This window comes from Bubalus kerabau, chromosome 2 (assembly GCF_029407905.1).
Source record: "Bubalus kerabau isolate K-KA32 ecotype Philippines breed swamp buffalo chromosome 2, PCC_UOA_SB_1v2, whole genome shotgun sequence".
Taxonomy (NCBI): domain Eukaryota; kingdom Metazoa; phylum Chordata; class Mammalia; order Artiodactyla; family Bovidae; genus Bubalus; species Bubalus kerabau.
Genome location: NC_073625.1, coordinates 39,594,146 through 39,879,931, shown reverse-complemented (window position 1 = coordinate 39,879,931; position 285,786 = coordinate 39,594,146). Strand labels below are relative to the sequence as shown.

At 45.3% G+C, this 285,786-nt stretch overlaps 2 protein-coding genes and 1 long non-coding RNA gene across 20 annotated transcripts; 2 read left to right on the top strand and 1 right to left on the bottom strand.

Moving 5' to 3' along the window:
- The first annotated feature begins 43,017 nt into the window (after positions 1-43,017).
- Positions 43,018-272,887, top strand: MCPH1 (microcephalin 1). 17 transcript variants are annotated; one of them, XM_055567550.1, is made up of 14 exons: positions 43,019-43,455; positions 44,435-44,526; positions 48,402-48,520; positions 65,573-65,660; positions 68,557-68,671; positions 69,629-69,772; positions 72,850-72,939; positions 74,677-75,825; positions 86,913-87,022; positions 111,297-111,334; positions 113,545-113,707; positions 140,870-140,947; positions 261,424-261,661; positions 261,881-262,038. In XM_055567550.1, exons 1-14 carry the CDS (start codon positions 43,416-43,418, stop codon positions 262,030-262,032), a joined length of 2,616 nt encoding a protein of 871 aa, XP_055423525.1. In that variant the 5' UTR covers positions 43,019-43,415; the 3' UTR covers positions 262,033-262,038. The 17 variants fall into 17 exon arrangements, with proteins under 17 accessions (XP_055423527.1, XP_055423525.1, XP_055423533.1 ...); XM_055567551.1 differs by lacking the exon at positions 261,881-262,038 and adding an exon at positions 272,548-272,887 and having other exon boundaries at positions 43,022-43,455; XM_055567566.1 differs by lacking the exon at positions 43,019-43,455 and adding an exon at positions 43,468-43,608.
- Positions 75,832-78,583, top strand: LOC129643254 (uncharacterized). The gene is made up of 2 exons (XR_008710192.1): positions 75,832-78,165; positions 78,379-78,583. It is a non-coding gene; the product is annotated as an uncharacterized LOC129643254 (long non-coding RNA).
- ANGPT2 (angiopoietin 2) lies at positions 140,395-199,648 on the bottom strand. 2 transcript variants are annotated; one of them, XM_055567568.1, is made up of 9 exons: positions 198,908-199,648; positions 169,034-169,189; positions 165,536-165,657; positions 160,452-160,684; positions 158,106-158,233; positions 152,520-152,621; positions 151,597-151,763; positions 146,846-146,976; positions 140,397-144,081 (listed from the first exon to the last, which is right to left on the bottom strand). In XM_055567568.1, the coding sequence occupies exons 1-9, from the start codon at positions 199,196-199,198 to the stop codon at positions 143,921-143,923; spliced, it is 1,491 nt and encodes a 496-aa protein (XP_055423543.1). In that variant the 5' UTR covers positions 199,199-199,648; the 3' UTR covers positions 140,397-143,920. The 2 variants fall into 2 exon arrangements, with proteins under 2 accessions (XP_055423544.1, XP_055423543.1); XM_055567569.1 differs by lacking the exon at positions 152,520-152,621 and having other exon boundaries at positions 140,395-144,081.
- Positions 272,888-285,786: the final 12,899 nt, after the last annotated feature.

The window sequence follows — 285,786 nt, the reverse complement described above, 5'->3', positions numbered from 1 at the left end:
CATGTACAGAGGAGCCTGGCAGGCTATACAGTTCATGGGGTCCCAAGAGTTGGACACAACTTAGTAACTGAGCCACCTGAGCCATCAACAAATGATAGAATAAGCAGAAAAAAATAATTAAAGGATGGAAAATCTATAAACAAAACAATAAACAATCTTCAACTCCTAAGCGTATATTGAACCCTGCATCCACCAATTAGAAAATGCATTCTTCTTTTCAAGGACACACTGGACCCTGAGAGGCACAGAAATTCTCAACCAAAATCATTGCATCGGTACCATACTGACCCTGTTCTTTGACCATGAAGCAATAAAATTAGAACTAAATATTCCAGAAGTACAACAAAAAGAAAGCCATATGTTTGGAACTTAAAAGCTTCTAAGCATCAGTGCAAACAAAGCTCTGTGAGTCAGCATTTTTCTCCTATCCTCCTGGAAATCATAACAAAGCAATAAGAAGAACAAAGCCATTTTGCACACTCCATTTTTTTTTTTTTTCAGTGAAACCAAGAGACAGATCTAACCCACACACTGAGAATTATGTATAAAGACTGCCAACGTCACCGATGGGGGCAGAAGCAGCTCAAGAGGCACTGGAAAGAAGAGAGCGCGGAAGCATAGGGGGTTGTTAAAACCACCAGCATAGATGCACCTTCTGAGTGTAAGAGCTTCCATCCGTCTCTGCATCCTGGAGGGGGCCCCCGGAGCTTGGGTCCACTGAAGCCTCAGGAGGCACTCTGAGCGGTGTCTCTCCGGTCTGCAGCCGAAATCCACCCCTGAGAATGAGAGCTACCCCAGACAGCACGGCACCCCTGAGGCTTCCTGAGGACATTCATAAAGGCTGAAATTCCACCGAATGAGTTAGGGAAATAACAGGAAAAGCCAGAAACTCTGTGGTGTTTATTTAAACAGAGAACTAAGACCTAAACAAACATAAGGACTAGGGGAAAAGACTTTAATATGTATGCTATAGGGCCCAAAACAACTTAGGAAGGAAAAATGTGGCTGAAAAGGGGCAAGAAAGATGGGAAATTAGAATAAGCTCATTGAAGGCTTAATCCTCAGGAGCTGGGCAGGGCTAGAATATAGCTTAAAGCCAATAAGGTAATTAAAGCATAAAGATATGTAACTGTACCAAGACAAAAACTAGGGATAAGCATACTAATAAATATAAAACAAGTGACCAAGGAGTGAGATGGGGGAGAAAAAGCAAACAAGTTAATTGTATCATTCTTTGAGGGGAACTAATATACTTTATTTAAGGAAATAAAGTTTCGGAGGTAATTATACCATGGTATAAAAGTAATCTTTGAATAAAGATACCGATGTTAGTAATGATCAGGATAATTAAAGAAACCAAGCAAACAGGCCACGTAGTTAATAGTTGATAATATGTTTTTAATAGACTATCTTTCAGAGCAATTTTGAGTTCACAGCAAATTGGAGCAGAAAGTACAGAGGGTTCCAGTATACACTCAGCCTCCCCGCCTCTCAGTATCTGAGTGAGTGATATTTCAGCTACTGTCAGAGACCCACCCTCCATCCCCCAGAGTCTACAGTTTACACTGCGGTTCACTAAGGTGTGCATTCCGTGGGTCTGGACAAGTGCATAATGACAAGCGTATGGTCAGGCCACTCAGGATGGCTGTCCTCTTACCCTCTGTCTATCTCCTGCCCCGCCAGGGCCTGCTTCACCCACACCTATGCCCAGGCCTGACATTCCTGCCTGCTTACCCCAGGCCCTGGCTGGTGATCGTTCTCCTTAAAGAGGCTGGGAGGGGCGTGCCCTTCTGCTGGACCCCCTGGTAACAAGTGAGCGCCACTGAAGTCGATTCCCCTACGACTGGTCATCTCCCCATCCACCCCCACCCCGCCCCCAGCAGATGGCCACCGTGTCCTGCCCAGCGTCCACCCGCACGTGGTGGTGGGCGTCACTCCACCGCTTCAGACCTGTGAGCCCCCCACCCACTGAACCACTGAGGTGTCTGTTGCCAACTCCGAGCTCTTTCTCATGTCTCCATGCTGGCCAGGCAAAGGCCTCGTAGGCCTGCGGGGGTCAGTCCAACAACATGCATCCATCACTGTAGCGTTATCCAAAGTCCTCTCACTGCCTAAAGTCCTCTGTGCCCTACTTATTCATCCCACCTTCCCCCAAGCCCTGACAACACTTGATGGTTTACCGTCTCCATAGTCTTGGTGTCTCCAGAATGTCACCCAGTAGGAATCATAGAGGAGGCTGCAGTGGGGATATTTCTTTCCCCAAGATCACTTAGACTCTGACATAACCCCTAGCAGGTCTGTCTCCTGCGGGCAGACATTGCTAAGAAGAACAAGAGTGCTCTGGCATATTTTAAGCCATTCCTTTTCCTTCCTCCTGCTGGAAGCATGAGGAATTTTCCCCAACCACTGGGACCCAGAGTGTTTATCTGTCAGTGTTCACACAGCCTCCTGCTCTTCAGCAGTTACAGTTCAGGTTTTCCTGCCCCAGCCCCGGGTCCCACAGATACTTCAGCTCCCTGGTTCCTGCCATGGTAAACTGTGATTCTCTGTATCTGCTTGTCATACAGCATATTCAAAATCAGAGACATTACTTTGCTGACAAAGGTCCATCTAGTCAAAGCTAGACTAGAGTAGTCATGTATGGATGTGAAAGTCGGACCATAAAGAAAGCTGAGCACCAAAGAACTGATGCTTTTGAACTGTGGTGTTGAAGAAGATTCTTGAGAGTCGCTTGGACTGCAAGGAGATCCAATCAGTCAATCCTAAAGGAAGTCAACCCTGAATATTCATTGGAAGGACTGATGCTGAAGCTGAAGCTCCAGTGCTTTGGCCACCTGATGCAAAGATCTGACTCATTGGAAAAGACCCTGATGCTGGGAAAGACTGAAAGCAGGAGAAGGGGAAGACAGAGGATGAGATGGTTGGATGGCATCACTGACTCAATGGACATGAGTTGGAGCAAGCTCTGGGAGTTGGTGATGGACAGGGAAGCCTGGCGTGCTGCAGTCCATGAGATCGAAGAGTTGGACACAACTGAGCAACTGAACAACAACCCTCCAAACCTGGGGACAGTGGTTCACTCTGTGACCTCACCTTTCTCACATATCTTAGAAGAGTTGTCGGTATTTCATTTTGTTTAGCATTTCACTCTTTGTTAGGATGGGGTGGAGGCTTATCATCTCCTTATCAGCTAGCCTGGGGACAGGAAGTCCTCCCCTCACTGTGAAATCCTTTAAATTTACCTTTTTCAACCCATGGCAAATCACATGCCCCAAAACAATGACAATGTGTATAGAAAATTCATGGCATAATGAACAAGGTCTATCTTATTTCTATACCTTAGGTTCTCTACCCAAAAAATAGAAAATGTTTCCTTTTTAAGGACCATGATCCATCAACTCAATAAGGGCCCATCTGTTAGGCCTTGTTATATGTTATCAATAAGTAATACTTTAGGGACTTCCCTGGTAGTCCAGTGATTAAGACTACATGTTTCCAATGCAGGGGATGTGAGTTTGATCCCTGGTTAGGGAATTCCCTGATAGCTCAGTTGGTAAAGAATCTGCCTGCAATGCAGGAGACCCCAATTTGATTCCTGGGTCAGGAATATCCACTGGAGAAGGGATAGGCTACGCACTCCAGTATTCTGGCCTGGAGAATTCCATGGACTATACAGTCATAGAGTCAGACATGACTGAGCAACTTTCACTTTCACTTTTAGGGAATTAAGGTCCCACATGCCATGTGGCAATAAATGTGTGTGTGTGCTCAGTCTTGTCTGACTCTTTGTGACTTCATGGACTGTATAGCCCACCAGGCTCCTCTGTCCATGGAATTTTCCAGACAAGAATACTGGCGTGGGTAGCCATACCCTTCTCCAGGGATCTTTCTGACCCAGGAATTGAACTCCAGTCTCTTGCATCTCCTGCATTGGCAGGCAGATTCTCTACCACTGTGCCACCTGAGAAGCCCGTGTCAATAAATAAATAACCAATACATTAAAGGTGAGCTTTCCTACAAATGGTGCCATCACTATGGACTGTCCACATGGAGATGTGTGAAATTCAGTCACTGTACAAAGTTGTAGATTTGCTCCTAGAACAGGCAATTTCACAAAGATGGAAGGTAGGGTTTAGGCTAGGGAAGAATAGGGAGCTGGTGTCTAATGGATATAGAATTTCAATTGGGGAAGCTAAGCCTCGGATGCGAGAGTTGGACTGTGAAGAAAGCTGAGCACCGAAGAATTGATGCTTTTGAACTGTGGTGTTGGAGAAGACTCTTGAGAGTCTCCTGGACTGCAAGGAGATCCAACCAGTCCATTCTAAAGGAGATCAGCCCTGGGTGTTCTTTGGAAGGAATGATGCTAAAGCTGAAACTCCAGTACTTTGGCCACCTCATGCGAAGAGTTGACTCACTGGAAAAGACTTCTGATGCTGGGAGGGATTGGGGGCAAGAGGAGAAGGGGACGACAGAGGATGAGATGGCTGGATGGCATCACCAACTCGATGGACGTGAGTTTGAGTGAACTCTGGGAGTTGGTGATGGACAGGGAGGCCTGACGTGCTGTGATTCATGGGGTCGCAAAGAGTCAGACACGACTGAGCGACTGAACTGAACTAAACTGAAGCCTCAGAAATGGATGGTGGTGACAGCTGCCCAACAATGCAAAGGCACCTAATGCCATTGCACTGCATACTGAAAAACGCCCAAAGTGTAAGCTTTGTGATATGTGTGTTTTACCAAAATTTGAAAAAAATGTCAGTACTTCAGTGATGAGTGACTGTGTTTTGGCTCAAGACAGATCGAGGGAAAGACCATTTTGGAGTAGGATTGGGGAACACGTGTCTCATTCATTCAACAGCTGTTGTTCAAATGCCTAGTCGGCACCCTATACTCTGATGGGAGCTTGACTGTCCATTTGGAGGACAGGCCAGTACAACAGCTACTATAATGAAGGGCGATCAGTGCTTATGGGTTATAAGGAGAAGGATAACACTGAAGATGATTAAGACAAATCTGCCCACCACCCACTGACAACTGTTCCTGCCCTGTGTGAGCAGCACCATGAACCAGACCTAAAGAAGAAAGTGTACAAGGGCTGGGGGTTGGGGGTGTACCAACCAAGAGACACAGCAACACTTTCAAGCTTCCATGTGTAGATGAGACATTTGCTTAAAATTTGAGTCTTTCATAAGATATATGAGCTTGGTGTTTCCTGCAAAAGAAATATGCAAAATCTTTTCTCCCTTAAGCTACGGTAAAGAATCTCATTAGCAGTTAGTTAGTTGGCTTTTTGGCAAGATGCATGTTAGTGACCCTGAAAGGGCACTTCCCTCACAGCAACGGCTGGTCTTTTGAAGATGATAAGGACTTTTCTTTGTCGGTGCCCCTCTGAGGGTAAGGTGGGGGTACAGCGTGGAGCCTGATTTCCTTGAGTGTAGCCCTTCTTTTCACAGAGGACAAAACAAAGTTGAAAATGAATATAGAGTTCTTGTTCTCGTCTTTGATTTAATATTAGCATCACTAATATTGTATATGGTCAGGAGGAGAAGTACTTTCCTAGATTTTCATTCTAATCCGTTCTGCCATCTCTTGGTACATCATAAAAAATCACTGTAATCTACGCATCTTGGCTTGAGCACCATAGGAGAGTTCTTGCTATGACGGTGCCATATTTGTCAACTGGGGCTTCCCTGGTGATGCAGCGTAAACAATCTGCCTGCAAATGCAGGAGACGTGGGTCTATCCCTGGCTCAGGAAGATCCCCTGTAGAAGGAAATGGCAACCCTCTCCAGCATTCTTGCCAGGAATATCCCATTGACAGAGGAGCCTGGCAGCTACAGTCCATGGAATAGCAAAGAGTCAGACACAACTTAGCAACTAAACAACTCATTTGTGAATTTGGGGATTCAGAAAGACCTCCTGAAGTACCTTCTCAAGGGCTGGGAATTACCTCTATTCTGGGAAACAATCTTTTTAGCAAGTAAGGTCTGTCTTGTTACTTAAACCATTTCACCTGGATATATCACATCTTTCCTTTTTGGTACAAATTCCCAGAGAAGATAAGTGTTAGAGAGTCAAGTATTAAAGTCCACTTTATATTTCTATTTTCCCTGAGTGCCAGCACTAATAAACCACAGCATTAAAAGTGTCTTCACTAGTCTGAGGTGCCAAGTAGAGGCCTCCAGAAAAAGGTCCACAGTCATGGGAGGAACTAAGTAAACTGCATAGCGCTTCATACAAATCTCAGGAGGGTTGACCTAAAATAAGGATTTTCCAAACAGCAAAGAAAACCCAACTGTTGACAATCGAGAGATATTACAGATTATCTGCAAAGAAGATTTTAAATTATATTTAGAGAGCTTTTTCTCCTAAATTGAATAGCATATATGCTTGATATTAAAAAAAATAATAATAAATCCATCCCTCTCAAAATTACATATAATGTCAGCCTTAAAGCAGGAATATCACAGTGTATGTCCTTTCAATATTTTAAATGCTTGTCAATGTGTCATTATATATACACACACATTGATTATGTATATATATTTTATATGTATTATAAAATGTATAACATATTATATTTAGAGATATATAATGATGTTTTCGGAGAAGGCAATGGCACCCCACTCCAGTACTCTTGCCTGGAAAATCCCATGGACAGAGGAGCCTGGTAGGCTGCAGTCCATGGGGTCACTAAGAGTCAGATACGACTGAGCACTTCACTTTCACTTTTCGCTTTCGTGCACTGGAGAAGGAAATGGCAACCCACTCCAGTGTTCTTGCCTGGAGAATCCCAGGGACGGGGGAGCCTGCTGGGCTGCCATCTATGGGGTCGCACAGAGTCGGACACGACTGAAGTGACTTAGCAGCAATGATGTTTTGGTAATTGCTTTCTTTACTTGGCAATACATCTGTAATATTTTTTCATGTCAAGAAATAGTACCCTTTAAAATAATTTAAATGAATGCATACTATTCTCTTCCACATATTTAGAAACATTTAGAAAAACAGTACCAATAATTTACTTAACCAATCCTATATTGCTAAAAAATTTAATTATTCATAGGGTTCCACTTTTATACACAAGGCTATGATAAATATACTCACACACATATCTTCATACAACTTTACAATTATTTCCTGAGGATAAATTCATAGAAGTAGAATTCCTGGTATCTCCCTTTTTCAATGTTTTAGAGAAGTGACCAGCCTACAGAAAAGTTGTAAGAGAAGCACAAGAACCTTGTATGCCCACAGCCCTACGCACACACAGCCTCTCCATCGGCAGCATCGTTCACCAGATGGAACGTTTTTTACCAAAGATAAACCTACAATGGCACACCAGAATCAAAGTCCACAGTTTACCTTACATTTCGCTCTTGGTGTTATACAGTCTATGAGTTTGAACAAATACCTAATAACATGTGTCCATCATTATAATATCATACAGGATGGTTTCAATGCCTTAAAAATCCTCTGTGCTCCACCAATTCATCCCTTTTCCTCCCAGACACCACCTCTGGCAACCACTGCTCTATTTACTGTCTCCATGTTTGTCTACTCCGGAACGTCACAGAGTTGGAATCATACAGTCTGGAGCCTCTTCAGATGGACTTCTTTAACTTTGTGCACTTGAGGTTCCTCCACATCTTTTCTTGACTTGATGGCTCATTTCTTTTTATTGCTGAATGATACTCATCATTTGGATGGGCCACAGTTTATCCATTCACTGACTAAGGAAATCTTGGTTGCTTCCAAGTTTGAGCACTTACAAATAAAGCTGCGTTCAACAACTGTGTGCAGGTTTTCTCATTAAGCTTTTGGCTCCTTTGAGTAAATGCCTAGGAGTGTGATTGCCGGGTCCTACGGTAAGAACACGTTTGGTTTTGTTAGATCTATTTCTGAGTCTAGAGATTCCATGCAGAAGTTACCAAGACACTAATGCCAGTTGCTTAGTCGTGTCTGACTCTTTGTGAGGCCATGGACTGTAGCCCCTCCAGGCTCCTCTGTCCATGGGATTCTCCAGGCAAGAATACTGGAGTCTGTTGCCATACCCTCCTCCAGGGGATCATCCCAACACAGGAATGGAACCGAGGTCTCCTGCATCCCAGGCAGATTCTTTACTGTCTGAGCCTCCAGGGAAGCCCACCAAGTCCCTAAGGGGTCCATAAATCTAACAAGATTGGGAACCTCTGGTCTCAACTGTGGCTTAAGAGCCAGCTCCTTGCAGAAACAGGTTATCCTGGGGGTGCTCACATACTCCCTCACAGCTCATAACCATGGAGAAGGGGGCAGGAGCCCTGTGCCTGGGACTCTTCTTTTCCTAATAACCTGGAATATGGGGGGAAATTGGGGGAAAAAAACAACCAAGAAAATAAATAAGAATAGAAGAGGAGCAAATCAAAAAGTGAGGCATGAAGAGGACCCACTCACTCTGCAGGCGAGTTTCCTCTTTTCTGTCTCCGTAGATCCCCTGTCCTCTGCCATGTGTTCCCCAGTCTCTTCTCATCTCAGGTTTGTTTGTTGATTTGCTTAGGCTGTTACAGTGGAATTCGTTTTTTATTGAATTCTCAGCATGAAAACAATCCTTGCTGGAAGCAAAGTGGTGTGCAAAACTGTCTCTTCCTTCGATACAAAGGATCTGAGGAGCTTCCATGAGCAAGCCTAATCCCCTTGCTGTAGGTGGGCTACTGCAAGTGGACTGTGGACGGGACACACACTCCCCATGACGCTGGTCCTGGTGCCTGAACGCCTACACAGTGACAGGGCAGAAAGGAGTGGGTGCAGAACGGGGCAGAGCATGGGAGAGCTCACCCCTCTCGTATTTACTCAGGATTCCCAGGGCGTCCCTGGTGGCTCAGATGGTAAAGCCTCTGCCCGCAATGCGGGAGACCTGGGTTCCATCCCTAAGTCGGGAAGATCCCCTAGAGAAGGGAATGGCTACCGACTCCAGTATTCTTGCCTGGAGAATCTCATGGACAGAGGAGACAGGTGGGCTACAGTCCATGGGGTCGCACAGAGTCGGACACAGCTGTGTGACTAACACTTCCACTTTACACTTTTTTCCATGGAGACTTGGGTTCCACATGCCATCTTGGTTGTCAACGAGCCCTGGGCACCCCTGTATCCTGCTCACGTTCACTGCACATCCCACCTCTGCAGTGTCAATTACCATGCAGCCCTGGCATTGTGCCAGGCAGTTCTCTCTGCCTGGGACACCCACGCCTCCGCACCTTTGCTGAAACTCTAGTCTTCTTCCGAGATCAAGTCCAGGGGCTGCTTGGCCCTCTTAAGCCAAATAAATGCTGCCTTCTTTCCTGCCACAGCTGATGCTCACGCTGGGTACCCTGAGCCGGTGCACGCCGCAGGGAGCTGCAATCATCGGCTTATGCTTCTCTCACCTCTCGTAGGATCTGATCTCTTGATGACAAGCCTCTGCCTCTTCTCTTTGTCTCATGATTGCCTAGAACAGTTACTGGCACAGAAGAGACTCTCAATGAACATCTGTGGGTTGAATAAATGAATAACTAAATGCCATCAGCAGCTATCTGGATCCCCGGGCTGTAAATCTTAAGAGGTGGTCAGCCCTCCCATTCCAGGCCATTGTGGAGCTATTGACAGCTGAGTAGAGCCTACAGTTCTCTTTGTGCGTGCGTGCTCAGTCCTACACCACTCTTTACAGCCCCGCAGACTGTAGCCCGCCAGGCTCCTCTGTCCATGGGATTTTCCAGGCAAGAATACTGGAGTGGGTTGCCATTTCCTCCTCCAGGGGATCTTCCTGAGCCAGGGATCCAACCTGCGTCTCCTGCAATAGCAGGTGAGTTCTTTACCACTGAGCCCCTGGGTTTGGTACACATGAGTTCATTCAGTTTTTACAACATCTCTGGACAAAGAAAGTTCTGTCATGGCCATGTTAGTATAATTTCTTAAGTGGAGTTTAGAAATATATTAAGAGACCCCAAGAACACACAGTTATATGTGGAGCCAGCCTTAATGAAGACAGGGCCACAGGTCCTCCTTCAATGGTAACATTTGCTTTAGGAAACCACCCTCCTACCTGTGTGAATGGCATAAAGCAAGGTTTCCATCAGGATTCTCGGTAATAAGCAACAGCAACTGACTCAGAATAACTTAAACGAAGGGCATTAATGATAAGCATGTTGGCACAGAAGAGGCTGAAGAAACGGGCCCCCCACCAAGGGAAGCTGGGAGTCACGGCCAGCGTCTCACAGCAAAAACGACTGAAAAATGCCCGAAGTGGTGAGACCAGGGCAGCTTTCTTTCATCCTGGAACCACTATTTCTAAGAGTCAAAATTCCTGGAGATGCCCGGCCGGTGGCTTCTCTCTAGCTGTTAATGATGGGAGTAGAAAGAACCCTGACACTTCAGCTCTGACAACAAACAAAGGAGCCAGCGAATACGGCACTCAAGGTTCATATTATTATTGGGGGTATGTTACACAGAAAGAAAGAACAATATTTTTCCTGAATGAAACTATAACAGTTGTAATTACCAACAAAATCATCTGTATGTAAAAGTCAAATTATGGGATTAACATATAACACATGCATTGCTATATATAAAATAGATAACAAGAATCTACTATATAGCACAGGGAGCTATACCCAATATTTTGTAAAAACCTATAAGGAAAAAATAACCTGAAAAGCAATATATATTTTATATATGTGTGTGTGTATGCAAAATTCAGTGGTTTTTAGTGTATTCACAGAGGTTTAAAAACATCACCACTGTCTAATTCTGGGACATTTTCATCACTCTATAGAGAAACTCCATACCCACAAACATTCTCTTCCCATCCCCTGCCTCATTGCTTAACAATCACTAAATCTAATTTCTATATCAGGGAATTTATCTGTTCTGGACATTTCCCGTAAGTACAGTGTGACCTATGTGGTCACACTGTGTGACCTTCTGTTTCTGGCTTCTCTCCTTCAGCAAGCATAACGTTGCTGAGATTTATCCCTCTTGTAGCATGTATCTCTGTATTTCATTCCTTTTTATTATTAAATAATATTCCATTGTGCAGTTTACAAAAATACAAAGTCAAATAACGATGCTCTCAACTTGCAGGTAAATGTCAAGATGTGGAAGCTTTGGGTCTGCTGTGTCACAGAAGCTTAATAAAACATGTTTCTTTCTTTGTAATATGTCTACTTTCCAGTACATGGTATGGTCAGTGAGTTTATTTCTCTAGAACTCTTTCCTCATCTGACAGCTTTCTAAAAAGTTGTTATTTCATGTATTTATTTGTGGCCGTGCTGGGTCCTCGCTGCAGCGTGCGGGCTTTCTCTAGCTGCAGTGAGCCGAGGCTGCTCTCCTGTCGCAGAGCACAGACTCCGGGCCTGCGGGCTCAGTAGGTGTGGCTCCCAGGCTCCAGAGCACAGGCTTAGTAGTTGTAGAGCAGGAGCTGAGTTGCTCTGCAGCGTATGGGCTCTTCCCGGACCTGGGATCGAACTCCTGTCTCCTGCATTGGCAGGCAGATTTTTTACCACTGAGCCACCAGCAAGTGACACCAGCAAGCCTGACATCATTTTTTTTTTAACCTTGCCACTGCCTCGTGGCATGCAGGACCTTATTTCCCCAACCAGGGATCAAACCTATGACCTCTTCATGGTCTTAACCACTAGACCCCAAGGGAAGTCCAGATAATATCTCTTTTTATAAGTAAAACTTTCTGGGTTTTATTTGCTTGACTTAGACAAGTTTGCTTTCTGAATATCCAGACACCTTGGAGATTAAATTTCTTGCTTTCCCCTTCTCCCCCCTAACCAATAAGTCATCAGGCAGCCCTAGCTTAGCAATACCCAGAACTGACTGAAGCCACAGACCAACCTCATTAGGTCTCCATGTCTCGTAGCTATAACCTGGTTGTGACCTTCAATAATTTCTAGTTGGTGATTTTTTGTTTATTTATTTATTTTGCTGGAAGCATTATTATGGAGCTTGTTTACTCAAGACTGGCTACAGCAAATGAATACACTTGGGTATTGCTCAAGTTTCTATTGGTCAGTGAAATTTCAGGGGAAAACAGTCAGTAATTAACCATTTGTTTTTCTTTCCAACATTCTGAAGAGAAGAAAGAAGTACAATCAGTTATTTACTATCCCGGTTAGTACACAGCAACTGAAAGCTTAATGCACAGTCCCTCCATCATTTTGGGCTTTAATGAGACACGTGCACTGACTCCAGCATCAGGTCGGTTGGACTGATGGCCCTGGGACTTACCCAAACCCCTTCCCCTCCGTTGTTTAGTTCCAGGAGCTGAAAATGACTTTGGAGGAGGCCTATCCTCTGAAGTCTGACCCATCCCTTCCCTAACCCTTGCCATCCTATAAGAAATGGGAAGTAGGGATGGAATCAGGGTTGAGGGGTGGGCATTGACTTGAAAAAAGTTGCTGCAGATACTTCAATATCCATAAAACATGTTTAAAGCATCTATTGTAAATAGGAATTCGATTGCGTGTGTGCATGCTAAGTCACCGCAGTTGTGCTGGACTCTTTGCAACCCTCTGGACTGTAGCCACCAGGCACCTCTGTCCATGGGATTCTCCAGGCAAGAATACTGGAGTGGGTTGCCATTTCCTCCTGCAGGGGATCTTCCCAACGCAGGGATCAAACTCGTATCTCTTATGTCTCCTGCATTGGCAGGTGGTTTCTTTACCACTAGCACCAACAAAGTGCCATATTTGTGGGTTAGGAGTTGGGTAAACTGGAAGTTCGTGATGGACAGGGAGGCCTGGCGTACTGCAGTTCATGGGGTCACAAAGAGTCAGACACGACTGAGCGACTGAACTGAACTGAACTGAACTGTGGGTTAGGACCTGCTACTGGCAACTTAGGCTGCAACCTATATCAAGCTGTCCAGAGGATGGAGCACAGAGCCAAGCAGTGGTGGGGGTTGCCGTTGTTACATTTATGCCAGTGGGTGTTGCCTTGGAGAACAGGTAGCAGGGAAGCTTCTAGGGATGGGCAGAGGCAGGAGCTGATGGGGGGCATTTCAGGAGCCCCTCCAAGAAGGGCTGCTAAAGGCGTGCATGGACTGGGAAAGATGTATGGACACATCAGTGTTACATAAGGTTAGCTGGGAGACAACAGCCCTCGATAAAACTCCCAGCAAAACTTTATAGAATTTTGAATAGTTTATAATGGTGTTTACCTCCAGGAGGAAGAAGAATGGAAAGACCAAATAGGATTAGCTACAATGTCAATAACTTTGCATGGCACTGTCTTACAGAATTCAGGGCTTACAAAATAGAGGTCTTGGTCCCCTATGAGTTTGGAATTTTACCATTTATAGATAAAATTGTAGTGATTATTCAGCTGTAATGAACAGAACAGGGGGAAGCCAAAATCAATCTTTCTAACAGGATTCACTGTGCTGCTTCCAAGCTTTTGTTCTTCATCGAATATATGTTTGGGGTTATTTTTTCCCAGATGAATTAATTCACCTGGATATTTAAAATATTTCCTTCCCTGCTCAGCTTTCTGATGTCTGAAATTCTGTTTGTCATTCTTTGTCTGGTCCATCTAGAATGAGCCCTCTCACACAAATTCATACATACCTCTTCCAAAATCTGGAAGCTTCTCTTCTTTAGGAAAGCCTCAGAGCAAAGAGATTAAAAATAAAAGCTATCAACAACAATAAAATAAGTAACTTTGGAATCAGTAACCCTGGTTCTGGTTCCCACTACTGTGTGACATGATTTTGTACCAAACACATGATTCCCTGAGCCACGATTTTTTCATTTATAAAAGGAAGGTAATTTTTTAAAGTCTAAATAATAGAGTTTTATGAACAATAAGGGTGATAGTGCATATATTCACTTCACAGAAAACTTGGCATGTATTACACTTACTAAGTAGTAATCATCATTTTCTTAAATATTAGGTGCCACTCATGATTTTTCTGGATAATATAATAATAATTACCTTTATTGAACATGTACTCTTGGGCTAGACACTGCTCTGGAAATATTAATGTTTCATCTCATTATTTCCAAACCTTCCCAAGGTTGATCTTATTTTTACCAGTTTTTCAAATGAAGTAGTATAATGTAGTTTTAAAAGTAGTTTTCAGAGCCAGACAGACCTGGGTTCCCTGACAGACTCTAAAATCTACAAGTTATAAGACCTTGGGGAAAGTTGCCTAATCTCTCTGGCTCTTCAGCTCCTGATTTGAAACATGTGTTAACTAATCACAAGTTTATTTGGATCTTGTGGAAAATGAATGTGATATTATTAATATATGTAAATAACAAAGCAGAGCTCCTAGTGTACACTTAAACATCAAAAAATCCTAGCCGTATTTTCAACTTTTCACGAGGAAATTGAGTCTCCTAGAGAATAAGTAATTTGCCCAAAGCAGCAGAGTTTGTAAATGTTGAAGCCAAGGTCCGAGGGCAGAGTCAAGTCCAAAGTCAGTGTTCTCACCAGCCTGTCACCAACTGAGGTCAGTAAACTTGACCTTCTCAACACTGAAAAACTTTTCATTTGCCTTTAGTGTTGGATACAAGTTGGTTAACAGATGGTGGTCACTCAGCTCCCATATTCACTTACCTTACCAGCTGCCTGTTTTTCTCCCAAGAGTGGTTACTTACACCTTACCACGTCATCTATCTTAACTCCAGGCCTCTGCGATAAGAAGTAGGTGAGAGGCAGGAATCCCCTAGCCATGGAGATAAGTACATGAGGGCAGGAATCAGCTGACCTTCGCCTGAAGCTCAGTGTCTTAATAAAAGGAATATGAACATGCCGTGAGAAGTAAGGGTTGTCTGCTTATTATCAGACAAACAGGGCTTTCTACCTATTATTATTTTTACATCATGGGATTCTCCAGGCAGGAATGATGGAGTGGGTTGCCATTTCCTTCTCCAGGGGCTCTTCCCTACCCAGGGATGAAACCAGCCTCTCCTGCATCACAGGCAGATTCTTTACCATAAGAGCCACCAGAGAAACCCAAAATAAAGGCAGGTGAATGTTGAACATGTTCGTATTATCATTAGTTGTTTATTTCAAATATGCATATTTATAAGACAGGTTACATGGGAGACAGCAAGCTACCCTCAAATGTGAACTTGAGGGTAAAACTACTTTCTCTAATAAAAGCAGAGGGAAGGACTTGTAATGAATAAGCCCAGTCATCTGTGGAGGGAATTACCTGTCCTAAAGGATCATTCATAGCCACCGAACATCAACTAGAAGATATTGCTTATTACTGAAGAAAGCTTGCATTGTACCCCATTTGAAGAACAGTGCAGTCTCAGAGGATGATGAGTTAAGGTCATCTAAGTACTAGTCACTGGGCTAGAATTTTCCTGTGGGCTAGAATCTAATGAAATTTTCATTAAATTTCCACGACAATTTGGGAAGAGTTCTTCTGTCCAGGTGACATAGGAGAAGTGCAAAGAAGCTAGGTGAGAGCAGAGAACTGAAAAATCAAGGTCTGATTCCACATTCCATAACCTTTCAATAGAGAAGTAAGACTTTGAATGTCTCCAAAACCATCCAGAGAAAATAACAATTTCCCGCTCCCCTAGAAGGTAATTAGCAAAATTGGAGTTTTCAAGATACTGTTGCTTGGAAGTCACTCACCAGTGGGGCCATCAATCCCTCAGGTTCCCCAAGCATCAGTCAAACATCTGCTTTCACGTGAGTCATCCGTCTGCTTTTCCAGAGGGGATGTTGCCAAGCCCCGAAGAGCTTTTGCTTTCATGGTTAATTAGTAAACAGCCATTCTGATTGGGAGCTCTGATGGTAAAGAATCTGCCTGCAACGCGGGAGACCCAGGTTTGATCCCTGGGTTGAGAAGATCCCCTGGAGAAGGGAATGGCTGCTCCCTCCAGTATTCTTGCCTGGACAATTCCATGGACAGAGGAGGCTGGCGGGCTACAGTCCATGAGGTCGCAAAGAGTTGGATATGACTGAGCGACTACCACGTGTCACTTTCTGTCCTGGCTTTATCACCAAGAGTCATTCTCCAGACTCTGTGAGTCCTGATGAAATAAAATTTATATTTTAAGGCAAGACAAGGAAAAAAACATAAAATTCTCTGTGTGTTTATCTGGGCCTCTTCCCTCTCTAATGTGCAGTACGTGTCTGCATCACACAGGAGCCAAGCTCTTCAAAGATGGGAAGACCTGCTCATCCACGAAGATAAAAGGTTTTTTTCCTTTTTTCTGTTGCTAGCAAGGAAACTTCTTAAAAGAATACTTTTCTGAAATAGATGATTAACAAAGACCTACTGTACAGCACAGGGAATTCTGCTCCATGTTTGTGACAGCCTGGATGGGAGGGGAGTTTGGGGGAGGATGGATGCATGTATATGTATGGCTGAGTCCCTTTGCCGTCCACCTGAAACCATCACAACATTGTTAGTTGGCTATATCCAAATACAAAACAAAAAGTTAAAAAGAAAAAAAATTTTTAAGTGTCAGAGAAAGGGTACCCAGCTGTGTTTCTGACTGGCAGAGGCAGAAGTCTGGGCTCTGCATGCAGTCTTTGTTGACACCCCATGGTGGGAGTGGCCCTCTGTACCGCTGGTGGGAGTGGGGGTTCCAGCTCCCCATGGGAGGGTGTTGACCTGGTGTTGACCCTGGTGTCCCAGACCCTAGCCAGTCTGCTTCTCTCCACCTGCCAGAGTCTTCTCCTGCATGTTTTACAGATGATAGCCAGTGTTTTCAGTCCACTCAGCAGGAAGAAGAGACCAAAGTGCGCTCGTTCACCTCCTGTCCACCATGTGTCTGTCCGGAAGCCAGCCTGCCCCTGAGGACTCTGCTCAGCCAGGGTTGAAAGCTGTTTCAAGGTAGCGTCTCCCCTGCAGGGAGGGCCACCTGGGGTATCGTCCTCCCCTACTCCTATCTGGACCCTCAGTCTCACGGCCAAACCACAAACCAGAAGGACCCAGTTCCTGGCACGGGGGAAGGACTGAGAATTGGATGAGAAAACAGTCATTCATCTCTGCATTTAATTCTGTTCTCTCCAACTACCAGAATAATAAGCCATATGCTGTACTATATTCCTGGCTAATAACCAGCAAGGAGGAAATGAGCACATTTATGAATTATCCCGTTGATGTTCCTCAATGTGCAAATCCAAGTGTTATTTTAAGTAATTTCCCTGCCAAAGTAATTATTTCCCACCACTGCTGTCTCATTTGGAAAATAACCTTAGAGATTATCTTCTTTCTATTATATGTACATCTTTACATTGTAAAGCTCCTTTCAACCTACAAAGTTCAATTTTGTGTTGGCCACTGGCTTACAAGAATCAATGAGGTACTAGCTAGATAAAAAATACTTGCTTGCCTGTATGCAGCAAAAACAGGAATGCAATGACTACCAAAGTCTGTTTGGAGAGTCAACATCTTTGTAAACACATCAAATAACCATTGTGACATGAAATTAAAGCACATTCGGGTATGTTGCTAAAAAGACAATCCTTATTTTAGAAGTCAATGATAAATCTTCGCAAACACAATAAGATGAAACAGAACACCCTCATGAACAAAAAAGTGTAAAAATCAGAAGCTACCCAGAAACTTGAATTTATTTTTTATACTTAGCATCTTCAGATTTGGGGCATTTGTCTTCAGATTTGGGGCATTTGTCTTCAGATTTTGGACATTTGTCTTCTGCACGACCATGGCCCAGTGTGGTCCGTTTTCCATGGGCTCTTGAGTTATGCCATCTTTTCTACCATATTTAGTGAACGTGTGAAACCTAGGGAAACTGCTCATCGCTGGAGATGCCCAAGCTGTTCCCCAGCCTTCCCGCTGAACTTGAAGACATCACTATATAACGCTGGAAAAAAAAAATAAACTCAAGCCATCAGGGCTAGGCAGACGCCAGCTAAAAGAAGCAGGCAGGCTGTGTCTGAAGCCTTTTCAACTCTTGTGAAACCGTAACAAGAGCGATGTATCTAATTTTGAGCCTTACAGATGTGAGAAGAGGATCCAAAAATAAAAACCTCTCCACTCCTACCCTCTCCCTAAATGTAACAAATAAACCAGCTTCTGATTGGCTTGCAAATTCAAGGCTCTTCTGATTCTTCACCGTCCTTCCTAATGCTGCCTCAGGACCTGCCCGCCTGACCCCCAGGAAGCCTGAGAAGCCAGCACGCCAGCCCCCTGGTCCCTGTGCCCACGGCACACCATCCACGGCCACCATCATTCAACCACATTTGCTTGAAATCAGTTTTCTCTCAAATATAAACAAAACACATTCTCTGTGTCAGGTGCCATTTAAGTGGAGAAGGTAAAAATGAATAAAACTCCACCCTGGAATTGCATGCCTTTGCTCACACTCATTGATCCTGGCATGTCCTCCACTGCCTGAACAAGATAAATTCCAGACATCTGCTGTATATCCACTGTCTGTGCTTCACTATACAGTACTGTGCACCCGAAATGTGTCCAGAGGGCAAATCTCGTGGTCAGAGTTCTTATGACACACACACACACCATCACAAAAGGACTCAAGGAAACCTTTGAAGGTGATGATATGTTTCTTTCTCTGATTGTAATAATGGCAGGCAAGGAGATCAAACCAGTCCATCCTAAAGGGAATTGACCCTGAATATTCATTGGAAGGACTGTTGCTGAAGCTGAAGCTCCAATACTCTGGCCACCTGATACAAAGAGCTGACTCTTTGGAAAAGACCCCGATGCTGGTAATGATTAAAGCCAGGAGGAGAAGGGGACGACAGAGGATGAGATGGTTGGATGGCATCACCAACTCAATGGACATGAGTTTGAGTAAGCTCGGGGAGTTGATGATGGACAGGGAGGCCTGGCATGCTGTAGTCCATGGTGCCGCAAAGATTCAGACATAACTTAGTGACTGAACAACAACAATGATGATAACACAAGTGTATCTATCTGTCCACACTCAACAAATTATACACATTAATGATGTGCTGGGGTTTTGTATGCCCATCACACCTCATCAAAGCCTAGGGAAAACAAAGTAAAGAGAATGAACAGAGAGCTACGTCTTGCTGCGATTCTGGGCTGGGGAAGAAACGAAGGTCATTGGCACTGAAAACTCTGAAGTTCCAACTGGAGGGGTCCAAACTCCTGAGCCCAGAACCTAGAGTGAAATGGGAGGCTGTGTGTGGGATGAGATTGAAAGACAAAGGCTTTAGCAACAATGAAAACTGTATAAACATTGTTCTCCAGGCAAAGTCTTCATTTTCCATATTTTATTCTTCTCTCCAAAACAGGTCCTACTCAAGCTGCTTTGTGCTTAGAGGAGAAAGACCTTGATAAGCATAACCAGAAAAAGGAGAAGCTAAAATCCATTGTTTTACAGGGGGAAAAAAGTAAAATAAAAGAGGTGGGATGGAGAGGAGGAAAAATGATATTTGTATTCAAACCAAATGATAATAAAATTACAATATGAGGGAAACAGTCTGTGCATAGAAATTTTTAAATGCAATACCAAGTGGTTGTTTTGTATCCCCTCAAACAATTTTTTTAAGAAAAGAGTGCTTTCTTAGGTATTCATTCTGGTTAAAATTTTGAAAACAGAATTTATAATACAGAGAAAATTAGTTTTACCTTTTAATTCATGATAAAGAATACAGACTGAATAATAATATTACTTTCTCATTAATATCACATTAAAAAAATAAATATATTGTCTTCATTTGAACTCTAGATGAGCCACTTACTGATTGGCAGCAGAGGAGGAAGAAAAGGGAGGAAAGTTTCTGCATGCCTGCACTCTTTCATTTTTTGAGAGGGGATCAAACCCACACCCCCCGCAGTGGAAGTGCAGAGTTTCCGCCTCGGGACTGCTGGGGAAGTCCCTGCCTGCCCTCACTCTTCAGCTGCCACTGTCTTTATTTTGGGAAACACTCACCAAGGACCTTTTGATCCAACCTGTATCACCTGTGTGACCTGGAGGTAACACTGCAGCTCACCATTTCATCCCAATGATCTGCTCACTTTTCCATCCTTGTAGTAGAATTGAGTTACCTACAATACTGTAATCAAAATACTGAATAAATGGGAATCTTGGTTAGAAAAAGGGAATAACTCCATATATGAGATGGTTGTTGTTTCGTCGCTGAGTCATGTCCAACCCTTGTGTGACCCATGAAATGCAGCCCCCCAGGCTCCTCTGTCCATGGGATTCTCCAGGCAAGAACACTCGAGCAGGTTGCCATTCCCTTCTCAGGGGATCTTCCCAACCCAGGGATTGAACTCGCATCTCCTGCTTGGGCACGCAGCTTCTTTACCACTGAGCCACCTGGAAAACCCATGTGTGAGATAGGCTGACCAAAAGATATTCGTGAAACTAGCATCTGCTGAGTGTCTCCTATGTTTAGTCCCTCGGTTGCATCTGGCTCTTTGCAACCCCGTGAACTGCAGCACGCCAGGCTTCCCTGTCCTCCCGTCTCCCAAGGTGTCCCCTATGGGCCACTGTTTCCACGTGCATCTGTCATTTCCAACAAAGAAAAAAATCCTTCTACATTGTTCATATCACTCCCCCTCAGAAAAGGTAGGTGACTTGGCTGAGACTCACACAGTCCCACTAACAGTAAATGAAAGAGAAAAATTCACCCCAAAAAGCCGCTTGCCCATCTCACCGTCCCCGCCATGAACAAAGGCATCTTGGGACTGCCTTTTCCCCACAAATCATTAAGCGAGGAGAAGCTCCTGAGAAGTAAATTAGTCCAGGAATATCATCAAGGCCACTGAGGAGAGATCAGCGCGTTGCACACCTCCTAATGTATGTGTTTATGGAAATGGCGATAAACAAGACTTATTTACATCGTATATTCAATATGAGTTTCGCTTGACTTTGCATAATGAATTTTAACCTTCGACTTCGGGCACGAGAAATTTAGATACAAAAGTCAAAGCAATGGAGTAAAGCGTGCCTTAGGGAAAGGGGAAAAACCAAAAACTTGGCCCTTGCCAGACTCCCAGAAGATTTGATGAAAAAAGAACAAGAGTTCTTTGGCTCCTAGGGAGGTGATAATGAGAAAGCAAGTGAGAGGTTGCTGCAAAGACGGAACAACTGTAGGTAGGACTAGATCATTTCCAGTGTTTCCTCCCACTCAACAACCTATGATTCTATTACATCAAAAGGGAAAATAGAGAGTAAGGGTCCTGCTGCAGCGAGATTTGTGAGCCCCCGACTCTCATAGCTCCTTCCTGAAATCGAGAAGCCAAGCTGAATCTCTGAATCTTTCACTCAGAATAATGAGCTGTCTTGGCTCTCTGCCCAAGGAATCTAATCTCCCAGAATCCAAGGCCACTTCCTGATGCCTCGTGAAAGAGAAAGTCAATTAACATGACTGCTCTCTCCAAAAGGAGAGAAAATATTAGCCCAATTAGATTCAGAATCAGCCATATTTATTGAGCATTTTTAAGAGCCAGATTTTTACAGATATTCTGGTAATAATTCTAAATGATAAGTACTTTTTTTTCCTTTTAAGCCATCAATATTGAGGTATAATGAATATCCAATAAAATGCATCTGTTTTAAGCATCCACTTTGATATGCTTTGATAAACATAGCCACCAACACAGGAAGACACAGAATATGTCCATCAACCCATAAAGTTGCCCCCATGCCAGTCCCAGGTGACCACTGATAAGATTTCTGTCACTATAACTTATTTTTACCTTTTCTAAACTTTCATATATGAAGCTATGTATAGGCTTCCCTGGTGGCTCAGCTGGTAAAGAACCCACCTGCAATGCAGTAGACCCCAATTCGATTCCTGGGTTGGGAAGATCCACTGGAGAAGGGATAGGCTACCCTCTCCAGTATTCTTAAGAAACTGGTATCCGAAGTATTTAATAGCTGTGCCGTTTTGCACTCCTACCAGATTTGAACGAGTTGTAACCGCGCTACAGTCTCATCAACTTTTCATGAGGCTAGTCTTTCATTTCAAGGCCATGGGAACAGATGAAATCTCTAAGATGAGAGTGTTGTAGACAACCTATCTTCTTATGTGAAGATTTGGGGAAGAAAAAGATTTTTATGAGAGACAGCTATGGGTGTGCTATGGAATAGAGTTCACAAATTATAGAATAAATTGTGGCTGCCAATAGCCATTTCTGGTGGTGTTCACTGGCTATAATGTCTAACTATCCATGAACTGTCAGCACTCAATAGTGCATGCATGTGATAAATGAATTATATATTATCTCCCAAGGAGATAGGTGCTATCATTATCCCTTGTATGTGTAAGACAACTGAGCACTAGAGAAGTTAAAAAATTTGCCTTCCACAGTCAGTGTCATTTCTGAATCTAAAGTTAGTGACGTTTAACCGCGACACTTTGGGAACGCAAAGAGGTCCCTCAGACACAACTGAGGGACCGAACGGCAACACTGTCTTCCTATCAGTAGAAGTAGCTTACATTTGCTGCCTGTATTCCATCTAATCCAAAATGTCATTGATGACAGAATGCACCATTGGTTCATACTCCATAGAGAGAGAAAAAATGTCTGCCTATTAAACTGTGACACAATTACCACTTGGAATTTTTATATACAGTTCTTAACAAACTCATTTAGACTTAACTAGAGCAAGGTTGATTTTATGTATTTATTTTATAATACAAAGGAAATAAAAGCAAAATAAATCACTAGGGTTTTTCTAAAACTTTATCATGTTTGAGTCCAGCTCTTCTAAAAACACTGTCTCGGAGAGGCACATTTTTTTTCACCCCAAATCATCCTCTGTATCGTTTGAGGAGCTGGTGATGCAGCACTTCTTAAAAGAATCCGTAAGTCCACTAAAAGCTAATATTTCTGAGCTTTTAAGCCTGCTTTGCAATTACGGAGTGCTGGTCTACTTTTGAACCTGACTCAGGAATGCTGATAAATACACCTCCTTCCCTATCTTTTCAATCTTCTCCCATGGCTGTTTTGTCTTTAGAAGGTACAAATGGAGCCCTTGGTTTTCAGATTTTTTTCAGCCAAGATTGTTGCCAGGGCTGTAGGCCACTCACTGATAGATACACCAGCACTGCCCTCTGGCGCTCAGAAGTGGTAAAGCAACAGCTCTCTCGCTCTCGCTCGCGCGCGCGCGCGCTCTCTCTCTCTCTCTCCATATATATATATATATGTCTCCAGTACTCTTGCCTGGAGAATCCCATGGAGGGAGGAGCCTGGTAGGCTACAGTCCATAGGGTCGCAGTGATTTTGGAGCCCAGAAAAATAAAGTCTGACACTGTTTCCAGTGTTTCCCCATCTATTTCCCATGAAGTGGTGGGACCGGATGCCACGATCTTCGTTTTCTGAATGTTGAGCTTTAAGCCAACTTTTTCACTCTCCACTTTCACTTTCATCAAGAGGCTTGTGAGTTCCTCTTCACTTTCTGCCATAAGGGTGGTGTCATCTGCCTATCTGAAGTTATTGATATTTCTCCCGGCAAGCTGGATTCCAGTTTGTGTTTCTTCCAGTCCGGCGTTTCTCATGATGTACTCTGCATAGAAGTTAAATAAACAGGATGACAATATACAGCCTTGACGTACTCCTTTTCCTATTTGGAACCAGTCTGTTGTTCCATGTCCAGTTCTAACTGTTGCTTCCTGACCTGCATACAAATTTCTCAAGAGGCAGATCAGGTGGTCTGGTATTCCCATCTCTTTCAGAATTTTCCACAGTTTACTGTGATCCACACAGTCAAAGGCTTTGGCATAGTCAATAAAGCAGAAATAGATGTTTTTCTGGAACTCTCTTGCTTTTTCCATGATCCAGCAGATGTTGGCAATTTGATCTCTGGTTCCTCTGCCCTTTCTAAACCCAGCTTGAACATCAGGAAGTTCACGGTTCACATATTGCTGAAGCCTAGCTTGGAGAATTTTGAGCATTACTTTACTAGCATGTGAGATGAGTGCAATTGTGCGGTAGTTTGGGCATTCTTTGGCATTGCCTTTCTTTGAGATTGGAATGAAAACTGACCTTTTCCAGTCCTGTGGCCACTGCTGAGTTTTCCAGATTTTCTGGCATATTGAGTGCAACACTTTCACAGCATGGTCTTTCAGGATTTGGAATAGCTCAACTGTAATTCCATCACCTCCACTAGCTTTGTTCATAGTGATGCTTTCTAAGGCCCACTTGACTTCACATTCCAGGATGACTGGCTCTAGGTCAGTGATCACACCATCGTGATTATCTGGGTCGTGAAGATTTTTTTTGTACAGTTCTTCTGTGTATTCTTGCCATCTCTTCTTAATATCTTCTGCTTCTGTTAGGTCCATACCATTTCTGTCCTTTATCGAGCTCATCTTTGCATGAAATGTTCCTTTGGTATCTCTGATTTTCTTGAAGAGATCCCTAGTCTTTCCCATTCTGTTGTTTTCCTCTAATTCTTTGCATTAATCGCTGAAGAAGCCTTTCTTATCTCTTCTTGCTATAGATTTCCAATATTCCAAAGCAGCCACCTTGCTTTTCTAAAACCTATGTTGCTGCTACTGCTGCTAAGTCACTTCAGTCGTGTCGGACTCTGTGTGATCCCATAGACAGCAGCCCACCAGGCTCCCCCGTCCCTGGGATGCTCCAGGCATGAACACTGGAGTGGGTTGCCATGAGAGATTGTAAATAATTTTATTGTAATTTTGATTATCTGAATTTTCTAGTCTTCCTAATCTAGATTATTTCTGTAATATTTTTAAAGCAATATGATGTGATTCGATGTTTTCTTGTTTTATTTGGACTAATTTCACTAGTTCTTGTGTATGTCCTAATTTATATGTAACATATATTTAGTTCCATATATAATATATATCTTCATAGATATATCATATCTATGAATATATACTCCCAAATATATTATATATACCGTGTGTGCATATATATAGCATAAGAGCATCTGTGTACAGAACGCTGGAGGTTGAAATACGTGCCTGTGACACACTTTTCCACAATGATCACCTCAGTTGTAACGCACACTGCTGTCGAGCCAAAGAAAGTCACATGTATGTTTCCCCTGGGAAAGAAGCCGGTTATTTGCGGGTTTCTTGAAATGTTTTGCGAGCGGCGCTGTCCTTAAAACTTTCAAAGTCCTGCATCACCATCTAGTGGTAGAAATGAAAGTTGCAGGCAACGCACACCGTGGCTCCCGGGCAAGTCTTCGGTACTGTGTCCCTTTCATTGAGAAAACAAGTATTCAGTCAAATTCGTGATCTTGTTAGTGATCTAAGTCTGATAAACGATCACCAAAATGTCAAAGCCCCAAACTCTTCCTAAGTAGTGGCTGCACATATCCGATACTTTCCGTAAAGATCCAAAATAACTTTTCAAACGTTTTCACAAATTATTGTATTATGTTGGCAAAAAACAGACACATTTTGTCTAAAATAACAAACACATAATAATGAAAAAATTCTTTCTCTCATAGAATTACATCGCAATGATGTTTAGCCTATACTTCACTGGTTCATGTTAAGTCATATTACAAATTACTGCCATGAAAGTGTATTGGCTATATGGAGGAGAGGGGGGAATCCACGATCATTTTCCATCTGGCTAACCTCTACATCACTCTTCTCCAATGCAGCTACCAACGTAATCTTTTCATCCCCCTCAATATTGCTATCGCCTTCTTTTAAAATGCAAGAGTAATACATGAATATATGCTCCCTGTCAAAAATGATTTTAAGCACATGGGGGAAAAATTAGCATCTACCTTGTGAAGTGAAGTTGCTCAGTCGTGCCCAACTCTTTGTGACCCCATGGCTAGTAGCCTGCGCCAAGCTCCTCCGTCCATGGGATTTTCGAGGCAAGAGTACTGGAGTGGGGTGCCATTTCCTCCCTTGACTCCACTACAAAGCCAGTGCTTTCCCCAGAAGGGACACTCAGTGAATTCAGATCCTTTTCTGTCTTTCCACGTGAAGGTGCAGAAGGAACCATCACCAGGGGGTTTTGGACCATCTGCTTCCACGTGCTGATGCTGTCGTAACTATAAACCCATCATTACCAAGGACTGTGGTAGCTCTCCTGCTGGGCTCTTACTGGAATTAGCACTATAATTTTTTTATTTAGATTCCAAAATATTTAAAGAACCTCCTACTGGACTTCAGCTAAAGCTTGGACTTTGTTGACCTTTCCCCTGTTCCATGCTGAGTTCTCCTCTGCTCAAGCCCCTTCATGAATATGCATGCTCCCTTAGCTTAAAACTTCCCCAGTTTTGCTGTTTGGGGTAACACTGCTTTGGGAAAGATCCATGGTGTTCTTACATGCTGCAAGTAATAATAAATCCTTCCTTCTGAAAAAAATGAAACTTCTGCTTCTAATATACTGTGGATGTCTTGAAAGGAACAGCTATTGAACAGATAAACTACTGTGTTCACCTGTCCAAGCTTCGTAACAAAACAGCACAGACAGGGCAGCTTACTAACAAGAATTTGTGGCCTCACAGCTCTCGAGGCTGGAAGTCAAGATCAAGGCGGCAGCTGGTTCAGTTTCTGGTGAGGTCATCTTCCGCTGCGTCCTCTCGTGGCCTTTGTGCAAGCGCAGGGAGGGAGGTCCCTTGGTGTTTCTTCTTATAAGGACACCAGTCCTATTGGATTAGAGCCCCACCTATATGAGCTTGTTTACCTTTAATTATCCCCTTAAAAGCCAAGAAACAGTCACTTTGGGAATTAGGACTTTAATGTATGACTTTCAAGGGAATACAACTCAGTCCATAGCACTTGTCCATTACTATCTAATTTTAGTCCATGACCTTGGAGAACATATTTCTGCTTCTGTATCATAAGGCTCTGTGTGTGTGTGTGTGTGTGTGTGAGTGCATGCGCATGCGCGCATGCACATGCATGTGCACATATGCACTAGCTTAGTCATGTTGGACTCCTTGCCACCCATGGACTGTGGCTCTCCAGGCTCCTCTGTCCGTGGAATTATCCAGGCAAGAATACTGGAGTGGGTTGCCATCTCCTTCTCCAGGGGAATCCTCTCAACCCAGGAATTGAACTCACATCTCTTGTGTCTCCTGCATTGGCAGGCAGATTCTTAACCACTGAGCCACTTGGGAAGCCTGTACCCTGTATTGTAAGATAAGGATGTGAAATAGTCAACTGCTGCTGCTGCTGCTGCTTCTGCTAAGTCGCTTCAATCGTGTCCGACTGTGCGACCCATAGACGGCAGCCCACCAGGCTCCCCCATCCCTGGGATTCTCCAGGCAAGAACACTGGAGTGGGTTGCCATTTCCTTCTCCAGTGCATGAGAGTGAAAAGTGAAAGTGAAGTTGCTCAGTCGTGTCCAACTCGTAGCAGCCCCATGGACTGCAGCCTACCAGGCTCCTCTGTCCAGGCAAGAGTACTGGAGTGGGGTTCCATTGCCTTCTCCGAGTCCACTGCTATCAGCCTTCAATGCATCTTACAACAAAAAAACTGACTTGGGCAGACAGTGTGCTGGAAGCCAGCTGGATATGAAATACTGGACTCACTCCTTTACTGAGCACAGCCCTTTAAGCCCCACGTCACCAACTGTGCCGAGTCCAGTTGGTCCTGCAATCCATGTGTCTGTCCACACTTGCGCTGTATAGCTCTGCAGACTGAGAGAAGGAGTTCATGATAACAAATAGTCCGGGGTCCCCGTGTCACGATCTGACTTCACACTGGGGGCACCTTGACTTTACCTTCAGGAGGGTATCCAGCACAACTGATAGAAGAATCAATAATTTTAATAAGATGACTTTGATCAGCATTCAGAACACTTTTTCTGCCTGCAATCTCATCCCCTTCCGTAGGGGGGCAGCAGAGTGCAGACAGCCGGATCCCCGGCCACTAGTCTGATCCTCCCAGAAACTGATTCCCTTGCTTGTTCAGTCTGTTCCGATGGATGGCTTATTAATTGCATAGTTTCATGAACAATTTTTGAAATATACTGTTTATTAAAACCGCTGACATTTTTGCTACCCTAATTCTCCAGTCAGAATTTTTTAAAGGATTGCTATGGATGTATGAACCATGTAGGTAATTTCTCTCCTAGAAAATATAAAGGAAAATACCAGCATATGGAATCTAAATTGAAAGAATAAAAGTATACTGTTATAAAATGTAAGTGATCCTATTCAGTGTTCCTGCCCCAAAAGAGAAAATAAAAAACTGTCATTGTTCCCACAGGCATTTCCAACAGCGCTTCAGGGAAAAAGGTCTACCTAACATGTTTTGTAAAACCACTTTTATGTAACTTTTCAACCCAGATTTTATATGAAACGTCACCTAAAATTTTAAATGGGAACATAGATAACACTTTCCCCTGAAATTTAAAAGTAGTCTTTTCATTTCCTCTCAATTTTTTGGCTTCAAATCTTTCCATATTCTGCCCACTTTTTATTTGGTCGTTTTCGGTTCTTCAGGGCTGTTGAAGTCGAATACTGCTCTCTGAAGTGTCATATTTATCCTACTCTTTCTTGGCTGACTTATTATATCTCTTTATTGTGGAGTGGTTAAGGAGTAAAGATGCTAAGTGGTACTGACTGGAGAAAGAAAGAAAGAATGTCAGAATACAATCTTGGCATGTGTATTTGTATGAAATAATATCCAGGTTTCTTTGTTTTGCCCAGGTGTTCATTTATTCATTGGCAATTAAAACATGTAGAGAACATACCCTTTTAAAAAATATTTTTAAAAGGTTAGGTGACTAATTGCATATGATCCAGCAATACCACTGCTGGGTTTACATCCAAAAGAATTGAAAGCAGAATTTAGAAGAGATATTTGTCCCCAGCAGCCACAAACAAGAGCTTGCAATCCAGGTCTCCATCGAGGAAAGAATGAACAAGCAAAATATGACATCTACATACAATGGAATACTATTCAGCCTTTAAAAAGAAAGGAAATTCTGATACAACCTGTATGAACCCAAAGAACATTATGCTAAGTGAAATAAACCAATAAGACACACATTATACGATACTCCTTCTCCTATAGGCATTATCAGTTCAGTTAAGTGGCTCAGTCATGTCCGACTCTTTGCTACCCCATGAATCGCAGGACGCCAGGCCTCCCTGTCCATCACCAACTCCCGGAGTTCACTCAGACTCACGTCCATCGAGTCAGTGATGCCATCCAGCCATCTCATCCTCTGTCGTCCCCTTATCCTCCTGCCCCCAAACCCTCCCAGCATCAGAGTCTTTTCCAATGAGTCAACTATTCTCATGAGGTGGCCAAAGTACTGGAGTTTCAGCTTTAGCATCATTCCCTCCAAAGAAATCCCAGGGCTGATCTCCTTCAGAATGGACTGGTTGGATCTCCTTGCAGTCCAAGGGACTCTCAAGAGTCTTCTCCAACACCACAGTTCAAAAGCATCAATTCTTCAGCGCTTAGCTTTCTTCACAGTCCAACTCTCACATCCATACATGACCACAGGAAAAACCATAGCCTTGACTAGACAGACCTTTGTTGGCAAAGTAATGTCTCTGCTTTTGAATATGCTGTCTACGTTGGTCATAACTTTCCTTCCAAGGAGTAAGCATCTTTTAATTTCATGGCTGCAGTCACCATCTGTAGTGATTTTGGAGCCCAAAAAAAGAAAGTCTGACACTGTTTCCACTGTTTCCCCATCTATTTCCCATGAAGTGATGGGACCGGATGCCATGATCTTCGTTTCCTGAATGTTGAGCTTTAAGCCAACTTTTTCACTCTCCACTTTCACTTTCATCAAGAGGCTTTTGAGTTCCTCTTCACTTTCTGCCATAAGGGTGGTGTCATCTGCATATCTGAGGTTATTGATATTTCTCCCGGCAATCTTGATTCCAGCTTGTGTTTCTTCCAGTCCAGCGTTTCTCATGATGTACTCTGCTTATAAGTTAAATAAGCAGGGTGACAATATACAACCTTGACATACTCCTTTTCCTATTTGGAACCAGGCTGTTGTTCCATGTCCAGTTCTAGCTGTTGCTTCCTGACTTGCATACAGATTTCTCAAGAGGCAGGTCAGGTGGTCTGGTATCCCCATCTCTTTCAGAATTTTCCACAGTTTATTGTGATCCACACAGTCATAAAAAGACAAACATAGGGTACTGTCGATCTGAGGTTCTTAGAAATCCAAGATAGCGGAGTAGAAGGAAGTGCACTCACTTTCTCCTCTGAGAACTCCGAAATTACAACTCACTGCTGAACAACCATCGACAGGAGAATGCTGGATCCCACCAAAAGAAAAGGTACCCCACGTACAAGGGCAAAGGAGAAGCCCCAGCAAGATGGTAAGAGGGGCAAAATTGCATTTAGAATCAAACCCCATACCTGCCAGAGATGCTCCGAGAGCTCAAACAAACCTTGTGAGCACTAAGACCCAGAGACCCCACAGAGACTGAGCCAGAACCGTGTTTGAGTGTCTCCTGCAGAGGTACGGGTCATCAGTGGACTGCTGCAGGGGCAGGGGCTCTGGGTGCAGCAGACCTGGGTATGGCATAAGCCCTCTTGGAGGAGGTCGCCATTAACCCCACCACAGAGCCTCCAGAACTTACACAGGACTGGGGAAACAGACTCTTGGAAGGCACAAACAAAAATTTGTGTGCAGCAGGACCCAGGAGAAAGGAACAGTGACCCCACAAGAGACTGACCCATACTTGCCCAGGAGGGTCCAGGAGTCTCCAGCAGAGGTGTGGGTTGGTGGTGGCCTGTTGCAGGACTGGGGGCACTGAGTGCAGCGCTGCATGGGGCCTTTTGAAGGAGGCCGCCATTATCCTCATTACCTCCACCATAGTTTGGCCTCAGATTACACAACAGGGAGAGAATACAGCCCCACCAATTAACAGAAAGTTGGGTTAAAGATTTACTGAGCATGGCTCTGCCCACCAGAACAAGACCCAGTTTTCCCCTCAGTTAGTCTCTGCCATCAGGAAGCTTCCATGAGCCTCTTATCCTTCTTCAATTAGAGGGCAGACAGATTGAAAACCACAGTCACAGAAAACTGACCAATCTGATCACATGGACCACAGCCTTGTCTAGCTCAATGAAACTATGAGCCATGCCATGTAGGGCCACCCAAGACAGACGGGTCATGGTGGAGAGTTCTGACAAAATGTGGTCCACTGGAGAAGGGAATGGCAAACCACATCAGTATTCTTCCCTTGAGAACCCCATGAACAGTATGAAAAAGAAAAAAAGATAGGACGCTGAAAGATGAACTCCCCAGGTCATTAGGTGCTCAATATGCTACTGGAGAAGGGTGGAGAAATTATTCCAGAAAGAATGAAGAGACAGAGCCAAAGCAAAAACAACGCTCAGTTGTGAATGTGACTGGTGATGGAAGTAAAGTCTGATGCTGCAAATAGCAATATTGCATAGGAACCTGGAATGTTAGGTCCATGAATCAAGGCAAATTGGAAGTGGTCAAACAGGAAATGGCAAGAGTGAACCTCAACAATTTTGAAATCAGTGAACTAAAATGGACTGGAATGGGTGAATTTAACTCAGATGACCATAATTTCTACTATTGTGGGCAAGAATCCCTCAGAAGAAATGGAGTAGCAATCATAGTCAACAAAAGAGTCCGAAATGCAGTACTTGGATGCAATCTCAAAAATGACAGAATATCTGTTCATTTCCAAGGCAAACCATTCAATATCACAGTAATCCAAGTCTATGCCCGACCAGTAACGCTGAAGAAGCTGAAGTTGGATGGTTCTATGAAGACCTACAAGGCCTTCTAGAACTAACATCCAAAGAAGATCTCCTTTTCATTATAGGGGACTGGAATGCAAAAGTAGGAAGTCAAGAGATACCTGGAGTAACAGGAAAATTTGGCCTTGGAGTACAAAATGAGGCAGGGAAAAGGCTAACAGATTGCCAAGACAATGCACTGGTCATAGCAAACACCCTCTTTCAACAATACAAGAGAAGATTCTACACATGGACATCTCCAGATGGTAAATACTGAAATTAGATTGATTACATTCTTTGCAGCCAAAGATGGAGAAGCTCTATAGAGTTGGCAAAAACAAGACCAGGAACTGACTGTGACTCAGATCATGAACTCCTTATTGCCAAATTCAGACTGAAATTGAAGAAAGTAGAGAAAACCACTAGACCATTCACGTATGACCTAAATCAAATCCCTTACAATTATACAGTGGTAGTGACAAATAAATTCAAGGGATTAAGTCTGATAGACAGAGTGCCTGCAGAACTATGGACCAAGGTTCATGACATTGTACAGGAGGTAGTGATCAAGACCATCCCCAAGAAAAAGAAATGGAAAAAGGCAAAATGATTGTCCGAGGAGGCCTTACAAATAGCTGAGAAAAGAAAAGATGCAAAAGGCAAAGGAGAAAAGGAAAGATATACACATTTGAATGGAGAGTTACAAAGAATAGCAGGAGACATAAAAAAAGCTTTAGCATTGATCATTCTCAATGATCAATGCAAAGAAACAGAGGAAAACAATAGAGTGGGAAAGACTAGAGATCTCTTCAAAAATGTTAGAGACACCAAGGGAACATTTCATACAAAGATGGGCACAATAAAGGACAGAAATGATATGGACCCAACAGAAGCAGAAGATATTAAGAACAGGTGGCAATAATACACAGAAGAACTATACAAAAAAGATCATCATGACCCAGATAACCACGATGGTGTGATTACTCACCTAGAGCCAGACATCCTGGAATGCAAAGTCAAGTTGACCTTACGAAACATGACTACAAACAAAGTTACTGGAAGGGATGGAATTCCAGTTGAGCTATTTCAAAGATGGTGCTGTTAAAGTGCTCCACTCAATATGCCAGCAAATTTGGAAAACTCAGCAGTGGCCACAGGACTGGAAACGGTCAGCTTTCATTCCAAACTCAAAGAAAGCCAAAGTCAAAGAATGCTCAAACTACCGCACAACTGCACTCATTTTACATGCTAGCAAAATAATGCTCAAAATTCTCCAGGTCAGGCTTCAACAGTATGTAAACTGTGAACTTGCAGATGTTCAAGCTGGATTTAGGAAAGGCAGAGGAACCAGAGATCAAATTGCCAACATCCGCTGGATCATTGAAAAAACAAGAGCATTACAGAGAAACGTCTACTTCTGCTTTATTGACTACACCAAAGCCTTTGACTGTGTGGATCACAGCAAACTGTGGAAAATTCTGAAAGAGATGGGACCTGACCAACTGACCTGCCTCCTAAGAAATCTGTATGCAGGTCAAGAAGCAACAGTTAGAACTGGACATGGAACAACAGACTGGTTCCAAACTGGGAAAGGAGTATGTCAAGGCTGTATATTGTCAGCCTGCTTATTTAACTTATATGCAGAGTACATCATGAGAAATGCTGAGCTCAATAAAGCACAAGCTGGAATCAAGATATTTGTCATCCTTATGGCAGAAAGCGAAGAAGAACTAAAGAGACTCTTGATGAAAGTGAAAGAGGAGAGTGAAAAAGTTGGCTTAAAATTCAACATTCAAAAGACCAAGATCATGACATCTGATCCCATCACTTCATGGCAAATAGATGGGGAAACAATGGAAACAGTGACAAACTTTATTTTGGGGGGATCCAAAATCACTGCAGATGGTGACTGCAGCCATGAAATTAAAAGATGCTTCCTCCTTGGAAGAAAAGTTATGACCAACCTAGACAGCATATTAAAAAGCTGTTAAAAAACAAAGTAGTTGCCAGGAGATGGGAAAGATGAAGTTAGTGTTAGTTAGAAGTTATGAGTTAGTGTTGCAAAAGAAAAAAAAATGCAAATACATTACCAACAAAGATCCATTTAGTCAAAGCTATGGTTTTTCCAGTAGTCATGTATGGATGTGAGAGTTGGACTATAAAGAAAACTGAGCACTGAAGAATGATGCTTTTGAAATGTGGCATTGGAGAAGACTCTAGAGTCTTGGACTGCATGGAGATCAAACCAGTCAATCCTAAAGGAAATCTGTCTTGAATATTCATTGGAAGGACTGATGCTGAAGCTGAAACTCCAATACTTTGGCCACCTGATGTTAAAAACTAACTCATTGGAAAAGATGCTTATGCTGGAAGATTGAAGGCAGGAGTAGAAGGGGACAACAGAGGATGAGATGGTTGGATGGCATCACTGACTCTATGGACATGAGTTTGAGAAGCTCCAGGAGTTGGAGATGGACAGGGAAGCCTGGCATGCTGCAGTCCACAGGGTGGCAAAGAGTCAGACACAACTGAGCGACTGAACTGAACTACCTGAGGTTCCTAGAGGAGTCAAATTTATAGAGACTAAAAACAAAGTAGCTGCCAGGAGATGGGAAAGATGAAGTTAGTGTTAGTTAGAAGTTATGAGTTAGTGTTGCAAAAGAAAAAAAATGCAAATACATTTATCACTATGCCTTGCACAACAAAGTGATCTGAAGCACAGCTTATACTTAACACTGTTGAATTGTTTATCTGAGATAGTACTATTGGTAATCAGAATAACTGATTTGATCTTTATTCTCTTTTTTAGTGCAAAGCTCCTAAAACCTTGGAATTTCCCTAGGTGAGAGTGACAAAGTTGTCTTTTGTTTTGTTAATAAAGTGACTTTTGGCCATAAGGGATGGGAGCTGGTTGCTACTGAGCCAGACAGGTGATTCTGCTCAGTTCATTCACTCAGTCATGTCCGACTCTTTGTTACCCCGGGGACTGTAGTACTCCAAGCTTCCCTGACCTTCACCAACTCCTGGAGCTTGATCAAACTCATGTCCAGAGTCAATGATGCCATCCAACCATCTCATCCTCTGTCGTCCCCTTCTACTCCTGCCTTCAATCTTTCCCAGCATAAGAGTCTTTTCCAATGAGTCATTTCTTCACAACAGGTGGTCCAAGTACTGGAGTTTCAGCTTCAGCATCATTCCTTCCAATAAATATTCAGGGCTGATTTCCTTTAGGATTGACTGGTTTGATCTCCATGCAGTCCAAGGGACTCTCCAGAGTCTTCACCAACACCACAGTTCAAAAGCATCAATTCTTTGGTGCTCAACTTTATAGTTCAACTCCTACATCCATATATGACTACTGGAAAAACCATAGCTTTGACTAGACAAACTTTTGCTGGCAAAGTAATGTCTCTGCTCTTTAACATGCTGTCTAGGTTTGTCACAGCTTTTCTTCCAAGGAACAAGCATCTTTTAGATTCATGGTTGCAGTGACCATCTGCAGTGATCTTGGAGCCCCCCAAAATAAAGTCTGTCACTGTTTCCACTGTTTCCCCATCTATTTCCCATGAAGTGATGGGACAGGATGCCATGATCTTGGTCTTTTGAATGTTGAGTTTTAAGCCAACTCTTTCACTCTCCTCTTTCACTTTCATCAAGAGGCTCTTTAGTTCTTTGCTTTCTGCCATAAGGGTGTTGTCATCTGCATATCTATGCTTATTCATATTTCTCCTGAATATCTTGATTCCAGCTTGTGCTTCATCCAGGCCAGCATTTCTTGTGATGTACTCTGTATATAAGTTAAATAAGCAGGGTGACAATATACAGCCTTGATGTACTCCTTTCCCGATTTGGAGCCAGTCTGTTGTTCCATGTCCAGTTCTAACTGTTGCTTCCTGACCTGCATATAGGTTTCTCAAGAGGCAGGTCAGGTGGTCTGGTATTCCCATCTCTTTCAGAATTTTCCACAGTTTATTGTTTTCCACACAGTCAAAGGCTTTGGCGTAATCAATAAAGCAGAAGTAGATGTTTTTCTGGAACTCTCCTGCTTTTTCCATGATCCAACAGATGTTGGCAATTTGATCTCTGGTTCCTCTGCCTTTTCTAAAACCAGCTTGAACATCTGGATGTTCATGGCTCACATAGCCTGACTTGAAGAATTTTGAGCATTACTTTGCTAGCATGTGAGATGAGTGCAATTGTGGGGTAGTTTGAGCATTCTTTGGCATTGCCTTTCTTTGGGGTTGGAATGAAAACTGACCTTTTCCAGTCCTGTGGCCACTGCTGAGTTTTCCAAATTTTCTGGCATATTGAGTGCAACACTTTTATAGCATCATGTCTTAGGATTTGAAATAGCTCAACTGGAATTCCATCACCTCCACTAGCTTTGTTCGTGGTAATGCTTCCTAAGGCCCGCTTGACTTCACATTCCAGGATGTCTGGCTCTAGGTGAGTGATCACACCATCATGCTTATCTGGGTCTTGAAGATCTTTTTTATATAGTTCTTCTGTGAATCAGATATGTGTGTATATATATATATATATATATAGTGTGTGTGTGTGAATCAGTTTTTTTTATATATATATATATATATATATATAGTGTGTGTGTGTGAATCAGTTATATATATATAGTGTGTGTTTGTGAATCAGTTATATATATATAGTGTGTGTGTGTGAATCAGTTATATATATATAGTGTGTGTGTGTGAATCAGTTATATATATATATAGTGTGTGTGTGTGAATCAGTTATATATATATAGTGTGTGTGTGTGAATCAGTTATATATATATAGTGTGTGTGTGTGAATCAGTTATATATATATAGTGTGTGTGTGTGTAAATCAGTTATATATATAGTGTGTGTGTGTGTGTGTGTGAATCAGGTATATATATATTTGTATATATATAGTGTGTGTGTGAATCAGTTATATATATATGTATATAGTGTGTGTGTGAATCAGTTATATATATAGTGTGTGTGTGTGTGTGAATCAGGTATATATATATTTGTATATATATAGTGTGTGTGTGAATCAGTTATATATATATGTATATAGCGTGTGTGTGAATCAGTTATATATATATAGTGTGTGTGTGTGAATCAGTTATATATATAGTGTGTGTGTGTGAATCAGTTATATATATATATTGTGTGTGTGTGTGTGAATCAGTTATATATATAGTGTGTGTGTGTGTGTGTGTGTGAATCAGGTATATATATATTTGTATATATATAGTGTGTGTGTGAATCAGTTATATATATATGTATATAGTGTGTGTGTGAATCAGTTATATATATATAGTGTGTGTGTGAATCAGTTATATATATATTGTGTGTGTGTGAATCAGTTATATATATATATAGTGTGTGTGTGTGTGAATCAGTTATATATATATAGTGTGTGTGTGTGAATCAGTTATATATATATTGTGTGTGTGTGAATCAGTTATATATATATTGTGTGTGTGTGTGAATCAGTTATATATATATAGTGTGTGTGTGTGAATCAGTTATATATATATAGTGTGTGTGTGTGAATCAGTTATATATATATTGTGTGTGTGTGAATCAGTTATATATATATATATAGTGTGTGTGTGTGAATCAGTTATATATATATAGTGTGTGTGTGTGAATCAGTTATATATATATATAGTGTGTGTGTGTGTGAATCAGTTATATATATATAGTGTGTGTGTGTGTGTGTGTGAATCAGGTATATATATAGTGTGTGTGTGTGAATCAGTTATATATATAGTGTGTGTGTGTGTGTGTGTGAGAATCAGGTATGTATATACCTGACTCACTCTGCAGGGTACCTGAAACTAACAGACACAACATTGTGAGTCATCTATACTCCAGAAAAGAAGAAAATGTCTAGCTATCCTGGGACACCAAGCTTTGCAGAAGCCCCGAGTCTCTTGGAGTGACTGAGTGGGAAGGAGATGCAGACGAAGCCCCAGGCCTTCAGCCAGCACAGCTCAGACACCTGGAGGAGGCTGGAGAGGGTTCTAGGGAGCCCAAGCCCCGCTGCCTGCCCCCTGAGTGTGAGTGCACTGGGAGTGCAAGTGAGGAGCAGTCAGGTCACACACCGCCAGACAGTCCTGTGGTCTGAAGTCATAGAGGTCAGGGGTGCTCTGTTACCAGTAGCGGAGGACAGGAGCTGGGGGCAAGGGAGCAGGGTCCACAGAGGAGCTGAGCAGGGTGAGCAGGTGACCTTCAGCTTCAGCCTGACTCCACAGGGGGCTCTGGGGTGAAAAATCATCCAGTGATTCTGTGTCCTGCCTTGAAAGAGGGAGCAGGGCTTTTGAACTCAGCCTCCCCAACTCAAGGGACAGTCATTGGTAGGTGTGGGGGGGGGGGGCGTGCACCTCCCAGCCAGGGCTCCAGTGAAGTGAGGGCATGCGGGGTTCGGGAGGGGGTGTGATCCGGTCACACCAGCAGCATCTCCGTGGCCCCTCGGACGGCAGCCCCTTCCCGAACACCATCAACTCCTGCCTGGTCCTGCAGCATCTTATGTGTCTTCCCAGTTCTACCCTTGAACCATCTCTTCCCTAGGCTAGTCTGGACTTTGGGATAGAAGCCTTCCACTGTTCTCCCCGTTGGCCTGCCTGGGGACCTGACTGCCCAGGCTCTGTGTTGGCATGCCCCTGCCTCTTCCTGGAGAACTTGGTCTCCAGCTGTTTTTGCACAAGGAAGCGGGGAGTGAGACTGGGAGTCACTTGAGAAAGGGAGAAAGAGAGAGAGAGGAGGAGGGAATGAAGAGGAGGAGCGACGGAGGGAAGGAGAAAAGAAGGGAAGAGCGAGGAAGTGAGAGGGAGGGAAGAGTGGGTGAGGGAACAAAGGCATCTTTATTCTAGAGAGAAATGAAAATCTGTCTTAGGAGGCAAGAGTAATTGATGGTAGGTTGAGTGCTGGGGGTTTAAAAAAACCAATTACTTCCGCGTATAAACAGTCATAATATATAAAACGTATTTAGCAGCCAGTATGGCCGGTGGTTACCCACTCCAGGATTCTTGCCTAGAGAATTCCAAGGACAGAGGAGCCTGGTGGGCTGGCTACAGTCCATGGGGTCGCCAAGAGCCGAACACGACTCAGCGACTGTCACTTTCACATACTGGAGGATTCTTTAAAAAAGAAATGGCCAAGGCAGCTACCAGTGATAAGGGACACAGGGAGGTTTAGAGGGATCCCAAGGCCTCCTGACTGGGCCTAGTGTTAACCCTCTAACTGCTGGATCAGGGCAAGCCAGACGGAAAGGGGGCGAGATACTGTTGGGAGGGAGCAGGCAGAAAGCCTAAGGTGGTTCAAGACCCTAGCTGGCTTCCAAATGGTGCAGAATATCCAGTATTTCAGGAACTCATGTTGCTGTACTGATGCATCTTTGCTTGAATAGAGCCCCTGAATAGAGACCTTTTTTTTCTTTAAACAAATTTGAGGTCATACCATATATATTCTGGTGCCCTACTTTTTTCAATTTAACAATATATTGTAAGCATTTTCCTGTGGGGCTCACTTTTGGGGTTTTGCTTTTGAAAAGGATTTCAGGCAATTTAGTTTTGAGTCAGAATCAGGGTGTTGAGGGGCAAATGCTCCAGGCCACAGAAAATTCTTTGAAACAACCTGCTTGCTAATGGTGTGTCTACCCCCTTTCCTAAGTCTGTGGTCACTGGATATGCTATAGGTGTGTTAAGTCGCTTCAGTCACGTCCAACTCTTTACCACCCTATGGACTGTAGCCCACCAGGCTCATCTGGCCATGGGATCCTCCAGGCAAGAATACTGACATGGCAAACATCTGTGAATAAATGAAGGAAGAGGTCGATACTAAGTGCGGTTAAAACAACAAGTGATGGGGAGAGATGCTGACGTACATTTTAAAATTTCAACTACGAGGGACTTCCCTGGGGATCAGGGGTTAAGACTATTTCCAGTGTGGGGGCCAGAGGTTTGATCCCTGGTCAGTCAACTAAGATCCTGCATGCCACTAGGAATGCACCCCCCCCAAAAAAATTACAATTACTAAGGTAACTGAAAATAATTACTTTAAAAAAAAATCCAGCACTAGCAAAGAAGCATTTCCCTAGAGATGTGTCTTGCTACATTTCATCTACTCACAGAAGGGCAGTATTGTGTGGGTTTTCTGATTTAATTTTACAGAGATCCTGGGAGAAATAAAGATAATGGGCCATGTATTTCTTGGAACTTAAGCAAAGTGGCTGGCCTAGGTAAAAACTCTTGTAAAGAATCCTTATCTTATTTGAACTCATATTTGAGTTAATTAGGATAAGAACATTACTTCTTCAGTCAGCTATAAAGTTCCATTTTTATTGCTATAAAACATGACAAAGATAGAAAGCTAAAATAATCCATTTTTGTTCTTACAAATCATTTTGGCTTTCATTGCTTTTACCAGTGTTTTTCTTCCCTTTTCATTTATTCATTTTTTTCAATTCATGTGTACATGGTTTTTGCAATTTTTTCAATGTTTTTGAGGACAAGCATGTTAGTTACTCTGTATCACCAAATAATATTCTCATTTGAAAACACATGAAACCTTTATTTTAAAAGTGTAAGTTTGAGAAAAGCATAATTTGCCATTATTAGTAAAAAAAAAAAAAAAAAGCCAAATTTCCTTCTGCTGCTGCTGCTGCTGCTAAGTCACTTCAGTCGTGTCCGACTCTGTGCGACCCCATAGATGCCAGCCCAGCAGGCTCCCCCGTCCCTAATAATTAAGAGATTTATATTTTCACTAAGAAATTACGAAGGTTTAAAGTTTTCTATCAGACAGTGTACGCTAGTCAAATCTCTCTCCACTGTCTTTTTTTTTTTTTTAGGTTTTGTAGAAACATCATAAAGAAAAATGTAACTCAGTGATCTATGCATCACCTTTGAAATTCATGCATTTCTAGGAAACCAGACCCACTTCTGCCCTAAATGTTGATGCAGTACTGTTGAGAATGGAAGAGTCTAGAGGGAACTTCAGACTCCAGGCACCCGCGTTTCCTTCTGAAGCCCTGAGCCTTTTATCTGACTGGTCTGCCAGGCCTTCTCAGCGGCACGCTCATCCTGATGGTAGGAAGGTTGTCAGGGAGGAAACTCTGAAAACTCACCTCCTGCTGAGCTGAAGTGCATGGCTCAGGAAAGTCAACATTTTCAGTCTACCTTTGTCCTCAGTGCATATAAAAGGGCTTTGAGTGTTTATCCCTTTTATTATGGGAGAGCACTAGCAGAGGAAAGAAACTGGCTTTCATTTTTTATACTTTTGCAGAGAGCAAAAATGAAGAAGAGCAGGTAACTTATTTCAGACTTTACTAGATCCTTTCTCTAGGTTGTTTTATTAGAAACTCTGAATAGACATGCAACCACGAAAAATAAAACTAGAGAGTATCAGTGTCAAGGCCATGTTTCTTTGAACCCAGTAGTTTAACTTTGTTCTTAAAGATGAGACGTCTGTAGTTTAGATGACAGAGCCTCCTTCTGGTGTGAAGAGGTGGTCAACCAAGTGAGAAGAAGGTAAATGAAACTTTGGATAGCGGCAGGGGGTGGGGGGCTTCCGTACATTGTATTTAAACCTCAGATGACTGTTATTTTTGTTTTAAACAATCCATTTTATGTTATTTTTATTTGTGCGATCAATATGCATTTAGATTTCACCATAGTTTAACATTTTTTGTTATCTGTTATTCCTTCTTGAGCTGAGTTCACACTCCCAGGTAGACTGTGTCCCCATTTCCTTAGGGTAGAATTTATTAGGTGTGATAATGATACAGGTATTGATCAAAGATTTGAGTCCAGGAAGTGGGGTTTGGTGGATGCACATACTCAACATAATTCTTTGGAACCACAGTGAGCTCACTGGGCCCTATTAACGGCTGATTTAACTATTAGGGTTGAATGAATGAGTGAATGAAAGGAGAGCAGTCCATATTCTTGTACACATACCCTTCTGCTGACTATAGTCAAAAGAACTAAAGGTATTGTTTTCAACAAGTTTTAACTGTTAGCAGTTGTTTGTTACTTTGCACTAGTCAGGTAAACTCTCTTGAACCTGATTACTTATTGTATAAATTGTACAATATTGCTTAACAGAAACTGTTGTAAAGCATGAAGTGATACAAAGTATAAAAGAGAAAGCAATTTTAATTGTAAAGGAGTTGGGGAGGGTGCAAAGGAGGCTTCAGTGGTTAGTCTCCAGGATACAATAATAAATACCTATAAAATAATATAATTTTAGTGAGACTCCAGGAGGAAAATACATGTAAGTGCTATATAGTAACACTCACCTCATGAGTAGGATTAACTTTGACAACACATCTAAACTTAGATACTACACCACTTACAAGTGTTCATTGTGCTGTGTGCTGTGCTCAGCCATGTCCAACTCTCTGAGACTCTACGAATTGTAGCCCGCCAGGCTCCTCTGTCCACGGGATTTTCCAGGCAAGAATACTGGAGTAGGTTGCCATTTCCTCCTCCAGGGGATCTTCCTGACCCAGGGCTCCATCCCTGGGTCTCCTGCATTTGCAGGAGGATTCTTCACCCACTGAGCCACGTAGCAAACCCAAGTGTTCATTAAATGTTAGCTATTATCTCTACTCAGAGAAGGCAATGGCACCCCACTCCAGTACTCTTGCTTGGAAAATCCCATGGACGGAGGAGCCTGTTAGGCTGCAATCCATGGGCTCGCTAAGAGTCAGACACGACTGAGCGACTTCACTTTCACTTTTCACTTTCATGCATTGGAGAAGGAAATGGCAACCCACTCCAGTGTTCTTGCCTGGAGAATCCCAGGGACGGGGAAGCCTGGTGGGCTGCCATCTATGGGGTCGCACAGAGTCGGACACGACTGAAGTGACTTAGCATAGCATTATCTCTACTATTATTAATGCTTTTCTACAAGAAAATGAAACTTGGAGAGTGTTAGTAACTCATTAACATCTCATAGCTAGCTAGTGGCTGATTGGTGGTGGTGTCCAGTTGCTCAGTCCTGTCGGATTCTTTGCCCCCCATGGACTACAGGCCTCCCTGCCCTGTAGTGGCTGATATCAGCCCCCAAACTCCAAGTCCAGTCTGATTTCCAAATGAAGCCTGTATTTAACCATCTGATTATAAGGGAACTCCCTTAAGATTATTTTTCTTTAAGCCTGGTAATTGACTATATCCTACATGATAGAACACAAAAATGGTATTGAAACCATTAAAAATGAAACTTTTCACACGTTTGGTGGTTCCTTCTTTAATACAGACAACACCGGTCCTTTAACTTAGTGTTTCGAGTAGATTAAACAGAAAACGCTTCTCAACTCGGGGGGCGGGGAACAGTCGCCCCTTCCTACATGTCACTGCAGGGAAGCTGGGGGTTGGGCCAAGCTCCTGCAGGACGCATGAGCGCAGCCCTCGGGGCGGGGCCTGCGCGGCGGGGACGGGTCTCCCGGGCTGGCGGGAAGTTTGACACCCAGAAGATAAGGAGCCAGGCGGCCAGGCTATTCCTGAGGGCAGGCTCCCCCGCTCCCTCTGAGATTCATCCGCTCTGGGGTTTGCGGACTGTAGGGCTCGAGGGAGACAGCCCGGCTAGGGGGACCTCCCGCGGGAACCGAAGACCCCGGGTCTCCGTGCATGAGCTGACGCGCCGTGTAGGTACGACGGAGAGAACCTGCCTCCATTGCCCGCGCGGAGGGGTCTTGGTCCCGCCCCCAGCCCCCTATTGGTTGCTCAGAGGACGCGGACGGGCGGATTTCCGCAGAGCCCGCCTTGCGCACGCGCGCTGCTGTTACTGCGTCACGCTTGCGCGTCACCGCCTCCCGTTATGGCGGTCCCCGGGAGCCTTGGGGGCCCTGTCCTGAAAGGTGAGCAGGCGGGGATCGAGCCGGGGCGGCGGCGGCCGGGCCTCAGGACGGGTGCCCGAGTCGCGGCAACTCCGGGGTCGCCAGTCCGGCTGCCGGGAGGAGGCGGGGATCTGTCCTCGAACCCAGAACCGGCACCGCCCGTGACGGTTGGGGGTCCGTCTCGGAGCCCAGGGACCGCGCCGCCCCACCTGGGCCGGGTCAGGCGCGCGGCGCAGACACGCGAAGGGCTGGGAGGCCCGGGGGGCGGCGGGAGGGAGGGGTGGGGGTGGGTTGGTTTTCAGCTTTTCCTGGGTTCTGGCGTCTTTGTATGGCCGGGTGGATTTGCGGGGAGGGGGCTCTAGTAAAATTAGAAAAAGAACCAGTAACTCCTCTCCCTGTTCTCTGTCAATGTGACCAGAACCTCTCAGTGAGGAATGATTCCCTCCAGGCACGCCTGAAAGGCACCAGGCTTTGAGCAGGGAGGGTTTCGTAAACTGTTTCCTGCCCCTCGAAGGCTGCCTGTTGGCCGTGTTTTTGTAGGACCTGCAAACTAAAAGTGCCCTTTACTTTTTTAAATGATTGAGAGGAACCGAAGGAGGAGGACAAATGAAATCTATATCAAATTCAGGCTTCATTTTCCATAAAGTTTTGTTGGAATGCATTTATGCTTTTGTCTTTGCTTTTGTGCTGCAGCCTTCTGAGTGGTTGTTTGGCCCTCAAAGCCTAAGATAATTGCATTCTGGTCCTTTACAGAAAACAGACTCTGGCTCTAGAAAGTTAGGCTTGGTTTAAGAATTTGGGAAGAGTTTAGAATGTAAACTGTGACATATGTATGAGTAAAGTTGTTTTTCCCTTGAAATTTTAAAGAATCTAATGGCCATTTTAACAAGAAATTTTAAATTTACTTTTTAATGTGAATAGAACAGGAGAACAATCTGTTGAAATCTTTGGGTGAGGGTATATCAGATATATTTCATGCTAGCATCTTGTTTGTTTTCAGATGTTGTGGCCTATGTTGAAGTGTGGTCAGCCAATGGGACAGAAAATTACTCAAAGACCTTTAGGAATCAACTTGTGGATATGGGGGCAAAGGTAAGAAATTCATTTTACCATTGCTGCACCTGACAGTCATCTGAAACATAAGGAGATCTATTTGCATTTTCTTATTTTGGGAGTTTTTTCTTAAAGCATGATGGACAAAGAGGACAGTGGGTAAGTGGCAGAAGAAAAAAGGAGAGAACCATGGTACGAGAAATTGAGAACAGCTGGGCTAGGGGGTGATGCAAGAGGAGAGCTCCAGGATGGAAATACAGGTCCTGCCACTGGCTGTTCGGATGCCTGATACTCTTCATCAAAGTGTGGAATACAGGAAAAGGAATAGTTTTTTTAAGGGAAAAGTTGTGAATCTGGGGATATTGGAAGTAACCTGATAGACATTTGGATGTACAAATCTAGAACTTGAGATTGTCAGGGCTAGAGATACTGTCAGGAACATAAGAGTCAGGTGTGGTGATTACCCAGGTGGTTAGAATGAAAAGTGCTGAAGGTGGAACCTGTTTAGTATTTCCAGGGCTGGTATGGGAGTCATGGACCCCGGGACCGAGACTGGGAAGGATACCAGGAGAATCCAGAAAACACGCCTGAAAGTGGGAGGAGGGACAGACTTCAAAGATGGAAATTCTAAAACGCTGCCTAAGCTTAAGAAAAGTTAGGATTGGGAAATATATTCTTTGAGCTTGAAAGCTGTAAGGTCATTGTTGAGTGTCACCATGTTCAGTGAGCTGGGTTAAGGGAATCATGGAGACCTGAGGAATGGGGTGGTGAAGGCAGCAGCTCGAAGCCAGGGTTCAGATGTGAGCTGACTTCGTGGCTGGGGAGACTTGGGGGAGAGGGGCTGGCCGGCTGGTGAAAGGAGAGATTAACACAGGTAAGCTACCACTGAAGCCAGGGCAAGGATTAGGGACGGTCAGGGCATAACATAAACTGGAGGGCAGTGTTCTCCCTTACTCAGGCAGAGTGTCTGCTCCTGAGTTTCCTTTGACTCACCGTGTTCCCTGACCTAGTGAGCAGGGGAAAGACCCAAGAGCAGACTAGGGTGACAGTCAGAAGGCAGGGCCTGGGGTTTGCTTTTGAACCCGAGAAGACACCTTTTTTCTGCTAAATCAGAAGGTAAATCCATTAGGATTTGGGGAGGGTTTCCACTTGATGATACCAGCTACATACTTGTGCTCCGCGTGTTATTGTGACAGGAGAAAGCCGTGGAACATAGGAGTTGGCAGAATGGCTTTTGAGAGTAGTATTAAGGTCTTAGATCTCTTGAATTTTTTTTCCCCCCACCTTTTATTTAGCAATTTTTCAAATAGAAAAGTTGAAAGAATAGTATGGTGAATATAGACCCAATAATTAACATACTTGCTTGGATTCCATCTCTCTAAACAGTATATGTATTTTTTTCCTGAACCATTCAAAAGTAAGTTGCAGATACCATAATTTGTCCCTAAATATATTTAGCCTGTATCTTTTAGAACAAAGATGCCTTCTGTGTGACAGAAGACCGTTTCACATCTGAGAAAGCTGTCGGTGATTTCCTAGCAGCTTTCTGCGGTGTTTGAATGAGTTTATAATTCTGTCAGCATATAAAAGCCCCACTGCTGTGTATGCTTGGTCTTGTCTGTCTTTACCTTCAGCCATCACAGTGTGTTTCTGGTGGTGTATCAGCCTGGTGTGCATTTCCATTTTCCTGTACTTCTTCCCATACTTATTTTGAAGACCTGTTCAGGTCTCCACCTCATGTTTGCGTTGGGTTTTTCTTTTTCTTTTTCTTCTTGATTTGGAAGCATTCTTTATACTCTTCAGTTGACCCCTTTGTCAGCCATGTGAATTGCAATATTTTCTGTCTGTGGCTTGCTTTTTCACCTTAATAGCATCTTTTGCGGAGAAGGCAGTGGCACCCCACTCCAGTACTCTTGCCTGGAAAACCCCATGGACTGGAGCCTGGTAGGCTGCAGTCCATGGGGTCACGAAGAGTGGGACACGACTGAGCGACTTCACTTTCACTTTTCACTTTCATGCATTGGAGAAGGAAATGGCAACCCACTCCAGTGTTCTTGCCTGGAGAATCCCAGGGATGGGGGAGCCTGGTGGGCTGCCGTCTATGGGGTCGCACAGAGTCGGACATGACCGAAGTGATTTAGCAGCAGCAGCATCTTTTGATGATAATGGTAGTTTATTCCTTATGGTGAGCTTCTGTGTGTGTATCTTGTTTTAAAAAATCTATTTCTACATGGCGGTTGTGGGAATTTCTCTCTTATTTTCCGGAAGCTTTATCATTTTGCCTTTCACATGTAGATTTACAGTACATTTGAAATTAGTTTTTGTATGTGGTATGAAATCAGTTCAGTTCTGTTGCTCTGTCATGTCCGACTCTTTGCGACCCCATGAACTGCAGCATGCCAGGCCTCCCTGCATCACCAACTCCCGGAGTTCACTCACACGTATGTCCATCGAGTCAGTGATGCCATCCAGCCATCTCATCCTCTGATGTTCCCTTCTCCTGCCCCCAATCCCTCCCAGCATCAGAGTCTTTTCCAATGAGTCAACTCTTCGCATCAGGTGGCCAGAGTATTGGCGTTTCAGCTTTAGCATCAGTCCTTCCAATGAACACCCAGGACTGATCTCCTTTAGAATGGACTGGTTGGATCTCCTTGTAGTCCAAGGGACTCTCAAGAGTCTTCTCCAACACCACAGTTCAAAAACATCAGTTCTTTGGCGCTCAGCTTTCTTCACAGTCCAACTCTCACATCCATACATGACCACTGGAAAAACCATAGCCTTGATTTTTTCCCAGTGGGTGATCATTTGTCTCAACACCGTTTATTGAAAAGACTGTCCTTTAGCACAGTGACACCTTTGTCATTCGGTAACCATGTTTCAGTACCCATACAGTCTGTTCTCATGACAACCCCCTTGTCTTAATTACTCTTTATAATAAGTCTTACCCTTTGTTCTTCAAGCAAGGAGTCCTGGCTTTCCTAGCCTTTTGCTTTCCCAGATAACATAATTGGAACTGGTTTGTCAGTTTGTAGCCTGAAGCTTTTTTTGGAATCTTGATTGGTATTGAATAGAGAACAGCAGATCAGTATGGAGAGAACTGATGTTTATACACAGGAATCTTCTGGAGGGAACTGACATGTTTATACATGGGAATCTTCTAAAGCATCAACATGATGTATGCCTTTGCTGATTAGGGTTTCTTTAATTTTCTCAGTGATGTTTTATGATTTTTCTCTGGTTATTTTGTTGCTGTTATGAATGGTATCTTTTGAATTCTTTTTCCTATTGCTGTTATATAGAACTAGTAATTTTTGCATATCTGCATTGTGTCCAGAAAACTTATCAAACTCTTCTGAGTTCTGTGGCATTTATGGGATTTTTTAACAATGTGCACAATTGACTCTTACCTGCACAGGGTCGTTTTATTTTTCTCTAATCCTAACACTTTTTCTTTTCTTGACATACTGTGCTGGCTGGGGCCAGTTGGATAGAATGGAGATACTCCTCAACAGAAAGGTTTTAGCATTTCCCATCATGCAGTCTTATACCAGCTTTCAGATCCTAATTTACTGTGAATTTTCCTCATTAATAAACTTTTTAAGTTTATCTAATGCATTTTTGGCATGTAATTGAGGTGGCTATGATTTTTCTCTTCTACTTTGTTAATGAAGTGAATAATGATTGACTTTTTGTTCTAAACTAGCCTTGCAGTCCTGGAATAAACAGGGGTGGGAATGTATTGTATATATTGGTTGATACTATTTGTATATATTGTTGTTTATATTGGTTGATACTATTTGCTAATTATTTTGTTGCCTTTTTGGAAGTGTCTACAAGAGTGACACTGGCTTGTACTTAAGAAACTTATGCAGGTAGTAATAAATTTACTTTTGTTTTCTGCCTTTTGTCTGCAGGTTTCAAAAACTTTTAACAAACAAGTAACTCATGTCGTGTTCAAAGACGGGTACCAGAGCACCTGGGAAAAAGCACAGAAGAGAGGTGTAAAGCTCGTCTCAGTGCTCTGGGTTGACAAGTGAGTCCTTTCTCCTGTTTTTTTTTTTTTTCCCCCTTAAGTTATCTAGTATTGGTAGAGTGTGGAGATATTTTGCATGAATCACAGAACTAGATAAAGTTTTGTTTCCATCTTTTCTCTGCCTCTTACTGGGGGCATTTGACATCCTCAGTTTCCTAGGACGAAAGACGGGTCCTGCCCAGAGACCCTGAGATGGAGTCTGTGTGGTGTGTTGAGGGAACAGAGAAGCAGATTGTTAGTCTACTAAGGTGGCCAGTCTCTAACAGAACACCACAGACTGTGGCCTTAAGCAGCAGAAATGTATCTCTCAGACTTCGTGAGGCTAGAAGTCCACGATGAAGGTGTCCACAGCGTTGGGTTCTTCTGAGGCCTCTCCTTGGCTTGCTGGTGGCCATCTTGTTTCTGTCTTCACTTGGTCTGGCTGTTTCTGTGTCCTCATCTCTTTTATAAGGACCCTAATCTTACTGGGTTACCCACCCCCAGGGACCTCATTCAACCTTCACTATCTCCTTCAAGGCCCCATTTCCAACTGTAGTCATGTCATTTGGTCCTGGGTGTTAGAACTTCATGTGAATTTAGAGGACACAGTTGAGCCCGTGCAAGAATGCAGGAATAGTCAAGGGGAGGCTTTAGGAGGAGGTTGAGGTCAGAGGGAGTGGGGTATCAATGATATAAATCAAGTTTCCTGAAATCCAGATGTAAACGAGTCATACTGCTGATTTTCTAGAAAACTAGAGTAAATTTACATGAAAACAGTAAAGCAAAATATAAGGCATAGACTTTGGCTGTTGATGTGTGAAGCTGCTCTTAAAGAATTAAGCCTGTTAATTAAAAAAAAACTTTAACAGTGAGGCATGACGATTGATTCCATTTCTTTGTCTTCCATTGTCTAGGCAGGTTTTAAGATTCCAGCCTCACTCTCCCCTCTTGTTTAAAACAAGGTGTTCTTCATTTCGGATGTGTCCTGTTTCCCCGTGATTAGGCTCAGGTTATGGTTTCCCACTCAAGAGGCTCCATGAGTGAGGTGTGCCTACCTGGAAACCTGCTGTTTCCGTCTGCCTCCTAATGGAATGCGAGTTTCGGTCACCTGGCAAGGTGTTGCTGTTTTTTTTTTCCACTGTGTGATGACAGTTGTTTCCTTCTTTGAGGCTAATAAGCTGCCTGTGGGGAGGCAGATTCAGATCATGTAGACCTTTTGCTCCCTTGGCCCCAGGTATATCGTTCATGATGGTTCTTGCCTGAACCAACCTTAACCCCGAGTCTTATAGGATGACTATTTTCCAAGTCCAGCGCTTATGGCTGTGCCCAGCTGTGTGCTGTGAGAAAGAGCCTTCTTTTGTCCCACACTGATTGATTAGTGTCAGCTCCTGGGTTTCTGTATTTTTCAACGACTTATAGTTCACACTGTCTGGTGCTTATTAGATCATTCAGATTTGGGTAGTGGGAGTCCCTTCAGCCAGTTCCTGTGTCTCTGTGACCTCGTGCCTGCTCTCCCCCAGCCCTGGCGTCAGCCCTTTGAGTGGGACAGCATCCTGGACTGAGATGTGGGGCTGGTGGGCTCCCGGCCGTGGCCCATCACCCCTTCTTGGCCTTCCAGGCAGAGGCAGGAGACACATTTGCTCCTTTCTTCCCTTTTCCGTCCCTATTTGGGATTATTTGATGTGTTAGTTTTTAGACTAAAATTCTCTCCATTCTTTTTATTTATTTTTAGTGATTGCTTTAGGGGTTACAAAATAGATCCTTAACTTCTGAGTCTGCTTAGACTTAGTATTGTACCACGCCACATAAAATACAGGTAGAGACCTGGCAACTGGGTGTGCATAGTTTCTGCCCCCTCCCCTGTGTTAGGGTGGTCGTATGGATTTCAACCATGTGCATTAGAGGCGTGCAAGACAGTGTTGTCACTGTGCTCTAAACACTTGTCTGTGTTTTAAATAAGAGGAAAAAATAGTGTCATGTTTATCTGTATATTTATTCTTTCTCTTACTCTTCCATTTCTGAGGATCTGAATTTCTTCTGCTATTTCCTTTCAATGTGAATAGTTATGTTTGGTGTTTCTTTCTTTCTTTCTTTTTTTTAGTTAAAATCCACATACTATAAACTCGCCCTGTTAGTGTACGTTTTAGTAGTTTTTAATGAATTCTATTCAGATGTTTGTGGCAGTTATCACCACCTAATCCAGGACCATTTTATCCCCTCAGAACAAGCTCCATAACCATTAGCAGTCATTCCCCTTGGGCTCCTTACTCCCAGCCCCTGGCAGCCATCAATCTACTTTTTGTCTTTGGATTTACCTAGTCTGGACATTCCTCATAAATGGAACCCGACATTATGCAGCTTCTTGTGTTGGATTTCTTTGCCTTGGCATCATGTTTTGGAGTTTCATTCGTGTCGTAGCCTGTGTCAGTTTTTTATTCCTTCGAGTTACTGAATAATACCATGTTTTGTTTATCTTCATCAGTTGGTAGACAGACATTTGGTTTATTTGCGCTTTGGCCATTGAGTAATGCTGCTATGAACATTTATGTGCAAGTTTTCATGTGAATATATATATTTTCGATCCTTTTGGGTATATATGCACCTAGGAATGAAATTTCTGAGTTACACGGAAACCATTTGTTTAGCATTTTGTGGAAGTGCCAGTTTTTTGGATTGGGTGTACATTTTACATTCCTACCAGTAATGTTCGAGGCTTGTTATCCCTCTTTATGTTGATGGTCATTGTTGTGGATGTGAAGTGGTATCTCACTGTAGTTTTGACTTGTATTTCCTTAGTGACCAATGATGTTGAAAAGCTTTTCGTGGTTTAATTGGCTATTTATATATCTTTGGAGAAATGTCTACTCAAACACTGTCCGTTTTTTAAAACTTGAGTTATTTTTCTTGTTTGAGATAGAGTTCTTCATTCTGGACACATATTATTTGCACACATAATAAGACCCTCATCAGACATATTATTTGCAAACATTTTCTCCCTCTCTGTGGGTTGCCTTTTCACTTTCTCGTTGGTATCCTTTGAAGCACAAGTTAAAAATTTTTAAGCCCAGTGTTTCTATTTTTTCTTTTGTTTCAGTTTTAAATGTCATATTTAAGAAATGATTGCCTGATTGCAGGGTGTGAAAATTTACACCTGTGGTTTCTTCTCAGAGTTGTATAGTTCTGTCTTTAACACTTAGGTCTGTGGTTTACTTGAGTTAAGTTTTTGCCCGTGGTGTGAGCTGTGGTGTCACGTTCACTTTTACATGTGACTGTCCAGTTGTCCCAGTACCACTTGTTGAATAAACTGTTGTTTCCCCATTAAATTAAATTGGTGTCCTTGTTGAAAATTAATTGACCATAGATACATGGATGTATTTCTGGATTCTCAGTTCTGTTCTATTGATCTGTGTGTTTATCTTAATGCCAGCACCACACTGTCTTGATTACCGTTGTTATTGTGGCCTACTCTTTGTAACCCCATGGACTGCAGCACGCCAGGCTTCGGTGTCCTTTACTGTATTCTGGAGTTTGCTCAAACTCATGTCCATTGAGTCAGTGATGTCATCCAGCTGTCTCATCCTCTGTCACCCCCTTCTCCTCCTGCCTTCAGTCTTTCCCAGCATCACGGTCTTTTCCAATGAGTCAGATCTTCCCATCAGGTGGCCAAAATATTGTAGCTTCAACATCAGTCTTTTCAATGAATATCCAGGATTGATTTCCTTTAGGATTAACTGGTTTGATTTCCTTGCTATCCAAGGGACTCTCAAGAGTCTTTTCCAACACAATTAAAAAACAGGAGTTCTTCAGTGTTCAACCTTCTTTATGGTCCAACTTTCACATCCCTACATGGCTACTGGAAAAACCATAGCTTTGACTATATGGACTTTTGTCAGCAAAGTGATGTCTGTGATTTTTAATACACTGTCTAAGGTTTGTCATATAGCTTTTCTTCCAAAGAGCACGTGCCTTTTAATTTCATGATTACTTAATTACTGTAGCTTTACAGTAAGTTTTCAAGTTGGAAGTGTGTCTTCTCCAATTTTTATTTTCTTCCAGTTCCTTTGCATTTCTGTATGAATTTCAGGATTTGCTTGTCACTTGCAGGGAGGGAGGGATGGGAGCAACTGATATTTAATAGAGATTGTGTTAAGTCATTAATTATATAAGTGTTGCTATTTAATCTTGCGATCCATGGCCATGTTTTTATTTTCTTATCTGTAATTTCTTTCCATTATGTCTTGTAGTTTTCAGTGTGTGAATCTTGCCCCTTCTAGGTTAAATTTATTCCCAATTTATTTACTTTTTGATGCTATTGTAAATGGAGTTGTTTTCTTAATTTCATTTTTAGATTGTTGAATTATTAAAATACAGAAATAGAACTGATTTTTGTATGTTGATTTTGTATCCTGCAAGTTTTTGAACTTGCTATTAGCTAAGTGTCTTTGTGATTTTCTTAGGATTTTTTTGTGTATGGTGTTGTGTAATCTGTCTACAGAGATAGTTTTACTTCTTCCCTTCCAATCTGGATGCCTTTTATTTCCTTTTCTATTCTAATTGCCCTGACTATAACCTCCAGCACAGTATTGAATAGAAGTAGTGAGAGTGGACATCTTGTCTGGCTGCCAGTCTTAGGAGAAAAGCTTTCTGTGTTTCTCTATTAAGTGTGATGTTAGCTTTGGATGTTTTTTTTAATAGGTGCACTTTGTCAGGTTGAGGAAATTTCCTTCTATTCTTAGTTTTTGTTGGTTTCGATTTGTTTATTATTAAGGGATGTTGGGTTTTGTCAAAATGCTTTTTCTGCAGTTATTGAGATATTCATGTGAGAGAGAGATATATATATATATATATTTGTCATTCATTTCTTTAATGTGCTGTATTAGATTGGTTTCATGTGGTGAACTAACTTTGCTTTCCTGGGATAAACTCTGCTTGGTTATGTTGTATACTTTTTTTTTTTTAACTGGATCAGTTTGCTAGTACTTTATTTTCATTTTTGCAGCAGCTGTATTCATAAGGTATATTGCTCAGTACTTAGAATGACTTTTTCTGGTTTTGGAGTCAGGCAGTATTGGCATCTTAGAATTAGCTAGGCTGTGTTCTTCTGTCTTCTGAAGTTTATAGGGATTGGTGTTAGTTCTTCAAGCATTTGGGAGAACTCACCAGTGCAGCCATCTGGGCCTGGCCTTTTTTTGTGGGAGGGTTTTTGATTAGTAATTCAGTCTCTTGTTACAGGTTTGCTTAAGTTTTCTATTCTTGCGTCAGTTTAAATAGTTTGTGTCTTTCTGGAGTTTGTTCATTTCATCTAGGTTGTCTAATTTGTTGGTATGCACTTGTTTGTAGTATTCTGTAATAGTCCTTTTTATTTTGATAAGGTCAGTAGCAGCTCATTCCTAGTATGAATTAATATCGCTTTTCTTTTTGTCTTGATCAGTTTAAGCTAAAGGCTTGTCAATTTCTTTGATCTTGTCAAAGAACCAACTTTTGGTTTCTTTGCTCTTTCTCCATTGTGTTTCTTCTCTTTTTTAAATTTTCACTATAATTATTTGTTTCCTACTGCTTGTTTTGGGTTCAGTTTGCTCTTTTATTTCTCTAGTTAGAGCATTAGAAAATTCATATGAAATCTTGATTCTTTTTTGATGGTTTTACAGTTATAAATTTCTTCTAAGGATAGCTGTAGCTTCATCTCATGAAATTTGGTATTTTTGTTTTAAGTTATTTCAAGTGTTTACCATTTTCTCTCATGATTTCTTCTTTGACCCATTGGTTATTTAGGAGCTTCTTATTTAATTTCTACATATTTTTGAGCCTTCCAAACTTGGTTCTGTTTTTGGTATCTCATTTCATTCTGTTGTGAGAGGAGAACATATTTTAAGATTTTTTAAAGTGGTCGAGACTTGTTTTTATGCCCTAACATTTGATCTGGCCAGGTGAATGTTGTGTGTGCACTTGAGAAGAATGTGTATTCATTCCGTTATTGTGGATACAATGTTCTATATACAGATGTTTGTTAGATCTAGCTTATTTATACTGTTTTCTCAGTGTTTTTCTGGAAAAGGTCAGTTTTCATTCCAATCCTAAAGAAAGGCAATGCCAAAGAATGTTGAGACTACCGCACAATTGCAGTCATCTCATACGCTAGCAAAGTAGTGCTCAAAATTCATCAAGCCAGGCCTCAACAGTATGTGAACCATGAACTTCCAGATGTTCAAGCTGGATTTAGAAAAGGCAGAGGAACCAGAGATCAAATTGCCAACATCCGTTGGATCATAAAGAAAGCAAGAGAGTTCTAGAAAAACATCTACTTCTGCTTTATTGACTATGCAAAAACCTTTGACTGTGTGGATCACAATGAACTGGAAAATTCTTAAAGAGATGGGAATACCAGACCACCTGACCTGCCTCCTGAGAAACCTTATGCAGGTCAGGAAGCAACAGTTAGAACTGGACATGGAACAACAGACTGGTTCAAAATTGGAAAAGGAGTACATCAAGGCTAGATATTATCAGTGTGCTTATTTAACTTACATGCAGAGTACATCATGTGAAATGCTGGGCTGGATAAATAACAAGTCTGGAATCAAGGTTGCTGGGAGAAATATCAATAACCTCAGATATGCAGATGACACCACCCTAATGGCAGAGAGGGAAGAGGAACTGAAAAAAAAAGCCTCTTGATGAGAGTGAAAAAGCTGGCTTTTTCTCAACATTCAGAAAACTAAGATGGTATCCGGTCCCATCACTTCATGACAAATAGATGGGGAAACAATGAAAACAGTGACAAACTTTATTTTCTTGGGCTCCAGAATCACTGCAGATGGTGACTGCAGCCATGAAATTAAAAGACGCTTGCTCCTTCGAAGAAAAGCTATGACAAACCAAGACAGCATTTTAAAAAGCAGAGACATTACTTTGCTGACAAAGATCTATCTAGTCAAAGCTATGGTTTTTCCAGTAGTCATGTATGCATGTGAGAGTTGAACCCTAAAGAAGGCTGAGCACTGAAGAATTGATGCTTTTGAACTGTGGTGTTGGAGAAGACTTTTGAGAGTCCCTTGGACTGCAAGGAGATCAAGCCAGTTAATTCTAAAGCAAATCAGTCCTGTATATTCATTGGAAGGACTGATACTGAAGCTCCAATACTTTGGCCACCAGATGTGAAGAACTGACTCGATGGAAAAGACCCTGATGTTGGGAAAGATTGAAGGCAGGAGGAGAAGGGGATTACAGAGGATGGGATGGTTGGATGACATCACCGACTTGATGGACATGAGTTTGAGTAAGCTCCGGGAGTTGGTGACGGACAGGGAAGCCTGGCATGCTGCAGTCCATGGAGTCGCAAAGAGTCAGACACGACTGAGAGACTGAACTGAAGTGTTATTTTGTCTTTCTTGATCTGTTTAATTGTTCTATCCGTTATTGATTGGGGTGTTGCATTCACCAAGTGTTTCTGTTAAATTATTTATTTCTCCCTTTAATCCTGGCAGTCTGACATTTCTTTTTATCAGGTAACAACAGATTTCTGCGGTTTTCTGTATCTGAAGATGTCCCTGTTTGTTTGTGAATAATGTTCTCAATGGTTATACAATTCTAGGTTGACAGTGTTTTTGTTTTTTGCTTCTGTTTTCCACTGCTTAAAAGGTGTTTCCCCTGAGTCTCTGTCCTCATAAGAAGCCTGTAGTCATGCAAATAATTTCTCCACTGTGAGTACTGTGTCTTTTTGTGTGGCTTCTTTCAAGGGTTTCTCATCTTTGGTTTTCAGAAGTTTAAGGGTCTGGATGTGGTTGGTGCCTTTAGATTTATTCTGTGAAGATTTTGCTGAGTTTTTTTTTAATGATATAAGGTTATATATTTCATCAAAGAGCATGATAAATTTGGGCTGTTTTATCAAATGTCTCTTGTGCCTCTTTTTCTGGTACTACTTGAATTAGCTGGATATCAGGAATTGGCTAAGCTTTCTTGTAAAGAGCCAGATAGTAAATATTTTAGGCTTTGTGGTCTATATTCAACTGCTCCCTGCCCTGGTGTGGGAAGAGCCCTGGATAAGAGCAAACAAATGAGTGTAAAAAATAAAACTTTGTAACAAAACCTGGTCATGGGCCAGGTGGCCTGTAGGCTGTCATTTGCCAATCTCTCCTGTGTAATACAGCTTTTGAAATTTTCCCACAAGTTTCATTGACTCTTTTCTCTTATCAGTTCCATCCTATCATTAAGTCTATTTACTAAATGCATTTCAGATATTTTTCAATTCTAACATTTCCACTTGGTTCTTTCTTATGTTTGCTGATTTGTTTCTTAGCTGAGATTTCCTATCTCTGCTTTTCTTGTCTTTCATTACACATGTATTTTCCATTCTGTAGCAGAAGATAGTTATAGACATTCCTTGTCTGATCATTTCAGCATCTTGAGGTTGGTGGCTGTTGGTTTCTCTTCTTTGTTCCTTGAGAATGTGTCACATTTTCTTGACTCTTCTGTAACAGGACTTTGAATTGTATTTTGGACATGGTAAGTGTTATGTAGACTCTGGGTTCTTTACTGTTAACTCCAGAGGGTGCTGATTTTGTTTTAGGAGGCAGGTGATTTATTTAGCTGTAAACTTTGGACTGTCATTTTAAGACCTGTGCTGGGTATTTGCTTGGATTCATTCAGTTCTTCAGGCTTTAGCTGCAGGCTGACTTGTTTGCTTTGTGGACACATAGGTCAGGGATCAGCCAGAGACTTGGGCTTGTGTCTTCAGAACCTGAGGTTCCCCTCTCTGGTTCTTTGCTTCCTGTATCCTAGCATCATTTGCTGGTGGCCTTATCTGCCCCAGCTCTTTATTCCAGTTCCTTTGGGCAGAAGGATAGCAGGTGCCCATTACTGAGCACTCATGCATTTTTAGTTACGAATGTTTTTCCACATTTTTATGTAATATATCATTTTTTAAAACATACATATGGTCTTTTATAGTGGATTACCCAGTGACTTGGCCTTCCCAGGTAGCACAGTGATAAAGAATCTGCCTGCCAAAGCAGGAGACATGAGATGTGGGTTTGATTCCTGGGTCAGGAAGATACCCTTGGAGAAGGAAATGGCGACCCGCTCCAGTATTCTTGCAGGGAAATTGCATGGACAAAGCAGCCTTGTGGGCTACAGTCCATGGGGCCACAAAGAGTCAAACGTGACTGAGCACAACACATAACCAGCAGCTTATGCAGCCTGTCTCCTGTTAGTGAATATGAAGGTTTCCATTTTCTTTTTCTTTACAGTCAGAAACAGTACAGCATTGAACCTTTGTGTGTGTTACTTTCTTGCAGAGGTATAATCTGTTTGTGGTTGGTGTTCAGTCAGTAAGTTGTGCCCGACTCTTTGCAACCCCGTGGACTACAGCACGCCAGGCTTCTCTGTCATCCACTATCTCCTGGAGTTTGCTCAAACTCATGTCTGTTGAGTTTATGATGCCATCCAACTATCTTATCCTCTGTTGCCTTCTCATCCTCCTGCCCTCAGTCTTTCCCAGCAGCAGGGTCTGTTCCAATGAGTTGGTTCTTCACATCAGGTGGTCAAAGTACTGGAGCTTCAGCTTCAGCATCAGTCTTCGCAATGAATATTGAGGGTTGATTTCCTTTAGGATTGACTTGTTTGATCTTCCTTCTGTCCAAGGGACTCTCAGGAGTCTTCTCTAGCACCACAGTTCTAAAGCATCAATTCTTTGGTGCTCAGCCGTTTTTGTGGTCCAACTCTCATGTCTGTATATGACTACTGGAAAAACTGTAGCTTTGACTATACAACCTTTGTCAGCAAATTGATGTCTCTGCTGCTTAATATGCTCTCTAGGTTTGTCATAGCTTTCCTTCCAAGGAGCAAGTGCCTTTTAATTTCATGACTGCAGTCACCATCCACAGTGATTTTGGAGCTCAAGAAAATAAAATCTGTCACTGGTTCCATTTTCTCTCCTGTCTGCCATGAAGTGATGGGACCCGATGCCATGATCTTAGTTTTCTGAATGTTGTGTTTTAAGCCAGTTTTTTCACTCGCCTCTTTCACCCTCATCAAGAGGCTCTTTATTTCCTCTTTACTTTCTGTCATTAGAGTGGTGTCTATCATCTGCATATCTGAGGTTATTGATATTTCTCCCACAGTCTTGATTCCAGCTTGTGTTTCATCCAGCCCAGCGTTTCTCACGATGTGTGCTGCATATAAGGTAAATAAACAGGGTGACAGTATACAGCCTTGATGTACTCCTTTCCCGATTTGGAACCAGTCCATTGTTCCATGTCTAGTTCTAACTGTTGCTTCTTGACCTGCGTACAGGTTTCTCAGGAGATGTAAGGTGGCCTGGTATTCCCATTTCTTTAAGGATTTTCCACAGTTTGTTGTGATCCACACAATCAAAGGCTTTAGCCTGGTCACTGAAGTACCTATTTTTCTGGAATTCTTTTGCTTTCTCTATGATCCAGCAAATGTTGTTGGCAATTTGATCTCTGGTTCCTCTGCTTTTTCTAAATCCAGCTTGTATATCTGGAAGTGTTTGGTTCATGTACTGCTGAAGCCTAGCTGGAAGGATTTTGAGCATTACTTTGCTAGCATGTGAAATGAGTGCAATTGTGTGGTGGTTTGGTACATTCTTTGGCATTGCCTTTCTTTGGGATTGGAATGAAAACTGACCTTTTCCAGTCTTTTGGCCACTGCTGAGTTTTCCAAATTTGCTGGCATATTGAGTTCAGTACTTTCACAGCATCATCTTTTAGGATTTGAAATAGCTCAGCTGGAATTCCATCACCTCTGTTAGCTGTGTTCATAGTAATGCTTCCTAAGGCCCACTGGACTTCATACTCCAGAATGTCTGGCTCTAGGTGAGTGACCACACCATCATGGTTATCTGGGTCATTAAGACCTTTTTGGTATAGTTTTTCTGTGTATTCTCACTGCCTCTTCTTAATCTTTTCTGCTTCTATTAGGTCCTTGCTGTTGCTGTCTATAGTACCTATCCTTGCATGAGGGGTTCCCTTGGCATTGATTTTCTTGAAGACATCTCTAGTCTTTCCCGTTCTGGTGTTTTCCTCTTTCTTTGCATTGTTCACTTAAGAAGGCTTTCTTACCTCTCCTTGCTGTTCTTTGAAACTCTGCATTTATTTAGGTATATATGGTTTATCTTTCCCTTTCTCCTTTACCTTTCCCTTCTCTTCTTTTTCTCAACCATTTGTAAGGCCTCCTCAGACAACCATTTGCCTTCTTGCATTTCTTTTTCTTGGGGATGGTTTGGGTATACCTTGTGTACAGTGTTACAAACCTCCATCCATAGTTCTTCAGGTTCTTTGTCTACCACATCTAATCCCTTGAGTCTTTTCATCATCTCCACTGTATAATCATACTGAATTTGATTTAGGTCATACCTGAGTGGCAAAGAGTCAGACACAGCTTAGCAACTAACACAATATCTGAGTGCTCTAGTGGTTTTCCCTACTTTCTTCAATTTAAGCCTGAATTTTGCAATAAGGAACTCATGATCTGAGCCACAGCCAGCTCCTGGTCTTGTTTTTGCTGACTGTGTAGAGCTTCTCCATCTTCAACTGCAAAGAACATAGTCAATCAGATTTTGGTATTGACCAGGTGGTGATGACCATGTGTAGAGTTGTCTCTTGTGTTGTTGGAATTTCCATAGGTTTAAATTCCGAAAATGGACTTTTGGGTTTAGAGGGCTTATTACATATTTAAACTTTTGATAGATGCTATCAAGTTGCATTCCCTGAAATCTTTCCTACTTTGTAGGTGAAATGATACATTTGATTTCATTTGCATTTCCTTGATTTTTAGTGAGGCTGAACTTCTTTGACAAAATTTGGAGGTAACAGCCAATGACCTTCATTTTATGTGTCGTGTGTTTGTTTCATTAACTGCCTCTCCAGGCCATTGCTCGTGTTTTCCACTGAGAATGTGATCTTTCATGAAATATATAAGGTCACTAGATGTCACTAGAACCCCGTTTTGTTGGGTTACTTTGGGTGTGTTCTTTGTAAGAGCAGACAGCTGTGTAACTGCAGTTGATAGAATTCTGACATTTCCTATGGGCACCCACATTTCCATGTTTAAGGAAGAAGATGAAAGAGGGAAGGCCATGCTTGACGGTCACCTCAGTTCAGTTGGAGAAGGTTGACTCCCCAGGTGGTACTAGTGGTAAAGAGCCTGCCTGGCAGTGCAGGAGATGTAAGAGAGGAGGGTTCCACCCCGGGTCAGAAAGATCCCGGAGAAGGGAATGGCTGCCCACTCCAGTATTCTTGCCTGGAGAATCCCATGGACAGAGGAGCCTGGTGGGCTTACAGTCCATAGTGTCACAGAGACAGAACTGAAGTGACTTAACTTGCACAGACGCATGATCAGAAAGTTAGATTTTTTTTAACAGTCACAAACAGTCAGATAGCTGGGGGCGCAGTTCTCAGGCACTGCTGTTGTGCATTTGAGGGCCTGCCCCCCGCCCCTGCGTTTGTTTCCTACAGATGTGCACACGTCCTTGCACAGCCACACCATGGCCATCCACACTGATCTCACCAGCCACACACCTGACAGCTGTTGGCTTCACCCCAGAAACCCCCATAGTATCTAGAAGGGCTCAAGGGGAGAAAGACGAGGAGATGCAACAGCAGCCTCCTGGCGCTGAGTTAGGCTTGCCGGGTGTCTCCACTGAGGCGGTCTGGGGTCTGAGGGTCAGCTTGGGGGTGCTGACAGGTCCTCTCTGTGGCGGCGGCGCCTCCCAGGCCACTCCCCTGGGGCAAGTTCACCCACTCGGCTTTTGAGGGAAGTACTTTCCAACTGTGCAAATAACTGTCCCTCCTCACACTGTGTCTGTGTGTGTATTCTATCCAGAGGATCATATCTCATTCCTTGCAGCATACCTTTTAAGGTTTGAATTGTCCCCCAATGGCCAGTGGTAGCCCGTTCACGGTGACTTGTCTTCACTTATCATTTCTCTGTCATTCTCTGGACACTTCTGTTTTCTTCTGGCACAGTTTAGTTCAGGCTCCGCTTGTACTTTCTCTTTCCCAGCCCCGGATTCAGCCTTTTCTCCAAGGAGCCCTGGTTCCTTTTAATGGAAAATAGTATTTGGACCTAAAATCTGAGGGGAGTTGGGCATGCTCATCGCCACGGGCTGCTGCTCCTGCACCTTCTCGGGGCAGAGTTAGTGATACGGATGTGTATCCGTGCCATGTGTTTATTTCCATAGCATCTGTGTATGTCCGTCAGTAAGTTCCCATGGGGACCTGCCCTTCCAGCCCAAAGATGCCTTTCCTGCCAGCTCATGACACCTCCTACGTGGGCATCGAGATTGCTCAGCAGTTTTGTCATTTCACGTGTGGGGGGCAAGGCCACTCCATAGTCACACTTGCTTTGCTATCCTGGGTCCCCCTCAGTCCTCGCTGCTGCATTTGGGGGACTGAAAAGGCAGGGTGGTCCCCTCCCCTCTCTGCAGTGTGTCTAAGCCCTGGCCAGAGCACCTCATTTAAAGATTCACTCTTGACAGAAATATGTGTGATGGGCCCAGGCAGGTGTCCTGCTGCTGCTGCTAAGTCTCTTCAGTCGTGTCCGACTCTATGTGACCTCATAGGCGGCAGTCCATTAGGCTCCTGTGTCCCTGGGATTCTCCAGACAAGAATACTGGAGTGGGTTGCCCTTTCCTTCTCCAATGCCTGAAAGTAAAAAGTGAAAGTGAAGTCGCTCCGTCGTGTCCGACAAGTTTAGCGACCCCATGGATTGCAGCCTACCAGGCTCCTCCGTCCATGGATTTTCCAGGCAAGAGTACTGGAGTGGGGTGTCCTAGGATTCACTAAATTAAGGAGGAGAGTCATCGGACTTGTGGGTCCATTGTCCCTCCTTTTGTTGTGCCAGAAGCTTTTTTTCTCCAGTGTATGCCCTGATGCAGTTCGGTTGGAGTCGGTCAGCCTTTTAAGGGCAATTTCAAAGGCCCTGGGATGAGGGGTGGGGTGTCGGGGCTTCTGGTGGGGAGTCCAGGGGATCAGCATGGCCTGGCAGGGTGAGGGGGAGCAGCGGAGAGAGGCAGAGCCTCAGGGGTTGTAGGCCTGAGGTCGGGCTGCAGCAGGAGCTGATGGAAGGCAGGGATTGCAGTTTACTGCATCAAACTCTCCCTGTCTGCTTACTGTTTAAAAAGTTTTCATGTCTCCCAGGCACACACATCCTCTAGTCTGAAGATCAGTGAGCAGGAGTGACCATAATAAAGGGCTGCCTCCCAGGAGAAGGCCAGAGCTGGCTGGCGGGCTGGCCTGGGTGCATCTGGAGTGTAGAGCTCACGGGAGAGGGCCTTTGCTGCTAGGTGCGCACGCGCAGGCACAGCGTGGGATGCCGGACCACCAAGCCGGCCTCTGGGCACTCCTCTGTCACTGGTGGTGTTTCCCTTGAGTACCCCTCCCTCAGACACAGTTAGAAAACTTCTCTTTCCTTTCGTCCGTGTTCAAACCCTGGCTCTCTGATCACTCCTGGAAAGTAGCCTGGACTGCAGACCCAGCCACAGGCACGGTGCTGCCCCAGACTGGCCACACCCCCACTGGGGCTGGTGGTCGAGGCTCACTCCACGTGCTGCCCCATGCCCCCTCCCTGAGTCGCTGGTGGGGGCGGGAGCCGAGTCCCTCTATCAGGACTGCGCTTGCAGTCTGGAGACGCTCCGCCCCGTCCTTGCCTCAGGACCTGCTTGTGGTCCCCCCTCAGCACCCAGCCCTTCTGTGCAGGGATTCAGGTCCTTGTGCATTATGACTTGCCGACTAGTTGTGAGGGTGCGGGGCGTGGGGGTCCCCAGCAACTATTGGGGCCGTGCTGTGGTCCGGCTGGCCTCGCTGGGTCCGGAGCAGGACTTGTTGGGGGACCTGGGCCGATCCCAGGGCTCCGAGGGCAGCTGCAGCCAACACTTCTCTTCTTAATCACTAGGTGGGGAGTTGGTGTCATTGTTGTCCTTTGCTGAAGAAAAGCAGAAATCCAGCTGGTGAGTGTTTTCTGTTTACGCAGTAGACTGTGCTTGAGCGCCTGATGAACGTGGTTTTGATGTAGAGGCACCAGTGTGTTCCGCAGCACGTGCGCGCAGGGGGTGCTTGCGTCGCTGGCGGATCCGGGCTCACCCCCAGCGCCTTGAGGCAGTGTGTCTACAGCGGGCTCCGTCCTGCCTCGTGGGGACAACTCTGGGGTCAGGCGCACCTCTGCCCGCTGGAGCGAGCCTCCCGGGCTGCTGACAGGGGAGGAGATTTGTGGTTTTGTGAACTCTGCCAATGGTTTCCTGTGAGCCTCAGTTTCCTTGGTTGTTGAGTAGGAGGAAAGGCGCTGCTCCCTACCGGCTGGAGGAGGCTCTCAGGCCTGGCTGAGCCACACGGCACTCTGGTCCTGACCTTACCGCCTGTTCATGTCAATAGGATGATCCCAGGTCTCATCACGTCTTCTCTTTGGGTGCTTCCCTGCCACCTGTTTTTGTCTATTTTGTTGCCTGTAACAGTGGGAAATGGGTGACATTCCTCCTGAGCAGGTGGAGCTGGTGAGCTGTGCTGGAGGTAAAACTGGCACCTTCCTAGGTCCTTTGCCTGTCTGCGTCTACACCTGATGTGGGCAGGACGTAAAGCTGGTTAGCTTTATGTGTTGTGTGCTTGTGAAGGTGAGGAGCAGAAATGGCAAGGCAGGAGGCGTTCTTATGGAAACAGTTTTGCCCTCAAGTCACACTTCGAGATTTGTAACTGGTGAGGGCTCTACCTGGTGGCTCAGTGGTAAAGAATCTGCCTGCCAGTGCAGGAGATGCAGGTTCGATCTCTGAGTTGGGAAGATCCCCTGGAGAAGGGAATGCCACCCACTCCAGTATTCTTGCCTGGAGAACCCCATGGACAGAGGAGCCTGGGAGGCTACAGTCCATGAGGTCACAGAAGAGTCGGACACAGCTTAGTGACTACAACAAATTGTCAGTTTGGTGTGTCACCCCTCAAAATTTTTTCAAGTGAGAAATGCTTAACTGTATAATACCATACACAAACACACACTCTTAAAATTGCCTTTTCATCCTTATTTTAGAGACCTTTCTGTATAGCCATGGATACATTTGCCTCATTTTTTTTATTCCACTGTATTCTATTTTCAGCTGTTATTTGCATATTAATATTGAACAGAGTAATAGTCTTGTGAACTACAGTCGGAGTTGATTGGGGCCTTATTTTAAAAAGACTTAGCAGATCGGTGACATAATTATGTAAACACAAGAGTGATAGAAGGTGTTTGATCTGGAATATGGAAAGATGGATAAAATGTTTTAAGATTAAAATTTCAGTATTACATAAAACCAGGAGAGGAGAAACCATAGGGAAGGAAATCATTTGGAAAATCGTTGTAGTTGTTTAGATTTGAGCAGATGAATGATCAGAAGTAGGTAGTGGTGGGGGGATCCCCTCTGCAGGCGAGGGGTGAGGGGGTGACGCAGGAGGAGTGGCAGATGGGACGCTGGACGAGTTGAGGGAGCAGGCCGCTGGGACTGGGGTGGCCAGGACCAGGGTGGGCGCTGGGACCAATGTGGCCGCTGGGACCGGGGTGGCTGCTCGGCCCGGGGGTGGCCGGGACCGGGGTGGCCGCTCTGCCAGGGTGGCCAGGGCCCAGACCTGGGGCACCAGGTGGCAGCGATGCCTTGACAGACATACAGGAGGGGGATGCGGTTTTGAAGGAAAGGCAAGCTTTCTAGCCTGTTTCTGTAGGACCTTCCAGCTCTAGGTTATTCATTTTATGGCCTGTCTACTCTTAAATTATGCGTTTAATGGCATGTGTTTCTGCCTTTATGAGTGCCAGGCACTGATCTTTTTGAAGTGTTGTTGCAAGTCTAAACTTGTTGCATAAAAATTGCACTTCCTGTAGCTGCTTTCTCACTTCCATTCTTAAACACCATGTTAGAGAAGGTTTTGGCAAGTTGAATTTGTATAGCCTTTTGTGTTCAGTAACAAATGCACTTATTTTAAAGGATTGTGTCACAATGGCCCGTGCAGGGCTTCTCCCACTGCTGACTGACACGTGTGCAGATTTAATGTTGTGTGACTCTCACAGGAACATGCTCATTACCCCCATCTTCCGCAGATGCAGGGTAGCTGGAGTGCACATTGATGAGTCGCTGTTCCCTGCAGCCAACACTAACCAACACCTACCAAGCCTGCTTAAAAAAAAAGTAAGTATGTGACTTTAGTGTGGACCATGGCAGTTACAGGTTTATTCATTTTTTATTCCTAGAAAATAAAAACTTTCTGAAATGTATTTGCATTGTCTTTAAGAATTGCTGTTGGTGATAATGTTCTTCTCACACAGCATTGTTTAATGGGTTATAGATATTTCATCCCAGGAGTGCTTTGATGGAGTTTGTAAGAAATAGAAGAGACTGTTTGGCTATAGGAGAACTGACAGTTGCCCAGAGACCAGCACCCGCACAGGTGCTCTGGTAATGACTTCAGGATTCAGTTGTGTCTGTAGTGAAATACACTTGATCTGTTTCACTTTATCATTTAAAAGTTTTAATTGATTTCTGCATCTGAGAGTGAACCGTTGACTGTGAAATGTCAGTTTGTTGTCATGTGAGAATCCCTGTTGGAGAGATTAGCAGACTCCAAACTGAGTCAGGCAGAGGAGGGCTATACATTTCCTGTAGACTAGGGGAGACATTCCCATGGATATCCCCACGGTTTCTGAAAACGGTAAATCCTGTATCTCTTTCACATTTCTTCTCAGACAACCTGGAACACGCTCACGCAGGGCTGAAAACTTCAGTGTCTGTCCAGATCGCGTTGGACGGTAGTGACTCTGTGGTAGACCCGCAGTAGCTGTGTCTGCTGTTTTAAAAAGAAGTGTTTAAAAAATAAATAAAATAAATAAAAACAAGTGTTTATATTAAACATTGGCAATAAAAGCACATTTTCATTACATTCATTGAGTAAACTCAGATCAGGCAGATTTCTCCTAATTTCCCTTTCCTCAAAAAATAGTTTTCAGTTTGATTTGGGTTCTTGTAGGTTGTATGATCTTTGGTACATGTGTGTTTCACACGTGTGTGCGCGCGCATAGGTTTTCTGTGAGCCAGGCTCTACTACATTAGATGTACTGCTTGGTGGGTTACTTTTTCTTCCTCGCTTAGACCGTGTGTTCTCATGTCAGTGTGTGTATGTGGCTCCACTGTCTTCTGCTTTGTGTTAAATAGCATGAACATCTCTTGGGTTCAGGCACCCTTAGATCATTGATGATTTTTACTAATTATATGGTTCATGTAACCTGGGTGAGTTTATTTCTCCAAGTGTAATATCTAGAAGTGGACTTACACAGTTCCGCCAATAGTGTACAAGGGTGCTTATTTTGTGACGCTGACCTGTGCTGAATATTACTCATCTGTTAAATCTTTCCTAATCTGAAGCATTAATAATGTCTGCTCACACCCTTTGCCACTTAAGGATTTATTCGTCCCTAAAGGCATTCCCTTTGCTCCCCCTCCCAAGGGCAGATGCAGCTTGAGTCTGACTCCAGGCCTGTTATGGCCTCTGGGGAGGCTCTGCTAAGCTCCCTCCCTGCTGCCGGCGTGAGCCTCCTGCTCGCTGTGCTTCACACTCACTGGGTGCACTTGTTAGAGCTATCGCACCGTCTGTTCCTCTGTCTGAATACGCTTCCCTCATCCGCCCGCAGGAGGTTCTCTGAGTCCCGTGGGGGCACCTCAGGGAACAGCCCTCTGACTCCTGTTTACAGAGGCGGGTCCTTCCCACTGTCCAGCGTCCTGACCCTCCCCTGCCTTTTTCCTTCTTGCAGCACTTAGCCCTTCTAACGTACTGTAAAGCTAGGGGCAGTTGGTCTCACGGAAGCACAGGGCCCCTCGTGGGTGACAGTGCTTCCAGACCTGCGGCACCTGGCGTCTCTACGTTCTGCTGGTCGCCTGCCCACATTGTCGCTGCGACCCTGGAAAGCGCGGTGCTGGCCGCTTCCACCGCCAGGGGCCCAGAGTCACAAAGCCGACTGCTGGTCAGGACCTGGATTCTACGCGGGTACTTTGTCAGAAACAGTGCAGGCCTGACACTCATGCTATTTGATTCATTTGTTATGTATATTTTCTGTCATTCCTTCAGAGAATAAGCTCCTTGATGGCAAGAATCTTTCTTTGTTTTAAGACCAGTGTCTGACATAGTAACCTTTTTATTAAATGATGAATGAGTGAGTTATTAAGGAATTGAGCAGGGTGCCAATTGAGAGCACAGTGTAGCACCAGCCTTGAATGCTAAGAAGTTCTTCCTGTAGATTGGGACAAGAAGGATTAGACTGGGATTCACATGAGCACATTGGGCTGAGAAGTGACCTCCTTGGATATGAGCCCCGGGCTTCCTCGTTTGTTGCATTTCGGGTGTGTAGTTACTGGCCGGATGGAGTTTGACTTAACGACAGTAAGACAAGATTAAATAATGGTTCTCTTCTTTGGTAGTTATAAAATAATTCCTTTTGTGTCATTTTACCATGTCATGATTTTTTTTGGGGTGGGGGGCAGTGGGAGTGGATAACTAAAAGAAGCAAAAGTTAGGAAAAAGAGACTAATTTTAAGAATTCTCGTGGAAACGATGCAAAGACCCTGAAAATGCCTCAGAAAATGTAGCTATTTAGCATATAGCTCTTTGCCTAGGTGCTCAGCTGCTCACTCATGTCCGACTCTTTGCGACCCTAGGGACTGTAGCCAGCGATGCTTCTCTGTCCATGGGACTTCCCAGGCAAGAATACTGGAGTGGATTGCCATTTCCTCCTCCAGGGGATCTTCCCAACCCAGGGATGGAACCCAAGTCTCCTGCTTTGACAGGCAGATTCTGTACTACTGAGCCACCTGAAAAGGCCCATGTAGTGCTTTATTCAGTCTTAAAATTCTGTTCATGTTCTCACAGTTGTAGAAAGAATAAATACTACAAATTCACATATAGTGCAAGAAGTACCTCTCTAAGAAGGTTTTATTATTGATATTACAAAAGGTAACAGCAGTGTGTGTGAAAGGTTTCTTTTCCTGTCTTGCGCAATTGCAGTGCGGTGTTAATTTTTATGTTCTTCTTGTGCAGCGCAAGTGTATGCAGCCCAAAGATTTTATTCCCAGAACACCAGAAAACGATAAAAGACTGCAAAGGAAATTTGAGAAAATGGCTAAAGAGCTGCAACAGCAGAAAACCTCTCTGGGTAAGCTGAGAGACCAGGATGTCCTTGGTGCTCGTGTCTGTGCTTGTGGCCTCGTTTGCTGGCGGACTCCTGCATCCTGAGGCACGTGGCTGAGGGATACAGTTTTAGCCTCACAGGTTAGAGACACAAGTCACTGCAGGAAACCTGACCACAGTCATCATTGGGCCACACTGTTGAACTGACCGTTCACCAGATTAATGGAACTATTTTTCCCCCAGGGATGATTATTAAAGATGTGGTCTTTGATTAACTCTATTGGAATGAATCCATTTTTATTTCTTAGTTATGTGTGTGTGTGTGTGTGTGTGTGTGTGTATCTGTCTGTCTGTCTGTATTTTTACCCAGGACTTGGTGTTTTTATTTTGTTATCCAGAGTAGTCAGATGTTAGATGATACATTCTTGTAATGATTTAGAAAAATACTTTCAAAGATCATATCAGACTTTGAAGTACTTCATGTGTTCTTAGTATTTCTCTTTTTTACTTTTTTCACTGGTCTCTCAATTCATTGTTTCAGACCAATCTTGACACATCACTGATACAGATAAGCAGTTTTGTTAAACTATAATGCTTAGCATAGAAATAGAAAGTGTTCATTCCTCTAGGTGTTGAGCCTGCGCACGATGCCCAATAACGCAGAAAACTGGCTGAATCCCTTGTCCTCAGCTCAGTCCTTCCTTTCCCCAACAAATCAAGTCTCTCTCCCCAGTGCCTGCGGCCGCCTCCTGTGCTCCAGGCCACGCCCCTCCCCGCGGCGTGGCTCATGTCGAGCCCGTCCCTGCAGGGCCCGGGGGTCCCTCAAGCTCCCTTCTTGCCGCCAAGTTCACCCATGGGTCTCTGTGTGTCTGCCAGAAGGGAAGGGGAAACCTGCGGAAGGGGGACAAGGGTGTCCTTAAAGGAATAACATTGTTGAAGAAGGAAGGCATTTTTTAACTTAAAACCGGATATTTATTTTCAGGTACCAACGTTCCTGTTCTCTCATTTGAGTCTAACGGCTCATTGGTGTACAGTCCGACAGGTAAAGTCTACAGGGGCCACCACAGTGCAATGAAGAAGAGGCTGCAGGAGATGAAGGAGAAACGGGAAAACCTTTCCCCCACCTGTAAGTGTTGGCACTTGACACAGGGAGAATTGTGAAATAGGTGAATCAATCGTGGAAAGGGCTTTTTCTTTTACATAATTATTTTAGCTGATGTTTCTTGATTCTAACTGTTTCAGAGCAGACTTTGTTGATACTTTCTTCCAGAAAATCTTTTGCTTTATTCTGATTTTTTAAGAATATAGTGGGTTTTTAGTATTCTCCAGGTTTAAAATCCTATTTGTTGTATACCTTTGCTATTTAATAAATTTGGGAATTTTCTTTCTTAAAAAATTAATCGTTCCCCTCTTCTGAAGTTTGCTTTAGATTAAGTGTTTAATGCTTCAGTTTACCTTTTACTTTTATTTCTTTTATCTTAACTTTTTAAGTAATACACAAGCATGTTTTCATAAAACAGTGACCAGTGTATTGTTTGTAATAAACCTCCGTCTTGATTCCCACCTAATTCTCCTCTGCCCCTGGGCAACCTGAGCTTTGTGTTTCTCCAGGTCTTTTTCAGTGGGTCATCCATGTAGTCATGAAAAAGATTAGGTTTCTGTATTTTTCTTTGCAGTGGTGTAATTTTTCTTTACCTAAATTAGATTGTGGCATACCTCTTACTTTAAACCTTTTTTCATTTAGAAGTATCTTGATGTAGAATATCTCTCTCTTTTTTTTTTAAGATGTTTCATTGTCTATTTTTCTAGTTTTTAGAGATAGTGCTGCAGTTTTTTGTTTGTTTTTTTTTAGCTGCATGGTATGTGGTCATTTTCCTTTTTGGCCATCCAGCTTGCTCCCTACCGTTTGCTCTCATAGCCCACATGCTAGTGGACATGCTTCTACATGAATACATTTCTGTGTATTTCATGTATTTTCAATAATATTAAGTCACGAAGGCAGACTTAAAAGGTTTTGGTAGATATTGTCAGATTGCCCTTCAGAAAGTTTGTGCCATTTCACCCTTTGCCAGTCGTTTATGAGAACTTCAGTGTCTCACCCTTGGTAAACTGGATGGCATTAGTCTTCACATCTCTCTCAATCTGAGATGGAAACATTGCATTCTCTGTTTAATTAGCTTCTGAGGTCGCCAGTGAGTTTGCTAGTGAGGTTGAAAGTCTTCATACCACTGACTGCATTTAAATGTTATGCTCTGGACATTATCTCTGAATCTTTGTACAACTGCCTATTACGTATTATTTTCTTTCTGATTTGTAAGAGCTAATTACGTGTTACAAGGATTCTCTCCCAGCTTCTTGTGTGAGCACTTGTACTTAAGTAGGAGGCACTCAGCAAATAGACTGTTGAATAACATGCACAGACTCTGCTGTTTATCATTTAACATGTGGTGACTTGTAAGAAACAGATACGTTATGTTTAAGGTAGACAAACCTGTTTGTCTTTTCCTTCTGGCCTTCAGGATTCCTGTGATGTGTAGAACTCCTCCTGCACAAGGTTTTAAAGTTGTTGTAGCTGTTACATTTTCTTCTATTACTCTTGCAGTTTAAGGTTAGTTATTTCATCTGTCCTGAATCTGTGTTTGTATATCATATTGCAGAGGGCAGTTAAGGTTTTAAGGTTAGTTGTGGCTGCCAATAACAGATAAACATGTTGCGTTTCTTTGTCCTGACAAAAGAGGAGGCAGGTCTGTGTTCTGGGTGTTCTGAAGAGCCTGGGCCCCATCTTCCTGCCCTGCCTTCCTCGGGGCCAGTTCCCTGTGAGCAGCCCCACCAGGTTCTGTCCGCTGCCACTGCTGGGTTCCGCTGGCCAGACGCAGTCCTGTGGCCATTCCTGGTTGCAAGTTAAGTGCAACCGTTTATGGCTCAAGAGCTGCAGAGGCAAAAAGGCACTCTAGATAAGCAGAAAATACAGTACAGGTCTGTGTGTTTGTTTTCATACGTCTAATTTAATCTTCCAGTTAAGTTTAGAATGGCCAGTGGTATTCAGGATGACATAGCTAAGGAAACGCAGTAGTTTTAGCCTAGGAAGTAGGAAACAAAACCAAGTTGTCTGCAGGGCCTGGCAGACAAGACTGACGTGTAGTCTTAACTGGGATGTGTATTTACACTAATTAAATTTGGTTCTGTTGTAAGAGGAAGATGGGAATGGTTGTTGAGGTAGGACACTACCAATGTCCCAGGGGAATATCCAAATGGGTTCAGCAAGTAATTGTGTATTTGCCTTTATGTGTATGTGGAGTAATTTGCCTTAGACTTTACTCCATTGCTTTGCAGTGTTAATTGTGCTGCATAACTGCCTCCAGCACAGTTTAAAACAACTGAAAATTTTGTCTCTGTGCTTACCTTCCTTATCTTGGTTTATTCTCATTTTATAATTGTTTTCTCAGAAAAGTATCCTTTATAGTCTCCTCAACAAAAAGTCTTTGTCTGTGTGACCAAGGTATCAATTTTGTTTCTGATCTGCATGGCCTTTGAAAATAACACCCATGGTCTTGCTTGTTAAGTCACTGGTCACCTGAAAGTCCCCTATGAAACCTCCAGGCTTTGTCAGCCTCTGCACGCTGCACATTTGGGGCTGGGTCTTTCTTTGCTGCTGCAGAGTCCTGTGCCTGACAGAACGCTCAGCAATATCCCTGGCTTCTGCCTGCTAGATGCCCGCAACACGCTCACGGTTCACCCCACCCAACCCGTGATGTCTAGCGGTGTCTGCTGGGCGCCCAGGCAACCCCTGGTTGAGAACCACTGCTTTGCTCACAGAGGCAGCTGTCTGTGATTATTGTGAAAAAAGGCCTTGACCATGGAGCAGTGAGACTGACTGAAACGCCCTCTTTGCCTCTGTTGAGCTTCTGCTTAGGTTCAAGGTGGCCATCTCGCCAGATCCCTTCCAAATTTTATTACCCTAGGGGTTCATGCCTTTTTTTAATGGAATGACTTGTATAAACTATATTTTAATGACTATTATCAGCAGTAGACTTGAGTAAGACGTAGTTTGTGTGCTCATTGTGCTGCTGAAGTCTAGAATGGGAAGTACCAGGAGTAAGTTGTGTGTGTCGTACAAGAGCGGAACAAGTGGGCCTGCTGTCGGCCTCATCTGCTCCCAGAGCTCAGAGCTGTGTTAATGAGGAGTTGTGATTGTGTTTTCAGCCTCCCAGATGATTGAACAGTCTGATGATAACACTGTGAACCTTCTGCGTGAAGCATCTTTGAACCTTTCACATGATACTTTGTGTTCAGGTAAAATTATTTTCTTTTCTGTGATATATTTAAGATTGGTAATATGATTTTCCTGTTTGAACGTTTTTCTAATGAGAAAAACAATTTAAAAACTAGAATTTGTGAATTTCACCCTGAAATTAAGTGTCGTAATTTATAAAAAATAGATGCTGTACTAAAATTAAGCCATGAGAAATTATATGATTTATAAGCATGCTTTTGGTTCCCCTGCTTTTTCTCCTAGATACTTGCTTTCTTGGTACAGAATCAACTGCTCATTTAAAAAAAAAATTGTACGTGAACCAATCTGCATGCAATTTAAACTATACAGTGAGCTTAAAGTACTGTATTTAAACCATACAGTGGTTTAAACTATACAGTGAGCTTTAAGTAGTGTGTTTAAAGCATACAGTGGTTTAAACTATGCAGTGAGCTTACGGTACTGAGAACCAACAGAGCCAAGAGAGAGTTGGTTCACACAGTGTGTAATGAACGTATGAACAAGTCAGGAAGTAGGTATAGATCACAAAAACTACAGGAGATAAAAAACAAAGAGGCTTTCTAATTAGAAGCAGTGTTGGAAAGAATTGGTAAAATTAGAGTTTTGTATTATGGACGTGGTTTTGTAAATGTGGAAGTCCTTATTTCACTCTAAATGATCATTTTTCATGGGTGTTGTCTTTCTGGTCATATTCCATTTCTTAAAACCATGTCACCAGCCCCCGTTAGGGCCATGTAAATAGCAGTGCTCCCTGGCAGGAATATATTCAAAAGTTGTAAACTGCTGCGGACTGTCTTCTGAAAGCCACCACAGTGACAATAACAAAGCACAACCAAGATACTAGGGTTAAACAGAGGCTTCGTTTTGTGCGTGGTTTAGTCTTTAATCTCTTTGTGTCAAAATTATTTGCCCATGTGTCTTGAATTATCCCCATCTTTTTTACTTCATGCCTGATGCACATTATTTCGTGTCAGTTGGAAACGAGTGACTACTGTAAACGGAATTTCCTTGTTTCCTTGTGGGATTGCTCACGTGTTTCTGTCTCATCCGATTCTCCTGTTAGCCCTGTGCTGTGGACGCTGTTGTCCCCATTCGGCCAGTGAGAACACCAGGCCATGGTGAAGGCAGACAGCTCGTGCGAGGGCCTGCCATCTGGCTGACCCAGGCTTCGACCAAGGCCATCTGCTTCAGAATCTATACTCCTAGGCCATGTCACACTGCTTGTCAGCCTTTTGAAAAGTGAGCTGAGCTTATTCAGCTGCTATTAATAGAACTAAATGTGTGCTGCGTTTCCAGCTGTGGACTTCAGGACACACAGCACCATCCACCTGCTGGGATTCCCCCTGTTCCCTGGGGGCTATCTCCATTCTTTGCCTCTAAGTAGAGCGTTAATGCTGTGGCTGGGTTAAGACCCTGCTGTCGCCTCAGATGTGGAGTCCATCGCACTGGAGCTTGGACGCGGCGGCCTCCCATCTAGAGTCCTGGCTTCCTCGAGGGTCCATGACTGGCTGTGGGTGCTCTTCCTGGAGCCAGGCACCCGGCGGGTGGATGTCCAGAGCACGTTCCCGCCTCCTGACCCCGTCCTGTCTGAAGTGTGGGGAGCCTGGCATTCCTGCTTGAGAATGCCGGCAGGAATGCAAAGGACCCTTCTGCACCAGGAGCTGCACTCAGGGAGCATCGTTGTATTGTTGTACTGACAAGTACTTCTGTACTAATTTAAACCCTTAAAAAGTGAATTCTTCATTAATGTTTTCCAGATGACTCTTTTGCTGGTGGTCTTCCCGTGTCTGCTGACGATTTCTGTGGAGGCTCTGCAAGTGGGACTCAGGAGAGGAAACTGTGCGAGTTCATCACTGAAAGGGGAAGTGATGTGTGTGCTGCGTCGCCGGTGTTGCAGACAGGCAGCGTTGGCCCCTTAGCAGCTCCCTGTCCCCTGGATCTCTTGACTCCTCGCAGATCCACCAGCAGTCCTCCCAAGGCAGAGACCCCCCAGCAGAGTGGGGCTGCGGGTGGGGTTGTCACCCCCATCTCGAAGCCATCGCAGCCAGTGGCCCAGGGGTCGTCTGACGGGAAGAGGCGTTTGTCTCCTGTGTCCTCTGCTACAAAAGGCCGTCCCAGAGGCTGTGCACAACACATGGGCTCCTCAGCCAAGAGAAAAAAGGCACCGGAGAACTCTTGTCCAGGCTTGGAGGAGAGACGGAAGAGGAGGCGGTCCCTCGGGCAGCGCCCTGCTCCCCGACTGCGGCTGTGGAAGGCGGAGAGCAGCCTGCGGTCTGTGCGGAGGCCCGCTGTCAAGAGTCTGGCCCTCGAGGAGTTCTCATACGATGATTACTTTTCTCCTGATAATCTCAAGGAGAGGGTCTCGGAGGGGCTTCTCGCGGAGCAGCTGCCCTCCAGACCCCCTGCGCTCCACTGCCAGAGGAGCCTTTCCAAGACCGAGAGGACCAGCCTCCTGGACAGGGCTGACCTCTCCCTCATTGGCAGAAGCCCCAGGCCCGCCGTCAGCACCTGCTCCACGGCGAAGCCTGCGCTCTCCGGGGCAGACGCGGAGCTGGGCAGCGGGACCTTGGGGGGCACGTCTGCTGCTGACAGGACCCTGGGCCCCTGTTCTTGGGCCGAGGCCCAGGGTGGGGGCGATGTCCGCCCAGCTGGGGGTGACGCTCCGCAAACTCCCAGCCAACTCATCCCCCAGAAGGGACCACGGGGAGACCGCAGCCCTCTGAAAGGAAGCAGGGAGGAGACGGAAGAATGGACTGACCCCCAGAGCACACAGAAAGAAGGCGCTCCTCCTGAAACGACGGAGTCCGCTGCAGCGCACAGTGAGGGTAAACCGAGCGCTGCAGGTGGCTGTGCTGAGGACAGACCTGCGGGGGCGAGGGGGGCCCCAGCCCACGGCAGCAGTGGAAGTATGTGAGCCCCTTTCACAGGTCTCTCCACTCAGAATGGGCAGCAGGACGTCCAGCTGCCACACGTAACACAGCTTTTTCATAAGCAAAATATTTCTTTTTTTCCCTTTTTAAAAAAACTTTGAAGAATGTATGTTTGATATTTACAATGGTAAATTCTTTATTCTTGAGGAGTAGACAGCTTACTGCCCTATGGAGTTTCTAGGTTCCTTGCTTAAGCCTGTTATGAATAGATTTCTCTAAGTCCTATAGGTGCTATCTTTTGTGAAGAATGGCCTTGAAAGGGTGTTTGTCCTGGTTTCACTGTAGCCTCTCACTGCAGCATCACTGAGCAAAGACGCACACTAGTGGAGAGCTTGTAAAATGATCTGTTTATAACAGGGAGGCTGTTTACTTTAAAAGGGAAATTAAGGCAGTGTAAATCGTGCATCTGTTTATAACAGTGAGGCTGTTTATTTTAGAAGGGAAATTATAGCAGTGTAAATCATGCATTTTGTCAAGAAAAGACATAAAAACATAAATGAAAGTAAGTTATCAATATTTTTGAAAAAACTACCTGGTGTTAGCTGTAGAGAAATATTTAATACTTTAAGCAAGTAGTTCATTGTAATAGACCTTTTTAGACTTTTATTTGCTTTAAGCATATATAATTTAAATAGATTTATTCCTATCTGTAATTAAAACCATGGTAGCAGACTATGTCGGAGAAGGCAATGGCACCCCACTCCAGTACTCTTGCCTGGAAAATCCCATGGACAGAGGAGCCTGGTAGGCTGCAGTCCTTGTTGTCGCTAAGAGTCGGACACGACTGAAGTGACTTAGCAGCAGCAGACTATGTCATTATAGCAAAAGTAACAACAATAGAACGGGAGAAATATCAATAACCTCAGATATGTAGATGACACCACCCTTATGGCAGAAAGTGAAGAGGAACTAAAAAACCCCTTGATGAAAGAGGAGAGTGAAAAAGTTGGCTTAAAGCCTAACATTCAGAAAACTAAGATTATGGCATCTGGTCTCATCACTTCATGGGAAATAGATGGGGAAACAGTGGAAACAGTGTCAGACTTTATTTTGGGGGGCTCCAAAATCACTGCAGGTGGTGATTGCAGCCATGAAATTAAAAGACGCTTACTCCTTGGAAGGAAAGTTATGACCAACCTAGATAGCATATCGAAAGCAGAGACATTACTTTGCCAACAAAGGTCCGTCTAGTCAAGGCTATGGTTTTTCCAGTGATCATGTATGAATGTGAGAGTTGGACGGTGAAGAAAGCTGAGTGCCGAAGAATTGATGCTTTTGAAGTGTGGTGTTGGAGAAGACTTGAGAGTCCCTTGGACTGCAAGGAGATCCAACCAGTCCATTCTAAAGGAGATCAGTCCTGGGTGTTCATTGGAAAGACTGATGCTAAAGCTGAAAGTCCAGTACTTTGGCCACCTCATGTGAAGAGTTGACTCATTGGAAAAGACCCTGATGCTGGGCGGGATTGGGGGCAGGAGGAGGAGGAGGCGACAGAGGATGAGATGGCTGGATGGCATCACCGACTCTGTGGACATGAGTTTGGGTGAACTCCGGGAGTTGGTGATGGACAGGGAGGCCTGGCATACTGCAATTCATGGGGTCACAAAGAGTTGGACACGACTGAGCGACTGAACTGAACAAGAATAGAAAACTTTTTGACTTTCTTATTGTATGGACAAATAGGTTTCAGCAGTCAAAAGCGAAAAATCATGAACTTAAATCATCTCCACCAAAGATTGGGTTAAAATTTCAGTGAAGCCAAGTTTATTCTTTATTATTTTGTTAAATCCTGAAATCATCTTAACCTTCATCTTTTTTTTCCCCCATCTTAAACGTTTTTAAAGTGGAGAAGTCATAGGGATTGAAATGGACATAGTTGTCTTGCGTATTTTTTCCTTGGGTTCAGACTCCTTAGAATCATCTCAGAGAATTTAGTCTGTGTATTATTATCATTTTTATATCTGAGCTTTCTCATTTATATAAAACTTTATTATATATTTATAAAATACATAAAACTTGACAACCTTTATATTCCTTTATGATTAGTATGTGCTTTCAAAATACTTATTTTAAAATGATGTCAGATCTAAAGTTAATAGAAAACAGTGGGTATACAGAGTTATAGTAATTAAGAAGTTCCTGTTCTTGAACCTTACATTCTCATTCTCGGTTTTCATTTCAGCTTTTGAATAATACTTAATGATGTGCAAACATAAATCAAGTAAAAATAAAAATCTGCTTTCAGGTAGTGTGAAGCATCTTACAGTCCCAACACTGTGAGCAGTGATCGCCCTCCACTGGGACTCACCCCATATCCAGGTCCCTGTGGGGTCATGGGGTGCGGGGAGGACCCTAGAATAGCTCCATCTGACTCAGAAATGGGTCAGATATTCTCAGTGTACTAATGTCAGGACATCTGGATGCCCCTTGTTTTATGTCACTTCAGTAGACAGGTCACTGAATTTAGGGCAGGAAAAGACCTAACTATCTGGTAACCTAACCCTATCCCTTTGTTTTGTTATGTAAAATCAGGACCCACCGATGTTTTAGGAGGTCCATAGTCAGCCCACCTGGCATTTCCCCTCTTTGGGAACCCAGCACAGGTAAATGCACTTCGCCTGCAGCCATCCTAGACGGTCGAGAGATGCTGAAACCGTGGAACAGCAAAGCCCAGTCTGTACAGCAAGCTGTGCCTCTCCAAATCCTGATTTTGAAATAAAAGTCATTTTTCAATTTATGCTTTCCGTTTACTTTTACTCATTGCTCTTGGTAGTATCTAAGATGTGCTGTAGAGCTTGTGAGAACAAGTTACTAAGAGACTCAAAAATAAATGTTAGTAGAAAAGTGCATGGAGGGAGAAACCTGATTTTTAAAAAAGTAACCTTTGAGGTCGTTGTCATTTGTTCAGTCAGTCCTGTCTGACTCTCCATGACCCCATGGACTGCAGCACACCAGGTTTCCCTGTCCTTCACTATTTCTCAGAGGTTGTTGCTCAACCTCGGGTCCATCAAGTCGGTGATGCCATCCAACCATCTCATCCTCTCTTGCCCGCTCCTCCTGCTCTCAGTCTTTCCCAGCATCAGGGTCTTTTCCAGTGAGTCGGCTCTTTGCATCAGGTGGCCAAAGGATTGGAGCTTTAGCATCAGTCCTTCCAGTGATTATTTAGGACTGATTTCCTTTAGGATTGACTGGTTTGATCTCCTTGCTCTCCAAGGGATTCTCACGAGTTTTCTCCAGCAACACAATTTGAAAGCATCAGTTCTTCAGCTCTCAGCCTTCTTTAGGGTTCAACTCTCACATCCATACATGACTACTGGAAGAACATAGCTTTGACTAGATGGACTTTTGTTGGCAAAGTGTTGTCTCTGCTTTTTAATACACCGTTTAGATTGGTTATAGCTTTTCTTCCAAGGAGCAAGCATCTTTTAATTTCAGTCGCCATTTGCAGTGATTTTTGAGCCCAAGGAAATAAAGTCTTTCACTGTTTACATTGTTTCCCCGTCTATTTGTCACGAAGTGATGTGACCAGATGCCATGATCTTAGTTTTTTGAATGTTGAGTTTTAAGCCAGCTTTTTCACTGTCCTCTTTCACCTTCATCAAGAGGCTCTTTAGTTCCTCTTTGCTTTCTGCTGTTAGGGTGGTGTCATCTGCATATCTCAGGTTATTGATATTTCTCCCGGCAGTCCCGATCCAGCGTGTGATTCATCCAGCCCAATGATGTACTCTGCATATAAGTTAAATAAGCAGGGTGACAATATACGGCCTTGACGTACTCCTTTCCCAATTTGGAACCAGTCTGTCTTTCCATGTCTGGGTCTAACTTGCTTCTTGACTTGCATACAGGTTTCTCAGGAGGCAGGTAACGTGGTCTGATAGTCCCATCTCCTTAAGAAATTTCCAGTTGTGATCCACACAGTCAAAGGCTTTGGCGTAGTCAGTAAAGCAGATGTTTTTCTGGAGTTCTCCTTTTTTTTTTCTGTAATCCAACAGATGTTGGCATTTTGATCTCTGATTCCTCTGCCTTCTCTAAATCCAGCTTGCACATCTGGGAAGTTCTCAATTCATGTACTGTTAAAGTCTAGCTTGAAGGATTTAGAGCATTACCTTGCTAGCATGTGAGATGAGCACAATTGTGTGGTAGTTTGAACATTCTTTGGCATTGCTCTTTGGGACTAGAATGAAAACTGACCTTTTCCAGTCGTGTGACCACTGCTGAGTTTTCCAAATTTGCTGGCATGTTGAGTGCAACTCTCTAATAGCATCATCTGTTAGGATTTGAAATAGCTCAGCTGGAATTCCATCATCTCCACTAGCTTGTTCATAGTAATGCTTCCTATGGCCCACTTGACTTTGCGGTCCTTGATGTCTGACTCTAGGTGAGTGAGCACACCATTGTGGTTATCTGGGCCCATAAGACCTTTTTTGTTCGGTTCTTTGTATTCTTGCCACTTCTTAGTATCTTCTGTTTCTGTTAGGTCCATACCAATTCTATCCTTCCATCTTTGCATGAAAGGTTCCCTATTAACCAGTAGTTTTTTCTTTCTAAACTTTATTTTCTAGTTTCATAAACGAGACAAGCACATGCTCAGTGTAAGACAAATCGCTAAAAAGAGTAAAACCGTCCTGACCTCGCCTCCTGTTGGTTCATTTAGCAGCTATTTCCATGCAGCTGTTGTGTCCCATGGTCCCCTCTGATTCCCAGGGAGACGGGAGAGAAGTGGGCAGTGACTCCTGTCTTCCCCCACCCCACACATGCAGAGGCCGTGTCCTAATGAGGAGGATGGGCAGCACAGGAATGTCAGCGTCACGTCAGGTAGCGAGAAGCATGAGTAGAAGTGTGCTGGTTAGAGAAGGCAGCCAGGGAGGGCTTCTCGGAGGCGGTGACCTCGGCCCTCAGGCCTGGGCACAGGAGAAGAGGTACCTTCAGCCTGTGGAAATGGCAAATGCGAATGTCCTGAGGTCGAAAATGCTCGCAGGAGCCCCAGTGAGTCCACCGCAGCAGCAGCTACTCTCTGGGCTGAGAGCGACTGGGAGGAAGTGCTGTCAGGCAGGGGAAGCCTGGGGTGCTTTGCTTTTGTTCCCAGGTGTGACGAGAAGCCAGTTGTGGTTGATGTTTTGGATGTAACCCCAGGTGCTCGTGCACAGGCCGTGGCCAGTGTCTGCTAGAGACAGGCTGCCAGCAGTGGTGCGTTTCCTTCCGGACGTTCCGTGGAGTGTGTGCACAAGTGCCTTAAGTTCAGGACACGTTAGGGGGCTTTACTGCACGCATAGGACTATGGTGTCCTGGTGTCTTAACATCGTTTTTTGTTTTTGAAACATGTCAGTCATTTCCGTATTGGTGTCAATGGAGCAGCAGAACTGCCTCATCTTTAAATGTCTAAAATATTTTAGTCTAAAATATTTTAGTCTAAAATATTTTAAACTTTGTGGATCAGGAGGCAAAATCAAGGTATGTAGGTATAGTGAGAAAACCATTTTCACGAATTTTTTATTGACGAAACTCACAAGTTCAGTAAAGTCTTTTGTAATACAATTCTAATGAGGATAAAATTCTCCTATTGGGGAGGGATAACTTAATAGCGGTTCAGATAGAGAGCTCTTGTCACCAAAATTGATGTTAATGTTTCCTAATGCTGCCACGTAGTAAGATTTTAGGGATTTCAGTGAAGGCCGTTTCACACGGATGGGGACTGCCAGATCCTGCTACCAGTCCCTGAGCAGATGTCTTCCTGGAGCACGTGCTTGCGTAGGAAAGATCTCTGGGATCCCCCGAGAGTGTCCCCTGCGTGTTCTTTGTAGCAGGCTATCCGAGTGCAGAGGAAGCGCCTCGGTTTTGTAGTCACTTGGGTTTTGAGTAAATGTGTGCTTTGCCCTTTCCTCAAGGTCTATAAGTCGTTGCTGGAACTGTAGGTGGCTTGTGGGAAATAGATTATGTTAAATTTCCATGAGAATTGAGATCCCAGGGTTTTAACTTCTGGCACTGCAGGACAGGAAGTGTATAAAGCTGCTTGTTGTTACTTAATGTGTGGAAATGGCTCTCGCTCCCCCTCCCTGCTTGGGACTTCTGACCACAGCTCTTCAGGCAACCACCTGAGTGGGTCTTCATGGTCAAGCAGATAAATCCGACTCCCCCTGAACTACTGCACAGCCAGGCCATTGCTGGTTCCTTGCTAACAAAGGTCGCTGAAGGGCTTCCTTCCATTGGTGCCACCTGGCTGTGGGCAAGAGCAGAAGGAGATCCTTCCCAGGCCCACACCCTCCCCCCGTCCCTTGGTCTGATCGAGGCTTGTCTGTGGGTGATGGAGTTGCGTGTCAGCACAGAGACATGCCTTATCTAAACTGTTCGGCCCTGTCCAGTTATTAGGTTCTCCTTTTTCATAAATAACAGTCGGCGGAAAAGGTTGATGAAGGCTTCTTAGCACATTTCTATAACACGAGCTCCGTCTACCAGCTCTTGTTGAAGGCAAGTCTTCAGACACACAGATAATTTATTAAACATTTTGGCACGCAAATGGGGGACTCTACACAGATCAGATCAGCGTGCTGAAGTCTCAGGCGTCCTTTAAGTTAACTGTGGTGGTGGTGATGGTGGTTTAGTCACTAAGTTGAGTCCGACTTGCGACCCCATGGACTGTTGCACCGCAGGCTCCTCTGTCTGCTCCTGATCTGAAAGCTTTACAAGAGGCAGACAGGATTCTCAGGGCTCCTTTCTGGATACTGGTCAACATCAGGCTGCTAGAAAGTCCTCAGCCCTATGGTTTCTCATACAGCCATTTGGGACCAAGTCTTGGATATGACCCCCAGGTTCCAGCTTTGGCACCTGCCCTATTCATACAGGGGTAGGAGGGTCCCGTGATGTTTTAGCCCATCCCTGAATTTAACTGAGAGATATTCCTGGCATCCTTTACTCTTGACTGATAAGCTGGTGATATCACCAGTTACAGCTCATTTCTTTAATCCATTTTGCCAGTTACCAAAACATTTAGTGTTTGGGGGGAGGGTTTTCAGGAGTTGTCTCCAAGGTGTCATGTTTAGCCTGAGTGCTTCCCCATACCCTTTCCTCTGGAACCTGCCAGAGGAGGTAAGCGGTCCTGGCAGCTCGATGTAGGTTACTCAACTTTAGCAGGAAGGCTGACTACAAGGAAGGTGTTAGAACCTGTTGATTATTTGACTTCATTTCCTAATTAATCATATGTGTACTCTCTGCACCTGCTGTGTTCAACGCGTGAGCACTAGCAGGGTAACGATGTGAAGCTCTCTCCCTTTCCTTCAAGCTTAGATGTGCAGGGAACATGTGAGGTTAATCTACATACGAGGATCAGAGAATTCAAAAGATGGAGAGGTGACTCCCAATGGGAGAGGTTATATGGTATTAAAACTGATCTGCATGTTTAAAATCCATGTTTTAATTATCTGTACAATGATTATAAAGGAAATGATGCCACATCATCTTTTGAAGATTTTGATTAGATTTTTGGCTTTCTTGGTTAACAAAATGAACTTGATGTTTTGGCAGCTGTGTGTGTGTGTATGTGTGTGTGTGTGTGAATTGTCAGCTGAGTCTTGCTTGCATAGAACCTGCGAACTTGCACATATCCCAAATCCCAGTAGTATATATAGAAAGGACTTTCTTCCCACAGTCTCAAAATTGTGCATTCTACATCGCTCCTAAGTAATTCATTATTCAGATTTTAGGAGCTTAGAAGAAATTTCCCATTGGGACAGTGTTAAAATGTCATGGTATATGCCTTTGTCATTGAAATTATAGACTCTTAAATCAGCCCTCTCTAACCTTTTTGGTCTTTGATCTTGCAGAATGTGTTGTTCAGGTAAATAGTAATTGCTTAAATATATTATTAACAGTAGTGTTATTAGTCTTAATTCTGTGTCTTGGCAGTAGGAAAGTGGGGTGTGCAGGAGGATGGATGTGGAGAGTAAGAGTTGTTTTGTGTTGCTCTGCCCTGGGCAGGACCTTGCCATGGACCACGTATCTCTGAAGAAATTTAATGTTTCTTCTTAACCATGTGTTATGCTGTCTGCCCGTGGTTCTGACCCAGAGAGATCACCCCTCAGTATTGAAATAGTTCTTAATCCCGCTTATCTCTGCTAGGGGAGGGGAGGTAGTGATTCACTGATGCCCTCTGAGAGGCAGCTGGGGTCACTTATCTTGATGTATCAGTACTTGATGATATTGATATCCCAGACATTTTTAATTGGCGAAAGTTCAGGCAGCATAACTGAATGATAAACATTCTGGGGCTATGAATTTTTTCCCTTTGTATTTGGTCTTTTCTTCCCTTTGAAACGGAGGCCGTGAATCACTTGTGTAATGAAGAATGCACATGAGGAGAGAAGAGAGTCTAGGATTTATGACTTTGGTCCTGGGTGGTTGATAACGCTCATCGTACGGGGGTGTGCCGGAGGAACAGCAGATACAGAGTGGACGTGGAGGCCAGCCGAAGGTTCCCGGAGGCATTCACGGCAGATGGCCACTAGGTGCTGGGGTTATCAAGCCACATCTCAGCTGGGAGGTCTCCGTAAGAGGCATCAAATTAGGAACTTCAGTGATGGATGGCTTTCTGAGCTGTGGTGAAATCACCTTTGAGGTGATGACAGCCCACTCGAGGAGCAGACAGCAAGGGTCGCCAGGGGGTGGGGGAGCCAGGACGCTGGGGGTCGGCGTCTGCTCACTGAACTGCGGCAAGGAGTGGGATCGACCTGTTCTCTCCTTTCTTGGCCCTTTGAGCTACTTGCAGTTCACTGATGACATCCTTAAAGAAGACAGGAGTCAATGACTGTAGCTTTTTGTGAACTGATATTTTAACATAACCACATAAATCATTTGCTGATACCAGTCTGTGACTGCGTGATGGTGAAAGCATGTCATTAGCAATGTTTGTCTTAGGTGTTAAGTGACAATGCGTATTCTGGACCTTTATGTCTATGAAACACTTTATTGTTATTTAGTCACTAAGTCATACCTGACTCTGTGACCCCAGGGACTGTAGCCCGCCAGGCTCCTCTGTCCATAGGATTCTCCAGGCAAGAATACTAGAGTGGGTTGCCATTTCTTTCTCCAGGGGACCTTCCCGACCCAGGGGTTGAACCCGTCTCCTGCATAGGCAGGCAGAATTGTTTACCACCGAGCCACCTGGGAAGCCCACAGAATGCTTTACGACCTGTTTTCCTGTTCTCAGCTAGAACTGAGGCAAAATGAATAAAAGTAAGAAACTTGGCATAGCCAGATCTTAGCACACGCTACTGTGTACAGAATACCCTCTCACATGGCTGATAACCCATTCACACCAAGTAAGGTGTCTAGCTGCTGAAACCTTCACCAGGGTTGGGCAGTCACCTGGGGCTGGAAAAGGACTAGGGGAACAGGGCAGAAATCCAAGACTGCTGGGGGCGTGGTGGGATCCACACGTGACTGGTTTGAGCCTCCGAAGGAGTCCAGTATTAGGGTCTGTAGGTGGTTTAGAACCTGACCTTAGAGCGTCTAGGGGGCCCAAGTTGCAAATGACTAGTTTGAATTCAACAAAATGCTTAACCATTGTTGTTCTGCATTTTGTCGTCACTGAGCTAAACCCTCAGTTTTGAAGGAAGAGTTGAACATTTCCAGTCAGACCCACCAAACTTCATTATATCTGTTTTGTCAGAGTGTCCTATTTTATTGGAAGTACTTGCACGGCAGTCACTCTCATGTTACATGACTTTTAATTCCCGATGGCTCTTAAATCCTCTAACCCTTACGTTGTGTTCATTTCTGTCTGTCTACATTGTTGCAAGCTCCCTAAGAAAGAAGAAAGAGTCACTCACTCAGTGGTGTCTGAGCCTTTGCGACCCCATGGACTGTAGCCTACCAGGCTCCTCCGTCCATGGGATTTTCCAGGCAAGAGCACTGGAGTGGGCTGCCATTGCCTTCTAAGGATGGGGCAATATCTGTGTGTCCAAACATCTTCAGTGGGCAGCTCCTGACTGTAGATACCTTGTTGACAAGCATGTTGGCATCCAGGGGCGATGGCATTTCAGGTAGGCGGTGGCTGGGCCCCGATTGTTGCCCAAGGCTGCCGTGTGCCCTTCATGTCAGAGTGTGCACTACCCTACTGAAACTGTACGTTGTGGCTGGTCTGCTGAGTGCCTCAGAGTGCAGGTAAAGTCACACAGCAGGCAGGCTCTGGGGCAGAGAGAGTGAAATCAAGGAGCATGATCCGAAGCTGCAGCTGTAGGTGAATCAGTTACATAGCTCACACTCCACTTTTGGTTACTTAGCACTTCTACACCATTTAGCATCTGACGAAGCCTCATTTGACATGATGAATATGTCACTTTTTGGCTTGTGTGTCTTCAGGACAAGAGTTTGGTCTGAGGTGTAAGCTTGTGGGGCGTAAAATCACCATCTCTAATTTATATAGATTGTAACCTGAAACTTTGTACCAAAGGCTGTTTTCTAGAGTAACTCAGACTTGCCCCAGAGCTAAGATTTATTTCCTCTAATACAGAACTGCCTTCTCGGAGAAGCTGGTTTTTGATCATTAGATCAAAACTGAAGAACCGGAGTTTGAATAATACATAAAGTTTAGGCATCTTTTTTTTTTTTTTAATTGTTTATTTGACTGTGCAGGGTCTCAGTTGTGGCATGAGAACGCTTAGTTGCAGCACGTGGGATCCAGTTGCCTGCGAGGGGTGGTGCACGGGCCCCCCATTCTGGGAGCTGGGCGTCTTAGCCACCAGACCAGCAGGGGAGCCCCTGTGGGCGTCACGGTGCTCATCAGGCCATCAGTTGGACAAGCGGGGTTCTGTGGAACTAGTGCATTGTCATGCGACAGGCATGGTTGTTTCTGACCCTTGAGTTGTGAATTCTTGGGATATGGGAGCATAATCAGTGGAATGTTATAACTAGACCTCAAAGAGCAAGCCATACGCAATGTTTATTGTCAAAGACTATACTTTCTTGTTGCCAGAATAAGTGAATTAATTAAAAAAAATTTATTCGGCTTAAGTTGCATTAGTATTTCAGGCCACGTAAACTTGTAGCTAATCTTCAATCCGCTTGGGTTTTAGGTGTGAAAAGTGGACCAACAAGGCACAGTGTTGTGGCCAGCTCACGGAAAGGCTGCCAGGACCTCCTCAGACTGCGGGAGGAATCCAGGAAGAAGGGGAGAGGCCAGAAGGTCAGTGTGTGCAAACATTGTCTTAAACTTGCCGCTGCTGCCGTGCCGTGATGTTCTGCCCTGGGTTAATGCCACATAAACTACTCTGTCCAGCTTGCGTTTGATTTTTTTAAAAATTAATTATGGGTGGATGTTGGGAAACTGACAATAAAACCAAGAGCATTGCTTACATTCAGGACAGAGTTACTACTGGGGGAGCCAACCTCCTTGCGCCCTTTGCCAGGGCATTTCTCGCTTGTAAAAATGCCACCAGCTTCGCTCGAGCAGAGAGCGTTGGCCGAGCCAGCAATTGTTGTTCTATAATCTGAGTAGTAAACAGCCACTAGGTAGGAGGTGAAGAACCCGGCCATCTGGGATTTGTGAGCTGCTCACGGCCTGACCCGAAGCCGTTGGAGGGAACAGTTTTGCTGCTGAGACTCAGGTCTTCCGAGGCTGCAGCCTGGGAACCTGCTCGCGCGCGCGCTCGCTCTCTCTCTCTCCTCTCTCCTCTCTCTCTCTCTCCCCCTGCCCCCTCCCCACTGTCTCAGAGCAGTACTGAGTTCTGAGGCCCACACGCTGAGGCTCACATGGGCCGCTCCAGGAGGACTTTACACTTGTTGATCCTTCAACATCTGCTCTCACGGCTGAGCTCTTGAATTAGCCCTTTGTTATCCTGTGCCACGTTTTTATGAGGCCAAGAAACTATAATAGAGTGAAACCCGAAATCCAAGTGACACGACAGCTGCAGCGATAAACATACAGTGATCAGGAAGGAGCCAGTTTTTAGGGGGAGCCACAGATTCTCAGGGAAAGAAAGTGTCAAGCCCCCCGACATGTGTGAAGCCCCCTGGGCCACTGGCTCCCATGTCATGACTGGTGACCGCCCTGAGCCTGGCGCAGCTTGCAGACCTGCCTGGCCCGGCCACCCTGTCCTGGTGCCCTGTGGTGAGCTGGTGGCCCGTGACCACGTCCAGGATGGGTTTCCGTGCCCTGGTCTTCTTCCTCAGTGCGGCATGGCCACTAGCCTTTCCTTTGGAAAAACTAGGGCCAGAGCCGGGCCAGCACTCACTCCTCTGATACTTGTTATGTGCACACTCTGTCCTGCCCTGCTTCTTCCCATGGGTCCCATCCGCCCTGAAGGGGACTGGCCCCTGCTGGTTCCACGGGAAAGAATCTCCTGGAGGGCCTCCCCACCTCCCGTATTCCTAGTCCATCTCTCACCCCTCTTACCCTTTGGGAACCATGTTTTATGTTCATGAGTCTGTGTGTTGTAAATAAATTCATTTGCATCATATTTTAGATTCTACAGATAAGTGATATACTATGGTATTTGTCTTTTTCTGTCTGACTTACTTCACTCAGTATGATTATCTCCAGGTCCGTCCGTGCTCCTGCAAAACAGCATTATTTCATTCTTTTTTATGGCTGAGTATTATATTTACATACACACACTCACACCACACAACCTCTTTATTTATTCAGTCTCTGGGTTGGGAAGATCCTGGAGGAGAAAATGGCATCCAGTATTCTTGCCGGAAGAATTCCTGGACAGAGGAGCCTGACAGGCTACAGTCCATGGGGTCACCAAGAGTTGGACAGGACGGAGCGACTAGGCGCAGCACATTATATACACATACACGCACACACACCATACAACCGCTTTATCCGTTCATCTGTCAGTAGACATGCAGATTGCTTCCACGTCCTGGCTGCTGCAAACAGCACTGCAGTGAACACTGGGGTGTGTGTATCTTTGCACACTAGAGTTTTCTCTGAACGTATGCCCAGAAGCGGTTACTTTACGTTTAGTTTTTGAGGACCCTCCATGCTGTTCTCCATCGTGGCTGCGCCAGTTTACCTTCCCACCAGCAGTGTGGGAGGGTTCCCTTTTCTCCACACCGTCTCCAGCATTTATTGTTTCTAGACTTCTTGATGATGGGCATTCTGCCAGGTGTGAGGTGATAACTCCTTGTGGTTTTGATTTGCATTTCTCTAGTAATGAGTGATGTTGAGTCTCTCTTCGTGTGCCTCTTGGCCACCTGGATGTCTTCTCTGGAGACATGTCTGTTTGTGGCAGGACTCTCGGGTTCTGCCTGAGACCTTCTGAGTTGGTGTTTCCTGTGAAAGCCCCCATCCAGTACAGTCTCCCGCCTCAGGAAGGAACCTGGCTTCCAGTGCAGACGGTTTACCTTGTCTTCCTCAGGGCAGAGGACACAACCCGGATTTCCAGTCTTCCACAGACCTTTGTCCTGATCCGTTACTCTTGTCTTCATTCACTGCACAGCCTTTTCTTTAATGAATCAAGCGCTCATCATGCCTGAGGGCGGTGGCCCCCTGCTTTGTCCCATCTCAGGGATCTGAAGTTGTTGGGGTACCTGACTCACACCCTTAGACATCCTGATGTCTTTAATATGAGGTGCATCTTGGGCACTAGAATTCTTAGATTCCTCCTAAGCTAATTCTAATATGAAACAGAGTTTGGAACCACTGTTATGCCTTAGGGACTATGTCTGGTGTCTGGTATAGTTCAAACAAGCAATTTATCTTGGAAGAAGTTCTGTTTGTTTCTGAACTCTTCTCATATAAACTGATTTTATTCTTTAGACTTTTAAGAAAACAAGAACAAAAACAAAATCCTGATTTTATTTGCTTAATGGCTAAGTATTTTAGAAGTGTGAATTTAGGTAGCAATATAGAGATGAATGGTCATGGTTTATCACTGTACAGGTTAAAACTGAGAGCAATAACAACGTTTTTAAAATTCAATTTAAAAATTTAAAGATACAATTTCCTGGCAGTTTTTGAGATCTTTGAATATGAGCGTGGGGAGGAGTGTTTATATTGGTATCTTATGTGATAGCAAGTCAGCAAAAGCACTTGAGTTTAGTTGCCTGGGGTTAAAAGCTTACTATGGAGTGAGACAAGAGTTGTAGTGGTGAATTAAATACAGGTCTCAGATCTGTGACTTAACCAATGAAATGTTAGTCTTAAGGGTTATGCTAGTATCCAGTCATGTCTGTTTTCCCCCACCAAAACTGAGGTCTTACCTGCTTGTTTTCATTCCTTATCAGATTTCAAGACAACCCGGTGTTAAACTGAAATTTCAGACTTTTTAACATAGTCATGTTTTTATGTATAAATATATATTTAAGGTATTAGATTCCATCAAGTGCAACAATTGTTTTCAGTTTAAAAAAAAAAAAATCTTGCAACTGGATTTAATGTTAAATAAAGCAGTTTTCCTCGTAGCTCAGTTGGTAAAGAGTCTGTCTGCAATGCAGGAGACCCGAGTTCCATTCCTGGATTAGGAAGATCCCCTGGAGAAGGAAATGGCAACCCACTCCAGTATTCTTGCCTGGAGAATCCCATGGACAGAAGAGCCTGGCGGGCTACAGTCCATGGGGTCACAAGAGTTGGACATGACTTTGTGACTAAACCACAAAGCAGCTTTACAGGAAATATCTTTCATCTGCTAATGCCTCTACTGGAACAGAGAATTCTCATGTGTAGAATATAGGATCGTATTTTTGTGTTTCCACATGAGAGCTAGCATCCATACTGTTTCTGTAGTTATGAAAATGGTTTAAAACACATGTGTCTCAGGACCCTGATGATCTTTTTTAATCTTAAACTTGAGGTAACACCTGCAGGTAAGGTGATGTCCTTTCTGGGCAGCCCTGCAGCAGAGCAAGCCTGTGAGGCTGTGAATCCTGAGTTCTGTACGGTATAACAGGGTGGAAATCAGGGAGCCTGTGGGTATGGGTCCCGCCTGGTTAGGGGAGTAGCCTGGAGAGGATGTGATGCATCCCGCAGTTTGGGCGGATGCCTCTCATCCTCGGTTGCTTCTGTTGTCAGCCTGCTCTGGGGTCACAGACTTGCGGTCTTCCCTCTGCTTTGGAGAATTCTCATTTCTCTTTCTTTTACTTCTGGGGATCTACTCCATGTGTTACCTGAGCCTTCTGTGTCCCATGCCTCATGATTTTTCTGTATTTGCATATATCTTTCCTTTCTCATCTCCTCATTTCGCCCTGGGTATCTTCTCTTTTACCCTCCCCCTATAGACGTCTGTGTTTATAGTTGTTGTCAGTCACTAAGTCGTGTCCGACTCTTTGCGACCCCATGGACTGCAGCATGCCAGGTTTCCCTGTTCTTTCTGTGTCTCCTGGAGCTTGCTCAAACTCATGTCCATTGAGTCATGATGCCATCCAACAATCTCATCCTCTTTCACCCCGTTCTCCTGCCATCAGTCTTTCCTAGCATCAGGGTCTTTTCCAGTTGGCTCTTTGCATCAGGTGACCAGAGTATTGAACCTACAGTATCAGTCCTTCCAATGAATATTCAGGATTGATTTCCTTTAGGATTGACTGGTTTGATCTCCTTTCAGGAGTCTTCTCCAACATCACAGTTCGAAATCATTAATTCTTTGATGCTCAGTCTTTAGGGTTCAGCTTTCACATTTGCCAACAAAGGTCCGTCTAGTCAAAGCTGTGGTTTTTCTACGAGTCATGTATGGATGTGAAAGTGAAAGTCTCTCAGTCGTTTCTGACTCTTTGCAACCTCATGGACTGGGAATTCTCCAGGCCAGAATACTGGAATGTGTAGCCTTTCCCTTCTCCAGGGGATCTTCCCAACCCATGGATCAAACCCAGGTCTCCACATTGCAGGCAGATTCTTTACCAGCTGAGCCACATAGAAAGCATGGATGTGAGAGTTGGACTATAAAGAAAGCTGAGCGCTGAAGAACTGATGCTTTTGAACTGTGTTGTTGGAGAAGACTCTTTAGAGTGCCTTGGACTGCAAGGAGATCCAATCAGTCCATCCTAAAGGAGATCAGTCCTGAATATTCATTGGAAGAACTGATGCTGAAGTTGAAACTCCAATACTTTGACCTCCTGATGCAAGGAACTGACTTACTTGAAAAGACCCTGATCCTGGGAAAGATTAAAGGAGGGAGGAGAAGGGGATGACAGAGGATGAGATGGTTGGATGGCATCACCGACTCAATGGACATGAGTTTGAATAGCTCCGGGAGTTGGTGATGAACAGGGAAGCCTGGTGTGCTGCAGTCCATGGGGTTGCAAAGAGTTGGAACTGAACTCACATTTGTACATGACTAGTGGAAGAACCATAGCTTTCACTAGATGGACCTTTGCTGGCAAAGTGATATCTTTGCTTTTTAATACACTGTCTAGATTTGTCATAATTTTTCTTCCAAGGAGCATGCATCTTTTAATTTCATGGCTGCAGTCACTATTCACAGTGATTTTGGAACCCAAGAAAATATACTCTGTCACTGCTTCCATTGTTTCCCATCTCTTTGCCATGAAGTGATGAGACCAGATGCCATGATCTTGGTTTTTTGAATGTTGAGATTTAAGCCAGCTGTTTTACTCTCCTCCTTCACCCTCACCAAGAGGCTTTCTAGTTCCTCTTCACTTTTGCAATAGGGTAGTGTCATCTGTATGTCTGAGGTTATTGATATTTCTCCCGGCAATCTTGATTCCAGCTTGTGCTTCTGGCAGCCCAGCGTTTCTCATGATGTACTCTGCATAGAAGTTAAATAAGCAGGGTGACAATATACAGCCTTGACGTACTCCTTTTCCTATTTGGAACCAATTCTAACTGTTGCTCCTTGACCCGCATACAGTTTTGTCAGGAGACAGGTCAAGTGGTCTGGTATTCCCATCTCTCTTAAGAATTTTCCACAGTGTATTGTGACCCACACAGTCAAAGGCTTTAGTGTAAGTCAATGAAGCAGAAGTAGATGTTCTTTTGGAACTCTATTGCTTTTTCTGTGATCCAGCAGATGTTGGCAATTTGATCTCTGGTTTCTCTGCCATTTCTAAATCTAGCTTATACACCTGGAAGTTCTCGGTTCATGTATTGTTGAAACCTAGCTTGAAGGATTTGGAGCATTTCTTTGCTAGCATGTGAAATGAGCACTATTGTGCTATTCTTGGAGAAGGAAATGGCAACCTACTCCAGTATTCTTGCCTAGAGAATCCCATGGACAGAGGAGCCTGGTGGGCTGCTGTCCATGGGGTCGCACAGAGGCAGACACAACTGAAGGACTTAGCATGCACGCATGCATTGGAGAAGGAAATGGTGACTCACTCCAGTGTTCTTGCCTGGAGAACCCCAGGGACGGGGGAGCCCGGTGGGCTGCCGTCTGTGGGTCGCACAGAGTCGGACACGACTGAAGCGACGCAGCAGCAGCAGTGCTATTCTTATGATAAACCTATATATTAAGTTTTAAAACTTCTTTGATTGTATTTTTCAGTTCTCAGCATTCTATTTGGATTTTTTTAAATTTCCAGTGTTCTGCCAAAATTGTTTATTTCGTTTTTTATTTCTCTGTGCATAATCACATTTGTTTCCAACTCTAAGCCCAGTATCTGAGTCCTCTGGCTTCTTCAGTCTCTGTCTCTATTACCTGTTGTTTCTCTAGTTTTCTGCCGTACGTTCTGTAACACGCTTGTTTAGTTTTGGCCTGTTTTCTTGCCGAGAGTGGACGTGATCTGAGGCCGTGCTCCTCTCGGTGCAGCCAGCTGTCCCCCTGGCTCACCTGCAGGTTTCTCTTCCTCCATGACTCGCTGCCTTCTCAGCTTGGCGGCATCTCCATCAGCGTGTCTGTGTCTGGTCCAGCTTCACTGATTGTTCACGGTGGGGAGGTTGTCCTGAACTAGTTAGTCTGTCATTCCTGGACATAATGGGTGAATTTTAATGGCCATTAAAATTTTTTTTTTTCTCTAATTAGAGCCGGGATAAATCCTTCTCTGAGAAAAGAACAACAAGAGACCAAGTCAGCAGAATTTTTAAGATGAACATTCAAGTCATTGGTTGCAAAAGACATGTTAACCATCTCTTAAAGAGTTGAAAACAGATATAACTCAATAAAGAATTACAAAATCTGAGAGCTATTATTTCCATTAGAGATTTTTTCATTTAGTACTCACTTTTAATAGGAAAAGCCATCTTGTACACTGGTGGGAAACTGTCTTTTTTAGACTTATTACTTTAAATATATGCTTATAAATTTGTTGAACCTTTTATTATTTTGAGACTCCAGTTGAGCAGTGCCATTACCTCCATAATCTTAGCTTATAATATGTGGGTCATTGGCAAGGAAATATATTTCTGCCATCTTTTCAGAAGGACAAGCATAAGATGTTATGACAAATCGTAACCTGTTTTCTCTTGCTTGTTTAATGTTGTCAGACATAGAACCTGATGAAGATAAATATAACATTAATGCTAGTTATACAGTAAACATATATGAATATGTGGGATTTTTTTCTCCTCCAAAAGTACTTTTGTTATTGTTGTTCAAATATTATCAGCCTTAACACAGTTTTTCTTGTAAGTCATCAACTGGACAAGAAAACACAGCTTCCCTAAGAGGGTCTGTTTTTAAGTCTTGTTTTGGAGCCTTCTGTACCAAGCAGGTCTGTCATGAGAGGGCGAATGCTGGGTCAAAGTGTAGGGAGTGTCTAACTGGTTTCATAAGCTTGGAGACTTAGAGCGAAGTGAGGAGCCCAACAGTTAAAATTATACTAGTGCATTTATTATATTTTTGAGTCACTAAGTTGTGTCCGACTCTTTGCAACCCCAGGGACTGTAGCGCAGTGGGTCCCTCTGTCCGTGAGATTTCCCAGGCTAGAACACTGGAGGAGTTTGCCATGCCATCCTCCAGGGGATCTTCCCAAACCAGGGATTGAACCTGCATATGTTGTGTCTCCTGCATTGCCAGGTGGGTTCTTTAACCACTGTGCCACATGGGAAGCCCACCCTTAGGACAACAGTGGTTAAAAACAGAGAGAAGGAAGAAAAGACACTACACACCCGATCAAGTGCTTAAATTTCTACATCTCTTATACTGAGTAGAAAACAAATGATGAATAATGACTTGCATATGTTCCAGTAATTGCTTGTTCTCACATATTTTGTTAGCCTGTGCGCCTTCCAGGACACAAGCTTTAATCTTTTGATACTCTTCGTAATACAGCATGACACACAAAATTGATGTTTTGTAAATATTTACTGAGTGAATAAAGGCTGCCATGCATTTCCCTTCTGCTTTTTTGAGTTCTCATCTTACACTCTTCCTAGCGCTTTTAACCATCACCCAGCGATGTCGTATTCATCATAATCTATCTAGGAAAGAGGGCATCTGCACGGTCTCGATGTAAACCCGAGCTGATGCTTCCCGGAGCCGCCTCTCCTCCCGCAGGCCCCGGGACGAGCTCTCCGCTGGGGGAGCCGCCTCTCCTCCCGCAGGCCCCGGGACGAGCTCTCCGCTGCGCTGCTGGGGCCGCTGCTGTTTTATGAATGTGCTCTTGCCCTTCGCAGTGATTCCAGGACCCTGGCTGCCTGCCACTAGATAGTGTGCTTGGCTAGAAGCATGTAAGCTTGTGGGTTGTTTTGTTTTCAAAGTTTAACTTTCAAGTTGAAAGAGCCGTTGACTCACCCAAATGACAGGTGATATTTATTTTGTTTCTTGACAATTCTGCACGAGCATGCTGTTATTACCCACTTAGGAGAACTGCCACACTTCCTGAAGGATGACCCCCTCTGTAAACGTCCCTGTAAACAACTGCCCATTGTTCAGACACCCCCTCCATCCCCCAAGAGCAGTAAGATGGGGCCTGCCTCCCGTGGGGGCCTTTGCAGATGGTTTGAGAGAGGAGCTGGCAGAGCCTGCAGGGACCGGGATTTCTGGCACCAGGATCTGTAACTGCTTTGATGAGCCATTCCTGGCAAAGCGCACCCAGAGCTGGCAGTGGAAGGGGCGGGTGGGGGGTTGCTCGTTATGACAGGTGTCCAGTCTGCCAGCGGATGCAACTCTGTGAGTCCATCCGACAACCTGCTGCTGCTGGGAGGTGTGACAAGTGCTTGTGGCTCCGTGAGCCTACTGTTGTTTCTTTTTCTTTTCGTGTATGAGAAAAAAATATTTATATAGAAAACATTAGAAAAGAATCTTCACAGAGCACCACCTGTCCTTTCCGGGGCTTTCTGTGCCCGGTGGCTGCTGTGTGCCGCGTTCTAACATGTGCTTCAGAAAGCCTCAGCTGTGCTCTGTCCGGGCAGTGGCGGACGTGAGGGCCACCGGGTCGATGCTGAAGCCACTCTCGTGAGCTCCCAGCAATCCTCTTGGGCTAGTAAAGGCAGAGGCTGACGTAGAGCCCTCCCCATCCCGCCCCCGCTCCCTCCAGAGGTCTGGAGGCAGAGGACACTGCGAGACATCCCGTTAGCATCTGCCGTGGGCATTCGGGGCACTGGGCAGATTCCAGATGCCCGTTCCAGATATAGTCACAGCTGCTGGTTCCAAAGGTCTAGCTCACTAAATATGACATCTGGAGAATGTTAGCCAAGGGATCGTAACCTTGGTAACCTGGCTTAGAGATATCAAATTAATCTGAGCTGTGCAAAACCTCAAAATAGTAACCTGCTGAAGTGGCGATCTTTCACCCAACAAAATGGATTCTCTGGGAGTTAAGGAGCTGAAGAGAAGGAAAAGACATGCAACTCCATGTCCTGCCCCTCCTTTTAAATACTTGTGTTTTTCTTTTTCTGATGGCATTTTTAAAAATTTTACATATATATATATTAATATAAATTTAACATGTATATATATTTGACCACGCTGTGTGGCATGTGGGACCCTAGCCCCCAACCAGGGACTGAGCCTGCACCCACTGCACTGGAAGTGAAGAGTCCTAACCTCCAGGCCACCAGCGTGCATGCCTGCTCAGGAGTGTCTGCCTCTGCGACCCCGTGGACTGTAGCCTGCCAGGTTTCTCTGTCCATGGGATTCTCCAGCGAGAATACTGCAGTGGGGTGCTGTTCCCTTCCAGGAAATCTTTCCCACCACTGGGTGGAACCCGCGTCTCTTACACCTCCTGCATTGGTGGGGGGATTCTTTACCACTCATGCCATCAAGGGAACTCCCTAAATGCTTTCCTCACTGAGCAGCCACTGTGCCAGGGGACTGTTCCTGCCTAATGTGATGACTCCCCCTGCCCCCACCCTCTTCTCAGACAGTTAGAGATCCAAGCGCATCTCCATCATTCTGTCTCTCTGCCCAGTTTGGAAACATGACTCACTTCTGCCCAGTCAGACGCAAAGGGAAGTCTTGCTGGGAGGTTTCTGGAAAGAGCCTCCTGTCACTGGAGACAGCCCTGGGAAGACAGCCCCTCCTGTTCCTCTGAGCTGTTACGGCTGGACGTGCCTCCCGGAAGGGACCCTCCAGAGAGCGGCCCCGGAGAGGGCGGGGAAGGGCCTGCAGACCGCATGGCTTCTGCCCCAATCTCAGTGCGGGTGGGAGCAGTCATCTGCACGTTGCTAAGGTGCCATGCACACGTGGAGACACACATGTGTGTCCACAAAGCACGCGTCCGCTTTACACGTGGGTGGTTTTCCCAGCAGGTTTTTCCCAGTCTTCTCTGGAGAAGCAGCGCTGTCCTCTCTTGTCACAGGAAATGTATTGCTTCTCCTCTCCTTAAATGTGCTCAACTCTTCTCTGTTCGGTTTCAAAGTGACTGCTCTCCAAATAAATACTTACGAATATGAATTATTGGATATTAGTAGTTTAAAAAAAAAGAAGTTAAAACAAGCATTATTCAGATGGAAAGGAATTGAGTGACAGATGAAGCCACAACTCAGAGTCAGGAAGGCATTATTACAGCCTCTTAGAAAATAAAGCTGGAGGCATTTCACATAGATTTTGGCACATGCCTTTGTGGCTTTTGGATATGGTTTGGGATTTAGTGAACGTATCAGTGTGAGTCAGGATAACATACAATAGCTGTGAATCGGGCAGGCTGGTGTGCAGGGGTTCTCGATCTGGCCTTCCTTATCAGTGAATTTCAGTTTTTCAAAAACTTTTCTAAAGATAGGCTGTTTCATTTTTCTGCAGAAATGTCTTCTGCTTTCTACTTCTGAATAAATCCACTATTTGTAATCTAATTCTGTTCATTTTTTTTGAAAAGCACCGAAGGGAATTCCCTGGCGGTCCAGTGGTTAGGACACGGTGCTTTCGCTGCCAAGGGCCTGGGTTCCATTCCTGGCCGGGGCACTGAGATCCCACAAGCCTCTCAATGCAGCCAAAATAAATAAAATAAAAATGTGAAAAGGCACCACATCGCTCTCAGCATCGATCAGATTGGGGCTTTTTGCTTTGTTTCCGGTATTTTTTATTTTTTTTTTACTGTGTCTCTCCAGCTCACTGGGTGATGTTTTTTAGCACAGAGTTGGGACAACAGATAGCAAACTAGAAATCCGAACCCAGGCTTCGGCTACAGTGTGAGCCCTGAGGTTCAGGGCCAGAGGGGACAGGGTGTGTCTTTGTCTCAGAGTAAAAGCCCTAGCCCAGACATCCCATGAGGTTGCTTTGCCCCCTGCCAAATTTACCCCAGTTGTTTCCCAAAGGCCAGGCTTTTTGAGTTTAGATACGTTGAGGGCATATGGTAAAAGAACTCTGCCCTTCACAGGAGCTGAGGCGTCTGAACAAGTTTCTTTCTCAGGCTGCCTGCAGGGGCTGGGATCTGAAGCGGTCCTTACCTGCCTGCGGGTGGCAGCGGGGCTGAAAGACAGGCTCAGGCTGGCCACCCACCCTGGACACGCTTCTCCCGCGGCATGCTGTGTGGGCTCAGACGCCTCACGTCACTCTGTGGGCTGCTGTCTGTCCTGTGTCTCAGAGGGGGTGCACAGACTGAGGGGCCCCAGGTGGGGCCTGTGGGAGCCCCGTGGGGCCGCCCTCCCCCACCCTCCAGTGCACACCCTCCTCCTCTCTGGGACACTGGGGTGGCCCAGGTCCCGCCTCCTCCTCTCTGGGACATTGGGGCGGCCCGGGTCCTGCCTCCTCCTCTCTGGGACACTGGGGTGTCCCGGGTCCTGCCTCCTTCCTCGCCTGGCCCCTCTTCTCCCCGGAGCCCATTCCTGAGTGCAGAAGGGTTTGTGGCACTCCAGTCTAGTCTGCGCAGGGTACCAAGACGGAATTCAGCAGACTGGACGGCTCATAAAGAGCATTCTGGAGGCTGAGGTCAAGGCCGGGTGGGTTCAGGGTCAGGCGTGGTCACCTCCTGGTTCATGCACGGCTGTCTTCTCACGGGGAGCTGGTATGGCAGACAGGAGGAGAGGCGCAGGGGTCCCTTTCCTAAGGCTGCACCCTCGTGACCTCATCACCCCCAAAACCCTATCTCCCGACATTGTCACATTGGGGTTAGGATTCCAACAAAGGAACTTTGAGGGACAGAGCCATTCCTTTCTGAGGAGTGTGCTTCTTGCTATTAGGGCTCCATTGCCTCTGGTCCCCAGCACACTCACGGCCAGGAATCGGGTGGAGGCACTGACCCCTGGCACTTAGAGCGTTTGATACTAAGTTTGTTAGATAAAGCATCTTACAATATCATGATTTTTGTGTGTATGTGTTTTTTAACAAATCGGGTATTGATGAATAACTCAGATGTTTCATTTTCTCTATGCTTTTTTCTTCCCTTTTACTATAAACAGTTCATCTTTATCCAACATATGAGCATCAAAATCGATACTGATGCTTTACTGACCAATAAAACTGATCATTTTATTATTGCATTGTTTGAGAACAGTTAGAAAGGTATTATATTTTTTAGGGGAAAAAAAAAAACCCTGAATATTAACAGTCTCTGTAATTCTCCTTATTAATAAAGAAATTTCACATAAGGAAAAAATATATTAAAAAGGACAATTAAGTTACAAAAAAATTCACTTAAGCAAGTTAAAGATTTGTGCCCCAGCTTTCTGCAGTGAGCCCAGCTTCAGAGCATAGATTTTATCATCAAACTAAAAGCAAAGGGATAATACTATGTAGGACACATCTAGTAAGCTGCTTATTTTTAAAAAAACTGGAATCTCTTATCCATAGATTGAGCTTTTTCTGAAGACACTTAAATGATGTAGCTGCCAGGGTCTAGATAATAGAAAATTCTCAGATCTGATTTGAAGACATTGTTCAGAATTAATGTTTTGTCCTATATGATTTGCTCACTTTTATGTTCTCTAGGGGGCTTCCTTGGTGGCTTAGATGGTAAAGAATCTGCCTGCAATGTGGGAGACCCAGGTTTGATCCCTGGATTAGGAAGATCCCCTGGAGAAGGGAGTGGTTACCCACTCCAGTATTTATTCTTGCCTAGACAATTCCATGGACAGAGGAGCCTGGTGGGCTACAGTTCATGGGGTCACAAGGAGTCGGACACAACCGAGCGACTAGTCTCTGTAGTCAAAATTCATGCAAATATATGATTCTGGCAGTGCCCACATACCTAGGGGGGTTTATATTAGTAGTGATTGAAATCAATAATCTTGGCAAAGGTGTGGATTATCTCTTCACTTTTAAAAAGGTTTATTTATTTTTTAATTAAAGGATACTTGCTTTACAGTATTTTGTTGGTTTCTGCCATACATCAACATGAATCAGCCTCTTTACCTTTTTTTTTTTTTTTTCAGGAAAAGTGTTTCCACTGTTTACTTATGAAATGGTACCTAAACCCAAAACATTTAAAGAATGTTTTATTTTTAAAGTGTTTCTTTTTTATCACTACTAAAATAAGTATATTTGTTTCATTTGACCTCCCTTTGATCTTATTAAAACAAAATCAACTAGACTATTTCCCAGATATTCACTTTCACCTGCCCTCCCCCAACTCACCACTTTAGAACTTCCAGAAAGTGCTTTTGCTAAAGTTAAGTACCGTGATTCATATCTGCGAGCTCTTCCTCACTGGTTAGTGGATTATTTCCTACGAGTATCTCTCCATGTCTGCTTTGATCACCTTTTGGTACTGTGTCACTGTATTTGGACAAGTGTTTTCCTTTTAAGGAACAGAATGCTGCTATGCTTGCTTTTTTTTATGAACGACAATGTTAAAAACATAGAAGTTTGTTTTTCTTCTTTCTGTCATGGGCATTCTATAACAGAAACCCTGGAATGCTTACCTGCATAGGTGTGAGCAGAGTAAGAGTGGGCGACGACATTCTACACTAACATACTCAAAGTGACGGGATGAAGGTTTCCACTTTTCCTGAGGTTGTCCATAAGCTGCAGTTTTGCTGTGTTTTCATTTCTGAGATCGTCACGCTTTCAGCTACAGTGTTAAGATACATGCCTGTGTTTATGATTCTTCTCACGTGAGTCTAGTTAAGCCCCCGGATGATCTGTGAATACAGGTAAACTTTCTGGATCTCCAGGCCATGTCCCACCAGCGTCAGTGCAGGAAGACAACAGAGGTTGTACCTTGAACCACTGGCTGCCTTGTTAACTTAGCATCACGAGCTACTGCAGACGATGAAAGAGTTCTCATGTCCTCTCAAAAATGTGAAAATTAGTGGAGCCTCCCACAAGACATACATACTAGTCCCAACCCAGGGATCAAACCCAGGTCTCCCGCATTGCAGGTAGATGCTTTAACCTCTGAGCCACCAGGGAAGCCCTTAGTGCAAACTAAGGGGCATCGTTTCTACCGTCCTGTTAAAGAGTCAGGGAACGTCTTCCCTCTGTGAACTCAGACCATTTCCAAGTGACTTGTCTTAAAAGTCTTCTAAAAGTCTCTTTATGAAGGAGATTGCTACAGTATCGCGGCTCTTTTTAAGCTGCACTGCCCACTTCTGGATCTCTTGTCTTGCGTTGAAGAGAAACATAGGATGTTCACTGCTGATGCGTAACCCTTCCCGCTCTGCCGAAGTAAGCGCTTCTTGGAGCTGCCCCATGTTCCGAGCTGCGCCCTCTCCCCCTCTCCCAGACGCCCTCGCCCTTCCGCTCAGCTCACTCACATGCTCCGGTCTCCTGTGCTCCATTGTCCATCAAGGTGCAAGGCCACCTCACCCCCACGCTGAGGTTCCTTTATTCCACCTGCTCCTGATTTTCTTGAACCCCATGCCTCCATTGCGTCTTCATTGTTGAAGACTTGGTGCCCATTCCAGCTTCTCTCATCCAGGCTTTTTTTTTTTTCAACGGATTATTATATCGTTTCACCTTCTTCCCAATCTTGCCACAATTCTTCCCAAGACTTACTCTCTTCTGAATGTTGATCTCCGAAGTGACATCTCAGTAAATGCATACAAACCCCTCTCAGATCCCCAAAGGAACCCCTTTCTGTCTCTCCCTTTGCGTGTTTGTCCCCTAGACCACCCTGTCCCGCCTCGCCTGCCAAACTCCTCATCCTCCAAGTCTTAGCTGGGCCACATTTTCCTTCAAGATTTCCTGACCACCTTCCCCCTCCAGGCTGCCAGTTTTGTCTCCTTTGTAGTCTCGACTACACATAAATCTGATGATACCTGTAGTTTGACTGGATTATTATAACTTTATATCAAAATACTTTTCACCCTCTTTACAGCAGGAATCGTTCTTATATCCCTAGTGTCTGGTTTTGTGCTTGATAAATTAGTCTGACTTATTTAGTGTCTGATGACCAAATGAATATTAGTATCTGCATTCTTTTTAGCATAGGATGATTTTGCTTCTATTAATTATTCAAGGATTTCTTCCTCTTTTTATCGCTTTATATTCAAAATTGACCTTAGAGGACAAACTTGACGTTGGAAATTAAAACACTGAAGTAGAAGATCTAATGAGACAGTTGCTTCTTGGGTATTCACGGCCTTTCTCAAAACTCTGTTCCTAGACATTTAAAACAAACGTGTAGTTGTGACAGACAAAATGTACTGAAATTCAGAAAATGGTTTTTTTCAGACCATTATAATGTGGAGCTCACTCTTATAGGGAGCGCTTAGGGGAAGGAGAAGCCCTGGGGTTTCACAGAGCCGGGGAAGCAGGTTGGCGTTGAGGGTCTTTGGGCAAGAAAATGTGAGCGCAGGCTATCTGAGTCTGAGTTGGTGGAGCGAGAAAGGTGGTGTGGGTGATGGAGAGCAGTGGTCCTTTGGAGTTAGCCTTTTCTCCAAACATGAGAGTGGTGGCTTTCCAGCCAGCGCAGTTTCGCAGGCACACAGGGCTCAGGTTCCGTTTTCTCAGTCCCAGAGGAAAGGACGTGGTTCCTCAGCAAACAACTCGGACATGATGGTAAACCTTCTGAGTGAGGCAAAGCTGAGTCTCATAGCCTCTGGGGAATTCTTGCTGATGCTGGTTCATCTCCCGTTGGCAAAGATTGGTTGTTTTCGGGCCCTGAAGACTGGGCATTGTAAAAGAGGTATTCCTAAAGTGAAAAGGAGCAAACAATTGACTTAGACAGTTGAACTGTATGAAGACTCGGGAGCTGAGCCTTCAGGACCCCATGAAGAAGCAGCTCTTAGTTTTGCAGGACAGCTTCTCAAGTGTCCTGAGGGTCTCCATCAAGGTTGCCCACAGGCATGGTCACCTCTCACACAGAGGCATGTGCCAGACGCTCCCGGGGCCTGTGCAGAGAAGGACCCTGCCCACCCGGGCTCATGTTCAGAGCCAGGGAGAAAGGCGCCTGCAAGGTCACCAGAGGCCAGACTGAGGTCCTGGCCACCTGGCGTTTGCTCCTGGTGGTGCCAAGACTTTAGTTTGGGGATCTATAGGCAGATGCTGAAGGAAACCAGAAACACTGGAGATTCAGTAAGGACTGGCAGTTTGGGGACCTGGGCCAGGGTGCAGATAGGGATGCAAACTGGTTTTTACCTAGAGGACAAGGAAGTCTAGTAAGTCCCTACCAGACAAAGCAGAGTTTTTGCATCCACCAGTTCCCTGCAGTGTCCACAGAGGTGCAGAGTCACTCAGTGAACATGGCTAAAATCCAAAGTCCTGGAATGGTGTTCGGTAAACACTGCAGAGTTTCCCATAGAAACGGAATTTTTTTCTGTAGTCCCTCCCCTAGTAATCAAAGAAAGATTATTTATGATCACAGAATAAGGCTGTTCTCATTAGCTGTGTTTAGATAGGTGCAGCAAGAATGGTAATTTACCACCTAGGCCTTAGGTTTGATTTTCGGGAAGTTTTCATAAGGAATCATAGATTGTAACATTTAAAAGCCTCTTGGGGTAAGGAAGCCAAGCCAAGAGCCTGCTGTCAGATTTCACCTGCAGTGCCTATAAATTTGGGTGAATTCCTTTCTTCTGAGGTCCCCACTGTCTTGTAGTTCTTGGGCCTGCTCAGAGTCACCTCCCTCAATCCAGGAACACTGTAAGCCAGGGACCAGGCTCGTCATAAATAAGCTACAAGGATATATTGCACAGCACAGGGAATATAGCTAGTATTTTACAGTAACTTTAAGTGGAGTATAATCTATAAAATTTTTGAATCATTATTTTATAACTTGAAACTAACATAATATTGTAGATCAACTATACCCCAATTTAAAAAAGGAAACAGTAAGGAAATCCCTTCCCAAAATTTTTCTTTAAGTATTTTTTCCTTTTTGGCACTGTTTAAAATAGTGGGAGTTCAATTTCCATAATATTTGGGAATTTTAGGAATATTCGGTTTGTAGGCACTTTATTTCTAAGCCAACGGCTTCTTTAGGAGATTTTAAAATCTCAGTTGGTAACACCATCTCAAGACGCTTTTCTCAGGATGAGAATGGCCTTTCTGGATTATAGGCATGGATGCACATAGACATACACACACACACACACACACAGAGAGCTTGTAATTTTAATTTTAAAATTTTACTCATAGCTAAAAATTTCTCTCATTGCATAAACACGGAAATCCAAAATTTAGTCCAAATATCTACTCCCTGGTGGCATGAAATTGTTAATAGTTTTTGAGCTGAAAGAAGAAAAACAAGCAGAAAAAACTCTGTTGTCTGTCAGGGAACAAAGATCTCTGTGGACCATCAACCGATTTGCAAAGATCACCAAATGGTCAGACCGTGAAACCAAAAGAAACGGGCACCAGAGTGAACACTCAGAAAGTCAGTAAACATCAAACCCTTACCATGGTATTGCTGGACTAGAGCCCGGACTCCAGGACTTGATCTGGTCCCAATGCTAGGACCCTGAGTCCCCACTCAGGAAGGGTCCCGAAGATGCCTTCAGCCAGGGTTACCTGGGCGGGGAAGCGGGGCCAGTCCCATGCGAGGCCCAGCCCCAGATCTGTGAAAACAAACGCACGAGACAGTTGAGCCCATTCTTTTCAGACTGATGTAACTGGAGCGTGGGGAGCCTTGCAGAGAAAAGGCGGGGCCTGGGGCTCCTGAGGCAGGTGAGCAAGGGGGTTGTCAGTGAGTCTGGTGGGAACCCCGGGAGGCAGGAGGGGGGCTTTCCCGAGCCGCCAAGGAAGGGCGCCGGCTGCCGGCTGCCGTCCTGTCTCAGAGCAGTGGAGGGGAGCATGGGCCCTTCCGCTGTGCTTTCCCAAGAACCCGAAAGGGTGGGAAGAGTTCTTACCCAGCTTTCTAGGTTCCAGGGCACAGGGACCAGGTCACGTTCAAGTTTGTTTTGGAGAATCAACTTTTCATAGAATGGGAATGCATCTTACAGGACAGGGAGATCCAGGTCTCAGTCTTGAAGGACTGTTTCATTTTTCAACACTGACTGTGGTTGGTTCGAATAGACATTAGCCTGTCTTTTTTTTTTGTCTTTTCCAATAACGTTAAATAAGATTTTCCTATCCTCATTAGCTTTGTGCACTGTGGCTGTCACCCTACGTGTAGCTTCACAGCCAGGGTGGAGCAGGGCCAGGCCACCATCATTAAGAGAGAAGAAAACGACTGAACTTTCTCCCTGTTTTTATTACTTTCGTTGAAAGGTGACATGTAGCAAAGGTTACGTAGATAAATGACCAAGTTAGGAAATGTATTCTCATGAAGTCACATACTGTGAAGGTTATGTTTACAAAACTGCTCGAATTAATATCTGCTTTCGGCGAAGTAATTAATCACTTAGCCCTGTAGGAGTACTTCATTGTCTGGTTTCTTAGATGAGACACATGAGGTAAGGAAAGGCCAAGTGGCCGTCAGATACGAAGTCACTAACAAGTGAGCTGCAAAAATATGTACTGAATTGAAGTCTTCTTCTGGGTCTCCTAGCATTTGATTGTATCTTTTATGCTTCATATATTCTTTCTGTATAATTGCCTGGCTGAAGGTATTTTCCGGCAGTGATAGCATTCTAAGAGGAGGAAAAGAACCTTGACTTCTGTGCACAGAGCTTTTATTCTGCTCGGCAGAGCATGCTGAATGCTTGCTGCGCTTCAAGTACTGTAAGGGGCAAATTGATAATTGACCCTCTAAGTGGTTTTTACAGTGGTGGTTATATGCCTTGCCAGTTCACAGAATGTTCACCTGAATAACAGTTAAAACTTTGTCTTATGAAGACTTTCAAATAGAGGAAAAGTGAAAGAATTGTCCACTCGTTCCCAAACCAAATTTGTGTTTGCTCCCCCACAGCATAGTAGAGCCATTTTACTGATACAAGGTTGTGGTGAAGCAAAGTACAGGGCCCAAAAAGAACATGCTTGGAAGACCCTAGCTCCCCAAAAACCCTTCAGAGAAGGGTTTTTAATAACCCCCAGTTCCCACCTCACCCCATCCCCTGGTAAGTACTTCTTCTTTCTTTTTTTTTAAACACCAAAAACATTTTGTAGTGGAGTATGGCCGATCAACAGCATTGTGAAAGTTTGAGGTGAACAGCAAAGGCTCAGCCAGACACACGCATGTATCCATTCTCCCCCAAACCCCTCTCCCGTCCAGGCTGCCAGGCAACATCAAGCAGAGTTCCCTGTGCTGTACAGGCTCCTTGTTGGTTACCCATGTTAAATACAGCAGAGTGTGCCTGACCTTCCCCAAGTCCCGAACTATTCCTCCCTGCCCCAGAAACCATAAGTTCATTTTCTGTGAGTCTCTTTCTGTTTTATAAGTTCAGGTCTATAGTTTCTTTTTAGATTCCATATATAAGTGATGTCATATGGACATTTCTCCTTCTCTGTCTGACTTACTTCATTCAATATGACATGCTCTAGGTTCATCCAGGTTGCTGCAAATGGCATGATTTCATTCTTTTTTAATGAATGTATAATATTCCATTGTATGTATGTACCACATTTTTATCCATTCCTCTGTCTATGGACATTTAGGTTGCTTCCATGCCCTGGCTATTGTAAACAGTGCTCCAGTGAACATTGGGTTGCATGTTATCTTTTCACTGCAAGCCCGCAGTAACTTCTGGTCTACTTCTATCTCTACAAGCTTACCCTTTCTAGAAATTTTGTAAATAGAATTATATAGTATGCATCCTTCTATATCTAGCTTTTTTTCTCTTAGCATGTTTTCAAGAGTCATCCATGTATACAATGAGTATACATTTGTTTTTATGGATGAGTAATATTCCATTGTATGTATTTTCCAAATTTTGTCTGTCCTTTTATTTACTGATGGACATGGGTTGTTTTCACCTTTTGGCTCTTGTGAAAATTCACATACAAGTATATGAATCCTTGATTTTCAGTTCATTTGGATGTATGCCGGGAGTAAGTTTGCTGGCCCTGGGGTAATTCTGTTTCACTTTCTGAGGAGCCACCATATGTTTCCCACTGCTGCCGCATCATTTTATATTCCAGCCAGAACACATGCAGCTTCCAGCAGAAACCCTCATCAACACTTGCTGTTTTGGGGGGTTTTATTGTTGTTGTTTTTATTGTAACCATCCTAGTGGCTATAAAGTGGTATCTCATTAGGTCTGGTATCTCATTTGAATTTCCCAAATGACTAGTGGTTTAGAGCATATTTTCATGTGCTATGGGCCATTTGCTTATCTTCTTTGGAGAAATGTCTATTCAAGTTATTTGCCCTTATTTAATATGAGTTGTCCTTTTTTTTGTTGAGTTGTATAAGTCCTTATATATGCTGGATGTTAAACCCTTGTCAAATGTATGATTAGCACATATTTTCTCCCATTTTTGGGGTTGTCTTTTCACTCTCTTGATAGTGTTTTCTGATGCCAAAAAAAAGTTAATTTTGATGAAGTCCAATTTATATAATTATCTTTTTTGCCTGTGCTTTTGGTGCCATAATTTAAGGAACCAGTGTCATGAATATTTTTCCCTGTGTTTTCTTCCAAGAGTTTTATAGCTTCTGCTCTCAAATTAGATCCATTTTGAGTTAATTTTTTTCTACAGTGTAAGGTAAAGATCCAGTTTATTTCATATGTGGTTATCCAGTTCTCTCAGCATCATTTGTTGAAGAGACTATCCATGAACAATCTTGGCAACCTTGTCAAAAATAGTTGACCATAGATGTGAGGGTTTATTTCCAGACTTTCAATTCTGTATTCACATCTATCCCTATGCAGTACTATACAATTTGAGTACTGTAATTTTGTAGTAAATTTTGAAATCAGGAAGTGTGAGATCTCCATTTTGTGGTTCTTTTTCAAGATTGTTTTGGCTATTTGTGTTTCCTTGGAATTCCATATGGATTTTAGGATGGATTTTTCCATTTCTACAAAAATTGCCATTGGAATTTTGGTAGAGATTGCACTGAATCTGCTGTGGCAAGTATTGTCATCAATAATATTAAGTCTTCCAATTCATGAACACAGACTGTCTTTCCATTTATTTAGGTCATCTTTGATTTCTTCTAGCAATTAAAAAAATTTTCAGTGTACAAAGCTTGCTTCATCTTTGTTAAATTTATTCCTAAGTATTTTATTATTTTTGGTGCTAATAAATGGAATTGGTTTCTTAGTTTCCTTTTCTGATTGTTCATTACTAAGGTATAGAAATATAAATAAGTTTTGTGCTTTTTTTGTTTCCTGCAACTTTGCTAAATTCATTTGTTCTAACTTTTTTTTATGGTTTCTTCATAGAGTTTTCTGCCTGTAAGATCTTTTCATCTGTGAAGAGAGATAGGTTGATTTCTTCCTTTGCAATTTGAATTTCTTTTTCTTGCATAATTTCCTGAAAAGAACAGTAGCTTAGTTTTGGATATGTCACATCTGAGATCCTTACTAGACCTCCAGATGGAGATGTCAGATAGGAGGAGAGTCTGAATCTTGGCATCACAAAATGGGTCTCAGCTAGAAATGTGAAGTTGGGATTGTAGGCGTTTTGCCCCTGCAGAAAGCCCTGAGGTCATGAGAGGGCTCCCGGGAGTGAGTGCAGGTAAGAAAGAGAAGCAGCCTGAGGTGCAGTCACGGAGAAGGAGCCCGGTCATCAAAAGTCAGGAGAGCTTCCTCTGCCTGCCCCCCTTCATGCCTTCATTCTAGGAATGAGCACTTCCCACTGATGACGTCCTACAGGCTGCTTCTGGATGGGTCCCCAGAAGAAAGTAAATGCTTTGGAATGACCTCCGCAGGGTTTTACTTGGGGTTGGCCATGTCGCTGGCTCTGTGTAGTCCTCATTCTAGGATGACACTGAAGCCAGAATCTTACTCCTGCATAAAGGCCTTGTCTCCAGACTCAGCCCAGGGAGCCATGCTCACATTCCACTTGTATCCAGGACAGAGGAGAGCTGACAAAGGATGTTCTGGAGGGAAACTAAAAACACAGGATGTTGGCTGTCCATTGTTGGCTAGCTCATGTGCCGTTTCTGAGGTCTTCCTCCGAGTATCCTTTTCATTCACCTTGTCTCTTCCTTCACTGTCTCTCAATAGCCCCATGTGGCACAGAGGCCCTTGCGTCCCCATGTGTCCCCCTGGGTCCTTTGGGCACCTTTGGTTCCTTCTCATTCCTTCATAGGACCATTCAAGGCACTGCTTTGTGTGCCATGATGGTTTTGAGGTTATACTGAGCAGCTGGTTCCATTTGAGGCACATCACATGACCTGAAAGAATGTAAGAATAGTGTGCATTCCCGTTTGTGTTTTAAATAAAGAGAACATTTAGGGGGACTTCCCTGGTGGTTCAGTGGTTAAGAATCTGCCTTCCTCTGTATAATAGGCTCCAGTTTCATCCACCTCATTAGAACTGATTCAAATGTATTCTTTTTAATGGCTGAGTAATACTCCATTGTGTATATGTACCATAGCTTTCTTATCCATTCATCTGCTGATGGACATCTAGGTTGCTTCCATGTCCTGGCTGTTGTAAACAGTGCTGTGATGAACATTGGAGTACATGTGTCTCTTTCAATTCTGGTTTCCTCAGTGTGTATGCCCAGCAGTGGGATTGCTGGATCATAAGGCAGTTCTATTTCCAGTTATGGAATTTAGAAAGATGGTAACAATAACCCTGTATACGAGACAGCAAAAGAGACACTGATGTATAGAACAGTCTTTTGGACTCTGTGGGAGAGGGAGAGGGTGGGAAGATTTGGGAGAATGGCATTGAAACATGTATAATATCATGTATGAAACGAGTCGCCAGTCCAGGTTCGATGCACGATACTGGATGCTTGGGGCTGGTGCACTGGGACCACCCAGAGGGATGGTATGGGGAGGGAGGAGGGAGGAGGGTTCAGGATGGGGAACACATGTATACCTGTGGCAGATTCATTTTGATATATGGCAAAACCAATACAATATTGTAAAGTTAAATAAAATAAAATTAAAAAAAAAAAAGAATCTGCCTTCCAATTCAGGAAATGTAGGTTTGATCCCTGGTTGGTGAACTAAGATCCCACATGATGTAGGGCAACTAAGCCTGCATACCACAGTGAACACCCAGCACAGACAAAAGTAAATAAAGGTATTTTTTTTAATAAAAGAACGTTTGCCCTAATATATATCAAATTATAAAACAATAGGCATTTCTGGTTGGTGGAACTACAGGGAAATTTATATGTTTAATTATATATTTCTGAAACATTTAATTCTTGCTAGCATCATGCATAAGTAAAAAGTATTTTTAAATTTTTATTTTTAAAAATTTGCAGTTCCAATTAATAGGAGATGCCAATACACAAATAAGCAGTTCCATTATCTGTGCTCTTGTGTGGAAGGGATGAAAGAATCTGCTTGAGTCAGGTGGCAGAAGCTTGACCATTATTGTGTACTTACATCTGAGACCAAGAATATGATTGCCTAGAAGCCTCAGGAAAAATGGTTTCTAAGCCTGCAAGAAAAACGTCTCTCTACGCTCTGCTTCCTTGGAAGCGTATTAACAGTTTGGCACTTGTGGAGGCCCACTAGGCAACTGGTAGAATGAATTTCTGGAGGGAAACTGTTTTTTTTTTTCTCTTCTACCTCATGTCCTGGATTATTTTGGATTGGTTTGGGGATAGTATCTGAGTTTCTATCTTTTGGGCTACTTTTTTTTTTTCCCAGGAATATACAGTTTTTTTCCTTTGATATATGCTTAAATGTTTACTTTTAAGTGATGTAACTTTTCAGAAAACAAAGTTTATTTCTGTGGGAAAAATACTTTTTATATTTTTGACTGTTTTTTGTTCCTTCTCTTTTGACATCCCTAGCCAACAAGAACATTAGTCATGACAAGCATGCCATCTGAGTAAGTACTCGTTGTTTTGATAACTTTCTCCTCGATATAAAGTTTGGACTTTTCGTTCATAAACTGTGCTGGGCGCTTGGGCAGCCCTCACGTCTGTGCTGTGTCCGTGTTGATCTCTGTAATTAATACTGAAGTCAGAAGAGCACTGGAAATAAGAGAGGTGGTGAAAAGGCTGTGAACAGTTCAGCACCGAAGACCTTTGAGTGGTTTGGACGGCATTTAGAGGCGTTTTAGTATTTGCCGCTCCTCTTGCTCGTCTTGTGCTGCACGGCTCTTCGAGTCCACCACCCCCACCCCGTGAAGGCCCTGTAAGTGGAGCCTCGCTGGTGGAAGCGCTTCCCTTAAAGATCTTAAAGAAGTGCTTTAGTGGGACGCTTTCTACCACCGTGGTAAAAAAGCTGTCTGCACATCTGGTGGAAGCATTCACAGCTCCCTAGCATACTCTTATCATCTCCCTTAAACATTAGCACAATGTTGCACATCCCCAAAAAAATACCGTGCCTTATTCTTTGCAACAGATTTTTGAATTTTTATTTAAAGAGGAAAAAAATTTTTTTAAATAGCAGAAGTTTTAGGGCTGTAAGATATCCATCAAAACACTGGGACATCTCAGGGAAAAACAGGCTGCAGAAAGAGTGCATGCTTCCAAGACTCTGGGTGGCGGGATCCTATCCCACCTGTGGCATGAAGTTAGAAGGTCGTTCAAAACCCACATGTTATCTAGTGGAAAAGAAGCATGCTCACAAGTTCTGTTTATGTCTTGTGAAATACATTGGTCATCCTAAATAGTTTAATACAGAAACGAATAATTGAATATTGGTCTAACATTTTTAAAAGTCTATATTTTTGCCCCAAATTTAAAAAACAAAAAAACACTGATAGCTATTTTCTCAATCGAAGGTTTGAAAATCAAACTCTTCATTTAGGCCATTTTGAATCTCTTTTTGATTCATTCCTGCCCCACAAATACTTGTTGTCAGAAGGTAAGAACAAGACTTATATGTTCTAAGGTCATATTGATTAGCTGTGTTTTGCAAAGATCCTTGTTATTGATTAGCACATCCAGTGAAGAGCTAGAAGCTCCCAGACTTGGAATGACAAAATCATAGATATGCAGGAACAGGTTTCTAGAGAGCATCTGGCTTAGAGGTTTTCACTTCTTTTTGCTATTGTTTTATTTACATTTTGTACCCCTCCCCCAATTTAAATATTTTCAGCAACTCCAATAAGCATATATCCTCTGGTTAAAGTGATGTGTCTGGTCCTGACTCATCCATCTGCTATACCCTGGGGATCCCTGGAAAATTCTCACCAGCATAGAGGTCAGGCCTTGTATTTCACAAGTGGAGAAATAGGTCTTGTGATCAGCGAAGCCCAGATCATGATAACTGAGAAATGCCATAATATAAGCAGGAGATAGTTGGAGATGATGTGCGTAATCATGGACAAAACTGCTTCCTTCCTTTTGGAATGTAATTTTTGGAGACGAGAAGTTTCTTAACTCACTGTGCACGTCATGGTGTGGCTCAGAAAGCCTACGTGGTGTTCATGTTTTGGCAGGGATTTCCCAAAGCTGCTGGCAGAGAGGGGGAAAAGCAACATGTAAGAGTTAAAGGCATGATAGAAAGGTGATTGTAAAAGGAAGAAAGGGAATATGAAGAGTGATTTGGAAAGTTAGGGAAGAGAAATATTTAAAGAGAAAAAAGGGTACTTAAGGCATTAATGGAATGACAAATCAGAAGATAAAGAGTGATGAGCTTTGTGAAATTTGCCCTGAAGTTTTAATGAACAGGACCTATAAAATTTTATGTTTGACTCTTAATAAACGTTTCATTTTTAAAATAAAATAAGTGAGGATCTTGGTTCTGACAGTGGAAAAACTAGATCCGACAGGACTCAAAAGTACACACAACCGGGTCTGGGTGTGGAGGAGGCCTGGTGCAGGGGACTGGCAGGCCCCACGGAGCACCTGGGGAAACCGCTTTTAGCTTTGGGGCCGCTGTTTCTTAGCCACTAGAACAGACAGTTGGAGTTGAGATCTGAAATTTATTTCCCCCAGATTTCAAGTTATGGATTGCAGGGAAACGAGCACCATAGAAGTCAGTGTACATTTTTTCCTAGTTTTTTTTACATTTTAGTTCATTGTAATCCCCTTGATGTTTATGCACAGAAAAAACAACCGTGTGTTGATTTTTCTCCCCGCTTCACAGAAAGTACAGCATGGTGATCCAGGTCGTGAACAGACTGAAGGGCTTCTCGCTAGCGCGGGAGGTGTGCGGCAGTACCACGCACGTGCTGGCCGGGAAGCCTCGCCGCACCCTGAGCGTGCTGCTGGGCATCGCGCGCGGCTGCTGGATCCTGTCCTTCGAGTGGGTAAGTCTCGGCGCCCGCACAGTGCGCATGCGCGTCCCGGTTTCTCGCCCCGGGCTGAGTGGCCGTCCTGTCCGTGTTAGTCTTGCCCTCTCTCCTCTGATGGTCCTCGCCTAAAGCTCTGATGGTCCCCAGGAGGACGAGCAGGTAGGTTTACAGGTAAAGAGCTCACGGCCACGAGCAATGTAAGATTAGAGCAGACTTGGAAGGAGAACGCCCAGTGCACATTCTCACAGTCAAATGCTCACTCTTCTGTGCTTGACCAAGAATTAATGTGACCTATGTTAGCGATGGTTTAAAAAGCCAAAGGAATTCCGTGATTGTTTTCACAGATGGGTCTACTTACTGAGAGACATGTTCGTTTAATCCCGTTTGGATATGTTATTATCTATGCATGTCTGTCTGTAACATTACTTGCCCTTATTTCTGTGTATTAAATGCAGAGTTTGGGTTTGTTTTTTTTTTTAAGTCATTTTTTTCCCCATTATTCTTGAAATTGAAATTGTTTCTTACTCTTTCTATTTTTACTTTGACCCACAACCCGTGGTCACTCCAAAGCATTACTGTCTGATGAGGGTAGCATCGTTTGTTACTTGCGTCAGTATTTTACATCTGCTAAGTACCCAGCCTCCCTTCTCCTCCCCCAAGCATGTGTTATACTGCTGTTGTTGTTCAGTCACTAAGTCCTGCCAATTCTTTTGTGACCTCGTGGACTGTAGCCCGCCAGGCTCCTCTGTCCATGGAACTTCCCAGGCAAGAATACCGGAGTGGGTTGCTGTTTTCTTCTCCAGGAGATCTTTCCAACCCAGGGATCAAACCTGCATGTCCTACATTGCAGGCAGATTCTTTGCCACTGAGCCACCTGGGAATGCTCTGTTAATTTAAGCTGGTAGAATTATAATATGCAAATAAACAGCAGATATATTTCCAACTTCAGCTGTGGTCTTTTTCCCTTGTTATGATTTAACCTGCATCTCTCTCTGGTGTGTGAGGTTTAAGATATTAGTGGTTGGAGTCATAAAGTGGAAAAGGCTGGAATTCCCCCCCACAAAGTCCTGTTTGTCTAGGCAACAATTAGGAATTACCTTACTTAATTATATACAAGTACTGGTCCACATTTCTTTGTATGCAATGTCATTAATAGCTCCAGCCTCTGTGAATGAATATCCTGTTTGCTTTCTCTCCAATTCACAATGTCTCTGTTTATCAGTCACCTCTTCCTTCCCTCATGTCTCAGAGGAAGACATTATCTTTTATGAGGCCAGGCAGCTGTGCTCTGTTCTATACCAGCCTGTCCTCCTGGAACGCAGAGCCAGTGGAGGGCACGGGCATGAGGGCTCGCCCTCCCTGCTCCCAGGCACGGGGAGCCCTGCCTGGGTGCCCCCATTTCTGCCCCAAGTCCTGCCAGGGTTCCACCACTGATCACATGTAGAAACGGAGCCAGGTGTGCATTTAACATCAGGCCACTGTGTGTGAAATTAACCTCTGTCTGTGGGATTAACTGCTATCCATGAGCAAGGCGGGAAGTGAAACATGTTATCTGATAAACTTCCTGTGCTCAGACAGGACTGCCTGCCTGGGCCTTCCTGCCCAAGGGGAGGAGCCTTGCCCACGGTGACATAGTGAGCAGACTGAGTGTAAGTGCAGTAATAAGCCAAGAAAAGGAAATAAAAGGCATTTAGGTTATAGAGGGGAAAGAGGGAGCCACCTCTGTTCTCAGACCACATGAGAGTCTGTGTGGACAACTGCAACAAATCCACCAGAAAGCTCTCAGGATTAATAAGTGAGTTCAGCAAATTGTTGGCAAACAAGGATTCAGTAGTACAAGGTCAATACTAAGATGGTGGTGGTGTTTAGTTGCTCACTTGTGTCTGATTCTTTGCGACTCCCTGGACTGTGGCCAGGCTCCTCTGTCCATGGGATTCTTCAGGCAAAGATGCTGGAATAGGTTGTCATTTTCTCCTCCAGGGTATCTTTCCAACCCTGGGATAGAACCCAGGTCTCCTGCATTGGCAGGAAGATTCTTTACCTCTGAGCCACATGGGAAGCCCCAACACTGACATACTTAAGTTTAAATGTAACAGAAAAGGATGTGCAGACTCTGTGGCCTGAAAGATTGGAAACAGCAGAGACATATCAGGTGCAAGGACTGGAAGACTCAGTGTGGTTCAAAGGCCCTCTCCCCTAAAGTGCTCTGCAGATTTAATATGTTCCTGCTCACACTCACAGACTTCACTGACGATACGCAGGCTGACTCTCAGATGTGTATGTGGAAAGCAGGGGACAGCACAGCTGGGACAGTTTAGAAAGCAAAGCACAGAACTGGAGGCACATGCCCGCAGGGTCCATGGTACTGTGTTAGTGTCCTTTGGCCGTGTTAAATGACTACAAATTTAGAGGCTAAAGCCCCTCGACCCCCCACACCTGACCTGTCTTCTCACAGCCTCCGAGGTCAGCAGTCTGCACAGGCTTCCTGGACTCACGGCCAGGTGTTGTGGGGCTCTGTCCCTGCCAGAGGCTCCGAGAGAACGCCTGCTTCCTGCCCTCTTCAGTTTCTGCGGGCCGCCCACGGCCCGTGGCTCACAGCCCCTTCCAGCCGTGGTGTCACCAGCCTCTGCTTCCCTGGTCATGTCTCTAACTTCCTGCCTGCATCATTCGTTCACTGGGACCCTGGTGGTCTCTCGAGCCCCCCAGGCAATCCAGAGCACCTCCCGTCTCGAGGCCGTTACTGTCACTGCACCTGTAAAGCACCTGTCTCCGCGGCAGGTCACAAACCCCTGGGACTGCTCCACAGATAGCTGCAGGGCCCTTCTGCCTGGTCTCATGATAATGCCGATGCGTTATTTCCACAAGGGCCGCATAACACTACTGTATCCCTGGCTGATGACTTTGATTTGAATTCTACAAGGGCAGGCTTTCCAAAAGTTTAGAAAGACCCAGAAGGAGGAAGGCCATGTGAGATGCGGAGCCTGGTGTGATGCATCTGCGTGCTGAGGAGCCCAAGACGTGAAGGAGCTCCAGGAGGAGGGTGCCTGGGCCAGGTTCTCCCTCAAAGGTCTCCCTCCCTCCCCTCTGGAAGGGATCCTGTCTACACCTGCATGTGGGACTTTTAATCTTTCAGAACAGGGTTTGGTCATTGTAAGCAAGGAGACAGACTGGTCAAAAATAGAGCTCACTGAGAAAAAACTAAAGAGTTGCTCACAGAAAGACTAGAGTAGGTCACCCTGGGCCTCCAGCCATCCCCAAACTGTGCGTGTTCTTCCTGACGCAGAGCTCACCCACGGTGCTGGCCCAGAGCGAGGCTGAGCCACAGGGGAGGGTCGGCTGTGGACCCCCAAGACTCGAGCAAAGGCAAGACTGGGGCGGGGCTGTGTTATTGCTGAAGCCAGGAGCCTGCCTCAGTCAGGGTTTTAACACTAGCAAGACAGTGCAGGACAGCATTCGGTTAACATTTTAAGCAGCACATTTTACCTGCCAGTATAATGATTTCAGGGCTTCCCTGGTGGCTCAGATGGTAAAGAATCTGCTTGGAATGTGGGAGGCCTGGGTTCGATCCCTGGGTTGGGAAGAACCCCTGGAGGAGGGTATGGCAATGTACTCCAGTATTCTTGCCTGGAGAATCCCATGGACGGGGAACCTGGTGGGCTACAGTCCATGGGGTTGCAAAGAGTCGGACATGACTGAGTGACTAAGCACAGGACACATAATGATTTCAAACAGTGGTAAAGCACTTTCTTAGAAATTTAATAGAATTTTGCCCTTATTAAGCCACTAATTAAGCCACCGGTTCTTCTGGAAGATAGGACTTCTGACAGGTTTATGTATTGCACTTGTCTAGTATCTCATACATCCAATGCCTTCTACTAAGAAGACTGGAGTACACAGGTGGCTGTTCAGAGGGAGAGGATGGAGTGAAAATGACGGCACTGAAAATGCAGTTTCATTGTATGTCTGTACACACACGTAAATCCATATGTGCTTGCTCTGTGTGGTGGTTCCCATCAGTTTCCCCTAAAGAATAATAAGTACAGGCCAGTGAAATGGTGAGCTACCCTGCTGCCCCCACGTTGGAGAGTTTAAAGTTAATCATCCCCAGAGAAAATGGTACATCATGTGAATTGCCAGGCTGGATGAAGCACAAGTTGCCATCAGGATTGCCGGGAGAAATATCAACAACCTCAGATACACAGATGACACCACCCTTATGGCAGAAAGAGAAGAAGAACTAAAGAGCCTCTTGATGAAAGTGAAAGAGGAGAGTGAAAAAGGAGGCTTGAATCGCAACATTCAAAAAACTAAGATCATGGTATCCGGTCCCATCACTTCATGGTGAAGAGATGTGGAAACAATGGAAATAGAGACAGACTTTTATTTTCTTAGGCTCCAAAATCACTGAGGATGGTGACTGCAGCCATGAAATTAAAAGATGCTGGCTCCTTGGAACAAAAGCTATGACAAACCTAGGGCGCATATTAAAAAACAGAGACATCATTTTGCTGACAAAGATCTGTCTAGTTAAAGCTGTGGTTTTCTATGTACAGATGTGAGAGTTGGACCCTAAATAAGGCTGAGCACTGAAGAATTGATGCTTTTGAACTGTGGTGTTCAAGAAGACTCTTGAGAGTCCCTTGGACTGCAAGGAGATCCAACCAGTCCATCCTAAAGGAAATCAGTCCTGAATATTCATTGGAAGGACTGATGTTGAAGCTGAAGCTCCAGTACTTTGGCCACTTCATGCGAAAAGTTGACTCATTGGAAAAGACCCTGATGCTGGGAAAGACTGAGGACAGGGGGAGAAGGGGGCAACAGTGGACAAGATCTAAGGCATCATTGACTCAAGAGACATTAGTTTGAGCAAGCTCCAGGAGATAGTGAAGGACAGGTAAGCCTGGTATGCTGCCGTCCGTGTGGTCACAAAGAGTCGGACGTGACTTAGTGATGAACAACAACAAGGGAAAATGAGACAGAGGCTGCTGAGCCGCCTGGGTGCCGGGAACCTTTTCCACCAGGCAGCCTTAGGGAAGATGTCCCATCTCCCTGAGCTGTGGCTCCTCCTTTGTAAGACACACCCAGTGACAGGATGTCCTTCATAGGATCGTGTGAAAGCTAAGAGTTGAAGATGTGTGGTGCTCCTCGCAGCAACTGACAAAAAGTAGGGATTTAACACGTTAGCCTTACAACAGAAATAACTTAGTAACCTCCTGCAAGAACTGTAAAAATCAACTGCTACATCCTGTCCCCACAGCCTTATGTAGGGAAAGAGTACATTAACCCTGAAATTGACCAAAGGCACTTGCCCTGGACAAGTGAGGGAGGCTGGAAATGGGGATGGTCTGGGTGGGCAGTGAAGGCGGTGGCGGGGGGGCGCGTCTGCATCCGTCCTTGCAGGAACCCAAGAGTAGCATCTTTCCTGATCCAGAGGCCAACTGGAGGATTTCAGTGTGCCTGAGAGCCCACTTCCCCTGAAGGCACTGTGGTGCTGATCTTCTCCAGAACCTTCAGAGTACTATTCCTCCAAGCGGTCGCTCTCAGGTTCCAAAGATAGTTTTGGAATTCGTGTCTATGCAAACAGCTTCCCAACGATGCACAAACCCTCCCTATTCGTGGAAAACACCACCCCCTGGGAAACCGAAAAGCACAGGATACACTGCGGCTTAAAGAAAAATGCCTGGTCATGTAATTGTGATGACTCAGAGGCTTCCTCTAAGTGGGCGAGGGGGCGGGTTGTGACGTGTTCACTGATGCTTATAGATGAAGGCCTTGAAAAATACCGTAGACATGAACTGAACCCCTTTCCCTGTCCAACTCCATCTTAAATAAGACAGACATGCTCCCTGATTCTTGAATGGCTTCCTTTGATTTTCTAAAAAAATTGAAGCAAACAAACGTGGTAAGCTGTTCTGAGAGACAGAAGTCGCTCCTGCTATTTCCAGAGCCGCACGGGGTAGTTTCTAACGCGCAACGCACAGCGCAGCTGTCAGCGACCTGTTCGTGACTCTGGACAGGAGCCTCGCAGGTGGCGGCTTCTGTTCAGGTTGGTGCTAGAAGGATCCACACGCTTACCGAAGGATCTCATATCTTTGTGTAAAAGGAACGACTCTCTGCCTGTGGTCTGCCTCCGTTCTGCTTGTCCTCAATGCAATTTGGGGGATTCTTAAAATATTCCTTTTGGCGAGCGCGATCAACTCGCCTCCAAGAAAAACATCACTGGGAATGTTTTTATTTCAGGGTTTGTGTGGTATTCTCTGGAAATTTTTTGTAAAGGAGAATTCTAACAGCTCTTTAAAATTAGATGGTTGTATGTGGCCCAGTTTATCATATCCAAAAAATTATGGTGATTTTATAACACAATTCAGTTTGGATTTTTACTTAATCTTTTGTGGGTGTGTATGAGAAAACCGTGTTGGCAACTTCAGCTTGTTTACAGCAGTTCCTACTTTCACTGTTCACTCTGCTGTTTTCAGCAAAGCAAGTAACTTTTTTCCTGCTTCATGATGGAGTTGTCTGTCAGAAACATAGAAATGTAGGCCTGTGTCCTGTTCAAGAGGAACAGGAAGTAACACAAAAGAAAAAGAGAGAAATTGGTTTTACCAGAGTGTCCCTTTACACTTGTTTGCTATATTTTGTTTAAGTGTGGGGCTCCTTGAATTCTCTAGAAAAAGCGTATTTCACGTATTTGGTGTCTGCCTCATTCTTCCTGGCGTTACCTGAATTCCACCCCACCTGCGTGCCCTCTGTCCCAGGAGAGGGGGACCCGCGACTTCTTCTCCCCTCTGCTTCCAGTACACGCTGCTCTGTTCCCCTTTCAGACACACACAGGACTGACTCAGCCTCTGTGTTCAGGTTAGAAAGTGTTGATTCTGACTGCTTTTGAGTAAAGCTTGATGGGGACTCTTAGAGCTAAGTCTCTTATAGCAAATTCAGGGCTTAGAAGCTTAATCAGTCTTGCAGCCAAATTTCAAGGCACTGTAACTCTTAACAGAAGAGTAGAGAAGCACTTCATAGTCAAGGGTGTCACAAATCAAAACATGATGTCCTGGCGGGTCAGTTGTCTTGAAATACGGTGATTCCGTTTGGGCTTTTCCACACTGACCTCAGTAGGCGATGCATCTGGGAGATGTACGTTATTAGGGTGAGCACAGGGTCAACTGTCTGAAGAAGAATGAAACGTATCCCTGCAGCCCGAGCCTGTCCTGTCGCTTGGAAGAATGCTTAGTCACCCTTCTGAGATCACAGCCAGTGCTGAAACCAGACTGGTCCAGCCTTTTCCCTGGTACATCCCTGCCCTCCTGAGACTGCTCAGGAGGAATCCATCCTGAAACTGTCTTCTCTGCTTTCTTTATAAACCTGAAGTGAGCAGATTAACCCTGAATCATTTTTAGACAGAATGTACTTTATGCAGTGTGCCTGTGGCCAGGGATTCTGAGCTGTTTTCCTGCATTCTTTAGCAAACGTTTATTGGCCGCAAGGCACTGATGATGTGAGAGCTCCACCTCGGGTCTTCAGATCTTCCTTGATTTGATTCCAAAGTCATTTTGACTGTGCCAGAGATTATATTTTGATGAAGTACTTACATTTTAAAAAGCATTTTCACATCCTGTGTCTCCTGGACCCTGTGAGATAATAAACACTGTTGTGTTTAGTGGTAAAGACACTAGGAAAAGTAGCCCTTCTGACTTGGATATCAGGATTGACTCTGAAACAGTGTTGATAAAGATGCTACCCTAAGGCACTGGGTAGAAGCAGTCATCTCAGAGCACACCTACTCTGACATTTTTTCTTGTTAAAATAATGGGTTCTGTTTGAGGACTGACACAGAGCCTGCCTCCCTGCTCCTTTCCCTTGTGATTCCTGCAAAGTGCCCGACCCCTCTCTGGGGCCCCGGGAAGTGGCGGCCTGCAGGACTCCGGCACACCATCCACCATCCTCTCGGCCCACCAGGTGTGCCCATCCCACGCTGGAGGAGCGGGCTTGCCCACAGCCTCACCACTGCGGACAGATTGAAAGGGGACCTATCAGCTCATTGTTGTTCAGTCACTAAGCTGTGTCCACCTCTTTGCAACCCCGTGGACTGCAGCACGCCAGGTTTCCCTGTCCTTCACCAACTCCCAAGGTTTCCTCAAACTCACATCCAATGATTCAGTGATGCCATCCAACCATCTCATCCTCTGTTGCCCCCTTCTCCTCCTGCCTTTAGTCTTTCTCAGCATCAGGGTCTTTTGCACTGAGTCAGTTTTTCATATCTGGTGGCCAAAGTATTAGGAGGGAGGGGGATACTAGATAAAGGTTCTGTATGTTAAAGCAGAGGTCTCTGTATTTGGCAAGCAGTGTGACTGCATAAGGCTACACCTGAGAAAGACCCAGTGACCCCGTCCTGTTTAGTGCCCATCCATTTCAAAACACAGCCTTCAGGGCTCTCACTGTTTCTATTTTATTTTGCTTAACTTGGGGCAGCCAAGCAGAAGTGCTAGTTCTTAACTTTCCCAAACCTCACATTATCTCTTCATTGCTTTATGCTTGAGAATTCTAGGAACTGAATCACAAATTCAAAGCTCAGTTTCAGAAAAAGCTTCAGTTATACCTAAAGTTACATCTTCATTATTTAACCTTTGCAACTTTCCATTGAATCCCTAGACTCCTCTGTGTCTCTGGTGTCCCAAGGAAGCAGTGCTCTCCTTCAGCAACAGCACAAAAGTTTTACCTTGAGGTTTTCATCAGAAAATGCAGCTATGATTTCATTCTCTGGGACTTTTCGAAAATGAGATTCAGCCCTCCGTTGTCACAGTGTCTGTCAGTGACCTTGGGAACTCTGTGAACTGCCATACTGTAATGTTTCTGAGCTCTAACCTGAGTCACCATAGATTGCCACAGAGCATCCTTATTGTTCAGTCACTATGTTGGACTCTCTGAGACGCTGTGGACTGCAGCACACCCGGCTTCTGTGTCCCTCACCACCTCTCGGACGTAGAACTGGGTAGAGCATCAGACTTAACCTCTCTTCATCTCTGCACGAGTCCGCTCTGTGAATTGGGCTTTTTGGCATTTTGGGAATAGTGGCATTTTGAAGAGAGCTGATGGAAGAAGTACTGGAGTTTTAAAAACCATTGTAATGTCTTTCAAAACAAAATTGACAACACTTTGCTACCTTGATGCTTACTGTGTGTGATCCACACGATGAGTTTCTCCTAAAATTCATTGCCCTGGAAGGTTCCCTACAGAAAACCTTCTCAGCTTTTCTTTACCAGAGAATAAGACATACATAAAAGTGATTTTGCAGCTGAACTAGCAGCTTGGCGTAGATGGCATGATAGATCTACATCTTAGTTCTTTTGAATTGATCTGTATTCTTTTGCAAGAACAGATAATGCTGTGTGTGAATATTAAATTTGCATAACCTGATAATCTATCAAGCACTGGTCATTCTCAGGGTGTTCACAGACCTGAGACACACAAACGCAGTCATGGGCTCTCGTGAAGTGGGGCAGGAGGAGATGCTTCTGTCCTTCACAAGGTCCTTCCTGCCTTCCTCACAGGCTGCCTGCTACGTGCCGTATCACACAGCCTCCGAGAGGCCTTCAGTGACTAGAGAAGCACATCTCCAGCAACTTTGCTGCCTATAGCTAGTTTATCTTGGTTTCATTGTTGTTGTTCAGTCGCTCTGTCGTGTCCAACTCTTTGCGACCCCCTGGACTGTAGCACGCCAGGCTTCACCTTCTCCCGGAGTTTGCTCAGACTCATATCCATTGAGTCAGTGATGCCATCCAACCATCTCATCCTCTGTTGCCTCCTTCTCCTCCTGCCCTCAGTCTTTCCCAGCATCAGGGTCTTTTCCAGTTCAAAAGCACCGATTCTTCGGTGCTCAGCCTTCTTTATCCAGCTCTCACATCGGTACATGACTGCTGGAAAAGCCACAGCTTTGATTATAGGGACCTTTGTTGGCAGTGGTGATTCTGCTTTTTAACATGCCATCTAGGTTTGTCACAGTGTGTCTTCCACGGAGCAGCCATGTGTTGCTCATTTGGTTTCACTGGGTGATAACAAAACAAGAGAGACTAATACATAAGTGTTAATTTATGCACAGGACTTTTTTCCTTTTGTTGTTGTTCAGTCATAAGTTGTGTCTGACTTTTTGCAACCCCATGGACTGTAGCATGCCAGGCCTCCCTGTCCCTCACTTTCTCCCAGAGTTCACCCAAGTTCATGTCCATTGAGTCGGTGATGCCATCCAACCATCTCATCCTCTGCCACCCTCTCCTTTTGCCTTCAATCCATGGATGCCTTCTTGAAATAAAACATTTCTGTTAAACTGTGAGCAGTATTTTTTGGTAGTAAATCCCATGAGAGAGTTCTGGCCATACCCTCCTTGGCACAAGAGTCTAGGACCAGGCCAGGGCTGTTTCAGGTGGACAGCAGCGCCTGCATGGCAGACACCAGGGGTTTAGTGACCACAAGCTCTTGAGGACAGAGGCTGTGCCTGTCTTGTCTCACGTGGCCCAGGACTCGGGCTGGGGCGTGAGGCGCAGCACTTTGTAGAAGAATGAATGAGTGAGCAGATAGGGTGACTAAACATACTGTTATTTCTTTTAAAAGTCTTGGAATTTCTTGAAGCCTCTGAGCTAAAAATGTCATTTAAAAAGATTGTACATCATTATAAATTACAGAAGTGCCCATGTAGTTCGTGTGTTTCTTGTTAAAATTCATGAAAATAAGATGACCTGATGCTCATTTAAGGAAAACCATCTTATAACTCAAATTCACAGAAAGAACAAAAAACAGTGATTGCTCTTAGTAGCCATAATATTTGGTTTATTGTCAGAGATGGTAATAATAATTTCTGCTTTGTTTTCATACAGTGATGTTTCTGCTGTTTATTTTAGTTACATTGGAATGTGTTATATTTATTTCTTTGTTTTCGTTTTGATAAGAAAAGTAGAGCTTGTGTTATTTATAAAGATGTTTGGACTTCACATTTAAGTACCCTGCTGAAATTCCGGGTCACCATGCTCTCTACTGAGCAATATGTAAAAAGTGGCTCATTGTGAGCAGTTAAGCTTTGAAATCCAAGAATAACCCATTTTCATTTTCGCCGTCTGGAAAGGATTGGGTAAAATATAAGCAGAATAAATCTTAACTTCAGTGCCTGCATGTGATATAGCCAAACATTTTTGTAAGAACGTTCAAGTACATATCAACATGTAGCTGCTTTTTTCCTCTTCCCATCTGGTATTTAGTCTCTGTCAAGTTAATATCTCTTACAAAAGGGAGAAGAATTCTTAGCTACTTATTTTTAGCACTTTATTGCTTATTTTTTTGTTTTGGTTAAATAGGTTGTGTTAAGTTTTGGGTTTCCTGCCATGCCCCCACCCCCTTTTTTGAGATGGCTGAAGCAGTGCTTTTCAAACCTTAAACACCTGTGAATCACTTGAGGCTCTTATTAAAGTGCAGATTGTGACTCCGTGGGTCTGGGTCTCGGGGTCTTCGTTTGCCCCCACGTGATGTTTTGGCTGCTGGTCTCAGGAGCACACAGGGGAGAGCTGGTGCCCAGTGAGCATGCTGAGAATGGGTATGATGTTAGTCACACAGAAAAGTGAAGGGTGTGGGGCTGCCTTGCTGGGAGACGTGCGTATGCTCAGCTTGTCAGTGTTGTTGTGGTTCAGAGTCGTGTCCGACTCTTTGTGACCCCATGGACTGCAGCACGCCAGGCTTCCCAGTCCTTCACCATCTCCTGGAGTCTGTTCAAACTCATGTCCATTGAGTTGGTGATGCCATCCAGCCATCTCACCCTGTGTCATCCCCTTCTCCTCCTGCCTTCAATCTTTCCCATCATGGTTATTCGAAGTTATACTATTGATGGCCTCAATGTTTCAAAGTGGAAACTGAGACTTGAGCAGTTCTAATAGATTGCTCACAGTCACAGTGCTTGCAAACGGTGAATTTGAGGTTTGAATTCAGCTTTTCCTCCATCCATAGGCCATGGACTTTCTGGCATCTAATTCCAGAGGTAGCCTAGAGGATATTTTTATTTTTTGCTTCCTTAAACTTTGATATATTCTTTCTGTGACTGCACACCACCTCTTTGTGTTTTGAAAAGATTAATGGGTAAGAGTGAATTTTGTTCCCAGCCTTGCCGTTCCCCAGCTGCGTGACAAGTAAGGCAGGCCGTGTCCAGAGAACACTCGGTACTGATTTACTGTTATTAAACAAGCTTGTTTTTTTGACACCTGTTGCTAGTCTCCCTTCAAATCTTGAAACCTTGAAGCCAAATGAAAGAAGCCAGAAGGTCACATATTGTAAGATTCCTTTCATATGATGGACCTGAAAGGGGAAGGTCCTTGGACAGAAGGCTGATTAGCAGTTAACCAGGCTGGAAGAGAGAAGAGGATGAGGAGTAATCACTTAATGGGTACCGGGTGTATCCCTGGCCTGACCCAGAAGTTTCAAAACTAGAAAGAGGTGGTGATTGCACAACAATGAACTAAATGCCACTGGGCCAGACACTTTAAAATGGTTACTTGTGTATTATGTGAATTTCACCTCAAATTTAAAATCCCATGGAAAGTTGCCTCACTAAGGCAGACTACTGGACAGGCTTGTTTTTTTTAAGTGACTTGATGGCATTATAGAAAACATTTCTTGGTGTTCTGAGATGTGTTGGAAATACTTACTTTGGAGCAAACATCATTGCCTTGAAACTTAGCCAGTTCAAGTTGGTCTTTCTGGGAGACCAGACCTCCTCTATTTTCTGGCTCTAAAGTGTTCAGGACTTAAGCGTCTTATTACATGGTTATTACAAGTTACACTGTTGATAGCCGCAATTTTTTATCCTGAAGCTTAATCTAGAAACAACTTTATTGCCACAGCACTTTCATTAACTACATGTATATTTTTGTAATCTATAATAATATATTTTCATATGATAAAAAGGTTAACTAACTTGCCGCTTGTCACAAACCTGTAAAGAGATGGGCATTGGTTTAACCCACTTGCCTGGGTTCTGTGTTAAACGGTACATGATAACTGTCTCTTTGTGGAAAAAAGCATAAATATCATTATTCTTTCTAGAAAAAGTCAAAGCAATGGACCCAGTAGCAAATTCTCTTAAGGTTTTATTGTTTGAGGAAAATCAATTACTCTTATAACCGAGGTAAAGAATCTATGAGATCTGATGAGTAAAATATAATTTTATTTTTATAGTTCTGTTATTAGCTTAAAATTTTAAAAATTAGCAGTGACCAGTTTTGTTACTCTTGGATAGGAAAGAAGAAATTTGCAAACGCTAAATATATGTTTCTGTGTCTCCACAGACTCTTACAACAAAGGGTTGTATGTGTTTTTTTTTTAACCCCAGTTGATGTGGGGAAGGATTGTTGTTGTTTTCCAGTTGTTCAGTCATGTCCAACTCTTTGCAACCCCATGGACTGCAGCACGCCAGTCTTCCCTATCCTTCACTATCTCCCAGAGTTTGCTCAAACTCATGTCCGTTGAATCGATGATGCCATCCAACCATCTCATCCTCTGTTGTCCCCTTCTCCTGCCTTCAGTGTCTCCCAGCATCAAGGTCTTTTCCAGTGAGTCGGCTCTTGGCATCAGATGGCCAAAGTGTTGGAGCTTCAGCTTCAGTATCAGTCCTTCCAATGAATATTCAGGGCTGATTTCCTTTAGGAGGGACTGGTTGGATCTCCTTGCAGTCCAAGAGACTCAAGAGTCTTCTCCAGCACCACAGTTTGAAAGCATCAATTCTTCCACATTCAACCCTATTTAGGGTCCAACTCTCACATCGGGTACATGACTACTGGAGATGGAAGGGGAGAAAGTTTAATTTTATTTAATTATTTAATTTAATTATTTCTTTTCAATAATTAAAGGAGAAAATACATATACTTTCAACCTGTTTGAAATCAACTAGATTCCCTTGGATTAAATCTGTGGCACAAGTTTCTAAACCATCAGATTTGAATTTTAATTACTTAATTGGCATTTTATACAATATGAAGTTCTTTGTATTCAAAGAGCATTGTTGACTTTTCCCGTAGAGCAGACACCCCCGCTTTTTCCCCTTGGCTGTGCTATGTTCACACTCTGTTCTTAGTCCCAAAATGCAGTTGAGTTTAACAGTTGTGTATGGTAGGTGGTATGGTCTGGAGACAAGTCCAAAAACAATGATTGATTAGCCTGGCTATTTAGAAACTGGGAATAAACAATATTACAGTTACACTAAGACATTGTGAATGTTAATAAATGGTTTCAAGCCAATTAGTAATGCTCTCAAGTCAGTTACATCAGCTTCCTATTGTAGTTGTGGTTATTAACACCAGCAGTGAAGCATCTGGAATCATTGAGTTTTCATGTGCAACCTAAGATCCCTTTCACAATTTGCTTTTCTCTCACCCTGGCCTTGTAAAATCTCTTATACATGGAAATAACTATTGTTTTCCATCTTTTTTTTTTTTGAGACGCAAAAAAATTAAGGGTAACTTGTTTAGTGTCTTTGCTTGTTAAATACTCTGAATAAATTAATTTTTAAGACCACCGAATAAAATTTTTTAGACAGTAAACTATTAAGAAATTAAAGTGAATATTACCCTGGTATCTCAGTGGTAAAGAATCTCCTGCCAACGCTGGAGTTGTTGTTGTTCAGTCACCAAATCATGTCTGACTCTTTGAGACCCCATGGACTGCATCACAGCAGGCTTCCCTGTCCCTCACCATCTCCCAGAGTTGGCCCAAGTTCATGTTCATTGAATTGGTGATGCTATCCAACCATGTCATCCTCTACTGCCCTTTTCTTCTGCCTTCAGTCTTTCCCAGCATCAGGGTCTTTTCCAATGAGTCAGCTGTTCGCATCAGGCAGTCAAAGTATTGGAACTTCAGCATCAGTCCTTCCAATCAGCATTCACAGTTGATTTCCTTTAAGGTTGACTGGTTTGATCTCCTTGTTGTCCAAGGGACTTTCAAGAAACTTCTCCAGCACCACAGTTTGAAAACATCAATTCTTTGGTACTCTGCCTTCTTTACGGTCCAGTTCTCACATCCATACTTGATTACTAGAAAGACCTTAGCCTTGACTCTATGGACCTTTGTCAGCAAAGTGATGTCTTTGTTTTTAACACACTGTCTAGGTTTGTCATAGCTTTCCTGCCAAGAAGCAATCGTTTTCTAATGTCATGGGTGCAGTCACCATCTGCATTGATTTTAGAGCCCAAGAAGAGGAAATCTGTCACTGCTTCCACATTTTCCCCATCTGTTTGCCATGAAGTGATGAGACCAGATGCCATGATCTTACTTTTTTTAATACTGAGTTTTAAGCCAGTTTTTTCACTCTCCTCTTTCACCTGCATCAAGAGGTTCTTTAGTTCTTCTTCACTTTCTACCATTAGAGTAGCATCATCCGCATATCTGAGGTTGCTGATATTTCTCTCAGCAGTCTTGATTCTAGCTTGTAATTCATCCAGCCCAGCATTTCACATGATGTGCTCTGTGTATAAGTTAAATAAACAGGTGACAGTAAACAGCCTAGTTGTACTCCTTTCTCAATCCTGAACCGGTTGTTCCATAGAAGGTTCTAACTGTTGATTCCTTACCTGCATGAAAGTTTCTCAGGAGACGGGTCTGGTATTCTCATCTCTTCAAGACTTTTCCACAGTTTGTCATGATCCACAGAATCAAAGACTTCAGCACAGTCAGTGAAACAGAGGTAGATGTTTTTCTAAAATTCTCTTTCTTTCTCTGTGATTCAGTGAGTGCTGGCAATTTGATCTCTGGTTCCTCTGCCTTTTCTAAACCCAGCTTGAACATCTTTAAGTTCTCAGTTCACATATGCTGAAGCCTAGCATGCAGGATTTTGAGCATAACCTTTCTAGGTGAGAGATGCGTGTGACTGTCTGATGGTTAGCACATTCTTTAGTACTGCCCTTCTTGGGAATTAGGGTGAGACTCGACCTTCTCCAGTCCTTTGGCCACTGCTAGGTTTACAGACTTGCTGACGTATTGAGTGCAGCACTTGGATGTGTGTGCATGTGCTCAGTCGTGTCTGACTCTTTTTGATCCCAGGGACCACCAGGCTCCTCTGTCTATGGAATTTCCCAAGCAAGAATACTGGAATAGGTTGCCATTTCCTACTGCAGGGGATCTTCCAGACGCAGAAATCAAACCTGTGTCTTTTGTGTCTTCTGCATTGGTGGGTGTATTCCTTACCACTGCACCACCTGAGGAGCACTTTGATAGCATTATCTTTTAGGATTTTAAATAACTCTGCCGGAATTCCATCACCTACGTTAGCTTTATTGTCTGCTGTGCTTCCTAAGGCCCACTTGTCTTCACACTCCAGAATGTCTGGCTCTGGGTGAGTGACCACACCATCACAGTTATCTGGGTCTTTATGATCTTTTTTTGTACAGTTATTGTGGGTATTCTTTCCATCTCTTCTTGATCTCTTCTGTTTTGTTAGATCTTTACCATTTCTGTCCTTTATTGTGCTGTTTTTGGATAAAATGTTTCTAATTTTCTTGATGTGATCTCAAGTCTTTCTCCTTCTTTCCTCTAGTTTTTGCATTGTCCATTGAAGAAACCCTTATCTCTCCTTGCTATTCTGTGGAACTCTGCATTTAATTGGGTGTACCTTTCCCTTTCTCTCTTGCTTTTTGCTTCTCTTCTTTCTTCAGTTTTTTGTAAAACCTTCTCAGACAGCCACTTTGCCTTCTTGCTTTTCTTTTTCTTTGGGATGGTTTTGTTCACTGCCTCCTGTACAATATTATGAATCTCTGTCCATAGTTTTTCAGGCTCTCTATTACTAGATCTAATACTCTGAATCCATTGGTCACCTCTGCTGTATAATCATAGGGGATTTGATTTAAGTCATACCTGGCTGACCTAGTGGTTTTCCCCACTTTCTTTAGTTTAAGCCTGAATTTCGCTATGAGAAGCTGATGATCTGAGCCACAGTCAGCCCCAGGTCGTGTTTTTGCTGACTGTATACAGCTTCTCCATCTTTGACTACAGAGAATGTAATCAATCTGATTTTGCTATTGACCATCTGGTGATATCCACGTGTAAAGTTGTCTCTCGTGTTGTTGAAAAAAGAAAAGTGAAAGTGAAGTCGCTCAGTCGTGTCCAACTCTTTGTGACCCGTGGACTGTAGCCCACCAAGCTCCTCCATCCACGGGATTCTCCAGGCAAGAATACTGGAGTGGGTTGCCATTGCCTTCTCCACGGGATCTTCCCAACCCAGGGATCGAACCCAGATCTCCTGCATTGCAGGCAGACGCTTTAACCTCTGAGCCACCAGGGAAGCCCCCTGTTGTTGAAAAAGCGTGTTTGCTATGACCAGTGTGTTCTCTTGACACAATTCTGTTAGCCTTTGCCCTGCTTCATTTTGTACTCCAAGGCGAATCTTGCTTGTTACTCTGGGTATCTCTTGCCTTCCTACTTCAGCACTCCCAATCTCCTATGATGAGTAAGACATCTTTTTTTGGTGTTAGTTTTAGAAGGTCTTCTAGGTCTTCATAGAACGGATCAACTTCAGCTTCTTCGGCATTGGTGGTTGGGACATAGACTTGAATTACTGTGATGTTTAATGTTTTGCCTTGGAAATGAACCAAGGTCATTCTGTCATTTTTGAGGTTGCACCCAAGTACTGCATTTTGGACTTTTTTGTTGATTATGAGGGATACTCCATTTCTTGTAAGGGATTTTTGCCTACAGTAGTAGATATAATGGTCATCTGAATTAAATTCACCCATTCCCATCCCTTTTAGTTCACTGATTCCTGACATGTTGATGTTACTCTTGCCATCTCCTATTTGACCATGTCCAGTTTACCTTGATTCATGGACCTAACATTCCAGGATCCTATGCAGTACTGTTTTTTACAGGATCAGATTTTACTTTGATCACCAGACAGATCCACAGCTGAATGTCATTTCTGCTTTGGCCCGGCCACTTCATCCTTTCTGGAGCTATGAGTAGTTGTCCTCTGCTCTTCCCCACTAGCACATTGGACACCTCCTGAACTGGAGGACTCATCTTTTAGTGTTGTATCTTTTTGCCTTTTTATACAGCTCATGGGGTTCTCATGGCAAGTATACTGGATTGGTTTGCCATTCCCTCTTCCAGTGCATCACATTTTATCAGAACGCTCCACTGTCTAAGGTGGAGACATGCGTCCATGTGGAGACATATGACCCATTTGTCTTGGGTGGCCGTGCAGAGCATGGCTCATAGCTTCACTGAGTTATGCAAGCCCTTTTAATCACAACAAGGCAGTGAGATGCAGGGCAATGCAGGAGATGCGGATTCAGTCCCTGGGTCTGGGAAATCCCCTGGAGAAGGAAATGACAACCCACTCCAGTTTTCTTGCCTGGGAAATCCCATGGACAAAGGAGCCTGGCAGGATATAGTCTATGGGGTTGCAAAGAATCGGAACAAACTTAGTGATTAAATAACAAAGTGAATGTTTAAGAAAAAAAGTTTAATTGGTTCTGATCCAGAAAGTGGCATTTAGTTCTTTTGATCCTTCAGAATGTTCTATTTTATGGGGAATAGAGAGTTGAAGAACCTAATAAAAGCTGTGATAACTAGAGTGAAAGAGAAGAGTGAAAAAGTTGGCTTAAAGCTCAACATTCAGAAAACGAAGATCATGGCATCTGGTCCCATCACTTCATGGGAAATAGATGGGGAAACAGTGGAAACTGGGTTAGACTTTATATTTTGGGCTCCAAAATCACTGCAGATGGTGATTTCAGCCATGAACTTAAAAGATACTCCTTGGAAGGAAAGTTATGACCAAACTAGATAGCATATTGAAAAGCAGAGACATTACTTTGCCAACAAAGATCCATCTAGTCAAGGCTATGGTTTTTCCAGTGGTCATGTATGGATGTGAGAGTTGGACTGTGAAGAAAGCTGAGTGCCGAAGAATTGATGCTTTTGAAGTGTGGTGTTGGGGAAGACTCTTAAGAGTCCCTTGGACTGCAAGGAGATCCAACCAGTCCATCCTAAAGGAGATCAGCGCTGGGTGTTCTTTGGAAGGAATGATGCTAAAGCTAAAACTCTAGTACTTTGGCCACCTGATGCGAAGAGTTGACTCATTGGAAAAGACTCTGATGGTGGGAGGGATTGGGGGCAGGAGGACCAGGGGACGACAGAGGATGAGATGGCTGGATGGCATCACTGACTTGATGGACTTGAGTTTGAGTGAATTCCAGGAGACGGTGATGGACAGGGAGGCCTGGCATGCTGTGATTCATGGGGTTGCAAAGAGCTGGACATGACTGAGTGACTGAACTGAACTGAACTGAGTACCAAATAAGAATAGATGATTTTTTTACTTAAAAAAAAAATCTTGTGCTTTCCATAGACACATTAATTTATATTTAAGAACAATTTGGGTTTATGCTATTATAATAAACCAAATTAATCTGTCTCACAAAGTTGTCTAGGCAAGTAATGCTTTCACTGCCCCTCTCTGCATTGTATTGGAAGTCCTAACCAGCAAGAAAAAGTATGCACATAGATTGAGAAAGAAATAAAACTGTCTATTTACATAAGACATGATTGTTTACATAAACAATGTGAACATGTTTACAGAAAAACTCCTACAGCTAGTAAGTTGAGTTAAGCAAGATTACAGGTTACATGCTGCTGCTGCTGCTGCTAAGTTGCTTCAGTCATGTCCGACTCTGTGCGACCCAATGGACGGCAGCCCACTAGGCTCCCCCATCCCTGGGGTTCTCCAGGCAAGAACACTGGAGTGGGTTGCCATTTCCTTCTCCAGTGCATGAAAGTGAAAAGTGAAAGTGAAGTCTCTCAGTCGTGTCCAACTCTTTGCAACCCCATGGACTGCAGCCTACCTCTGTCCATGGGATTTTCCAGGCAAGAGTACTGGAGTGGGGTGCCATTGCCTTCTCCAACAGGTTACATAGTCAATATACAAAATTTGGTTGTATTTCTGTTTACTAGCTATGAACACTGGGAATTCCAATTTTTTTAAAATGCCATTTATATTAGCAACCCCAGAAATTGAAATATTTAACTGAATCTGACAGAATATTTGCAGGATCTGTATACTGGAAACTACAAAACACTTCAGAAAAAAAAATTTAAAAGACCTAAATAAAAGGAAATAGATGCTAGGTTTTTGAATTGGGAAGCTCAATATTTTTTTAACTCATCATTTCTCCTTATTTTTAAACTATAGAATCAACTCAGTTCCAGTTACAAGTCCATCAAGATGTTTTTGGTCAATATACAAAATTTGATTGTATTTCTGTTTACTAGCTATGAACACCTGGAATTCCAATTTTGTTTTTAATGCCATTTATATTAGCAACCCCATAAGTTGAAATATTGAACTAAATCTGACAGAATATTTGCAGGATCTGTATACTGGAAACTACAAAACACTTCAGAAAAAAATTTTTAAAGACCTAAATAAAAGGAAATAGATACTAGGTTTTTGAATTGGGAAGCTCAATATTTTTTTAACTCGTCGTTTCTCCTTATTTTTAAATTATAGAATCAACTCAGTTCCAGTTACAAGTCCATCAGGATGTTTTTGTAGACAGTGACGAGCTGGTTCTAGGTGCAGCGCACTTCTGTAAGAGAAGAGCTAAGTTGGAGACTTACACGTTAGAGGCGTCTAGTGAAGTGACCCCATGGACTATACAGGAATCTAGGTGACTGGCAAAGAACTCTTTGTACTGTTTTGGCAGTTCTTTCATAAGGGTAAAATTACCCCAAATGAAATGTTTTCAGAATCAAATGTAATTTATGAGGCCTGTAATAGAAATGGCACTCCCTGACATGTTATTTCCCAGCCCAGACTCTCTACTGAAATATCTTTCTGATATTTTATTTGCATATTTCTAAATAAAATGCTTTTCCTGGGTTTTGTGTTTTTTTTTCCTCATAGACATCATCTGTAGCCGTCCTCTATAGAAGATTAAAATACGACTGTATAGCTTTCACTATGACGTACACGTCCCCTCCCCATCTACCCAGTATGGTCTGGTTTTTGTTTGCCATGTTATATATGCATACAAATACGCACTCACATCTACGTACACACAGATGACTGTGAATGCTGTTTAAGCCGAGCCGTATTATATACTGTGATGCTATTTTGTTTTCTGTAATTTCTGTTTGTTTTCTTAAGCTAATCATTGAGAGTCATTAAGCTAGTCATTGACAGTCATTTTCATTACCTAGTTTTTTTTTTCTATGTGCCTACCACTAACTCACTGCAAAAATTTCTAAAAGCATTTTAGTTTTTTCTCCATAATTGTCTGCACACCGGATAATTTTCCAGTCCCATCTGTTTTTCTTGGGGTTCCCACCCCTGAATCCCTTTGTTCTTCTGCTCCCCTTGAGACTGGTTTTCCCTTGGTCTCCCAAGCAGCTGGTATCCTGGGACTTCCCATCACTGTCATCTCAGGAATTCCCTTTGGTTTGTTTTGTTTTCTGTTTTCATACTAGAGGCTTTTATCCAATGAAAAGAAAGTCATGTGTAATAATGAGGACTGAAAACCTGATTGAAATCCTGTTTGCCTGAGTGTATAAATCTTCTGATAAGGTGAAGGTGTTTGACAGAGTGTCATTATCTGTATATCGTTTTTTCCCTGAGCTGACTGGTTTCCCCGACAAATCATGGTTCTGTGCTCGTGTTTTGGGGTGAGGGCTCTGCTGTAGAAGTTGTCCCTACTTCTCACCACTGCTCCCAGAAAGTCTGTCTGATTTTAGTCTTATTACAGAAAAGAGTGGGCAGGAGGTAGGAGATTTCTCTTTCTCATTCTGTTCTACATTGCATTTTCACAGGTTGGTAGTACCACTTTCCCGGCCTTCCTGATAATCTGTGGAAGGAATTTAATGCTGACTCCCTTTCTAGACATTTAAGCTTGAGCTTTCTTTGCTCTTCCAGGTCAGTTACCACTTATCCACCTCCTTCGCAACTTCAAAGCATCATCATGTTTTATCTGCCTTTTTCCCCATTCCTCTTAGTTCCATCGTTTTAGTTGGGGCTTATGGGATGGTGAAAATAAGTTATGCCCACTTTGCTCTTTTTCATTGTAGTAGGCTTCATTTTCTTCCTTGTGTCTGATGCTCTTTTTGACCTGCATTTAATCTCAGAGCCATTGTCTGGCTTGGGTTCACTGTAGTTACATTCCTCACCCTGTTCAAATGAGGAGGTAGATATAAAATGAGAGAAAACTGTTTGGGTTTTGCCTGGTATGGAATTAATTGCATAGTCAGTCCTACATTATGGGAAGCTTTCTGATCGTTAACTATTAATCCAATAATAGAGCAAGAGAATGGGTCCTATTTAAATTCATCAACAGGGTTCAAGTTTTATGAGTAATAATTCTTAAAATGTTAGAAATATATTCATTTGCAGTGGATGCTGAAATAACTCAGCCCTCATTTTAAGGGCTGTGTTCATGGGGTTTGGTCCTCTGTATTCATGCAGCCCCATTCTTGCTTTAGATAACTTCTTGATTATTTTCATTCTTTCATGTTTATTATGAGAAATATATACCCAGTTAACCTTTTATTTGTTTATTTAATACTGACTTTTGTTTATTTATTTACTGTTTTTACTTATTTATTTGCTCTGGGTCTTAGTTGCTGCACTTACGGTCTTCAGTTTTCCTTGCGGCAAGCAGAATCTTTAGTTGCAGCATGCTAACTCGTAGTTGTGACATGTGGGATCTAGTTACTGGACCAAGGATCAAACCCAGGGAGCTTGGAGTCTTAGCCACTGGACCACCAGGGAAGTCCCTAACCTTTTATTTTTCACTAAACTTGCAGCCTTAACTGCCATCTTACAGAGTAGGTTTTCCTTCTTTTGAATACTCTACTAAGGTAAAAACTTGACTCATTGGAAAAGACTCTGATGCTGGGAGGGATTGGGGGCAGGAGGAGAAGGGGACGACAGAGGATGAGATGGCTGGATGGCATCACTGACTTGATGGACGTGAGTCTCAGTGAACTCCGGGAGTTGGTGATGGACAGGGAGGCCTGGCTTGCGGCGATTCATGGGGTCGCAAAGAGTCAGACATGACTGAGCAACTGAACTGAACTGAAGGTAGAGATAAATCTAGCTAGTGAAACACTAAAGCAAAAAATTTACACTCTAAAAAAAAAGTACAGTCTGATTTGATGATTTCATTACAATCAAATTAATGTTTTCTGCTATCTCTGTACAGTACTCATTCCTTGGACGCCTACATAAATTAAATTTATTAATTCAGTCACCAAAATGCTACTGTAGATGCCTGATGGTTTTATTTTCAAAATATTTAGAAAGAGACACATTCAGAGAACGTAAATTTTCTCCCAGAGATTGTTTAAGTCAGTTGACGTTTTAATGTGTATTCCATTTGAACTCAAATTCCAAAGCCATTTTTAAGGCTGGTTCCCTGGATTCTCTCATTGCAGTGCAGTGTTTCTCACTGTGCTGCTCTTCCACATGCTTCGTGTCGGAAATGAACCTGATTTGAAACTTTCCACAGTTTATGTCCAGGGCTAATCATATGAGTTTGTAGGGAGCTAATGTGTCTCTGTAAACGATAACACACATTGACTGATAAAAGTAAGGCAAACAGTATGTTACTGCAGTGGGTAATTTTAACCACCCATAAAGAACTGTGTACAAACATGATTTCAGTGTAGAGTTATAAGTTTTCTAATACCTTCTTTCACTGAATTAATATATTGGGTTTTTTTTGTTTTTTTTTTTGTTTTAATGTTGGTTACACAGCAAAAATAGGGGGGAAAGAAAAAGAGAATTCAATGACAAAACGCCCAGGTACACACAGATCTGTTTGAAGATTAGGATCCCTGAGGACCCAGCTCATTGCTTTCTCTCTCATGGAGGCAGGTTTTCTCTGTTTTTTCACCCCTTTCCCACTGTGTCAGTGTGAGCCCCACGCCGCGGGCTGTTTGTTCCATCTCCCGTGACATGTCTTCTGACTCTCCTCCCCAGCAGTTGTGTTTGCACTGAGGTCCTTGGCATACAGGGCTGGAAACAGGGTATGCTAGCAAACCTTCCCTACCATGTGGACCCTATTTTCTGACCGCCTCTTCCAAAGCTGCCTCTATGGCCGCCAAAAGAAAGCGCCTGCTTCAGTGCCGTCCTGACAGGTGGGCTCCCTGTACTGAGATGCCTTCTCCTCTCTCGGCCTGTCTCTGCCTTTGCCTCGTGGACGTTTCCTCAGTGTCAGCCCCTCTGTGGACCCTGTCGTGGCTCTCCCGGCCTGAGCCAGTTTGCTTCCTCTTGTAAGTGTGCCTAGCACTGCTTTGGAGAAATCAGCGTTTGTGGTTTCCCCTCATGCCTCCCGCAAGAGGGTAAATCTTTCTAGGGTAAATCCTCCTGGATTTCCAGAAGCCAGCTTGGTAGGCTGTCAATAAGTTGTTCACAGATGAATGGATCATGAGCAGAAAGAAATGGCTGTTGAGTAAGTAAACGCATCTGTTGAAAGTAAGATCTGGGCCAGTGCTGAGAATGGCCATTCAGACCCTGTATTCCGTTCTTATCTTTATTCCACCGTCATACTCACTTTGTCTTAGAAACAAAACAAAATGCTGTCCCATGTTGGGTAAGTACTAGGTTTAATATTAAAAAGGAGATATTTCAGACTGATATTCCATGGATGATTCCGAAGTTTCAGTTCAGTTAAGTCACTCAGTCGTGTCCGACTCTCTGCAACCCAATGAATCACAGCACGCCAGGCCTCCCTGTCCATCACCAACTCCCAGAGTTCACTCAAACTCACGTCTATCGAGTCAGTGATGCCATCCAGCCATCTCATCCTTTGTCGTCACCTTCTCCTCCTGCCCCCAATCCCTCCCAGCATCAGAGTCTTCTCCAATGAGTCAACTCTTCGCATGAGGTGGCCACAGTACTGGAGTTTCAGCTTTAGCATCATTCCTTCCAAAGAAATCCCAGGGCTCATCTCCTTCAGAATGGACTGGTTGGATCTCCTTGCAGTCCAAGGGACTCTCAAGAGTCTTCTCCAACACCACACTTCAAAAGCATCAATTCTTCGGCACTCAGCTTTCTTCACCGTCCATCTCTCACATCCATACATGACCACTGGAAAAACCATAGCCTTGACTAGACGGACCTTTGTTGGCAAAGTAATGTCTCTGCTTTTGAATATGCTGTCTAGATTGGTCATAACTTTCCTTCCAAGGAGTAAGCATCTTTTAATTTCATGGCTGCAGTCACCATCTGCAGTGATTTTGGAGCCCAGAAAAGTAAAGTCTGACACTGTTTCCACTGTTTCCCCATCTATTTCCCATGAAGTGATGGGACCGGATGCCATGATCTTCGTTTTCTGAATGTTGAGCTTTAAGCCAACTTTTTCACTCTCCACTTTCACTTTCATCAAGAGGCTTTTGAGTTCCTCTTCACTTTCTGCCATAAGGGTGGTGTCATCTGCATATCTGAGGTTATTGATATTTCTCCCAGCAATCTTGATTCCAGCTTGTGTTTCTTCCAGTCCAGTGTTTCTCATGATGTACTCTGCATAGAAGTTAAATAAGCAGGGTGACAATATACAGCCTTGACGTAGTCCTTTTCCTATTTGGAACCAGCCTGTTGTTCCATGTCCAGTTCTAACTGTTGCTTCCTGGCCTGCATACAGATTTCTCAAGAGGCAGGTCAGGTGGTCTGGTATTCCCATCTCTTTCAGAATTTTCCACAGTTTATTGTGATCCACACAATCAGAGGCTTTGGCATAGTCAATAAAGCAGAAATAGATGTTTTTCTGGAACTCCCTTGCTTTTTCCATGATCCAGCGGATGTTGCCAATTTGATCTCTGGTTCCTCTGCCTTTCCTAAAACCAGCTTGAACATCAGGAAGTTCACGGTTCACATATTGCTGAAGCCTGGCTTGGAGAATTTTGAGCATTACTTTACTAGCATGTGAGATGAGTGCAATTGTGCGATAGTTTGAGCATTCTTTGGCATTGCCTTTCTTTGGGATTGGAATGAAAACTGACCTCTTCAAGTCCTGTGGCTACTGCTGAGTTTTCCAAATTTGCTGGCATATTGAGTGCAGCACTTTCACAGCATCATCTTTCAGGATTTGAAATAGCTCAACTGGAATTTCATCACCTCCACTAGCTTTGTTCATAGTGATGCTTTCTAAGGCCCACTTGACTTCACATTCCAGGATGTCTGGCTCTAGGTCCGAAGTTTAGAAACTACCAAAAAGGAAGATTTAGACTTCATTCCTAGTAAGTCCGCAAAAAACCCTTAAACTTTACATCACAACTCTAGAGACATAGAATAAATTCACTGACTGCAGGAAAGAAGGAAATTGCAGATAAAAAGATAAGTGTGAGTTACTTAATTCAGTTTGTTTATTTTAGTTGTACTTTAATTCACACAGTTTAATTCACACAGATATTCAGGGAGTTTCATCATAGAGATGAGTGCAGAATCTCAAATGTTGAAGTAAAAGCAAAAGCATTGTTTTGATTATTCTAAAATGTTCTGATGATGATGATGAAAGCTTGTTCATGATATGAGACATTATACTCTTCTGAAGGGTGAGAAGGATTTCCCAACGTGTTATAGAAAACTTCTCCTAAAGATATTAGCAAATGATAAAAATAAAGTTACACCCCAGAAGTTGTGCTCTTTGAAATTAGGTTTATGATCTATCTTCTCCAAATATATGGAGTTTTTTAATTAATAAGATTCTGTGTTATTTGCTTAAGATGGTCTGTAACAACTGTTAAATCAGAAACTGGAATTTAGGAAGATGTAGTGTTTCATATGTTTAGAAGTAGAGTGGTGTTCAGTATTTGGCCTCACTCAGATATAATAATAACCCAGGCTTCTAGCCATCCAGAGATGTTTTTCCTTAACCAAGCATTCATTAATATTTGTAACATTTACACAACCTGAAGATTCTGATAGCCCTTCAGTGTTCAGGATGCTCCATGGAGTGTGTAGTTACTGCTGGGGATTTTTTGTTTTGTTTTTGTTTTGCTGTATCTTTAAAGTGGTCTGCTGCTGCTAAGTCTCTTCAGTCGTGTCCGACTCTGTGCGACCCCAGAGACGACAGCCCACCAGGCTCCCCCGTCCCTGGGATTGGTTTATTGTCCACTAAAAGCCTGATAGATTTATTAAAAGTGCTCTGCTTCTTCTGTCACTTACAGGTACTGTGGTCTTTGGAAATGGGTCACTGGATTTCTGAGGAACCATTTGAACTGTCTAACTACTTCCCTGCAGCTCCTGTAAGTCATACATTATTTTATGATGATAAGTGCAATTTGGTATTTTCAGGAAATTATTATTGGCATAGATACATACTCAAGTTTTTTAAAATTAAATCAATAGCAATTATGCTTATAACTAAAATGACACATCTGCAGAAGTTAACACATTTTGTCTATTTGTGGGAATAAATGTGAGACCATTCCTCAAAAAGTCATGAGAAATATAATCCCCAAAAATTTAATTATGAAAGTCCTTAGGATTGAGAAACACAGTAATGAAAGAAGGCAAGATTCTTGAGAAAGTGCTATTCTGTCTGGCTTACTACTTCAAATAATAATGCTGTTACTGTTAACAGATAGAACTGATGGGCATAAAAGTGGCCGCGTACTAACATTATGATGTGGTCTTTCTGTTTTGGTGTTTTTTCTAAAACTTTACTTCGGCTTTACTGACTTTCTGGTATTTCGAATTCTTAGTGGGAAAGTTCCAGGTTCCAGTGTTTTTAAAGATTAATAAGTAGGTAATTTCAGGTTTGTTTGGAGGTCAGATTGTGCAGAAGTTGGCTTTTGTTTTCAAATGTTAACTGGTTTGTAACAGATTATTCTTTCAAAAGATTATGCCGGAAAGATAATTGATGATCTGTAATCTGCGACCTGTCTCTGGGTTTTTCAGCTTTGAGAATGCCATAGGACTGTCACATAGTAAGAAATTGAACTCTGCCTTCCTAGGCTTATTTAGTTGTCGTTTCTGTTTCCATTTTTGAGACTGCTGTTTTGATTTGGTCTTGACTTTATAAATGTTTTCTTAAGAAGAAGAAAAATTCCTCTCAGCAAGACGTGTTGTTTGAAATACCAGGTAAGGAGTTGAAGTGTGAAGTAAAGATGCAAATTCCCCCCATTCTGTGCCATGAGAGAGTATGTGTAACCCTGAGTAACAGTGATGTTTACCTTTGAAACTCACCTTATCTGCCTACATGGACAAGTGCTGTAAATGAAGTGTGTTGTTGCCAGTTCTTCCTGTATTTTCATATCCCCACCTCGGCATCTGTCATCTGGTCATTGAGATGTCATGAAAACATATGGTTTCTTCTGGAGCAGGGATATTTTCTTATTATCAGATGTTTTTTAGCTCGGTACAAAGCCGTGTATACAGTCACCCTCTGTTAAATCTGCAGTGCTTTCTTACACGTACTGAGAGTAGCTGTTCTGAGACAGGAGGTTACTTGCTGGTTAATGTATTCGTTGGGAAGGTACAGCATGGTGAGAAATGTGTCCAGAGTCTGCTCAGCAACACCTGGGTGTTAGGAAACTAAGTTCAGAAAGGGGAGATATGGGGATGACATAAATCAGATAAGAAAAAATGTAGTGGTAGAATAGTGTAAGGTGAGACAGACACAGGTAAACGCTGGCTGCAGACTTGGCTCTAAGTTTCCTAACATCTGACTCAACTGTGAATCTATGAGAAATGGCTTCCAAATTATGGTGCATTACACAAATGTCATTAGTGTTAATTGTATCCTGGAACTTCAACAGAGTTAAAATTCTAGGAGTTTTCACAGTCCTGAGCTTAAATCTGTGCTCTCTAAATGTTCTGTAAATATTTGCGTATACTGTTATATAAATGGCTCGATGGACGTGAGTCTGGGTGAACTCCAGGAGTTGGTGATGGACAGGGAGGCCTGGCGTGCTGCGATTCATGGGGTCGCAAAGAGTCGGACACGACTGAGCGACTGATCTGATCTGATTATATAAATAGCAGATTTTGGTTTTGCACTCCAGAACACTTTTTTTTAAGTTGACTCCTGGTTTAAGTTTAGTAGGATTTAAGTTATTGTTACTGATGCAAATTATGGTTTTCCCCTAACTTGTGGGATGAATCTAGCTTGAGAAGCATAGCTTTGTAACTGTTTCAAATGGGAAGGTTTCTCAACCACAAACTGCATTGTAGCCTACTTCCCTAAAATACATCTTGGTAGAAGAGAAACAAGACTTCTGTTTTAGAATAGTAAGTAAAAGATAGGAAAGCCTGTTTGTCATGAAATTAAATGTATAATTTTCTTCATTAAAAATCAAGATTTTCCTTGTCATGAAGCACAATCATTTGTTTCAGAATCAAATTACAATGCTGTAAATATTATCATAGAAGTTAAATGTGGTCCTCTCACCTAATAAGTTATATTTAATTACTAAAAATACCTTCATATTTAACAGCAAGGCAGGAAAAAATAGTACAATCTTCATATATACCAAAAGAACACGTTTCCATCAATAATTTCAGAGATCCTGAAAGTTTTCACCATGGAAACTTTGAAATGCATATATTTGAGCATTAACTTAAAACTAAGCTGTCAATACACACGTAAATTTGCTGTTCTCAAAATGAAAATTTAAAGCTCCTAAGAGGAGGCAGAAAAATGCATTAGCTATGTTTTTCCTTCTCCAAATATTAAAACTACTAATAACCACTTCTCACAAAAGTCCCTGAATATATAATGTATTTTTATGACTTGCAGAATTTTTTCTTCCTTTTAATTATGATAGCGATGCTGAATTCAGGACATATAGATATTTACACAGTCTATAAACAGTGCTTGGAAAAATGCAGTTCCAAGGTTATCTCTACTACACAGCATAAGTGTTCTGTTTTCCAGTTATTTACTGATCAACTCGCGCGTAACATTCTTGGTTGTGACAACAGAGTCTGTAAATTGTCAGTCTCGTTCGCGAGCTTAGATTTATCTTCCCAAAGGCTTTCTGCCAGGTCACCACACCAGGCTGTGGCTTGTCTGGGGTTGTGTGTCGGTTCACTGAGTGATGCGGGTTCAAGGGGTAAGCCTCACGGGGCTCGCACTGGGAGCTCACGGCCCCTTCCGCACCGCAAGCGGGCAGTTCGTCCAAGCCGGATGCGGAGACAGTGCGCAGTCTTTAGTGCTTTGGGAGCAAGTCTCTGGAAACAGGGCAAGACATTGTCCCTCAGGTGGGTGCCAGGGTTTAGAAATCTGCTGGACGGATCATCATGGTCGTGGCCTTGAGTGAGTAGCCCGAGCCCTTCCAGTAGTACCACTTAATACCGTTGAACTTATTTGTGTTCTGCCTCTGTGGGTAGTACATTCCATTCAGGTTGGAAGGACCACAGGCATCAAACCACCAGCCTGTGAAAGGGAAGCACAGAAGGAATTAGGAGCCAGGCAGCCCTGACTGTCTCACCTTTGAGTGGGAAATGCCAGCTCTTCAGAGAGTCGCATCCCAGGCCTGTGAAGCATGTGCCCGGAGCCGCTCTTCAGTGTGGGGAGAGCCGCCTGGCAGAGGGGAGCGTGGCTCCATCTCTGCACTAGCTGGACCGTGGCTCCCTAAGGCACACGTTCTTAGGAGCTCCCTTACTTCTCTGTGCTGTGGGGAAGGGCCAGTCACCCGCCGACATGGCTAGGAGAGCCAGGGGACAGCTGAAAGTGGGGAAGGGTCAGAACCTGGAGAATGGGTGGGTGGGTCTCATGGGGCCAGGCTCACCATCCATCCTGTCCTAGCCACACGGTGGACCAGACAGATTCAGGCTGCCCTCCCGCTAACAAAGAAAGCCTTTTTGTTGAAAGAGTAACCCTAGATTTTAAGTACTCAGTGGAGCTAGATAAAAAGCAAATTTTCAAGTCCCAGAAACAAAAAGAAAATTTAAAGCTGTAGTGGTGTGTGCCCTAAAGTAAAGCGGGGGTCTCGGGGGGCATCCACACCTACCCCTGAAGGACTAGTCTGGGGTAACGCCATTCCCCAGAGGCCTTGGGTTTGTGAGGGTAGGAGTGACCTCGATCTACATGCCTTAATCCAGATAAACGTTCATATTGTGTTGGGAGGACATACACAGTATGATGCCATTTGTATAAAATTTTAAAATACAGAAAAAAATAACAACTATTCTTGATATCTCCAAACCTAGTAAAAGAAATAATGTGACCATTACCTCAGGGGCAAGTATTTGTTGGGCCTGTTTTATTTCTTTAAAAGTATTCTGGTGCGTATATTCTATTCTGATATTCACGTGCTGCTCTGTGGTCACCAGTTATTCCATCCAGATGCCTAAATTCTTTCCGGGGGTAACAGCTCCATTACTTGATTCAGATTAATGTTGATTTGATAAGACGTTTGTGTGTGAGGCTCATAATCCTTCCCAATATTCAGGAATATTACACACTTAAGAGTCTGTCCATTCCAGAGCCTGCTGCCTGACTCAGCTATGAATTTACTATACATGCAAAAATCTAGCTGGCTTCTCCTTGGTCCAGACCACAGCTTGGAATCTGACCTCTACACTCTCTCTCTCGGGCTGCATTTCTTCTTTCCCGTCTGCTTTCCACTTCCACTCTCAGCCCTAAATCTTAATCTGAGTAAATAAATCTGTTGTTTCCTTGGTTATTAATGCACTGATACTCTCCTGAGTAGCTCCTGACATTCGGGTGGTCTGAAAACTGCTGTCGCCCGAGTGGACTGCTGGACTCAGTGTGGGAATGGCAAACAGGAAGGATTCCAAGGGCTCATTCTCCCACCCCCTTCCCCTGGTTGGCTTTAAAAAGGATTATTATGGTTGATGGGGGAGACAGGCAGCTTTTACACAATCCGCATAATAGCATTCTCTGGTTGAAATAATTACTGAAGTGGGCCTGGCTAATAAGGAAGGCTTAATGTTACCACCATGTACTTATACATAAAATACATTCTCTAAGGAACCATAAGACTGAGTTTCTTAATGGAGCCTCCGTCTCTCAGTATCACTGAAAGACTTGAAAATTACTTTATTTCACATTATTTTCTTAAATAAATCCTTTTGCCTGTAAACAGTTCTTAACTGCAGTGCTAACATATGGTAAGTTTAGATCCTTTACTTGTTGACGCAGTCCCTCATAGTTCTAAGATTTATTGACCTCAGCTTTTTCCTCTGGTTTTCCTGGGTGAGTAATGAATGAATTTTTGGTGATACAATTCATGGCCTCCACAGATTCAACACTGCCAGTTTCCTGTTTGCCTCTACATTTAGTCTGTACTGTTGGCAGAATTTTCGTTGCTGATTTCAATCTTTCAGTGTGTTTAAGAACTAACTTTGATAGCATTTGCCAGACTTTTTTTCTGGTCTCGGTCACAATTAACTGGCTCTGGTTATTCCACTTTAAAAGTTTTAGGAATCAGAAGAATAGGTTTCCTAACAGTTGGTCCCTATCACTAACCTCTGACATGCTTCTGAGAACTCATCCAGTCATTTAAGTGACTGTTATATCAGATTTGCTTTTGAATGTGGTTTCTTTTTTATTTTGAGAGATCTAGCATGGGAGGTATCAATAGAAGGCAAGAACAGCCTGAAAATAAAGGCCTTAATTTAAATTGGACTATCCTTCATTTTAATTTGATGCACAGAAAAGGAGGTTGTTTAGTTATTTTCTTTGCATTATAAGTGTTTGCTATATATTAATGACATCTTTAAAAAAAACTGAAAAATTCTTGTTTGAACTATAAATTATTCATTAGAAACATTCCTATACTGATGAATCCACGTCACTGCTTTGTTGCCATTTTGAGTTCTTAACCTTTCTAATAAATAAAGCAAAATGGAATTAAACCATCTTTCTAACATCTGATATTCAGCACAAGCTCAGGAGAGCTTGCTCAGGGTCACATGGCCCCTCTCCCTGCCAGGGCCAGGTCCTGAGGAGACACAGTTGGCCTAGCGACAATTCTAGCTCCATATCACATTCGTGTGTAAAGCTCAACAGTCCGAAAAAGCGAAAAACAAACCTCCCCGCATTGAGCAAGTCCATCTAGTTATGAAATTTGGACACTGTCACCGATCACAGGTTGCAGTCTGAATAGCCAACCTTTCACTCTCTGAAACCCTTCCTTGCCAACACAAATAGGAAGAGAGAAAAGTCCTCCCACCTCCTGTGAGCATTTGTGAGCATTTGCAAATGCATTTGTCGTTGTCTGCATCCTTCGTGCTAAAATCATTTCCTGGCTGGCTTATGCTGCTTATTTTGCCGGCTGTCCCCGTGAGGCCTTTAAGGTGAATCCTGTGAGCATGCAAAGAAAAACAGAAAAAAAAAAAAAAAAGAAGAAGCAAAACATAATTGGCTTGGGTGGTTGATTTATCATAGTGGAAAGTTTTTTACAATGAAGAATTTCATTCTGCAGAAGCGTGTGCTATGCCGGTTAGTGCACTAATGCATACCCAGGACAAAATGTTTTTGTGCTGGTATAAACAGGAACCAACTTATCATCAAACCCTTAGGCAAAGAGGAATGTTTTCATGAAACCTTCACCGCGTATCACTTGCACAAGCATCAGCAGGGACTTCGGGGCCCTATAATTTATTTTCCTGCTGCTTTCAGATAAACAAAAGAGGGGAAAATGCGTTGTGAAGGGATCCTCTTTCCATATCATGGAAATAGTAATCAAAGTCCCGAGATGACCAGTGTGGGTGGGGAGGGCAGCAGACCAGGAAGGACCATTGCACTTGGTGTAGAACTCTCGTGAACCATGTAGAAAACAGCGCCTATAGCTGCTTGGCCTCATTTCTGAATAGTATTGTAATAAACCTGCCAGACTTTGAGAAACAATAAGTGTACTGTTCATTAAACTCTAGATGATGGCCCAGGCTTTTTGCTCAGTCGCCGAATTGTGTCCAACTCTTTGCAACCCCATGGACTGCAGCATGCCAGGCTTCCCTGTTCCTCACCGTCTCCAGAGTTAGCCCAAGTTCATGTCCATCAAGTCCGTGATGTCATCCAACCATCTCATCCTCTGTCGTCCCCTTCTCCTCCTGCCTTTAATCTTCCCCAGCATCAGGGTCTTTCTCAGTGAGTCAGCTTATCGCATCAGGTGGCTGAAGTATCGGAGCTTCAGTTTCAGCATCAGTCCTTCCAGTGAATATTCAGGGTTGATTTCCTTTAGGATGGACTGGTTGGATCTCCTTGCAGCCCAAGGGATTCTCAAGTCTTTTTCAGCACCACAGTTCAAAAGCATCAATTCTTTTGCACTCTGGCTTTTAGGAGATCGCAAAAATCTGGCTCCCCCCAGCAGCGTGCCTGCCCAGGAGGAGGGGAGAAGGGCCGGGGGGCTGTGTGCCCCACTCCAGGGGAGCCCGGGCCAGGGAAGCAGGGTCCAGGGGGCACGAGAGCCTGCACCAAACCTGTGTCGCCGTGTGGGCCTTGGGGCCGGGGTTGCTGAGTCTCCCGTCCTGGGGAAGCTTCTGTTCTCTAAGCCCCCCAGACGCCACTCGTCTTGCAAACGCCAGCTCACGTGTGCTGGCAACTATCTTGGAAGGAGTAGGGTTTCTTGGAATTCATTTTGGAACAGAAGGTGGAGCCGGGAGGAAAGGTTGGCCAGGGGCCTGTCTCTCAGCGCCCACACCACGCACTCCCACACGTGAGAACTAGTGCCCAGAACAGCCCCAAGATGGGTGTGCGGCACCCGCTGTCTCACAGGTAGGACGGCTGAGGTTCAGAGACAGGAACTCGCCCAGAGGGACACGCCGTACGTGGCGGAGTGGGGACTGGTTGCGGCTGCCCCTCTGTTAGGGCTCCACGCTGGGGCACCCAGTGTGTGGTTATGGAGGAAGTCGTTGAGGGCGCCTGTGACCTTACCCAGTAGGTTCCATAAAGCATTATCCCTGAGTAACTTCTGTGTTAGTAATTCAGATTTTTTAATTGTTTGTAATATTGTAACTCTGCAAACATCATCACAAAGCAGGCCTGAGTTTCTTGATTTCAGGCCCCTCTTGTGTTTCAGTCATGACCCCAGGCTCCAGCACAACCTCTGTATACCTGGTGTAACGTGTTCATGTCAGTTCTGCTCATCTCTGAGGTTTTGAAGCACTTTCCTTTTTTTTTTTTAAACTTTTGTATTTGGGGTATAGCCAGTTAACAATGTTGTGATAGTTTCAGGGGGACAGCAAAGGCGCCCGGCCATCCACGTACATGTATCCATGCTCCCCTCCCGTCCAGGCTGCCATATAACAGAAGGACTTAAATTTCTGTCCCAGCCCGTCCCTTTAATCGCAGGCAGGACTGAAATGAATGACTCCCTTTAGATCCTTCTGTTGTGTGGCCCACTGGTTAAAGTTGGCTTTTTTTCAAAACTTTATCAATCAAGAATAGCCACATTCTCGAAATTGCTTTAAATTGGTACCCATCGCTTTTATACCACAGTGGAATGGTGAGAGAGGTAATGCCAATATTTAATAATTAAATCTTAGTGTTTGTATGGAACTGCCAGAATGTTGGTGTGTGTGTGCTCAGTCACTTCAGTCATGGCCAACTTTTTGCGGCCCTATGGACTGTAGTCTGCCAGGATCCTCTGGATTCCCCAGGCAAGAATACTGGAGCTGGTTGCCATTTCCCTCTCCAGGGGATTTTCCCGACCCAGGGATCGAACCCACATCTCTTAACATCTCCTGCATTGGCAGGCAGTTCTTTTCCACAACGTGACCAATTCTTAAGGTTTAATATACAAATAGTTTTTAGTTTTAGTAAAAAGAATCATATTCTATTGATGCACTTATATATTCCTATAACATGTATTTTTTTTCAGTTTTCTAACATTTGAGAAAAATTCCTTTAGTAAAAAACAACTGCTACATGCAGTTGGCGTTGTGAAATATCAATAGTTATTTTAAGTTTTAGTCACATCCCAGTTTTCTTATCACATTGACATGTTTTATCAGGATAATAGTTTTTTTCAATGTAGTATCTGCCCTATAATGTCAAGTAAATTAAACTGAGCTTTAAACAAATTTGGGCTTTTTTATATCATGTATCTAAAGATTGTGTTTCTAAAGGAAATATATCTGTTAAGAACCATCACAGTTTAAAATATTTTTATAATGTCAGCATACAAGGGTAATGACCCATTTTGTAAAATCTTCTTATGTAAATAGTCTAATCCTTAATTTTTGTGTTCTTTCTTTCTTTTTAATTTCTCTGTTGTAGAGTTCTAACTGTTGCCAGTTGAAAAAATATTTAGCTTGGAGGTAAAACAGTGACCAGCCACTCATGTCTTAAACTTCATTGAGTTTTTGATCTCTTTAGAGTCCCCTTGGGGCTGCACTGTAGCCCAGACACCTATCTCTTCACTCATCTGAGCCCCGGTCCACCCTGTGCAGCCCGGCTCTGTGTGTGATGAGAGCCAATGACTGACTTCTTAGAAGTCATGTCAAAGCTTGTCAGACACTATGTCTTCAGACACGCTCCTGAATTTTGGCCCACCGTTTAGCGGGGCACGAGACGGTGTGCGCTTCTCAGGTAGCTGTCAGCAGGCCGGCTTTCAGCCCGTTTTTTTTTCGAGCTGTCCATTGCAGCCTCCCCGAGAAGCCAGCTCAAGGACTTTAAAAATCACAGGTTTTTTTCCCCCCCCCAAACTACTAAGGTCTTGGAATTTTCATTGAGCAGAGGGTCTGAATTGGGCATCGGTGGAATCCAGCCAGGACTGCAGGCCAGCTGACCTCTGTCTCCTGTGACACTGCTGTGGACCTTCTCTTCTGCCTGACATCAGAGTAGGTGTCTCACGTGTGCCCTGCGGCCACCGGAGCCGCGCCTCCCCCTCCATTCTTCCCCAGCCTGTGCCTTCAAGACTCCCTCAGGGTGTGCTGGCACCTGACTCCTTGTGTTGTATCTTCCCAGACCAGTTCCTGGGTCACCTGCAGGCATCCCGTCCCCCTGGCCCCCGCCAGCAACAGGTATCCTGAGCCCCCGCGTGACGGCGAGATGCCCCGATCCCTGCGCTGCTCTGGCCGCACACAGCAGGGTGCGGAGCCCCTTTGCTCTGCCTCCACTCTCAGGCCATTCTAGTGCCAAAGAGCCAATTCCCACTCAGAACTGTCCGTGCTTTTCTTGGAACATTCGAGATTAGCTCTGCCAAGTAGGTGGGAGGACGCAAATACTGAGGCCGTGCTGTGAACCAGCCCGTCTTCCTGCAGCCCAGGGCAGAGGACCCAGCTGCCCAACCACCCAGCTAGTCATGCCTCTCTTGAGCTTGGAGCTCATCCTGAGTTGGGGGTGGAACGCAGCAACTGAATGTGGTTGAACTTCACAAAGATAGGTTTAACTTTTAAAACCTTCTAGAGGGAAACAGCATACTCATACATCTGCTAGGCTTCCCTGTGGCTCAAATGGTAAAGAATCTGCCTGCCAAATGCAGGAGACCCGAGTTCACTTCCTGAATTGGGAAGATCTCCTGGAGAAGAAAATGGCTACTCATTCAGGTATCCTAGCCTGGAGAATTCCATGGACAGAGGAGCCTGGTGGGCTACAGTCCATGGGGTCACAAAGAGTCAGACACAGCTGAGCAACTCACACACATACATCTGCTGTGTTACTGGCATGGTATCTTATAATAAGGACACAACATTCGTTTATTCTGCAAATAATTACCTGCCAGGCAGGGTTCATCTGTGCTCTTAGGCTACAGAGCAGACACAACAGGCACAATTCTGTCTCATAAAGCTCCCCTTGTATCGTTAGAATTAGAATGTTAAAACTAGAGACACTTGCCTAAGGGCAGCAAAGAGCTCTGAGAGCCAAGCTGCTTTTCCCCATTAAGGGAGCCTGTGAGTCATTCAGATTCTGGTTAATACAGTGGGGTTCTGACTTCGAGCAAGTCTTTTAACTCGTTTCGGTGACATGTAATTTCCTCACCTGTAGTTGAGCTCTTCATTCGAGAGATAGAAGTGGTCGTACAGCGAGTAAGCCTCATTCCCTTCCCAGTCTCTTAGGTGTATTTTCAGCACGTAGCGTTTCTGACCCGTCACCTGCGAAACAAACTCATTTCCCAGCCAGTGTTCACCCGAAGGGTTCCCGAATCCCTGAAATTCAAGTTGAAAAGTTCGCTTACTTCACTTTTTTTTTCCCTTCACATATTTGAAATCAGTAGTCCATCAACTTAACATGGAACAAGCATCAAACATTCGGCAGAAATTCCTTCCTGTGCTGTGAAACTTTGGGACCTTCCATATAAGGTTTTTAAAAAATCAGTTTTAAGAAGCTAAGCGGTTACCAGAAGGAGATTGGTATTGGAATAATTAGAACGACTTGGAGAACCCCCAGTAGAAACATTATCCTAGGGGCCTCCCTGCTGGTCCAGTGCTCGAGGCTTCACTTCCCAGTGCAAGGGGTCTGGGTTCAGTCCCTGGTGGGGAGCTCAGATCCTGCATGCCTGGTGGCCAAAAGCCAAAAAATAAAACAGAATCAGTGTTGTAACAAACTCAATAAAGACTTTTAAAAAAATGGTCCACATCAAAAAGTCTTAAAAAGAAGCATCATCATAAACACCTTAGTTTGCGGAGGTGTGAAATGCTGTGAAGTAGTCTACCCCTAGAAATGCTGAGCCCACCAGCTTTCGCATGCCTTTGTTTTGATGTTTCGTTTACATTACATCGACTGGACCATTCTTTAACGTGGTGACAGAAGCACCAGTTAGAAAGATCCTTTTGGTTTCAAGACAAAAAAAAATGATCAAAAGTCATGGGTTAGTTTTAGATTTGTGGTGGAAGTCCTGCACATTCTCAAAGTTAGTTTTCGCAAGGAAAATTATTTTCAGATGGTTTAAAGAATATCCATACCACTTTATATTCTTTCCAAGTCCTCTGAAAATCAACACTGCCGTCTTCACGTCGCTGAATAACTGTCCACCCACCTCCACCCGTTTCCATGTCACAGTAAGCCTGCAACGGGAACGCACGGTTACTGCCTGGGAAACGTCTGGACTTGGGTCCTCGTCTTACATAACAGAAACGAGATGAACAGAGATACTTAGAATACGGCCAGAGCTGATGGGGTTCTCTGGGGTAAATCTCTGTGGTCTTCCAAGAGGCAAAGGATTTTAGGGAAATTGAAAACCATGAATTTAAAAAAGTAAACAGTAACATAACACGACGTGTGGATGAAAATAGGACCTTGTCATCATCTGTTCTAGGCAGAGCCCCACCCCGACAGCTGACCCAGAGATCCGCGCTCCTTAGCGCTTTGTGGGGAACGGGGCATGTTGGCTGATTGGCCCCAAGTCTCTCATCTCCGGCCTGCAGAGATCCATCCCTGAAAACCTTTATGATGGTTGCCAGTCCCAATCAACTCTCCAGAGAGTTGTGTAAAAGGGAGACTCTTGGATTGCAGAGCTTCTAAGACTGCTGTGATGCCGTGGAGCTGTTAGGCTTCCTCTGAGTGTGGGATCAAAGTCAGCTTCCATGGTTCACCCCTCAGAAGGAGGGACCGGAGACTTTGTGTGCGAACCGAGCGGGGCCTGGTGGTTCCACCCCGCAGACCCCAACCTCACGCTTCTCTCTACCTTGCTCATGGCCCCTGGTGTTTCTCTTCCCTACTCTTTTGATTTCTGCTTTTAAATGGCCTTGGTGGGTTTAAACTTTGCTCAGGACATGGGATTCCTTCTTGATCTAAGAGCATCCATGCTTAATTTCAGCTCATCTGGAATTTTATTATGAAATTAAAAACCCCTGAAAATAAGATTACACAAATAGTTTTAAATAATGAGATTACAGTAGAATGAAGACGTTTTCCAAAAAGTTAAGATAAATTTCCCTACAGCCTCCAAGGTAGTAAATATGAAAGTTAAGGTTCAAAATCAATGAGAAGTGTTCTTTCTTTGTTGTCCTCCATGGTCTTTTGGGATACTTTTGGAGGTGGTTTTGGCAGAGTAAGTTTAAATGTGAACCGTACTGCTTCTTGAGCTGAAATCTAGGGACTAGGGGCTAACGGCGCACCCAGAGTGCACCCAGGCCTGCCCCTTCACTGGGCGCACTTGTCTACCAGCCTGTTCTGAGCCAGCTGAGAGCAGCAGCTGGAGCCCAGCGCCAGATCACCCGTCCCCCTCTCTCTGCCACCTTTCCAGGCTCTTTCAGCACTGTCACTTGGCCCATGTTGCTTTCCTGGTGATCCTTATGTTTGTAAACGTGTGTTCCATGAAAGAAAATTGTGTTTATCAGGAATGAAATGAATTCACCATTTAAATTAATCAGTCATATGAAGTTGATCTGCTTAAGATAACCCCTTATGGCTCTGAATTGACATTATTATTATCATTATCATTGCTCTGCATCACTCCGTTCCAAGCACCAGGCTGGGTTCTTTGTATGTATTATCTGTGATCTCATGGCAACTTTGCTGTGCTACTCTTAATTCTACATTTTCGAAAGGAGAAAAGATTTGGTAAAGTCAGGTTAAGTTGATCAGAGTCATTCAGCTGTTAAGTGTTGGCATATAGGATTTGAATAAGGTCTCTTTAATTCCTGATTCTGTGATGTGTTTTCTACTCCCTCATGCTTCCCAGATGGGCTTCCCTGGTGGCTCAGACAGTAGAGTCTGCCTGCGGTGCAGGAGACCCAGCTTCGATCCCTGGGTCAGGAATATCCCCTGGAGAAGGAAATGGCTACGGTGACAAAGAGTGGGACACAACTGAGTGACTCACACACATGCTTCCAAACACAGGGAAGCTTGGCTCTTTTGTTAATAGGCCAGAAGTCCCTCCACCCAGCTCCACACTGAAGTCAGTTCATGAATAATCCTGCCTCTCACTTGCCTCTGGTCCATGAGATGGTCAGTACCGCTGACTTCTGTCAACATGTCTTTTAAAAGATCCTTCTGTGGCGGATTCATTTTGATATTTGGCAAATCTAATACAGTTACGTAAAGTTTAAAAATAAAATAAAATTAAAAAAAAAAAAAGATCCTTCTAGTAAATTAGCTGAATAAGCTCCATTGGTCTGAGCAGTCACGTGCACACACATGGACTCTCCTACCCTAAAAGGTGTGCCGGGGTGAAGGGCCTGCACACTGTTCTCAGTGAGCCTGTCCTCATTCCACGACACTCACTTCTTCAGTGTCAAAATCGCCCTGATGAGTTACTGATATTTAAATCAGAGAACGACTCCATCTTGTTATAGAAATCACTCAAGACCAAGGTCTGGGGTCTGAGCCATACTATCCTCTAACCCCATTAGGAACAATGATAGGATCATGAGAACATTTTTTAATATTTGTCCAGCTTGAGGGGAAGAATAAAACCCAGCATTTATAAAAACTGAAGCATTATGGCTAGTTGGCTCATACTGCTTCCAGAGGAAGATCGTGCTCCAGTGGAGCTCTCCATGTAGCCAGGAAGTACTGATGAAAATGATGGAGCAGATTGCATCAGGGTCAGAAAAGCAGAAGTCCCCAGATAATGCCCCAGACCTCCCTGCTCCAATTACAGCAGACCCGAGGGCGGTCAGTGCTTCTGATTAGCACACCACAGCATGGTCCACGGGCCTGGTATCTTGCTCTCAAGTTTGATGTCTTTGAGCAAATAACGCTCAATTTAAATGTCATGCTTCAACTCTGAGGCCATGGTGAATGAGTGATTAAACAGCAAACGGAAAAATGTTAGGAGTCAGGTATCCTGTGAAATTTAGGGAAGGAAACCACTGTGTCTCTTAACTAGCAAAAACAACAATGCTTCTGATAAATGCCACTGTGCAATGTCTATCTTGTACAAAAATCTAATGAGTTCTTTAAAAATCTAGTTGAAATATTTAAGCCTTTTTGGGAAAGATCTGCCCAGAGAGCTGTTGAGCATCCTTTTCTTGAATTAGAAGATTCAGAGTGAGCTTGAGTGTCCCGCCCTGCAGAGAAGCTGTCCCTGGCCCTTTGTTATTGCTGTTTAGTCACTGCTGCTGCTGCTGCTAAGTCGCTTCAGTCGTGTCCGACTCTGTGCGACCCCATGGACTGCAGCCTACCAGGCTCCTCTGTCCTTGGGACTTCCCAGGCAAGAATACTGGAGTGGGTGGCCATTTCCTTTTCCAGAGGATCTTCCTGACCCAGAGATCGAACCCAGGTCTCCTGCACTGCAGGCGGATTCTTTACCACTGAGCCACCAGGGAAGGCCCTCGTGGCTCTTGGGGGCAGCCAGAACAGTCACACTTCCCGTACATCGACTGGATGGCGGGCACCGAGCCCTGTCCTCCGTGCTCACCTCCAGTGTCACCCCAAAACTGCTCTGTGAGACAGGGGAGCCCGCAGCACGTCGCAGATGAGGGAGCAGAGGCTGCAGGCAGGGCAGTGACTTGCAGAGAGGCACATGCCGGCAGAGTCAGAGTTTAGGCCCAAGTCTATCAGACTTTCTCAGGTTGTGAATCATGGAGTCTGAAGTCCGGAGGGGAATCCAGAGGTAACTTAATCTGGACCGTATATCTTAGAGATGAAAAAATGGGGGTTTCAAAGATTGTTGTTCCCTGCTGTTCAGTGAGTTGTTTTTACCGCATGTGTGTAAAAGGGCATGTAAATGCTAACGCTTCCAGCCATGGTCTGAGACTCCATCACCCCAGGGCCATATATCATCCTCTTCCAGCACCGAGGCTGTTGGGCTGGTAGAGCCACTGGGGCAGGGGCACGCAGTGAGGCAGGAAGCGTTACGCCACAGGAGGGCGGCGCTGGTCCCTCTGGTCTGTCCAGGGTCATTCCACTTCATTCCCCATCCCCTTCCTCCTCCTGTCACTCCTGTCCCGCCGTCCCCCTGCCTCCAGACCAAGGGCAGACCAACAGCTGGTGACAGACAATAGTGTAAAAGAAGTTGGCCTGAAAACCAGAGAGCAAAGGGGACTCAAAGGCTTGGTACAGAGTCTGCTCATCACTTTTTCATCGGCAACAGACTGTTCAGGTTTGGGGTTTTTTTTCCTCCCCCTAATGTACTGATTCTAGGGTGTAGGACATTAACTGGCTTTCAAAGTTGACTTAGAACACCATGAATAAATTAGATTTCTTTGGAAAGTATTATTCAAGGTAAATCGACTGTTTATCTTTTCCGTTCATAATCAAGCATATGTTACTGTTTCAAATTCCATGTCTTTATAACCTTAATGTTTGTATTTTTTATAAAGTGTTTTTCTCTATCACCATGTTAAATACTGAGGATAATCCTGAGTTCAAAAGGCTAGTACTTTCAGGAACCTCTAACATTTTCATTTTGATGCAGCATTGAGTGCCTTTTCCGTAAGTGTTTCTGTTCATTCAATTTGTAGCTGCTTTTACAGTTAGTAGTAAACATATTTATAGGCATTTAACAAATACAGTCATCTCACAGTTATATAGTGCTTCACACTGATTCTTGTGTAAGGCTGTTTTACCTTATAGAAGCCACATTGAAATATTCCCTGGGGAAGTGTCTCCCCCACTCCCACCCCCACCCACCCCCATCTAAAGCTTAACGTCTCCTGCAGCAAATTCAGGAGCCATGCTCCTGAAAAATCCAGCATAACCAAGAACACTGAGTTAAACTGTACACCGGCTTCTCCTTATGGTAAGTTCTGGTTCTTGGTTCACTTATGCACATACTTGGGAAGAAAAGCCCATCAGAGGGGATAAGAACAGCCCACCCCAGGGTCCCTAAGCCCCTCTGCAGCAAGTGCACAGCCTTCAGGGCTGTGATGGTGTTTGCACAGATGGTACCAAAGGACTAGCAGGTGAAACTGCCAGCCCCCTAGAATGAACTAACAGCCGACACCCTCACCGTGCTCCTCAGTCACACACTTGCAACCGGAGGAGAAAAGCCAGTGTCACTTCCGGATGTCCCTGACAAAGCAGTAAAAATGATCAGTTTTATTAAGCCTCTACTGCTACGTGTCTGTTTTTTCTATTCCGTTTGATGACATGGAAGTGGGTATTCATCACTTCTGCACATCAAAGTGCCTGTGGCTATCTCAAAGAGAGAAAATGGGACTTTTAGTTGCAAACTGAATGAGCTTTTTTTTTTTTGAATGAAATACCAACCATTGTTACATGAAATAATGACTGCCACATAAACTATGGTTATTCAAACTCTCAGATTTTGGAAAACATTTTCTTTATGACTAACAAAGAGAGTCTGACACTTCAAGACAAACAACTGACAGGAGGCATGACCAAGCCCAATGCAAGGGGAACACGAGCAGATTGTCTTATACAGGAGGTGGACTCGCAGAATGAGATAGCTCCTTCTGCATCGTCCATCAGCATCGTCAGTGCTGTGTGCCCCGCGGCGGGCCCCGAGTTACTCATGGCCGGTGTTTCTTGCTTTGCTCTGCATGCCGCTGTCATGGTGTGAGAACTATGTATGCAGATGTTCTGCTCCTGAAACCACCTGCTTCAAGCCAGGAGGCTGAAAACGAGAAGCAGTGCCTTACCTTGATCTCCTCCGTGGAGTTAGGGAACGTCAATGTGTAGACGCCGCTGGTGGTCAGTCCCGATTTGAATGCCTCCCCGCAGTCTCTGAAGATGATTTGTTCGTCCTTGGCAAGCAAGGAGTATGAGGCTGTTTTTCAAAAATAGGAAAGCTTTTAAGAGGAGTTTGTGAAAAGATAAAAACTGATTATTTTGAGATGCACTTATTTGTAATTATATCACATTTGAATTGTTATTGTGAGATGCTAGTTTCTTAAGCCTTTCTGATAAAGTTCCTCTTTCAGCCTGTTTGGTATTAATTCTCAAAAGTCATTACCAATAATCCATACTTCCTTTTTCTTCCCATCAACTGTATGTAATGCAAGTACTTTGCAATCACCCTTTGTACACTATTACTTGTGAAAAAATCTTTCATCTTGAGTAGAATCAGATAAAGTGATTACAGAAGAATAAAGAGCATACCTAAAAATAGCACTGGCTCTGCAGTGGCTGCTCCCACAGCCAGCTCGCCAGTTAGGCTGTGCTGTGGATTGTTCAGTTAGGCTGCGCTGTGGATTGTTCAGTTAGGCTGTGCTGTGGATTGTTCAGTTAGGCTGTGCTGTGGATTGTTCAGTTAGGCTGTGCTGTGGATTGTTCAGTTAGGCTGTGCTGTGGATTGTTTTCTTCTTGTGCATCTGAGGCCAGCTATTAGATAGTGATATTTCTTTAGACCACTGGGTGAAGACTTCAGTATTCTTTGGATTTTTAGCAGCCATCTCATAGTAGCTTGTCTTAAAGTATAATGAAAGTGTTAGTCGCTCAATCGTGTCTGACTCTGCCATCCCATGGACTGTAGTCCACCGTGTGTTAAAGAGGAACCTAAAATTTATTTATCTGTATCTTTGAAATTCTTCCTTAAAAGTGTAAAACATCTAGGACTATGAAATTCTTTCAAATTTTTTGTTTCACTCTCAACAGACTTCCCAATCTTTTTTTTTCTTTTTTTTTGCCACATTAAAAAAAAAAAAGTGTTTGTCTGCGTCTGTTCTTGCAGGTATGTGTTTATCTTCCTTCTAGAGAGTGACCAGCGCCCCAGGCTCTGGACCAGGTCGGGCGGGCAGTCCGCTCGGGCAGGGGCTCCGTCCACCCACCGGCCGAGGTGCGCGGGCAAACCAAGCTCGTCCTGCGGCCCTGTCTCCCTGCTGCTTGTTTCTGCCAGGATCTGAGCTGTGTGGTTTTCCTCTACTTTGGCTCATCAAAACTAGCACCTCACACTGTCCTGGTCCCACCAGGCATCAGGTGACTGTCTTTTCCTTTTCTACACATGTGAAAAAATGCAGAATTTTTCAAAATTACAAAGGAGTGTGACTCTCATTGGAAGGCATGCCCTGCAGACCCACCACGTAGCACAGGTCATGCTTGTTTGTCTGCTTCCTGGTTTAAGTAGAAACCTTTTTTAAAGGTCTCTCTTACTGAAGTGGGCATGACTGTATGACTCAAGGGAAATGTGAGAACATACTTCTTACGGAAATGAAGAAATATCTCTACATGAATCACATGTAAAGTGCATCTGTGTCGAACAAATACATTTGGAAGGGCTCTATGCAACAGGCCATAGTAAGACCTAGACCCAGTGTTTGAGAAAAAGCAGTCTTAAAATACCGCACAGGTTGGGTATCATCTCTCTAGTTAATGACGGAAGATATATCCCTGCTTCCCTCTAATACAGAAGTTGAAGGATAAAACAGGAATAAGGAAGGAGAGATGCCGTTACGGGTGTGGTGAGAGCAGGACCCTGGCGTTTCTTGGATACCGGTCTTATGTAAGCATTGTCTCATTTAACCTTCACAACAACCCTATGGGCCTAGTATTGTTTTTCTCTCCTAAAAAATAAAAAAAAGTCCACTTTGCTTTATAAAGAAGGAAATGGCAACCCACTCCAATATTTTTTGCCTGGAGACTCTCCATGAACAGAGGTGTCTGGCAGGCTGCAATCCATGGGGTCGTAAGGAGTTGGACACGACTGAGCAACTAAGCAAGTGGTTTAGTAACTTGGCCAGCCCTATACACCTATGTTAGCAATGGAACTAACTAAAAGAAGGCTCTCCGAGCCCAGGAACAAAAGGTTGTTTGAGGTGGTTTGCCTCATTAATATTTAATTAGTATAAATATATATTCCCCTTCCCCTCTTTCTCCTTCTTTTTAATTGGTTCCATATTGAGACCCTATAAAGTATTCATAAGAAATATGTAAGAGAAATAGTGCCTTTCTTGGAAAATGAAAGGTTTTCTGTTTTTTTCAATGAATTTTTGAAGTTTCACCGACTAATGACAAAACGGAGGAAAAACTTACGTGTAAACTTTACTTACGGTTTGATGTTGACATCAGAGTCAGTAAATTATTAACTGTCTCCATCAGATCATGTTGCTGCTTTTGGAGAACTGAATTATTCACCGTGGCCGTCACCAATTGTTTTTCTAGTTCTTCAATGATGGAATTTTGCTTGGATACTAACACCTGGAGCTGATCTTTCTCTTCTTTGATTGACCGAAGTTGAACTATGTGCTTGTCTTCCATATCTAGAACTTTCTTTTCCAGGAAACTTGTAAAGGGAAATAATTGTTAGTTAGTGAAGGGTTTTCTGATCACCATCAAAGCCATGAGCTTGGTAAACATCTAATCAGTTTCATAATCCTTATACAGTCGTTTATATTTATGTAATTTCTGCTTCTGCAGGGCCCTCTGGTAAGATGTCACAGGAGTTTTAAAGTAATCAGATGTTGCTGGAGCCGTGAGGAGGCTCTCAAGCGTGCTAAGATCAGACAGAGGACATAGATATGATATAGGCATGAGGAGAAAGTGCCCTGATGAAAATGTAAGGTTCATGACTAGAAATTTCCACATGCACTGTCTGTGAAGACCATGGTTTTTCTCAAGAGGAACGTGGGCATTGAGAAGGTGCCCTTGGTGTTGGGAACTCCTGGGGGTCAGAGCTCCGGGCTGAGAATGTCACCTCTGCACGTGACCCCCCGGTGCTGCTCTATCTGTGGGAAAGTCCACCTACAGTCATGAAGTGAAAGTGAAGTCACTCAGTCGTGCCCAACTCTTAGCGACCCCATGGACTGGAGCCTACCAGGCTCCTCCATCTACGGGATTTTCCAGGCAAGAGTACTGGAGTGGGGTGCCATTGCCTTCTCCTCTCTACCTAAAATGAAGGCCTTAGATTAGATGATGATCTCTGAGACCCCTTCTAGTTCAAATAATCTGTGAGTCTGTTATTCCTTTTTGGGGGGCAGTAACATTTTCTGAAACTTTAACCTTGGAAACATTACTAAGCTAACTAAGGGCCTACCTACCTATTCCAGGTCTTACCTATAAGCATTAATAATCAGTATTAATACTACTTATTATTAAATTCAGTTGCAGCTCTTAAATTTATCACCGTCCAGTTGTCAATTTTTTTCTTTCTCTCAAATCTCTGCCAGTATAATCCAGAGATCAGTCACAACCTGGCCTAAAGATTGAGTCTCAAAATTAAATACAAGCAGGTGCTGAAGAGTGAAGCCCAGCATCAGGCCATTCCAGACCAGACTGGCTGTGAGCAGGACCATGTATCTCTGTGTTTAAAGCTTAAAAGAGTCTCAGAGATCAGATCTCAGAGCCATGTTCTGCAAAATGCACATCTGGCCCCTTTACTGGCTTCTACAGTCAATTCAGATTTAGTGAGTTGTATTATGCTTTTTTTTTTTTAATAAAAGGAAATTAAATAAGTGGGATAAGACATGAGAATAAATTCGTAGCAAGAATTTTGCACAGTGCAGCAAATGCCATGGTCAGTGTGGACGGATGGTGGGCGGGGGAGGGGTGGTGCCGTGGGGACGCCTGTGTCACTGATACTCTGCTCGTTAGCATCTCACTTGGATTCCTGATACAGGATGATCTGCTCGATCGTCACCATGGAAGTTGGATGTTGGTACTGTGTAACTTGATATTAATGTAATTCACGGTCTGTTGAGAAATGTGGGGAAATAGCCCTGTTGGCAGAAATATCAAGGCGGAATCATGTTTCTTTTATGTGTTTTTATTGCCTGTATTTCAGAAGGGGACATTATAAATGACAGTGCTTTTCAGTAACAACTGAATCATATATCGGTAATTGTAATTTAATTGAACTGGTGCAAGTAGCCCCTAAATCATTTATTTTTAGAAGGAAAGAAATGATAAGATGAAAAAAGTATAGTAATTTTCAACTTCAGCTCATGGTTATTTTCAGGAAGATGTTGATGCTATTAAGTACTTTGACTTCACTGGAAAAAAATTAAATACTTTACGTTCCATGAAGAAAGCAATCAAACTTTGAGAGAACTATTGAAGATAATTTAAAATATGGTTTGTCAAATGTGCAACACAGTCACATATTTTTGTAATGATGAAATCTTAGGCTAGTCCACATCTTAGGCTAACCTCAAATTTTAAGGTACCTGAAAACACCATGCCAAACTCACTGAATGCTATAAAATCATCAACATGACTTTCTTATTATTTATTTAAAGTTGTTGATGAAAAGAAACATAGTATTGCCATTTCATTTCATATTGTGTCAAAAGAGAACATGCTTCCTGCAGCTGCTAAAAAGGTTATTCTTCTGCAGGTAGAGATTCGTCACATATGGTTTTTGTAAGTCCGCTGATAAAAGCTACGTCTTTCGGTATCCTCACTGTGGCAGGTCACTCAGAAACAGTGCTGTGGCTCCAGTCTGAGTTAGGTGTGTGCATTCAGTTGTTTAGTCATGTCTGACTCTTTGCAACCCCATGGACAGTACCTGCCAGGCTTCTCTGTCCATGGAATTTTCCAGACAAGAATACTGGAGTGGGTTGCCATTTCTTTCTCTGGGAGATCTACCCAACTCAGGAATTGAACCTGAGTCTCTTGCATCTCCTGCATTGCAGGCGGATTCTTTGCCACTGTGCCACAAGTCTGAGTTAGATATTTGCAATTCAGGTGTGGAGCTCTGCTGTTGGAAGTGACTTAGAATTTTAGTTTGTTAGAGATGTTTGTTCAGCAGAGTGGTTTTATGGAGAAAATGTTGTGATGTTTGAAAATAACTCATAAATAAGGGCTTCCCTGGTGACTCAGATGGTAAAAATAACTCATATGAAAAATGGATTGAAATTATTGGAAAAGCACACTACTGGTCAAATGTCAGTTAACCAGGGGAAAACTGTAGGATTAAGGGGGGAGGGAGGAATGTGAAGGATCATTTAAGCAAGAATTATCAGAAAACAGAGCAGCTTCCTGTGTGGTTGGAGTCACTCTTTTATACATTGTAAAGCTTTAACATACAAAAGAATTTTATCAAATTATGGATGATTAAAAAATGTAGTGAAAGTTGTTGATTGCATTTCACAGCAGTTCAGGCTGCGTTTCACAGCAATTCAGGCTGAAAACAAATTGCATATTGTGATAAGTGAAAATATTAAGCAGTGTATCTGAATTGAGAATTAGATGCATACTTTTCTAGACAAAAGGCAATGCCATTTGACAACTATTTATAAAGTTGTCGTCCGGGTAACATAACTGACACGTGTAAGTGATCATTTTAGCGCCATAGCATGCTAACTCAGGAATTAAGGCGGGAAGCATGTCCAGCACCAGAGTGTCCCAGCATTACTGCAGCCCACGCAGGGGAACATTAACTAAGGCCATTTTAACAACGTGAAACAAGAGAGGCTCTTAACATATCTCAATTATTGGCCTCAGACTTTTATATTACTTTTCATAAGAGATAAATGTGAAACATTAAAATATTTAGAATAAAAATCTACTTGGTACAGATGAATGGATAAAGATGTGGTACATATATACAATGAAATACTATTCAGCCACAAAAAAGAACGGAATTTGAATCAGTTCTAGTGAGGTGGGTGACCCCAAGCCTGTTACAGAAGGAAGTAAGTCCGAAAGAGAAAAGTATCGTGCATTAATGCTTATTTATGGAATATCTAGAAAAACTGGTATCGATGAAGCTATTTGCAGTGAAGGAGTGGAGACTCAGAGAATGGACCTGTGGGCACGGTGGGGAAAGGGGAGAGTGGGGCGGACGGAGAGAGTGGCACTGACGTGTGCGTGCACTGTCATACGTGAGCTCGGTGGCTGGCAAGAAGCTGCTGTGCGTCATAACACAGGGAGCCCAGCCCGCTGCTCCGTAATGACCGAGAGGGCTGGGCTGGCGGGAAGGGAGGGAGGTGATCCGTGTATAATTATGGCTGATTTGTGGCATTGTATGGCAGAAACCGATACAACACTGTAAAACAATGTTCACCCAATTAAAAATTTTTTTTAAAAATCGACTTGCTTTTCAAAACTTTCAATGAATTCAGTCTGTTACCCACGGAACAGAATTGTTTCAGTATAGTTCTCAATTAAAGGAAAGAATGATCATAAGACAGTTAAGTGTGCCATCATTTTTGGCTATGAATGAAGAATTACTTAGTTGTGTAACAGTGTGATGCATGTCCTGATTAGAAACAAGGAAATACGCATACCCGGAATGTGAACGGAATACCCTCCTACGTCCCCACCTGAGTAAGCCTACGAAAACAGTCCCCACTGGTCACCCATAATCTTGGTTTTTGTATCCGTTTTTTTTTTTTAGCGCTTTTAACGTTTTATTTTAGATATTAACATAACTGTATTTAATATTAACTTGTGTTTTTAGAAGGCATTGGCGACCCACTCCAGTACTCTTGCCTGGAAAATCCCGTGGGCGGAGGAGCCTGGTGGGCTGCAGTCCATGGGATCGCTAAGAGTCGAACACGACTGAACGACTTCACTTTCACTTTTCACTTTCATGCATTGGAGAAGGAAATGGCACCCCACTCCAGTGTTCTTGCCTGGAGAATCCCAGGGATGGGGGAGCCTGGTGGGCCGCCATCTATGGGGTCGCACAGAGTCGGACACGACTGAAGCGACTTAGCAGCAGCAGTGGTAGCAGCATGCTTTAAAAATAAACGTTGCATCATGAAATGTGTGTTGGTTTACAATAAGGTGTAGTTTTCCTGCTGTAGACCACTTTGCATTGAAATAAACTAAGTTCTCAGAGACAAAGAACTTGCTAATATCAAAATGCCTCAGTAGTAGTTTTCCATGGATTGATGTAAAATCCTGAGGTAAAATTTGGAGGATTCATGTAAGAGGATCTTTAAGAGGCCCAGAGTGTTTAAAAAAACAAAAAACAAAGTCAAGGACTATTTTAGAAGGTGATAACCATTTTGGTGTTTTTCTTCAAACCCTTTCCCTACGTTCCCATCAACTGCTGATCCTTGCACTGTACAGTAAGAAATTGGGCATCTTGAAAGCCATGCTTATTTATAGTTAATAATCACTTGAAATAGGCTTTCATATCTAGAAAATGTATGGTTCTGGATTATACATCTCTTTATATTTTTATTACCTGTTCTTATCTTGCAGTTTGCTTATTTCACTTGTCTGATCCAAAATCTGTTTTTCCAATTTGTTTGTAGAAAGGGAGTGTTCTAGAAGCTGAAGTTCAAGTCTTGTTGTCTGATTTAATACCTAAATGTAACAAAATAAAATTCCTACTTAGTATTTTTTTAAATTAGATACAAAGTCATCTAAATTGTAGGAAAAAATAAATAAAATATTACTTATTTACCCAAGTATCTTATTTTGACATATTTTTCATTTTCAGAAAAGGTTTGTTGTGCTGGAATACTTCAAAGTGTGCTAAACACTTTTTTTCTGCCATGTTATTTTGGAAAGGATTTAATAGTTCTGGACAGTGGTGTTTGTGTCAAATAATATAATGTTCATTTTCTTGCTCTGCCGTGTTTTGTCATTTCACACAGTGGAATAATCAGGAGCATAAAATGGTCATATTTAATATATCAGAAATAGTTGATAAATGAAAAGAGGCATTTCCTTTCCTCAAGACAAATGTTGCCCCCACATCTCTGTGTCAGTGGACAGTGTTTAGAACCACCTACTTCCATTCTGTAAGAGCACAGCTCACTTTTAGCCTAGCATTTCCTTATTTGTATTCACTTGTTTAGTCTCCCCCCCTTTCCTTTTCCATGTCTCTTTTTCCTATTTTAAAAGTCATGTCAGCCCATCAGGAAACGAGAGCATCAGTGTGGAGCAGGAGCTGGGTCTCGCTCTGCAGGCCTTTCTGACACACACCACGTGCGGTATCGCTGTTCCATTGTGTTCCGACAACTTCAAGAATGAATTCTTTCGCCTTTGGCTGCATTTTAGCAGGAAGAGTGCGGTGACTCATGTCCTCTGTGTCATGGTTACTCAGGATGTGACGTCATGTGTTAAGTGTCAGGCAGAATTGTTGGCCGGAATGAGGGTCCTTGAAAGAAGCATTGTTTGCTCAGGGTCTGTGTCATTCATGAACGCCTTGGCATGGCCCTATCACATGGGTTTAGGGACAGCCTGGTCTTCAAAGCTGGATGCCTTCCTGCCATGACCAGTCCTCTGTGCATGAGTAAAGACCCCGGCCAGCCCCAGGGTGTGATTGGATACTAACACCCGGAATATAGATGAGGTGTACATCTTCTGTGGGCCCCAACAATGTGCGTTGGTTATTGAGAGAAGGAACTGGAAACTCATCTTTGATTTTGCTTCTAGAGTTTAGCAGGGGAGGGGCAACCGATGGGTCCTGACCGATCCAGGACCAATGCGATGTTTTCCCATCACTTTTCCGAAGGCCTCCAGCTGCAGGTGACTCAATTACCCAGGTCACGTGGTTGTTTATTGTGTCTAAGATCTCAGGCCTCCACCCTCCCTCCCAGTCTGGTTTAATAGTCTCTCACGCTGACAGGCTGGAAGAATCTTCTAATCAGAACCTTTCGTGTTTGAATTTAACCAGCTTCACACAGTCACTGCCCACCAGATACCCGAGTAAGTTGATGCATAATTTGGTCCCTCAATGTCTTTGATTAGTCTCAGCATCTTACTGTGTTTAGTTGGCTATCAGAGGCCATTTGCTTTCCAGCCATCTTCCTATTTTCCTGTTTTCTACTTAGTTTTGCAATAGATTTTTTTAAAAAATCATGTGACTCAACAAAATCTCATTAAATGCTAGTGAGTCTAACTTACAGAGGACGGCCAAGGTTTCCATTATTGCTTTGTATCTGATGCTTTTTTCTTACTCTGACCTGAAACATAAGCAGCGTTATATTCAGGTCTTCTTGGCTGTGCATGGCTTTCTCTGGTTGAGATGAGCAGCTCCTTGTTGCTCTGTGTGGACTTCTTCCTGCTGTGGTTTTTCTTGTTGCAGGTGGAGCACAGGCTGCAGGCGTGCAGTCTCCGGTGGCTGCAGCATGTGGGCATGTGGAATCTTACCTTCCCTGACCAGGGATTGAACTTGGCCCCTGCATTGGCAGGCAGATTCTTACCCACTGCGCCACCAGGGAAGCCACAGGACTGTTTCTGAAGGGCTTGATTGCTCATCAGTTGTATTCTCAGAAGGTGGGCCTGTGACTCAAATATTACTAATCTATTTGAATAGTTGACCATGGGTATATTTATACATTTACTTTTAGATGTTTGTGTCTTAACTTGTTAGATTTAATTTACCTTTAAGAATTTTGAGTACCTTGTGGTCCGTTGTATAAAATATCTGTATTTTTCCTAAACTATTCTGATATTGTGGAGATATTTGATAAGCAAAGACAGTCTTATTCTATACTCAGCTAAGAATCTTGTCTTCTCCTGCCCATCCCTTGCTGTCTCTCTGCTTGTCTAGTGGTTCTCGGGGCAGCGATGGGAAAACGTCAATGCCCTTCTCAATGTGAGCTGCCTCGATTGGAAGGCTTATGGTTTCTCTTCTCCCTTATCACCTCCTGGCTGATGCTGGGCATGTCTTGGTTCTTTAGCTTAAGTAGCATATGAATCATAAGATTATACAGGAATAATATGTCATGGGAACCGTTTTCAGTTAAATCTACTTTTTTTTTTGAGCATTACTTATAACTCGTGGTAGAAAGATACTCCTCATAAGCCTATAAGGAAGTCAGGATCTGAACCCAGCAGGCCGTCTTACCAGTGGTGAATCTTGAACTTGGAGCTTCTCCACAGGTCCCCCAACAGCACTGTTTGCCCACCGGGACTCTTTCTATTGGGTCACCTGTGGCGGGCCATCCAGCATGGTTCCAGACGAATGTCATTCTATTGTTATTCTTCTGATATTTTCATAGTTCATATTCTTCTTTCCTACCATTAATTGACAGCTCATAGAACCTTAAAGCTCACAGGGAACTGGCCAGCTCTCCCGTTCGGAGTCACCACCTCGGAGGCCTGCGGAAAGCTGATGCCTCACTCCGATTTGTTCATCGGGTTAGTCATGGAGCTCAGGTCTTTGGGCTGAAAGCTAAGCCATCTCTGTGCCTCAGCGGCTGCTTCCTACTCTTCCCTTTGCTTCTTTCTCTTCCCTTTGCTTCTTTCTCTATAAACTCACACCACAAGTTGTATAAACTCACACCACAGATTGTTTTGGCAGTTCTATGAGACTTAGGTTTCACCTTAACTCAAGAGTTAGGGTTAAGAACAAAGTTTGTAGCACTCTGTCTCTACTCTTCATGCCTCAAGTACACAAAAACGTCAAGGGCTCAGAACTGAAAAGTTCGTCTAGAGTCCAGAAAACACCAATAAGACAAAGGAGCACTTATCTTGTAGCAAGTCTGATTAATGTGAAACTGGTCTGAATGTCCTCAGTAGAATAAATGTAATTTAATGTCAGTATTAAAAATATGTATTTCCTGATTTTAATTTCTATCTAGACACAAATTCTTAACTTCTTATCAAGTCATCCTTTCTTCTGCTTTTCTGCAGCTTTCCCTGCCTCTCCCTCGTGTCACTAGGTAACGATCTTGTGCTAGTTGTCTGTCAGTCTGGGCCACTCTGTGTTCCCTGTTTCCCTACTTACTTGGGCTTCAACATCGGTTAACTTCCGGGTCTGCTCTGCGGTTTGATTGAGCAGGTTGGTCCCTATTTCTATCATCACAGCGGTCTGGTTCTGCACTGCATTCTGTTGTATCTCCACCATCTCTTTCTTCATGTTGTCTTGGATGTAATTCTCAAGCTAGAAAAGAGCAAGCGTCAGAAAGACAGTCATCGGTCAAACGATCAGACATTGTATTCCTAATTCGTTTCCCTGCTTTTTAAAACATCTCTTGGACGACGTGCACTTTGCTCTGATATGGGGATATCTTGCTTTTTTTTTCATCACTAGCAATAAAAAACAGCGTGATTTTATATTCACTCAAAATCCAGCAGCTCAGTAACAGCATGTGTGGGAGACCATTTAGGCAGCCCTGGAAGTCCACCCACGGCAGCATGGGAGGTGGTGAAACCACAGCTCAGAGGTGGGCAGGTGGCCTGCCATTGGGCAGGTAGGGCCAAGGGGGTTTCAGTGTGTTGTGTTCCTGTGACGCAGAAAATGAAAATTTGGTATAAGGAAGCATCACTGTTTCTAGCATGTTCTGGACTGTGGTTTCTTGAAATACAGGCTTTAGAAGACACTTAAGCTAGAGCACAAGGAAGGACACACCTGTGGGTTTTCCGGGTAACTCAGGACCACACTCCATAAAGACCACTGTCCCCACCAACTTCCAATTACTGAGTTCATCACACATTAGACCTGTTAAGTTTCTCTGTGGTTTTTCACGGTTTCGTCATTTTCCCGATCAGGCAGACTTAATCATATGCTCGTCTGTTCATCTCGCGTGACTGTCGGGATGGTTCTTCTGCCTTGAGTTGCTGTGGACCACGGGTGAGCCAGCTCATTTTAACATTCGCTTGTGTGCAAGAGCATCGGGAAGCTCATTCACTGCCATGGTATAGATGCCTGTGTCTTTGGCAGTTGAAATGCACAGTTAAATACAAATGCAGACCAGCCGGGTGTGTGTGAGGGGTCTGCGGGCTCCAGGCTGTGCACAGCTGTGCCTCCATTTTCTGTGAACTCCAGGTAAGCCGCTCGGCCTTGGGGGAACCACAGAGTCCTCATACATATAACAGGGTTTCGGTTTGGTCAAGAGGAATGTTTCAAGGATTAATTAAGCTATATTTTTAAAGGCATTGTGCCAAAAGCTCTATAGTCTTTCTTAGTTTATTCTTGCCTTCCCCCCCCCACCCTGCCTTTTAAATTTTACAATTTAAATACATGATCTAAAATAACTCATGGATAAAAGTTTGTAATTTCTCCTCCCCTCTCCCTCTGTCTCGCTCTCCTCTCCTTTCTTTCTGCCTGCCTCTCATTCCCCCCGCTTCCTCCACTACCATGGGAATAGTGGAATTTTTGAGGTTAAAGTTAAAGCTATGTAAATCATCCAGAAGAGTTGTCTTAGTTACTCTTAACACCCAACAAAGATAATATTTAGAAAGACATATTCTGGGAAGTTTGGAACTATTAAAGATACACTCAAGCTGGAGTTTGGTTTAAGTCCATATGCTGAAGTAGTAATTTACAAACTAGTAGAAATAAGTCTTAATCTTCTCATTGGTTTCTGTAGTTAAGAGCTAAATAGAAGCAGTTCTATCTCCTGTCGTTCTAAATCAAGTAACTGGAAGGGGAAAATGGACCCTTAATCGTCCCCCACCCTGACTCTAGAACTAACGAGTCAAACGTGGTTACAGTCAACAAGAGACACGAGAGGCTTGTTTACAGCTCGATATTTGAAAGTCAAGTTGCAATCTAAAATTAGACTCAAGAACTTGAAAAGACATAAAAGACCTAAATTTTTAAAAATAAAATTTCTTAACTTTATGGCCATATCTTTCTGTAAGCTTGAAAACAATAGGATATAAATGCTTTTTAAGTCACTATTTTTCTGCTTTTCTAAGATGACAAAGTCTATGTATGAGGTGTGCACATCTCACGTGTAAAAGTATACATATCAGTGTATGTTAGAGGGGAAATTACAGATTTACACATGTGTGTATATAGATATTATATATATAGTGTATATGTACATCATTTATTTTTATGTATATAATATATGCAGCTGTAAAATTCTATATGATACTGACCCAGTTGCTAACTAATTGAAATCTTTGAGAGAAGAGAAAAACAGGAATATTCAGTCTTAGATTTTTTTTTTAATTGATTCTCAACAAGTTTTGTGCTTTCACACTTGACAGCATGAAATTAACATTATAAGAGAAAAGGGCAATATGACAGTTGTACATATATATAATGGAATATTTCCCAGCCATTAAAGAGAAAGAATTTCAGTCAGTTCTAGTGAGGTGAATGAACCCAGAGCCTATTATACATAGTAAAGGAAGTCAGAAAGATAAATACAGTATATTAATACATATATATATATATGGAATCTAGAAAAATGTTATTGGTGAACCTATTTGCAGGGAAGGAATAGAGACGCAGATGTAGAAAATGGACTTGTGGACACACGGAGGGGGAGAGAGAGTGGGACGAATGTAGAGAGTAGCATCAAGTGTAAAATGTAGCTACTGAGAAGTTGCTGGACAGGGAGCCCAGTCTGGCTCTGTGATGACTGCAGGGGTCGAACAGGGGAGTGGAGAGAGGAGATGTAGGTACAGTCGTGACTGATTTGCACTGTTGTATGGAGGAAACCAACACAACATTGTAAAAAAAATTTTTCTTATTTAAATTTTAAAAGCATATAGTTACTCCCCAGAACAAAAGCAAGAGCGACAGTAACAACCACAGTAACTCTAATAACTAAAGTCTAGCTGACGCTTATTGGTTGACCCCATGTCTCAGCTACTGTGCTCACCTCTTTCCACGGACCCAGGTACCCAGTCTCACTCACATGGGCACTTCTGGGCTCTGGAGCAGACTGGTAGTTCAACCCAGAGGCCACACCCCACTTTCTGCCTTTTAACAGCCAAAGTGGTATGTTCCAAAACTGATGTGAGCCTGCCTTTCAATGTCCAAGATTCTCAGGGCCTTAAAAAAGAGAGGGAGACCACCTACCGTGTAGTTAAGGAAGCTGAAGGGATCATTTTTACTCAAAGAAAAGCCTAGATGTGAAGATTACCACTGATAATTTTTATCTCCTGGGAGCATCATGACAAAAGAATCTTTTTCACTCCAAAGACTAGTAGTAATTTTTAGCGAGAAAGACTCTGAACATTCATTATACAGTGTGAAAATTTCCCATTTAATGAAGCCCTTCCCTAAATCAGCATAAGACCAGATCTAGGAATGAAGCAGTTTGGTTGATCCTCGCCGACACCTGTGTTTTAAAAATTCCCATCTCTTGAGGTTGACGGATTAATTATTTTCTAATTTATTGCACCAATACATCTTTCTGTTTAGTATACCCTCTGTTTAATTGCCTTCGACTGAAACCCAGAAGTACTGAAATTGGCCTGGTGAAATTTCACTCAAATATAAGGAAGTCTTAGTACGAGAAAGAACATGGGACGGATGAGATCTCTCCTCCCATTGGCAGCGTGCTGCAGCGCTTCCCGCTTTCGCCGTGTGCGCTCAGCTGCTGTTATCAAAACAGTTTCAAGACACTCGAGCCTCCCAAGGGAGGGACAGGGTTCTTTCTCGCTTCACATGGGTGGCTTCATGCACTCATATTTTGCAGGGATGTTTGACATTGCCCTCATGTCTGAACATTATTAGGCAGCAGTTTTGATTTGTGGGTCCAAGAGCCTCGGAAAGGTTCCCATTACAAGCTAGAAAGGACTGCGTGGACGTTCATCATGTCCTCATTTTAATCGGTGGTCCAAACACGCTTCCAAGTGTGGGTCCTTGAGCTGTTTCTCTTTCCTTGGGATTCACATGGATTACCCACACTCGAATTAACATTGTAAGGCTATTGCTGTGATTATAAGTTGTATAGATTTTTTTGCTTGATATTATTTTTTATTTGTAAAAGAGTTGCACTCCAAACACCATCTTTTAAAAGTTGGCAATACATCAAGATTCAAGCAGCCAGAGGAAAATATTTTAGCAAAACATAGACATATATGTATTGTTTTAATGTGAAATATGTCCAGAGGTTTTTCATTGCTCCCCTAGCATTTGGAAAGATCAGATTTGACAGGAAAAATAAGCCCATTTTCGAAGCAACTCTGGCAGATTGATTACACACCAAAATGTTTTCCTGGCTGTCTTCCTTCTCACCAAGATTATCATCATTTTTTTTGCACCAAAAGCATGGATAGTATACAAAGCCCATCCCTAACGTTGAGATTTTGATGTTAGTCATCACTTCTGTTTTTTAAATTTATTTACTTTTGGTTGCACTGGGTCTCCATTGGTTTGTGCAGGCTTTCTCTAGTTGCAGCAAGTGGGAACAACACTCGAGTTGTGGTGCGAGGGCTTCTCATCGCGGTGGCTTCTCTTGCTGTGGAGCGCAGGCTCTAGGGGCACAGGCTTCAGTGGTTGTGGCGTGTGGGGTCAGCGGTTGTGGCACAGGGGCTTAGTTGCTCCATGGCACAGAGGATCTTCCTGGACTAGAGATTGAACCCTTGTCACCTGCATTGGCAGGTAGATTCTTTCCCACTGAGCCACAAGGGACGTCTGATCACTTCTATTTAAACACAGCTCCATGTCCTGATGATGCCTTTTAGTTCATTAGGTTTTGCCCATCTGGAGGACCTAATCTCCCTAGGCAATTAACAAATAACTTGAGGTTTTCTTGGAAACATTTTATTCTGTAGCACTTCAACTTAGAAACAAGATATTTTAGCTGTCCTCTCTTTCCCATCCAAAAGGATGATTTTCCTCCCTTGGGAATCCCTCTGACTTGATGCCTTCTTCCCACCCAAGGTGTGCCCTCCTCTGTCTTCTAGATTGCCGTGCAGCCCCTGATTCTGGCCCCACGATCTGAGAGTCAGCGCTTACTGCAGGCTCCTTCCCCCCGCAGCTCCTGCGCTCCGTGGCACCTGGGCCTGTGAGCTGATGTGCAGAACACACCCTTCCTGACCTGTGCTCCGTAGTCTCCGCGCCTCATTCCCTGTGCACACCTGCCTCGTAGAGGCACCAGACACGGAGGCTGCTTCATCCCTCTCACCTCCTTCATCCTTCCGACCTGTGTCATCTTTGCAGAAGGCCTTTGCCTTCCTGCAGGCAGCCCCTGCACCACTGCACGCTCTCTTCAAAGAGCCCCACATGCTTGCATGTTGTGATTTGATGTTGAAAACATTTCATTTCTGTCTCGTTGCTGTTTAAATCTCCTCACACTACAGGTCTGCATTCTTGTTTGCTTGGGATACAGAAATCCTGTAATCACTCTTCAGCCATACACCCTAGTGACAACGAGCAGAACATTCACTCCTATAATTAGTTTGAAAACTTGAATGCAAGATTATTAAATCCAGGGGTATTCTGTTTGGAAGGCTTCTGACCTAATGTTCTTGGTTCCTGTCATGAGAAAACCAAAACATCTTTCAAGGTCTTCAGACAGAGAAGTGGCAAAGTTGGGCTTTCCTCTCCCTCATTATAAGGCTTGTTTTATTTTGCCTTGTGTATCTGGAGATCTTACTGGCCAAGCAGTGTTGTGTCCTCAGCAGAGGGTAAAGGGGAGAGGCTGAGGGATGTGGGTCTCAGGCAAACCTTTGTCGCCTCAAACCTTGCAGGGAACTGGGGGCGAAGGAATGGCCTCACCCTTCAGAGACAATGTTCAAATGCCCCATGAGCTGGGGAGTCTTTTCAAGTCCTCTTCGTATCAATGCCACACTTGAATCCATGTCTCCCAGAAGAGCCCACATCAAAGCCACTTGCCTTCCGTCAGCTCCAGAAGTCTCCCTCTCTGCCCTCCTTGGGTTCCGGCAGACTGGACATCAGGGAGGTGGGGCCCTGCAGCACAGGCCTTCTGGGTGGTTGATAAACAAACCTGCTCACAGCCACCAAAATAACCACGTGGACCCACGCCACGGAGGATCATTCGAGCACTTCCTACCTATAACTCATTTGTTCTGGCCTATTTTCCACTTTTTTCTGTTTGTCATTTATGAGTGACATTCCGTTAACCTGACCGTGTGTTTTCAGATAACCCTGTTCCTATTTTCACTAGTATAAAGAGACTAAAAGCGTGCTTGGTGCTGCCTGTAAACCGCAAGACACGGTAAGGAGCAGAGCCACAGGCACCAGCTGCTGCTGAACTGAGGTGCACAGCTTGTCCCCCCTCCTCCTGGGACAGATAAAGTTGTAATCCTCTGAGTGCCCCAGTGTATCTGGGTTCATATGTCTTTGCTTTTATTGTGCGTGTCACTTTGTGTTCCTTTTCGCCGTTTAGCTTAGATATACTATCTCTTTGCCTCTTCTGTGTTACCCTTACCATCCATCCAAATTCTAAGGAGAAAATGTATTTTTCCCTTCAGAATGTTCCAGTCATTTCCCACCGATAGACAGTTTTTCATCAATAGCATCCCTTTTTTAAATATATGCAAGCATATATATATATATATATAATGAGGTTGGTATAACAACATAAATTCATTTGGACATTTCATATGGGAAAAGGGGTCACGTTTTACACAAGATGAAGCTGTTAAGAGGACTTTGAAGGTATGTACATATTTACCCAAATATCTGCAAGAGCCCTGGCTCACAGCACCTTGCAGATACGTGTTGGTCACGGAGCAAATAATATGTAGCAGATCCTGTAAGGTCATGTGTACACTTATAAACAGCAAGAATAGTCACAGCAGTAACAACTACAAAATGCTTTCTCACACACACATACACCTATGCATATATTTAATGAGCTTTGATTCTCAAGCTGCCTTGGCTTGAGTTTCCCCAAAGCAAAGCCCGAGACAAACACACCGGCAGGAAGTTTCCTTAGGAAGAGGCCTCAGGGAGCCATCGGGGGGTACAGGCCAGGGAAGCCAGACAGAGTAAGCTGGTTCACACATGTGGACTCCCTCGAACACCACAGCGGCCCCTGGCAAGAAGCCCCCCCAGGCCCTTCTGAGGGGCCCCAGGAAATGCATTTCAGACCTTTCCGCCTGGATTAAGCACTTCCATCCTGCTGCAGGCTGCGCTGCAGGGGCCCCGAGGATGCACTGGAGGTCGGGCAGGAAGCTGGGTCTGTGGGACTAACTCCCACTGACCGCTCGCTCCCTGGGGTCTGCCTGGACAAGGGGGGCCCAGAGGCCTTCAGAGTGGTCCCTGGTAGTAGAGGCGCCCCCAGGCCTCACTCACAGAGCAGAAACCCTGGGAGGAGCACTCAACGTGCCTCCCCAAGGCCTGTGGACCCAGCTCTGCTGTGACACAGGTAAGGGGCTTGACGCCCAGGTCGTGTGGGATTGTGGGGTTGCAGCCCTGACTTCTGCGGTTTGGTGATGCTGCCGAGGAAACAGCCGTTGTGGAAGCAGCCCTTCGAAAAGGGCAGTGTTGCTAACAGATTAGAGAAAGTCTGGGGCCAGAGACCAAACCGAGGCCACGATCACCACGTGCCAAAGATCGAGCAGGAGCTCGACAGGCCCGAGCAGTCAGGGAACTTCGCTCTGACCTCAGCAAGTGCTCGACCACACACAAGACAGCCTGCTGACTCCTGCCAGCTTTGGTCTGGTTTCTGGTTCCTGGGCTCTTTTGTTCTCAGCCTGGGAGATGCAAGTGATGCTTCCTACAGAGATACAAAGAGAACATACAACTATTCTCTCCTTTGTAAAAGGAATTGTTGATTATTACAGTGGGAAATTCACTGAAATTCAGCTCTGGGAAAGAGATTTGATGATACCACTGTAATGGCAGAAACTGAAGAGGAACTTGATGAGGATGAAAGAGAAGAGTGAAAAAACTCTCGGCTTAAAGCTCAACATTCACAAAACTAAGATCATAGCATCTGGTCCCATCACTTCGTGGCAAATAGAAGGGGATAAAGTGGAAACAGTGACAGATGTTATTTTCTTGGGCTCCAGAATCACTGGGGACAGTGGCAGCCATGAAGCTGACACTTGCTCCTTGAAAGAAGAGCTATGAAAAGCACCTGGACAGTGTATTAAAAAGCAGAGACATCACTTTGCTGATAGAGGTCCATCTAGTGAAAGCTATGGTTTTTCCAGTAGTCACGTACAGATGTGAGAGTTGGACCATAAAGAAAGCTGAGCACTGAAGAATTGATGTTTTGAAACTGTGGTGTTGGAGAAGACTCCTGAGAATCCCCTGGACTGCAAGGAGATCAAATCAGTTAATCCTAAAGGAAATCAACCCTAAATACGCATTGGAAGGACTGATGCTGAAGCTCCAATAACTTTGGTCACCAATGGGAAGAGCCGACTCATTGGAAAAGACCCTGATGCTAGGAGATGCTAGGAAAGATTGCGGGCAGGAGAAGGGGATGACAGAGGATGAGATGGTTGGATGACCTCATTAACTGAATGGACGTGAGTTTGAGCAAACTCCGGGAGATATTGAAAGATGGGAAATCCTGGAGTGCTTCAGTACATGGGGTCCCAAAGAGTTACACACGACTGACTGACCGAGCACACACATACTAGGGATCTGTTTTTCAATGATTCTAAAACACTCTTGCCTTTGAAAATTATGATGCACCAAGAAAAAAGTGAAGTGAGTCAGTATTTCAGTGTCTTTCTATGGCAGGCAGAACCTTTGAAACATTATGTATTCATGAACATGTATATTTATTAATGCAAACACATCCTCACATGTGGAGATAAATGTAGATGCAGATATATCCATCCGTTGTCACCTGTCTGTGGGTGACAGACCTTTAAACGCCATATGGGGAGGAAGACTTGGGAAATCAGTGACATTGCTAGAATATGAGTGAGGATTCGAGAACCTGCATCCCAGTGCTAGCTGGTATTGGAGTGAAAAAACCCTGGAGACCCAATGCCCATTCCGGGACTCTCACCACTGCACTGGTGCACCTGTCCACCCCTGAAAACTTGGTTACTAAGCCCTTAGCAGTATTACTTTTCACTTCTGGGAGGAAGTATTCAGATCGCAAATGTTATTTGTGTCTTATCTGTTTCCTTTCTGCTCTTTCTGTATCATGTGGGTTTGCAGAACTCCTGGGTAGCTTTCTAGAGAGATCATCTTTGCAGCAGGCTTTTTTTTTTTTTTTTTTCAACATGAAATAAATGTGCACCGCCATAATTACTATGCTAGACAGCTGTGAGGGGAAAGACTAAAGGAATTTAAATGATTTTTGTCTAGAAGATACCTTCAAGACAAACTAGCTCTTTATAAGGAAGGCAGGAAGCTTGTGTTGTTTCTTTAAAAGAAGAAGGTGGTGGGAATGCAGATGGGAATGCTTGAGAATCTCAGAACCCGGCCCCGCACGCCCCGCTGAGAGCCGCACAGCAGAACAGACCGCAAGTGTTTCTGCTGCTTTATCTCCTCTGCTAGTGAACCAAAAGGTGGAGGGAATTCCAACAGAGAGAATTCCAGGACAGTTTTGGAAGGTGCCCAAAATACACTGGATTAATTTGCGTGAAAGCTTAGCAATCAAGTATTCCCTCCGTTGTATGAGATGTCCTACTGACCCACCATCAGCAGGACTGTGTTCTTAACGGTGTTTTCTCGGTACGCCTGATAGCTCTCTTCTGAACCGTTCGTATTCTCTTGCCCAAACACCATTCTATCTACTTTACAGTGGATTTGAATAAATAGATTCAACATACATTTATTTGCATACCATCTCCACTGATTGACGCCTCTCTGAGCCGAGTGTGTGTGACGGTGCCTTGTCTGTGGCGGGGAGGAGCTGATGGCCGTCATTCAGCGTCACGCTCTGCTCACAGTTGCTGCAGTAACAATGCTGGGAAATATTTAAACAAGTGTGTTCCCTTCATTTTGCTCTTAATGTTCATAAAGTTATAGCTGCAGCTTCTTGAATTTTATGATTTTATAGCAGCCAAAGCTCATGCTTTTCTGGACCATTAAGGAGAAAAAGTTTACCTCTTCTAATAGAGTATCTCTAATTTGACCTCTGGTTAAGTCCTCTCAAGGGTTTAAAGCTATAAAAGTTTTCATATTTTTATATTTATTTATTATATATTAATTATTATATTAATATTATATATTAATTATATATTAATTCAGTGGCCTTTGTGCACATACTTTAGGAAATCACGTACTTGCCTGTGCTTTGCAGAAGCGAAGCAACCTACAAGTGAGCAATTCTTTTTTTAAGCTCACATTAGAAATACAAATTATTTGTTTAGTTAGGCTTTGTTTTTCAGATTAATCTCTAAAGCAGTAATGCACTTTTTAAGCATTTTAACAACTTATTTTAAACCTGATCAACATTAAAAAAAATTTTTTTTTTCCTAATCAAAAGCAGTGCAACGAAAGCAGAACAATATTCAGTGCCCAGGCTAGGCGGCACATAGAATAGTGTGTTGTTGTTTTTTATTTACTAATTATAACTCATTTCTTGCTCTGAAATTTGATAAGAAATGTATCCAGTATTTGCCAAAGTATTTAATGTTAACCACTGAAGCGTCTGCTAATGCTGCTGGCACTGCGGTTCACTTCGGAGGCCACAGGGAGACTTGACACACGTCCCCCTTCTGACTGCGGCTCCCAGACCCTCAGGACTGTGGACAGCTGCAGTCTTCCCCAAGGAGAGAAGCGCCACCAAGAACTGCAGATAGTGATTGTGACCTTGGACAAATCAGTGAGCTTCTAATTATGTCTTCCATGGCCTCCAGACCCAAAATAAGAGAGTGTCTTGCTACAAAATACATGTTGTATCAAACATCTCTCTAAAAAATACCAGTTCTGGGAATGCCGTTGTTTCTGACTCATTTTTAGAGGGGAGTTTATTTCAATCTTTTGTTTCAGGAGCATGTCATTTATTCACTACTTTCCCTCCAACGCTTAAGTAAGAATAGAGATGTTGGCCATAAAGTAAGAAGGTTATTGCTTCAAATGAAGTTTTAAATGCACAGTATTTCTACATGATTAAGTACTTATATTCTAAAGAAATTGTGGAATAAAATTTCACTTTAAGAAGGAATCCATTTAAATAAAGACACCCTTAAGGTGTCATAAACTGACTGGCTATATAACTTCTCAAATCCTGAGAATTTGAAATGTTTTGTGACCAAGTATAAGATACCAAATTGAAACTTCTAAATGACATTCCTTGAGGAGCACTTTTTGCTGCTTCCTGTCTGCAACAGAATTATTATTTTGACTTATAAATATGGTTCCTTGGGACTGGTTTGATGTGTTAGTCCACTACAACTCAATTTTTTTTAAATAACTTAGCAGATTGCTGGTAAAATTAAATGCTGTCACAAGCAGTCTGTGAAGCAAAAGAAGCCCACACAAATATCAAATTTAAAAACAGACCAAACTACTGATGGCGACAAAAGTCAACATAATGACTTCTCCGGGCAAGTGCTTAGGAGCGTCGGGAGGAGTTATCAGTGAGGGAGCAGCAGGAGGGAACCTTCTGGGTGTGGGAAACGTTTTATATCTTGATCCCTGTGCTAGTTACACAAGTAAATTCATATTCTAAGGATCCATGAAGCTGTGAATTTAAGGTTCGTAGATTTTATACACTTGCTGTGTTTTAGTCCCGAATGAAAATATTTTTAAAGGAGAGAGATTTAAAAAAAAATGGTAAACTTCACCATGACATTACGGCCCTCGATACTATGAGTGATTTTATTTACCTCTGTCTGCAGCTTTCATCCGGTTATACCACTTAACGAAATGAACTTGGGAAAAGTGGTTTTAAAGCGACTGTCTGCAGAGAGCTGTAGATAGAGGGTTAAAGGCATTCGGTTAGGTAAATTAGTAATTTAGCATTCTGAAACTTGATTCTTTCCGGATCAAGCATAAAAGGCATTTGCTCTTGGAAGACCAAGAAAGAATTCATGCAGTTCCCATTAGTCTAAAAATATATAATAAATAAATAAATGTCTGAGTCATGGGTTGCATTTTGACGGAGTTCAGTGCATCAAGTGTAGCAAGAAAATGATTTATCCTTTGACTAGCTGTGCTATCCATTGACAAGAATACAAAATTGCTTTGAGAAAAGTAAAATAAGTGAACTAATCTATTGAATTTAATCATATTTTGAGGTATTCCAATTCTAGTGGCTCTGGTTTTGAGCAGCATTATAAAAACTTGAATAAAGTAGCTTAGTTCTTGTTGGGTTCAGGTTGGAAAGAAGTTATATGTGTGATTGTTGAGCCATTTGTGGGTCATCCTTATAGATCAGGCTTGGGGACTCAGACATACCTGGGTGTGAATCCTAGCTCAGCTGCACACTAGCCATCAGGTCAATTTGTTTAACCTCAAATTTCTCACTGGTAATAAGTGCCTTTTGTGCTATGTTAGTCTGAAAAGTAAGTGGGACGAATGAATCAGGGTTCCCAAACTGTGTGCCAAGCCACCCTGGGTCCCTGCAACAAACTCCTAAGAACTCTGGAGATAGTTTACATATTCAAGGGCAATCCCACAATACTTAACATCTCTCGGTCACTGGAAGAAATAGTAGCTCAAAGGAGCTCGGTTTCAACACTATTAGACTGTACCATTCAGCAAAGCTGGGATTTTGGTGGTTGCTGCTGTTAAAAAGCAAGTACTATACAAAAATCAGCATGGAACTTGAAATGGGGGTGATGGTGTACAGTCTGATTCCACAGTTTGAGAAGATGGGCAGTGCTAACCAGACATATTCCATAAATAATTGGGGTTACTTGAGTTTTAGAACAGCTTATATAGGACCTTGCATTTGGTAGGGGGTAAGTTCAATCCACCTTCTTCCTTCCCTTCCCCCAATCCAGATATTACCTTTAATTGCTACCTCTATGATTTGATTATGTTTACTGGAAAACCAGTAAAAGAACCAGTATATCATGTAAGATCTTCATTAAGAAGTATAGTTGAATATCTTCCCAACTTTAAAAACCGTTAAGAAAAACAGCCACGCTTCTTGCAAAGTTGTGTTGGGCACAGTGTCTCTTCAGGCGAACGACTTTTACAAGCTTAGAGCGCTTGAGGAGAAACGTTCCTAGCGCAGCATGCATGTGTTCTGTGGGGCGGCACAGCTGCCTCAGGCCGATCTGTTTTTGGTGGTGCAGTGGAAGTACAGACTGTGTGCCAGTTTCACAGAAGTAATGTGGTTCATTTCTGCATGTAATTTATAGTTTGCATGCTTGCCATCCTCACTTGTTCAAAGTTGAACGAGTTTTATAGCATACAGAGAAGCCAAATTTACTTGAACACCAAAGCAATTTGGGAAATAAATTTTCAGTGTGATTCTTCAAATGCTTGTGGTAAAAGTACAAGGGACTTGAATCATTTTCCCATAATTAGTTTCAGTTCTGTAGGTCTGCCCCCTCTCCCTAACCCTATGACTTTGCATGTGTGTCTATTCCAGTGGAAGCTAGTGGAAAATTCCTATCCCCTTTCGCTCCACTGCCACGAGTTATAAAAAGCATGTCATTCAGAATCGACTTTTTCTTCTGCGTGCTTGAATTTTTACTCACAACTTGAAAGAAAAAAAATAATAATTTCAAGAGATATTTCTCTATCAATGAGATAAGGGTCCACAGCATCACTTTGGGCCACCATAGAACGGCTGACTCACTCTGCTTCATGGTCGGATATGTATTTGAGCCAGTGCTTTGGGAGGAATAGTATATGACAACGTGCCTTGTCTTTTCCGGAGCCTCATGACACTCATTCACATGAGTCACTTAAGATCCACTTCTCATTGACTAATCAGTGGGAACAACAAGCAAGTGGGGACAGCGGGTGAAGAGACAAACAAGTGTGAATGAGGGGTGAGGGCTTACACAAGTGGTGGGGGTGAGACGAAGGGCTCAGGCAGGAAGTGGGGATGAGGGCTGAGGGCTCAGACAGGAAGTGGGGATGAGGGCTGAGGGCTCAGGCGGGAAGTGGGGATGAGGGCTGAGGGCTCAGGCGGGAAGTGGGGATGAGGGCTGAGGGCTCAGGCGGGAAGTGGGGATGAGGGCTGAGGGCTCAGGCGGGAAGTGGGGATGAGGGCTGAGGGCTCAGACGGGAAGTGGGGATGAGGGCTGAGGGCTCAGACGGGAAGTGGGGATGAGGGCTGAGGGCTCAGACAGGAAGTAGGGATGAGGAGTAAGGGGCAAGTGGGAAGTGTCAATGAGAGGGTAAGAATTCACACAGGAAGGGAGGCTGAGGGGTGAGGGCTCACACAGAAAGAAGGAATAAGGAGCAAGGGTTCACCCAGGAAATGGGAATGAGGGGTGATAGCTCGCAAAGGAAGTGGGAGTGAGGGGTGAGGATTCACACAGGAAATGAGGCTCAGGGGTGAGGGCTCACACAGGAAGCAGAGAAGAGTGAGGGGCAAATGGGAAGTGAGAATAAGGGGTGGAGGGGAACTAGGAAGTAGGAATGAGGTGGGGAGTATAAGAAGTGGGGATGGGGGACAAGGACTCACCCAAAAAGTGGGGATGAGCGCAGAGCGTTCACCCAGGAAGAAGGGAGCAGCGGCAGAAGTTTTCCTATTGTTAGAGTTCATTTTTTGTTTCAATCAAATTATGAGTCATCTTATCCCCATTTTTTAACCAAAAATCCCTGTGGTCACTGCTGTGATTTGGTCTTGACTCCCACCAGCTGGTTTAATTTTATCAGTGGTGGTGAATTCTTGAAGGCTTCCCTCAGTTGTAGAAATCTGGTTTCAAATTAACATGGTCCACATGCCAGCTTAAACTTTGTGGCTTAGCGTCTTTGTTGAGTCCCCTCAGCAAAAGGACCTACATTAGAGTTTTGGCTGCTCTTTGGAAATCAAATTATGAGTTAGTTCTGCTGGAATCTTGGCCTTCTCCTGGAGAGACTGTAGGAGCACTTTGGCTTATGGGGGCCAAAGTTAGACCTTAAGTGAAGATTTTTTTGAAATTGCCTATCCTGTACCCCAGCACTTTCAGGTGGTATGTGCAGACCTCTTTTAATTGTTCCTGAACCTCTAAACCATTGGTCTTCTGGAGTGTGATTGGCTTTGTGGGGAAAGTCCATGCTAGCCTTGGAGACATCCTGGAAATGACAGTGGTAAACTCAGCACTAGGGCATGAACCCTCATCTCAGTCCTTCTCCCCCATGGCCACTCGCTCTTCTCTGGCCAACTCAGGGAAGCAGCTCTGGGTATTTGATGGCCCCATTGCTGTGGTCTCCGTGGTCCCCATAACTGCTCAAAAAGTAAAATCAGTCCACCCATACCCAGAGAGGAGCTGATAGGCGCCATGATGCAGAAAGTATAACTAATGGATTTTTTCAATGATGACCATATCATATATTTGAAGCATAATACCATCTAGAAAGGGCTTCCCAGGTGGTGCTAGTGGTAAAGAACCCCCCTGCCAGTGCAGGTAGACGTAAGAGATGTGGGTTCAATCTCTGGATCAGGAAGATCTCCTGGAGGAGAGCACGGCAACCCACTCCAGTATTCTTGCCTGGAGAATCCCATGGACAGAGGAACCTGATGGGCTGCAACTCATAGGGTTGCACAGAGTCACACAATTGAGGCGACTTAGCACACATGTACCACCTAGAGAGATTTGGAAAGGAAAAATCCTGGTGCTCCCAGAAGCACCAACCTGGAAACTGTTATGTTTAGAACTGTCTCTCTCTGGTGCTGAAAAAGGTGTTGTCAGGGGAGAGGTGAAGGTACGGCCAGAAGAGGTGGTGAGTGACACCAGGCAGACCTGTGTTAAACCCAGGTTTCTCTTCCATTGAATGTTTACACAGCTCCTTCTTTCCTAGTTGCCTGCTGTAGTTATTTCATTATCTCCATGTTAGCCTCCCATTGAAACCTCAGTGTAATATATATTATATTTGACCAGCCCTCAAAGTATTCCTCAGAAGTCCTTCCTGGGCACCTCAGGAATAACACCAAGACCACTCTGCAGTGTATTTTCTGTAGAGCAGGTTCTATTAGACGGTAGATTAGTCCTGAAAATCATTCAAGGAAGCTTTAAGTCAGTCCAACTGTGTAGATTCCAAAGATACAAGAAAGACAATACAGTACGCAATTCGTGGGTTTGTCCAGTCAAGTGTTGCCATCCATAAGGAAGCCAAGTGTCCATCTACAGCAGTACAGTAGGCACATAACTTGTGCCATGCTCATACAGTGGCATACTGCACGGTGATGGAAAAGGGCAGATCGTAACACCCTCAAAAACATGAATGAATCACAGAAATTAATAAAAAAAAAAAAGACCAACAAAGAATATTACTGTATTCCAACTATGTGAAGTACAAAACTTAGCAAACCTAAAATTAACCTATAGTGGCAAAAGGCAGAATGGAGACCAGCCTGGAGATGGGGGCTGGGGGGATGCCAAGTGGGAGGGGCAGGAGGGCACCACCTGGCGGTCATTGCACAGCTTCTGTTGTTGTTCAGTCACTAAGTTGTGCCCGACTCTTTATAAACCCGTGACTGCAGCCAGGCTTCCTTGTCCTTCACTATCTCCTGGAGTTTGCTCAAACTCATGTCCATTGAGTTGATGATGCCATCCAACTGTCTCATCCTCTCCCGCTCCCACCTCCTCTTATTGTTGCTGTTCAGTTGCTCAGTCGTGTCCGACTCTTTGCGACCCCATGGACTGCAGCATTACCAGGCTTCCTTGTCCTTCACTATTTCTTGAAGTTTGCTCAAACCCATGTCCATTGAGTGGATGACGCCATCCAACCATCTCATCCTCTGTCGTCCCCTTTTCTTCATGCTCTCAGTCTTTCCCACCACCAAGGTCTTTTCCAGTGAGTCAGTTCTTCGCATCAGGTGGCCAAAGTATTGGAGCTTCAGCTTCAACCTCAGTCCTTCCAGTGAATATTTAGGACTGATTTCTTTTAGGATAGACTGGTTGGATCTTCTTGCAGTCCAAGGGACGGACTCTCAAGAGTGTTCTCCAACACCACAGTTCAGAAGCATCAATTCTTCGGTGCTCAGCTTTCTTTATGGTCCAACTCTCACATCCACACATGACCACTGGAAAAACTACTGCCTACTGTGTTCTCACACAGCTATGTATATATGTTACCATCAGGTTACACGCTCACTTCAGACTTGTTCATTCTATTCTAAGTTACACCTAAAAAAAAAAGTGCTGGACTCCATAAAACCGAGACAGCTCAGAGTCAGAGGCGTGTCTAAGCGAGCATCTGAATAAATGAAAAGCAAAGGGTTCCCTGATCCGGTCTTGCATTTGGGGGAGCAGGGGTGTATGTGTGAATGGACCGAGTTCCTGCTTTTCATGGCTTCTTATTCTGCCCGCCCCTTACTCCTACAGGGCTGTCTTGGGAAGGGTCACATTTCAGTTTTACCACCTTCACTTGCTTATTCATGAGTCCCTCCCTGTGTCTGCAAACAGAGCCAAGTGTGTGCCGCTGTCCGCAGATGCAGCGGCTGCCATCTCGCTGTTAGACGTGTGTGTGTCTTGTGACGCCAACGGATAGCAGCTGCTGTTTACACTCATGCAGCGTCACCAGCATATGGAAGCTTAAATCATTCAGGTTTGACTGTTCTGCCGCTCTGCCTAGGTTCCAGTCCTCAGAGTGAGAAAGGGAAGCTGCAAGGAGGTGAGACCGGGATCAGAAACAGGGCAGACCTTGGTGTGAATCCCTGCCCGGCATCCTCATATCTCTGCATGCTCGCACTTCTCGGCCTTCCCCAGGATCAGCGTCTTCCCACTGGATCTCACACTTGTTCTTACTCCTGGTGCTGGACATGCCTGGGGCATGACCACTGTGTGTAGCATCAGAGCAGCAGGTGTCAGGGGACCACCATGAGGTCAGGGAGCTCTCCTGGTTCACTCAAAAAGATGCGTTATTATAAGAAGCTTGGAAATACAGAAACTGTCCTAGTAGTGCCATCTGGTACCACTCTGAGCTTGAGTTTCTTGAAAAAAAGGAAGAACAGAACATCTCCCTGCAATAGGCTATCCCGAGATTAAATGCGCAGACGTCGCGAGCTGCGTATGCCTGGTGAACGCCAGGGGCCGTCCTGCCGGGCGGGAGCAGCCTACTCCTGTCCCATTACTTATAGCCGCACAGCAACGAAGGGGGCATAGCCTGTCTCTGGGTCTGCCTCTCGTGACTGCTGTCATAAGAACAATAGCCTTTCTGCAAGAACTCTGTAGACTTTTTAAGCAAACCAGCTAAGTATGCTGGCCTCAAAATGAGGTTGAAAGCCCCCTTGTTGGGGAAGAGGTGAGGAAGTGGTGGATCTGTGTTCTCCCTTTAGGATTTTGAATCACTTTAAACTGAAATGGATAGAGAAAGGGTCCATATTAAGTAGAGAGTTGTTTATTGACCAGATATTTTTATCCTTTTTCCCTCCTCGTCCAAGGACCATTTCTTTTAATGGTAGTGGTATTTCAGGTGAAGAAGGGAAAGGAAAGTAGTATGCTATTCAAGGACAGCTATAAAACCTAGGTGTCATAGGGCAGGCTAGTCAGGCAGAAATGAATAAATAATACGTGTTAAATAAACATTGTCCAATTAGAGGGAAAGGACATACAGGTTTATCATGCTTGTCATAATCCAAGATGGAGCCGTACTTGAAAATATGGAGAATTAATTACATCACAAAATGAACACTTGTTTTTTGAGGGGATGTTGTTCTGATTAACTTTGATTCTTTAATTTGTTACATAATTATCCCAACCATCACTGCTTTTAAGAGCATTTCACTATTGCAATTAAGTTACAGCCAGTTCAGTTTAGGAATTCCTGTTGCTAATACTTTATTGTAAGACTGGATAAGTTTATTTTAGGAAATTTAAGAACCTATTCCTTAGTAGCTAAAAATAATAAGGAATTTCATACACAAAAAACCAAATGTTAAACATAGATAATTGGCTTGTGGTCGGAATTTGATTATTTTATGTTACTCAGCAAAATATCTTCTCTCCAGCAGCATTTTTGTACCAGCATTTCCCATTAAGAAGATCACTTAACTTAGAGAAATTTTATTTATTTATTTATTTTTTTTTTAGAGAAATTTTAAGCTACATCTGTATGTAATAATTTTTCAAGATTCCAAAGACTAGATAGTAGTTAATAAAACTTGAAGGAATTCTTGAATTATCTTCAGGCTAATATTTATAATTATCTAGCGAATAATCAAGAGTTGATAAATATCTGTTGATTCCGCAAATCTAATGGCAGAGAAAATGCTTGCAGGAGCCCAAAGGAAACAGTACATCTTTGGAATTTTGAGTCTTTTCTACCAAGATGTGTGGGTTGACTAGTTAACCCCAGAACGCCTGCTTCTTAATACTTATTTAGTTCTGCCGCCCTTTTCTATAAAAATATAACATGCAGAAGAGTGACACTGTTCTTAGCTTACCAAAAGCTGAAGTGATAAAAAATTAAGTTTAACAATGAGACCTGACTTTGAATGGGCTCATGGCTCACCTGTGAGCATGATGGGACAGAAGGAGGTGTTATAGGAGAAGATGCCCTGCATGGTTTCGGAGCCCAGCATTTCTGCAAAGAGGCTGTCAGCCCCCTGATAGAAACAGGACCTTTTACGAGCACACTTAGAACTTGCTGTCCGTGTTGAAAGAAAGCTCATTGTCTTACAGAGTAAAGATGTGCCTTGAGGTATAACGTCAGATCATTTAACCTAATGAGACTGAGTGGATTGTAATCTTTAATATGAGAGGTAGTACAGATCTTGATAAGTGTCTTACTGGTATCATTATTAAAATTAATTATAATGATAGTCCCAAACTTTCCAGCATACTTTTGCATTCATCATCTTATTTGAAACACATAGTAATCCTCTGAGGTCCCTGCTGTAGGTAAGGAACGCTGAGGTTTCTGAAGGTACACTGTGGGTGTTCCCCTAGTTAAGTTAGTTGAATAGTCAAGATAAGAGGGTCACTGAACAAGTGTACAGTTAATCGTGCTAAAAAAAAAAGTTCACTAAATGAAAGAAGGCAATTTGAAAAGGCTACATACTGTGTGATTCCAACTATGTCACATTCTGGAAAAGACAAAAGTATGGAGTCAGTAAAAAGATTCGTGGCTGCCAGGGGTTGGAGGGAGTGGAGGTGAGTAGGCAGAGTGTGGAGGACTTTAGTGCAGAGGAAGTACCCTGTAATAGTGGGTGCAGTGCCATCATACATATGGCCAGACCCACAGAATGCACAGCACCAAGAGTGAGCCCTGGGTGCTGAGGACGTGTCCACGGTTCACTGACTGTAACAAATGTGCTCTTGAGTGGCGGCCGCTGATAGTGGGGAGGCTGTGCACGTGAAGGGTGGCAGTAGGGAGCTTGTGGGGAATCTTGTGCCTTCCGCTCAGTTTTGCTGCAAACCAAAAACTTCTCTAAAAAAAATTAGGTCTTTTTTTTTTTTTTTTCTTAAGATCACTTACTACGAGTAAGAAGGAACAAATGAAATGAAAAACTTGTATTCTGTAGCTTCAGTTTGCACCCGTTAACCTAGCCAGCTGTCCTGAGTTGGCCAGCCCAAAAGTTGTCTGCATGTTTAATGCAGACACTAAAATGCAGGAAAACAAGCAGCGCACCCAAAGGCGCACTTGTTAACAGTGATAGCATGGACCTCATGTGTAAACATGGTTTATTTTAGATTTGTTTTTCTTTGAATCTGACCAGATGTTTCTAGGAAATCTCTTCTTTTGGTGTGGAACGCCTTTATCCCAAATTCTAGATTATGGGAGCACGTCATTCCCTTTGCTCTGCACGCGCACTCACTTGCTTCAGTCGTGTCGACTCTTTGTGACCCCATGGCCTGTAGCCCGCCAGGCTCCTCTGTCCATGGGATTCTCCAGGCAAGAATACTTCAGTGGGCTGCCATGCCCTCCTCCAGGGGATCTTCCCAACCCAGGACTCAAACCACGGTCTCCATCATTGCTGCTGAGCCACCAGAGAAGCCTCCTCCCTTTGCTCTAGTTTGGCTCAGTTCCTGGGGCTGTCTTGGGCCTAAACAAAACCCCTGAAATGGTCTCAAGTTCTTTTCACCTCTACCTTTTTCCATTAGGGTGGTGGTCTTGAGGGCCTCCGAGGCTCCTCTGGGGCGGGCTGTCAGACTGTCTTTATCAAGTCACAGCAACTCAGCAGGTTCTACTGATGAGTATAGCCTCCTGCCCGTAGGTTCCTGATGTCAGACAACTCTGCTGTTGAACCGACCACCGAAGAGTGCTTTTGGTGGCCAAAGTGGAAGCCTCCCGTGGGAGGCATGCTCAGCCCATAACTGAATATTAACTAGTGACACACAGAGGCTGACGTGCAATGAAGGTGCTAATGTGTATGTCCTGGAATACTGAAGACTCATATAGGTGGCAGGTTTTGTCACCAGGTTAATCAGTGGATTAAGTTACCCCAGTGGAATCATCGCTCTCACTGCGAGAAGACTTGTTTATATGGTCTAGACAGAATGTAACAAAATCAAGAAATGGAGAGGTTGAACATTGGCTTCCTTTTAAGACTTAATATTCTCTACCTAAAAGACCACTAACCGTTATAAATATTCAGCACACACAAACAATGGGAAACTCGAGGAAACTGTGTCACCGGGTTAAAGTGTTATATTTCCCAAGACCTCTGCATCTGAATACCTCTTCCCTTAAAAATCACTCTGTCCATGAAAAGATATAAAATCACACACATGGTTCAAAATGACAGCTTATATTCTTAATGTATACACTTAGTTTTCTTGATTGTTAGTTTATTGTGTATTAAACATTGGAAGTGAAAGCTTGGTAGTGTTAAGTTGTCAGGTTAATAGAAAGATTTTGAAAGGAGTTCTCAAGGATTAACCTGTGGCGGATTCATTTTGATATTTGGCAAAACTAATACAATTATGTAAAGTTTAAAAATAAAATAAAATTAAAAAAAAATAAATAAAAGATAGCTCAAAGGAAAGAATGAGGCTGATGTTGGAGGAAAGCAATTACCAGCCCAGGCACCCGCAGGCAGGTTCCTATGAAGGTTTTAATTAGGTTCTAGTTGAGTTGCAAAGACAATGGTTTTAGCTGGTTGAAGGAGGTGATGATGATAAAGGGATTAGGCCCACTTCTCAGAGATTTTTAGTGGATTTCATATCTTTAGTCAGCAATGCTTGCCAAGTTTAGGATATGAAAGAAAGGTGATTTCATGGGCAGATATCTAATGGAAATACTGATTTAAAGACAGACAGCTAGCACAGTTCAGGGGGCTGAGGAACTTTCATCCCTTTATTCTCAAACCATACAAGAAAATCATTTTAATCCTGATCAGTGTTGAAACTTTTAATATTACCCATAAATTTTTTTTTACTGCTTTTGATTTCATCAAATCACTGAGCTTGACATTAATTTTTCATTTTAAATGTGAGTAGTATGACATCAAGTTATTTTTGGTCACATCTGTCTGTAGAATGCTAGATGGGAGATACACCCTAGTCATTTCTTAAAATCAGTGGAGGACAGGGCAGGTCACAGGTTGGGCTGAATTTTATTTGCCTGGACTTTCAAGTGGTACTGTGAAATTCAAGCTGTCACGCTCACTCAGCATCCAGAAGAGCGTTATTTTATGCATGCTCTGTAAGAAGGTTCAGACTTTCTCTTGGTTATCATATAATTTGTTTTCACTCTTCTGAACTAGAGGGTGGAATTTCATGTGAGTACTGTAGACACACGACATTCCCAATTGCTTTTTTTTTTTTCTTCTTAGCAGCATTGGTACCATCCCCACACAGGACAGACCACAAATGTTGCCTGGTAACCAGTTTGCCCACACCGTAGCCTTCATGTTGCAAGACTGCTGGCATGCCCTGGTATTGGGGTGCCAGGGTGTGCCCCGGAATGCCTGTGCTTGTCCTAAGACAGGACTCACAGGTGGTGGGACTTGCCTGTCTTACTGACCTGGGATGTCAAGCAACTTACTTAGCCTCTCAGACCCACTTCCTTTTTTATTTTTAATAAAAAAGAATTACAAGTTATCTGATAGGTATAGGTATATAATACTATAGTGTGTACAGCATGTTTTTTATAGTGTGTACACCACTATATAGGCATATCTGTATGCTTAGTAGGAACGGTGCTTATTTTGAGTGCTACACATCATGTGTCTAGTGCATGCTGTGTGTGTGTGTGATTTCCCACAGCCACCTGTTACTTTGGTAATCAGAAAAAGTGACCATTCAGAAGCCGTTTCGATTGGCTTTTGTTTTGTAAAAGAGGCTCCAGTGGGGTGACCACACTGTCTGGGACTGTTCCCCTGCCCCCTGCCACCCCCCAAATGCCTCACTCATGCACCTAGACCGTCTCCTTTCACTCTGAGCTGTGGCACTGACACCTTCTGGCCGTGAGTTCCAGCGAGAACGTGGGCGTGTCAGGCACTGTGTCCCCGGCAGGGCAGACCCCAGTCCTTGTCTTCACCCCACTGGTTCACCCCTAAGCACCTCAAGCGCTGCCTGGGCACACATGGGCCTTCAGTGCTTATTTGTTGATCGAACAAATGGGCTTTAGTGACGCCTGCCCTAGACACCAGAACCTGAAGCGCCCCAAAAGGAAACTTGATTGTGTTAATGAGCTGAGAAATAGTCCTGTATTCATGTTCACCCACACTCGCCCTCCCGGCGAGTTTCTGCTCTTTGCAGCCCCACAGAAAAGTCTGCTTTTTGTCAGAGGAGGGATGTCGTGCTTTTCTGTGCTTGTTTTTCCTCTCTGGGTGACCCAGGCAAGACTTCTGCACTGCAGCCCACACTGATATTCCCTGACCGTGTTTATGAGTGGTTAAAAATAGGTGGGGGTTGTGGCTACTACATCTGTGTTCGAGAGGTATCTCTGGGACACAGTGAGGTAAGGTGTGCAAACTGCTTTGAATGTATTCAGTGCCACCTCTGTTACTATATTACAACCACTGCTTCAGTGGTAAAAGTGGAAAGTTGAGTGGCTCTCTTTATATCAGAAGAGTTCTAGAATAATTGAGAAGAAAAATCTTATCAGATTCTTTCAAGTCAAAGAAAGATGTAATGAAAATAGAGGGAAAAAAAATACGTATACACACACACACTTACAGTGGACCCTGAACAACATGAATTTGAACTCCCTGTTATGTGCATGCTTAGTCACTCGGTTGTGTCCAACTCTTTGTGACCCCATGAACTGTAGCCCGCCAGGCTCCTCTGTCCATGGAATTTTCCAGCAAGGAGCCTGGAGTGGGTTGCCATTCCCTCCTCCAGGAGATCGTCCCTACCCAGGAATGGAGCCCAGGTCTCTTGCGTCTCCTGCATTGACAGGCAGATTCTCCACCACTAGTACCACCCAGGGAGCTGGTCCACTTATACTCAAGATTTTTTTTTCCAATAAATACATAGTACAGTACTACACAATTCACATATATATGGCTTGTGTTTTATTTTTAATTAAAAATGAAAATTATTTTATAGGTTTAGATATGTGTGTTATATAATATGTACTTGTTATACACAATTATATGGATGGCTCAGACAGTAAAGAATCTGCCTGCAATGCAGGAGAGCTGGGTTTGATCCCTGGGTCAGGAAGATCCTCTGGAGAAGGGAATGGCAACCCACAGCAATGTTCGTGCCTGGAGAATCCCATGGACAGAGGAGCCTGGCAGGCTACAGTCCATGGGGTGGCAAAGAGTCTGACACAACTGAGCAACTAATACACACATACGTACTTACACCAAGTGCATATGTTTGTATAATTATAATTATGTATTTATAGGAGACAAAGGCTAGTTTAGTGAGTCATCGTTATCAGTAAGTAATAGAGATGCTCTGCAAATTATGAGCATCTGATCTGGAAGCAGTCTGTGTGTGTTCGTGACTCATCACATTGCCCTCCTCATCTCAGCCCAGGACCTCCAAAGCTGCCCGGGCCTGGGGTCCTTTGGGGTCCCGGATGTGGAGCCATGTGAGCCGCCGCCTCTGTCACAGCAGCGGTCCCACTGACGGCCCCTCCCTGTGCTGACGGACTCCATCACCCTATTCTCCTCTCCTCCTCGCTCTCTAGCCCCCAACTCTCCTGCCTCCCTTATATATTGCGCACACCCCTTTAGTCCAGATTCTCCTTTACCTTTGTCTTCCAGATTTTCCCCTAAATAAAATCTTTCTTTCAGCCTCTTTTTATGTCAGTGTGAGCCCCCTCAAAAAAGAAGAAAAGATTCTGATCACTATATAATACCACCATTCATGTTTTAAGAAGAAGGAAATGTATTCGTTTTGATATTAAATTGTCACAATAAAGGGCTAGCTTCCCTTGTGGCTTAGACTGAGGGGAGAAAAAAAAATCCTCCTGTAATGCGGGAGACCTCAGTTCCATCCCTGGGTTGGGAGGACCCCTGGAAGAGGACACAGAAAGCCACTCCAGTGTCCTTGCCCAGAGAAGTCCATGGACAGAGGAGCCTGGCAGGCTGCAATCCATGGGGTCGCAAGGAGTCGGACACGGCTGAGCGGGCGTGTAAACGACAAAAATACATTGCTCAGTGTTCATCTTACGGAAGGGCAGTGTACTTTAAGAGGAAGCAGAATTTGCATCCTACTTTCTACTGTTTGACTTTGTAATTTTACATGGCCCATATATTACTCTCACATTTTTGTTTTATTCTTAAGAGATACATATGGCGAGAGGGTTGATTGGCATTGTTGTTCTTGAATTACACACATACAAAGTTTCAGTTACTTTATGGAATAAAGTAAGTCCTGTGGACCAGCGTGAGCATCTGGTCAGCGTTTATAAGGTGGCCAGCATCCTCTTCAAGTGCATACAGTGCAGTAACTGGCTTACAGATGGACTCCTGGGTTACAACCTGTTTGTAAACTGTAAAGGACCACATTGGTTAAAATCAACCAATTTTCAAAACACAGTATGGAGGCTAGCTGGTTGTCTAGTGTCTAACAGAGAAGTCAGATACGATGGAAGGTGTGCACAGGTCCACCTCCTGTTTGGAGGCTCTGTGGGCAAGTCTGCATCTTCACCCTGGAGGACACCGGCATCGTTAATCCAGGATGTCAGACAGCCCCCTTCAATGCGTGGAGGCCACCTGCCCATGGAAAATGGATGTTATGTCTATACTGTATGTAATGCAAACTATCCGTACAGTGAGCCCGTGTTTTTTTGTAATATATACGGGTAAGCACACATTGTACTCTGCATCACACAGTCAACACTATACTGAGCTTGCCTTTTCCTGCCTTAAATCTGTTGTACTTCTCCTACCACAGTGAAACTTTCGTCATCTCTTCCTCCCTTATTATGCTGATATTAATGTGTAACTAAACAGTAATAGTAGTCAGCTCCTCACAGTCTTGCCTAGAAGGTTTAGTCAGCTTGATGAAGGCTCGGCGCTTGCTTCCAGCAGTGAACAGTCACGTGTCACGGCTCGGGGACGAGGGCAGTGCAGGCGGTGGGAAGGGCAGTTCTGTTCCCGCAGCACCAGAGCCTTGGCTGAAGCTGCATGGGGTTTGCTTGCTTTCCTTCAATGAACCAAGCTCCCGTTTGTTTGCTTGCTTGTTCGTTTGGATGTACAGCTCATGGGGTTTGTTTTCTTTCCTGTAATGAACCAAGCTCTCATTTGTTTACTTGTTTGTTTAGATATACAGCTGAGGAGTGTTTTGTAGGCACACAAGATCACGCACACACACAGAGTCAGTCCCTGGCAGGTTTTGTAGCCACACAAGAACACACATACCTCTCAGCATGGTGGTGAGCCTCTCACCATCAGTTTTTCCCTTTAACCATAGTTTTGTTCTTAGGAGCACAACTACTGCTCCCTGTATTTCAGCTAACGAATAGTTCTCATACTCTGTTGAAAGGATATAGCATCCTTGGTTGTAAAGAAAGAAAAGAATCTCCATTCAGGTTTACAGTTCCCAGCCTGTGCTTCTGTCATTTAAAAAATAATAATAAGATTACAAGGAAATGTTTGCATCAACTTAAGAGCCATTAGCTTTATTTTTCAAAACATTGTTTGCAAGCACAATAGGCTTTGCAGTTGTTTATAGCTTTTAAAGTATTCATCAGTATGAAATAACTGTTTATTTCCTTTCCCTGTTTCTTCTGATTGAGGACAAAAAAAAAAAAATTTCGGTCTCCTAGCAAGATACAATGCACTCCGCTAAGTTATTTGTCAGATTTTATAAAGTGTGTTTACTGTCCCTGGGGCAGAGGTTTAGAATAGCTGCAGGATTAGCAAGGGGATGTGACCCTATGCGGTGTTCTCTAGATCTCTGGGTGTGTTTGGTCCCTAGCCATCACGGTTGATCTTGTCCTTGCTTCCCAGCTGACCAGCAAGGGCGCCTTCCCTGTGCTGTTCATTCATGCTCCCCTGCGCTCATTCAGAAGTCTGCCGCTTCCTCTGCCTGGCTGGCTCGAGGGGCAGAGTGGCATCTCTCGATGATGTGCAAAACTGCTTTCTTAGTCCGAGCTCCCAAGGGGCTACTAGCCACAGAGAAGGAGAAACAGTGTTCATCTACCCTGAGATTCACCAGGCACTTGGTCTTATTTTCCTTCTCAGCAAGTTTTCTTAAAACCTTAAAAGGTTCCCCCCCCACCCCCGCCACTCCCATTCTTAGTGTTAATCAGGGAAAGAAAGGAAGTATGGAATCATAAAAAAGAAAAAAAACTGCCCTAAAGAAAAGGAAATATGCAGAACACAGCATGGTGCTTTTCTTTCTGTCATAATCTATCAATAGGGGTTCGATTGTTGATCATTGTGGCTTATCTGTCATCCCATTACATGTTATTTTCTCCCTTATGAGAAACGCAGTGTTTATTATCACAGGTGACAAAACACCGAAGTAAAAAACAAGCAGAGAGGTTACATTCAATCACTGGAAGCGGGTTTCGTGTTGGCGTTTTTGCTCTCATTCCAAAACCAGGAGCCAGTAAAGCAGACGAGCGCACACCCTGACTTTCTCACGTGTACATAACCCAGAGAGGCTGAGAGCGCAGGTGTGAGCCCTGAAAAGATCAGCATGAAGTCACTCTCCGTGACACTGAGCTCTTGAGCTAAAGAAAGAATGTAGAAACACCATTGTGCTACTGTTCAAATATTTGCTCGTTGAACCTGGAAAGGAAAAAATGTTGGTCACCTCGTGTCGGATTCCTGGTCCTTCTCCTTCTCTAAACAGCGTCTCAGAGATGGAGGAGCAGGGGGTTGTTTATCTAAGAGAGAAATATGAGCTGTGTGTGTGGAGTTCCAGGTATACCTAACGTGGGCTTCCTTAAGCAAACATAATTTAGCCGTCCTGAATTTGGCAAGACACTCTTTTATGTTTCTTGACCGTGTATCCTAAGAGACGACTCACCAGTCGGGCAGACTGTTCACTGTGAACAGCGCGTCTCCCATCCCGCGCCGCGTCCAGCAGCCCTGGCGTTAAGCGAGCGACGGGGCGACCCAGGAAGAAACGGGAAGCCCGCGAGCAGATGTTGAGGGTAGTAGTTTGCCTTCCAAACATGCGAACCTGTATGGCTGCATACTTTCCAAGTTTAACATCACTGTTTGCACATCTGTGAATTTTAGGAGGTTTTTTCTTTTTAAGCACCACAGGGAACTTCTTAGGAAAGAGAATTTGCCCAGAAGGGACCATGCTCACAGACAGGACTAATGAGTCTCATATTACAGGGCAAGTCTTTCTGATACGTTTCTGTTGTTTTCTGTTCTTTGATTTGAAGCGACCCCTCTTGTTAAACTGAATGCAGTGCCGAGAGGGCTTTCATTCATCTCGGCTCAGGACCAAAGCAATAACGTGGTCATTTCCTCTCTGAAGGTAGGAGAGCTAATGAGAAACGCAGATTAGGAGCCAAGATCTATTCTGAGATTAAGATAAGGTGTCCTAAACAGAAGGTTTACAGTGAAACGAAAGACTCAGGCAGAGTGTTGAATGGGGGAAAGCGGCTTGCTGTTAAAGTTCCCATCTGGCTTGAAACCGTAGTCCTCTGCTGTGCAAGCGCCGTGCTGCGATGTCACTGTGATAGTCAGGGAGGAATCCATGTGTGCAGTTTGTCTGAGCCCCCTTTAGAATATACACAGCCCACAACAAGAAGAACTTCAGGGTGGTTTGGGGTTTGTATAGACAGCTTCACTTATGAAAATGATAGCTTGTGAAAGCAAAACTGAGCTTTCAGTATCCTGAGTCCAATTCTCTGTGAAAAGCCTGAAGCAGTGGGCTCGTGGGAGCCCCAAGAACGCGACCACCTTGTCACACCGTCACTGCGGCCAGGTGCCCTGCACGCCCGCCCCGCGTGGGGTCACCTTCAGAGCCGCTGGAGGAACTGAAGGGGCTGCGCCACTAACTCCGCTGGCACGCTGGCAAAACTCACCCCCACCCACAGTTGACAAGCTCTCGGCATAAAAGCCCCGAAGTTCTGAGAAATGGACGGTCTGCTTTATTTAATTTCCTCTCCTTTACCCAGAGCCCCGATCTATTTTAGTAAATAAATTCAGGAAATTGGTAAAGCACTTTACTCCATCCGTTATGTATCCGTAATTAACGCGATTGTCACGTTTTTCCTGGCTCCAGCGCTGTGTTGCTCACAGCTTCCCTCCCGTGCCTGCGGCCGGTTTATAAGGTCCCTGGTAATGGGTGTCACAGAGTTTAAACCACTGGCACAAACAACACAGCCCATATGTTGTGCCGAGAAGGGCATTTCCTCTGTTCATAAAGATTCCTGACCTTAGAGACATCTCTCCACTGATCCCAGCACTGTCTCCCAGTAAACTGTGTCCCTGTTCAGCCCCGGCTCCTTTGCAGGGCAGCACAGGAGACAGCAAGTGGCCGTTCACTCAGAGGTGTCAGCCACCACCTCCCTGCTCTGGCCACCCCCTCCTGCCCGCCCGCCGGGCTGGCGGTGAAACCTGAGCCGGTGACACCGTGCCCAGGAGCGGCGCCTCCTTACCTTCATGAGCCACTGTGTGTTGTTCTCCATGATGTTCTCCAGCACCTGCAGCCTCTGCACCGAGTCGTCGTAGTCAAGGGGCGCGTCCCTCTGCACGGCGTTGGGCACGTAGGCGCTGGAGGGCGAGCGGCAGTGGTCCGTCTCCGGCAGGAGGAACGTGTAGCTACAGGCTCCGTGCTGAACCTGATACTGTTTCTTCCCAGCGGCGATGTCCATGCCCTTCCGAGAGCCGCTGTGGGCTGTGGCTACGGCCAGATCACAGCTCAGAGTCAAGAAAACAAGCTGCCACATTCTTTCTGTCTGTCGGTAATAAACCACCCGCTCAGCAAACTTCCAGGCGCATGAGAGTCCCAGCGCTAAGCTGCCCTCTCAGACGCGAAGCTCGGGGGCAGAGGCTCAAGGTCCATCAAGGGAAGCCTCCTGTTCCCTCCTTTCCCAGCCTTGGTCTCTGCTGCCGTCTCCTCTCTGGCCTCGCAGCAGACTGTCAGATCACAGTGGGGAGAAGAGCCCTGCTCCCCGTGAGGGCTGCATTCGCCTTCCAGACCCGCGTTAGCGCTGCTTTGTCTCTCTTCCCCAGATTCTGCAGTGTCAGGGTCCGAATCAATCACTTTCCTTTCCTTATATGATAAGTTGATAAGAGCAGGCAGACATGTGCAGCCGGCGGCTCCGCCCTCCCGGCTTGCCCGTTATCTTCCTGTAGGGGGGTCACCAGCCAGGCCACAGGAAAAATCCGGGCTTGATGTGTACTGTCCAACCGGGACTATATGCTGCAGAAGCCCTCTGGGAAAAACCGATCAGTTACAGGACCCCTGGGTATTTCAGAGGCACCACCCTAATTGACTGTTTCCTAGAGAGAGCCTGTAGGTCTCCTGTGTCTGAAACTGATTTCACAGCGCAAAGCTGGTAAATATCTGGGGCAATAGCTTTAAAGTACAATGAAAGTTCCTGTTTTTTCCTTTAGGAATAAAAATACTGCAAATATGTCAGGACTTCGGTTTATTTTTGTTATTACAAACAAAGAGGAAGAAGTCTCGCTCTTGTAAACTCTGTGCCTTTTCATAGGGAAAATAGTTTCGTTGGTATTACTTGATTTTTGAACCATTTAGCCAAGTATGCAAAACTTTCATCTTAAAACAGCTGGATAGGAACATCACGCTTTATTCAATTTGTGTTAGGAAAGTCAATTTCTGAGCACTGACATTTCATCTTTTAAGCAAAATATCCACTCCAGTACTTAACGTAAACTTAATATATAACTAGCCTGATTAATTGTCCACTAAATTAGAATCCATAGAAAAATCAGAATTTAAGAGGGAGTTGAGAGTGGCATATATAAACTTCTCCTTTATTAGGTCAGAATTTGCTCAAATCCTATCATTTGGTAACGTATTATCCAGGATCAGTCGAATCAGTCCCACTCAGTGCTGGACTCCGGCAAATCACTTCTTTTTAATTAACCCCAAAGTCCTTGTCTGCCTGATTCAAGGGCTGCGTTAACTCCCAAGGTTTTTCTGTTTCAATTATGTGGCTCCATAAATCCTCCAGGGTACTCCCTTCAGTAGCTAAAACTTAACGTTTTGGGGTTGACAGTATGCTCGCTCACCAGCCAGTGTGCATGCTGGGGGTCGGGGGCGGGGGTGGGCGGGCGACGTGGAGCCTCTGCCAGGGTCTGTCCATGCCCAAGGGCACAAGATTCCTCCCAGGCAGCAGTGGCCAGTTCAGCACTGACCCAGTGGACCTCGTCCACCTGTAAAGCCAGTGTCCATGTAATCATGCAAGACCAGATTTCAGGGGGTTTTATGCTTTTAATTCTTGGACAACTGAGGTCTACAGAGTGAATTGTTAGACCTGATTAGACCTTTAAAGACATCCCTCTTGTGCACGGGCTGGCCCCCAGCTTCCCTCCAGAACAGAGGTTCTTAACCCAGAGTCCACGGACAGAACTCGTGGGGTCCACAGACTTTGACAGGAAAAGATGTCTTTCTTTTTTGCCGAAGTTTAACTGAAATACAGCCTTTCTTTTAGCTTTGAGTAGGCCACAACAACAGTTGTCAGTGTCTCTGCTTTCTCATGAATAGCAATTACAGATATTTTTATTGCGATATCTCAAGCTGTTACTTGCACTCAGCACGGCATTGTCACTTAATCCACCCCCGGGGTCCTGTTATTGAATGTTTGGATAAAACAGCTCGTGTCATTTTTCTAAGAAGGGGTTTGTAGATGCCCCCAGATTCTCAAAGGGCTTGATGGCTCAGGAAGCTAGAACTTGATTTTGGTGCAAAGTTTCCACTAAGGGGACAAACTAAAGATACGCTTATTCAGACTACTAACTGCAAAGGGACATGTGTAGGATTTGAAGATGGGACTTGTGTTAGAACCCTGAGTCTCTGAGATCTGCAGCAAATGCTTAACTCCTCTAAGCCTCAGTTTCCCTACCTGCAAAATAGGATGGTTCTTTCTCAGCAGCACTTTTAGAGTTAAAATGATACGAAATAGTGCATGTAACTCAGAAATATTACTTTCCTTCTCCAGCATTTCCCATTAAATTTTCCACTGTCAAATGTCACTGTGCTATTCTCTGGCTGACCATGAAGCAGAAACACGGGGAGCACTTTTTTCATCCAAAGTGCTCCCCCATTTGAAAGTGTATATTATAAGGTAATAATGTCGCACGTGTGGTTTCCAAGATCATCTGTCTGCTTCTCAGGCAAACAGGGTGGTTTAAGAAGAAGCCACAGGAAGAGCGGGCACCACAAGTAGTCCTTTTCTGCTGGGTGCTGGGGAGCATGATGGCGTGTCAGACATAGAGAAGCAGAGAAAGTGAGGCGGGGAGACCCCGGCCCTGGGACGTGGAGAGAACACCCAGGAGGAGCATGTGTTACCTCCAGGGCACCGGTTCTGCCGCTGGTGGGAGGGGGTGCTCCCTTGTCCAGGCACTCTGGCCCGGGCGTGCAGCGAGCAGCTCCCTGTAGGTATGCAGAAGTTCTTCCCTGAGGCTTGGACAGGAGTGGGGGTTGGCAGACGTGCCCTGTAAAGTGTCCGGGAGTAAGTATTTCAGGTTCCTGGGCCACACGGGCTCCTTCACAGCTGCTCAACTCTGCCGTCGTAGTGTAGAAGCCGTAAAGAGAAAACCCTTGAGGATGGGAGGTGGCTGTGTGCCAACGAAGCATTATTCGTTGACACTGAAATTTGAACTTATCATAATTTCCACGTCATGAAATATTCTCTGGGTTTTTTCAGTCTTTTAAAAATGCAGGAACCATTCTTAGCTCACTGGCCGTTCCGCAGGGACCGCAGGCCCTGGTCTGCGGGCTGGAGGGGGTTGCGGGGGGGTGTGACACGGTCTCCAGGCCTCTCCGGGCACAGACAGTGTAAGAGGGAACCTCAGGGAGCCTTCTGTGCCTCAGAGCAGCGCCCGTTCTCCCAAGGACGAGAACGGTGAGACAGGCCAGGGGAAAGGGCTCATTGAAGGGACGGGAACATTCGACCAAAAAGAAAGTGCCGCTTGGAAGCTGGATCTAAACTCCAAGAGGGAAGAGGCCCTGGGAGAACTGCCCCAGCGTGAAAGCAGAGCAGCGCTTTCTGCGTTCAGGGCTGGATGATGGGCTGAATGTTGTACCACGAGGAAGTAGGGGAAGACGGGCACGTCCACCACGGCCAGTGCGGGAGCAGCAGCTGGAGACCCCAGAGGGACCAGCAGGGCCGAGCAGGGGCTCACTGAGTGTGTCAGGCGGGAAGACCCCACCCTGGATGCAGACTCGCCCCCAGCACACGTTTGTTTCCTAAGCACCGGGCAGCAGGCAGCAGTGGCTACTTGCACCCCAGCCTGGGGATGGAGGCTGGATGCAGCCTTGACTGCTTCTCAGAGCTGTTCAGTTTCAAAGAGAATCTTGAGTTTCCGTCAATGACTTGCTGACAGGTTCGCTAAAGGCAGATGGGGCTATAAAACGAGAAATATTATTACAGCCTTCCCAAAAGCTGCCTTCCTGCCCAGCCAATTTTTTTTTTTTTTTTGTCCTCACAGTTCTGCCGAACAGCTGTGTGTGGTGCTATTTATTTTCTTAATAATGTTTGTTTTCTCCCCTGTACTGTATGTCACCAGCTGAAATTGCGGAGGCTCCCATTTATTCGCTGTAGCGCTGTCTCAGGTTCCCCTTTTGCACTTTGCCATCAGGGAGTGAGCCCTCATTTGATGGCACCAGCAGGACCACGTGGCCGTCTGCCCTGGTAGAGAGGAGTGCTGCGGAGCTCTGCCGAGGCACCTCTGCTCCAGACCGCCCTGTGGAGCAGACGTGCCGGACGCGTGGGAAAAGCCTGGTCGTGGCTCCAGAAATGTAGGTCCAGAGCCGATGTGGGACTTGCTTCTGTCGGATCTGGGATCTGATTGACCCCAACCTTCCCAGGACCACCCGTGAGGTGCCGGATTGCTGGTTCTGGAAGCCAGAAGCCAAGAAATGGTGCCAGCTCGAACTCAGTGCAGTGCAGGGCAGCCCCCCAGGCGTGGATCACCAGACAGGGTTTCAGAGAAACCTGCGTGACTTCTGCTCTTTCCAGGGAGCCTGTTTAATACTCATATCTAACGGGTTAGTTATACTGTTGGACTAAGGAGGGACAGAAGTGGATCAGCTGTTGCGGGGGCTTGGGGGGGGTGGTCATTGCCATCTGAGCAGCAAGCATATGTGGCAAGTGTCCACTCCCAAAGCCCGTGGCTAATGAGGAGCAATGAGAAACCACGCAGACGCACTCGGGGGCACATTGATCTCCCCCGCCAACTGACGTCTCGTGCCAGTGTCTTTCCATCGCATCTGGGCAGATCCCCAGAGTCAGTCTTGCACCCGCTGGTCACCGTCATGCAGCGAAGTGGCCGTCACCGTGGCACCAATGTCCGCAGGCCTCCGTGGCTGGGCCGGCATGGGCTTAGTTTTTCAAAAGTGCTGTGCTGGTGTGAGAGGACCTCCGGGTGCTGAAATACCCCTGCTAGGTGACGCTGAGGACACTTGGCTCTCAGCCGTTCACAGACAGCGGGCTCCTCAGGACCCCAGGGCGTGGGGGCCTCTCACCCACCTCCCTCTCCCACCTCCCTCTGTCCTGGCCTTTTTAAAATCAGTTAAATCGGCCAATGTGTTTACAGCTTATGTGCAGTGTACAGGGGAAGCCATTAGGAAGTTCACTGGACATCAAATTGTTACAAGAGAAAAAGTTACTATTATTTTTTTTCCCCAAATTGTATGCAACAATGAATGAGAGCTGAATAAGCCACAGGGAAAAAGGAAAGAAAGGGCAAGAAGAGGGGAAGGGAAAAAGAAAAGACAGAAAGTGAGTATTTAGGCTTCTGGAAGCAGGCCCCCTCGTGGTGAGTCACAGAAGAGCTGTCTCCACTCTGCGTCTCGCCCGTGGAACAGACCTGAAGGGGCTCGCGTGGGGTCCGGAGCCGCCTTGCAGAAGCCATGGGCGGCCCCTCCCTGGAGGCGCTGGCCAAGTTGAGCCAGTGTTAGAGCCGAGATGGCAGGCTGCGGGGGACAGTCCCCAGCCACAGGGTCTGAGGACGGTAGCAAGGAGAAAGCCTCTTAAAGTTAGAAGACAGAGGAAAGAGAAGACCTGTAGATGCCAGTACACACACGTGGCGCTGTGGGAAGCCGACCTTGCCCCTGTGACGGACCTGGAAACCGAGGCTTGGCGGGGCGAGGCGACAGGCCTCCACCAGCCCTGCGCACCTCAGGGCCTTTCCTTTACACTCATGGATTTAAGTGGAAGTTAAAGCAGTGCTTTTGTTTCTTCTTTTTTTAGTATCTGTTTCATTTTGGCTGCCATGGCATGCGGAGTCTTAGCATAGCAAGTGGGATCTTTGCTCCCTTCCAGGGAAAGTACCCACGGCCCCCACGTTGGAAGTGCAGAGTCTTAACCACTGGACAGCCAGGAAGTCCAAAGCCATGACTTTTTTTTATCCCGATTTTAACATGGCAAAGCTCAGCCACCCTTGGAGAATCTCCATGTCACACGCTGTCACCTCTGTGCTGCACAGACAGCACACCCCAGAGATGTAACCGGTTCCACTGATGGACCCACCTTCTGTGGCCTTTGGTCACCCGAGCGGGGGCAGCTGGTCACAGACGGGGCCACCGTGTGCCCACCTGGACGTAGGGGCTGTCTGCTCACAGGTGCACAGAGCGATGCAGACTCAACCCGGTCGTTCTCACCGAGGGTGGACTCTGCGGAGGTCCAACCTCTTGTCTGCTTGCATCGGTTACGCTGTCTGTGTCCGTCCTTGCCATCTTTCCAATTTTCTGGTGTTAACATTTTTTTTTTTTTCTCCTTTCTTTGCCTCTTTAATTTCATGCCCTGTCGCTGGCTGGAAGAGGGTGATGTACCTTTGAGAACACGTACAGTTTCTGAAACAAAGTACACTGCCCATTTTAGCACGATTTTCTGTCCTAGCTGTAATTAAACATACATAGCATTTGCCATAAAAGAGCTGGCCCGTTCCATATAGGGGAAAGCTAAGTGGCATCTACTTAGAATCAGGTACTGGCTCCATCAAATTCACCTTTGCAGAAGATGAGGAAATGTATATTTTGTTAAAATAAGCGTCTGCCTGCCAGAGGAGGAAAGAAAGCCTTTGCCAGATGTGTTTTCAGGCAGTTTCCTTTCCTGGGAAATAGCCATTTCCCCTGCATGCCCCTCATGTTTTCATTCTCAGAGCAGATAGACTTAAGTGCCGGGCGTTAAAGGGCAGAGGCCTCGATAGCATCGCCTTATCTGAGACGATGATCTCCCTTCTCGAAGCCGTGTGACTTCTGTTTGACAGGGAGCCGTAGGCATCTGTGTGTCAGAAGGTTAGCACTGACGGAAGGATCAGAGTTAATACTGAGAAAAATCTTTTTCATTCTTATTTAGGTTATTGGTTGTCATTCTTATTTAAGTTAGTTCAGTCAAAGAGGTACCAAATCCTCACTCATTCTAACTTATCTGAGTGTTTACTGTGACATTATGTCTGAAAGACTTTTAGAGAAGACAGTTTCTGGGGTTTTTTTGGTTGTTTTTTTTTTTTAAGGAAACTTAAAAGGCTCCTGAATCTTTGACGGTTTTGTACTGCCGTGAACCAGCTGAGCATCAATTCAAGACGGTTTGCTTTGTAAAGCCACATTGTATATAATATGGAACCTGGAGGACTGAAAAGAAAAAGCTTTTTATTTACTAGAAACTTGGGAAATATCCAAGTAACTATTTTTCTAAGATTTCATGATGAATTCCCTGAATTTTTAGGAATATGTTAGTTTATGTAATTCTCCTGTTACATGAAGTTATCTCAAATGCTGTTTGATTTTTAAATATTTTCATCCTCCAATATTTTTGTTTTATCTTTCCATCAAAAAAAAGTGCCTAAAAGGTCAAGATACAAGTCATAACTTTAAAAAGGCAGTGGATGAAATTCTAAAACAATAGATGAGTGCATTAGCCTGATAATATTTCTGCCAGTAATTCTGTGTCCTGTTTTCTGCCCGTATGTAGAAAAAAAAAGGCTAAACATTCTCTTTCAGTGGATTGATGTCAATGATTACTGTTTTGCTTATGACCAATGAAAAGTCAATAAAATCTTTCCTTTGACTAACACTGTTGTTAGAGTGTTTTGAAGTGGGCTTCAAAACAGAAAAGATTTTGAAGTGGGGTTATGAGCTGTAATTTTATGCTAAATGTTCCTAAATTCATTTCAGCAAAGTTATTGAGAAGTCAGATCCTATTGCCTGTGAAAAATGTGTCTAGTCTCTCTGTCATAACCATTCTACTGAAGAACTGTCCAAATTCCTCTCAGAATGAGTTTTCTCTTGAGAGTGGCCTAATGCCATCTAGATAAATCTCTGTTTAATCTAAATTTATAAATTTTTTATCTTAATTATTGAGAAACCTTTTAAAATAAGAGAGATAAAAATGTCATGTGTGTTATTTCCATGAAGATATATTATCTTTCTTGGTTATAGGTTAGCATAAATAAAATTGCTTATGTCAAAGAAGTAAAAAAAAAATAATAATAATAAAAGCACATGACCCCCTTTTGGTATTCCTGTCTGTCTAACTGACATGATATTAAAAAATCTTCCTGTGGGAAATTAGGCTTGATTATGGAGTTACATGTACTAAAAGTCATTTTTGAAGAATTATATATAGTTTTTGAAGAATTATAAGTATAATAAATAGTTATGCATAAAAGGAAATGATGTTTGCATCCAAGTGTATAAAAATACTCCATGTCATTCCTGTTCCTTCAGGAATCTAAGTACGGGGTCTGCCAGTGATTTATGTCCTTCCTGATAATCTCATGTGTATATGCCCTACTTTTTCTCTTAATCCCATCTCAAGCAATGTCTTTTGTATCCATTAATAATGAACTGTACTTCCCAAAGTGTTCCATTTTAAGGAAAGGGCCTAAATTCAAAGAAAGACTGATACAAAAGAAAAAATTAAAGGAAGTAAGTTGTACAAAGCCTGTGAAGAGAGGACATTTATAGCAGTATTAAGATACCTAGTTCCTGGCATCTGTTTCCCTCAAGAGAGAAAAAAAAAAATCTCAACAATAGATTTGAAAGCCTTAAAACGATCCTAGTAGAATATTTACAGGAAAAAATATATTATTGACTGACCTATCCCCAAAATCTTGATGTGTGTTTCAGGGACATTGTTAGTTTATAGGTCGAAAAGTCTTGCTTGTCTGCACTAAAAATTAAAGCAAAACAAAAATCAGCTGTGGATGATACCTATAGGAAAATGCTGCTTGTAATACTCACCTGCTCCCTCTGCTGGACTTATAACAGGGAGCAGACAAAACTCTCCGTGTTCTTATTAAAGTCATTAAGAGAAATCACACGCAATTTAGAACCTAAAGCAGCGGCAATTAATATACTACCCGGAAAGCTTTCATGATAATTTTAGTGCAAAAGGATACCACAACAGATGTTAGACACCTTCAGTGTAGACACACACACGCAGTGAAAAATGCTTTCAAGCATTTGTTTAGCACATACAGAGCCAGAATCTATTTCTCTCGTCATCAGATGATCTGGTTGCTACCCAAGTGAGTGAAGCCATGTGATTGTAACAGTAGAAAAGGGAGAGGTCTTTGCTGTCCAGCTCCATAAAGGACAAGTTTAGAGACCTGATCTTGCTATTAGCAAGTTTGTTAGAGTCTTATGAGGTAGACCCACTACTTTGTACATGGCATAAATCTTAACAGTCTGGGTTTTTCTAGATAAAAGTAAATAGCTAAGTAGCCTCCGTTCATCTTGACCCTTGATGGTCCAGTAGTGCCTGTTCTGTGGATTTCTGCTCTGGAAGAGACTGATAATGATAGTAAATAAAGAAATCCCAGTCTGGTCAGTAAACAGGTAGTCCAGAGTGTCATTGAGATGTTACAAGTGATTGAAGTAAAAATCTGCAAGATATGGTTTAGTTGGCATGGTGAAAGTAAAAAGTGAAAGTGAAAGTTGCTCAGTTGTGTCCGACTCTTTATGACTCCATGGACTACACAGTCTGTGGAATTCTCCAGGCCAGAATACTGGAATGGGTAGCCTTCTCTTTTCCAGGGGATCTTCCCAACCCAGGGATCTGACTCTGGTCTCCCTCATGGCATGCAGATTCTTTACCAGGTGAGCCACTAGGGAAGCCCAAGAATGCTGGAGTGGGTAGCCTATCCCTTCTCCAGCAGATCTTCCTGACCCAGGAATTGAATACCAGTCGGCATGGTAACTTTTTATAAATCTGTCATTGCTTTGAGGGTCTTTGTTATGGTTGAATTGTATCCCCCAAGCATTCATCCACTGACGTTCCAACTCCCAGTCCGTCTGGGTCCGGCCTTATTTGAAAATCGAATCCTCAGAAATGTAATTAGATAAAATGGTTCACACCAGAGCAGGGTAAGGACTGATCCAAATGACTGGTAACCTTATGATAAGGGGAAGTGTGGAAGCAGACTTAGGCACAGGGAGAACGAACACCCTGTGAAGATGCAGGCAGAGATCAGGGGGAAGTTTCTGCCACCAAGGACCCCCAAAGGTTGCCGACAACCCCCAGAAGCTGGAGAGAGGCTTGCTCACATTCTCCCTCCAAGCCTTCGGAAGGAACTGGTCCTGCAGACACTCTGGGCTTGGGCTTCCAGCCTCCAGACCCATGAGAGAACAGATTTTGGTTGTTTAAGCCACTCAGTTTGTGGTTCTTAGTTACAGCTTCCCTGGTGCTGTTTAGTCCTGAAGTCATGTCTGACTCTTTTGTGACCCCATGAATTTTAGCCCACCACGCTCCTCTGTCCGTGGAATTTCCCAGGCAAGAGTACCGGAGTGGGTTTGCCATTCCCTTCTCCAAAGAATCTTCCCAGCCCAGAGATCAAACCCCGGTCTCCTGCACTACAGACAAATTCTTTATCATCTGAGCCACCAGGGAAGCCTCCCAAATAATTAAATAATAGTTTTTTAAAATGTTGCTGTCTTGCAGCCCCAACCAAACACTGTGACTGTTTGGTGGTTGTGCTTACTATTTAAGACTGGAAAAGTCCAGATAGCTCGGATATTTTTAGGTGGTATGTGTTAGTCATGTCTGATTCTTTGGAACCCTCTGGACTGCAGCTCTCCAGGCTCCTCTGTACATGGGATTTCCCAGTCAAGAATTCTGGAGTGGGTAGCCATCCCCTTCTCCAGGGGATCTTCTGACCCAGGGATCGAACCTGGGTCTCCCGCGTTGCAGGCAGATTCTTTACCATCTGAGCCACCAGGGAAGCCCATTAAGGTGGTGATAACCATGCAAAGCTTCATTTTGCTGCAGTAAAATTCTCTCTTAGAAATCCCAGGCCTCTTTAATTGCATCTGCCCTGTGTAAGACTCCTCCTTCCTGGAGGCCCAGCTCCAGTGCCACTTCCTTTAGGCCTCCTCCCTCGTGTCTGCAGGGAGACTGCCAGACGCCACCCTCACGGAGACCCCTCATCTATCCCCACCGGTGGAGGTGCAGTGAGGCTTCTTGACGAAGGGACGATGGTTCATTATTCCCACTTGAGCTCATCAAGGCCCGAGGCCAAGCCTCCTTAGGTCGCTGCTACTGTCTGTTTCCAGATGACATCTGGGCATCCACCCCAACCTGCTCAAAGACAACGGCTTATAAAGATGCAGGCTGGGTGATGTCACGCGGGGCTCCCCTCCTGCAGATTCTCTGTCTCAGTCACATGCTGTGACGGGCCCCCTTCCCTGACGAGCCGAGGGTCCTGCCAGCCGATCCCACCCTGGACCCATTGCAAGATTCTTCCATTCATACTGCCCTCCTAGCGTATGGAGGTGGCCCAGGGGCTGGCAGGTTGTGGCAAGTCCTTGGTCTTTTCTAAGTAGTCGGATGCCTTTTCCTCAGACTATCTGCAGTGTTTGTGCCTTAGCTGCTGTATTTGCAAGCTTCTGTTCTTTAGCTTTTTGGGTTTTGGGGGGTTTTTTGGCTCTGTTCAGTCTTCGTTGCTGCATAGGCTTTTGCGATTAGAATTGCAGTGAGGAGATTTCTTGTTGTGCTGACCTCTCTTGTTGTGGAGCACAGGCTCTAGAGCTTGGGTTCAGTAGTTGTGGCTCATGGGCTTAGTTGCCCCACAGCAGGTGGAATCTTCCCAGACCAGGGACTGAACCGGCGTCCCCAGCATTGCAAGGCATAGTCCTAATCCTTGGACCAGCAAGGCTTCTGTTCTTCAGCCTGAAGGCCCTGCTAGGGTTTTTTCATCGGGCCTCTCTCCTGTCATCTCATTTTCTCTGGAGCCTGTTGCATTTGAATGAAGCTGGGTAGCTCAGAGGATGCAGAAGACACTGGAGACACAGGTTCGATCCCTGGGTCAGGAAGATCCCCTGGAGTAGGAAATGGCAATCCACTCCAGTATTCTTCCCTGGGAAGTCCCATGGACAGAGGAGCCTGGCGGGCTACAGTCCATGGGTCACAAAGAATCGGACAGGACTGAGCACGCACACACCAAAATCTGAAATGTAGGTAAACAGTTCCAAATTGAATTAAATTATCAAATGCACAGCCACTGATAACAGTTAAACGACACCAGTAAGCACACCCACAGATTCTGAATACACAGAGCATGACTGAGTGTCTCATAAACATGCTTGAACTTAAATCTAAAAGACAGTGCTGTCCTTCAGGATAATTTTTGAAACAATGTATGCTTACCTTGCTGCCCTGGTTCAAAACATGTCTAGAGCTTCTTTTCAACAGCTGCTATAGAATAGCTGCTTAGCGTCATGTTAGTCATTCAGTTGTGTCCAACCCTTTGCTACCCCATGGACTGTAGCCCACCAGGCTCCTCTGTCCATGGGGATTCTCCAGGCAAGAATACTGGAGTGGGTTGCTGTTCCCTTCTCCAAGAATAGCTGTTTCAGTTCAGTTCAGTTCAGTTCAGTCACTCAAGTCGTGTCCAACTCTTTGCAACCCCATGAATCGCAGCACGCCAGGCCTCCCTGTCCATCACCAACTCCCGGAGTTCACACAAACTCACGTCCATCGAGTTGGTGATGCCATCCAGCCATCTCATCCTCTGTTGTCCTCTTCTCCTCCTGCCCCCAATCCCTCCCAGCATCAGAGTCTTTTCCAATGAGTCAATTCTTCACATGAGGTGGCCAAAGTACTGAAGTTTCAGCTTTAGCATCATTCCTTCCAAAGAAATCCCAGGGCTCATCTCCTTCAGAATGGACTGGTTGGATCTCCTTGCATTCCAAGGGACTCTCAAGAGTCTTCTCCAACACCACACTTCAAAAGCATCAATTTTTCGGCACTCAGCTTTCTTCACAGTCCAACTCTCACATCCATACATGACCACTGGAAAAACCATAGCCTTGACTGGACGGACCTTTGTTGGCAAAGTAATGTCTCTGCTTTTGAATATGCTATCTAGGTTGGTCATAACTTTTCTTCCAAGGAGTAAGCATCTTTTAATTTCCTGGCTGCAGTCACCATCTGTAGTGATTTTGGAGCCCAAAAAAATAAAGTCTGACACTGTTTCCGCTGTTTCCCCATCTGTTTCCCATGATGTGATGGGACCAGATGCCATGATCTTCGTTTTCTGAATGCTGAGCTTTAAGCCAACTTTTTCACTCTCCACTTTCACTTTCATCAAGAGGCTTTTTAGTTCCTCTTCACTTTCTGCCATAAGGGTGGTGTCATCTGTATATCTGAGGTTATTGATATTTCTCCGGGCAATCTTGATTCCAGCCTGTGCTTCTTCCAGCCCAGCGTTTCTCATGATGTACTGAATAGCTGTTTGCTGCTGCAGCTGCCAAGTCACTTCAGTCATGTCCGACTCTGTGCGACCCCATAGACGACAGCCCACCAGGCTCCCCCGTCCATGGGATTCTCCAGGCAAGAACACTAGAGTGAGTTGCCATTTCCTTCTCCAATGCATGAAAGTGAAAAGTGAAAGTGAAGTTGCTCAATCGTGTCCGACTCCTAGCAAATAGCTGTTTAGTAGGTGACTAAAAACATAATAATATTATCAATCCTATCGGTTTTCAGTGTTTTCTCTTTTATTAAATTCAACATGTGTGAAAGACTATATGCTTTGTTGTTGTTCAGTCGCTAAGCCGTGTCTAACTCTGTGCGACCTCATGGACCGCAGCACGCCCGGCCTCCCTGTCCATCACCAACTCCCAGAGTTTACCCAAACTCATGTCCATTGAGTTGGTGATGCCATCCAACCATCTCATCCTCTGTCGTCCCCTTCTCCTCCTGCCCTCAATCTTTCCCAGCATCAGGGTCTTTTCCAGTGAGTCAGCTCTTCGTATCAGGTAGCCAAAGTATTGGAGCTTTTTAAAAAAAAAAAAATGCAAATTAAGGAATTCTCAATAATCTTATAGTCTAGAAAAAGCTTGAGATGAGTCTCATCCATTTCCTTCATGGTAGCTAAGTGATCTGGAGCCTAATGAATCCAGAATCTGTGACTTCCACCTGCTGCCAAAGTAGCTCGAAAAAAGTCAAACCAGCTCAAAGTTGGGTGTCATGGAGACCCAGGACTCCTTTGCATGAGAACCCCTTTCAGGCAGCAGAATATCTCCTGTTTCTGAACTGGACGTGAGGGTTTTCCTGCCATGTTTAGGAGAGCCTGATTTGCCTTCTGGGTACATCAGAAGTGGTTCCTATGGGACGTCCCTGGTGGCTCAGTGGATGAGAATCTGCCTGCCGGTGCCGGGGACATGGATTCAATCCCTGGTCCAGGAAGATCCCACATGCCACACCACAGCTAAGCCTGTGCACCCCAACTGCTGAACCCCACGCGCCCCAGAGCCCATGCTCTGCAGCAAGAGAAGCCTCCACAGTGAGAAGCCTGCCCCCTGCAACGAAGAGTGGCCCCTACTCTTGGCAAGTAGAGAAAGCCCTTGCACAGCAACCAAGACCCAGTCAGTGCAACCAAAAAAAGAAGTGGCCCCTGCTTTCACCAGCCACCCTGGCTTTGCTTCTCAGGTGCTGCACTGTTCTGGTCAGCTCAGGGGCCCTGATCTTGGAGGAGAATAAGCTGGAGCCCCTGTGAAGTCTCCTAGGAGAGGGAAACGGGTGGAAATTCTTTCCCTGAGTGGTGTTTCTAGGAAAATACGCAACCAGAACCTGCAGCTGTTCGCTCTCCAGTATCAGCTCTAAACAGCATTTGAGTTGGCAAAAAGAAAAGTGAGAGAACAATGCGGCCTGAAGCCTGAAACTTTGGGAAACCCCTCTCCATAACGTGCGTGTTTAGGGCTTACAATTTTCCTGTTTTCAGAACATAAGAGCTGTTTTCCAACTTTTCTGGGCCTGTTTTTTGGGTTTTGGTGGTTTTTTTTTTTTAGTAAGTGTTTTAATGATTGAACATGAAAAATACTTCTTGGTCGTTTTATAAACATAATCTAAATCTCACTATTTAATTGGAGCTTTTCCCCTTCTTTTCCAGAATAGACTATTTCATTACTGCCAAAATGCCAATATAGCTAGGAGAGAATGAAATTAGGATTAAATGTAATTCAGTCAGCAGCCAAAGCTCTGCACGCAAGATGCATACTTTGGACATCTGTAACTCGGGTATGCCAGCAATTTCAAAAGCTCCATCATCCACAGAAAGGAGAGTTCAGGGTAAATACACCCATCTTGGTGCCCAACTCCGGCTGAGAGCCTGAGCAGATTTGTTGGTTCTCAGGTGAAGCTGGGCAGGTTAACATAAAAGGCAGATGATGCCTTGTAAGGTTCAGACTCTAATCCTAGTTCCTGTTAGGTTAGGTGTTGGGAGTGGGGTTTGGCTTCTCTGGCCCATAGACTTGATTATCCCTGGAGCCACTTCATAGGACCGAGTCCGGAGGTTTTAAGCAGAAATCTGAGCAGAGGGCCCGCCCTCACAGAGCGTGGGAGGTGGGTGACAGGCCGGGGCTGCAGGGTCTCAGGGGCCAGGGAGGCCTGGGACCTGCCCTAGGTGGAGCTGTCTCCAAGGCTGGGAGGACCTCTCTCTCTCCCTCCCTCCGACCCCCTCCATCTCAGCCTTACCCATCTGCAGCCCCCACCCTCCGCCTCTCTTCCAGTAATTCTCCAGATCGCCAGTAAGCAGCAGGTGATCTGGAGAATTCAGGGACATCAGCAAACACTGGGCCATAGGTTAGAGCCCTCCCTGGGTGTGGTCCCCACCTAGTTACTGGACTGGCGTCCTGACTCATCCCCTGAGACTGGCGGCACTCAGCCTGCCTGGGGGCAGACTTGAGGCATCGGAAACGCCCTGCCCTCACAGGAGGGGAGCTGAACCTTCAACCTTTCACAAGTCATGCCCATCAGTCAGTAAAATGTTCCTCTTGTGAAAACTGCTGTGTGTATAATTAACAGGCAGATTCTGGACACTTTTTCATACTTTCATTGTTATTGTGAGCATGAAATTCACCCCTTAATGGAAGGCTTAATGCCAAGTGGTTTGCATATTATCTTGACTGAGTGTAATGAGATGGTTTCAGCAAAATAAGACAAATAAGCAAAGGGCACCCAACAGCTCTTTATGTCCTCAAAGCAGATGTCACCAGCAGTCACAGAAAGGGTTCTTGGTTACAGTGAGGGAAACCAGTGCCTTCTGATTTATATAAAAATGGAGTGTCTTTGGGAAAGATATTGGGTAGTTCTGAAAGTGTATCAGTAATAATGAGGCTGGTGGCTGAAGCCACAGTCAGCGCCCTCCGAGACCGGCCTAGGGAGGCGTCCCTTCCCCGTTGCCCCAGCAGGAGCCGCGGGTCTGCAGCCAGCGCCCAGGTACCGCCAGCTGTCCCCTGCTGAAAGCATCACCCCGTCCCTCCTTCTCCGGGTCCCTGGCGTCGGATCCAGTCCCTGGGTGTGCGGGTGTCCAGGTGGGTTACTTGAGCCCTAGCAGCTGAGTGAGCTGGGAGAGTGAGGCTCTGGCATTTCTAGACTCCGTGGTGGGCAGGCAGCCCAGTGTCCCCCAGAGACTCACGAGGCAGGGTCTGTCCCAGCAAACACGGGCGCTCAGATGCCAACCAAGCACACAGAGAGGGCCCCCTGTCCTGAAATGATACGACGCCCACCAGCACCGCGCTCATCAGGTGCACTCGAGTGCAGACGTTCACTGGTGTCCAGTGCTAGCGCTCTCGCATTTCAGCTGGTGGCCCTTTACTGTGTTAAACCCAAAGGGTCTTGGCATTCGAGAGAGACTCAGAGAGAACCCCCACTTACAGACGGAAAACAGATGCCAGAAGGCAAGTGGCTTCCCCAGAGGCCACGACGCTGCCCAGTGTCGTGTGAACTCTGTTTTCTCACCCCTGCTTTTGTAGACAACTGTGCGTGTGACGGGTCTGTGCTGTGTCTCAATAAACAGGCATTCACTCACAGTCAGCAACCGCATCACTTTCTAAATGGAGGAGGCAGCTGCTGCCAGCACTTCCTTGCCTTCCTGAAGTCTCACGCCCCTGTGCTGTGTGTAGCTGTGGGCAGGAAGGGCAGCGGTACAGGACACGCGGGTAGAGCCCAGAAGTGTGCAATTCAGGGAGAGACACGACCACTCGCCCTTCCTGTGGCTTTCGTTTTGGTCCTCAGCTTGTAACAAACATGAAAGCAAAGCAGTGTCTTCGGACAGTTCTCGCGAGATGTTCTTCTAAACGAGGAGGTCTGTGAAGAAACTCACTGCATATGGTTTGACTATTTAGTGCCTGATTTTCCACAGTTCTGGAGAAATTGTCAATTACGTTGGAACTTAAGCTGGTCGGCATTGGCTCTGATGTCACTCCACTTGCCTCGGGGTAGCCTCCAGCCCTGGGCTCAGTGGTTGCCTCGGGGGGTGGGGGGGGGGGGGCGCGTGCAGACACCCCAGCATCACATCCCATGTCAGCGGGCTGGCAGACACGGGTGGCAGTGGTGACTTGCCTGAGTGTGTGAAGCCCTTGGAATGATGTGTCGCATGCAACAAAGTGTTGCCTAGATGCTGTTCCTGTATTTGTTCACCGGCCACTGGACTTCCACCGTCTCTCTGTCAGTCCTCCAACAACTCCCCAAGGTCGGCAGCCCCGTTTTACAGCTGAGGAAGCCGAAGCTGAGTGAAGTGCAGTGACCTTACAGAGCTCAGTTCAAATCCGAGTCTGACTCCAAAAGTAAAGAACCAGTCTGTGTGGCATTCACTCACTTAACACTCGAACACTGAGCTGGGTTCATCACAGTCCTTGACTTGGTTGCTCCATGCAGGGCCTCCTCCTTCTTCTTCTTTTTTTTTTTTTTTTTTTATTTTATTTTGGAGTATAGTTGATTAACAATGTTGTATTAGTTTCACGTACAGTCGCCTCTGCTGTATGTGTTAGTCACTCAGTTGTGTCCAACGCCCATGGACTGTACCTACCTGGCTCCTCTGTCTGAGATTCTCCAGGCAAGACTATTGGAGTGGGTTGTCATTTCCTCCTTCAGGGCATCTTCCTGACCCAGAGATCAAACCCGGGTCTCCTGCCTTGAAGGCTGATTCTTTATTCTCTGACCAGGTAACAAGTCACCTGGTTCTTTCTGGACCTAGTTACTTCTGTACCTGACAGAGTAATAAACAGGATGATCAGGGGAGAGAACACAGGAGTGCAGACTCCCTTCCTCTACAGGGGGCAGTGTCCAGGGCCGTGGGGCCCAAGACTCACCAACACGTAGGAAAGTCATTCCTGCTCCTTCAGCAGAGAGGCGTCTTCTTTTTTGAAGACTGTTCTCCTTCCCATGAGCTTTCACCATAAACACTTCCAGAGAATACTTTATTCTCAAAATGTTGTGAAATTAAAATTAAAACCATGTTAAAGCACCAACTTAAATGTCATTTTTGCGATAAATTATCACAAACTTATAAAAGTATCAATTAAATTTGTTCCAACTAGAATATCAGATGCTGTGTGAGCTAGAATCCCTGACACAATTATTTTATTCAAACTGCTTTTAAAATCTTGAAAGCAGCTTTTCAGATTTGTAATTTACCTTCCAAAACAAAGATTCTAAGATTTTTTTAGTACCTTTGTATGTATTCCTGTATTCTATGGGGTCTTTGTTTTTGCATAGCTAATAGAGTCAAATTTGCTGGCATATTGAGTGCAGCACTTTCACAGCATCATCTTTCAGGATTTGAAATAGCTCAACTGGAATTCCATCAGCTCCACTAGCTTTGTTTGTAGTGATGTTTTCTAAGGCCCGCTTGACTTCACATTCCAGGATGTCTGGTTCTAGGTGAGTGATCACACCATCATGATTATCTGGGTCGTGAAGCTCTTTTTTGTACAGTTCTGTGTATTCTTGCCACCTCTTCTTAATATCTTCTGCTTCTGTTAGGTCCATAGCATTTCTGTCCTTTATCAAGCCCATCTTTGCATGAAATATTCCCTTAGTATCTCTGATTTTCTTGAAGAGATCTCTAGTCTTTCCCATTCTGTTGTTTTCCTCTGAGAAAGGCTTTCTTATTTCTCCTTGCTATTCTTAGGAACTCTGCATTCAGATGCTTATATCTTTCCTTTTCTCCTTCGCCTCTTCACTTCTCTTCTTTTCACAGCTATTTGTAAGGCCTCCTCAGACAGCCATTTTGCTTGTTTGCATTTCTTTTCCATGGGGATGGTCTTGAGTCCTATCTCCTGTACAATGTCACGAACCTCCGTCCATAGTTCATCAGGCACTCTAGCAGATCTAGTCCCTTAAATCTATTTCTCCCTTCCACTGTATAATCATAAGGGATTCAATTGAGGTCATACGTGAATGGTCTATTGGTTTTCCCCACTTTCTTCATTTTAAGTCTGAATTTGGCAATAAGGAGTTCGTGATCTGAGCCACAGTTAGCTCCCAGTCTTGTTTTTGCTGACTATATAGAGCTTCTCCATCTTTGGCTGCAAAAGATAAAATCAATCTGATTTCAGTGTTGACCACCTGGTGATGTCCATGTGTAGAGTCTTCTCTTGTGTTGTTGGAAGAGGGTGTTTGCTATGACCAGTGCGCTGTCTTGGCAAAACCCTATTAGCCTTTGCCCTGCTTCATTCTGTACTCCAAGGCCAAATTTGCCTGTTACTCCAGGTGTTTCTTGCCTTCCCACTTTTGCATTCCAGTCCCCTGTAATGAAAAGGACATCTTTTTTGGGTGTTAGTTCTAAAAGGTCTTATAGGTCTTCATAGAACCATTCAACTTCAGCTTCTTCAGCATTACTGGTTGGGGCATAGGCTTGGATTACTGTGCTATTGAATGGTTTGCTTTGGAAACAAACAGAGATCATTCTGTCATTTTTGCGATTGCATCCAAGTACTGCATTTCAGACTCTTTTGTTGACCATGATGGCTACTCCATTTCTTCTAAGGGATTCCTGCCCACAATAGTAGGTATAATGGTCATCTGAGTTAAATTCACCCATTCCAGTCCATTTTAGTTCACTGATTCCTAGAATGTCGACATTCACTCTTGCCATCTCCTGTTTGACCACTTCCAATTTGCCTTGATTCATGGACCTAACAATCCAGGTTCCTATGCAATGTTGCTCTTTACATCATCTGACCTTGCTTCTATCACCAGTCATATCCACAACTGAGTATTGTTTTTGCTTTGGCTCCATCCCTTCATTCTTCTGGATTTATTTCTCCACTGATCTCCAGTAGCATATTGGGCACCTACCGACCTGGGGAGTTCCTCTTTCAGTATCCTATCATTTTGCCTTTTCATACTGTTCATGAAAAAGCAAGAGAGTTCCAGAAAAACATCTATTTCTCCTTTATTGACTATGCCAAAGCCTTTGACTGTGTAGATCACAATAAACTGTGAAAAATTCTGAAGGAAATGGGAATACCAGACACCTGACCTGCCTCTTGAGAAACCTATATGCAGGTCAGGAAGCAACAGTTAGAACTGAACATGGAACAACAGACTGGTTCCAAATAGGAAAAGGAGTACGTCAAGGCTGTATATTGTCACTTTGCTTATTTAACTTATATGCAGAGTACATCATGAGAAACGCTGGGCTGGAAGAAGCACAAGCTGGAATAAAGATTGCCAGGAGAATTATCAATAACCTCAGATATGCAGATGATACCACCCTTATGGCAGAAAGTGAAGAGGAACTAAAAAGCCTCTTGATGAAAGTGAAAGAGGAGCGTGAAAAAGTTGGCTTAAAGCTCAGCATTCAGAAAACGAAGATCATGGCATCTGGTCCCATCACATCATGGGAAATAGATGGGGAAACAGTGTCAGACTTTATTTTTGGGGGCTCCAAAATCACTGCAAATGGTGACTGCAGCCATGAAATTAAAAGACGCTTACTCCTTGGAAGGAAAGTTATGACCAACCTAGATAGCATATTCAAAAGCAGAGACATTACTTTGCCAACAAAGGTCCATCCAGTCAAGGCTATGGTTTTTCCAGTGGTCATGTATGGATGTGAGAGTTGGACTGTGAAGAAAGCTGAGTGCCGAAGAATTGATGCTTTTGAACTATGGTGTTGGAGAAGACTCTTGAGAGTCCCTTGGACTGCAAGGAGATCCAACCAGTCCATTCTAATGGAGATCAGTCCTGGGTGTTCATTGGAAGGATTGATGCTAAAGCTGAAACTCCAGTACTTTGGCCACCTCATGCGAAGAGTCGACTCAATGGAAAAGACCCTGATGCTGGGAGGAATTGAGGGCAGGAGGAGAAGGGGACGACAGAGGATAAGATTGCTGGATGGCATCACCGACTCGATGGACATGAGTTTTAGTAAACTCTGGGAGTTGGTGATGGACAGCGAGGCCTGGCGTGCTGGGATTCATGGGGTCGCAAAGAGTCGGATGCGACTGAGTGACTGAACTGAATAGAGTCAAGGGCTTTCCCGGTGGCTCAGTGGTAAAGAATCCACCTTCCGATGAAGGAGACACAGGTTCAATCCCTGGGTCGGCGAGATCCCCTGGAGCAGGAAATGACAACCCACTGCAGTAATCTTGCCTGGGAAATCCCATGGATAGAGGAGCCTGGTGGGCTACAGTAGTTGATGCATGGGCTTAGTTTCCACACCCCCACCCCTGAAATGGAGACTCTTTCCGGACTGGGGATCGAACCCGTGTCCCTTGCGTTGGCAGGCAGATTCTTAACCACTGGACCACCAGGGAAGTCCTTGTATGTACCTTCTGTTGCCCTGGATTTTGTTTCTAACTGCTGTGAGGATGCACTTTGTTTTGGTGGCTCTCTCTGAAGGTTCACCGTATAAGCTTATTTAGCCTTGGAAATTCTCACCAGTCCCGCGGATACACTGGTCTTCATGGAAGACGTGTGGTCTATACAGTGTCCCTGCTCACCTTCAAACCTTCCTAGCCTTCCTGCCTCGGTCACTTCTCCAAAACTCTTGCCAGTTCCCAGGCTTGCCTGTAATTGAAACCCTCAGATCTGTATGTTGAATTTGTCGTTAAAATTACAAATGGAATTCAGAATCAATACTCCTTTTAAAAACAATACTCCAGATCTGAAACCTCCGGGAGGAAGGGACTCTCAAGTTCATCTGAGATGTGAATTCCTCCTCTTCCTAAATGTTTGTATTCCTATCACAATCCAGGGTTTAGTGAACCATAAAAAGTTAGAAGTTAGTGCAAACAAAGTCGCCCACAAAAATATCTCAACTGATTTAAAAGGAGACTTAGCAGATGGAGATTGTTGTTAAAAGAACTCTTACCCAACTAATGCTTTTTTATTTTAATCTCTGCTTATCCCAGACCTTTGTGCCTGCATGTACTGATACATCCAAATCTACCACGAACTTATTGCTAGGATGCAGTTCCTTCCAGCCCATTATGACTAGGGGAGGAAATTTTTTTAAAGGTTATCTTACAAAGCATTTCTCAGTGTTGGCTACGGCTTCACTTAATCTCTTCCAAAGTTTGACAACACTCGAAGCAGTTTACAGTGACTTTACAGTACAAATGGCCCTGTCCTGCTCGCATTTTCTGAATATAGCCGAATTCTGATGAGATGGCACTATTTGGGGCAACCCCTTGCCAGCACACACGGGCCTTCTGCTAAACAAGTTGGGTGAAACTGCGTCCCCTAGTTACACTGTTATCCCACTCTGGATGAACAAGTAGCAAAACGGAGACGATCTCAGAGTCTAAAAGCCCAAATAAAATATCGAAAGCTTCCTGTTGAGTCTAATTGGCAAATTTGATGAATAGGCCGCATGAATCAGTAGATAACCCCTCCTCACCCCACCCCATTTCCAGCACTCTTGGCAGCACCAGAGAGTCATATTTTATAAATATAAGCTGCCCTCCAGCAATTCAGTTTTCAGGAGTTGTGGGGGTGAGACTATTTTTTCTAGTCTTTTCGGACCAGTACACAACATCTCTTGTGTCCTGCATTTTTCCTGTAGCAAATAAACGACTTATGGGCAACACAAATGAGGGTCTTCTGCCTGCCTGGGACTCCATGGGGAAGGAAGTGTGGGTTTAACCGCTCAGACTCGGGTGGGCACAGCGTGCATGACGGGGATTGTGCCCACCCCCTGCAGCGTGGCCTGCGGCGGCCTGTGAGTCTCCTGTTTAAATGAGAGCGTTTGGGTGAGCCTGCGGCGCGGTCGGATCTGGCTGTGGTCCCCACCGCTGGAGCTGCGCCTGCCAGGGACCCCAGCCCCTCTGACGGGGGCGTCGTGGGCCTCTGTCGCCCCACACTTCCACCTCCTGTTGCTTCCGGCAGGTCAGAGCCGTCATAAAGCCTTACCCTGCAGTCCATGGATGCTCTCCCTTCCCTTCCACCTCAGGGTTCCCTTCTCAGAGTCCCAGAACAAGAGAACACTGTGTTTTTCCCTTCTTTTATTGAAATGTGTTTGTGACCTTAGGTGTCACCTTCACCCCCATCGCTCCGAGTGAGTTCCTCCACACACTTACATGTCCCTCTTGTGTATAAAAAGAGAGAAACTACAGGTTACTGCTGTTTTCTCCTCTTTATAAAATGAAGCCCAGTGACCGAAAACCTCAGTCTCCATTTTATTCATTATGACCAGTTATGCCAGGGGGTTGCAGGGCAAATGAAAAAAAAAAAAAAAATATATATATATATATATATAATCTTCAGTTTCTGAGCAAAGTTACTGAGCGTCTGCTCTACTCCAGTCATTGGGATTGGAAATACACATGTAATTTATTCTGTGTTCTGGGAGAGAACACAGAATAAAGGAAACAGGGGGAGAAGTTCAGCATAGACGCAGACACCATGAGCTCCCCAGGACAGACCTGGGGACAGAGATGCTTCTGGAAAGGGAGGAGGAGGGCTGGGGGCTGTGGAGAGCCTGTGAGCAGGTGTGGGAGGCTCATCCGGCCGCGCTGTCAGATGGGCTGGGGACGGGGGGGGGGGGGGGGGGGGGGGGTTGGGAAACAGGCCTCCAGGTCCCATAGCTGGCTCCGCCCGCCCTGGCGCACCTTCTCAGTCCCCCAGCCTCCCGTAACCCCAGGCATCCTGGCCTGAAGCCCCTCGTGACGACCCCCATCTGCAGGAAACACCCCCAGAGTGCGGGCTCTGGGAAGGGGCGCTGGGGACCAGCGATGCCCCCAACCCGCACCCAGCGCTTTCCGTCAGCCGGGAGCCCGCATGCCCATGCAGGTTCCCCCTGGTTTGGGTTGTGGCAATGCGTAGGGGTGTGGTGTGAGCAGGCTGGAGTGTCTCCGGGTGTCTGAGTTGCAGAGCCCAGAAGACTGCACGATGCCCCTTTCTTTTATAAAGCCATTTGAAGCGGCACAAGACTGCCTGGGTCCACGGACGCCGGGCCCTCCGAGCTGACCACCATGGCCCCGTGGGGCTCTAGCTGTCTGGGCTCCAGCGCTGCTATTGCAAGATTTCCTCTGGTTTAGATTTTGTAGGCTGTTTGTTTCCGCTCGTGATGGCTCATCTGCCCGCTCTATCGAGCTTTGACTTCCCTACGATCCCGTCTGCCGTTTCCAGGGCCTCGCGCAATGACCCCTGGCAGCCTCGCTCTCGTGTGACAGCCGCTGCACCCAGGATCCAGAACGTTGTTTGTTTCCCATTTGCTGACTGGCAGGCTTTTGAGCCGCTTCCAGTTTTTGATTGTCGGGAATCTGATTACAGCTTTTGGCATACATCTGTGTATGGTCGCATATCTCTTGGTAATTTTTCAGGGGGATAGCAGTCTTGGGTGGTTTACTGTGGTCTTAAAAGCCCACAGAGATAAGGCTGAGCCCAGGGCTTCTCTGTAAGAATGCGTTTCTACTTGAATATAAGAATGTAAGGGAGCTTTGGTCGTGAGAAAGAAGCAAGTGCTTGTAGAGACCTGTCGGAAGACCCCAGACACACTCAAGTCAGAGGGCCGTGAACTCACCGTCCCCAGAAGCACACGGTAGGGGTGTGTCTCTTGGTCACCTAAGCTGACGATGTCATTTGTGCCAAGTCTGAGCAGGTGAGCGTCCCCTGACTGATGGGTGTCCAGCCCACTTGACAAAGGCCTCCCAGAGACAGAGGCACCCAGAGTCCAGGTTTCCTGCCATCTGGGGCATCTCTGGACCGTTCTGTCTCAAGCTCCTTAAAGTCTGGCCATTCTGGGGAAACAGAGGTGAAGGAAGAATTTCCACTTTGCCGACAGAGGCTGGGAAGGGACGGAGGGAGAGCTGTGTCCATGGCAGTGGCAGGTGGGGGTGCCGACCCGGCTCAGGGCTGCTGCTGAGCAGACCGGCCTCCAGCCAGGGAGGCACACGGGCCCTTCACCTTCACCTCCACGGGGAGGCAGCCATGGCTGCAGAGCAAGTACCGTGTACTTGGGAGCCAGGAGGAGGTGTGGGCCAAGCACGAAGCTGTCAGTCTGTAAAGGGCACCAACCTTTTTTGGAGCAAGAACTGAATTCAGTTAAACTTTAAAAAAGAAAGAAAGAAAGGAAAAACCAGTTTAAAAAAAGAAAAGCTCTGAAAAGAAAGTTGCTTTCATGGGGCTGTCCCTGGGAAAACAGGCCTTGTGGTTGGAAGGAGCCGTCTGGTCAGCTCCCTGAGAGCAGGGCACCCCCAGAGCAGGAGGACACCCCCAGGGCGGGGCACGCTGGGATTACAGGAGAGAGTCCATCATTTGCCGGGGGGACCCGTCGGTTTGGGCCAGCACTGGTTTGCCTGGGACAATTGAAATGCCCCGCGTCAGCTGGCCTCTCACTGTCCCCCAGATGGACGCAGAGCAGAGCCAACCGTTGGTCCACATGCTTGAGACGCTTCTGGTTACTGGCCCTGCCAGGACTCTGGTGAGCCTCGGCCAGGACCTGGGCTCACAGCTGCTCTTTCTGCCCGTCTCCCCAGCTGTTTTCGGCCCAGAGCCAAGCACCGCCCACCTGCCCCATCCTGTTCGGGGGGCTGCAATCACAGTTTTAGTGGAAGAGACTCTAGTGGGAGATGGCACCTGGCTTGTAATTGGCTTATAGGGCATCAGAGACAATGATCAAAAGGCTGAAGGGGCAGAAGTTACAGCAGTGAAAAATGGAGGGGCAACCACTGGAAACGAACTTCTGCTTTTCAAGTGGATTCTTCTGAAGCAGTCGGTGTGTGAACACTGGAGCATCAAAGTTATCCAACTACCTAGGTAGATTTTCAAGAATCTTCCCCGGTATCTCTCCTCCTCCCAAAGCCTCTGGAAGGCAGGTTTGTTCTATAGTGACCGACATTAGAGTTAGTTAGTGACACAGAAATAGATTGAATGATGCTTTTTCACTTAAGGATTTCTTTTTTTTTTCTTAAACCACTGATATTTCACTTTACGCGACCCTTTTTTGGTGTAAATCGAGGCTAGGATGGTGAGTGGGGAACACCTATTTATGTGCTGTGCTTCCTCTCTTTTCCTCATATTCTATCACTAAGGATATTGACTTGAAAACAGGATCTTAGTACCCAGTGAGCTCACCTAGTGCTGGTTTCCCCCCAGACATTCCAGGCTTTGTGACATCAGTGTGTCCTGCTCGGGGTGTCATTTGAAGAGCAGGCATCTGGAAATGATGAAATCCTGAACAACAAAGTCTTGTTTTCAGGAAGAGACGTTCGTGGGGGAGGGAAAGGAAAGGAACTTCCTGTGCGTACCTACTGTGTGCCGAGCACCCGCCTGTCTCCTGGTGGTGATGCTCTGCTAAGGTGGACGCGATCAGAACAGGTGAAAACCCGGTCAGCCGAAACCAACCCCGCTTTCCTCCGATTTCTCATGCTGCTGCTGCGGTGTTTGTTGTAACTAAATAAACTGCGTGTCACGTATCAAGGATTTATTGACTCTTCAGTCAGAATGCAGCATTTGAATGCGTTTATGACTTATTTGTCAAAAAACCAGGATGTGATGGTACAGCAGTATATGGTGGACAAGTCTCCATGTCTGTGCTCACTGAAATGAAACTAACACAAGAGAAGTTTCCATTCATAAATACCTTTTCTTTAAAATACCTGAAAGACATGCATTAAAAAAGACACACGTGGTCCCCGTGAATTATCTTGTTCCACTATATTTCCACATGGTACCCTCATTTTGCATCAGAAAGTTCTTTCGAACAGCAGAAAGTCAGGCAGTGAGGAACAACCATTCAGTACCAGAAGAATGACTGTAAATTTTGCAGAGTTCGAAAAGTTATTTCTGCAAGGGTTTTCGATAGTGTGGAATCTGTTATGACAGCAAGTGAAAGACTTAAAGTTCCAACTGTATCATCGTTATGCACAAAAAAGAGAGTAACGCGTAAAGCAAGCAGGAGGCTGGTGGAGGCAGGGAGGGGCTGCCGTTCCCTTCCGTGTGTGTCAGCCTGCGGGCCTCTCGGGTGGGGGGAGAGAAACATTCGGTCTGTGTTTTCTGGAGTGTTTCATAGGCCAGTGCAGCCGAAGACAAAGCGGTGATCCTCGCATCCTGGGTGGGGAGCGGAGGAGTCGGCCCCTTCTCAAACGTGAATCCACTTGGCCACTGGAGACCCACTGGAGACTAGATTGGTTTCTGGGTTCAGATTGACAGGGGGCTTAATCTGGAATGCGACTCTGAAACCAGTTTTCCTCGTGTGGCACGCCCGGTGCCAATCTGTGTGGAGACATTGTCACAAGCAATAACTTGTCACGGAGACATGCCAGAGTGAACCGAGGAGGCTGAGGAGAGGCTCTGGTGTCAGCCATGACGTTCCAGCGAGCAGGCCTCGGTCTCATAAAGGCAGCGAAAGCGTCTCTCACCACTGTCTTCTGTGAAGGGCCGCATAAGCAGATAGCTGTTGAGGGGAAGAGGTTTAAAAATTATACACTTCAGAAACATAAGCTTTGAAGGGCAGTTTTTACTTTTGTTTTGTTTGGCGACACCACTCAGCTTCTGGGATCTTAGTTCCCCGACCAGGGACTGAACCCAGGCCCTGTGCAGTGAAAGCACCAAGACCTAATCCCTGGACAAGCAGGGAGTCCCCAGGGAGCAGTGTGGAGTTTCTGGTTCATTTCCATGCATTCCCCAAGACAAGCCCTGCAGTAGTTCTGTGAGGTGGTATCGGGTTGAGCTGTGCTTCGTGGAGGAGAAAGCCGAGGCTGCCACGGGCCCTCTGACCCTCCCCGGGCAGTGGAGATGGCCTCAGACCGGCCTTCCGACCCCACGGCCACCGCCCTCGGGGTTTGACCACCTGCCTGCCTCGCGCCCCCAGCAGCCCCGGGAGCGGAGCCCTGCCCGGAATCCCAGCCCAGCTCGGCTCCTGGACGGTGGGCTCCAGACCATGGGTGTAAAGGTCTGCTGTGCTCTCATTTGCTTTTCATTCAAACACAGAACAGTTTCCCTGCAATAGCTTCTTTCCGCTTTTTAAATCAAAGTTGCTCTAACAATTCAGTCTGTACTTACTCATTTTTAAAGCAATCTGGGCCCTTGTTTTTGTCTTGTGTGTGTGTGTGTGTGTGTGTGTGTGTGTGTGTGAGCTTTATTTTTCTCAAGCTGCTGCCTCGAGGCTGCTGTTCAGACACTCTTTCACTGAGGATTTCTGTCTTTGCTCAGACCGAGAGGAGAGCTCGGGCAGCTTTATGAACCCAGGCGTGGGGCAGGCTCTCCGTGTGTGTTTACAGAGCTGTGCGGTGCTGTGGGATTGCTGATGAGGGGATCCTCAGCAGAGACAATCTCCTTTCCCCTGCAAAGGTTTTTCTCTAAGACTGAACTCCATGTCTTGCCTCCTACCCCTGCACATGCGGCTCCTGGGCGGGAGCGCCCTGGTGCCCTGCAGTCAGCCCGCAGGCAGACGAGCTCTGCAGAGGAAGAGGCGAGGCCGCAGCACCCACTCCCCGGGCCCAGGTTCCTCACGGGGATGCCGGCGGGCCGCACTGCTCTCTGTGGGCTGCGAGGGGAGCCGGTGAGGCTGAGTGGCCCCCGGGCCAGGCCTGCCCCACAGCCTCCCTGCTATGCGCTCCTGCAGGCCCGGCTGGGTGTTCCTGGGCAGGATGCTGGGGAGGGTTATTGCAAAGGACAGTCTGTCTTAAGAAAATTCGTTGAAGCAGATCAGTAGAGCACCGAGAGCCAGGTGACAGCACAGGAGAGCGTCTACTCAGAACACGGGCCCGTGATAGGAGCTGTAGGCTCAGAACCCTTCCGTTCTCACCGCAGTCCAGCCTGAGACAGAACCCCGCAGCCAGGGACCCTGCAAACCCTGCCTCAGGACTCACTCGGGGCCCCTCCACGGAACTCCTACCAAGAAACAAGAGCTCCGGCTCATAGCTAATCAATTTTGAAAGTGGTCAAATAGCAAAATTTCTTTTTTCCTACCCCCTCCTTTTTTTTTAATCAACAAAAAACCTTTTTTGTGTCCTTCAGACAGTTTTTTACGTACTGTTAGCGTACTTCCTGCATGCCACTTTTGCTGTTTGACGCTGAAGAGAGGAAGCCGCAAGTGCCACGCTTTTCATCTGAGTGCAGAGGAGGCCATGTGGTCCCTTGACAGTTTTGCTGAGGTCTCAGCCTGGTCTCTATCTCACCCATCCCTCACCTCGGGGTTGAGCTTAAAACCCCCGTGCCACATTTCAGTAATTCTCACCGTATTTCAAATTTTTACTCTATTTTTTATGGTGATCTTTGGTGTTAGGTATCACGAGGTATGGGTTTCCCTTGCAGCTCAGTTGGTAAAAAATCTGCCTGCCATGCAGGAGGCCTGGGTTGGTATGCCTGTACGTGCCCCAAAGACCCCAAGGGGAGAATGTCCCCCGGGCACAGAGCTTGCAGAGGGGCAGGGAAGAGGGGCTCCTGAAAGGCTCTGGCAGGAGAGACGGCGGGTTCCCAGTGAGCGGAGCATTAGGGTTGGCGAGCCTATAGCATCCACCATCCCCGGGGCAGCTCAGGAAGGGAGCAGAGGCTGGGGCAGAGCTCACAAGCAGGAGCTTCGGCCTGGAAGCCCAGCCCAGCCCCAACCCCGACCTCTGGAGCGTCTCAAGATCAGGAGTGAACGCCCTCACCCAGGCCCCCCGAGGCCCCTCATCCCTTGTGTGTCCAAGCAAAGAAAGCGGAGGCCTGGAGGGCAGTCCCCCCAGACCGCCTGCAAGGGTGGTGTTCTCACCGCCTCAGGGCACAGCAGGCTTCCTTGAGGCTCAAGAAGCTTTGTGGACAGGTGAGCCGTGCTGGCGACCCCAGGCTGCCCCATGTCCAGGGCTCTCCAGGCGAACCACTCCCATCCGCACCACGTTTAGCAGGGGCTCTGCAGGTGCAGGCGGAGGGACCCCTGTCTCGTGTGTCGCTGCCTCTGTGCACCCCTGGGAAAGGAGGATTGCAGAGTGGGTGCAGGGTGAACAGGTGGGCGTGCTCTCGCCTGTTATAACTGAAGAACAGCGAGCTGGAATCTGAAAGTATTAGCAACATTGGGACTGAAATCGCCTCGAACTTTCCAGTTTCTCCTGCAGTCACACTATAGCTTACCCCTGTGTAGTTCCAATCTTGACTTGCCAAAATACAATGCTTTTAAAGTAAAAGAAGGGCTTCCCCGGAGGCTCAGGTGATAAAGAATCCACCTGCAATTCAGGAGACCCAGGTTCGATCCCTGGGTTGGGAAGATCCCCTGAAGGAGGAAATGGCAACCCATTCCAGTATCCTTGCCTGGACAATCCCATGGACAGAGGAGCCTGGCGGGCTGCAGTCCATGGGGTCGCAAAGAGCTGAACTCCACTGAGCAACTGAGCACACAAAGCACAAGAAAATGAGCTTTGGCCTCAATTACATATGGCACGTGCACGCAGGCACACACATGTACCCAGGTATTCACACTCACCCTGCTTACCTGGGGAGGAGCAGGGAGAAGGTCCTGATCACTGTGTCTCAACCGTGCATTTTCAGAAGCCTTACACCTATTTAGATGGTATTTCTCAACCAAATACATGGCTCTTAAAAGTTCTGATAAACGTAAGCATTTAAACAGTCCTGGGAAGTGAGAATATTCCTGTCAACTCAGGCTTGCATGGTTATAAATAGAAAGGCCTCCTCTAATCTCAGAATCTTAAAAAGAAACCTTGATGTTACGTGATTACCTAAAGGAATGCCTTCCTCTTTGGGCCGGAAGGATATTTTTAAGAGAATGCGAAGCTTGTGACAGGAATTATCGATACCTTTGGAATTCTCCTGTCCAGTGACTGGGTCATTATCTGGGAACGGTTCAGGGACTGCATGACGCCAGTCCCCACGCTGTTTAAAGTGGAGCATAGCTTCGTGAAAGAGTGAGAAAGCGAGGATGTGCCTTTGTGCGTTATTCTCGCCGTGATGAATGATGCTTGTTTTCCTCTCCACTTTAATTAGAATGTTTCTACATTTGCCAAAGAAAATGTTGGAATGGAGACAAAAACCCGAAATTATAGGAACAGGGCTTGATGTAATAGCTTATTTGTAAAGGAAACACAACTTGTTTGGTATTTTATTGAAACAGGAAGTTCAGAACCTCGGCACACACAAGTACAACAAATTCTCAGGTGCTCGTTGAGTCATCTGTTGTTGGAAATAGTCTCCTGGTAGTTTTCCCCTGGATTTACTTTTTTATCTTCATTTTGGTAATTTTTTTTTTTTTTTTTAAGCAGTGGGAGTGGATGGATATAGGAAATTGCATAGAGACTCAGTGAGAAGTTGGTTACATTTTTTTAAATATCTGCTACCAAGTTTAAATAAAGTGGGGAATTCTCTCCTTTTCCATATGTATATATGCAGTTTGGGTAGCTACCTATGTACAAAATAACGAAAAACAAAGGGAAACGAGCATTTACCTCAATTTTGTTGCTATTTCAAAAGTAGTCATTGGTGAGAGGAATGTATTTGAGGTTAATACAAATTTCAATTTGGTATGCTAAAAAATAGTACTGAATTAATGTAAGAGTCTTTTTTTTTAATTAATATTGTAAGTTCAGAATTTAACTGAAAATATAAAACCCAAATGATTTCTATATAGTAAGTTGAACTGTAAAGGTTAAAAAAAAAAAGAAAGAAAACTTTGTGGATCCATGTTCTATTTACTGTTGTCTAATAAAGTAAGCATTTCACAGCAGAAACTAGAATCATTTTGCTTTCCAGTGTTAAAAACTTACAGACGTGATTGAACTGAGTTCATGTTGAATCAAAAGTCTTCAGATTTAATTTTCCATCCTTTTTTTTTCTTGCTCATTCTTTTTTTTTTAATTGGAGGATGATTGCTTTACAATGTTGTGCTGCTTTCTGCCATGCATCAGCATGAATCAGCCACAGGTATACGTATGTCCTCTCCCCCTTAAGCCTCCTTCCTGCCCCCCTCCCACCCCACCCCAGCCCTCTGGGTTGTCACAGAGACCAAGGTGAGCTCCCCGAGTCTTAAAGCCAATTCCCGCTGGCTCTCTGCTTTGCATATGGTGGTCTATATGTTTCAGTGCTTTTCTCTCAATTCATCCAACCCTCTCCTTACCCACCATGTCCCATCCTTTTCTGAAAGACTAGGCTGGGCTGGTGGTTTAAAACATGCGAAACCTGCAGGATGCAAAACCCTGGCAAGAGCTCAGCTTTGTGAAAGCTGGTGCACTAACAAGCCAGGCGCTGCTTCCGGGGTGGGGTCCCCGGAGAACGCCTGGGAGTCAGGGTCCCAGCCAGCGAGCTCCAGTGCTCCTTTAACTTGGGTGGCCTGGGCGTCCACCCTCTGCTACAGCACAGTTACAGAGTGCCGTCCGTTCAGACACACCCCGAAGCTGCAGGCACACACGGTTCAGGAACCTTGGAAAGGGGCAGCTGCTAACCAAGGCCTGCTCCTTCCAGAAGCAGCAGTTCCTGTCTCTTTGCAAACTAAGACTTTAAAAAAAAAAAGAGCAACTTGAGGTTCAAAGCAAAATTGAGGGGAAGGTACAGGGGTTTCCCATAAACCCCCTGACCTACGCTCACACAGCCTCCCCAGTTATCAACCGCCCCCCCCCCCCCCCCCCGATACTATCTTTGTTACAACTGATGAAACTGCATAGACACATCTCATCACCCACAGGCATAGTTCACATTCCGGTTCACTCTTGGTGTTGTCCATCCTGTGCATTTGGACAAGTGTATAATGACATGTGTCCATCCTTACAGTGTCGTATGGAAGAGTTTCACTGCCCTAAAAGTCCTGTTTTTCCCCCATTCATTCCTCTACCAACCCCTGGAAACTCTGATCTTTTCAAATTGCCTTCCTTTACACAGAAATACGCATTTAAGGTTCTTCCTTGTCTTTCATGGCTTGATGGTTCATTTATTTTTAGTGCTGAATAATATACCACTGTCTGGACGTACCCCCATTTTATTTAGCCATTCACTACTGAAGGATATTAGTTGTTCGCAAGTATTAACAATTATGAATACAAGTATCATAAGCGCTGGTGTGCAGGTTTTTGTGTGGACATGGATCAGCACTGAGGAGTGTGATTGCTGGACTGTATAGTAAGAATGTGTTTAGTTTTCTAAGAAACCAGCAAACTGTCTCTCAAAGTGACTGTACCATTTCACATTCCCATCGACAGTGAACAAGAGTTCCTGTGGCCCCACACCTCGTCAGCATTTGGTGTTGTCAGTGTCTGGATTTTGGTCATTATAATGGGCATGCAGCGGGCTTCCCTGGTGGCTCAGTGGCAAAGAATCCTCCTGCTAATGCAGGAGACTGGGGTTCAATCTCCTGGAGAAGGAAATGGCAGCCCACCCCAGGATTCATGCCTGGAGAATTCCATGGACAGAGGGGCCAAGGCGGGCTCTGGTCCGTGGGGTGACAAAGACTTGGACACGGCTTCACGACTAAAGAACAACAACAGCGAGCATGCAGTGTTCATGTTTTTCTGATGACATACCGTGTGGAACACATGCAAATGAGCTCCTCTGCCATCTGTGGACCATCTTTGGTGAGGTGTCTGTTAAGGTCCATGGCTCACTTTCTAGACCAGGAGGTCCCTCCTTTTGAAGTCTGCAAGCCTGCCACTTTCAGCACATTTATGGTACCCCTGCGTCGTCGGCGTAAACTTGGGGTGTGGTTCTGCTCCTGGGGCTGCCCCTCGGGGCTCCTCTCAGGCTTGTTCTGCGCTCACACTATGCGGGTCCTGCAACACACGCCCATCTCGAAGGAAGGTCTGGGCTTGCGATGCCCCACTCCTGCTTTGAGACTCACCCGAGACTATAAATGTTACGAGGCGGAAAGTTTACGGCTCTGTGATGAAAGATTTCTTCTGGTTAGATTTCCTTTTCATTACCTAAGTAACACTGAACAAAACAGTATTACCATGAAATGCGAGAGAGGAACCTGCACGCATTTGTGTAAACGCGAGGCTTTGGTTGCTTACTTTTTGTCATCTTTGGGTCGGTCAGTGATGAAGGTAACTAACCCTAGAAATGCCGTGAGGCAGTAGGGGAAGGTCTGGAAGCCCACTCTGCCCCCAGACATGCTGGGTCGCTTTTCGAGCTGCAGACACCCTCACTTAGAGGCTATGCTGCCCAAGCGACGCAGTGCCTGGAGGAAGTGCAGCCTGCTGCCTGTTGAACACGGTTTGATGAGCAAACCTTGAGGCAAGTAAAAAGCAGGCACACCTGTCCAGGAACGCTGCCTGCACCCATGCAGAGAGAGAACGGCCCTGCAGAGGTGGCTTGAGGCCCCTGGATCAGCGTCGCCAGCCCTGCAGCCCCACACAGTGAACTCTGGAGTCGTCTTCGCCCCTGCCTGCAGGGCCTCGGAGCCCCCAGCTGTGTCTCCCAGGGGTCTCTTCCCTCCATTTCCACTGCCTTCAGCTCACCTCAGAGATGTGTCTTTGGAAAACACAGACCTCATCTTGTTATCATCTGCTTTTACATCCCTTTTGACTTCCCTTTGCCTGCAAGATCAAGTTCAAACTCTGTAAGGAGACATTCAAGACCTTGCCCAAAACTTGTTCTCAGCCCACCTTCTCACTGTCGCAAAATACCAGACACAGGACTACCCACGGTGTCCAAAACCCAGCTGTGTATGTCTGTCTGTCCCCTGTCAGGGCTCCCCATCACTCCCCACCATGCCCCCACCCCACACACATCCTTTTCCTAATTATCCTAGGGACAAGCTTTTCTGGGAAGCATTCCCCAGACTTTCCAGAAAAAAATTAATTTCACCTTTTGTTATGGTTTTACAGTATTGTTTTCGTATCACCAGTATAAATTGTTGTTGTTGATCAGTCATGTCCGACTCTTTGTGAACCCATGAACTGTAGCCTGCCAGGCTCCTCCCGTCCATGGGATTTCCCAGGCAAGAATGCTGGAACAGGTTGCCATTTCCTTCTCCAGGGGATCTTCCCAACCCAGGGATCGAACCTGGGTCTCCTACATTGGCAGGTGGGTTCTTTTATTGCTGGGCCACCAGGAAAGCCCACCAATGTAAATACTACAGTATAAAAAGGATCATTCATGTAACTTAGTTTAATTGTGTATGTAGATCTTTTCTGCTAGATTATGAATTTCTTGGGGGCAAGGTCCACATTTTTGCTTTTATTTTTTTTTTTTTCTTTTTTAATCGCCTGCATCATACACTGAAGATACCTGTATCTTGGGTTGAAACAGACTCTGACTAGAGGGGGTAACACAGCAGTGGGCACTGTCAGGCGAAGAGAGAGAGAGAGAGAGACCTGGCCCTTTGGCTCCTCTTTTTATATGTTTTTTCCTCTCCCTGGGCCTGCCCTATGTAAATTGGGCTAGCCAGGAGTGTTTGTTCTACCTGAGGTCTTCACTCCGGTCCTTGAACCTTCTTTTGTACTATTTTCACGGGCTTTTCCCTTCCTTATCTTTTAGCCACCGCCATTCTGGACTCCTGTTTCCTATTCTAACAATACCATACCAGTCAAGGTCTGAAAGGCCTGTGTCCTGGAGCAGAAAGATTCAGGACAGTGCTTGTTGGGAGGATGGAAGGTCTTTAGGGGCCACATTGGTAGAGGGCTGAAGTCCAAACCAAGGTCATGACCCAGGTCGTTTGGAGCCCGAAAGAAATGCTTTCTCTGATTGTTGTGAGGATTTCTGGGCAGCAGGGTGAAGGCAGATGAAGCTGGATCTGAGAGCCCTGGCAGGAGGCGTCCCGGCCTCCACGTGCCATAGACCTGGTGGTGGCCCTGCAGCCGCTGCGCTGGGGGGCGGGGGCGGAAGTGGGAGGCCCGGAGCGTGCCCGTGGCAGGCCTCTCGCCTCATCCGCTTCCTCTCCTGCTGGACTCCTGGGCAGCCTTTGTTGTGGGCTGGTTGGTGTGTCGCCCCGATGTTTACAGCCTCAGGTATGTGTAGACAGATCTTATCTCCTTCCCGCTTAGTCACCTCTTGGCCCGGCTCTCCTAGTTCATTCTTTTCACCTCTGCCCCTATGTCTGACCTCTTGCCACTCTCGCAGGGGTGTTTGTTTGTGCTGCTGGATTTTATTCCATCTTGATTAGTTTAAGAGATGCAGTAAATTAAATATGGCCAGCAAGTATGGTCTTGAAGGAAAAAAAGTTACGCACGTATGTATTAGTGTGTGTGTGAAGCGCGGGTGTCATAAGCCCCGGCATCTGTGGCATCCCACAGGTCTTGGTCTGCAGTTTTTGTTCTCCCAGTTTCCCCAGGAAGGAGTCCACTCTAATTTTTCTTTTTTTTAGGAAGAAAAATCAGAAAGTGACAGGTGCCTAGTGTCTGGTTCTCCTTGAGAATACATCTGTGTGAGTCTCGGGGTCTGTAGGACTGTGCTTATTTTCATGATCCTGTGAATATATATGCTTCTCAAGAGGGCCTGCTCTCTTTTGTCATCAGATCTCTCATCTTTTTTCTTCTTAGTTTTTCCCTCCTCTTCCCCGTTCCATGTCTGGTCTCTAGTGAGCGTTCCATGCCTTACACCTTGTCAGAAAATCCTGGTTGAAAACACTTCTAGAAAAAAGTGTGGGAGAAAATCTTCATGACCCTTGGGGTCATGATTTCTTAGGAGACAAACCCAAGCACAAGCACTAACCATTGGTAAACTGAGCCTCGTTGCAATGAAAGTTATATTTGAAAGACACCATTAAGAAAATGAAAAGGCAAGCCCCAGACAGGAAGGAAATAGTCTCATTATACATTTGACAAGGAACTTATATTCAGAATATATAAAGAATTCTTAAACCCTACCCAGGGCATGATATAAGAACAGAACCTCACAAAAGAAATTATGTCAAACATTATTAGTCATCTGTGAAAGTGTTAGTTGCTCAGTCGTGTCTGACTCTTTGTGACGCCATGGACATGTAGCCCACCAGGCTCTTGTGTCCATGGAATTCTCCAGGCAAGAGTTCTGCAGTGAGCAGCCATTCCCTTCTCCAGGGGATCTTCCCGACCCGGAGATTGAACCCAGGTCTCCCACATTGCAGGCAGATTCTTGACTTTATTAGTCATCTAGGAAATGCAAAATAAAATCACAGCAAGCTTGCGGCCACTCGCCCACTATGGTCAAATTAATGCCAAGGCTAAAACGCTAACTTCTGGCACAGACGTAGAGCAACTGGAACTCGCAGTTTGCTCACAGGAGTATAAAACAGCGCAAACGCTGTAGAGAACTGTTTGGCAGTTTCCTACTAAAGCTTAGTGTATACCTCACAAACGATCCAGGAATTCCACTTCTAGGTATTTACCAGAGAGAAAGGAAAGCCTCCATCAACGAAAAGACCTGTAACTGTCCACAGCAGCCTTATTCGTAATATCTAATAGCTGGGAAAACCCAAATGTCCATCAACAGGTGAATGGATGAGAACTGTGGTGTGTTCATCCAGTAGCACAGCAATAAACACGGCTGTTGTTGTTCAGTCGCTCAGTCGTGTCTGACTTCCTTTGACCCCATGTACTGCAGCACGCCAGGCTTCCCTGTCCTTGACCATCTCCTCGAGTTTGCTCAAACTCATGTCCGTCGAGTTGGTGATGCCATCCACCCACCTCATCCTGTCACTGTCTTCTGCCTTCGATCTTTGCCAGCATCAGGGTCTTTTCCAGTGAGTCAACTGTTCGCATCAGGTGGCTGAAGCAAAGCAACGGCATGTGAGCCACGGAAGGTGTTCACAGCACGTGTGTGTGTGTGCGCATGGACAGTGCGTGTCCTTCCCTTCGTGTGAGCTCCAGGGGCAGGCCACAGTGGTCCAGGGCTGGGGGCTACATTGAGTGCAGGAGACACGGGGAGCCCTGGGAGTGACGGGCGTGTGGTCATGGGGGTGTATGCATTTTTCAAAATCATCAGATGATGATGTTTAAAATGGGAACATTTTGGCAGCCTCCCTGGCAGTCCAGTGGTTAAGGCTTCGTACTTCCACTGCAAGGGGTGGGGTTCCATTCCTGGTTGGGGAACTAAGATTCCACATGCCATGAAGCACGGCAGATAGACAGACAGATGATAGATCACAGAAGAATAAGTTAAGCACGTACACATTGCCAGAAAATGAGACTGTTGGTGGTTTCCTCACGCATGTGAATCTAAGGTAGTGTGTGGCCCATGCCAAGGACGTTTGCAGTGTAAGATTTAACTGATGCTGGAGACATTGGCAGGGGGTGCATGGGAGGGTAGTTGGGAACATCTCCCCACTTTGAGTAGGTTACATAGGTACGAATTACTTATAAGGCTGAGCTGGGTTTCCCACCAGTGAATGGGAAGTAGCCATGAAGGTTGTAGAAGGAGATCACAGCTCTTAAACTGCCGCTGTCACGCTCGTTCCTGAGTTTGCACAGTCACTATAATGCCTGCGGTGATTCTCTGCAACAGTAAACAACAGGTCGAGTAAGGTGTTCGTGTTTGATCTCCACCAGTTGGTGGTCTTGTTACTAACATAACGGTGGAGGTGGAGACCAGAGGGGCCAGGTCCCTGGAGCCCCTTCCTCAAGCCACCCTCGCCCCCCACTGCTGCAGGCTGGCTCCCCAGCGCTGCGGGCTCTATGCGGCTCCCACATCGCCCCCTTCCCAGGACCATTCTTCCTCAGCCGGCAGGCATGTGCGCCCACCATCCCATAATGTTTCAGCCAAAAGCAAAGCCTTTGAAAGAGGAACAAAAGCAGGACCTTTCAGATATGGTCTGTGTTGAGACTCCAATACCCAAATGATGAATTTAAGCAGGGAGGAAAAAAAAAAAAACCCCACTCCCTAATAAACCTCCAAGACTATTTAAGTGGGTTTTATAATATGATGGGATGTTCCAGTGAGTGTCTAAATTCCCCAGCATATTTTTGTAATACAGGCAAAACTTTTGAGAATTATCAACTTAAGTGCAATAGAAGCTTTTGAAATTAGCTGGGGGGAAATTGGGTTGCTAAGTACAAAAGTGTAACAGCAAAGAAGTTAATCAGAAGGAACGATTGAATCAAAACCGTCTGGGCAGAAAGAGCAGTCGGACGTTATCCAGCACCACCACTCCTCCTCACAGGTGACAACTCAGCCTGGAGACGTAAAGTCAGCCCCACTGCACCCCTTCTGCTCTTTCCTGAAAACCAACCGCTCCTTCTCACACCTACGCCTGCTCCGTAAGGGGGGCGGGAGTTGGGGATCTTGAGCCCACTGCCATCTATGAGCAGAGAACCAGCAGGAACCCCGGAGCCCAGCACCCTGTTCTTCCTGGGCTCCTAAAATCTACAACAGTCATCACATTCGGGACATTTTTTATCCCCTTTTCCTGCTGCTGACATCCTGAAGGGATCTTTCCTTGCTGTGAGCTTGTCAGATGCTCTTCTCTGCACCCGCCCTGGGCTGCTCCTCCCTTGGGGTGTCACGTCCATTGAAGGAGAACTGGTTTTGCTCAGGGATAATGGTTTTGAAACTTAAGGGCACGGGGGTCCCTGGCCCCTCTCTGTGACTCTTGTTCCCAGAAACCACGTGGGGAGGATCATCAAGAAGACATTACGGCCAGGGCTGCATTTCTGACCAAAGACTCAGCAGCAAATAAATCATGGATGTGAACAATGCTGAAACCCCGACGTGATGCTGCAAACCACCAGTGTCTTCTGAGACACGCTTCATGCGCTTTGAGCAGCGGGACAGCGCGTGCCGGCCTCTGAAGGGAAGCTCTGCCCTCTGGGTCGAGGCTGGGAAGGGATGGGATCCATGGCCGCTGGCTGGTGCCTTCATTCGAAAGATGCAGAGAAGTTGTGCTTCACTTTTCAGCTTTGGAAAGTTTTTTGTTTTTTTCTTTTTTTTTTCATAAAATAAAAAATGTTAATTTGCTTTGTAAAAACAAAACACCAGTTTGGTAAATTTTATTTTCATAGGAAAAAAATGTATAAACATGGTTTTAAACATTTGGTAAGTTCAGTGGCGCCTGTAGGGAGCCCACAAATTGCTGAATCCGGTAGCGCTACAAGACCTTGCAGACGGCTGTCTTCCTTCCTCCTCTGCAGAGCACGCCTGATGGAAAGCACACTGCTGTTTGCTGCTCTTCAGTTGCTCGGTCACATCTGACTCTGTGTGACCCCGTGGACTGTCATCCCCCAGGCTCCTCTGTCCATGGGATTCCCCAGGCGAGAATACTGGAGTGGGTTGCCATGCCCTCCTCCAGGGGATCTTCCCAACACAGGGATTGAACCCGAGTCTCCTGCGTTGGCAGACGGAGCCACCTGGGAAGCATAAGGAAAGATAAAATTTTGAAACCTGCAGGCAACAAAGTTGTTTCACTTACCTCCATATAGAATAAAACAAAACATCTAGCAGCCCTCAAAGAGGCGGAGAGGACCTTCTGAGGAAGCAAATATAATCCATCTCAACTCAAACCTGAAAATTCACAGTAGTGGATTTTCAAGTGAACTCAAAACGAATAGTGGAGTATAAACTGACCTAAAAATAAAATTCACAATAGGTCATTTTTATAAGTCTCAGTCCAAATATGGCTTTGAATAAAAGCTTCATGAAAACAGCAGACCTACGTTAGGAGTCATGGCCATCCTCTGTTAAATGTAATTTATGCCCTAGTCAGGGGGCCGCCCCCAGTCAGATGGCCAGTGATGGTCAACCCCAGGGAGGAGGCAGAGGGAGACGCCTCTTCTCCCCCCACGCTGAGCTGCAGTCTGGAAGGAGCCACCTCGGGGGGAGAAAACGTGGAGACCGAAACAAAACCCAAAAAAGGATCGGCAGCCATGGGAAACCAGGAGGCCCGTGTCCCCAGGCTGGGTCCTATCCAGGGTACGCTTGGTGGGGGAGCAGCTGTCCACCCAGGAGAGGCTGCTGGAGACTGGGGGGCCGGGCTGAGGGTGAGGACGGCCAGACAGGCGGACGCTGGTCAGGTCGCCCCGGGAGGTGCGGGCTGGCCCGCCTGCCAGGTTGGGACACACCCGGAACCTGACCATCACCGCTGCCAGCAGAGAGCGAGCCCGACTCCAGGGGCGGTGGTGCATGGGAGAGGAGGGTTGGGGACACCCTGAGGACCACCCAGAGAGCGGAGGACAGAGGCCTGCACCAGGAGACTCATCCTCGAGTGGGCACAGATTTGCTTCAGAATTGTAGTTGCATCGATTTTTTTCCTCCTTCAAGCTTTTTGAGTCATGGACCACATTTTATGCTTCTCTGGGTGCTGGATCAGGGCAGGGCAACCAGTGCCCACTTGCCCAGTACTTCCTGCAGATCTTTTCAGCCCGAGGTCGCCGCAGCTGCACACAGGCCTGTCCAGCATGAAACCTGTCCAGCTCTCCCTTCAGAGCCTCGTGGATTATTAATCCCGTGGTTCTCACTCTTTAGGATCACCTGGGGGGACTTTCTGACTTTTAACTCCTGCTCCCCAGGCCACCCAGGTGACGCCGGTGGTAAAGAACGTGCCTGCCAGTGCAGGAGACATTAAAATACGTGGGTTTGATCCCTGGGTCGGGAAGGTTCCCTGGAGTAGGCCATGGCAGCCCACTCCAGTGTTCTTGCCTGGAGAATCCCGTGGACAGAGGAGCCTGGCGGGCTACAAGTCCTTGGGGTCTCACAGAGTCAGACACGACTGAAGCAACTTAGCATGCACGCAGCCGGGCCACAACCCTTTAATTAAATCAGATTGGAAGGAGATCCTGGCGCTGGTATTTTTAAAACTAAAAGTCGCCCAGGTGGCCTCAGGATGCTGGCCAGTTTAAGAACCAGGATTGCAATCCTTTCTCAGCCAAGCAGCCCACCAGAATCACCCAGGGGGCTCTTAAAACTCCTAACATGAAGGCCTCCAACCCCCAAAGGCTCCGACCTGCCCACCGTGAGGTGGGTCCTGGCAGCATTATTTTAAAGCTTCCCAGGTGAAGCGGACCCACAGCCTGAGGAAGACTGGCTCCGGACAATCAAGAGTACAGAGCCCTGCCTGGGGCTTGGTTTTTCAGCCCTTTCCAAAATTTTGCCAAGGACCCCCAACTTTAAATTACACTATGGATTTGCTCTAGTGTTTTTATACGTTTGCAAATTTCTTGCCAACTACCTGACAGTTTTTAAAGGATCAAATAAAACAGTTCTGTAAAGCCAAGAAGTTATTTCCATGTGTATTTGATCACGATTTTGGGGCGGGGGGCAGAGAAAGTGAGTGCTAGAAGCAATGAAAAGTGATTCAGGACCAAGTGCGGCTGGAACGCTGACGTGGTTCCCACTGGAGCCTGCAGAGCCAGCCCTCAGACACGGGAGGAAAAGAACCCACCATGTCCCAGGCTTTGACCTATTTCTTGCAGTTGTTGAAAACTATGAGGCATGAAATCCAGATTTATGACTTTTTAAAAAGTTATTTGTGGATTCCCTAGACAATTTTGTTCCCATCACTTATGTAGCTTTTAAAACTCAAACGACGCTTTCAAAAAAATCCAAGTTTGGCGCACGCCAAGCTCCAACGTCTGTCGTCTTAATTCAGCGACAGTAAAGGGAAAACACCTTCTGCCTTTGCTCACACTGCGGTTTGTCGTGAGGAGAAGACAGGAAGGCACGTTCATGGGTGACTTTGGGGAAAGCCAAGCCAGGTGATTCTCCTCAGGCACTGTGTGCATAAAGGATTGGAGGGAAATGTCTTAGGAAAGTGGACCCTTCGGCCTTCCTTTGGTCCTTGCAGATTTTCTGTTTCCTGGAAGTTTCACTATGGAGAGCTGTCACCTGAGGTTCAGGGCCAGGTGTGCCCACGCCGAGCGTTGCTTTACATACCTCTCCTCTACCCTTATCAGTCTCTCTTTTTCTCCTTTTTTTTTGGATACATTCTTTGGAATCTCTTTCAATGTGTATTTCTGAAGCATTTTAAGTCATTACAGTGATAAAACCAATGCTGATTGCAAATCAATTATCTCCCAATAAAGCTGAAAAAGCATAGAAAATAATTTTAAAAAAATTTTTAAACCAGTGGAGGTTTATGGAAACCATACCCCTTGCCTGACAACACATGTTTCTGCCTGAGCCTTTTTCTGCCAAGAACCATAAGGATCTCTGAAATCATTCACACCCTTTTCACTGGTCTGCAGAGTCTCCTTGCCTGGTTACGCTCTGATCTCCCCATTGTCAGACTGTTAAAAGCCGCCTGCTTCCACTCCTCCTAAATCCGTGCAGGGGTGGGGGTGACGTAACCCCAGGCTTTTTCTTCCCACAGGGAGAGCTGCTCCCACCCCGGAGCCAGAGCCGGGGAGCCGAGTGCCCCTAGGGTGGCAATTCCCGTTGGTCCCATGTGAACTCCCCTCCCTCCCGTGAGGACTCCCGCCCCTGTGACAGCCTGCCCCTCCAGTGAGGACTGTGTTCTCCACTATGCACTGATCCCGTTGGGCTGTGAGGGGTTCCTGAAGGACTCCAGGTGTTAATCCCAGGGGTGCCGCCATCCTCCTGGGGAACGGGCTCTGTCCCCTCCTGGTGCCCCTGCCCTGAGCACTCAGACTGTCCGCACTTAACGGCACTGACTACATACAAAACCTCAGCCTACTCCAGCGCTAAAAATTACTATTCTAACAGTCATGCTAACACCCCTAACCTGATTATCAAAAAATAGCCCAATCTGCATCGAGCTGCTACTCAGCTTACTAAACAGCTTCACAAGCCTGCTCCTCCTTGATCAGTTTAAGGACAGCAGCCTCAACTTCTTGTTAGATTTCTCCTCCAACTCCCTGTCAACGCCACTGCTAATTTTAACTACATGACTACTGCCCCTTATATTAATAGCTAGCCAACACCACCTAGTAGAAGAATCCTTAGTCCGAAAGAAATTGTATTTTACTCTATTAGTTGTATTACGTTATGTGGGTCTCTCAGGCCCGTGTATGATGGCAGGAAGCGCAGGAGAGAGGGACCCCAAGGCCACAGGAGTGGGGCTGTGTTCCAGCAGTCCTCCGGAAGCCCAGTCCCACCTTAGTGAGGAAATCAAGCTCCCAGCTGGACTGGGGGGATGTCAGGAGTTCAGACTACGACAAAGAGAAGGACGGTTCTAGAAGACCCAAGTATCCGCAGATACTTTCTGTCACCAGGACTGGATGCTGTGCAGCTGCAGTTCCTCCCGGGGCTCCAGAGGTGCTGGCCCTCCCTGGGTGGTGTAGGCGGGTCGCTGAAGGCAGGGCGCAGGCTCGGTCTGTGTTGGGACACACCTGTCTTGAGTGTCCATCTCTCCATGTGCCTACCCAGCACCCTGGCCACAGTCCGCGGGACCCTGCAATTTCCCAGCTGCGGAACGGGGCGGGGGATAGGCTCTGCCTCATGGGAGTTTTGTAGCAGCTAAAGGGGGTGCTTCCTGGAACACAGCTGGAATACTTGAGCAAGTGTGTTGTATGCAAATGCTCAGCAAATGGCGATTATTGTTTAATATCACTTGTTAATTTTAACAACTGCCGCCTCCCCACTCTCCACAGCCAGGACCCCTAGTCAGCTGCTTAGGCCCACCAGACCCCTAGGCGTCCTGCCGCCGGTGCTGGCGTGGTGAGAGGAGGCGGGGTCCCCACCGAGCATTGATGCGTCAGCAGCTCCCGGGGAGCCCGGGTGCCGCGCCGACCTTCGCTCTGCCTTCTAGCCTGTCTGCCAAGCAGGCGTGATGATTATTTAAGCTTGTAGACACAGAGACTCAGAGACATGGGGGCTCCTACAAGGCCGCTCACACTCAGTGACGGCTGACCCTAAACCCAGGTTCTCCTCAGAGCCCAGACTGCACTGGCCCTGGGGACGCGAACCATGCAGGGAGGTGACGAGGCAGTCGTTGCAGGTAGAGAAGCCAAAAGTCTTCCTGAAGTTTGGAGACTGAGTGACTGGGACGGTAACGGGCTGCTGGAAGATGGTTCATAGCACAGACGGTGCTACACTGGATGGCCTCAGATGCATGGAACAGAGGCTGGGGAGGAGCACGTAGAGCTGAGTCAGTAACAGAGCTGCTGCGTCTCACAAAAAAACAACTTTTTCCACCACAACATTATCAGTTCAGTCACTCAGTCGTGTCCGACTCTTTGCAACCCCATGGACTGCAGCACACCAGGCCTCCCTGTCTATCACCAGCTCCCAGAACTTACTCAAACTCACATCCATTGAGTTGGTGATGCCATCCAACTATCTCATCCTGTCGTCCCCTTCTCCTCCCGCCTTCAGTCTTTCCCAGCATCAGGGTCTTTTCAAATGGCCCATCAGGTGGTCAAAGTATTGGAGCTTCAGCTTCAACATCAGTCCTTCCAATAAACACCGAGGACTGATTTCCTTTAGGATGGACTGGTTAGATCTCCTTGCAGTCCAAGAGACTTTCACGAGTCTTCTCCAACACCATAGTTCAAAAGCACCAATTCTTCAAACTCAGCCTTCTTTATCTGTCATATCCATACATGACTACTGGAAAAACCATAGCTTTGACTAGACAGACCTTTGTTGGCAAAGTAATGTCTCTGCTTTTTAATATGCCATCTAGGTTGCTCATAACTTTCTTGCAAGGAGTAAGCGTCTTTTAATTTCATGGCTGCAATCACCATCTGCAGTGATTTTAGAGCCCCCCCCCAAAATAAAGTCTGACACTGTTTCCACTGTTTCCCCATCTATTTGCCATGAAGTGATGGGACCAGATGCCATGATCTTAGTTTTCTGAATGTTGACCTTTAAGCCAGCTTTTCCACTCTCCTCTTTCGCTTTCATCAAGAGGCTTTTTTAGTTCTTCGCTTTCTGCCATAAGGGTGGTGTCATCTGCATATCTGAGGTTATTGATATTTCTCCTGGCAGTCTTGATTCCAGCTTGTGCCTCTTCCAGCCCAGCGTTTCTCATGATGTACTCTGCATATAAGTTAAATAAGCAGGGTGACAATATACAACCTTGAGGTACGCCTTTTCCTATTTGGAACCAGTCTGTTGTTGCATGTCCAGTTCTAACTGTTGCTTCCTGACCTGCATACAGTTTTCTCAGGAGGCAGGTAAGGTGGTCTGATATTCCCATCTCTTTAAGCATTTTCCAGGGTTTGTAGTGGTCAACACAACATTATAAATACATATAGGGACTTCCTTGGTGGTTCAGTGTCTAACACCTTGCACTCCTAATGCAGGGGGCCAGGATTTGATCCCTGGTCAGGGAATGGATACTCAGAAGAGAAAAAAACAAACAAAATATATATATATATATATATATGTATATATACTTCCCTGGTGGCTCAGAGGTAATGAATCTGCCCATAACGTGGGGAACCTGGGAACCTGGGTTCGATCCCTGAGTCAGGAAGATCCCCTGGAGAAGGGAATGGCAACCCACTCCAGTGTTCTTGCCTGGAGAATCCCATGGACAGAAGAGCCTGGTGGGCTACAGTCTGTGGGTCACAAAGAGTCAGACACAACTGAGCAGTGGACACTGTGCTGTGCTGTGCTGTGCTGTTGTCCAGTCGCCCAGTTTGTCCAGCTCCTTGGGACCCCATGGACTGCAGCACACGAGGCGTCCCTGTTCCCCACCGCCTCCCAGAGTCTGCCCAAGGTCATGTTTGTCGCCTTGGTGGTGCTGTCGAGCCATCTCATCCTCTGACACGCACACAGATACACATGTACATGTACATACATGTGCATGGCCTCCAGAAAGCTCTAAGGTGTATGTCCTCTGAAAGGAAGAGCTGACGCTTGCTCAGCCCTGCAGCTGTGCTGAGCGCCCTCTGGCCAGGCTCCGTGCCTGGAGGGGCGTGCACGCCCCTGCGGGAGCTCGGGAAGCAGTGCAGCTCCAGGGCGGGCGAAGCTCCCGCCAAACCCGCAGCCGTTAGCTTCCTGACCTCCAGCAGCCTACTTCCTTTCCACGCCATCAGTCTCTCATATCAAACAGGAGAATAATATAGCAGCTGCCTCGTTCAGTTTTTATGAGGATTGAGAGTATTACTTTTTACTACAGTTGGTTTACAATGTTGTGTTAGTTTTGGGTGTATAGCAGGGTGATTCAGTTGTGCATGGACATCTGTCCATTCTTCTTTCAGATTCTTTTCTTATCATGGGTTGTTATAAGATATCGAGTATAGCTCCCTGTGCTGCACAGTAGGTCCTTGTTGTTTGCTTTACAGATAGCAGTGTGTATATGTTAATTCCAAACTCCTAATTTAAAGCCCTCCCACCCCTACTGTCCCCTTTGCTAACCATAAGTTTGTTTTCTATGTTTGTGGGTCTTTTCTGTTCTGTAAATAAGTGCATTTTCATCATTTGGGGGTGGAGAGGGGGTCGCTTCCCAGGTGGCACCAGTGGTAAAGAACCCGCCTTCCAATGCGGGAGACGCAAGAGACGCAGGTTCAGTCTCTGGGTCAGAAGACCCCCTGGAGGAGGGCGTGGCAACCCACTCGAGTATTCTTGCCTGGAGAACCCCATGGCTCTGCATGTAAGTGCTGTCATGCGATATTTGTCCTTCTCTGTCTGACTTCACTTAGTGTGATCTCTGAGTCCACCCATGTTGATGCAAATGGCATTACTTCATTCTTTTTATGGCTGAGTAATATTCCGTTGTGTGTGTGTACCACATCTTTATCCATTCATCTGTTGATGGGACATTTAGGTTGCTTCCATGTCTTGGCTACTGTAAATAGTGCTGCAAGGAACATTGAGATACGTGTGTCTTTTCAAAGTATGGTCTTTTCCAGATATATGCCCAGGAGTGGGATTGCAGGATCATATGGTAATTCTATTTTTAGTTTTTTAAGGAACTGTTTCCATACTGTTCTCCATAGTAGTTGCACCAATTTACCTTCCCACCAACACTGTAGGAGAGTTTCCTTTGCTCCACACCCTCTCCAGCATTTATGATTCATTAGACTTTTCAATAATGGCTGTTCTGACCAGTGTGAGGTGATACATCATTGTATTTTTAATTTGCATTTTTCTAATAATTATCAGTGTTGAGTATCTTGTCATGTGACTGTCGGTCATCTGTATGTCTACTAAAAGTTAGCATTTATAAAACACTTATACCACAGCAGCATGTGAAAGGCCCCGCGGGCAGAGGGAGGCTGGCAGGAGACTGGTGTGGCGAACCAGAGATGGGGAGTCAGGGGAGGGGGAGATTTGGCTGCACTTAGAAGTAGTGGCTTGATCCATGGAAAGAATGTGGGGAGTTCTGGTTTTGTTCCAAGTAATGGGAAGCCACTGAAGGGGGGTGTGTGTGTGTGTGCAGCATGGTTGCAGCCTGGTGAGCAAAAGGAGCCAGAAAACAGAGTATGCGCCTCTGTCGTCGTACTTGAGGTGCAGACAGGAGGCACTGGTGATGACAGAGCTCAGGACGGGGTCCCGTCAGTGCTGAGGGTGGTGGGGGCCTCGGGTCGGGGGACGGACAGGCGAGCCATCCCGGCGCCTGGAGACCGTCACCACCTCGGTGGCCGTGGTTACACAGGTGAATGAGTGTGTCAAAACTTAGGCTGGGACTTAAGATTAGTGCACTTTGTGTACTTAACTGCATGCATTTAACACCTCCATTTTAAAAAAGAAAACTCTGAGTGATGAGGACACTACACGCCTGACCCAGTCTGAGCTGCTTGAGTCCCCCGGAACAGAACCTCTCAAAGCCCTGCTGGGGCGGCGATGCGGCTGGGAGTGAGATCTGGCCCCCAGGCGTCATGAAGGGGAGGGGAGGAGAGAGACTCTGAAAGCAGCAGGCTGTGAGTACCCAGAATGTCGCTTGCCTAGGTCAGACTCCAGGGTCCCTTCACATCCTCATTCTGACCTTGTTCCCTCTCTCTGCTTTATTTTCTGCCATGAGCTGGAAACAGTGACAGTCTCTCTTCCATAAGCTCATTTCAAGGATGCAACGAGGTAATTCTCCTCCTGGGTTCAGAAGGGCCACGCACAGTAGGCTCTGAATAACCATTAGCTGTTACTTAGTAGGACGTGCCTGGGGCGAAGAGTGGAGTTTAGACGTGCTGAGCACCCCACGTACCCGAGCAGAGCGAGCGGGGCGGCGCTGGTCCCGGAGCCCAAGGCAGGTGCGCAGAGAGGGCAGCAGGGAGCCGCTGGGCATCTAGGCCGCGAGCTGTGCTCAGGACCTCGGGCCCGGAGGGAAGGGGCTAGGCTGAGGGAGAGCCCCGCGGGTGATGGGGCCCGGGGCCCCGGGCCACAGCACAGTGTTCAGAGCGGGGAGGGGACGCCGCCACATGTGGAGAGGCACTGAGAACCCAGAAGGAGGAGGTGTCCTCTGTCAGACACTGTTATGAACCTTTCACCCCACAGCTATGGGCTCCTGTGCATCCCCACCCCTGGGAATCACCCGCTTGGCACAAGCCACAGCTCAGGGGCGCGCATCCTGGTTTTAACCACCATCGCCTTCGTCCATCACCCACTGGCCCAGCATCACCCAGTGGGGACCAGGGAGCCGGAGTCCTGGGCTCTGTTCTTCGCCCATCCGCTCTCCTCGCGTGTGGCCTCGTGTGCCTGCCTTGCCCTGTTTACCAGTCAGATGGAGAAGCTGGGCTCCAATCATCGTTTCCGCGTAGGAGTGTTTCCCTGTAAACGCAAACAGCTTTGAGAAAATGCACTTCTTTTAGATGTTTGTGCAACTGTGCTTCTTACACAGAGCTCGGAGCCCGGTCTGTCCCGTGTGTGTTATGTTTGCTCAGTGAGAAGTAATTTAAAACATGTTAACAGTAAACCAAGCAGGTGTATTACAGGGTAGAATAACTATATAGGAGACCCTGCAGGAGACTCCCTCTGACAGGGGCAGCTCTGCGCTCCGCCGTCAGTGTTTGGGGACCACTAATCCCAGGGACGGTGGAGCCTGGTGGGCTGCTGTCTACGGGGTCACACAGAGTCGGACACGACTGAAGCGACTTAGCAGCAGCAGCAGCAGCCAGGGCGAACCTAGACAAAGAAACCGTTCATTACACTTAGTGGTCTTTGTCCGTGACTTTTCACTTTTCCTTAACACTTTCAAACTGTGTTCTCAGTGTCGGGTAGAACCCTCTCTGATCACGTTCCATAAGTCTTCTGTGCTCCAATGTGCCCCAGCCTCTGGGATCAGGGCTCACGGCGTGTGGTTGGCTGCTGTTTACAAGCCTGCTAGCTCAGGGTCCGTCAAAACCTCAGGCCTCCACAGGGCAGGGTCCTCTCGGCCCTGATGAGGCTGCTGGGAGAGGAGAAGCAGCAGGGAGCAGGGCGCTCGTGAGGACAGAGGCACCAGTGTGGATGTGGCCGGGCTTATGCAGGGGACGCCGAGAAACGCCGCGAGACGGAGGCCAGGGAGGGCAGATGCGGCGAGCAGACCCCGGAGCAGGCGCCGGGCGCTGGGGGCGCGCGTGGTCCTTCGTGGCAGCACGTCTGGGCCGCAGGACCGAGCGTGAGAGCAGAGAGGGGAGAGAGGGAGGGGCACGTCGGCAGTCTGCTGCCCCCAGGGGCCGGTTCCCGGGGGGCTGGCCAGGTAGAGACAGGGCCAGGTTATCTCAGGATAAGCACAGCCACTGCCCGTGAATGGTAAGGCCGTCCCGGAGGGCAGAGGGCACCGCAGGGTGACCGTGAGTGAGAAGCCGTAGGCGCCAGGTGGGGGGCGCCAGGACAGGCGGGTGGGCAGCACGAGCGTGGATGGAGGGGAGTCTGTGGCCAGGAGTGGACAGGTGCGCCGAGAAAAGGGGTCCCAGAAACCGAGGGCACAGGAGAGGTCACGGAGGCGACAGGGAGCCTGAAAATTAAATGCTCAGAACTGACAGGAAGTGCTAACCTCGGGACAGGGTCCAGAAGCTGCAGAGAGAAGCAAGGACAGTTTCTCCATTAAAAACTGTGGGGATTTACGCAGAGCTTGAGGGGTCATTATGTCTTCCTATGGTTTTCAGGCAGATATCAGAATTAAGGTGTGTGTGTCCTGTTTGTTTCTTTAGCTCTTTAAGAAACCCCCAGGACCGCAGACACTGTTCTCTCTCTCCAGCCAGCTCACTTCACCTGGGATGGGGTTGGCACGTCTCCTGTGGTCAGGTACAGGCTCTGACAGTTGTAGAAGGTGACCCTCCTAACTCTGCCTCATTTCCCCAGTCACCTTGGGGTCCCCTGTCTCTCCTCTGAGGCAGCACAGGGCTCGTTTCCTGAGCTGGCTCCTCTAGAGCGGGGTGTCACCCAGGCCTTCGGCCTGCAGGATACGAGGCCCCTACTGGAGACACGTGCCCACCCCTCCCTGAGAGAGCCGGGCACACCGGGGGTGTCCATCGGGGAACGGGCGCCCTCCTGGTCTCCAGGCCAGCTGTGGCCTTGCAGATGCCTCCTCCCCCATCACCGCGCAGGACTGGAAACTCACAGGGCCGCAGGTCTGCATCCAGGCGGTTGGATGCACGATGGAAGTGGTTTTGCTCTCCTCCATCGGACAGCTGCTACTGAAACCAGGGGGAGAGGCACTGTTTACCGGAACCTGTGAAACCTCAGCAGCCCGCCTTTCCTACAGTCGCGCGTGGTCTCTTACCCCCGCCCTGGATCAGGCAGCTTGTGACGGAACGGGACTCCCGTTGGGTTGCGCCCTCGTCGCCTCTGGAGTCCAGGCCCTCCCCGCTCCCGCCCTCCTTTGTTTCTTGCTGGATTTCTTGCGGTCCTTTCCTCGGAGTCTCCTGTCCTGGTCTCAGCCCCTCCACACCGTCTGCAGCATGGTCTTCTGACATCTGGAGTCCACGACCTCTCTGCTTGCGGCTCTCATAGCTCCCCTAACTTGATGTCATGCTGTAGAATCCTGACCCGTCTGTGCCTGCTTACCCAGCCTCACTGCCTTCGTACAGACTTTTAAAAGCCAGCTTCTGTTGCTGCGGACGCCTGCTCCCACACACATCACCCCAGTGATCCCAAGCGGTTCGTGCCAGCACGCGCCATCCCACTACCTCCAAGTCACATGCTGCCGCCGTGAAACCTGCCCGGCTCGCATCCCATCCCATGAGGTGGCGTGCCTTGTCCTGCTGGAGTTTCTAGGACATCCTATGGAAGCAAACACCATGTCCTTCCATATGTGTGTCTTTGCTCATTAGCCTGACAGACGCGCGAATTGTCAGATGGACTCGTGAACAGACCAGCAGAGGAGAGGTGTGGGCACCGGCGCCCCAGCCATCGGGCAGGGGAGCTCACCGTGGGTCGGGGTGGCGGTCAGTGGGATCTGCACCTCGGCACATGGGAAACCTCTGCTCTGGCTTCAGATGAGGACCCGGGTCTCCGGGGCCTCAGTTCCTCGCCCACAGGAGACGAGGCAAGCCATGGCTGAGAGGGTCTCCAGGATCCTTTCTGGTGCCCAGTTCTGCCGTCCTCTGAGACGGCGCCACCAGCCAGAGGGCACAGCGTGGAGCGGAAGCGCCCACTGTCGGGCTCTGCTGTCCCCTCCCCTGAACAGCTCTGGGCTCAGCACCCAGGCACCTGTCCTCAGCCCAGCCACCCCACCTAGGGACCCCCACCGGCTCAGCCCCTTCCTGGACCCTGACACGGGGCCTGGCGCCGTGTGTGCCCCCTGGAGCCGCCCCTTCTGCGGTGGGCATCCTCAGCTATTTCAACTGTGATTTCACCTTCTTCTTATTGTTGACAAATATAGAGGCAGAGCGCACCGGCTCGCCCTCCCACCTGACGGGTCTCTCTGGCGGGCGTCCTTTCTCTGCCCGGCCCACCCCGCTCCTCCTCCGCCCCTCAGCCGTGTGCACAGGTCCTGTAGAGGCAGAGCCGGCAGGACAGACAGATGCACATGTCGACACTCAGAGCAGACAGATGGAGGGTCAGGATATTCAACCCAGTCCCAGGCTGGACCCAGGAGCATGGACGGCCTGACACAGCGCAGGGAACAGCCACGCCCTCCCTCTGCCTGTTTGTTCTGCTTAGGCCCCCAAAGGATCAGAAGGTCTGGGGACACCCTCCCAGACACACCCAGAAGTCATGTCCCTCAGCCCGCTGGGCGTCCCCCGCCCCGCCAGGATGCACAGAATGAGCCATCACACTGAGGTGCTCTCCCTGGAAGCCTCTGCAGGCCCCCCCCACCCCCGCCCAGCTGCTGTGTGAGCCCACTGGCACGGGTGAGTCCCAGGGATGCAGGCTTGTGGCTGGCAGCGCGCTGCAGGGCTCCTTCAGAAAAGGCCCGAGGGAGAAGGAGCACTTTTGTCCTTGGAGGAAAAACAACACGTGGACAGATGTAATGCTGAAAAGGTGCGTTTTTTCACTATTATTCAGTCTTTCACTATAATGCAGGTGTGTTTTTTCATTATTATTCAGCCTTTCACTATAATTCAGTCTTTATTAACCCTAAAAACGACTCTTTTTGTTGTCTAGATCTATAGGTTTTAACATACCTAGATTTCAATAACCACTGGAAGCACAGGGAATTGCGGGGGAAAAGGCAGGAATTAGGGATTCTGTGGTCTGTTAACATCTGGCCAATCAGGACTACACTCCACAGTGTTGTCAGCCCTGCAAGTATGTTATTGTTATTAAAATGGGCAAATGCGTCCTCTGTCAGTCATACCTCTGGCCAGGTGTGACTCACCGCACAGATGGGTGTCCCAGGCCCTCTGTGGCCGTGAGGAGCAGAGGCCGCGTGAATGGTGGGGAGGGTGCAGTGAGGACTTTGGGGCCTGACCCCTCACTACACTGATGTGCGATCTCAGGCAAAGCAGGAAAAGCCCACCGCCCTGAGCTTCCCGTGAGAGCGCCAGGTTAAAGGGTCTGTGCCACCTTTTCCGTACACGGCTCAGAAGTGCCTGTGGACACTGATGTCCAGGGTGAGCCCTACCTGCAGGGAAAAGCAGAATCTCTAATGAGCTCCATCACCCACGTCTGGAGTAAATGAACCGCCATCACCCTCCTGCATGGGCTCAGGGTGCGGGATGCATCACAGGGTCACTGAAGCCAGAGGCCAAGGACGGGGGGGTGCTCCGCTCAGCCTTGCTCTCTCAACTGTATGCCTGCCTTGACTCACTTCTGCATGAACAGACTGGAAGGTTCTGAGCTATTAAATCAGTATAGCTTTTTTCATGAAGACCCAGATGCAAAGGCAAACATTTTATAAAGCAGAGCTAGGGTGTCTTTCCCTAGTAACTCAGCTGGTAAAGAATCCACCTGCAATGCAGGAGACCTGGGTTCGATCCCTGGATTGGGAAGATCCCCTGGAGAAGGGAAAGGCTACCCACTCCAGTATTCTGGCCTAGAGAATTCTGTGGACTGTGTAGGCCATGGGGACGCAAAGAGTCAGACGCGACTGAGGGGCTTTCACTTTCATATAAAATGAAAACCTTACATAGGGTGTCTTTCAGTAATGGCCCTGCTCCTTTACAACCCAGGGGTCAGATAAAGAGTTCGTGACAGAGAAAGGCTCCCCCTCGTGACGCTGCCCTCTCGTCACCTATGTACCCACGCAGCCATGCACGTATCCGCGTGCGTAGTGATCCTCTTAGGTCACCGTTCACAGAGGAAAACAGGAGCGCTTCGGAACTCCAGCCCAAGTTCACCCTGACTACCAGCCTGTCTTGTTGTTCTAGAGGCTCCTTTCGTCCAGAGCTGTCAGCAAACTCCACTTAATCCCCTTTTCTTCCATGATTTCTTCTAAACCGACATCCTGGGTTCTGTAAGGGAAAAACTGTCCTTCGCTGGAGAACTGTCCTTAGACTGTGCACCCGAGTAATCGGATCCCAGCTTTCATTCCCTCCGAGCTGTTCCACAACTGTAAGCCGTAAACCCGACCTGTTCGCATTGCACACAGTTCCTGTCTGTGGGCTTAGAGTGAGTTCTGTCCCTCTCTCCCATGGGACAGCCAATTTTTTTGGCCCGTTTGCAACTTCACTTCGGTATTTCTTATCTATATATGTGTTGTCTGGTTCTCCTTTGAACCAGTATAGCATCTCTTAAGAGTTAAATAAAATGAACACATGTTAAATGTTCATTTTACACTGATATAAGAGTTGAAAGAAAAGTGAAAGTGTTAGTCGCTCAGTCGCGTCCAGCTCTTTGAGACCCCATGAACTGTAGTCCACCAGGCTCCTCCATCCATGGAACTTTCCAGGCAAGAATTCTGGAGTAGATTGTCATTTCTTTCTGATTTTTTTTTTTTTAAGTTACCTTTTAGTCATGTTTAGCCAGAACCTTCTAGGTCAGCGTGGATAAAGCTGGTCCTCTCTTCGGGGAAAGGTGACACGCCACTGAGCAGCACCTGCAGCAACGCCCCCAGGCCCCGCCCAGACTGCTTTTTCTGGCAGTTGGCTGCATTTGGTGTGTGCTGAAAAGTCTGAATCTGAGTTAGGATTTACATCAGATTCCCCTGAATTGCCATCCATAAGGGACTGAGAAGGCAGTGAAATTAATCAACAGCACGTTGGCTTAAAATCTGTGCCTTTGAAGCTTTCCTGCTCCATCTCGAGGTGCAGGCAGGCATCAGGGTGAGGCCGCATGGAACAAGGTCAGAGAGGACGCGGAGCCTTTTCCGCTGCTCTCTTAGCCTGCACTGCCCGCTGCCTCACAGGCCTCAGCTCAGTTTTTACAACGTGCCAGTGGGGACAGGGGCTTCCCTGGGTGGCCCAGATGGTAAAGAATCTATCTGCAATGCAGGAGACGTGGGTTCAATCCCTGGGTCGGGAAGATCCCCTGGAGAAGGGAATGACCACCCACTCCAGTATTCTTGCCTAAGGAATACCATGGACAGAGGAACCTGGTGGGCTACAGTCCATGGGTCACAAAGAGTCAGACATGACTCAACAACTAACACTTGCATTGGGGACAAAACGTTGCTTTGCTGGAGAGGAACGTTTTGCTAGACTGCCTCCATCAGACCCTTTGGGCAGCATCTCAGTAGCAAACGCATGGCCTGTACCTTCCACGCCGAACGTGGGCTCCGGAGCACACTGGCCGCACTGAGGCCTCTGAGGCCCATCGATCACGAGGACTCACGGAGCGAAACCCCTGGGGGGCTGGGGAATAACAAAGGGGATGCTGGGGGAGTATCCCATTCTTAAAACCTCCCACCTCCTGAAATGACCTTAGCTAAAGCTCAGCAGTAGGCAGAATCGTGTGTCCTGTTATATTTATAATATAAATAAACCTTGCCAGTCACCACCGTTTCCATGGCAATGACCTCCTATACATGCATGTCCCTGTGTACATCAGAGAGTGTCTGGAGGGTAAGTTTCCAAATTAACTTTTAATTTTAAATAACCTAAATCTTGATTAAACTTCCCCAGAAAATTGTTTTACTTAGGACTGGAAAGTCAACAAGCACGTAGTCTCAGTTATTTTGAGTGAAGAATCAGATCCTTCTAATTCTTTGCTTCCTCTGATTTCAAGCTGAATAAATAAATGGAAATATTTCCATTTACTGACTTTTGCAGCACATGCTTTAAACTGAGCTCAGGGACTGCAACTTAATCAGCTTTGCTTCCTGGCACCTTGCACATGCCTGGTAGACAGTAAGCGTTCAATAAATGTGGGCGGGAGAAGAAGAATCAAATTAGCTCTGAAGTCACATTCTAAACATGAGAAAGGCCCACGCAGGGGCCTGTCCGCTGGATTCAAAAAACAGGTTTGAGTTACTGCTTTTCTGTATGCCAAGGTGGATCCTCGATTAAGGCGAAACTCTGTCCCTAATACGTGTGTGTGTTGTGTAGAATTTAGAAAAATACACGCAAACTGTTACCTCTGATAAGTGGCAGGGTCGTGAGAACCGTAGCATCTGGATGCTTGGGATTCTGGAAACAAAAATCCCAACAAAAAGTAGCTGAAAAGTTGAGACGTCTCTGAGAGCAGACACAGCGTCGGAGCGGAGGTAAGAGGGGCCCTCTGGCTGGTCCCTGGGCCTCTGGCTCACGCGGTTCACTCGGGTAGAACTCCTGGGCTTTCCCTGCCACATCCTGCCTTCCCGGGTGAGTGAGATCTTTTCTGCCAGGCCGTGTGGCTCCCCGCTCAGCGTTCGAGAGCTCCCCGACCTGTGCAGCTGCCGGCTTTTCGGTTTCGCTCTTTGGGGATTTCCTTGACAGAGTGGCCGGCCTGAGTGCCTGCCACTCCCCACCCCATGCAGCTGAGCTGGTTCTAGAGTTTGAGGGTCATCAGAGGAGCACCCAAGGATTCCTGCTGGGTTCTTTTCCCATTGCCTCTCCCTCCTATCGGTCAGAGAGAGGATCGTCTTTGGAGATCTACTGTTGGCTAATGTATCAGGTGGAGCTGGGACCCACCCTCGTGGCCAAGGAAACACTTCCATCACCAAGTTGCTGACACTGGCCTGAACAAGCATGTCCACACCCAGTGGCAAGCGGGGTACAGGCTGCTGGCTATGCCCTGGCTCCCTGACCAGCGCCTTCTGTTTCAGCTGCCTGCGTGCGGGAGCCCTCTTGTCACTGGTGTGTGTCCCAGGCCAGTGTCCCCAGTAGCTAGGGCCTGCCCGGGCTTACTGTCCAGCAGAGAAGCTCTGGCCCGTGTAGGCTCACAGAGGACACCACAGAGCTGCCTGCGGAGAGTGTATCGTCACATCCAGCGTCCTTCCTATCAAGAGACACAGCTGGCTCTCCCGCAGAGGTCGGCGGCCCCCGCCTAGGTCAGGCTCTTCTACTAGATGATCTGAGATGAGGAACACGGTGAGCGACATGGCATGGACACACCCCTCGTCGAAACATGCAGCTGCTTCTGAGACACCCTGGGGCCTCCCGCTAGCCCCACGGCCGCTCCGGTTTGGGGACTCTGCTCGGGACTCGGGTCTGTCCTCAGAGCGACGAGAGCTCTTTGAAGCGCTTGGGTTTCTGTTTCTCAAAACACAGTGAGAATGCTGGAGCTGGGAGAGGAGCCCCCCTTGGACGCCTGTCTGACGGGGGCAGAGGCCCAGCTAGGGCTGTTCCCACCCCATCACTGAGGGAGCCGGCCCCTGCGAATCAGGCCATCTGCATACTGCTCCGGGCAGGGAGCTAGCCTGGCGTCGTGTCAGCCTGGGGCTCATGCAGGAGGGGAAGGAGGAGCTGGGATGGTATGTTTGCCCTTGGGGCGGGGGGAGAACCTTTACTGGTGTTAAACAGGGCCCTGCTTTTGGACCCTTTTAAGCTATTTCCCTCCACTTCTCTGTCTCAGAGGCCTGAAGCTGAGCCAAAGCTGTCTTAAGCCTCAGATGGTCAACTCCTCCACCTGATGTTCCTAGCCTCTTTGGAGTAGGTGAAGGCTCGGTCCACGGCATGGGACAGCCGTGGTGGCGGACTCCAGGCCTGAGCTGCTAGTGAGGGTCAGCTTGGGGTCTCAGCACCACTGGACGTGGAGAACACGCTAGGGACTGACCCTGGGTGGCAGAGACCTTTGACCTCACAGAGAGTGCGTGCTTGGTCCCTTCAGGCGTGTCTGACTCTCTGTGACCCTGTGGACTGTGGCCTGCCAGGCCCCTTTGGCCATGAAGCTCCCCGGGCAGGAATTCTTCCCAGTCCAGAGATGGAGCCCGCGTCTCCTGCACTGAGTCACCTGGGAAGTCCCCCACCCCCCACCCGCCCACCACAGACAGGTTGTCTCTCATTATCATTTGAGAGAGTTTCTGCCTAAAGGTGGGCTTCCCTGGTGGCTCAGTTAGTGGAGAGTCTGCCTGCAATGCAGAAGACCCAGGTTCGATTCCTGGGTCGGGAGGATCCCCTGGAGAGGGAAATGGGAGCCCGCTCCAGTGTCCTTGCCTGGGGAGTGCCATGGATGGAGGAGCCTGGAGGGCTTGCAGGAGTTTGACATGAATGAGCAACTACACCACCACCACCACTGCCTAAAGATGGTTTAACTTAGTTATATTAGCTCTTTTGCTATTGTTAATAATCTTTGATAATCCATATAATAACTGTTACAATCTGTAATCATTTTGTGAGTCTCACGCTCTCTTTTGATGTCCTTAAGTGTCTGAATCAGAATGATTGGTTCTCAAGTCTTACTGTCAAGGATCCCAGAAAAGAGAAGCAATCCAAATTGCTCTTTGAAATGTTTTTCCCTTACAGTGTTTACTCACGTCTTCTGGTGTTAGGTTCTGAAACCTAGCTACAAAAATATAAGGAAGTACTCCAGTGTGGCTATAAATGCAAAAATCACTTGTTAGATGTTGGTGCAGAAGAGAAACTGGAAGTTCAAGTTGACACTCTGCATTTACTTGGTATGTTAATGTTATCTGATCAGTCATAAAATCCTAGGAAAGGGGAGGAATATGCATCAGTTACATTTGGAAATCTTAATATAGCTGCATCCAGCATTCTCAGCAGATGGTAGTAGTTTTCCATGTCAGCCTGCCCCTTGCAGCATAATTTATGGAGTTGAAATATGGAAGAATGGTGGTCAGGATGGGGACTCAATTAGAAGACAGACCAGTCTCTGGCTCTTGTCTTTTCCAAGCTCTGCCTCAGATTTATGCTATTTTGTAAAGTGGATGTACTAACTTATTTGGTAGATATTTTTTCATACCTCTGCCACTGAGGTTCTGACACATTTATGGAAGTAGTTTGTGCTTTAAAAATGTAAAGAATAGTAAAGTTTATGAATGAAAGGCCTGCCTTCCACCACCAGTCCTATCCCAAAGTCATTACAATTGGTCCTATCCCTGCCAGACCCCTTGCTTTGCATAGGAACCCAGTTCCAATTATCCAAGTGTATTAATACTATTGGTGGATACTCAAAAGGTATTTAAAGTTATATACTGTTACTGTGCTATGATCATTTTTAAAAAATTGGAATATAATTACTTTACAGTGTTGTGTTAATTTCTGCTGTACAATGGAACGAATCAGCTACAGGTATACATATTTCCCCTGGCTCTTGGACCTCCCTCCCACCCTGCCCCTGTCCCACCCTCTAGGTCATCACAGAGCACCAGTCAGAAGATGCTTGTTTTCCAGAGAATGTATAATACCCTTATCATATGGAAGCAACATATGTGTCCACAGACAAGTGGCTAAAGATGTGGGATATGTATACACACAATGGAATATTACTCAGTCATGAGAAATAAAATCTTGCCATTTGCAATATCATGGATAGATCTAAGGGGTATTATGCTAAGTGAAATAAGTCATACAGAGAAAGAGAAATAGCATGTGGTATCACTTATATAGAAACTAAGAAAACAAATGAACAAACAAATCAAAACAGTAACAGAAGCATAGATACAGAAACAAGCTTGTGGCTGCTGGAGGGGAAGCTGTGGTGGGAGGGGAATGGATGAGGTAAGCTGGGGGGTGGGGGGGTGCAGAGGTACAAGCTTCCAGCTGCAAAATAAGTGAATCATGAGCATGAAATGTACAGTGTGGGGAAAATGGTCAAAAACTATGTACTCTGTCTTTGTATGATAACAGATGATGATAATGAGGCCTGTCATGGTGATCATTTTGTGATATAAGAAAATATCAAATCACTGTGCATACCTCGATCTAATATAACATCAATTATACTTCAATTAAAAATCAGAATACCTCTTAAAAATTTTTTTTGTAGGGGTGGGGGCATTAAACTGAGGATATGGAGAGAAACAAGTTAGGAGGTTTCCCCCCGACATTAAAAGGACAGAGGAGGACAGGGCCTGGTTTGGTCAGGCTACTGACTTAGAGGCCCTCGTTGCCCAGGTCCTCGCCATTCTGTCTCCCCACTTGGCTGTTCTCAGCCTCGGGAATCAGGGGTGTCCTGTGTTGACAGGCCGAAGTTGCTCTTATAGTGAGTGAGGAAAAGCCGCCCCCAGCAGACCTGCCCCCAGGCCCCACTGGCCAGACTCCAGCCCAGCTTCACGCAGGCCTTTGTAAGGAGGGTCCCCACAGTTGGCTTGGGCCAAGCCTGAGTCTTCCCCCCCCACCGCCCCCGGCAGGGAAGGGGCACCCATCTTGAACAGCTGGCCCTGCAGAGGTCAGCACTCAGAAAACGACTGCGCCTCCCTGCTCAGGAGGAAAGGACAGAGTGGGTTTGAGCAACAGAAAGCCGGGAAGGGTGCCCTGACTTTGTTCCTTTGCTGTGTCAGGCCTCACCTCCTACAGCAAGCTTTGACGACGTGCAACTGCATCCAACTTGAGGGAGGTTCTCGATCCCCAGCTGCAGGGCTGCGTGGCCCCGTGACTCACTGCGTTTATGGGTCTTCGGCTTTCTCCTGCAGCTCAGCTCACAGTTAACCAAAGCAGATCTCTTCCGCGTCAGTATCTTCATGTGCAAAATTAAAGGAGCGCCCACTTGCTCCCAGGGGTGTTGGGAGTAACTGACGGCATGAACGAAGGTACCACACTGGCAGAACTGTCATTTGCCCTGTTAGTTCCCGAGTCGAAGGGAAGATACAAAACATGATGATTTATATCAGCGCTTACGGCAAAATTCAAGGTTGGCGTAAGAAAAGAAAGTGACTCTGCGGCCAGATTTAAATTGATCACATTCATTTCACTGATGGTGGAACCTTTTTCTTTTTTGCGGTGGGGGGTGGGGGGGCGGGTAGGATCTTTTCCTGAAAACGAGAGCAGCATGCAAACTGAGTGCAGGAACAGCTCTTCCTGGGGTTTTGCCGGAGCGGCAGCCTGAGGAGGGCATCCTCTGCTGCCCTCCCGCCTGGGGTCACGCTGGCCACCCCCCGTCCTCTGGGCGCTGGGTGCCCCCTCCTCTGAGGCGCACCTCCCTCTCCTCCCACAGACCTCCCGTCAAAACCCGCAGTTGCCCTGAGCCACAGACCTGTCCTCAGGGAAATTCACGGGTTGAAGTCTGGAACCCTGACCACCTCCCCAGGGCTATCTGCACATAGAGGGGTCTTTCTTTAATCAGTACTTAGCACCGTGTGTGTCAGAATAGAGGGGCCTCCCCGCCACCCCCAGGCCAGCCGCCAACCCTGACCCATCAGGGCAGGCCGCACGACCCACTCTGAACCCTGTGGGGTCTCCACACTGGTCCCCACCCACCAGGACGTGACCCTCAGGCCCCCCCGGCCCGCGGGCGCAAGGCCAGGACTCCCTTTGCGTTCTCCTGCTGACGGACGGGGGTGAATGGAGCGGCTCAGCGCTGACACCGCCCACTGTGGGCGCCCTGAGCCGGGCAGAGGGTGCAGTCCCACTCAGTGGGCACTCCAGGCGAGCCTCCTGCCTCCACGGCCCTCCCATCACTCAGGAGGCTGTCCGCCTGGCTCAACTGAACAGTTGATTGCTTTCCAATAATTTGGTCTAGAATCTGTAATAAATCAAAGGCCTAAACTTTTTTTTTTTTTGCTTGTAAATTTGCTGCCGCAGAAAATGTCATCTGCTCGTAAATGTTGTCATCACCCCTGGATCCTCAGAACCCGTCGAGGACAGACAACCCAACCTCAGCCTTTCCTATTTCAGTCAGCTTGTTCTCAACATGAAAAGGTCTAGAGTAACCCCCACCCCTCTCTCTCCCCACAGCTCTGCCGCCAGGAACGCCTGTCTTCCGCTGTGCAGTACCGTGGAACCCTGTTTGCCGACCAGCCCACCATGTTCATCTCCCCAGCCAGCAACCCCCCCAGAGACAAGCTGGGGGAGCTGGTCGTGCTGTGCGGGGGTCGGGTCACACAGGTCCCTCGCCAGGCCAGCATCTTCATCGGACCCTCCCCAGGAAGGAAGAAGGAGACGGTCAAGTACCTGTCGGAAACGTGGATCCTAGGTGAGCATCCACACGCGGGTTCCTGGAGGGAGGGGGAGGCATCATATGAAGTCAGAGCTGTGGGGAGGCCCTTCAGAGCCTCTGTCCTGCGGTCCTGGGGGCGACGGTTGGGGAACATCAGGCCTGGTACACTTCTCACGTCATCTGCAATAAGAGGCCTGTAGTTAAAGAAAAAAGTCGTGTGATTACCAGCTGTCACAAGATCACCTGTCTGTCCAGGTGAGCTCACGCGGACAAAGGAAGTCCTCTTAGACTTTTGCCACCTGCCCTCCCAGCTTGCGTGCAAGGCCCAGCCGGCCGCCCTGCTCCCTGCAGCTCCGCCGGATGCCCACTGCCCCTGCTGGCTACCCCGCCCCCTGCAGCTCTGCTGAAGGCTGCTGCCCCTGCTGCTGCCCTGCTCCCTGCAGCTCTGCCGGATGCCCGCTGCCCCTACCGGCCACCCTGCTCCCTGCAGCTCCGCCGGAGGCCCGCTGCCCCTACTGGCCGCCCTGCTCCCTGCAGCTCTGCCGGATGCCCGCTGCCCCTGCCGGCTGCCCTGCTCCCAGCAGCTCCACCGGACGCCCGCTGCCCCTGCCGGCCACCCCGCCCCCTGCAGCTCAGCCGGAGGCTGCTGCCCCTGCCACCGCCCCACTCCACGTACTCACCTGTCCTCGTGCTCACAGTGCTGTGTTTTACAGCAAAGCGACCTTCGGCTTTTATTTCCAAAAGCAGGTGTGGCGTGAACGTGATGCATGTGTCGGCGTCAGTGTTGCCGTGTTGGGCAGAGGCCCCCCGGGGATTCTGCAGGGGGAGGGGGGATCCCGGGTGAGGCTGGAGGCCGACCCTAGTAGGGGGAGCGCCGTCTGTCCCTGGCCCTGGGGGCCCCGGGGTGCCGGGAGGAGGGGGCGCGGGGCGGCGGAGCTGGCAGCGTGGGATGCAGTGGAGCCAAGCGGGGGGAACGGGGGGTGGGGTCGGGTCCACTGGGGTTCAGCTCCACGTCTTCCTCCACTGCATGTGGACGGCCGCGTGTCGGCCCAGCTGCCGTAACTGGACCGCAGGCCCGGGGCTGAGAGGGCAGGAAGATGTCCTCGGTCCTGGAGCTGGACGTCTGATCAGCGTCTGCGAGGCTGGTTTCTCTCCCCTGCTTGTGCGGGGCCATCTTTCCCTGTGTCCTGGAGGCTGGACGTCTGATCAGCGTCCGCGAGGCTGGTTTCTCTCCCCTGCTTGTGGGGGCCATCTTTACCCTGTGTCTTCACTTCGCTCTCCCTCGTGTCCCCATGTCGTCTTCTTCTGAGGACACCAGTAACTGGATCAGTGCCCATTCTCATGACCTCATTTTAATTTAGTGACCTCTTCAAAGGCCCTTTTTCAAAACACAGTCCCATTCCAAGGTCCTGGAGGTTCAGGCTTCAACCTGTGGGCTTTGTGGAGGTTCAACCCCTGACACTGGATTACCCATTTCAGCACTTTTGGCCAAGCTGCTCATGTGGCTTCTTAGATGTCTCCCTCTCCCTCTCCGCCTAAGTGTCTTTCTCAGCCTTCCTCCTGTTCACTTTCCTTGTCTCTAAACCGCAAACTCCTGGCTTCTCTCACCCCATCCTAGATGTTACCCTTCAACACCAGGATTGCCTTGGGGCCACAGACCACACCTCCGTCAGTTGGCTCAGTGGCGGCATTAGATCAGACCACACCCCCGTCAGTCGGCTCAGCAGCGGCATTAGATCAGAAATAAAGGGCACAGTAAATGTAATGTGCTTGAATCATCCCAAAACCAGCCCCCCACCCCCACCCACCAGTCCGTGGAAAAATCGTCTTCCGTGAAACTGGTCCCTGGTGCCAAACAGGCCGGGGACTGCTGGTTAAATAGGTTGGCAGAGACCGTGTTTGTTCCGGTGGCACTCGTTTATAATAACCATGTTTATGAATATCTTGTAAATGACCAGTGTCCTCCTTTGATATATAATCTTTCACTTTCTGGTGCACAGTCATTTGTCATTTGCCTGGAAACTAACTTCAAAACACCTACGGTTGTAGCTACAGTCCAGAAGCCAACAGAGGCTGTTTACTCTTTTCCACAAGCCAAAAATACAACCTTCAAAACATCCTATGTTCTCAAACAGAGGTTTTGGTTTTGTTTTGTTTTGTTTTGAAGAAAACTGCATATATCAAAATAATACCAACTGGAGACCAGAACTGTGCTTTGAAAAGAGTCTCCTTCAGCTAACGGGACTGCGCACATGGTTGATATCAACAGTCCCATCGACAGCTCATCTTTCCAAAGCCTGCGGTCGTGCAGGGGGCCAGAGGCTGGTCTGCACTCTTATTGTTTCCAGGTTGGGGAGCTCGGCCGGCCCCTTCCTGGCGCTGGTACATTTCTGTGCACACATTGTGCACATGTCGGCTGCCTGCCTGGCTCCCCCAAGGGTCTGGCCACGTGGCACCCCCTGCTGGTGGGTCTTCAGGAGGCAGACGCCTACCTGCTTGAAGCCCGGACTGTCATGTCCACGGGCCCTTTGGTATTCTTTGAGTCTCAGAGCTGAAGCTGCGGGTCCACCTTTCTGTTTCTTTCCTCTCCCGTAACTCATGTCCTGTTTCTGATTTGTCACTGCTCACACCATCTGCGTGTGCCCTTGGCAACATCCGGGTATTGTGTGTCCTGGAATCCTTGGCTCTCCGCGTGCTGAAATCCTCACCCATAACATCAGTCCCCTGCCAGTGTACACTGGGTCCTCTGGCTGTCTCCCCAGCCTCGTCGTATGAGTGTTACATACTTGAAAAATGTGTGTTCTGTTAGTGTGTATGCATCTCCCTCTGAATGGAGCTCCAGCTTTGTGCAGGTGAAGGAGATTTCATTTTTATGTCTCTCCACATGTGCACAGACCTACAGAACACACAGTCTAGATCATTGCCTTTTCTGTGTGAGTTAGTCGCTCAGTTGTGTCCGACCCTTTGTGAACCCGTGAACTGTACCCACCGGACTCCTCTGTCCATGGGATTCCCCAGGCAAGAATACGTGAGTGGGTTGTCATTTCCTCCTCCAGGGCATCTTCCTGACCCAGAGATCAAACCCGGGTCTCCTGCCTTGAAGGCTGATTCTTTATTCTCTGACCAGGTAACAAGTCACCTGGTTCTTTCTGGACCTAGTTTAGTTACTTCTGTACCTGACAGAGTAATAATCAGGATGATCAGGGGAGACAACACAGGAGTGCAGACTCCCTCCCTCTACAGGGGGCAGTGTCCAGGGCCGTGGGGCCCAAGACTCACCAACACGTAGGAAAGTCATTCCTGCTCCTTCAGCAGAGAAGCGTCTTCTCTTTCGAAGACTGTTCTCCTTCCTGTGAGCTTTCACCATAAAGATTTCCAGAGAATACTTTATTCTCAAAATGTTGTGAAATTAAAATTAAAACCATGTTAAAGCACCAACTTACATGTCATTTTGTGATAAATTTTGAAAAGCAGGACTCAAATTTTATCAACTAAATTTGTTCCAACTAGAATATCAGATGCTGTGTGAGCTAGAATCCCTGAGACTTAATTATTTTATTCAAACTGCTTTTGAAATCTTGAAAGCAGCTTTTCAGATTTGTGATTTGCCTTCTAAACCAAAGAGTCTAAGCTTTTTTTTAAGTACCTTGCATTTATTCCTATATTCTATGGGGTCTTTGTTTTTGCAGGCCAAATAGAGTCAAAGGCTTTCCTAGTGACTCAGATGGTAAAGAATCCGCCTGCCAATGCAGGAGACATGGGTTTGATCCCCAGGTCGGCAAGATCCTCTGGAGAAGGAAATGGCAACCCACTCCAGGGAACTCTTACCTGGGAAATCCCATGGACAGAGGAGCCTGGCGGGCTGTAGTCCACGGGGTCGCAAGGTATCGGACAAGACGGAACAACTAAACAGCACCGAGCAATAGTCACACGGGCTGGACAAGTAGGAGGAAGGGGGGGCCGTTGGCATCACCCTCTCAGCAGAGGGAAAGTGGACACTTCCACTGTGACCTCTGACGTCCGAGCACTATGAGCCGTCAGATAGGCCTTTTATCCCTTCATTGTATCTTAGAAACAATGACCCAATGTTTTCTAGTGTTTTCTTAAAATTAAAAACAAACCTGTCACACCATCCTTCCACTGCCTGGTGTTGCTGGCCTAGAACAGCGTGAACTTAAGCCATCTCCACCTCGGGCTCCACACGTGAAACCTAAGCCGTGCTCAGTCACTTGGTCTGAGCAGAGGCTCACATCGGCCGAGCCGCCTTCTGCCGAGGCCACTGGACCGACCAGTCCCGACTGTGTTCCTGAGCCATTCCCCAGGGCCTGCTTTGCCCGAAACAGCAGCACACTTGGGCCAAGACTCTTGATGAATCATTCAACCAGAGGGGGAGTGGGGATTTCTGAGAGAGAGCACGCTTGTGGAGCTTGAATACATATGGAAATAAACAGGAAAACAAAACTCAGATTCCCGGCACCAGGAGGCAGAAAGTTACCTTCACCTGATCTTGGTGCGACCGGTTACATTCTGAAGCACTTCCCAGGAGTTAGGCTCCCTGCACCCCCACAGAGCACCGTTCCCATCTTACGGGTCAAGGAACAACAGGTCTGGGGTCCCCGCTGGCGTGGGGGCTGGCAGGGGGTACGGGGCATCGAGGGTCAGTGGCCTGAGCTGTGACCATTTTTCCCTCCTTTTATCCCCACCGGTCTTATCAGGTTGAGCTTGGCCTTTCTCATAATACATTTCCAGTCTCAGGCGCCCTTTCCAGTCTGGGCTACGTTCAAGTGATAAAACATACATTTTATGCTGTTGTGGGAACATAATGTAATAGTCTCAACAGCCTTGCCAAAAAAAAAAAAAAGATCTCGCCTCGGCATGATTTCCTTATAACTTATAAAACAGCATATGAGTGTCTCCCCATGTCAGTGTTTTCAGGAAAAAGGTCCCTGATAGTGTGCGGGCCTTGTACGTGCTGGCAGGCTCCCCGCCCCCTGGAGGAGCGAGCAGAGAGCAGCCCAGAGCTGCACGCTCTGCACGGGGCGTTTGTTATAGCCCTGGACTGATGGTTTGCTGATCACGTCGAATCCGTCAGGGGTCCTCAGAGCATCTCAGGCCACGTCTCCACTATACAGATAAAGAACCATACGTAGACAAACAACAGAATATTATTCGGCCCTAAAAAGGAAGGCTGTTCTGAAACCTGCAACAACACAAATGGACCTTGAAGACACTGTGTTCAGGTGAAATAAGCCAGTCACAAAGAGACAGATGCCACGTAATTCCAGTTTCATGAGTTACCTAAGGATAAGCAAATTCATAGGGACAGAAATACAGAGGTTAATTCAGTCTGGAAGGAGCGGGGAAAGGAATGGGGAGTTGCTGTTTAATGAACGCACAGATTATGTTTGGGATTGTAAGAGACTTCTGGACACGGGCGCTGGTCGTGGTGGCACAGTATTGTGAATGTACTTCTTGCCGCTGAGCTGTATACTTAGAACAGTTTAAATGGCAACTTTCAGCTCATGTCTGTCTCACCACAAAAAAATCATTACCACCTCCCCCTAGATAGTTTTAACAAAAGTTTTACCAAACATCTCAAATTACTGCAGGACAAAAAGAAAAGAGAAGCTATTTCATCTCATTTTACACGACTAGCCCAAACTCATTTGTGAAGATGGATGTAAAAATCCAAAACAAAATATTGGCAAATTAAATTTAGCAGTATGTTAAGAAACATATAATCAGGTAAGGTTTAACTGAAGAATGTAGAAACAAATATCATTAAATCATTTCTTCTAGCCCATTGATTGTTCTCAGCAGATGTTGAAAGCATTAGAGAAAATCCAATACCCACTCATGATTAAAAACAATAACGACAACAATTAGGAATAAGAGAACTTTCCTAAACGATGAAGAGTATAAAAAACTTACAGCATATTTGCCCATGATACAGTATATACATAGAAAAATTGAAGAGAGTCAAGAAATGGTTATAACCCAATTCAGCAAGATGCTTAAGATACACTTACTAAAATCATTAGCATTTCCATGCCCAGGAATAAATATAAAATGTATAGAAAAAATAGTGCGCTGTGATATCTTTTCACTCACATATCTTAGGTGGAAAGGAAAAGTTGGCATGCTAGGAATAAACTAGCCAGTCTTAGCTAAGACAGCACAAGTTCATAGTGTACCCTTGGTTAAGTATCAGATAAGTGAACATCTCTACCCCCATATCAGAGCAGAAAAAAAGATTGAGACCTGCTAGGTTAGACTGTCTCCTCCAGATGCTCTGCACGGCATCAGGTCATTCATTCACCCAGTTTGTTGTTTTTTGAGCATCTTCCATGTGCCAAGCATGTTCTTGGCACTCCTGGAATAGCAGGTGAAAAGGCAGATACAGCCCTTGCTCTTTGGGGGCTTACACTCTAAAGACGACAGAGAACATTTTCTGAAGTCCTGGTGGTGATAAATACTATAAATAAAACAGGTTGGAATGTGCAGACAGTGAGCTGGGCTCCTCGCCGAGGCTGGATGGGCTTGTGTGGTGCTAAGGGAACAGTTAGGGTCAAGGTGAGAGGTGGGCAGAGGCCGTGGATCCAGGGGATGACGGGGAAGAGGTGGCGGAGCCTGAGCCCACAGGCCATGTGGACAGCGGTCAGCTGTGTGGTGTTTGTTCTAAGAATGAGCAGAAGTCACCAGAGGATTTTAAGAAAAGGAAATGGGCTCTGAGACATATTTTTAAAGAGAAGCCAGAGAGTGACCTTAGCTCTTACAGAGATTTAAGTGATCGGTGGTGGTTAGGACCAGGGTAATAGTGATGGAGGTGATGTGAAGCTGTCAGATTTTAAATAAAAGTGCTGAGTCCAACAACTGCACCCTCGGGCAGGTTGGACGCTGTGCCATGTGAGGACAGAGAAGAGGGGACAGTGAGTCCTAGACTTGGATTCCGAGCACCCGGGAGAATAGTGAGGGCCTGGAACTCGGGATCCATGGAGAAGCAGAGAAGGGCCTGGCTTGTTCAGAAGAGGAAACAGCGTGTTGTTGGGGGAGAGATGCTTGGTGTGGGTCCAGAGGGAAACACAGGCTGGGCTCAGCATCAGAAAGGACTTGGCGACCTTCGCACCCATCAGGGACCCTCACTCCACACAGCAGAGAGAAGAAAGTGTCGCATGAAAGTGTTAGTCAGTCAGTTGTGTCGAGCTCTGAGACCCCATGGACTGTAGCCCACCAGGCTCCTCTCTCCATGGAATTCTCCAGGCAAGAATACTGCAATGGGTTGCCATTCCCTTCTCCAGGGGATTTTTCCCAACCCAGGGATTGAACCCACATCTCCTGTATTGCAGACAGACTCTTTAGCATCTGAACCACCAGGGAAGCCCTGCAGAGTCACAAGCTGACCCCTTATGTACAGATACCCGGCTGCACAGACACTGCTGTTTCCCAGCCCTAAAATTCGTGGCTCGTTTTGTCGAGATAAAGCTCCCACGAGGGCCCTGAGGGTCCCTGAACTCTACACACAGGACCACATCTGGCTGTTGGCAACCAGTCTTAGTTCAAATAAAGTGACTTATCCACCCCACCCTTAAAAAAAAGAAAAAGCGTTGACGGCATGTTGATTCGACATCCCAACCACACGACCGCACAGAAGCCCGGCCAGTGAACTTGAACGTGTGCACATAACGTGTGCCAAGACCTGTGAGATAGCTCTGCTGAAAACAAACAAACAAAACCTGGGTTTCTTTCTTTCCAATTGCAATTTCATGGGAGCCGCTGGTGTACAATCTGTCTCCCTCTCAGCTGGCGGGGACTGGCACTGCGCTAACATCTGTCTTGTGGTCACGTTTTATGGGGTGTTTGACGATCGTACATCTGACATGACATTGGAATTTGGGGACGTGGCCGTCTTCAGATGCCAAATGAACTTGGACAGAAATCCCTCTCCCCGGGTGTGTTTACAGTTGGGAACGTGGAGCTGGGAGGCGCCCCCTGGATGCGGCTGGCCTAGCACTCGGCTGCTCCTCAAGTACTGCCCCCTGCCCCAACCGCACACGCCACCACACACCCCTCATCCCTGCTCGGGGGTCCAGAGGCAAACCCCTTGGGCAGCACCATCCCAGAGGGCGGAGGGGTTAGCCACAGACTTTCTTGTGGCTTCTGTTTTATCTGAATTTAAAGCTGGCTCCTTCTCCAGCCAATATTCTTTTGCCCGCCACAATAGATGGACGGATATGTAGAGTGACACTTGATTTCATGGTCAAGGAAGTCAGACAGCAGAGAAATACATAAAATCCCCGAATCCAACTACCCTTCCCAAAAGCAGCTACACTACAGACAAAGCTGTCTCCTTCAGGTTTAACATATATTTACATAGAAATAAATGTATATAAACATACGCATTTGTTCTCCATAAACAGAGAATCACACATTCATGAGCTTTTATCCAACTCTGGGTCTAGAAGATCCTTCCATTTTCATTCAATTGCTTCATTCTTTTTAACTGTCAGAGGTGCTGTGATTAATTTATACACTTACGATTTGATATTTGGGGTAATTTCTGGTATTGTAAACTGTATGTGTTTATTCTAGTTGGAGTGATTCAAATTCAATTTTAAGAGACCATCTTAAGCTCTAATTAATCTAGCCCAATCCCAGACAGGAGTATTTTTGTAAAATAGATTTATAGATGGGGATTTACTGAAACCTGGGGTGTGTGTCCTTTAAATTTTGATGCACACAGCTTCACTGGGTTGCACTCTAACAGTACTTTGATATTCCTGTTTCCCACACCCTCATCAGTTCTAGACTTTAACCATGTTTTCACTATCTGGTGACCTCGTTACTTAAGGCATATGCTAATTACTGAGTTCCTCGTGAGCACCAAGCGAGGACTCGCAGCTCCTGAACTGCTGTTCTTGTCCCCTGCCTGCTTTTACATCAGGCTGTTTCTCTTTTCCACATTGCTTTACACTGATATTGTTTAATATAAACATAAAATACTCTCAACTTGTCTATCTTTATTTATATGGTGTTTTCTGTGGGTTTTACTCTTTAATTATTCTGGATGGAATAAAATACCTCTATTCCTCCACAGCACCTAAACTGAGGTTTCACTTAGAGAGCTTCCCTACCCTGAGCTTTAACCTAGTCTCCTGTCTCTATTAATGCTCTTATAGTCTTTAATGTTTAGAGCATTAATCCATCTGTATTTATTGTGGGATATAAGGAATCATCTCATCTCTTTAATAGCTTATCATTCTCCACTGATTTTTTTTTTTTTTTTGCATGCGGGATCTTAGTTCCCCGAGCAGAGAAGCATGGAGTCCTAACCACTGGACTGTCAGGGAATTCCCTCCATTAGTTTATAACGCCACCTTGAACCATCTCTTAAACTCCTACATATGCATAGGTCAGTTTCTAGATTTTGTTCTTATCCACTGATCTATTTGTCTGTTCTGTGTTAATTATATACTGGATTTTTAGATTAGGTAGGAAAGAGCATCATCCTATTTGCAGTCTTCTCTGGCTTTCAAAAATGACATCCTGTCAGAAATCAATGTAAAAAATGGAATCAGTGGGGTTTTTACAACCCGGAAGAATATATGGCTGGATTAGTGTATAACCAAGTCTAGGGAAGCCTTTCTACCTGTGATTCAAAGTCCGGATGCAATAAAAGATGGGTATAATTTGAATATATAAGTAAAAACTTCTATGAGAAAAGTTAAAATTCAAGTTACAAACTGAGAGAAAGTGTATGCAATACGTATCATGATTTAAGGGCTTACATTAAAATATGTCATAATAATCCCTAACTGTATTGTGGAGAGAATTAAGTAGTGTGTGTGGTGTCAGTGATAATTGTTACAGTTCCACCGTATGTATTAATTACATTTATATAATGTGTATGATCTATATAACAAATGTTAATGATCCTCCCTTCTGCGATTCAGTTCCCAGCTCAGACCACCTGTGAGGAGGTGCATTCATCTTGGAGGGCTCTGATTAAATTCTGGGGTACTGCCTTGAGCTACAACTAAGATGAGCTGTTTTTTTCTTCCATTTTATTTTGTTTTGTTTTTCTTTTAGTCATAAAATAAGCCCATTTTTTTTGCCTTGTATCTCAAAACCGTCACAGCTTTCCATGTTCTGTTGTTCATCATCCTGACCTCTTAAAGTCCTTCAGACAGTTGTTCACCCACTGGATAATGTTGCCGTCAATAAGTTAACTTTGTCAGTCAGTCAGTGCTGACCACCCACTGCACACCCCTCTCATCTCAACAGCAGCAGAAGGGTTGGGGGCAGTCAGCTCTCCAGTGTTGAGAGCACAGGGTTGCTGGAGCCGGCTGCAGGCCCACCTGTGCGGCCCCCTCTCCTGCACCTGGGGCTGGTCCTGGGCCAGGGCGCTTCCTGTGGTTCTCAAAAAACAGTTATGCTCTGCCCTGTGCCAGGGAGTACTTGCCATAGAAAGATGAGAATTTGAGTCTCCCATGTCATGGACTGTCCACTGGAACGTTCCACCATGAAGGGCATGTCCAAGTGTGCTGCGTCTAAGAAGACGTGGATTCCAAGCATTTGAAATGTTGCTGGTGCAGCTGAGGAGCAGAACTCTTCATTTCACTTTATGTTATTCTGCTTCACTTTAATTAGGCACGTGTGCTGTTAGGGACACAGATGTGTAGACCATGAAGCCCAGGACCACTGAAGATTTTAAATACGTTTAGTGTATCTCTGATTAGGTTGGAAGAGGAAATGGCCACCCATTCCATTATTCTTGCCTGGAGAAGACCATGGACAGAGGAGCCTGGCGGGCTACAGTCCATGGGCTCGCAGAGAGTCAGCCACAACTGAGCAACTAACCTTACTATGATAAGATTTTTGTCATAAGCGGGCCATTATCATTGCTAACTGCTCTCTCCCTCTAGATTCGATCAGTCAGCACAAGGTCTGTGCCCCTGAGAACCACCTGCTGCCATGATGAAGATGCCTCTCAGCCCGCAGCAGCTGCGAACAGCCCACCACTCGTCCTCGGCCGCAGAAAGGATGCCTTCGTACGTCATCACGTTTGTGCGTGTGTGCGGTGTATGAAGACGCGCCTCCACGTGGCTTTCTGACGTCTGCCTGTGTGTCTCAGAGAAGCACTGACCCTCCCCCGTTGGGCCTTTTCTATGTAAACCCAGTCTGTGTGTCCCAGAGACGATCATAATTAAGTCCCAGAATTTGTCACTGAAGCACTGTACTGTTAAATAAAGGGTGGAAATTAAATTGTGTTTATTAATGAGAACAAAGACCCCCCCGAGTTTCTTGGTTATTGTCTGCTAGATATGAAGGATGCTGGTCCATTATCACAGTTACACCTTAGGTCCCTGAGATTCCTTTCAAAGCAATTAATGAGGACAGGTGTCAGGAGCTGTAATTAATGATTATTAGCCCCATGGAAGTAGCCCTGGCTTCTGTGAGCTTAGTTTCTGGCGAGGAGAGCACCACCCGCCACAGACCAGGGTCCCCACTGGCCACCAGGATGCCCACCGTCCCCTGGAGGAGATGGGGATCCAGGATGAATCCTACACACGCGGCCGCTCAGCTTCTCTCGGAGAAAAACGCTCAACCCAGCAAGGCTGCAGGTGCTGCTGCGATGCCCTCATGATTCTGTTCCCTCGTGTTACTCATCTCAGCTGCAGTTTCTACCTCAAATAAATATCGTGTGCATGCATGCAAAGTCGCTCTGAGTGACCCTATGGACTGTAGACCCCTCGGGTTCCTCTGTCCATGGGGATTCTCCAGGCAAGAGTACTGGAGTGGGCTGCCATTCCCTTCTCCAGGAGAATCTTCCCGACTCAGGGATTGAACCCACGTCTCTTATGTCTCCTGCATTGGCAAGCAGGTTCTTTACCACTACCGCAACCTAGGAAGCCCCAAATAAATATCAAGTCTCAGCAAATACAAGGGATCTACGTCTAGAATAAACCTTAGAGAAGGCAACAATGATGCACATGGAAATAAGGAAGCATTTTCTCTTGGTGTAAACATAGCATATGCCCCAAGCCCCTCTTAACACTACTGCCCAGCAACCTTGAGCCTCAGCACTGCTTGGCAAGCCTGGGTCCTTCCTTGCACCGTGTACGCCCTATTTCATGATGTCATCCACTACATCCTGGGCTTGGCTACTTTGGGGCTCAGGTATCAATACTTTGGCAGAGCTCCCCTGACACCAGCAGTTCCTGGCAACGGACCAAAAATGTGCCAACTCCCGGTGGGGACAAGCCACGGAGAACTTCATCCCCCAGCCGTGGGGCCCCAGAGGACCACCCAGACAACGTGTCCACCCAGGCCTGCATCCTAACAGCAGAGTCCTGGTCCCTGATGCTGCCTGCCAGCAGCCACTTAGGATTCTCTTTCTAAAAGCTGTCCCTTAGAAGGTCACTTGTCTGTGCCAGGATTTCCACTAAGCATTTTGTATGTGGTATCTTGTTTAATCCTCCCAGCAATCCTAAAAGTTAGTTACTACAAGTTTGCACCGCTTACCCAAACACAGAGGACTAAAAGTGTCTCAGAATTCTGAATTTTTTTTAATTTTGAAAGGTATGTGGCTCTCACCACTTCTATTCAATATTATATCAGAGATTCTACTGAGAGAAGGAGGCCAGAAAAGGGATTAAAGTCATACAGACTGGAAATGAAGTAAAACTATCTCAGATCACATATACTATATGTAGAAAACAATAAGGAATAAAAAAAAAATTCAAAAATGGAATTAAGAATACAACTCCATTTGCAACATCATCTAAAGTAAATAGGAATAAATTTATACTGAAACCTACAAAAACATTTCTGGGAGAAATTAAAGATCCAAGTAATTGGAGAAATATACCAAGATGGATTAGAAGACTCTTCATAAGAGAGCTAATTTTCCTCAAAATTGATTTATATAATATAATCATCAAAATGCCAGTTGTTGGGGTTTTTTTTTTTTACAGAATTTGAAAAGGTAATGCTAAATGTATATGAAAATGCAAAGAAGGAAGTAATTTCTTAGAAAAAGAACAAAGTTAGGGGATTTACACTACCTGATTTCAAAATTTACTGGCATAAAGGTAGAATGCAAATCAAGGGAAGAGACTAGAGAATCTAGATATAAATCCTCATATTTATGGTCACCTGATTTCAAGAAAGGTGCCAAGGCAATTCAGTGCAGTAAGATAGAAAAAAAAAAACACATATCCTTACGTCACATGCAAAAAGGAAGTGTACAGAGATCCCCACCTCGCCCCACACACACTGAGCTCAGAGGGGCCAGAGCTGACTCGGGGTTTGTCAGCCGCAGCACTGCTGGCATTTCCGACAGGACGGTGCTGTGCTCTGAAGGCTGTTCTGGGCACTGCGGCACGTGGAGCCCCATCACTGGCCTCGATTAGATACCATTGGCACACTCCACCAGCTGCGACCCTCCAGACTGTCTTCAGGTATCCCCAGATGTGCTCTGGAGATCAAAACTGCCCAGCTGAGAACCACTGACCTAAAATTGTTAAATGTCTAGAAGAAAACACAGCAGGCAATCGTTCTCAAAGGTTAGCAGGGATTTCCCACGTGTGACACTGAAGCACAATTCATAAAAAAATAAAATGAGCTGGACCATGTCACAAGGACTAGTTTTGCTGTTTGAAAGAAACCATTTAGGAAAGTAAAAGACAAGTCACAGACTAGGCAAAATATTTTCAAAACATATCTGATGAAGGAAGAGTGTCCAGACTATGTAAACAACTTCTATTCAGTGGCAGAAATCAAACCAGTACTGTAAAGCAATCCTCCTTCAATTAAAAACAGATAAAAACAGAAGAGAAGAATTTCTATTCATTAATAAGAAGACTGGCCAAAAGACATTTCCCACAGAGCATGTAGACATAACTAAGTACATGATGTTCAACATCGTTGGTCATTAGATGCAAAGTAAAATCGCCTGGGGATGCCGCCATGCGCTATCAGGAACGACTGCAGCCAAGAATTCTGACAACGCAAGAGCTGACCACGTGCAGAGCCTAGGACTCTCATGCACCGCTGGTATGGCTGTGTCATTCAGCAGTTGCCTTTGAAAACTAAACATACACATGTAATCCAGCACCTTTACTCCTAGGTGTGTACCCGAGAGAACTGAAAATGTGGCTGCAAGAGGACTTGCACACAAACGTTCATAGCAACATTATTCACACCAGCCAAAAGCTAGGAGCAGTCCATCAACTGATACGTGGGTAAACAAAACCTGCTATATCCACACCGCGGGTTGCTGCTCGGCAATAAAAAACAGCAAACAACTGATAGAGGCAGCAATGTGAACCATCCCCGAGGACGGGGAAGGAGAAAGAAGCCAGACTCCAAAGGCTACATGCTGTGTGATTCCACTTAGATAACATTTCTCGAGAAGGCAGAACTATAGAGACAGAAAACAGATCTGTGGTTTCCTGCCTCTGGGAGTAGAAATGGGAATAGACGGCAAACATTTTGGGGATGATAGGAATATTCTAAAACTCGACTGATTTTGGTCATACAAGTGTATCCATTTACTAACATCATTGAACAGTACATTTTCTATGGTAAGTTTTACAGAGTGTGAATTATACCTCAATAAAGTTATTGAGGACCAACAAAGGTCCAGCTAGTCAAGGCTATGGTTTTTCCTGTGGTCATGTATGGATGTGAGAGTTGGACTGTGAAGAAAGCTGAGTGCTGAAGAATTGATGCTTTTGAACGGTAATGTTGGAGAAGACTCTTGAGAGTCCCTTGGACTGCAAGGAGATCCAACCAGTCCGTTCTGAAGGAGATCAGCCCTGGGATTTCTTTGGAAGGAATGATGCTAAAGCTGAAACTCCAGTACTTTGGCCACCTCATGGGAAGAGTTGACTCATTGGAAAAGACTCTGATGCTGGGAGGGATTGGGGGCAGGAGGAGAAGGGGACGACAGAGGATGAGATGGCTGGATGGCATCACTGACTCGGACGTGAGTCTGAGTGAACTCCCGGAGTTCTTCTCTAGAAGTGATGTGATCTCTGGAAAGCAGAGTATCCACAGATAATGACAGAAGCCCCACAGCCCCCAGTCTACAACTGCCAAATCCAAAAGCACTGAAATAGAGGTTTTCTGAATGAGAGGCAAAAATCTGACCCAAGTGTCTGTGAGACGACCAGTAGTTCTGTGTGTCCTGCTCTACATGGTTTGTGATGTGGGAGAAACGGGAGACTGCAGCCTCTAAGCACTCGGGGGTGGGGTTCACAGGAGCACCGTGCTCACTATCAGGGGAGTCCTTGGGGTGGGGGCTGACTGGTGGGTGCGGAGCTTGTTGGGAACAATTCGTGCAGACAGTAAAGAGGGCAGGAAGCAGGATCCCAAGAGGAGAGCTTGTGACGCAAGAGTCAGACACGACTGAGCGGCTGAACTGAACTGGAAGTTATTGGCTCAGAAGAGGTAGCAAGAATACACAGAACAACTATGCAAAGAGGTCTCAATGACCCAGATAACCACAATGGGGTGAGCACTTACATAGAAGACGACATCCTGGAGTGTCATGTCAAATGGGCCTTAGGAAGCATCACTACAAACAAAACTAACAGAGGTGATGGAATTCCAGCTAAGCTATTTCAAATCCTAAAAGATGATGCTGTGAAAGTGCTGCACTCAATATGCCAGCAAATTTGGAAAACTCAGCAGTGGTCACAGGACTGGAAAAGATCAGTTTTCATTCCATTCCAAAGAAGGGTAGTGCCAAAGAATGCTCAAACTATGGCACAATCACACTCATCTCACACACTAGCAAGGTAATGCTCAAAATCCTTCAAGCTAGGCTTCAACAGTACATGAACCAAGAACATCCAGATGTACAAGCTGGATTTAAAAGGCAAAAGAACCAGAGATCAAATTGCCAACATCCATGGGATCATAGAAAAAGCAAGAAAAGTCCAGAAAACATCTGCTTCATTGACTATGCTAAAGTCTTTTACTGTGTAGATCACAACAAACTGTAGAAAATCCTTAAAGAGATGGGAATAACAAACCACCTTCTGCCTCCTGAGATATCTGTATGCAGGTCAAGAAGCAACAGAACCAGACATGGAACTACAAACTGGTTCAAAACTGGAAAATGAGTACGTCAAGGCTGTCTGTTGTCACCCTGCTTGTTTGACTTCTATGCAGAGCACATCATGGGAAACGCTGGGCTGGATGAAGCTCAAGCCGGAATCAAGATTGCCAAGAGAAATATCAATAACCTCAGATATGCAGATGACACCACCCTTATGGCAGAAAATGAAGAGGAACTAAAGAGCCTGTTGATGAAGGTGAAAGGGGCGAGTGAAAAACCTGGCTTAAAATTCAACATTCAAAAAATGAAGAACATGGCATCCGGTCCCATTACTTCATGGCAAATAGATGGGGAAAAATGGAAACAGTGACAGAGTATATTTTCTTGGGCTCGAAAATCACAGCAAATGGTGACTGTAGCCATGAAATTCAAAGATGATTGCTCCTTTTAAGAAAAGCTATGACAAACCCAGACAGCATATTAAAAAGCAGAGACATTACTTTGCTGACAAAGGTCCGTCTAGTCAAGGCTATGGTTTTTTCAGTAGTCATGTACGGATATGAGAGTTGGACCATAAAGAAGGCTGAGCGCCAAGGAATTGATGCTTTTGAACTGTGGTGTTGGAGAAGACTCTTGAGAGTCCCTTGGACTGCAAGGAGACCAAACCAATCAGTCATAAAGGAAATCATCTCTGAATATTGGAAGGACTGATGCTGAAGCTGAAGCTCAATACTTTGGCCACCTGATGTGAAGAACTGACTCATTGAAAAGACCCTGATGCTGGGAAAGATTGAAGGTGGGAGGAGAAGGGATGACAGAGGATGAGATTGTAGGATGGCATCACTGACTCAATGGACATGAGTTTGTGCAAACTCCAGGAGATAGTGAAGGACAGGGAAGCCTGGCATGCTGCAGTCCATGGGGTCACAAAAAGTCAGACATGACTGAGCAACTGTACAACAATGAATACAACCAACTCATCCTCTCCAATGCAAAATAATGTTTTTTTAAATGTTTGCTAGTATCTATCACATGCATGTGATTACCTTCATATTACCACAATGATCCTTAAACTGAGAATCAATGTGTTTCCAAGAAACCTTAATTAACAGTTGTTTTGAGCCTTTGTTAAATGGCAGAACCCTTGAAGTGAGGTCACATGAAAGCTGCAATAGACAGGACAGCTGTCAGGAGAACTGCTCTGGTTAAAGATCGAGGAGGGAGAGAGGTCCAGACCTTGGCCCAAAGGTCCTGACCTTGTCCATGGGGTTAGCCCCCACGGAGCCTCTGTGGACACTTATGGTACGTCTCAAAACCACTCATCTGGTCCAACCCTCCACTTCACTATCAGAGAAGCTGCCCCCTCCAAGATCATTCAACTAACAAGCAGTAATCCCACAAAAACAGTCTAAACTGAGAACCCCTTACCCACACTGTGGCCACTCTTTGCATCAGAGATGGCACAAACTGAACCTGTCTGTGCATAAGGGATAGCCTTGATCAAACTCAGTAAACTGCTTGAAAGGCAAACAACACTGAGAAGGATGAACTTCAAATGAGGCGTCATCTGATGTCAGTGAAAGTGTCTTTGTGTTTGGCAAGCCACTCTCATTATGTGCACCCAGTGCCACTGTTTTAATAGAACGTTTTTCACCATGTAATACATTAAATAGTATCCTCTCATATTTTTATAAATGCCACTTAGGGGCTTAAAAGATTTAATTTCTAGATAGTTACTTAAAACCATGCCCGTTTGTAACTGTGTTTGAAAAGCGTTTGATAAAACTCTGAGCTTGAGAACTTAAGGAAGGGTTTAAAGAGGGCTTCTCACACTCAAACGTGAATTTGCACTGTGAAAAGGCAGATTGCGGTTCTGTAGATCTGGGTGGGGCCTGAAATGCTGCGTTTATAAAAAGCTCCCAGTTGATGTCATGAAAGCTGCTTGAATAGCGAGGATCTAGAATTCTCAGAGGGATACGATAAATGCACACAGTATTTCATTGTAGACAGGAATTGATGATTTGGAGATTTTAATGTCTTTTTCCACCAAATTCTGTTTCTAGCAGAGTGTTGCAAATATGCTATAAAATTCCTGTCAAGGCTTTGCTGTGAAAGTGCCTAGGGCAGGGACTCTCAACCCTGACTGAACATTAGAATCATCTGAGGAGTTTAGAAATACACAATCGAACTTTACTAGTGGTTCAGGGGTTAGGAATCTGCCTGACGATGCAGGGGACACAGGTTCAATCCCTGCTCCCGGAGGATTCCACAGGCTGTGGGGCAGCAAAGCCCAAGCGCTGCAACTGCCGAGCCCTCATTCTAGAGCCCGTGCTTCCCAACAAGAGAAGCCCAAGCGCTGCAGCAGAGACCAGCGAAGCCGAAGTTAAATCAATTTAATTCAACAAAAAGCATTAAAAATGCACAATCATCAGGGGTTCTGACTTAGCTCATCTGAGCATCCATATATTTAGAGGGTGGTGGATTTCTCTGTGAGAGAGTCATTTCCTAGGCAGGTTGATAGGGAGTCTAGGGGTCCCCAAGGAGAGAGGGTCTGGAATTCTCAAGGAGGAAGAAAGGACAAACTTTTTTTCTTTCTCCACATTCCTTAGGATTATATAACAATAATGTATCCTGCCTAAGGACAGTCTTTGGATTCAACCTTCTGTTATCTTAAAATGTTAATTATGGGAGTAGACCTGGTCTTTAGAAGGATGTATCTTGCCTGAGGACAGTGTTATCTTAAAATGTAAATTATGGGAGTAGGTCTGATGAGGTCTTTACAACCTCCAGACATTCTTTGGATTATATAACCTCATTGTTAACACTAGCAAGCGGGTACTCTTTCTGCCCCCTTCTGATGCCTATGTCAGAAGCTTTCTCTATCTCCTTTATACTTTAATAAAACTTTATTACACAAAAGCTCTGAGTGATCAAGCCTCGTCTCTGACCCCGGATTGAATTCTTCTCTTCCGGGGGCCAAGAATCCCGGTGTATTCGCATGATTCAACAATAACCTTTCATCTGTTTAGTTCTATGCAGTTTTATACATGTAAACTGCACAGAGCTAAATTAAATAATTACCATACGATCCAGCAATTCTACTTCTGGGTATTTATTTGCAGTAAATGGAAACATTAACTCAAAAAGGTATCTGCACCTCTGTGTTCACTGCAGCTTTACTTACAATAATGAAGACATGGGAACAAGCTAAGTGTCCATAGATGGGTAAAGAAAAGGCGATCGTGTGACACACACGATAGAAAATTACTCGGCCATGGAAAAGGAAATGCTGGCATTTGTGACAACACAGATCGACGTTTAGTGCCTTATTCAAGTAAAATAAGTCAGATCAGATCAGATCAGTTGCTCAGTCGCATCCGACTCTTTGCGACCCCATGAATCGCAGCACGCCAGGCCTCCCTGTCCATCACCAACTCCCAGAGTTCACCCAGACTCACGTCCATTGAGTCAGTGATGCCATCCAGCCATCTCAACCTCTGTCTTCCCTTTCTCCTCCTGCCCCCAATCTCTCCCAGCATCAGAGTCTTTTCCAATGAGTCAACTCTTCGCATGAGGTGGCCCAAGTACTGGAGTTTCAGCTTTAGCATCAGTCCTTCCAATGAACACCCAGGACTGATCTCCTTTAGGATGGACTGGTTGGATCTCCTTGCAGTCCAAGGGACTCTCAAGGGTCTTCTCCAACACCGAAGTTCAAAAGCATCAATTCTTTGGCGCTCAGCTGTCTTTATAGTCCAACTCTCACATCCATACACGACCACAGGAAAAACCATAGCCTTGACTAGACGGACCTTAAAAACATCTAAATAAATGAAGGCTAACATGAAATATATTAAGTACACAAAAAGGGATACAGCATATATGTAGGAAGACAATATAGTAAAGATGTCTATTTTCCCCAAAATCTATAGTCAGTTCCATTGTTTGTGCATATGTTTGTGTTCTGACAGGCTGATTCTCAGAGCTTCCTAATATTTAAAACTCTCCTGAACAGAGTATGTGACAAGGCTTGTTCTACCAGATAAGATGAGTCATAATAGAGCAATAGTAATTAACATAGTGCAGGTAAACATAGGGATAAGGGTAGATACACAGATCAACAGAAAAGAATAGCAAGAAACGGACCCCCATGTGTATAGAAAGTTAGTGTATAACAAAGATGGTCTGACAAGTTAGAGGGACATTATGGAAAATTGTGTTGTTCATATGGGGAAAAAGACTCTACTTCACACCATACACACAGAAACATCAACTCCAGATGGACTGATAGTTCAAAGTCTAAAGCTTAATGAATATAAGAAAAGCTTTGTAAGTGGGAAGGATTTCTTAAAGACACCACCATCCATAAAGCAAAAGACAGAAGTTGTGTTACATAAATTTTAACGAATAAATAATACATTAAAAGTTAAGGCATCCATATAAAGAATAATTGCCAAAACAAAGTTAAAATACCTACCAACAGGCAAAACACCCTGTAAACATAGTGAATGGGGGAAGACGTTCCTGCAATGTTCACATACAAAAGAACATGAGAAAATTTATAGTGGAGAAAATAATAGACCATGTATAAGTATTGGAAGGCTTTTTTCATACTCCAAACCTTGTGCAATACCAGGTAATTCATAGTGGAGAACAAAATGCTTCTCCTAAGCTTTTCCCTCCCACCACCCTCTTGAAGCCTCCAAGTTCGCCTCATCTGTGATAAAATCAGACACGAAAGGTGTAGTAACGTCATTTTTCATGGCCCAAAAGCTAATGAGAAGCAGTAAATTCAAAATGGGGCTGAATCCCAGCATGAAAAGTAAATTTGAATGTACAAGAAGCAGAGGAAATGTGGAGCAATGTATTGTCTACTCTGAACACATGGCTTTCACTGTCATTCCGCAGTCAGGCTGATAGCAAACTCCACTGGTACATTTCAGCTCCGGTGGTCATCAGCACAGTCCTAACACAGCACCCTTCTCCCCACGAGCCCGGGAGAGCAAGGGGGACGGGGAGGTGAAGAAGGGGGAGGGAGAGTGGGAATATTCACCTCTCTCACCCTGAGCTCGGTTTTTCTTTTTACTTCCTTAGTAACAGTCAACTGTGATATTTATGAGGTTTTCCTAGAAACGTGCTTATTTACAATCCTTATGCACCATTAAATCACGCTTTTCATTTTATTCATGAAATGTTAATGGTTCTACAGACACCCACCTCTCCCATCCAAGGTTCTCACTCAGGCGCCAGAAACTCAGATTCTGAGGCTGGGAACTGGTGGGAAGTGCACACAGTGGAGCAGCAGGACACCCACATGTTTTATTTTTATTTTGGGCCATGCTGCACCACCTGTGGAATATCGGTTCCCCAGCCAGGGATCGAGCCTACAGCCTTGCATTGGAAGCTTGGAGTGTTAACCACCGGATTGCCAGGGAAGTCCCCCTCACCCCTGAGCCTGGGAGAAGTGGTGTTACTGGAAAGGATTGGGTGTGAGGATCTAGGGAAAGACTGGGGAAAAGCAGTAGAGGCAGGGGGTCAGGGTGACTGGATGAGAAGGCTTTGGGGGGAAAAGAGGAAACCAGTACAAGTAAAGTCTGTCTCAGGGACACCGCTGATCTAGCAGACACAGCCCTCTAAGCCTGATCTGAAAGCTGAGCCATCTCCCATGGCCGCCCTCTCTTAGAGCGACCTGCTCCTTACCCCAGGGAGACACCCGCCAGCCATCTGGCCACCCTGTTAAGGAGAAGCGGAGACCTGGCTTCAGGACCTGGCGGCCTCCATGGTCAAGCCAGAGGGCCAGCATCTGGGGAGAGCCGTGTGCTAGGCGACGAGAAGCCCGAGGGTGTGGAGCGTACAGTGTTTTCCTTTACCCATGTGCAGCCAAGACGGGCAGCCAGCCAAGGAGATCCCCGAGATTAGGGTTAGTTACAGGCCTGGTTGCCTGCCAGGCTAACTCTTTCTGTGGTTGCTCTCTACCCACCTGAGAGTGTGCTAAGTTGCTTCAATCACGCCCAACTCTTTGTGACCCCATGGACCATGGCCCACCAGGCTCCTCTGTCCTTGGGATTCTCCAGGCATGAATATGGGAGTGGGTTGCAATTTCTTTCTCCAGGGGATCTTCCCCACCCAGGGAGCAAACCTGCTTTGGCAGGCAGATTCTTTACCGCTGTGCCACCTGGGAAGCTTGCTCGCAAAGATTCATTCACTCAACAAGTGTTTACTAAGCCCCTATTGTGTGCAAGGCTCTGGGGAAAAACACAGTAAGACAGCTACTGTCTCTCCTCTTAAAGGAAACGTTTATATGGGAAAAGCAGGTTAAAATATCTAACTTTATATTCATGAATAAAGGAACAGGAATGGAGACAGAGAATCGTGGGGAGGGGAGCTCGTTTAGATAGCATGGCCAGGAAAGGCTTCTAAGATGCCAACATTTAGCTATCTAGCTCAGAATCAAAGAGCTAGCCATTTAAAGAGTGAGAGGAAAAGCTTTCTAGATGGATGAAATAACACACACAAAGATCCCAGGGTAAGAAGGAGCGCTCAGTTGTGTCTCACTCTTTGTGACCCCATGGACTATACACTCCATGGAATTCTCCAGGCCAAAATACTGGAGTGCATAGCCATTTCCTTCTCCAGGGACGCTTCCCAACCTAGGGACTGAACCCAGGTCTCCCGCATTGCAGGCAGATTCTTTACTAGCTGAGCACAAGTGAATAAAGAGACGTTATCTTTAAAAAAAAAAAAAAAAAAAGGCAATCAAGGAAGAGACTGGTATGTGATAGGGTTGGAGAAAAGCAAGAGACAGACCAGGTACAATGTGTAGGTCATGTAAAAATAAAGTGTTGTATTTCATGACAAAGCTACTGGGAAACGAGGGAGGGATTTAGATGGAAGAATGGTATGATCCTTTTATAATGACTTCTGCAACTCCTTAGAGAATGAATTGGAAGGGGACAAGAAGAGAATTGGGGACCAGGTAGGAGGCTTTGGCAGTAATCTAGGCAAGAGATGACCATGACAGTAAAAGATTCTGAGAGTGGATTTGTAATATATTTTTGAGATAGAAACAATAGGATTTGCCAAAAGATGGATTCAATGTGTAGGGTAAGAGAAGAACCAAGAGTGACTCCTAGAGAAACAAAGAAAAGAAGGCACAATCTGTAGGACGTTTATCAAGTTAACCTTAAAAATGCACTCCAGTATACAGTAGGTGCAGACAAATACTGTTTGATTCCACCTATATGAGGTGCCTAGAAGCATCGAATTCACAGAGTCAGAAAGTACACTGGCAGATACCAGTGGGGCAGCGGGGTGGGGAGGGGGAATGTGGATCTAGTGTTCAACGGGGACAGAGTTTCAGTTTAGGAAGGTGAAAAACTCGGGAGATGGATGATGGTGAAAGTTGTACAACAATATAAATGTACTTAGTGCCACAAAACTGCACAGTTAAATGTGATTAAAATAGTCTTTTAGATTATGTGACGTTTACCACAATAAAAGAAAATTTGAAAAAAGAGTGACTGCTAGAGTCTTGCTGAGTGACTAGGTAGGTGATGATTCCATGTCATGGCTTTATGAATAAGAAGTAAAGGCAAAGGTGTGGAGCATGGATATGTCAGCTTTTATGTGATACTGCTGTAACAAACAGCCCACACGTGTTCACAGTGGCTTACAATACTTGACTGTAATGAATTATCTCAGCAGCTTATTTTTTGGTCCCACTATATATCCAAACGGCTTCCCTGGTGGCTCAGTAGTAAAGAATCCACCTGCCAATGCAGGAGAAGTGGGTTCAATCCCTGGGTCAGGAAGCTCCCCTGGAGAAGAAGATGGACACCCACTCCAGTACTCTTGCCTGGGAAATCCCTTGGACAGAGCCTGGAGGGCTATAGTCCTTGAGGGTCGCAAAAGAGTCAGGCACAACTTAGAGACTAAACTATGACAAAAATATCCAAAACTGTAAGCCAGATGCAGCTCTGTTGTGTACGTTTTGCTAGGACCCAGACTAAAGGATTGCGGTTTTCATTCTGGAGACCACGGGATTTCAGCTCTTGTTTCTTCTGTCTGCCTTCTGATGGACGAGGATAAGAGGCTTGTG

Coding starts and splice junctions, on each gene's coding strand:
- MCPH1 (XM_055567550.1), top strand. CDS start 43,416: ATGGCGGTCCCCGGGAGCCTTGGGGGCCCTGTCCTGAAAG. Junction 72,940..74,676: donor ACATGATACTTTGTGTTCAG/GTAAAATTATTT, acceptor AATGTTTTCCAG/ATGACTCTTTTGCTGGTGGT. Junction 113,708..140,869: donor GGATCCTGTCCTTCGAGTGG/GTAAGTCTCGGC, acceptor TGTCACTTACAG/GTACTGTGGTCTTTGGAAAT.
- ANGPT2 (XM_055567568.1), bottom strand. CDS start 199,198: ATGTGGCAGCTTGTTTTCTTGACTCTGAGCTGTGATCTGGCCGTAGCC. Junction 146,977..151,596: donor AATGAAGAGCTCAACTACAG/GTGAGGAAATTA, acceptor GCATGCTCACAG/GATTCACCTTAAAGGCCTCA. Junction 144,082..146,845: donor CTCACAAATGCTCACAGGAG/GTGGGAGGACTT, acceptor TCCCTTTCACAG/GCTGGTGGTTTGATGCCTGT.